Raw genomic sequence first — 277,968 nt, forward strand, 5'->3', positions numbered from 1 at the left:
AGGAAATAATAAAATAGGAAGGTCATGAGAAGAGGACCAGAAGGCCATGGCTTTTGTGGAGGAACCCAGGAGTTCCCAGTACCTACAATGCTTCCTAAAATGCCATGGTTCTGTTTGCTGGCCAATGGCTCCTTATTCCATAGAAAAGGTATGATTTGGGATAAAATGGGAGGACCAGGCTGTGGCAGGAGGTGGCAGAGGCATCTGATGGAAAATCACAGGGAGCAACTCAGAGTCTGAGGGACCCAAACAGCTACACACTTCCCTGCGTGTACTTTGCGGGATCCAGGACTCCTCTCTCCTGCTAGAGGCAGAAGTTTCATTGTTGCTTGAGGGTGAGAGGATGCAGGAACACTCATGGGATCTCTTTCCCCTCACCCTTCTTCAGGAGGCTAAAGCTGGAACTGCAATGGGCTCCTCCCCACCCTTCCCCAGTTAGGACAAGTGGAAAGAGAGGTAAAGTGAAGGTCTGCCCTGGCTACTGGGATCACCAGTCACCTCTCCTCTTTTCCCCCTGGTTGAACTCCTCAGACCAGGGCTCTTAAGGAGTGGTGACATCTTATGATGTCACTGGGTGCACTAGATGAGCCCGAGAAGAGAGCAGTACCAAGTTCTGTAAGATATTAATAGGTATTACATGAAAACCAACCAACCGAACAGAAATCTGTTGTCAAATAATTTGGGGGACCGGGTTAAACAAAATCCAGTAAATTTTACTACTGCCTGAATTTTCAGGGCTTTTACGATGCCAACACATTCTGTGAATCTGTAAGAAAGAGATATAATGTGTAATCCCTTCTAGAGCTTACTTTAATAGGAAGTACTTTTACATGGTAGCAAAGTCAGGATCAATGGGACATAGAACATGTTTTGTATCCTATTTATAAGTCCCGCAAGGGAGATGAAAATGCCTTTGGTGGTCCCTTTCTAGGCCTTTCTCTGTGTGGTCTCCCTGCCTGTGGTGCCCTGATCCTGGCCCTATCAGCTCTCCACTCCCTTCTCCACTCTTTTGCGTGTGTGTGTGTGTGTGGGGGGGTATTGGGGGTGGAAACCAGGGGTATTCTACCTTTGAGCTACACCCCTGCCCTATTTTTTATTCTTTATTTTGAAATAGGGTCTCGTGGAGTTGCAAAGGGCCTCACTAAGTAGCTGAGGCTGTCTGCGAACGGTCATCCTCCTGTCTCAGCCTCCCGAATGCCGTGATCACAAGCGTGCGCCACCGCGCCCGGCTTCCCTTCTCTCTTTTATTTCTCTCATTTCCCTTAAGCAAATTTCCAGGTCTCTGGCCCACAGCTTTAGACCTGACAGGGAAGAGGCCAACATGAAGGTGCGGCTGAGGAAAGCCAAGGGAAAACTCAGCCAGGGAGCAGCCACTGGGATGGCCCTGGAGGGAGGACACCCATGGAACCAGCCAGGGCCATCCTGCTGAGGGCGCACTGTTGAGTTTGGATTGCATTTATTTTATAAGCAGCCATCGTCCAAGGAGCAGGGAGAGAGGCAAGGGAGTAGGTGGAAAGAGAAGGAGGAGGAGGGCTATTTATAAGTGTGAGGCAAAGGCTGGGCCAGAGGGCCGGTAGCCCCCACTCACTGACGAGCCCCGGCCTGCTGACGTGGCGCCCTCAGCCCTTAGCAGCAGTTCTCCATCCATGGAGGGCTGTGGGTTCCCAAAGAGGGTCCCCACTGGCTCTACAAAACGGCTTCCCTCCAGCCTGGAGGCCCCTGGCTGCTGGCAGGTGATAAGAGTCACAGAGGGGAAGCCATAGGTCTCCAGCCCAGGGGGCCGCCCAGCCTCAGAAGCTTCCAAAATGAGATCTACATCAGAGAAGGCCACCAGAGCCTGGGTGGAGTCGCAGGAGCTCTTCTCCAGCTCCCTGGAAGCTGCGTAGGCGAGGGGCCCTGGAGCTCCGGTGCGGGGCCAGAGGCGCCGGAGGTCATCCCTGAAGTGGGGGTTGAAAAGCAGGTAGAGCAGCGGGTTGAGGCAGGCGGGCAGGGGCAACACCACCAGCAGGACGGACTTGACGGCCTCGGGGGTGACGGGGAAGAGGCCCAGCATGGAGGCGAAGCTGAGGAAGGCCACGGGACAGTAGAGGAGCCCATCCGCGAAGATGAGCCAGGCCACGTGCCTCACCATGGCGCAGTCCCACACGGCCTCAAAGTCGCCCCGCGGCAGGTCACAGTAGAGTTTGATGTAGGCTCCGGCTACCACCAGGAAGCAGAAGGAGTTCATCATCACCAGGGCCACGGCGAAGCCCAGGGCGGCCGGCTGGCCCTCGGGCGGGGCGTAGGGCAGGCAGAGCGGGGAGGCGCCGTACTCGCCCACCGAGACCAGGGGCAGCGCGGCGGCCAGTGCGGCCAGCGCCAGGCACACCAGGGCCCCCGCGCGCACGCTGCGCAGGGCCGGCGCCTTCCCGTAGGCGCGCACGCACGACACCGAGACGCTGCACTGCACCGCGGCCAAGGTGAGCAGCAGCACCGAGGCCTCCGACCCCAGCACCGCCAGGAAGCCCGTGGCCCGGCAGCCCAGCCCGGTCTCCCAGCGGGCCCCGTACTCGGCGAACTGGCCGAAGGTCAAGGCGTCCACCGAGGCCAGGAGGCCACAGGAAATGCCCGTCAAGGTGTTGGCGCCGGCAATTGTGCCCACCACGAACTTGACCGGGGGCAGGGGCACCGGCCCGCCGGCGAACACGGTGAGCAGCACCAGCCCGTTGCAGAGCACCGACAGCAGCAAGATGGCCCACACCGCCAGGCGGATGCCCCAGCTCTCAAAGAGGTGCTCGCACGGCTTGAAGGGGCCTGTAGGAGAGAGGAGCAGACATTACCCAGGACCAGAGGCTGCTGGGATGCAGTCCTGGGACAAGAGACTCCCTCATCCAGAGGAGAGGAAGTAGGCCCATAGAAGTGCTCCTCTTGAGGGAGGCTGGCCTCGCCTCTACTCTCAGAGAACTCCTGGCTGGGGCTGGGAGAGAAACAACGGGCAGCTCTTCCTCCAAGGAGCCACAAATGGGGTAACCACTAATACTCCTCGGATAGGTGGAAAAAATGTAAACACGTATAGGCACGCACACAGTGCAGATTGACACAGTGCAAAACCAGCCATCAAGGACATGTTAAGTAAAGCAGTCTTTCCAAAGGAGCAGCCTTTGGAAGGATGGCAGGGAGACTAGCCTACGGGAGACCAGATGCCATCAGAACAGGGGACATGGCTGGGATAGAGGGCGCTGGGGGGCTGCCCAGGCAGTATCCATTCCCTGACTGAGGCTCTGCTCAGGACTCCACCGCGGATGAGGCCTAACCAGGTATCACACCAGGCTGGCTCTCCCTTGCTCTGTAAGAGAGGTGTAGAGCCCATTTTCTATTCATCAGTCAATCAGTATTTGGGAGTTTTCAAAATATAGAAGACTTCTGGGGTTTTCCAGTCTGACTCCATGCACTGGATGGGTGAGATCCTGGTGTTGCCCATCTCTCTCTCCCCAGTCTGTTCTTAACGCACCTTATAACGAGCTATTTTTAAAACATTTTTTTCTGATTATGAAATAATAGATGGTAATTGTAGAAAATTTGAAAATGTAACATGGAAAAATTAACACTGCTATGACTTCACCTCTCAGAGAGAACTCATTATTTTGACATGTTTCCTTCCAGTTTTTGAAATACACATATGCATCTAGGGTTTTTTTTGGGGGGGGTTGTTTTTTTGTTTTGGTGGTACTGGGGTTCCTAGAAGTCCTTCTACCTCTGGGCTACACTCCCAGACCTATTTTTATACTTTCTTATTTAGAAACAGGGTCTCTTAAATCAGCGAGGCTGGCTTCAACCTGTGCGATCCTCCTGTCTCTGCCTCCCAAGCGCAGGGATTACAAGCGTGCGCCACCACGCCTGGCACATCTAGGTTTTTAAACTATAGCTTTTGATTCTAAGTTAGATTTTGTTATGCATATGTTCCACATCCTTATGTCCCTCCAAAACATGTTTTCAGTGACTATGTAATAAGTACCCCACTATTGGATGTACCATAAAAATTTATTTATTTAAAATAAATTTAATTTAAATTAAAATTTATTTGGCCATTTGTATGAGTTATTTTAAAAGCAAGTTTAAGTGGGACCTTGTTTTTTGAATTCCCTCTTCTACCTCATCCCTGTTGCTAACTGATTTTCAGAGGTGAATTTTCTGTGACAGTGTGAATGAAGCATGTGGGTTTCTAAGTGGAAAAATAATGCCACCTGCGACCTCTAGTTTGGATCAGTGCTGACCCTGAGCTGGTGCCAGTTGTTATTAAGTGCTAAGAGCTGGTGTTGGGCAAGACCAGGCCAGCACTTTAGACTTTAGAGGACGAAAGTGAGAAGTTCAAGGAGCCTGAGCCAACAAAGATGGAAACCTGGACAATGGAAGTGGAGTGAAAGAGAAGGAGAAAACGGTTCACTGCTTTCTGTTCACTCTCAATATTCCCGTCCTGGCCTTAGGTAGCAAGCTGCTGGCTTCTGGCAAGGTCTGTTAACATTTTATACCCAGGGCAGGACCTTGTTTATTCTTAGTATCTTAGGTTGAATTGTACCAAGGAGAAAGAGAATTTTCTTTCTTTACAGCAAAATAGACTCTAGAGGAAGTTTCCTCTATTATAAGGGTTAGACAGTACTGTAAGAGTCATCCAGGGACACAGGAGTTTTTCTACCCTGGAGAATTTGATAGAGAGAGACCACAATCTCCCTGGGATGAAGGACCGAGGGCTGGAGGGAGTGATTTTTCAAAGTCCCACTTGGCTCTAAGATTCTGTGCCATGGGTCCTAGACTAAAGAAGTGCTCAGAAGCAGTCCCATGTTCCCCTGAGTGACTTCATTCTTGATTCTCAGCTTTCTCCTGCATGCATAACCTCTAATTGGCTGATTTGGAAAGATTACTTGACTCCCTCTCACCTCTGCCACTTCTCCCCACGAGTAGCCATCTGAGGAAGGGAACTCTAGCTCCTTCCCCAGAAATTATGAGGAGAGGTAACTCTCTCAGCAGGTTGAATGTCAGGTAAAAAAAAAAAAAAAAAGTTCATGAAGCAGAGCTGTATAGATGTGCCAGCTGGCTTGGCCTGAGGTGCTGGTACCCTTTCCCACCCCCAGGCACCCATCTCACCTGGAATAGGGCTACACTGGACACTAGGATGTGGCTTTGAGTCCTCCATCTCCAGCTGGAGCTCATCCAGGTCCAGGTCATCTGAGCAGGGAGACGAAAAAGTGGCTCAGGCCTGGGTCTTCATGTCAGTCAACACCACCCCTCTCTTAACTCCCATCCATTTATTTATTTATTTATCTAGGCACTAGAGATTGACCCCCAGCCCTTTTTATTTATTTATTTATTTTTGAAACACTAAGTTGCTGGCAGGGGTCTCACTAAATTGTTGAATCTAACCTCAAACCTGCACTCCTTCCTGTCTCAGCTTCTCAAGTTCTGGGATTTACAGGTGTGAATCACCCTGCTCAGTCTCCTATCCCTTTAAACAGATATCTCCCTGACTCACTCTGCTCAGCACTCCTGCACATCCATCTCTACCGTTAAATACTTGGTCGCTGCCTATTATCCACATGTGGACGTCTCGCTTAGGTCTGCCCTTTCGGCTCTCAGCATTCTGTCGTGCCTTCTGCAGTCAGCTTCAGTCCATGAGTACTTAGAGTCCAGGTGACGGCTGCACTAACAATGAGATCTATGATCATATGATCACACTGTTCTCCCTCTGGCCAGGCTGTCGCTGTAATCCCATGTCCAGTTGTGAGCACTACACATGAAGAAGGACATTCACGAGCTGCAGTGTGTTTGGAAGTGAGCCAGGCATAGTGAAAGGGCAGAAGTCACTTGCATGAGAAATAATCAAAGTATCTTGGGGGTGTTTAACTTGGAGAAGGCAAGAGAAGTGGGGATATAATGACTGTCAAAGAGCTGAAAGCAGCGGATGTGGTGGCACATGCCTATAATCTCAGTATTTGGGGGGCTGAGGCAAGAGGATCACAGGTTTGAAGCCAGCCTCAGCAATTTAGTGAGACCCTGTTTCAAACAAAATAAAAGTCTGGGGGTGTGGTTGGGAGGCGGAATGTTTCTCTGTCTATCCCACATACACCACCACCAAAAACAAAAACAAAAGCCAGGCATCTTCCTGACAGACATAAGAGTTAGGTTTCTACATAGTGTTTAGTCCCAGAGGGCAGACCCAACATAAATGGAGAGGTAATAGAAGGAGGCTAGCTATGAACATCTTCAAATATTCTTCCTAACAAGAATAAGTTTTCACAATTAGTTGTTCAACAAAGGACACCCCACCTTCAATAGGTGCACGGTGAGCTCACATGTGTGCAACAAGATGCCAACTATATTCAAGCAATGAGCAGGTGCAATGGAATTCAGGGATGGATAAGAAATGATCCTGCTCTCAAGGAGCTTTTGGAGACAAATGGAAAAAATTGTCCTGCCAAGATGCACTGCATCAACTGGTAGATTTACTTAACAGCAAGGGTTGCCATTCTCTGAGCTTTTCCTCTCCTTGTGAGTCCTCATCTTTATAGCCTACTGAGCCTTCCCAGTAGCAGCAGAAAACAGGTGAAAAATAAAGAAACTGAGGCTCAGGCTCATTGAAGGTTTTTTGCAAAGACAATATATCAGCGAAAGACCTTCTAAATAATAAGACTGGAGTTCCTCAAGTCAGACTAGGAAAGGTATCTGAGATCTAAGTGGTGAGAAAGAAATGCTTGTCTTTTAAAGGCTCCTGTACATTATTCAGGTTTGTTTGTTTTTGTACTGTGGATTGAACCCAGGGGCACCTCCAAGATATATCCCCAGAATTTTGCTGAGGCTGGCCTCAAATTTGTGATCTTCCTTATCTCAGCCAACCAAGTACTGGGCTTACAGATGTGCACCACCACTCCCGGCTCATTCTTCAGGTTTAAGAGACAGTGGCTCGTGGGCTCTTCCTCCAGCATGAGGGAATGGATAAGAGACTCTAGTCGTTGAACTTGTCCTTGTCTTTGGCTTACAGGTCTGTTTACCTTAAAGGGCAAACACCTTCAGTTGGTAGTTTTCCCAGGAGGCTGGGCGACTGTGGAGCTGGCCTTGTCCTGGACAGCGTCAGGGTGAGTAAGAGTCTGAGGTGAAGAGTCCAGGCATTTCCTCCTCTCTCTACCTCCATTCCCCACCTGCCCCCGTTCTCCAGAATGGAGCTCAGCAATTTCTTTGAAATTAAAATGTATGAATGAAATACAAGGGGTGAAATCTGTAGACTCTGTCTGAGGCTGGGAAAGTCATGGCCAAGGTGTTAAGTAACCACTCTTCAAACAAGGAGGAAATCGAATCTGGCTGGAGCAACGGCTCCTGGCTTTCCTCCTCAAGGCTCTTTTGCTTCCCCAGGAAGTGAGGGGCCCTGCCCTACCTCCCATTACAGGCGGCAGGCAGCCCATGAGCTTGACGCCCTGTGGTTCTCAAGACCTAAGCCCGGTGGAAAGTTTCACCTTGAGGAAGGAAAGTTTCCACTCCTCCTTCCAGCCCCCTGAGGGAGGGCGTAGCAGACATCCGGGAATGTTTTCTGGGGACAGCTGTCTGCTGACCTAGCCAGCTGCTGGGTGCTTCCTCATTGGGTCCTTGTACCTTCCTGGGAGTGCTGGTACACTGGGGGAGAGGATCTCAGAGACCCTAGACTGCCTGCCCAACATTTGGCCCCCATTACCTATGACCTGGACAGCACAACTATACTGTTCCGCATGTGCCCCAGAAGTTACCAAGTCTCAGCTGCAGTAGTAATAAACACACTTTGCCTTCTATGGAATGTTTCAATCCTCCCCAACAGCCTATGAAAGATATATTATCTTTCTCACTTAAAGATTAGGAAATTGAGGCTCGGTAAGGTTAAATAACTTGTCTGAGGCAACTCAGTTGGTGAACTATGTAACTGGGTTTAGTCTCAATTTTTTTTTTTTTTTTTTTTTGTGGTACTGGGGTGGAACCCAGAGGCTTTCTACCAGGCTATACTCCCAGACCCATTTTATACTTTATTTGGGTCTCACTAAGTTGCTGAGAGCCTCACTAAGTAGCTGAGGCTGGCTTCGAACCTGTGTGATCCTCCTGTCTCAGCCTCCCAAGTGTGGGGATTACAAGCGTGCACCACCACGCCCGGCTAGTCTCAATTCTGTCTACACCATTATAAGATATTTTTCTTACATGCTTAGATTTGGCTTTTCTGTTCAGCTTCTCCATTGAAATATTGAAGAGGGAAAGATCAAGATGGAGAAAGGAACCCAAGAGGCAGGGCCCCTTCCTCTTCTAACTCTGCTTGTAACCTGGGGCAGGAGGAGAGGAAAGCATTTCTCTCTGCCCTTCAACCAAGGCAGCATCACTTAGTAGACCATCCCTCCAAGCCCTGGCTGCCCATCTCCAACTTTCCATTTGCCCCAACTCTTCCAGAAACAGATTTGACCCAAGACAGCCTGTACCACACAGTGAGGCTTTCCTGCACCTGGTGGCCACTGAAGTCTCAATAGGCAGACTGGAGGAACAAGACAGCCTCAGAACACAAGCATCCCAGTCTGAGTGTGGTGGTTCATGCCTGTAATCCCAGTACTTGTTGAGGATAAGACTGGAAGATTACAGGTTTGATGCTAGTCTCAGCAACTTAGTGAGGCTCTTGGGAACTTAGCAAGACTCTGGTTCAATCCCCATCACCATACCAGAGAGAGAGAGAGAGAGAGAGAGAGAGAGAGAGAGAGAGAGCAATTATCTCTAAGATGTTTCTTTTATTTCTAGTATATATTGCAAGGAAATTATTTTTCTTCTAGGTCTAATTAAATTTATTTAATTCAATCCTACTTGGCTCAGGTCAATGAACTAATGGGTCTGTTTTCTCTGAAAATGCTCAAGGTTGAAGGCTCCAAGGGTGAGAAGGCAGATACAGAGAAGAAACATGTGAGCTACAAGGGAAAGGGGTATTATGAGAGATGGTACATTAAGCATGGTGCTACACAGCTATAATCCTAGCAATCTGAGAGGCTTTGGCAGGAGGATTACAAGTTCAAGGCCAGCTTCTGCAACTGAGCAAGACCCTGTCTTAAAAAATAAAAAAAGCTGGGGATATAGCTCAGTGGTAGAGCACCCCTGGGCATGCATGCGCGTGCACACACACACACATACACACACACACACACACACACACACACACACACACACACCAGGGTGGAGCTGTGTGCACACTGCACAGGATGAGGCAAATGCTGAGACATTACTACAGTCATTGTCGCCATTGTTTCTCCCTCTGCCCTGCCCACCTCTGTCTGATGTAGCCCTGAAGAGACAGGTGTAAAGAATGGGAGAGTTCCTCCCAGGTCACAAGCAGCCACAGGGCTTTCCTCTGTGGCCCTCCCAAGTCCCCCAAGCCTCAGACAAGCGTGCACCACCACGCCCGGCTAGTCTCAATTCTGTCTACACCATTATAAGATATTTTTCTTACATGCTTAGATTTGACTTTTCTGTTCAGCTTCTCCATTGAAATATTGAAGAGGGAAAGATCAAGATGGAGAAAGGAACCCAAGAGGCAGGGCCCAAGGCCCTCCCAAGTCCCCCAAGCCTCCTCTCTAACTTCTCCATGGCCCCCATTCACCAGCCCAGGCCCCATCACTCACAATGGTTCTCAGCTTGTCCAACAAGGAGACCCAGTGGCCTCTTTGGAGTGTCCTCCTCCTCCAGGTGGAAGTCCTCAGCCTGCCACTGCCCAGCGGTCTTGAAGAAGCTGGCACACACCCCATAGGCACAGCACTGGTAGGCATAGGGCACCTCCAGGATCCTAGAGGTGGGGGAGAGGGGCTGCCTCAGTGCTTGGCATGTAAGATCTTAGTCTGATCTATGAGGTCCCCAGCTCAGGGACCAGACACCCAATACCTCCCTCCAACCCCCAAGTGCCCTGCATGCTGGCAGCCTCCTGGGCTTTCTGTGTAAGAACCTTACAGCCTGACTCCTGACCCTGAAGGGCTCTGGTATTACTCTAGTCTTTCCTCATTCATCTTCAGAACTGAGATGGGAAGAGAAGCCTCTGGCCTTTGTTTAAGGAATCCCTTTACCAGGCTCAGAGGAGGGAACAGTTTCCCCCAGGTCACACAGCAGTACCCATCCCATACATCAGCTCTTCTTTTATAGTTAGAGAGGCAGGGATTCTTCTAGTGACTCTTTACCCTTGCCCTCTGTGTGACCTCCAGTCTGTCCCTGCCCCCTGTGGGCACAACAGAGCTGGATTTGGTGCCCTCTGGGGGTGAGGGCAGATGCCTGGGGCATGCCATTAGTTTGTAGAAGACGAGGCTTGGGCCACACAGGTTGTGCTGCTGGTTCTGGTGGTGGTGCTGCTGCAGGAGGAGGCCTGGATGTCATTAGCACAGGGACTGGCTGTGCGGCTTGTTTTCCACTCATCAGTGCCCTGGGCTCTGCCCCTGATTCCAAGGACCAGATGCTGCCAACGTGAAGACGGACAGCCTGGCTGTGCAGAGCCAGACGAGGAATGAGAAGGCCCGTGGGCCTTCATATCAGCTTGCTTCTGTCCTCACGGGTCCCAGAGTCTCCTAGGGGTGGTACCCAGGATGGGGTGGGATGCTAAAGGGAGGTGAGGGAGAAGGGAGTCACACACCAGGCTAGCAGGAGGTCACTGCATCCATCTTGGCCAAACTCTAAGCCACTAGGCCTTCTCTCTAGGTGAGGCTGTGGCTTTCTCCCTGTCCCTCCATGGCCTCCAGCTGTTCCCAGGGGGAAATCTACCTAGGTGCAGGGAAAGCCAGGCCCTCACCTCAGTTTTGGGAAACTGTCCTTGGAGAAGGCCTGAGAGAGAGCCAGGTTTCCTTTGAGCTTCAGATGCATCAGGCCCCCGAGCCCGGCCAGGGGCAGAGTAGTCAGCTGGTTGTCTGTCAGGTCCCTAGGACAGTGGATGGCCAGAGTTATTGGCAGTCGGGGGACTGCTGAAGGGGCAGGGCTGTGCGGAGGGTGTGGCAGTGCCTGGGATGGAAGCAAGAGGAGAGGAGCAAAGGGCAGATGATAGGCACAAAGAGAAGACAGTGTCACGTGCTGGGGGAGGAGGGTGGTCCAGAGCTGCCAGAGGCACTATCCATAACTCACTAATTAATTCAGTAAACATTGAGCGCAGCTATGTACCAGGGGGATGTTCTCATTTAATGCTGATGTATCTCAATTTGTAGTTAATAGAGCCCCCTAATCCAGCTCCTGTGCCCAGGTCTGAGTCCCACCAAGGAATCTCTGTCTGTCCCCATAGGGGACCTGCCCCCATTTGCCTCTACCTCCTGCCTTTCCTCTTTTCTTTTAATTTCTTTTCTTTTAATTTCTTTTCTTTTAATTTTCTTTCCCTCTTTTTTCTCTTTCTTTCTTTCTTTCTTTCTTTCTTTCTTTCTTTCTTTCTGAATTGGAGATTAAACTCAGAGGCTATGTACTTCCAAGCTGCATCCTCAACCCCTTTTGGTTTTGAAACAGGGTCTCACTAGGTTTCTGAGTATATCACTACTTGTTGAGGACTGTCCTAGAAACTGCAATCCTCCTAGCTCAGCCTCCCAAGTACTGGGATTATAGGCACGCACCACCATGCCCCGCTTTCCCTCTGCTTTTCTGAGGATACAAGAGGCCAGAGTCAGGGATAGGGCAGAGCTGCCCATCTGGCTACCAGCAGGGATTGGGTCATCCATTCCATCGTGTAGTGCCTGCCTTGTAGCCAGAGGTGAGGACATACGTGATCTTCTACCAGAGACGTATTAGAGGAAGCTGGGGCTCCAAAGCAAACACCACGACCACAGACTGTGCGTCGTGGAAACAGCCCTAGACTGGCAAGCAGGAAACCTGGCACTGCCACCTACTTTCTGTGTAACCAAAGGGAGGCACAAGTCTGCCTGAGTTCCAATGTCCTCATCTTTCAAAGGATAAAAATATCTGCCCTACCTATCTGGCAGGAGTAGAGCAAACAGGAGAGGGAAGACGGAGGTGAGAGTTCTGCATGACTATATCCCAGAGAGCTGCAGCCTGGGGAGGGACTGTGTGCTATCTGGGATCCCTGGGCTCTGGTCCTTGGCTTTGAGCAAGCTTCGCCCGCCCCTGGGCCTTGGAGAAGTCACCTGTGAAGTGAGGGGCTGGGACTGGATGAGCTCTGGGGCCAGGGCTGAATCTAGCCCCACATAATCTTTTTGTTAATCAGCAAAGGACTCCATCTGGGCCCACATGCCTTCCAGATACACAGTGTGGCAGTCGGGCAGACAGGATATCAGCTCCCACCTTGAGCAGGAGCCTTGAGTAGCCCATAACCTGCAGCAGTATGTGTCCACCATATCTGTGGCTCCTTCCAGCCCTGACATAACCACCATGTAGCTCCACCCTGCCTGCTCCCTGTTTATATCCTGTGTAATTTAGAGATCCGGTGCTCCCCAGCTGCCCTGTGGATGGCAGCCCTTAAGAGTAATGCTCAAGCAGGGAACCCCTGACATGGGTATGACCCCTCTTATGTTGAGAAGAAGTTCCAGGCCCACACGCCCTCTTTCATGGTGTGTGTGGAGGATATAAAGGATGGGGGTGGAGGTAGAGCAAGTGGAGGGCTGAGGCTGCCAAAATGTTGCAGAACATGAGCAGATGATGTTCTGGAGCTTGCAAGAGGCTGCCTCTCTGTTTATCCAGCCCTGTAGTCTGTCAAACAGACTGTCAGAATGATTGATTAAGCTGAAGCCCATCTCCTTGGGATGTGCAGTCAAATCTTTAGGCATGGCCCTGATCAGGGGTCACCTCCCTGCCCTTGCTGGCCAGCCCTTGCTCCCTAGCATCCTGAATGAGAGTCAGCGGGCACTTACAGCTTGACCAGGGAGCGCAGGGTGGAGAAGGCCTCAGGGTGGATGGACCGGATAGCATTCCAGCTCAGGTCCCTGTGGGAGAGATTGTGTGATAAGGGAGGACAGAGACAGGTGGAGGGCTCATTGTTCCCAGCCTGGGCTCTCCCTCACAAACTTCCCATCTGACCTGGCCCCAGTAGCAATGACCTTAGCCTTGGGGAGCAGGTACCTGTTGCTGCCCAGCTCCCAACCTGGCTACGGCCCTAGTAGGACATAGTGGCTTGGATCCAGAGATTCATGGCCCTCCTTTTGGGTACTAGCTGGAGAAGGCCTTCTGGATGGGGAGGTACCTTCCCCATGTGTGTGCTGGGGGAAGGGGCAATGGAGCAGGAGGCTTAGAACATGTCCATGTATGCTTAAACCAGACACGTATGCTATGGGTGTGAACCTGGCAGAGGGATGAAGCAGCTCCTCCAGGGCCTTCCCTGGTGCTGTAGGTACTCACAGGGCTTGCAAGGAGCTCAGCTGGCTGAAGGTGTCAGCTCCAATTTCCCAGATGCGGTTGTGTTGGAGGCCGCTAGGGTAGCAAGAGAGGCTGGATGAGCCTGCTAGCTCAGACTCTGGCTCTGCTCCACGCCCCCCGAGCACTGGGAGGAAGAAAGGAGAGCCCCCCACTTCTCCTGGCACAGGAAGAAAGGGCCCAGCCCGCGGATGTCACCAGAATTAAAGGGAGCACAAGGGGATCCGGTTGCCTTGGGTAAGTGGGTCAGGAGACAAAGCCACAAAACCACCCTGTGGCCCAAAAGGGAGTCAGCTTCCAGTGTTCCCACCGGGCCTGGCTCCCAGCCCAGCTGAACTGCCCCATACACCCCCACCGCCGGGGCTTCTCCAGATCCTAGTCCAGCGGCAGAGCGTCGCCCAGCCCTCGGACAGCCCAGTGACTGGCCTGAGCTAAGAAGTAGAGCTCAGGAAACTAGTTGCCTGAATAAGAGATGGACCCTGGGCCTCGGCAATATCAAAGAACCTCCTTCCTTGTCAAGCCAGACAAACAGGACAGACTCCTACATCTTTTCCCTGCCCTAGCCCACAAAGTATTGCCCTGCCTAGGAGCAGGGCACAGATACCTGGAGGCCCATGTAGCCATGCTAGCTTGAGGAAACAGGAGCTGGGAGAACAGGGCTTAGAGAATTTTTTTTTTTGCATATATATATATATAATGGATTGAACCCAGGGACATTCTACCTCTGAGCTACACCCCTAGCCCTATTTGGAAACAGGATTCTCGCTAAGTTGCAGAGAGCCCAACTAAGTTGCTGAGGCTGGCTTAAACCTGCAGTCCTCCTGGCTCAGCCTCCCAAGTACTGGAATTACAGGCATGTGCCACCATGATGGGCTTTTGAGAATTTTTATAGTGATTTTTTTTCCTTGTGGAACTTGAGTTTCATATATGACTGTGTGTGTGAATGTATGTGAGCATACATACACCTGTGTATGTGTCTATGGGTGTGTGGAAAATGAAAGCGCATGAAACGAAGGTGCTTCCAGCTCCTCTGAAGCCTTCCTGTGTCTGGCCCACCAAGTTCCAACATGGCTTTGTCCCTCCACTGCCCTAATCACTACTGCATTCTTCTTATTCTTATTCTTATTCTTTTCAGTGCCGGGGCTGGAACCTGAGGCCTCACACATGTCAGGCAAGTGCTTGCTACACCCTTAGCCCTCACAACTGCAGTTTTGTATTTCTAATCATGCAAAAGGAAGCCCCTTGTGACTCCTTTAGGCAGCAGCTCCTGGGTCTCTCCTCTACTGTGAGTCCCAGGGGCCATATGCAGGCCCCTTTCAAGCTCCCAGCACTAAACTCCAGGTTCAGCAAACAGAGAAGGGAGAAAAGTTTCAGCATGCCCTCGCTGACTACTCCCCTCAGACCTGCCCAGTGTTGGGCATGCATATCTGTTTTCCCTCGCTCCCAAACTCACATTTCCTCCAACTTCTGACACCGGCGCAGGCTGGGCAGCTCCTCAATTTGATTGTGAGACAGCTCCCTGGGGAAGAGAGCAAGGCCAGGGTTGGGTTGGAGCAGTGCTGTGCCAGGACAGGGGCGGCAGGCACAGGGAACAACTGTGGCCGGACCTGTGCTTCCCTGTCAAGTAGCTGGGGTCACAGGCTCTGGACACATCTCCTACCAGGGTACGAGTTTCCTTAGACTTTTCTCCATGTCCCCTTGCTAAGCCCTGCTCTTCCCTGGGCCTGGTTGAGGCTGGCAAGATATTTTTTTTCCAGTGCCTTATTTACCTGAAGGAGCCTGAGAATGTCCTGGGAAGCAGAGCAGGAAGTGGGAGGGGGATGCAGGGCACCAAGAAGCCAGCAAGAAAGATGGGGCCTGCTGAGCAATCTGGCCAATGTCAAACTGAGCCAATGGCTCCTACTGCCATCATTTATGGCTCTGGTGAGGCAGATCGGAGCTGGGACCTTGAGAGTGAAGCTTGCCTGGCATCCTCACCTAGCAGACAAGGAACCTGAGGCCCAGGGCCTCCAAACAGAACCTGCCCAGAGCCAGGGAAACACTGCCAGGTACAGGCAAAGCTGGCTCTAGAGCCCACATTTCAGGACATCCACAGCTCAATGTAGCCATTTTGAGCTGAGGCTATACTCCCTGGTGAAGAGTCTCAGGTGTAAGTTGGAATAAAGGGAGAGAAAAAACTTCCCTCAACTTATTTAATGGCCCATTCAAGTATCTTCACAGTCACAGAGGAATTACATTTCTTTTCTTTTCTTCTTTTTTATACTAAGGATTGAGCCCAGGGGAATTCTACCTCCAAGTTATACCCTCAGCCCCTTTTAATATTTATATTAAAATAAAGTCTCACCAAATTGCGGAGGGCCTTACTAAGTTGCTGAGACTAACTTTGAACCTGTAATCTTCCTGTTTTAGCCCCCGCCCAAGTACTGAGATTACAGGCATGTACCACCACACTGGCTAAATTTCTTATATAAATTAGAATAATGATGTTTTTATTGAGTACTTACTGTATGCTATGTCCTTTATATATATTTTTTAACCTTCACAAATAGACTCCCATTTTATAAATGAGAAGATTGATGTTCAGAGACACTGAACAGTGAATCCAAATTAATACAGCTAGTGAGGGGCAGAGCTGGGACTCAAATACTTCAGGTCTGATTCCAAAGACCATTGTCTTTTTTTTTTTTTTTTTTTTTTTTAATCTTAAACAAGAGAGGACTGCCCAGTCCCTCTTGGGCAGGTTTTCAGCAGAAGCCTAAGTTGCTCCACTCTCCAGAAAGAGATGTGGCCAAGCAGAACAGGAGCAGGTGAGGCCTTGGCTGGGGCATGGGGCAGGGGCGCAAGGCTGAGACTGCTGATGCTGGAGAGCCACTCACAGGACTCGGAGCCGGGGCAGTTGTTGGCACATCCCTGGTGGGAGCAGCCGGATGCCTGCGCGGGTCAGGGTCCTGCGGGGAGAACACAGACAGAGCTGGCACCAGGCCCAGGGCCCTGCCATTCCCAGCCACCCGCCTCCAGCTCTGGACCCAAGACTGTCGTGGGAGGAGAGAGCTGACAAAAGAGAGAAATGGGAGCGACAGGGCAGGGGGTGGGGCTGCAGGGACAGAAAGGAGCAGGCCCTGGCCTCTGAATGCCACACTCCCCTGGGTCTGGAGGGGCTGGGGGAGGGAAATGGGGAGAGAGAGCCCCAGCCTAGGGGCTCTGCTTGGCAGGCAATCCCTGCAGGCCCAGCCCCACCCACCCACCCCGTGGCTCATAATGGTCTCCAGCAACACTGGGCCTTGGGACGGGGACTAAATCTTCTGTGCCCTAAGAGTTTAAAACACCATGGTGGGGAGTAGATTAAAAAGGAGCTCTCATGGAGTCCTGGGAATGAAGCACAGAGTCTGCTCCCTGGGCCTTGGGGGAGGAGAAGAGATGAGAAAGAAAGGAAGGACCCAGGGGCCAGGGTGGAGAGGGTTGTGGGGACAGATGGGAGAATAGGCTTGGCTTGGGCACAGGGTGTCCCAGGAAAGACCCAAGGCCAAGGTCACCCTTGGGGAACTATTACTTCCCTCATGGAAAATTTTCTACATGCCGGCGAATGTAGGGGGAAGACAATAGAGGCACAGAGGAGAGTCCTGGTCCCAGCTCTGCCATGAATGAGCCACGTGACCTGGGACAGGGAGTCAATGTCCTGACGCTTGCTCCAGCTGCTTGCTTGATTGTTTCATCCATTCACTTCAAATGTATTGAGGGCCTACTATGCATGGACACCCCTTTCCTACTCCACAGAATAGAATTACAGAGAATCTGAGAATGTTTTTGTTGGAATTGAGCCTCAGAAAGACAAAGCAGATAGGTTTTCACGACCCCTCTCCCTGTCCTGTGTCTTCATGGCCTGGGGTTAGGAACTCTGAAGTCAGCCATGAAAAATCCAAGCACAGCAAAGAGAGGAAGATCAGGCTCCTCACCCCACCCCATCCTGCTACCCCTGGTTGACTTAGGCGGCACACAGCAGGAGACGGCCATGGGGCCAAGCTGGCAGGGAGGCAGGCCAGAGTGGGGGAGCAAAGGGTCCCCACAGCCTTCCAGGGGAAGGAAGGAGGGGAGGTCCTGGGAATAAAGCTGGGGAGCGGAGCAGGTGGGGGAGAGAGGGTCCACTCACAGGACCTCCAGGCTGGTGGTGCCTTTGAGGTCCGGGAACTCCTGGATGTCAGTGGCGCCATTCAGGGATCTGGAAACAGAGATGACAAGATTTGAGGGGTGAGTCACGCATCTCAATACCTGGGTCTTCTCCCTACTCAGGGACTCTACCTTTTGGGGAAGTGTCATCTTTCCCCCAGCTTCCCTCAAATCAGCCACTCTGGCCCTGGTGCAGGTTAAGCCAGGCTCGACAGGGTCCAACCAGCCATTTTCTGCCTTGGGTTACACTCCCAGACCTATTTTTTATACTTTTTTATTTGGAAAAAGGGTCTCTTAAGCCAGCGCGGCTGCAACCAGCCATTTTCTTAAGTTTGCTCAGCCCAACCCAGCTCAGATGAAGCCGGGGCAACTTCAATATTTAGGTCTCAGTTTGCAGAACAAAACAAGAGAAAACAATAAAAAAAAAAAAGAAAACCCAAAAACCTCATAGACAATCACCTCCTTAAAAAGGTAACAGCTAGAGTACCTTCTAGAAAAGTCTTTGACCGTGGGATGTGCTTATTAGAGCCTGAGATAGGGTCTCCCCTAAGTTGCCATTGACTGTGGCTTTTTTTTTTTTTTTAACCTTCCTGGTCAGTTCTCAGATTGCTTCAGGCTGATAGTTCTCCCTCCCCATGCCCTCCTAACCTAATGAGGACACGGAGCCAGGACACAACAGGTGCACAACAACACTGTGTCACAGACCCGAGGGTGCAGCGTGATGCGCAGCCACGAGCCCAGGATCAGAAGTTAAGGGTCAGCCGGGCCTGGTGGCGCACGCTTGTAATCCCTGCATTCAGGAGGCTGAGACAGGAGGATCGTGGTTTGCGGACAGCCTGAGCTATTACTTAGTGAGGCTCTTTGCAAATCAGTGAGACCCTGTTTCAAAATAAAGAATAAAAAATAGGGCTAGGGGTGTAGCTCAGGTTCCATCCCCAGTAACACACACACACACACACACACACACACACACACACACACACACACACAAGTTAAGGGTCCTAGGTTCGTGAGCAGTTGTACCCAAGTGCTTCAAGTTCCACCTATAAAATGGACCAATAGCATTCACTTTGTTGGGTCGGGACTAAGAAGGACATGAAAATGAAGTGTGTGCTGTGAAGATGCTGGCCCTGTTATTGCTCCTGGCCACAGGAGCTCTTTTGGAAGAAGTGGAACTTGGGGCTGAAGAGTGGGAAAGAGGGAACAAGAAAGTGCCTTCGGGCTAAGTGGTGATGAGGAAGGCCAGTGAGGGCCCACGCGTGTGGGGGACCTGGGACCACTGAGAACCAGCCTCGAGATCACAGCGCATCTGGGAGCTCAGCCCTGTCACCTTTCTTTCAGCAGGAACGTGTGGAATAGCTACTGTGAGTATGATCACATAGAAGAGGCTCCAGAAAACCCCTTGGCTACAGAGAAGGGCCCTCCTCATCCTTTTGAGATCTGGTAAGAAGCCATAGGTCATGGACGTGGAGGGCAGCCATTAAGTCCAGACAGATGTGGGGATAGGGCTGTTAGGCAGAGGCTACAGCCCTGAAGACCATGTCTTAATTTTTTTTTTTTTTTTTTTTGGTGGCACTGGGGGTGGAACCCAGAGGCTTTCTACCTCCAGGCTATACTCCCAGACCTTTTTTTTTTAATATTTTATTTGGAAACAGGGTCTCACTAGGTTGCTGAGAGCCTCACTAAGTAGCTGAGGCTGGCTTCGAACCCGTGCGATCCTCCTGTCTCAGCCTCCCAAGCGCAGGGATTACAAGTGTGTGTCACCACACCCGGCTTAGACCATGTCTTGCATTAGTGTTGTGACTCGCAGGTACGATCTGCAGGCAGAGGCAGGGGGAGCAAGGAGCGAGGAAGGGGGAGGTCCAGGCTGCAGCAACCTTTAGGTACCAACTTACAGCGTGTGCAGTTTAGGCAGGTACTGGAATGCCGACCTTCCCACAAACTGGATTGGGTTATCATAAAAGTGTCTGGAAGAAAAAGACCCAAGCACCGGTTCAGTTTCTTGCCCTTTTCATCTGGGACCAAGGTCGAACTCTGATTCCTTGTCCTCTTGGTGGAGACGCAGGAAAGGAACACAGAGGAAAGCAACCTCTCCCATACCTGCCTCCCTGGTGCTTTCTAGGGCCATTCCTTCTGCCCCCACTCCAGTTCCTGTCCTCCCCCAAACATTCAGCACCAAGACCCATACGAGCAGTACTCACATTGTCTGTAGCAGAGGGTTGCCCATGAAGGCTCTTTCTGGAATAGCCTTGATGTTGTTGTTGTGGAACCCTCTGGAAGACAGCACACAGGAGGCGTGACACAGGGGACTTATGGGGCTTCCTGACAGCTGACTAGACAGGCCAGGAGACCAATAGGATGTCAGCCTGGAGACTCCAGGTTCAGATCCTGCCTGTGAGTTTTCTTCTTTGTTCAGCAACACACCCATCCTTCCCTACCAAGTGAGAGGAGAGCAGGGAGAGGACCCCCTGGGGGCCTGCACTCAGCCTTTTGCTCTGCGTCACCCTTACAGGCACCCTGAGGCCTGCTGCATGTGGAGAGAGCCCAGGTGTGTCCCCACAGAGGAAGGAAGCCAAAGGTATGTGGGACAAGCCAAGGGTATGCGGAAAACAATAGATCTCCCGGGGAGCCCAGGGTGAGGATGGTCCTTAAAGGAAGGCTGGCTTGGCCTCAAGGCCGTGAAACGAAGAAACACAGAAGTATCTACAGCAGCAGGAGGGACAAGGGGCTGAGTTAGTTGCTGAATAACTGTGGGTGGCATGACTGGGCAGTGAGGAATGAGGTACCCAGTTGGGTGCCTGGGGTCTGGAAGCCAAGAACCATGTATTTGGTTACTTAGGAAGAACATTTTATAAGAATATGCTAGCCAGGCATGGTGGCACATGCCTGTAATCTTATTATTTGGGAGGCTGACACAGGAGGATTACAGATTTATGGCCGGCCTTAGCATCTTAGTGAGGCCCTCCACAACTTAGTGAGACCCTGATTTAAAAAAAAAAAAAAAATAGCCGGGCGTGGTGGCGCACGCTTGTAATCTCCACGCTTGGGAGGCAGAGACAGGAGGATCACGCAGGTTTGAAGCCAGCCACGCGGGCTTAAGAGACCCTGTTTCCAAATTTTAAAAAAGTATAAAATAGGTCTGGGAGTATAGCCCGGAGGTAGAAAAGTTTCCAGGAACTCCAGTACCACAATAAATAAATAAATAAATAAATAAATAAATAAAATAAAATAGAGCTGGGGGTATAGTTGAGAGGCAGAATGGCCCTGGGTTCAATCTCCATTACCACAAGTAGAACAGAAAAGAAAAACATGCTAGGTTGAAAATACCCAGTCTGTGCTGAGCAGGTCCTTTTCTTTTCTTTCTTTTTTTTTCTTTTGTTCTCTTCTCGTCTCTTCTTTTTCTTCTCTTCTCTTTTCTTTTTTTCAGTATTGGAGATGGAACCCAGAAGCATTCTACCCCAGCCCTATTTTTTACTCTTTATTTTGAGACAGAGTCTCACTGAGTTGCAAAGGGCCTCACTAAGTAGCTGAGGCTGGCTTTCAACCTGTGCGATCCTCCTGTCTCAGGCTCCCAAATGCTGGGATTACAAGTGTGCGCCACCACGCCCGGCTTGAGCAGGTCATTTTCATTGTTTTTTTTTTTTTTTTTTTTTTTTTTTGTTTGTTTTACCAGAGTTTCTGGCTTCCCTCTGTGCATCCAAGCCTCTGCTCTCCTCTCTCCTCCCACCACCCTGGCTCACTAGGATTTTTTAAACACTTCCTGGTGCTAAACCAGCCTCTGAGGGATTGGGAAGTAGGGGCTCTGTCCTCAAGCAGCTTTCTTTCACTAGATGGTAGGTAGATAGAGAGAGGACAGATGGATAGATAGATAGATTGATTGATTGAAGAGAGAGGTGGCTGGCTGGCTGGATAGATATATAGACAGGATGGATATATATTCTTTATACAGAGGTGGGAGAGATGTGGACATATAGAGGATAGATGGACAGATGTATAGGTAGGTGGGTAGAGATAGATATTGATGGATGGTGGATGGATGAATGGATGGATGGGTAAATAAATGGATGGATGGATGGATGGATGGATGGATGGAGAGAGAGAGAAAAAAAAGAGATAGAAAGGTGGATATATATATAGGTGGATAGATAGATTTGGATGGATAGACACATGGACGCACACACTCATACAGGCATCTGCCTTCTCCTGCTAACTTGGGTGTCTCTCTCTTAATGTTTTGTTATTTCCTGTCCCCATGCCTTGACACATCCTGTTTCCTCCATACCCTCTTGATTGACCAAATATCATGGTTCTTTTATGTGTCAGGTTAAGAGGGAAAAAAAAAATCAAACCTTGCTGACCCATTGGCAGTGGGGGACTTCTACTAGTTTCTCCCTTAGAGGCTTTCTTCCAGCTGCTCAGCTACTGCTTCTCTGCTACCTACACTTGACACTTATACCTTCAAACTTCTAAAAGAGGAGAGGAAGGGAGTGTGTAGGTGGTGCTATAGATCTTAGGTGGCAGTTTGAACTGTGAAGATGCTGAGCTGCCTGAAAGCTTGGGACTCGTTTTACAAACCTTCAGGCCCAGTTAATTCGACTCCAGTCCAGCTGTATGCTAGGCCTCTTAGGTTCGAGAAAGCCCCCTTCCAACAAGGTGGGTCCTTCCACTGATCACTGCTCTGCCAGATCTGCCTCCCACTGGGATCTGTGCCTGGACATTCTGCTGTTTGAAGTGTTTTCTTACCCACCTCCCCACCCCTGCTATCACTGCCACCTGAATCCCACTCATCCTTCAAGATCAATCTCAGGATGGCTTAATCCACAACAGTCTTTGTTACTCTGAACTCCCATGGTCATTTTAGTGTGCTCCTTTGTATTGTTGACAAGGCTGAAGGACCCCTGAGCAGGACCCATGTCTACCTTATCCTTTGTGTTTGGCACCCAGCACACAGCTGGGCACAGTGAGTTCTCAGTTTATGCTCAAATAGAGTAACAATCACTGGCTGTGGGGAACCTGAGTCAACTTCTCAGTCCTTCTAGGGACAAGATGCTGAGGAGTCATCTCAGTCCCCAGGGCTTCTCTTCGTTCTTTCTGAACACAGCCCAACTAAGGCAGGGACAGTGCCAGGCCCAGTCTACAAGAGATGCTATGTGTCTTCCCAGGCTGGAAAAGCCCTGGGCCCATGACACACCTCCAGGAAATGCTCAAAGCCAAGCTAATGAGGCCTGTGACTACTTAGAGCTGCCTTGGGGCTGAGAGGGCTGGCAGCCACAGCGTTTACAAGGGCCACAGGGGCTGAGGAGCTGAGGGCATGAGCGACGGCCAGGCTGGCTTCAGCCCCTGCCCTCAGGAGGAGAAGACACCGCAGAAACCATCAGAGGAGCTTACAGTTCCTGCAGTCTTCCCAGGGTCCGGATGGCCACGGGGAACTCCTGTAGCTCATTATAATTCAGGTCTCTGGAATGGAAAGCAGAGCTGTCATTAGCACAGGGCCTTAACAGGCATGTCAGGGTCCCTGAGAAATGGAAACTTGGCTCTGGGATTAACCAGAGAGATGGGTTTTCCAATCTGTTGGATCCAGCTGCCAATGCCTGGAAACACATTTTTGGAATGTTTGTACTCCATCTCTATCCCACACATCCTCAGGCTCAGAGCCTTCCTGGCAGCAGAACTGTTTGGAATGGGGGACACACTTCAGGGGTGTGGATACCACTCCCCTCAGAATAGGCTCCATGACTTTGGAGACATTAGAAGAAAGGGGAGGAGAAAATGGATGATTATTTGTTTGTTTGTTTATTTATTTATTTTTGGTTGGTACTGGGGATGGAACCCAGGGCCATTCTACCTCCAAACTACACTCCCAGCCCTATTTTTCATTATTTATTTATTTATTTATTTATTTATTTATTTATTTATTTTTGCAATACTGGGATGGAACTCAGGGACATTCTACCTCTGAACAACACCCTCAGCCCTATTTTTTATTCTTTACTTTGAAACAGGGTTTCACTGAGTTGCAAAGGGCCTCACTAAGTAGCTGAGGCTGGCTTCGAACCTGCACAATCCTCCTGTGTCAGCCTCCCAAATGCTGAGATTACAAGCATGCGCCACCATGCCCAGCTTTATTCTTTATTTTGAAACAGAGTCTAAGCTGTGGAGGGCCTCACTAAGTAGCTGAGGCTGGTCTAGAAACCAGATCCTCCTGTTTTAGCCTCCCAAATGCTGGGATTACAAGGGTGCGCCACCAACGCCTGGCCTTTACTCTTTATTTTGAAACAGAGTCTCACTAAGTTGCAGAGATGGGGTGAGCTTTAGCATCTTGTTCCTTTCTTGATTACAGAAAATTCTTATTGTCTTCTACAAAAATGAGCAGTACTTTTTATCTTTGGATGATGGCATGACCACTAATCTTTATTTTCTCTTATTCTTTTCTGCAATTCTCATTTGTGTAATCAGAAAACAATAAAGACAATTTTTTTTTTTTTTTTGGTGGCACTGGGGTTTCTGGAAGCCCTTCTACCTCCGGGCTATACTCCCAGACCTGTTTTTATACTTTTTTATTTGGAAACAGGGTCTCTTAAGCCAGTGCGGCTGGCTTCGAACCTGCGTGATCCTCCTGTCTCCACCTCCCAAGCGCAGGGATTACAAGCGTGTACCACCACTCCTGGCAATAAAGGCAATTTTTAAAAGGGATAGCAACACAACTTGGCAAGGAGGTGGGGAAACAAGCCTTCTCATAAACTACCAGTGAGGATTTAAATGTGGACAACATTTTAGAAACAATTTGACAAGTTGGGCATGGTGGCACAGGCCTGTCATCCCAATATTTGGAAGGCTGACACAGGAGGAGTGACTTGAACACAAGTTCAAGGCAAGTATCAGTAACTTAGTTAGACCCTGTTTCAAAATGATTAATAAAAAGGGCTGGAGGTATAGCTCAGAGGTAGAAGGCCCCTAGGTTCAATCCCCAGGAGTCCCCCTAACACATACAAACAAACAAACAACAAAACAAAAAGAAACAATTTGACAACCTCTTTTCAAAATAAAAGATCCATACTCAGGTCCTCCAAATTAAGAATTACCCTACAGACAAATCTGTAACCATGTGCAAAGATATCTATAAAAATACTCATAATAGCAGTGTGTGTGTGTGTGTGTGTGTGTGCGCGCGCGCTGGGGACTGAACCTAGGGGTACTTTACCTCTGAGCAATTCCCCCAGACTTTTTTATTTTGAAGCAGGGTATTGCTAAGTTGCTGAGGCTGGCCATCAACTTGGGATCCTCCTGTGTCAGCCTCCCAAGTTCTGGGATGGTAGGCCTGTGCCACTGTGCCTGCCCAGCTTCAGAACAGTATTGGTTAAGCAACAGGAGCCAAATGTTGACCCTGAAGTGATCATGGTTTCACTCCTTGGAATATTAAGGGGCCTCTGTGTTTGTGCCCTTGGTGGTAATGACAGGACAGAGAAGAAGGAGAGAGGTGGGAGAGGCCCAGCACAAATTTGATTTTCACTGAGAATGACTTGGAATTTTGTATGAAGAATAGAAGATGTTCCAGAGGTGAACTGCAGAAAGAAGGGGATTTTTGAGTTTGAGGTGACAGTGAAGAGTTGGGAAGTAGAGTCACAGAGGTTTTCTAGAAAGTTTTGCTCTGTTATGGGATGGGATTCCTTCTCTGTTAGTGCTAAGATAGGCTTCAGAGAGGTAGAAATTTTCAGAATTTTAAGATTAACTTTGGTTTTACCAGTAGCCAGTGAATTAGCCCTGTGTGGAAATGTGTCTGATTTTGTGTGTGGGGGGGGAGATCTTGATGCCTATAAAACTCTGTTGCTGAGGTACACAGTCCTAGATTTTGGAATGGGGGGGTCAGTCTGGTGTCCCTCTCGAGCCTCTTACATGGACCCCAGCCCATCTTCTCAGCCTTTTAAAGTCATCTAATGGCTGTCCTATACCAGGGCAGGGGACCACGTAGAGGTCCTTTAATTAGATGACTTGGCAGGGTTTCATGGATAAATATCATGTTAACACAAAGATAATGATAGGCTCCTCTACATGACAGGATCATTACACTTAATAGACCACAGGTAGAGCCAGGAACCCAGCCCAAGGGCCAGAGGAACAGTGACAAGTGTCTGGCAGCCAGTGGGCTGGATAATTGTCTCCCTCCATATGCACACTAATTACCTGATTACCCTTAGACTGCCCTGGTGATCTTGAGTAATTACAGCATAAAACCCTTTTACACTGCTCTGCTCTGCTCCATTCCTTAGTAGGGCAAATACCTTGGCCTCCCAGATGACATATGTTGATTCTCTTTCAGAGATGCTCCCAAAGAAGGCAAGACTCTGGTCAAACTGAGGCCAGAATGTGGACAGTGCACTTTGTGTGAAATAGAAGTACTGGAGTTGGAAGCCGGGGGAATATTTTGAACTCTGGGTTTCCTGGAGTTCTACCAGGGGCTGCAGAAGATGCCTGGAACATCAGGTCAGGAGAGTTGAGGATACAGAATGCAGAGATGAAGGAGATGGACACTTCTTGCTGTTAAATTGCACAAATGAGTCACCTTCACATCTCAGTGTTTTAAAATCAGATGTCCCCCTTTTAACTCAGATCCGCAGCACTAGGAACTTCCCACTCTTGCTCAGGGAGAACTACATTTCCCATAGATAGTCTAGACATATCTTAATTCAAATGCCTTAATTCTGGATTATTTACTCAAATATAAAGAAGTGCCTTGGTGGCCTCAGGGCCTTGGCTTGTTTTCCATCTGCCTAGAATGCTTTCCCCACAGACGTTATATGGCTACTCCCTCACTTCACTTGGCTCTCTCCACAAGTTACACCTCATCAGAGAGCCTCTTCTTGCTACTTCATTTCAGATAGAACACTCTGTCACGCTCTAATCCTTTTCACTGTGTGCTGGACTAAAAGTAGCCACAAATCCTTTGCGGATATTCCTATCAACAAGTTGCATCTCGGCCAGACATGGTGGTACACATTTATAATCCCAGAACTTGGGAGGCTGAGAAGGAGGATCACAGGTTTGAGAACAGCCTCCACGATGTAGCAAGACTCTCAGCCACCTAGTGAAATGCTATTTCAAAACAAAAAATAAAAAGGGCTGGTGGTGTAGCTCAGAGGTGGAACATCACCGAGTCCAATCCCTAGTAGCATCTCCCACAAAACATCTTACCTGGGTGTGGTGGTATACTGTGTCATTACAGTACTTGGGAGGCTGAGACTGGAGGATCATGGCCTAAGGTCAGAGTTGGCAATTTAGTAAAACCATCAGCAACTTAGTGTGACCCTGTTTCAAAATTATATTAAAAAAAAAAAAAAGCTGGGGCTGCAGCTCAGAGGTTGAATGCCCCTTGGTTTAACCCCTAGTAGCAAAAAAGTAGCATCTACTTTGTGAATGGCATTAACCAACAGAATGAGGTGGAAGGACACAGTGTGGCCTGTTCCTATGTCACAAGAGCCTTTCAGTCTCTGTCTTTGCAATCTTGAAACACTCCATATACGTCCAGGCTAGATTCTTGAATGATGAGAGCCGTGTGGAGAGAAACACCGGTCAAGAGCCGGCAGCAAGGCCCCAGACAGGTGAGTGAGGCCATCCTAGGCCCCTAGCCCTAGCTCAGCCTCCAGATCACGGCAGCCTTCTCAGTAAGCTAGGTGAGAGCGAGGGGTGAGGCTGTCCCAACACAAAGACTACCAGGGGAGCCCAGTAAGCCACAGATTCAGGAGGAATAATGTGGTGTTGTTTTAAGCTGCTAAGGTTTGCAGGGATCTGTTATATAGCTATAGATAATGAGATATCCTGTTTTCTTTGCCTTCATAAAACTTATTGCCACCTGGCATATATTCATTTTCTTCCCACTCAATCAGAATGAAAGCTTCTTAAACATAGGAACTTTTTGTCTCATATTCTAAACTCCAAAATAACACCTGGCACAGAGCAGGAGCTTAACGAATACTTGCTAAATGAATAAATGAAAAGCTCTAAATAAACTGATTAATAAAAAACATTAGCCAGGCTCACTGGCACCTTCCTGGCATCTCAGTACTTGAGAGGCTGAGACAGGAGGATCACAGGTTCAAGGAAAGCCTCAGAAACTTAGTGAGACCCTCTACAATATAGAAAGACTCTATTTAAAAAAAAATGGCTGGGGGGGGGATGCAGCTCAGAGTTAGAATGCTCCTGGATTTAATCCCTAATACCAAAATTAAAAAAAAAAAACATTGATGAACTCTAAAGAGAACCTAAGATACTTAAGGGTATATCATTGATATTGTGAGGTTGATGTCAAAATAATGCAAGGTAGTCCTGAGTGACACTATTAGGAACCATGGGATGGGTCCCATGTGGCTTTGCTATCATTGGCTCCTTACACAGTTCATTGGACTCATGCCCTGGATGCCAGATTGAGTGGCTACAGCCCTCCTTAGCAGATTCTGGTCAGGAATTTTGCCAGAAGTGGACTAACAGTCAGTGGGAAAAGACATGTGGCAAAAGGCATGTGAACTAGATGGCTATTTTTGTAAAGAAATGTGGGAGAAAAAAATTATACAAATGTCGAAAAGAATTCTGCAAGCTCCATGGCAGCAAGGTGACCTGAATTTTCCCATTTGGATGTTGACACAGATTTGATGACCTGAGTAATGGCCAAAGCTCTGCTTCATTTGGTACTTGGTAGATATAATCTCTGGTTCTAATCATCCAGAGATGGAGTCTTTGTAAGTCTCTCTGCCCTTGATGAATTCAATTTAGGTAATCAGACATTTGTTTCCAAATGTCCCCAAACACACAATGAATTATGTTGGGTAAAGTGGAAGGTAGAAAGATGGCTTAAAAACCATTCCTGTCTAGACCAACACATAGGATAGGGAGGTGAGTTCCCTTGCCATGATGTGGTAGATCCTGGAGGAGACAAAGTATCAGGACCATGGGAGGCAACGGTGATCGCAAGTGTATGGGAAGATCAGGGGAGCTTCATGGAGATGTAATATTTGAACTGGGTCTTGATGGTAGGGCTGGGTTCCAATGGGAAGGAATGAGTAGATCAAGCAAGGAGAGCAGGTCATAGAGGAAGTGAATGTTTTGGAACTGTGTTTGGAGAAGAGCAAGTGGTACCATTTGGATGGAACAAAGGACAGTATTTGGAGGTAAGGCCGAGGGCTCTCTCTTGAACTGCTGTATATGTTCTTACTGGGTGTCCCTGCCTTCAGCCATCCATGCAATGGCATTGGTTGGGCAATGACTATGTGCCAACTACTAGGTGCTTTAGCTGAATGATCTCAAGCCTCACAACAGCCTTAATAGGTAAATACTTCATTTTTCAGATGAGGAAAGTGAGATACAGAGAGAGTAAATCAGCCACTCAGTCACACAACTAATATATGGTGGCAGAGACCACTATCTTCTAAAAAACAAAACACCTTTCTCTATAAGTGTGCTGTCCAGTACCATAGTTATGAGTTACTTGTGGTTAATCACAAGTAAATAAAACCAAAACTCCACTTTTCAGTTCTACTAGCCACACTAGGCATTCAATAACAACATGTGGCTAGCTTCTATGATACTAGAAGCACAGATGTAGAATATTTCTATCATTGTAGAAATGTCTATGGTTAGCACTATCCTATCATAACAGGAGAAATAGCCAGGAATGTAGCTAGAGTATATTTCCCAACCTGCCTTGCAGTAGGTGTGGCCACATGACTCAGTTTGCACCCAAGAAGGTGGGCAGAAGTGGTGAATGCTACTTCTACTCCAGGGTTTATAAAATTGCCAGCCTGTCTTCACCATAGTCTCTGTACCCCTTTCACCAGCTAGACGCCAAAAACAATGAGGCCCTGAGGATGGAAAAAAGCCAAGAAATCAGGTTCCTGAGTCACCACATGGAGGAGGGCCACCCGCCAAGAAGAAACACCCTCCTGGGACTGTTACATGATCCAGAAATAAACTTCTATTGTGTTTGAGTCTTATACATGTTTTGGTCTATTTGTGACGGTAATTTAGACTACCGTAACTAATTCAGTGTCACAGCTAGGACTTGAACCCTGGCAATTGGAGATGGAGCTCAGACTCTTTGCTATACATGTCTTCCAGAAAGAGCTCTTTTAAAAGCAAAGTGGACCCTGTCACTCTCCTACACGGAAGAATCTGAAAAGCCTTCTAGAACAAAGTTCGAATTCCTCAACGGGACCCACTGCTCTTAACCAATCTTTCAGCTTCATCTGCATTTCAGCCCTCTTGTATTTTCACACTCTTGGATATTTACTTGGACCACTTCTGCCCTCATCCTGAAATGCCCTTTCCCCACATCCTCAGCTACTGAAATCCTAGTCACCCTTTGAAGTTGGGCTCAGGCATACCTTTCTCCATGAGTCCAACCTCATCCCTGCAGTTAGAATGAATTACTCATTCATTCTCCCTGCATTTTTCTGGTGTTTTCTTCCTCAGTGTGCATAGCCTGAGACTGGTAATGACGAGGTGGTAGTAATAACAGTGATGACTACGTGAGGGCCATGACTCAAGGTGACTTATATGTAATATATTAGTTCATTTAACTCCCACCATGCCAACCTACTATCATTACCTCCATTTTGCAGATAAGAAACTGAGGCACACAGACCGTCACTTAGCCACAGTTCCACATCTTGTAATGGAAGCGCCCAGGTGGTTCAAGTCCAGAGTGGAGCTATCCACATGCTTATTGTCTCCCCCATGAGACAAGATGTTTGTCTAGGCCAGAAGGCAGATGGGTTCGCTGTTGAATCCTCCATAGTCCAGACACAGGGCCACATACGTGAATGATCATTGTCGAGGACTATCAGGTAAACCCGATAGATAAGGCCCCAAGATGGGCTCCTTTTAGCCTGGCTAGCTGCTTTGAGGCAGGGTCATGGCCCTTTGAGATCTGACTCTAACATGGAGTCTCTTGGCAACTGTAGGGAAGACCTCTGCTGGTAAAAGGTTCAGTCTGATTCTTCTACTGTCAATGGTTTATGATGCCCTAAACTTCAGCTGGAAGGCTGGTCCACGGCTTTATAATCTGTTACCTCTGAGAGGCCCCCAGGATCAGCCAGAAGCCCAGCAAGAGTTCATTGTTCAGTCTGCTGATCCCAGAAACTAGAAGAAGATGGGGAAAGGCTGAGATTAAACAGAAGCCTTTCCCAACTCCAGATAAAGTTCAGCCTGGAAGCATGTCCGTAGCTAATCCCTCCCTTCATATGCTTAGCTGTTGCCAGCCAAATCCAATCAAAACTGATGGTAAACCCTTGCAATTGGTCAAAGTGCTGAAAAGGCAGCCCACGCTCTAAGTTGCTCAGGGACCTGCATCCCTAGTTCTTTCCTTTTGAGTCAGTTGTGCAAAAATGGCTAGCTTCTGAGATCTTTGGGGAGCCTCACTGTGGGCCAGCAGACAAAGCAGGCAACATTTTATAGCCATCTTGTAATAACAATTATTCTTGTTAGTGATGAGGAAAAATGGACTTGAAGGAAAAAGGTAAATTACTGCAAGTCCCAGAGTCAGACCTTGAACCCTGCCCTCTTAGCTCCTGGTTTAAAACACGTTCTATACTCTCCAGAGTTGGATCCTGGCTAGATTAAAAACAGCGGGATTGCCGGGCGTGGTGGCGCACGCTTGTAATCCCCGCGCTTGGGAGGCAGAGACAGGAGGATCGCACAGGTTCGAAGCCAGCCGTGCTGGCGTAAGAGACCCTGTTTCAAAAATATAAAAATAGGTCTGGGAGTGTAGCCCGGAGGAAGAAGGGCTTCCAGGAACCCCAGTACCACCAAAAAAAAAAAAAAAAAAAAAAAACAGCGGGACTAAGAAAAAAGTTTTAGGGAGAATGGGAAAGAGGATACATGGAGGAGGAAGGTTCTGCAGTAGTTCCTTTAGGTGCTTATAAAAGCTTGTCAAAGTCAAATGATTATGACTTAGGCTTTTGTGTGTTATTTGTGTTAGTGCAGAAGTTGTTGGTCTTCTGTAGACCAACAAGATTGCCTTGAATAAGTCACTTGACTTGCTTGTTTCTTCACCTGCAAACAGGGACACCATTATAAGAAGTCTGCTCTGTTGAGCTGGTTCAGAGACTGGCACAGGGATGCCCAAATAATGCAGCTTCCTTTCCCCTCTTTCTTTCACTAGACATTGCCTACTGGAACATACACTTCATTCATTAGACACTCTAATAGTAGGCATGCAAGTTGGTCTATCTATGTTTCACAGCAATTAAGAAAGATGAATATCATTAATTGGGCTTCCACTTACATTTTTATTCTCAAGGCTAATATTTGTGTTTATTACCAGATCACAGATAAGGGCATTTGGGGGAATGTGGGCGAGCTTAGCTTTACAGTGTGAAACACAAAACATGGAATTTTCTGATGGAGGGTAAACTCGGAACCACTTTTATCTCCCAAAGGCTTGGAACAAAGGCAAGCAAGCACAATGAAGACATGTCTTAATTGCTCTTCCCCTACTGCAGACAGAGCCTCTGTCTTGAATCTGACTCTTCGTGCTTGGGGCAGATGTCTTGGAAAGCCAGGAACCAGCAAACACTTTATGACTAATAGCATTGTTTTACCTTCTAAACAACCTACATAAAAGGCCACCCATTAATAAATGCAGCAATTAGTAAAATTGTCATCAGCTTCTATTGAGAGGTATAGACACACCCTCCTTCCCTCCACCTACACTTTCTTCCTTGCCAGAGAGAACATTCAGAACATACCCGAAGCAACAGCGTGCTGATTTTAATGAAATTGCGGGTCTCTGATATGGAGATTATGTGTTGCCCTGCCCTAATGAAGCACCTGGAATCACAGAAGCCTAGAATTGGAAGGGAGATAAAAGGTAACAGATTAATCAGCCCCCACAGCAGGAATCAACTCAGAGATTCCAGTCGGCTGGGGATCCAGTTTCTGCGTTCACTGTTTAGTGCGACTGCTACAGACTGAATAATGCTTCCCCAGCCTGAGCTAGAGGGTCACCCGGTCAGCTGAAGTCCATAAAACACACACTTATTTTCCATAGGGAACCAGCACCTTCCACCCAAATTCCTCCCCAGTTCTTTGAATCATGTATTGTAGACACTTCACTTCTGCACCTCCCTCTCCAGCAAGGCTCTTGTCACTCATAGGACAGAATACCAAAACAAAACAAACATGTGACGCTCAGGCTGGGTGTGGTGGCACTCACCTGTATTCTCAATAGTCCGGAGACTGAGACAGGAGGATTGTAAGTTCAAGGTCAGTCTAGACTACATAACAACTTAACCAGACCCTGTCTCAAAAAAAAGAAAAAAAAAATTAAAAGGCAGGGCTAAGCCAGGCGTGGTGGCGCATGCTTGTAATCCCAGTACTTGGGATGCTGAGACAGAAGGATCAAGGTTTGTGGCTAGCCTCAGCTACTTAGTAAGGTCCTTTGCAACTCAGTGAGACCCTGTTTCAAAATAAAAGAATAAAAATAGGACTGACTGGGACTATAGCTCTGAGGTAAAATGCCCCAGGTTCCATCCATCTCCAGTGCTGCAAATAAAATAAAATAAAATAAAATAAAATAAAATAAAATAAAAGGCAGGGCTGGAGTTATGGCTCAGAGGTAGCACACTTCCCCAGGATTGCAAAACAAAAACAATGATAACTGGAACAGGACCCAGTCCTCTGGGCATGACCAAATCTCTGTGGACGGCCTGGAATGCCAGGAGCTCATTAATGCAGGGGACCTAATGGCTCTGAGGTGCTCCTGGCTACAGCAAAATGTGACCTGAGGATCTGTCCTAGGGATCTCAAATTGCTGGTCTAGCATTGGCCCCAGGCTTGCATGAAAGTGATGTTTGAGGTTGCCCCAGGCCAGGGCTAAGGGACCATAGCAGTGGTGTGGCCCATGTCCAGAGCATTTCTCTAAGTTAGAGCATGGGACATCTGTGCGAGCTTTTGGGCTGAGAGAGGACTGGCCAGTGCACACTGAAGTCTAGAGTTCAGGGGGAAAGGTCTGGACTGGAGACACCAGCAACTACATGGCACTGAAAGCCATGAGAACCCAGAGGAAAGAGTGTAGACAGAGAGCCCTAGAGCACGCCAAGATGTTGAGGGGTTAGGGTGATGAGCTAAAAAATGCTGGGAAGAGTATTTAGTGATAAGTCTAAAAGAACTTTCTGGCCTGGAACCTTTTAGTCTCTGCAATAGCAGGGGCTGCATTTTTTGTTGTCTGTAAACTTTCCCCAGTGCCTAAAACAGTGGTCTGGAACATGCTAGAAGTTCAATAATTATTTATGGAATGAGTGATCTAAAGTCATAACAGAAAAGAGAGTGGCAATAATTGATTCTCCTCCTCCTTATGATATACAAGGACCAGACCTGGACTTCCATGGTGTCTGCTATGGATACTTGGCCAAGTTCTCCACCCCTTTAACCCTCCTCCCCTCTCCATTCCAGACCAGCTGACTGGGGTGCCTGTGGGAGGAGGAGTGGGTGTGGGAGTTCAGAGTGGAGGTTCTGGCCCCATTTCCCACAGGGAGGAAGAGGCAGAAGTGACAGGAGCAGCGACCTCGGCTCCCCCCAACACCATGGCGATGGGAAAGGGAATGTTGTACTAGGAAGAACTATTAATAACTCGTCGTGGTCACGGAACACAAGGCAAACTCATTGGGCAGCTCAATTTTCTGCCTGTTAAAAGTCATTAGTGGTTCTGTGGGGAAGCTGGAAAGAAAAAGGTTTTATATGGAACAATAAATTCCTCTATAAGCCACAAAACCCCACAAATTTGCAGCTAATAAACCCACAAATGTAAGATGATTAAGAACTGGAGAGAAAAGAGCGCCTCGATTCTCAGTCTCGGGAGGCGGTCTGGTCTGAGGAGGCTGACACCAGGCCAAGGGCAGAGCATCCTGCCTTCTCATCTCACCTCTTAATTAGCCGGGTGACCTTGGATGAGTCAGCCATTAATTGCCTCAGTTTCCCCATCTGTAGCACAAGGAGATACACAATTCCTGCCTTTTCTTCCTTGAGCAGTGGTTGATGCGCAGAAGAAATGGGATAAGAGATGAGACAGAATTTGAGGACAAAAATTTCGAGTTTTCCTACCTGCTGGGAATTATTATTAGCTCAGGGATGGGTCAAGTGATCAGCACTTGCCCTGAGATAAGAGGGTAAATTGGCAAGAGTCGTCTATCCATTTGCCTGTTCCCAGAACGGTAGCTATAGTAGGTTGACCTGTCATCCCGTTCCCCAAAATATGCCCAAGTCCTAACCCCTGCTGTCCATGAATGTGACTTTTTTTGGACAGAGAACTTTTGCAGAAAGAATTTAGTGAAAAATCTCAAGACGAGATCAGCCTAGGTTAACAGAACAGGTCCTAAATCCAATGACAAGTATTCTCATAAAATGAGGAGACACAGATAAGAAGGCGTTGTAAACATGAAGGCAGAGGTAGAAGGATGGGCCTGCAAGCCAAGGATCGCCAAGGATTGCCTGCAGCCATCAGGAGCTGGGAGCGAGGCCTGCAGAAGAAGCCAACCCTGCCTGCAGCACCTCGACTTCGCCCTTCTGACCTCTAGATCTGTGGGAGAATAGATTGGTGTTTTCTTAAGCCACCAAGTTTGTGGTCGTTTGTTATGGCAGCCACAGGAAACTAATACAGTAGCCGAGGTCTGGCTGCCTGGGAATTTCCACTCACCCTATAGAGGAAATGAGTCGCAGCAAGAGCTGCCGCGAAATGACCACTCTGGGTAAAAAAGCTCCCTGCCACCTTCTGACATATCCAGCGTTACATGGGAAGACAGGAGAGAGAAAGCCAACATAAACGAAACACTATGGTGTTCAGGCACTATGTGAAATTATCTAATGTAGTCCTTGCAATAGTCTTTGGGATTATAAAATATCATCGTCATTTTCTGCTTGTGGAAACCCAGGCTCTTGAGAGGCAAGGTGATTTTCAGGTCACATGTGGGTAGCAGAACCAGGATTTGAACCCAGGTCGGCCAATTCTAGTCCAATTCTTGATCTTCCTCATGATGTTCTGAGCCCTAGGGGAACCTCAGTGGGGATCCTCCTGGTGTTCTCTTCCAGATGAAAGGCTGACCGTCAGGCCCAGGAGTGAGGACGGTTGGCCAGATTCTTTCAGGGCCAAGTCTGAGCCAGCTGAGTGTGAAACCTGTTGGTATTTGTGGTTTCAATGACAAAGAGACAGGAGAGTATTTTGGGGGGGGGGGCATAACTGCTGTTGGAATAAAAACATTCCATGGGAGTGGATCTGGGTCATTCTGTCACTGGAGGAGGTTTGACATGGAACGTACAACTTTGTATTATGAGGGGGAATTCTATGAATTCCTGCCCTGCCCTCCTCTCCTCCTAGACCCCTGTTGAATGCTGGTCCTGATTTAGAGAAGAAGCTGGGGCCAGGAAGTTTCTGTTCTCACTAAGGCCCCAGGCTCTCCTCCAAAGGGAAACGTCCAGCCAGCACGGGGCTCCAGCCGGGACTGATTTGTTTAATGAGGTTATAACAAAACCCAGAGATCACTGCCCAGGCCTGGGGACGGGAGGCACTGTTGCCCCCACCTGCGTTCTGGGCTGTCTCCTGGGTTCTAGCAGAGATGCAGTCATCAAGTTCTCAGGTATAAAGCATAAAGGTGGGCTCCTCAAAGTAAAATGGAGGTTTCTAGGCCTGTGTGTGTGTGTGTGTGTGTGTGTGTGTGTGCCTGTGGTGCTGGGGATTGAGTCCAGGGCCTTGTGCATACAGGCAAACACTCTTCCACTGCAGTACACCCCAGCCCTAGTACACCTCCATTTTTTTTCTTAGGTTTCTGAGAAATTGGGGTTCATTAGCTGTCAGGCTAGGATAGCAGCCCATGGCCTCCAAGCCTGCAGTTCTGAGCACTGACCTAGGGGCCCCGGAGCCTGATTTCAGGTCAATGAGACCTCCTGGGAGAAACTTCCCAGAAACCCTCCTTCATCGTGATTTCTCAATCTAGATCCCTAGGAAGTCCAGCGACTGTTCCAACCTTGAGGGAACAAGTGGTAAATGGAACAAGGTATTGTGAGGCCAGAGGTACGGGTTCTAGAGTTTACCCATGACTCGCAAACTACAGAAACTTGAGTAACTCACCCCAAATCCATAGATTTGGTTTAATCTTGAAAGTAGAGAAAATGCTACTTCATTGGCTGAGAGACCATCTCAGATTCTGAATTTCCCAACAGGTGATGGGTCCTCCGCACTGTGGGAGTAGGAAGGAGTTGCGGACACAGGATAGAGCACGTCCTGTCTGCCTCGGGCTGAGGTTTCTTGGCAAACTCTGGAATGGTGACAACTACACCGGGAGAAACATCCCAGGAACCTCTTTTGGCGAGGTCAAGGCCTCCTCGGAGCACAGCAAGGTTTCTTCCTCTGGGGCCCAGGTGGGCAGAACATGATTTGTTCTACCCAACAGGAGAGGGCATAACAGTGCCCAGTTGCTGGACCCTATCCAAAACACTTGGTTTTACCTAGGTCCCCTCAACTTTGAGGTAGCCTATTGTGCAGCTGAAGATAGGCTCACAGAGGTGGGGCCCTGTGCTCCAGTGGACCCGGCCCACAGAAGCAGGGCCAGGGCTGAAAACCAGGGCTGAGGGCTTAGAGAGGCTTGTGGTGGGCATCTGTGTGCCATGCTGAGTGTGGGGCGGGGGCGTCTTTGTGAAGAGAGGACGGTGGAGGGCGTGAGCCAAGGAGCGTGTGCGCTGCCTGTGCATGGCTCGGGGTGCTTGTGTGGCCGCGCATGTGCGTGCCCGCACCTGGCCCCTCCTCCCCAGGTGGCAAAGCTGGGGGCTGCTCTCGCTACAAAGAGGAGTCTGCAGATGAGCCAAACCACAGCCCGAGCCAAACCACAGCTTGGGCCGTGGGGGTTTGATCTTTCCTCTGCTGCCAGAGATGAGAGAGTCTAAGTGGCAGAGATTTACGAGGCCTGAGGGAGAAATACCCTTCCAGTGAGAAGCTCACATGAAAGCTCCCGAGTAATAACGGAGGCTGCCGAGCAAGCCAATTATGCAACAATTAAAAGGTTTGACTATCATCTCTTTCTCCTTTCATTCTCCCAGCCGCGCCTCCCCCTCCACATCTGGCTTCCCCTGCAGGCTCCCGGCAAATGCTCTGGGGAATACAGGATAAAGAACACACTTTCCCCCTTTTTAATTGGAGATCAAAAGTTGGAAGAAGGGCTTACTCTTCAATGGAGGGGGGGGGCTTGTTGGGATGGAGGCTGAAAGAGGAGGGAATGGCAAGGGAGAAAGGCGTGGAGGGCAGAGTCTAACACAGCTGCCGGACTCTAACACTTTACATATATCATCTTACTTAGTCCCCAAGTCAGCCCTGCAAGGTCGGTATATTAGTGGTGTTGTGTTGCAGATTAGAAGACTCAGAAGCAAACGACTTGACTAAGGTCACACAGCCAGGAGACCTGACATTGAACCCTGGGCTGTCTGTCGCCAGGGCCTTTGCCACCAGGCTGTTCCGCCTTCTCACTGTAAGGCGAGAGAAGGTTTCCTTTCCCATCTGGTCTTGGTCTTGGCTTTCCCATCTGTAAAGTGGGCACAGCCCTGGGCTTTGTGTGGCGGAGCCAAGCACTCGGTAGATAGATGAAAGGTGTAGTGGGTGCTTAGCGGCAGGACTGCTCTGTAATGCCGCCAGCGCCAGCTGAGCCAAATGCCCTGTGCAGCAATCCAGTGGCTAATTGAGAAAGAATTAGGCAGCATGCCCCAAAAGTGAAGAAACAGCTGCTCGCTGGCTTTTTAGAGGTGCCAGCCCATACCCAGTATATGTGTCCCCTCCTCACCTGATTCCCAGCAGGTTGGACAGCCCCCACATGCCAGGGCCTACAGCTCTGGACTCCCTCCCGCCCTGCTGGTGAATGGCACCTCCAAGCACAGCCAAGAGCGCTGGTGTCCCCAAGGGGTGGCAATGGAAGCCTAGGTTTTTCCAGGGACATGGCCACTTCTTACATTTAGCAGCCTCCGAAACACTCAGCACACAGTAGGCTCACACAATTCACCTTTGGCCAGACATTTGAGGGTGGCCGGGCACTGTCCTAGAGACTTCCCTGTATGTTAACACATCCTGGATGTGTGCCGTCTGTTGCTTTGGAGGAATTGTGCCACCTCCCTGGACATCAGCTCTCTCCTTTGATGGCTGGATGGCTGGAGGGCCAGCTGTCTGTGACAGCTAGGGAGGGGGAGCCTGAGTCGCACACAGTGGCAGGGAGAGGTTCCTGACTCTGGGTCCAGCTCTGCCATTTGTCTTGCTACAAGCTGATCCCAAGAGAGCAGCCATGCTCCTGGGAATCCCACCACGGGACGGAGGAGTGGCGCTTGGGGATCATCCTCTCTTCCTTTCTGTGCAGCAGCACACGTGCTGGCAGCTGAGGCCTCTGGGATAGATTTTGCAAAGTGTTTTCTGCAACACGTTCCTTCCCAGTTACAGGTCATCGCCCAGCATTTTCCTCTGTTGCTTTGGATTCTTGAAAAGCTCTTCATTTTCAAGGGATATGCTGGCGTGTGTGTTTGGGGTGTGTGTGGAAAGTGGGGGATTGGCTATGAGCGAAGGGGGAGGTGTAATGGGGTGGGAAGAGAACCGTGACTATCCCCCTGATGCTACGAGCCCATCCCCAGCCTCAGTGGCTCACTCTTAGGGGCCTGGAGTCCTTCCTTCCCCAGCGTCCCCTCCTAGGCCTGCACCAGGTGGCAGGGGCAGCCAGCTCCCTCCGGGGAGCTGAGGAACCCCAGCTGGCACGGCCAGCCACATTTCCAGAGCCCGGCCAATGGTTTGCTCAATTGGGGCCCACTCAGCCCACTCTGTGGGGGCTGGCGGGACTCCAGAGGAAGTGATGGGAGGGTTTGGGTGCATTCTGACCTTAACTGGATTCCAGGATGATGATGTGTGAATAATATGGCTTTTTAAGAGTCAACAGCTTGGGTGCTTTTTATAGTCAGGCTGGAGTACTGAATGGGCCATCTCCCCATTAATCATTTAGCTAGTTAGATCAGTTGGCAAACAGTCCCAACGTTATTCCATGGTATTACTCTCCCTTCTGTCAGCAGCCACCCTTAAACAGACGTCAAAACTGCCATCAAGTCAGCCCGAGCCCCACTCCCAAGCCATCTAGTCTCCAGGCTTAATATCCTAATTCTCCCTGCAGCTTTATTTTTTTTTCAGAAATGTGCTTTTTATTTTTTATTTTTTTTGGTGGTCTCTGCTGGCAGGAATCCAAGGTTCCCACTCCCTGGGTCACTCTGAATCCCTATGGGGTTCCTTTCACCCAACCCAGGGAGGAAGGAAGGAATTCTTTCTGAGTGCCATTTTGGAGAGAGTACCAGGGAGGGCCACATGGGTAAGCAAACCTGGAACCAGATCCCAGCACCCTGGTCCTGCTGGCCCTTCTCTGTGCCACATCCCCAGCCCTGGGGCTGCAGTTCTCACTGCCAGGAAGGACGGGGCTTGGGCAGGTCTCCCCCACTCACAGTGTCTCCAGATTGTGCAGCCCCTCAAAGCTGTGGGTCCCCAGATGCTGGATGCGGTTGTTATGCAGATGCCTGTGCAAGGAGGAAAGACACATCAGAATGAACATCACAGTGTTGGGACCCAGGACAGATGAGAACCCATGGACATAGATGTAGCAAAGCAGAGGCAGGAGGATGGACAGAAGGACCCCCAAAGTCTCACCCTTTGTCTCCAAGAACAAATGGCATGGGCAAGACTGACATCTGAAGCTGCCATTGCAAGGCTAGGTGGGCCACAGGCTACACCATTCTAACTTCCTACTGAAGGAGAAGAGGAGAGGAGAGCTCAGGCCAAGGCTAAAGCAAGCTTCTGCTAAGCACTGGGAGAGAGACTGATGTCAGAGGGGCTCATGTCAGCCTTCTGCAGCCCTTGCTCCCTAGGACCCAGTCAGCCTGATTCAGGACCAGACATACTCATAGGAGCCAACAGCAAACTTCTGTAGACAACATATAATTTGAGGCTAAGCTTTTTGTATGACTGGAGAGAGCTGTGGACACGCTGAGAGAACTAGGAGACTGGTGTAGCCAAAGGAACCACGAAAGGCTTGTTGAGGTGGTGACAGGAGGGGCTTGAAGGACAGGTGACCTGCAGGCACACAGGGCAAAGCAAGCCAGGCAGAGGTAAGCATGTGTGCAGAGGTGGGGAGGTGGGAGTGACTTGGCCGGTCCGAGTGAGTGTGGGTAAGGGAGAGGAAGGAGACCACTTTGGGAGAGATTTCCAAGATAAATAGCTAACTAAAAAGAAGTGGCCATATTTTCTTCTCTCAACTCCGAAAGAGAAAAAGAAAAAAAAAAAAAAAAAAAAAAAAGCAAAAGCCAGACTCCAAATATTGTAAGTAGCAGATACCTCAGGAAAGGGAACTTCTGGAACTCAACAGCAGCCCCTTTTTCCCAGAAAATGAATTGGTGAAAAAGCAGAAACTGAGAATTTTCATTACCAGCTCCCAATTCAAAGCAAAGTAACTATATGGGTGTCCTTATTTTTCCTCCCCACTTCTGGCTTCCAAAAGGAATCGGTTAAAAGAATAATGAAATAAAGGCTGAATGGAAGAAATGGCTTGAAGCCCAAGGATACCCTTGGGCAGGAGGAGCAAACTCATACATTTAATACTGTCACACAGAGAGCAAAGCCTAGTAGTCTAACGAAGGCTGGCCACCACCTCAGGGCATAGTCCGCATCCTTCACTGTCACACCAGGTACAAAAGAGGGGATGGTCTACACACTGTAGAGTGGAGAGGAGAACCAACAAAGCCTAAAAATGATACAGCCAGAACCACTGGGCAGAGCTCTCCAGGCACAGCCAGGAAAAAAGAAAGCACAGGGAACCATGAAAGCCTATGACAGGGTAACAGAGGGAGAGGAAGAGAGGATGCAAAAGCCAGGCAAAGTTCCAAGCCTAGGAGAAAATACAATTAATGACCAAAGAACTGAAGGAAATTATTCACAAGTGCCTTCTGCTACAAAACAACCCAGTCAAACAGTATTTTGATGACAACCTTTTAAAAATGAAGCCGGATGTGTTGGTGCATGCCTGTAATCCTAGTACTTGGGAGGCTGAGACAGGTGGATCACAGGTTCAAAGCCAGCCTTGGCAATTTAGCAAGGCTCTCAGCAACTTTGTGAGATCCTGTTTTCAAATTAAAAGAAAATAATATAGGGCTGGGGGTATAGCTTGAAAGTTTAGTTCCTCTGGGTTCCACTCCCCTTCACACACACAAATTTAAAGATAAAAAGAAAAATGACATTGTAGATAAAAGAACACACTGAAGAGCCAGGTACAATGGTACACACCTGTAATCCCAGTTCTTGGGAGGCTGAGATGGGAGAATTACAGATTCAAAGCCAGACTGGGATACTTAGAAAAAGCTTGTCTCAAAATAAAAAAATGAAAAGGGCTGGTGGTATAGCTCAGTAGTAGGATGTCCCTGGGTTCGATCCCCAGCACCAAAACCAAAATCACTACCACCAGCAGTAAAAACAAAAACAAAAACTTGACAGCCCAAGCTGCATTATTATAAAAAAAAAAAAAACACCTAGTCAATAAATATGAAAGAAAAAACAGTGTAGTCATTGCTGAAAGCTGATCTGGTGTCAGAGAAAACTTGAAATAAACATAGTAAATATAGTAGAATGAGGCAACAGATTAAAAAAGTTGGACACTGTTCAATGGGGAAGATGGAAAGGTGATTCAATAAGGCCAGGGTAGCTGAAGAAGAGAATCCTAAAACAAGACTGAAGAGATAGTCAAAGATATAATTAAAAAAAAAAAAAGCTCTAGAAAGAAGAAAGAATGGAGCCTGCACCTCAAAAGCATACATCATTCCAGGAAAATTGGATGCAGAATATTTTAACCTGTGACATATTCAAGTTGTATTATTTAAGTTTGAGAATTGAAAAACATCTTCAGGCAGAGAAAGGAAATCACTTCCAAGAGGTAAAAATCAGGCTGGTCTCCAAGACGTTGCTTAGATATGAAAGCAACAGGCAGCACTGTTCATCCAGCATGGATGGGGAGGGATGGGGGGCTCTCATGAATCTTGGGATTTAAAGCTCTGATCTGCCTTCCCCACCCCCACCTGCTCTACAGGTTCCAGTAGGAATGACAGACGTCTGCCCCCAGGGAGCCTCTGATCCAGTAGGGGTAATACATCCCCTGCCTTCTGGCAATAAACTCCTGGCCAGCGGGTTTTTATTTGCCTTATTTCCTTCACACCTCTCTCCTAACTGTCACCCAACTCCACTGTTCTTTCCTCCTGTCTCCTGTTGAACCCCCTTGCCCTCCCCTGAAGCTCTGGTGCAGACCATCTCAGTTCTCTAGACACCCAGCTCCAGGCCTCCAACTCCCTCTTTTGAACCACCCAATCAGCCTTGTCCTGGGTACTTCTCCGAGCCCAGCCTGCAGTGGGTGTTGGGGCTTATATTTATATTCTGATGAAGAGACAATGAAGACACACAGGACACCACTGCCATCCAATCAAGTGCTTCCCGTGGTCCTGTGGGTGCCACAGCAATGGGGGGGGGTGAGCAGCCTGGTGGGGCGCAGGCTGGGGCGTGCTTATTTACCCCAGCCCTCACCAAAACCTTGGTTTTAACCAAACTGCTTTCTTACATCCCATCCTGCTGTCTTCCTCTCTGCCTCCTGGGCCTTTTACAGCTCTCCCCATAGACCCTGGGCACCATTTTCCAGCCACCATTTTTTCTCCCCTTCCATGTCGCTCCTGCTGGAAGTTTCTCTTCTCCATCTCTTTAGCGATATATCTAGCTTCACCCACATTTTCTCATGTACCACTACCTGTGTTTCCTCTTAGTCCTGTGTCCCCCTTATTCCCATTCATGCTTCTAGGTCTATCAGGGGTCCGGCCTTCATTCTAACTCCCTATCTCTCCAACAAGCCTTCAAGTCACCCACGACTCCTTTTCTTCATGGTCTTCCACCCTCTGAAAACCTCTAAATCAGATCAACTTTCCTTCAAACCATTTCTCACGGCCATGCCTTCCTTCTGCCACCTTCCTAAATGACTTTGAACACAAAAGCCTCTGAACTGATCTTCCTGCCTCTGGTCTCCCTCCCTGGCTCTCCTTCTATTTCCATCCACCTTTTACATTAAGCCTTCTAAAATAGCCCCTTTTAACCCCTGCTTGAAAAACTTTGATCGTCCCTTCCCACTGGCAGATAAAAACCAAACTCCCTGCTCTAACACTGAGATACCTTACCAGCCTTTCCATCTTTCCTCCTCCTCCTCCTCCTCCTCCTCCTCCTCCTCCTCCTCCTCCCCCCTCCTCCTCTTCCTCTTCTCTTCCTCCCCTCCTCCGCCTCCTCCTCCCCTCCTCCTCTTCCTTCTGTCCTCCTCCCCTCCTCCTCCTTCCCTCATCCTCTTTCCCTCCTCCTCCTCTTCCCCTCCTCCTCCTCTCCATCTCCTCCTCCTCCTCCCCTCCTCCTCTTCCCCTCCTCCTCCTCTCCATCTCCTCCTCCTGCTCCCTTCCTCCTCCTCCCCTCCTCTTCCTCCCCTCCCCCTCCTCCCCTTCTCTTCTTCCTCCTCCCCTCCTCCCCCCCTCCTCCTTTCCTCCCTTCCTCTTCTCCTCTCCTCCTCCTCTTCTTCTCCTCCTTCTCCTCCTCTGAACCCAGTGGCATTCTACCTCTGAGCTACACCCCAGCCCTATTTTATTTTATTTTATTTATTTTTCGTGTGTGGTACCAAGGATTGAACCCAGGGGCATTTTACCTCCAAACTACACTCCCAGCTCTATTTTTATTCTCATTTTTAAAACATGGTCAAACTAAGTAGCTGAGGCTGTCTGCAAGCCTGCGATCCTCCTATCTCAGCCTCAGAAGTACTGGGATTACAAGTGTGCACCACCATGCCCAGCTCCCAGCCCTTTTTAAAATTTTGAAACAGGGTCTCACTAAGTTGCTGAGAGTCTTGCTAAGTTGCTGAGGCTGGCCTTGAACCTATGATCCTCCTCTGACAGCTTCCCAAGTATTGGGATTACAGGCATGCATCACCATGCCTACTTCCTCCATGTCTTTAATGCTCTTGTTCTCTTTGTCTAACCCTACCACCTTTGCAGGCCCAGGACCAGTTCCACCTCTTCCCTGAAACCTCCCCTCACCCACCTATAGTTTCCGCCTCCCCTCTACTTCCAGGCTACCATGAATCTGTACTTACCACCTGGCTAGGTTAGCATAAGTTATACAACCTCCTCAGTTATAGTTTCCCATATTTGCTCTGCTACTTCAACTGGACTGTAAACCCCTTGAGGGCAGCAGGTATTTGTCATCCCTCTGTGACCTTTCAGTGCCCACACAGGGCCTCTACAAGTGCCTGATGCTGCCCATGATGCTGGGCAGCATCATGAAGTTCTCATTTTTCCAATAGCTTTGCCTGTCTCGACCCCATTTCCTCGTGATGTCACAAGGATCATCAAAGCTAAAACTGACTACCTTGTTCTCTTGACCCTCATTAACATGTAACAGGTCCTCAGAAGGATGGAGGGGGTGGTCATCCTGATGGAAGAATGCGCCTCACAAGGATATTCATCTTGCTTCTCTAATTTCTCAGGACAGAATTAGACCAAAAAAAAAATTGGTGCCTACCTTTTCATCTCTCCAAAGGGACTAAGCATCATTCATTCCCTCGCTTGGAAAAATTACACCAGATTTCCAAGAGTGAAGGAGGCAATGTCTCCATTTAGCAAGGTCACTAACATACATGTTCCTGCAGCAATTAGTGTGTAACCCAAAGCAATTACATGTGACCTCCAAGCCCTTAGTAATTACACTGTGAACTTACCAATCATTCATAGCAATTAGCTGGGAGCTAATTTGTACTCTAAAGTTCCCACTGGGAAGGCAGAGTTAACCCCAGTCCCCAATTCCTGCCAGGGATGCTATCTCCTAGGTAATTATCCTGATGGGGCTTTAATTACAAGTGATGGCTTTTCAGTGTTTTTTTTTTTAGGGCTGGAGAATGAGGTGAATTTATCCTATCCCCGTGTCAGAACATATGGCCACATCAGTTGATTGTCAAATATGGTGGAAATTAAGAAATTCCTGACATAGATCCCAATTAGTATGGTATGGTTATTATATTTCCAGGGTGAGAAAATTACTCAATTCCTATTTTCTAATTATAGTGTCCTGGCCCTGTAGTGATTCTTAGAGCACATCTATAGATCTAATGTCCTTTGGATTCGTGATAATCTATTTGGTCAACAGAAGATGATCAACTTCATCCTTACAAAGGAGAAATTCAGACTGGTAGATTCAGCAACATGCAGAGAAGGGCAGAGCAAGCCAGGCTTCTGATCCCAGTGGAGAAGACATGCAACCGCAGCCCCCAGCAGGAGCCGGCCAGGGATGGGCGGGAGCACTCACAGCACCACAAGGCTGCTGAGGTTCTGGAAGGCGTAGTCAGGGATGTGGCTGATGCGGTTGAGGGCCAGGGTCATGGCCTGCAGGGCAGGAAGGTTGTTGAGGGCCCTGACAGGGATCTCGGTGAGTGCATTGTCGTCCAGCCACAGGTGACGGAGGGAGGACAGCCCCTCAAAACTCCTCTCCGGGACCAGGGAGATGAGGTTGGCATCTAGGCGACTGGTGGAAGAGAGGATGGAAAGGGGTCAGTCCTGGGCAAGATACAGCACAAGCTTCAGCGCTGGGCTGAGCCAGCCGATCTCCCAGCAGGGCCTCTGAAGTGTCGTGGAACTAGAGCTGTGACTTGGCCACCACTTACCATGTTTCCCACCTCTTTGTGTTCCCACATTTTGCCTCCAATCCAACCCACAATTCTTGATCCTTTATGCCACACATTTCTATTTATGACCCCAGCTCTTCCTCTCAGACCCAAGATTGAACCCATAGCCCATTTGTGGATGACCAATATTTCCCTCACACCCCCAGGCTTCCAAATCTATACCACGGCTCTCCTGATTTGAGTGTGCCATTGTTTTTCCCAACCCTGTCCACGCCAAGGCCATATAATAGAGATGTCTGTAGCATTGGCAGCAGGAAATGCCTCCTTCTGCACTCAACTGAAGAAAAACAAGTCTCTAAAGACATAAGCCATTCTTGTCACCCACCCCTAGCACCACCTGTTCTTTGTCCCCCTCAAGGACCCAGTAGTTTTACGGGGCTTCTGCCAAAGTCCTGGGACTTCTTGCTCAGTTGATGATCTACGGGAGGTCCCAGCATGCCACAGGTGAAGCACTTTGATTTGCTGCTTCTCAAAAGGTAAACAAATGGAAGATGATCCTGTCTGCACATCCAGAGATTCCAGCGTAACACAAAGACTTCTGATGTGAGTTCTAAACAATCTTAGTAGCCCACAAAAACAATGAGCCTATCCATCTTAGCTTTCTACAGGTGTGCTCATCATGATAACTTTTATCAACATGCTACTATCTATGCCTCCTGGTCTGGGGTTAGGCTGAAAGCCTATCACCCTATGTAGTTGGTCTCACAGGGCCCAGGCAAGCTGATCTGTGATCACGGATCTATTCCTGGAGTTTACTTTCTTGAAGGCATCTTATCCCTGAGCCATGGTTCTCCCACACAGGCATGTGGTACTTAAACCATGGAAACCCAGCCCTCATCTACAAAGGCCCTAAAAACTCATAATCTTGAGTACAAAGAACTGGTGTGACCAGAATGGTGAGAAGAGGTGACTTTCATGCATCACAATAGCAAAGATCCACTCGTGGTAGGTCTAGCAGTGCTTCTATCTCTTCCCTAAGTCATTTCACCAGGGCCCTCCCTGTCAAGTCTCATGTGCCCCTGGAAGCTACCCCCCAACTCACTAGCAAGGGAGATACAGGTGGATAGGCTGATATGCAGCCTTGGGTGTGAGAGCAAACTGACCAGGGCAGTCCTTGAGAGCTGCAATTGGAAAAGACCTCCCACCCACATCAAACCTGACCTAAGGGAACCGTGGGCAGCCTCTGTTGGCAGGGTCTGTTACTCCAGACAAAGTCTTCCAATGGTGGTCACCATAACCTTGATGATCTGACTGTGGCTGGACCACCTGGGGAGCTTCATAAAAATGTGGACTCCCAAGCCTTCCTTGAGAGAGTTCAGAAGCCCTGGGGTAGGGCTTGGGAATCTGTCTCCAAAGAATTCCCCAGATGTTTCTAGGCATAGACAGGTGTAGAAATGGAGCACTTCTTTAAGAGATGCTTCAAGGAAGAGGGCACTCAAATAGAAAGCCCTTATAACAATTCTGCTCTAGAGATAGATTTGAGAAATACCAGCTGCTGAGAAGATAATGTCTCTGCCCTTCCTCGTGGAGTTTACAGTCCAGTGGGAAAGCCAGGCTGTTGGTCACAGTGCACCAAGGCCCCTGGTCAGGGGCATGCAGAAGTCTCCAGGAGAAAGTGATGCTTACGTTGGAGACCTGGTAGCCAAGAAGGACCAGTCCGGGGAGGAGGTGGGGAAGAGTTCCAATGGGGGGAACAGCAGGTGGAAAATAGCGAGTGTAACACTACAGGGGGCCTGAAGGCAGGCAGGTGGGACTTCCAGAAGAAGAAATGAGGGAAAGAATGAGAGAGGTATAAAATTTGGTTTACAGGGCCTTATAAACAATCATATTATAGGAAATGAGGCACCACTGAAGGGTTTTAAGCAAAGCAAAAGACATGGCTAAATTTCTGATTTAGCAATAGCTCTCCAGAGACCACACAATTATTGGAGAAGAGTAACACTGGAGGCAGACAACCAAGAGACAGTTGCTTTCCATAACCACTGTGTCCAGAAAGGGACAGTTATACCCATACCTGTTTCTCTAGAAACTTGAGAAGTGAATTTGACCAATATAGTGTCTGGTCCCCAAAAGTGTCCCCTTCTAATGGCAATTCGTATTGCTCTTGACCTGGGATCACTCAGTGTGAGCCTCCAGGAGCCCTAGCACAGTAAAAGTCATACAGAGGTTCTGGGGATCTATTTAACATCTCATAAAATATGTTCCTTTTCTGCTTCTCACCTGCACACCAAGTGCGTCTCACTTCAGCCTCAGTCCTAGTGTTCCTGGTTCCTACAAGCCAGAAACTATGGATGGCCAGTCACTGTCGCCTTACTTCTATCTCCTGCCTACCCAGAAAACAGAGCCTGGAAAATAACAACCACCCACACAAGAAACCAACACCCTTTCTGGCCTGAGACAGCCTTTGTGCCCACTGTATCACCAGCAGCTCAGCCAGCCACAAGGTATTCTTTCAAAGAGCTCCATTCCTTTTAATGTTTGTACCATCAGGTCTTCAGAAGGCAGAACCACTCTGCCTGGGCTCTGACACTGGTAGAGCAGAGCCCTTGATGAGTGATCTTCTACCCCACAGCCCAGCCTGAATCTCAGCTCCTTAGAGAGTTAGAGCCCCTATTTACTGTGCCTGTACTTATGATTTCTAAAAGGGTCCTATGGATCAAGTCATTTGTTTTCATAACCTGCAACATTGACATTTTAAAAATGAAAAAAATGAGGTCTGCAGAGGTTAGGTAATTTGCCCAAGATCAGACATCTGGTAAGTAGCAGAGATGAGATTGAACCCCAGATAATCCAGCTCCAGAATACACATCCCTGACCATTATGCCACATCACTGGCACACTCCACAAAGTTACTACTTATGTGCCTCACTGATTGCTACACCAACCTGGAACCCTCCCAGCATACCTCACACCTGCCCCATCAGCAGTCTCTGGCACTAACATACCTGCCTGGCTGCCCCATTAAGGAGGCCTAGGCTTATGTCACCCAGCTTGGCCACGCTGGCCCTATGACACACACACCCTCACCCCAGGGAAGCAATGGATATGCCAGATCTTCCTCTAGACCTGTGCTCTACGACTGGTGGTACATAGACCATCAGCACTGGCATCACCTGGGAGCTGGTTAGAAATACAGAATCTAAACCAGGGGTGGTGGGCACGGATTTCAGACACCCTTTCTATTTCTTTCTTTACTTGGTAGGGAATTAAACCAGTGGCGTTCTACCTCTGAGCTACACCCCCAGCCCTTTTATATTTTATTTTATTTGGAAACAGGGTCTTGCCACATTGTTGAGGGTCTTGCCACATTGTTGAGGCTGGACTTCAACTTGTGATCCTCTTGCCTCAGCCTTCCAAGTACTGGGATTACAGAAATGTGCCACCACACTGATTGAGTCTAGACATCCTTACCAGGTCACATCAATAAGTCACAGCAACCTACTATAGGCAGGGGATGGAGAGGGGCCAGGCTGGTCTGAAGATCTGGGCCTTTCCCTCTACAACTGGTCACTTAATGGGTAATTTACAGAGAGCCTGGCCCCCCAAGGGGCCAATGTCTCCTTCCCTGAAGTCCTGGGCTGGTAGCAAGTGTACAGTGACCACCATGACACCAGTAATAATCACTGTTTCCATTTATTCAGTCCTTGTCAGATGGCAAGGCCAGTGCAAGGATGTAACTTGCGTCCTCTCAGCTTTGCTGATAGCTCAGATTAGCCTCATCTTACAGAGAGATTAAGCTGCTCAGGGTCACACAGCTATGATCCGCAGAGCTGAGATTTTAACCCAGGCCCTCTAATGCCAAAATTCACATGCCTCCCCATGCTGGTACTGAAAGCCTGCTCGCCTATGTAAGGAGGCCTGGGAAAGCAGGGCAGAGGCTGTGACCCAGAGGAGCAGAAAGCCCTGTAGATGTGTAGCAGACACTTCTACGAGGCAGATTGGAAGACGCTTCTTCCACAGGAGTTCATATGTATGAACGCACACGTGGGCCTGCATTGCATGATCACACATATAACCTAGGGTCCTGCTCAGTCTATCTCGTGCACTCTGTGACCTATGGGCTGGAGAGTGTGGGGAGGGCCACTTCTAGGAGGCTGGGATGAGTGCACCTGGCCCTTGCACGGGGCAGGGCTTTTCTTCTCAGGGAAGGCAAGACTGTCTGAGCCTCTGGGCTTCTTTCTGCTCTGACACAGATCCCCTCTGCTGCTACGGCAACTCAAGCCTTTCCTGGAGTGGTGAGGTGGAGCAGAGGGTTGGGTAGAGTAGGTTCCTGCTCCTTGTGGACAGGGAAATGGCCAAGGGGAAATCAAACACATTAGCGAAGGAAGGAGGGGAGATAAGCACAGGAAGAAGTCGGTGAGGCCTGGATTCATGTTTGGGCTGAGCAGGGAGGCCAAGCATTGTGCTCAGGCCAGGTGGACCCAGGAGTGAAAGGAAGATCCCAGGTAGTGTTGCCAGATACAGGCACTGAAAATACATGCTGTCCATTTAAATTTGAATTTCAGATAAATAACAACTTTTAGCATAAATATGTCGCATGCAACTTCTGGCACAATGCCCAGTGAAATCTGAATTTCAGATAAATGAGGAATAACTTTTCAGTATAAATAGGTCCCATGTAAGATTTTGTAGTTCATCTAGCAGCTCTGACCCAGGGGGCTTCTGTGAGCCATCGCACAGATCCAGCCCCACATCCCTTCTTCAGAACTGGTTTCTTGGCTGTACTTCTTTTCTTTTCCCCTTCTAATAAGGAGGCTATCTAGAAGGGCCCTGGGGACCCCCAGGGAGGAACTGAGCACCTGCAATTGCAGGTCCTGGTAGTTTGGGCTGTGAGGACAAACCACCCCATTAGGTGTAGATTTCCCAAGGAGCTTAGGGACAAAGGGGAGGAGACAGAAGGATAGGGAAAGGAGCCAAGCCAGCTTCTCTCTTCTCCCTTCTCCTCTGGCTGGGTCTCCCCTCCCCACAGGATCCTCTGACTTCCCAGTAGGATGGGGTGCTCCTTGAGCTAGGATTCTGGCTCCCTTGGGGTCTGCAGCCCCCTGCTCCCTGCCGTCTAGGGTAGTAGGGAGCTGAAGGAGCCTCTGAGCAACCAGCAGAATCCTCCGTGTGGGACTAAGAGAACTTTCTGGGCAGCCCCCCCCCCCCCCCGGCAGGTAGGAGAGCCAATCCCCACTCTGGTTTGGCAGGAGGAAGAGAGCAATTATACCAATTAAGCTTTGGAATAAAATCAACAGCCTTCTCTGTCTCCCACGTGGGCCTGGGCCCCTCCAGTGCTTTCTGATTATAATTCTTACCTGCGGTAATAGGGCAGATTAGCAGGGCCCCCACAGGCCAGTTCAGGCTTGCCTGAGCTCTGGGGAAATGGCAAGGCCAAACTGCTCCTCACGCTTCCCAGCTAAGGGCTGAGGCCGAGGCAGGAAGAAAGGAGTGGGGAGGAGGTCCTTCCCAGCACTACCATCCAGAGGGTGGGGATGTGAAAGTCATCTGCCCACAGGACATCTCAGATTTGCTGGGGACACGGAGGTCTGGTCGCACTTGACTAAAGTGAGATGAGGGCCCGACAGGCATCAAGGTACAGCAGCAGAGCTTTAGGTTAGACAGCAGGAAGGTACTTGTTGACAGTGACCCAGGAGGACAGTAGTATAAACTCACAATCACATTATATCAGAGCCTGAAGGAGCCTGCAAACCTCATCACTCATATGAAACAAAGCCCTGAGAAAGGAAGAGAAATGCCCAAAGGGAGCGGCAGGGCTGGGACTCCAACTCAGGGATTCTTTTCCACCAGCCTGGCTCCCCTAATGTGAAGGAAGGCCAGAGATACATACCACGGTTGGCTTCCCATTTGGAAACCAGGGGGTTCTTTCAGCCCACAGAGGACTAGACTGACCTAATGGACCCCTTCTAGAATTTCTTTCTCTAATCCATCCTATATCCTGCCAGATCTTAAATACAAGACAAAAAGTAATGTCTTAGGGGCTCGTCGTGGACCACCAACTCACCCACGGATGTTGTTCCTTTCATTTAAAAGGAATCATGCGTGCAACGCCCAAACTTAGGTCCTGGCACCTAGTACTTGCTTTCTGGGCATAGGCTGACTTCGGATCTGACTTTGCTAGAGTGTTCTAGGGGAGACAAGGACAGCGGGGAGGAGGGCAGGGGCTTTTCTGTTTCACTCAGGTCAGCCATGACTCCGGTCCTCTCTCCAGCTCTGAGCCACATGATGCAAAAGGACATAGCAATTGTAAGACTGAGGTCCTCAAGAGCAGAGAGAGGCTGAAGGCTAGAGTTCACGAAGCAAGGTGGCTCTGAAGGGGGCCCGAAAGGGCTGGGGCACACCCGGGGAGAAGTTCTGCTTCTCATCCAACTGGAGGCGGATGGAGGAAAAGGCCCTTCCTTTGATGGGAGAGCCTGGAGGCCCTTCCCACAAAGTGGCCTCTTCATCCTAAGAAAATATCTCCATCATCTTATGTCCTGGAGTGTCCCTTTCCGTCATTGGTCTCTCAGGTTTTTGCAGAAAGAGAAAGAAGGAACGAGGTTCCATTTCAGAAGCTGAAAGTTGGAAGAAGGATGTCTCTTGGCAGCTGCCACCCATAGGTTTCTCTGTCTGCACCTGCCCAGCTTGGCCACTGCCCTCTCTTGATGCTGTCCACCACTCAGATCCTCCTGAATAGGACTGGCCATATAATCTGCAGAGCCCTTAGCAAAACGAAAATGCAAAACCCTTGTTAAAAATTTTCAAGATGGCAATAATAGCACTAAACCAAGCACAGAGCCCTTCTGAGATCTGGGCCCTGTGGCAGCCTCGCAGGCCCCATGCCCGTGAAGTCAGCCCTGCTCATGACTCAACACTACCCCCAAAATTGTGGGCCTGATCCTGTTCCCATTTCCTAATCATGACTGTGAGGGGAAGGGAGATGTTGGGAGGAGAGAGGCCTTGAGAACAAAGACTGTTCATTTCACACACTGTTGTTGATTGTCTGCCCTGAGTCAAACTCAGGCCTGGATTTTCATCTCTAGCCCCACACAGTAGAGGAGCAGAATTGACTTTCAGTCAAATATGGGGAAGGGAGAGAGAGAAAAGATGGGGCTCAGACTTTGGAGCACATGGAGAAGATAGGGTAAAAGGGGGGAAAGATTAAAAGTAAAATTAAAAATTAAAAAACCAACCACTATGGAAATGGTTATTCTGTAGGGAAAATATTCCACATGGAAGCCGTTGATTGCCTGGAGGAACCAACAGCCCTGACCGGGAGCCTGCCAGGGGAGGCGAGGGTTCCAGCAGGGAGCAGGTTGGCACCTGCAGAGTGGCAAGGAGGGGCCCCCAGGCAGCACGGCCCCCACCTCCCATGCCAGCACCGGCCACCAGTGCCAGTTGCCAGCCTCTGCAGGAGGACCGTGGGCCCCACTGGGGCAGGGGTGCTCTCCGCTGGGGGCATGCCCTGGCCCTGCTCAGCAGGAGGGCTTATCCAAATGGGGACCAAGCAGACTGCACCCCACAGGCACAGCCGGCTTAGGCTGTGTATGCTTTTGCCTTCCCACACAATGACACTCTCAAGTTCTCCTTGCAGACACCACAGCTTGCCTTCTGCAAAGCCCTTTGTGGGTTCCTTAGGGCCTCCCATAAAACCTCTACTGCTCCCCAACCTTTTCCCCACTGCCTATCTGGTTGTCTGAAATCCCCCTCATTATTACAGATGGTATCAATCGGCAGATTAAATCTAATAAACACCCATCGAATACCTACCATTATGACAGCACGGTGCTCAGTTCTGGGGTTTGAACTTGCATAACACATGGCTCCTCTCCACAGAAGTTCTTAGACCATTTACTTAGTTATTTAATCAATTAATATAAAAGCCTTAGCTAAAACTTAAGGAGAGCTAGGTGTTTGGCAGGTGTGCTGAACATTTTACAAATATTGTCATATTTTATCCTCACTCTGATCCTATGGACTAGTCACCGTATTATTTCCACCTTGTATGCAGAAAAGGAAGCTCAGGGGGTGAAGTGATTGTCTGACCCCAAAGCCTCTGGCTTTGAACTCACCACCACTCAGAGACATATGGTTTGATTGTTTGGAAAACTCTCAAAGGTGGGACCCTTTCTTTCTTCCTGTGTGAAATCCAGGAAGGCCTCACAAAGGAAATGACATTGGCTTTGGCTCCCAAGGTATAAGTAGGAGTTTTCTGAAAGTGTTAGAGAAAGAAAGATCACATATGACAGAAAGAACAGCATGAGAAAAGTTCCAGAGCGGGAAGGGTACTTGGCAAATAGTCAAAGTCTGGAAGTACATGGGAAGGGCCTGGACATGAGATAGTCAAAGTTGGAAAGGGCAGACGATGGCACCTTGCATGTTGAGTGGGATTTCAGGAAGATCACCAAGGCCAAGGTGTTGAGGTTGGGTTGGAAGGGATGGGTGGAGGCAGGAGGCAGTGGGGAAACTGCTGCACGTACATGAGTCAGAGCTGTCTCCACGAGAAGAGATAAGACTCTTGGGGGACGGGACCCAGGAAAGTGGAGGGGGCATAGGCAGGGGAGGTGGGAGACATTAAGGAAATCGACCTCAGTTTACCCAGACTGTCAAGCCAAATATTTCTTAATATCCAAACCTCAGACCTTTAGCTGTATGGAACCAAGGGGACTTGGGCCCGAACTTCATAGATACATGAGGCTGTCTTGTTGCCCTAGACTCCCAGCTCAGAGGTCCATGGGAGGCAGGTCACAAGGAAGCCTGCCCAAGCCCTCAGCCGGAGCATCTTATCCTTATCCTGGGATAGTTTGTGGTGCTGGGAGGGTAGAGGGAAGCTGGGTGACCATTAATTTGGGGCTCTTCAAGTGGCTACCATACATTTCAGGTTTATAGGTGGGACTTCCCCTTGTGAAGACGGGAGCACCAGAGCTTGTCTTGAAAGGTCCTGCCCATCCTGTAGAGGAAACAGCTCAGTAGAGCCATCCCAGAAGAGGCCCTCAGGGAGCCGTGCTTTGGAACTGTACCCCAAATAAGGGCTAGACAGTGCCTGCCCTAGAAATAGTAACCAAGCCTGGAGTCACATGATGGGAGTCCATTCCCACTCTAGGAAGTTCCTCTCAGGCACCTTCTCTGTGCCAGGCCCCGGTGCCTACGTAGTCTGTGTAGCGAAGGACTCCCCAGACCCACCATTCCTCTGTGCCAGTGCTGCGTGCCTAGGACCTCCTCTAAGCAACACTGTCCAGTAGTATTCTCTGGGATGAGAGAAATGGTGCTTTCCAAAGCAGCAGCCACTAGGCACTTATGGGTGCTGAGCACTTCAACTGTGGCTGATATTACTGATAAACTGAATTTTTATCTTATTTATTTTAATTGACACATTCAGTGGCCATCACACTGGACATAGCTTGAAGAAACTAGCTGAGGTCCATGCAGTACATTAGGGATACAGAGGTAAGTGAGATTTGGTTCCAGCTCTTGAGGAATTCATAATAAATTCATGATGAAGAATGAACTACCAATCACGATTCTGTGTGTGTGTGTGTGTGTGTGTGTGTGTGTGTGTGTACACGTGCATGTGCATGTTTATGTTTCAAAGAGGAGGGGGAGTGTGTCTGGGTGTGATGTTCACCAAGATAAGGGAACAAACTGAACAGGGCAAATCATCAGCCAGAGAAGTTAGGACAGGCTTCCAAGAAGGGGTGGAGAGGTGCTAGGCCTATAACCCAGTACTTGGGAAGCTGACACAGGAAGATTACAGGTTCAAGGCCAGCCTTAGCTACTTATCAGACATATATATATATATATATATATATATATATATATATACATATACATATATATATATATATATATATATATATATGCATGGAGGGGGGGGAGAGGGAGAGTTAGTTATACAGAGCCTTGAAGAATGACTGGCTTTTTACCAGGTGGACAAGGGGCATGAGGGGAGTGAGCATTTCTGGCAGAGAGGAATATGTGCAGAGGTGCAGACCAACCCAACACGGGAGAGGAAGAACAACTAGTTTAAACTGGGAACAGGGTATCCTGGGTGAAGTGGAGAGTAAGGGATCAGGGAAGCTGGCAAGGTAGTTGGGAAGACAATGTGCTGGTCCTTGGGGATAGAGAAATTGGAAAATCCAAGATTAGAATGACAACTTTGGTGTGTGTGGGTGGAGCTCTGTGACTCCAGTGACTTTCCCTTCCCCTCTCTGGGGTCAGTTTCTCAACCTGTGTAGGGAGGGGTTAGCTTGAGGGTCCTATGGCTCTGTCCTTCTATGCCTTCTTCAGACCAATAATTCTCCTCCTCCTCCTCCTCCTCCTCCTCCTCCTCCACTTCCTCCTCCTCCTCCTTCTCCTTCTCCTCCTCTTCCTCCTCCTCCTCCTCTTCCTCCTCCTCCTCTTCCTCCTCCTCCTCCTTCTCCTCGTCCTCCTTCTCCTTCTCCTCTTCATCCTCCTCCTCCTTTCATACTGAGGACTGAACCCAGGGAACCCAGGGGTATTCTACCTCTGGGCTACACCTCCACCTCTATTTTATTTTGAAACAGGACCTCACTCAGTTGCTGAGCTTTATCCTGAACCTGTGATCCTCCTGTCTCAGTTCCAAAGAGACAAATTCTTCTGTGCTATGTCTTTGTGCCTACAAGAAGGGGGATTGCTGAGCTGGCCAATTTAGAAGCAAATGATGTCATGCAGAAGCCTAGGCAGCCAGCTCCACCCCATGCCCACAAGCATCTCAAGATGACTAAAATCCTACCATTGGGACCATATTCCTTCTTTTAGAGTATAGAAATTGCCTGCTATTGTTTAAAAAAATCTGGCAAATATTATTTGGTAACCTTTTAGTGGAGAATAGCTTTATGAGGGAAGCTTCTGAAAATGAGACACAGATTTGGAATGTAGGAAGCTCTGAGTCAGAAAGATGGCAAGCTGGTCAAGGTGGAGGAAGACAAAGGCTAACTCTAGACCTTTGAACAACTTTACTCAAGTGCCCACTTTGGTTGCCTTTCTCCTCCATTAGACAGGTAAACCCCTGGAAGCATGGCTGTGCCACTTCTTTTCCTGAAACTTACACACAATATCCACTTTCCACAAATAGTGGGTATTTAATCTGTGTTTTTTTTTTTTTTGTGTGTGTGTGTGGTACTGGGGTTCCTGGAAGCCCTTCTACCTCCGGGCTACACTCCCAGACCTATTTTTACATTTTTATTTGGAAACAGGGTCTCCTAAGCCAGTGCGCGCGGCTGGCTTCGAACCTGCGCGATCCTCCTGTCTCTGCCTCCCAAGCGCGGGGATTACAAGCGTGCGCCACCACGCCCGGCTCAATCTGTGTTTTTAATGATCGATTTGGCACTGGGCTGAGAGTGCAGGTCAGTGGTAGAGTGTTTGCCTAGCATGCACAAAGCCCTAGGCTCCATTCTCAGCACTGGTGGGGCGGGGGAACGGTACGTGTATTTCTAGCGCTATTTAGAGAACTGCTTACTGATAAGGAATGACAGTCATTGAAATGAGAGCTGATAGGGACTCTGCTCAGCCAGGAAGCCCAGAAGGACCAAGTGACTAAGCCAGGGCCACAGAGTAGAGATGGCAGGGCCAAGTAGGCTGTGGGCTTGGAGTCCAGTGTTTTCTGAGCCTAGAGATCACTCTTCCCTGCCCTTTTCTTCTGGGGAGGAAAAGGCGGGAGATCCCTAGAGACTCATCCAGAGCATGGGCTGAGTCTTGGGAAGAGCTTGGGCTCCAGAGCTGTTCCTTAGCAGCGTTCAACATGAGAGTCCCAACCCATGAGCTCCAAGTCAGAACTTATCACCAGACCTCACAGAGAGCATACCCAAGTCCTGAGGAGTCCAGAAGTCCAGAACCTACAACAACTCCGGGAACCCAGAGCCTGAGTGCTCATGGACCGCTTATGGAAGGGTCCCATGGTGGCAGAGAGAGCACAGGGAACAGCAAGGAGGCCAACTGGGGCCCCCAGAAGTGTGGAGTAAAAGCATGGGCTTCCCTGCAGGAGTGGGTGATGGCAGTGGAGGCAGCCTTGAATTCACCTCCACTCATGACTGCGGGGGAAGGGCAACTTAGGGCCACAGCATCTCCTTTCTCTTCCTCTCCCCCCACAGGGGAAGTTCTGAGTTTGCTGGAGGAAAGGGATCACATCCAGTCTGATTTATGCCACATAATAAGATCCTTCCCCTCTCACCATCAGCCTTCCAATAGATCAAAAGTGGGATATTAAAATGAAGGCAATTCTGACTTGTTCTCTGGGCCATGCTAATGCCCAAGCTACCCTTCCCCTCCATCTGTCAGGAGAATTGATGGGTGTGCAAGAACCCCGGGAGGCAGAGAAGCTGCTTCCTTTGTACACATCAAAGGATGATACCTGAGCATTCCTGCAAGCCATTCCTTGTGTTCTATTCAGCAGCAATATATAAAAATAATTACCCGCCCTCCAGGAGGGAGGCAGGCAGGAGACTGTGTGTAGCCTTTATGAGCTTCCCCTGAAGACACAGACCTACAGATCTGGGCAGAAGGCCAGCTTTGTGGGTGACAATCCCGGAATCCTGGGGTGGGGACTACAAAAAGCCATCTCATCTATCCCCCATCTTCTAGCCATTGGATTCCAGACATCGGGCTGGTTTCTGGGGACCTTTCTAGCCGTCTGAGATGTGTTTAGGAGCTGGGTCCTGTGGCTGCTTGGGGTCTGGATGCCTGCCCTTGGCAAAGGCAGCTGTGGTTGGTGGAGGAAGAGGCAGACGGGGATTTTCCTAACTTGCCCCCTCAGACATGGGGCAGTGACGTCAGAGGTTTAGGAATTTAAGTGACATTCTAGTGTTTTAAAGACACTTTTAACAGACTCTATAGTAATAGGAATCAGGGAAACCAAGCCACATATTAACACTTCTAAAGGACCAAGGAATAAAAGAGAGAAGAAGAAAGAGGGAAAGTCCATATTAGTTCTGGCTTCCTTACATAGGCTTCCAGTTCTATTTTTCCTCCTTTATTCTAGAAAGCTCTTAGGCTTCTTGTGGACCAGTCTGAGAACAGAAGAAGTCACATCTTCATGATATTAATCCTCTTCTCTTCCTGTTCATCCATCGATTGATCGGTCCATCCATCCATCCATCCATCCATCCATCCATCCATCCATCCACTCACACAGACTCACCCTCATGTTGTGACCTTGGTGTTTTTTTTGGCTTGGAATCATCTATGGTTTCTAGTCAACTCTGAACTCTTTAGATTGGCTTTGGAGATCCCTTCCCTGAAATGACTCTCTCACCAGCTCATTTCTCAGAAGGTACTCCCAATTCTGCATTTCATTTACAAATATGCCCCTTTCTGTACCTCCTTGCCCCAGAGTTCATGGTTATTCATCCCCATACCTTCACAGAGGCTGGTGCCCCTGTTTGAATCGTTTCTCCCACCTCTCTTCAAAGCTCTGCTTAAAAGATCTCCCTACAGCCTCCTGATCCAGCCTTATGGTGCTGCTACTGCTCCCTCCTGCACTCAGCCTCTCCTCGGTCCTTACTCACTACCCCTCGGTGCCTCTGTACCCGTGTGCACTGAGGCATCGACCCACAGGGAAACTGGCCATGGTCGTGTTCTTCAGCCTAAAGGAAATGAAGGGAACAACACATGCAAGTTGTACCTAGATATAATGGAGGAAAACTCAAAGACACACACACACACACACACACACACACACACACACACCATGAAAATACAGAATAAAAAGTATTAAAAACTTAGATCTGGACCAACTAAAACCAGCACATACTTAGAATGAAGGATCTCTGATAACCCTGAGGTGAATGGAACTAGAGAAAACAGCTAATAATGACTGATCTCTATTTTGCTTTATAATACAGAATGAACCTGCCTGCATAGATGGAAGATGGGAAATCACATTCTCCTTTCCCATCTGTCAATTTTGAATCAGAATCCAGAAAACTAGACAGGCATGTCCCTGTATCAATGATATTTTTTTTTTTTTTTGTACTGGAGATTGAATCCCTGTATCAATGATGGGTTGTTGTTGTTGTTTTTTTTTTTTTTTTTTTTGTACTGAGGATTAAATCCAGTCTATGTCTAAGCTATACCCCCCAATCTCCCCTTTTTAAATTTTGAAACAAGGTCTTACTAAGTTGCTGAGGCTGGCCTTGAACCTGCTATCTTCCTGTCTCAGCCTTTGGAGTACTGGGATTACAAGCATGTGCCACTGTACCCAGCTTCAACAATGCTTTTTGAAGTAGCCAATATACTATTTATTCCACTACCCCAACCAGATTTCTATATTCACTCAGAGCCTTGAGCTTGAGGAAAATGATGTTTTAGGAAGGAGGGGCAGGATCTGGAGTTAGCAACTTCATCCTGGGAGGGGAGTTTCCTCGAGGCAAAGGCTGTTCTATGGCAGACAGAGGACAGCCTGAGTGGTCTTTTGCCTTGAGGCAAAGCAGCAGGTCTCTACCTTGGCTCCCAGGAGCATCACCAAGGGGCTTTTCAAAATTGTGACACCTGGGACTACCCTCAGCAATTCTGAGTCAATGGTCCAGGGTGAAGCCCAAACTGACTTGGGCAATTTCCTCTGGTGATTCTGATCTTTGGCCAGAGTAGCACACCACTGGTATAGACTTTCACACGGACCTTGTTGGAGAGAAGCAGGTAACTGATTACTGGATGAGGGGTAAGATTCCACTCAGGACAGCAAAGCTAAACCAGATGAATATCTGCTCAGATGCTAAAATTCAGCCTGGGAATTGTACACATAGACCTTCTTTCCAGATGTATATCTGAAAATCTGATTGAACTAGCCCCGGAAGGAGAGAGAGCAAAACCATGGGAAATTCACATCATCCCCCTAGTGACAAATACTGCATCTAGATAAGGTTTATTTATTTTTTCTATTCAAAGATAAGGAGAAAAGACAGGGACTCAAAGAGATATTTGTACACTCTTATTCACAATAGCCAACAGGTGGAAACAACTCAGTATCTATCAGTGGAGGAATGAATAGGCAAAATGTGATCTATACATACAATGGGCTATTATTCAGCCTTAAAATGGGAGGAAAGTCTGACACATGGATGAACCTAGAGGACATTATACTGGGTGAAATCAGCCAGTTACAAAAGGGAAACACTGTATGATTCCACTGATATGAAGTACCCAGAATAATCAAAGTCATAAAGACAAAAAGTAGATGTTGTCAGGGAGACTAGAGGAGTTGTTGCTTAATGAGCACAGCATTTCAGTTTCTGCAAGAGGAAAAAAGACAGATATTTGTGGTGATAGCACAACGATGTCACTGTACTTAATGCCACTAAACTGACACTTACAGATCTCTAAGTGTAGCCAAGTATGGTGGTGCACACCTGTGATCCCAGTACTTGGGAGGCAGAGACAGAAAGACTGTAGGTTCAAGACGAGAATTAGCAATTTATGGAGATTGTCAACAACCTAGAGAGACCCTGCCCCAAAACAAAAATTAAAAAGGGCTGAGAGTGTAGCTTGCATATAGAATGTCCCTGGGTTCAGTCCTCAGTACCACACACACACACACACACACACACACACACACACACACACACACACATACACATACACATTAGTTCAGATGTTAGCTGAGAATGATGGTGCAGACTTGTAATCCCAGCACCTAGGGAGGCTGAGAAAGGAGGATCCCAAGTTCAAGGCCAGACTGTGTAATTTAGCAAGACTTTGTCTTAAAATTTAAAGAAGGTAGGGGGGTGATGAAACTCAGTGGCAGAGTGCTCCTGGGTTCAAACCAAAAAGAAAAAAAGTTAAAGTGGTAGTAAATTTTATGTTATGTGTATTTTATTACAATTGAAAACCAAAATATTTTTAAAAGCTAAGGAGAAAAAAATTTTAAATGATGTTCTTTATTCTGAATAAATACTTTTTTTGAATAAAAGGAAGAAATAATAACATCCTGAAAACCCAGGAGATGTCATTTCTGAAAATAATTTATCACTAGAATAAGTAAGGGATGAGTAATCCTGACCGCTATAAAATAGGAACAAAAATTCACTTTTAAAAAGCTGAGATAAAAGAACAACAGCATAAAATAGGAAAAATAAAGGTACATTTTAAAGATGAATGGGAACACAAGTGAAATGCGGTAGGATGTGGTAAGCTTGCAAGGAAAGAGAAGTTGAAAGAACAACATTCAAATTTGCATTGTAAGTGATAAAGAATAGAACTGGCTACACACACACACACACACACACACACACACACAGAATTAAAAAAACTGAATTGCAATGGGAGGACAAACACAAGACACTCTCCTTGAAGTGAGAATAAAAGGACAAAGAGATGAAAGTTATAAAAATGAAGATGAGATAAATAGAAAAGAGAACTGAGTTTGAACTTAAGAGCTGTAGGCATTCCACAGGATTAAGCCAGAGTGAATAGAGTAGAAGCACATGATTGTTATAAATGAAAAAATATAAAGCTGAAAAAATAGTACAGAGTTTTTTCCAGTACTAAGGATTGAACCCTGGGGCATTCTACCTCTAAGCTACATCTCCAGCCTCATTTTATTTTTTATTTTGAAACAGGGCCTCGATAAGTTGTTGAAGATCTTCTGAAGTTGCTGAGGCTGGCCTCAAACCTGTGACCTTCTGTCTCAGCCTCTCAAGTACTGGGATTACAGGCATGTGCCACCACGCCTGGCTAATAGTATAGATTTTAAATATTCATTTGCCTGTTCCAAAAAAACTGAATGGAAAAACATTCATACCTAGATAGAGTCTGGCAAATTTTTCAATTGTAAGGATAAAGAAAAGAATTTCATATGTACTCATAAAGAAGAATCATGCTATCCTTGAAGAAACCAAGTAATATGGCTGATCTCAGAATTTTCTGCCATACTACATGCCAGAGGGAAAGTGGAGCTCTAGCTTTAGGCTTCTGAGAAAAAGAAATTGTGATTCAAAAATTTCATAACTGGTTAGTCCACAAAAATATATTCTTAACCATGTAAGGATCAGAAAATATAGTAGCCGTGTATTATTTTTGGCTTGAGAAAAAATTACTCAAAGATGTACAGCAGGGAATCAAGAGAGATAATTAGAATAAAGCATTCAAGAATGAGGAGTTATTAGCCAGGCATGATGGTGCGTACCTGTAATCCTAGTACTTGAGAGGCTGAAAAGAGGAGGATCACAGGTTAAAGGCCAGTCTCAGCAACTTATAGAGGCCCTCAGCAACTTAGTGAGACCCTGTTTCAAAATTAAAAATAAAAAGGGCTGGGGTTGTAGCTTAAAAGTTAGAATGTCCCTGGATTCAATCCCTAACAAACTCCCCCCACCAAAAAAAGAGAATGAGTTCTTTACTTCCACCTCCAGCTACAATGGAGTAGTAGACATGGGGGCTACTCCTTCCTCAAATAATGAAAAAATAACAGGTTTCAGACACCGGACCACAGGCAGCAGTGGACCGTGACCTCTGTAGGTCAGCCATATTCTTGGTTTCTTCAAGGATAGCATGATTCTTCTTTATGAATACATATGAAATTCTTTTCTTTATCCTTACAATTGAAAAGCAAATGATACGAGCGTCCCCCATAGCCACCCTTGCTCGCTGCCTAGAGAGAGCATCCAGGCTGGGGTACAAAGAGAGGGAACCCCAACAGAACTTGCGTTTCCTCTGAGTAGAGGAGACAGCATTCCGAGCACAGAGATGCCAAGATGGATCAGTTTGAGGGGCAGAAATGTAAAAAAAAAAAAAAAAAAGGAGAGGGGCGGCCAGGGAAGGGGGAGGACAGTGGAAAAATCAATGAAGCCTTAAAAATGGAAGTGTAAAACAGGCTGGAAGGGAGTTGAAACTCATTGTTTATATTTTTCCAGGGTATAATAACCATTTCCTCAAAATCATTTAATGTATTAGCACAAAGTGAAAAGGTTTAGATGAAATGGATAATTTTCAGGGAAATAGAATCCCCAGCTGGCCAAGAAATAGAAAACCAGAAGAGACCAAGGGCTAAAGAATAAATTAGAAACATAACCAGAGAATTTGCTTCCCAAAGTTTCTGGGACCAGTCAATTTATCAGTCAGTTCTTCCAAACTTTCAAGTAAAAAATAATTCTCATGTTTTACAAATTGTTGCAGGGATAGAAAGAGCTCAAATGATACACAGTTCACTCAGTTTAGCCTAATAATAAAAGCCATCAAAAGAGAGAGCACAGAGGCCAGGCATGGTGCTGCACGCTTGTAATCCCGTACTCAGGAGGCTGAGACAGGAGGATCACAGGTTCAAAGTCAATTTAGGGAGGCTCTCTGCAACTTAGTGAGACCCTGTTTTCAAATAAGAAATAAAATTGGACTGAGGTTGTAGCTCAGAGGTAGAATGCCTCTGGGTTCAATCTCCAGTGCCACACACACACACACACACACACACACACACACCAAAAAAAAAAAAAAGAGCACAAAAACACACCATATCCCAGCCAGGCGTGGTGGCCCACGCTTGTAATCCCAGCATTCGGGAGGCTGAGACCCAGAGGATCGTGGTTCGCGGACAGCCTCAGCTACTTAGTGAGGCCCTCTGCAACTCAGTGAGATCCGGTTTCTAAAAAAAGGATAAAAAAATTGGGCAGGAGGTGTACCTTGGAGGTTGAATGCCCCCTGGGTTCCATCCCAGACCCACACACACACAAAAATACACCATATCCCATTATCATTTATGAATATTTTGCTAGGATACAAATATTATATTACTGGCAACATAATGCAATAAGAATGATCTACCAAGATGGAGTCATCCCAAGAATACAATGATGGCTAAAATAATGAATTCCATTACAGTATAATAGGTCCAATGTATACAGTCCTAACTTACATTAAAAAGCTGCTCAGAAACATTTAAGAGTCCTATTTTTGTGTGTGTGCATGTGTGTATGTGTATGGTACTGGGGTTGAGACCCATGGGCCTTTGTCTACTTCTAGGCTACACCCCCAGTCCTAGTTTATTTTTAAACAGGGTCTCGCTAAGTTGCTGAGAGCCTCACTCAGTTGCTGAGGCTGGCTTTAAATCTGAAATTATCCCGTCTCAGCCTACCAAACATTGGGATTACATGTGTGTGTCACCACACTTGGCCAGAATCCTAATTTTTAAAGAGATTTAAAATATTGAAATAATGGAATACTTTCTCAAAATTATAAATACTATTCAGGTTAAAGGATATTTAGCATTATACTTGATGAGAAAATACTAGAGATTTTTCCTAAAATCCAGAACAAGAAACATTCATTGTCATAATTGTGAATAATTATTCTTCTGAAAGAATGTGTAAGATAGAAAATAGAGGTATAATTATTATTTACAAAGAATATTAAATACTCATAAATCCTCTACCAATAAATTTAAGATAACTAGTGGTAAAACCTTTAAGATCAACAAGAAAATTCAATTACATAACTAAATGCAAGATGAGTGTGTATACTTGCTATGGTTTGGATATGGTGTGAGAGGTTTCCCCAGAGGAAACCTGGAAGCCTGATTCCCAGTTGGTGATGTTGAGATCTTTAAGGGGTGGGGCCTGGTGGAAGGTGATACTTCCACCAGGTGGTACTGCCCTTGGGAGGGATTTATGTAGCTTTTTTGGACCCCAGTTAGGTCCCATGAGAGTGAATTGTTATTGAAAAAAATAAAATAAAAAGCAAGCCGGGCGTGGTGGCGCATGCTTGTAATCCCCGCGCTTGGGATGCGGAGACAGGAGGATCGCACAGGTTCGAAGCCAGCCTTGCTGGCTTAAGAGACTGTTTCCAAATAAAAATATTAAAAAATCGATCTAGGAGTGTAGCCTGGAGGTAGAAGGGTTTCCAGGAACCCCAGTACCACCACCACCACCAAAAAAAAAAAAAAAAAAAAAAAAAGCTTGACCCCTGACTCTCTCTTACCTGTCTTACTATGTGGTCTCTCCTGAACTGCTTTTTGCCATGGTTCCAGCTACCAAAAGCTCCTCATCAGAGCTGAGCAGATGCTGGCACCATGCCCTGGAATCTCCAGACTTGTGGAGCTAAGTAAACTTCTTTTCTTTGCAAGTCACCTAGATTCAAATATTTCATTACAGCTACAGAGAATGAACTCATAAAACACTCCCTTCTTATTAGTGATAGCCACCAAAAAGTGCTTATAAACAACAAAATCCAATAAGCATCATGAAATAAATCTAACAAGAAATATATAGATATATATCTAATAAGAAATATATACATCCTTAAGGAAAAACACCCCTAAACTATAAAAAAAATTAAAAAGATATATCAAAGGTATGGGTTTTGTTGTTATTGGTTAGGTGCAGGGGATTGAACCCAGGGGCTCATGCACATAAGGCAAATTCACTGCCACTGGGCTGTGTACCATCAGCTCCACAAAAGATGTTTTGAATAACCAAAATAATAGCTCCTGTGGGAGAAGACTAAATTTTTTAAGTATGAAAAGCCTCTACAATTCAATTTATAGACAGTGTAATTCCAGTTAATTCCAACAGGGCACTGTTCTGGCAGGGTGTTGGGGGCACTCTCAAGAAGTAAAACTAAAGTTCATGTCATAAAATAGAAGGTGAGAAAATATAGCAGAAAAAATGGTCAGGGACTTTTTAAAAATATCTAACTAAAGCCGGGCGTGGTGGCGCACGCTTGTAATCCCCGCGCTTGGGAGGCAGAGACAGGAGGATCGCGCAGGTTCGAAGTCAGCCGTGCTGGCTTAAGAGACCCTGTTTCCAAATAAAAAGTATAAAATAGGTCTGGGAGTGTAGTTCGGAGGTAGAAGGGTTTCCAGGAACCCCAGTACCACCAAATAAATAAATAAATAAATAAATAAATAAATAAATAAATAAATAAATATATCCAACTAAAATGCACAAAGCAACTTTTGGAGCCAATAACCAAGTACAGCAAAGCCACAGGATATAAGATCAATATTCAAAAATCAATTGTATTTCTATATACCGACAATGAAAAGCCCCCCAAAAAATAAAAAAGCAAGAAAATAAATTATTCACAATGACACTAACACTAACAAGGATAAAATGCCTAGGAATAAATTTAATGAAAAGGTGAAAAATATTGAAAGAACTCAAATGTCTACCAAGTGATAAATAAGGAAAACAAAATATGGTTTATTCACTATAAAAAGAGTGAGGTGGTGGTGCATGCTAATTAAACATGGATGAACCTTGAGAGTATATGCTAAGTTGAAGAAGCTGTATACAAATACCTACATATTTATAATCCCATTAATATGCAATATCCAGAAGAGAAAATCCAGAGACAGAAAGTAGATTAGAGGTTGTTGCGGGGTGGGGAATGGGAGACGGGAAATGACTGCTAATGAGCAAAGTTTTTCTTTGGGGGATGACAAAAATGTTTGAGACTTAGTGGTGATGGTTGTATAACTTTATAAATATACTAACAACTGCTGAATTACAAAATTAAAATAGAGTGGACTTTATGCTAGATAAACTAACTATATTACAATTCAAAAAAGTATTTTTGAGTTAAAATTCTTCAACTAGTGATCTATGAGTGTCATGCTGAAGAGACAGGAAAGCAGACCCCTATATAATGCATCCTAATGGATTGTAAAGGAAGCGTGTGTGTGCTCACAAAAAAAGTACACAGAAATGTCAACAGGCATTATGCCTGGGTGGTAGCATTACGGGTGATTTTTATTTTCTTCTTTTTATTTTTTGTATTTTCTAAATTTTCTACAATGAGTCAGAACAAAAATAAACATGTTTTTTAAAAACAAAGTACGTCAGTGTATAATTAAGTCCTGGGCTGTTGGAGCACTGAGACAAGGGGGCCAGCAAGGGAGCATTCCTGGAGCCTGGAGTCTGAGCAGAAAGGGCGCTAAGGAGGAAAGGATTTGGAAGTGTACACCAGAAAGAGACTTATTTGCTTCATCTCATGTTCGCTGCATCCCACCTATTCCTGCATCTTCCACCCAACTGATCCTGGGTCCTGGCACTGAAGTGTCAAGGCACTGCTGTGGTCCAGGCTCTATCCTGCAGAGGCCTCCTAACTAGCTTCACTTATGGTCCCCAGCAGAGGCTCTGGGAGCCACTGTGAACAGCTGGGCCACTGTGCTCTCTCAGAGGCATCTGTCTCCCTAAAAGCCCCCGCAGTAGCCTCCACTGCCTGTAAGACAGTCCTTAGCTGGTCATCGGAGGACCCAGCCTTTGGCAACTCCTACACACAGATCTTCTCCCAGGCAGGCTGGCAGACAGCACTGTAAGCACGCAAAGCTAGCCCGACACCAAGCTGCCAGTTTCCAGATCAAAAGTAACCCCCCCCCCCAACACCTCCAATTTGATGGTTTTATCCTTTGCCCAGGCTCTTCCCCTCCTAGCACAACAGTGTGTGTGTGTGTGTGTGTGTGTGTGTGTGTGTGTGTGTGAGAGAGAGAGAGAGAGAGAGAGAGAGAGACAGACAGACAGACAGACAGACAGAGACAGAGAGGCAGAGACAGAGACAGACAGACAGACAAACAAAGGGATTGAACCAAGGGTGTTTTGCCACTGAGATACATCCTCAGCCTTTTTTATTTTTTATTTTTGAAACAAGGTCTCATTAAGTGTCTGAAGCTGGTCTGAAACCTGTGATCCTATGTGTCAGTCTCCCAAGGACTGGGATTACATCATTCCAGGCTCCAAACTGTCCTGTCATCTCCACCAGTTCAACCCCTTTTTCTGCCTTCAAAGCCTAGCACAGCTGGGCATAGTGCCACACACCTGCCAAATATCTGGGAGGCTGAGACAGGAAGATCACGAGTTTGAGCAATTTAGCAAGACTCTCAGCAACCTAGCAAGTCAAACCAAAACATAAAATTTCAAACCAAACCTATTTCAAACAAAACAAAACAAAAAAGGGCTAGGGGGTATAGCTCAGAGATGGATCACCTCTGGGTTCAATCCCCAGTGCCAAAGGGCTGGGGGTATAGCTCAGAGATGGATCACCTCTGGGCTCAATCCCCAGTGCCACAAACAAAACAATAACAATAACAACAAAACTCCAGCACAGCTAATGCCCAGCAAGTGCTAGCTCCTTCCCACCACACTCTGGACTCTCATATGCACCTGCTCTACTCCAGCATAGACTATTTGTGAACATGTCTTAAACACAGATCTGTACAATGAGAAGGTGATGAGAGGAATGAGCCACATATACTCGCTGCTGGGTCACTGACCATCCAGAAGGACCAGTCCTGAGCTCAGAGGACTGAGAAGCATCTGTCCATTTCTGGTAATCTAGTTTTTCAGGAAAGTCCAGTGGGTAATGAAGGACCACAGTTCTGGCCCCTAGAGTCTATTCTATTCCAGTTCCTCACAGCCAGCGTTAGTAGAATTGAGATGCCCAATCATCCTGCCTCGGTGCCTCTTTGCCAGTGGGAAATGATGTCACTATAGGAGACAGTCTTGGAGATGGGTATAATAACACTAATAATAAGACTACCACTTACTGTATGCTTGTACCCAGAATAGTGCTTAGTCTTTCTATATGTTATCTCATGAATATTAAAATGACCATCTTATTACTCCCAGATTACAGGTTAAAAAAACCGAGACTCAGAATGTTTAGACAGTTTGTCTATGATCTTTTATGTATGGCAAAGCTGGTCTTCAAAAAATAGCAGTAAGAAAGTAGAAGTACAAATCACACTGCACCCTTGCAGCTGAAAGGAGACAGATTCCCTGGGCTGCCCACACTGATCCAGGACCGGAGGGTCTCCCGGCTGGATGTGATGAAATGAGGGGGTGGGAAGAGACACCATACACCAGCCTGGCACAATGCTCCCCAGGCTTTCTGTCCTTCCTCCCTCTCACTTTCAAGACTTGGAGCGGCTTGGGCACAGTCTGATTTGGGATGCTCCTCAGGTCTTACCAGGAAAAGGGACAAGCCAAGAAGGGTGCCATTTCTCCAGGAACCCTTTCTCAGAAATGTCCAGACTTTCCAAAAGGTTACCATTTAGGGTCTGAACCCCTAGGTCTAGGCCATACCTAGACAACGGTCCATGCCCACACCAGGTCCCTCTCCCTCCTCCTGAATCCTGAGCAGGTTCTTCTCCGTGCCTCTGGCTGCAGGTACCTGCTGGCAGGCTCTGGTCCAGCGTGGCATTTGGCTCAGCTGGTGCTGGCTGAAATACAGAGCAGCCCTGTCACTGAGCACCCACTGCACCTTTCATTTATAGAAGCATTTGTCTCCAATGCAACAAGTCCAGGACCTGCGCCCGCTTTTCAGATTGAAATGCCAAGACTAAGACTAAAAAAGTGATGCAGATTGAGGCCCCCTGGGCCTGGTATTTTGTGTTGCAGACTCAGATGGAGTCGTTCTAGGCGGGCTTTCTGGAGGAGGTGAGTCCTGCAGCAGTGCAGGCAAGAGAGAAGCAAGGATTGGCAGCGAGGAAGGGGAAATATCCAAGCCTGAGAAAGGACTGAAGCCAAGGCCTGGAGGTAGAAGGGAACAGGTTTGGGGAGCTGGAGGAAGGAGGGGACAGGTGGCTTTGCGGGAGTGGAGAGCAGGGAACAGGGACACCAGGGTGAAAACAGGAAGAATCCGAAGAAGAAAGATTTGCCCAAGTTGGTCAGGGCTCTGAGGGTGCTTTTGATCAGAGGAGCGAGATTACTGAACTCAGGCCATCTGATGATTGGCGCCTTCTGATGATCGGAAGGGCCCATCTTCCGATCCCTTCGGCCACCTTCTCCTGCCCTGCATGCCCCAGTCTGCCCTCCCTCTGCAGTCTTCTTTCCCCTCCTCTGCTCTAGATCCTTCTCTCTCCCACTTTCCACCTCCTTTCCCTTCCAGGTGGGGTCCCCACCCCCACACTGCAGATGTTCTGAAGGGCTTTTTACTATAAGGTCCTTCAAGCCACAGGTTAGCAGATGTGCAGCTGAGAGGCAGGTTAATGGGGGCCCAGGGAGTGTCTGGAGCTAGGGCTGGAGGCCCAGACAGCTGCTTCGGCCCAGGAGGTCCGGTGGCTCCCCAAGGAGGCCCAGCAGCCCCATTCCTGTCAGCTGCAGCTGGCAGAGCAGGAAGGAAAGGGGAATGGGCTGGGGGGAGCATCCCTCTGGGGAATAGAGCCTCCTAGCTCCCTGGCTGCAATGGATCCCGAGGCTTCCTCTCCATCCCATCCCCACCCCCACCCCAACCTGGAACTCCGGAAATTATGAATGCCCCCAAGTCAGGCTTCACAGTTACTTCCCAGCTCAGTCTCTTCATTTTATGAGGATATCTACTCCCCATAAAGGCTGGGAGGGGGGCAGCTGGGGGGACATAGATCACCCTCAAGTAGCAGGGAATTCTAAATAATATTATTCTTGGCTTTGGAAGGTATTGCATGGCTTTTTCAAAAATAACTAGTTTAAGCCAGGTGTGGTGGTGCACATTTGTAATTCTAGTACTTGAGAGGCTGAGACAGAAGGATCACAGGTTCTCGGCCAGCCTCAGCAACTAAGTGAGGCCCTCTGCAACTTAGTGAGCCCCTGTTTAAAAATATAAAAGATAGCTGGGCGTGGTGGTGCACACTTGTAATCCCCGCGCTTGGGAGGCAGAGACAGGAGGATCGCGCAGGTTCGAAGCCAGCCGCGCTGGCTTAAGAGACCCTGTTTCCAAATAAAAATATAAAAATAGGGCTGGGAGTGTAGCCCGGAAGTAGAAGGGTTTCCAAGAACCCCAGTACACCAAATATATATATATATATATATATATATATATATATATATATATATATATATATGGCTGGGGGTGCAGCTCAGCAGTAGAATGTCCCTTGCTTCAATCCCCAGTAACACACACACACACACACACACACACACACACACACACACACAGAGTTTATTCTGTTTTTTCTAGGCTGAGACATACTCTAAGGTATAGATCCTGACAACCCAGTCAGATGGCGGAGGCCCACAGCCACCCCTCTATCCCCTGCCCACAAACCCAGAACAGAGAACCCTACACTCTCACCCCGAAGCCATCCACTGCCCACATTAGGCTGTGAGTTGTGTTCTTGGGTTCTCCTTCCTGACCCCTTGGGGCAGCTTTCCTGCTCCCATTCCCCTCCCAGCTGAGCGTGCTGTCCCATCTCCCTTCAAAGGAACAGTGGAGAACAGGAAGGGCAACCTGCTCTGTCCTCAGAACTCATGGATTCTGGGGAAAAAATATGGAGGAAAAGAGGAGGCAGTAAGTCTGATAGAAAGAGCAGGAACTCGGCTGGGGATGGTGGTGCATGCCTATAACCCCAGGACTTGGGGGCTGAGACAGGAGGAGCTCAGATTTGCAACCAGCCTTGGCAACTTAATGAAGCCCAGTTTTAAAATAAAACAAAATAGGGCTGGGGGTGTAGTTTGAAGGTAGACTGTTCCTGGGATCAATCCCCAGTGCCCTCCCCTACACACACACACACACATACACTCACACACTCACACACACATACACTCACACACTCACACAGCATAGACTCAGGAATCAAACACACCTGAGTTCAAATTCAAGCTCTGGAGTTTACAAATTGTGTTACTGGGAAAATTGCTTACCCTCTCTGACCCTGTTTCTTCATCGATTGACTTAGCTGATGATTCTGTCTCCTTGCAGAGCAGTCTCTTTTCTGAGGAAAAAGGGCAAGCCTGGCCCCTTAGCTCTCTCTACCTCACCATGCCTCCTAGAAGAAATGAAGTCTTTCTCCAGAGGCATTCTCAGGGCGCCCTGCCTGCATGGCCTGGGGAGTGGGGTGCAGGATCTTTAGCGGGGCGGTAGCATCACAGCTGCTCTGTGTGCATCTTGGGGCACCTGAAGGGATCTGGGAACCAGCCAAGCCTCTTGCAGGGTGAGTCATGGGAGAAAATGACCTAGAATGAGCAGGAGGTGAGAGGGATGAGTTAGAGGTGAGGAGGAGAAATGGGAGGGAATCCTAGGTAGAGCCAACAGCAGAGAGCCGGAGCTGAGGCTGCAGGCCCAAGAGAAATGCGAGCTGCCGTCTGCGACAGCGTGGAATAGGAGGGAGGTTGTGAGCAGTGGGAAGGAACCAGGTCATGGGATGTCTTATAACTTACAGAGTTTGGGGCTTTGTCTTCAGGATGACTGGGATTCACTGAGAAAATTTAAGCAGAAAAGCAACATGATCAGATTTGTGTTTTAAGACCCACCTGGTCCAGACATGGTAGCACAGATCTGTAATTCCAATACTTGGGAGGCTGAGACAGGAGGATTGCAGGTTAGAAGCCAGCCTCAGCAACTTCTTGAGCCTTGTTTAAAATAAAAAATAAGATAAGTAGGGCTGGGGGATGGCTCGGAGGCAGAATGCTTCTTGGTTCAACCTCCAGTACAAAAAAAAAAAAAAAAAAAGAAGGGGGAATCCGGCTGCGGCAGCATGGTAGAGAGACTGTGGTACCTTTGCAATGGAATAGGAAGCTATTCCAGGCAAGGGGTGATGGTGGCAGATGAAGGTGGGCACAGGGAAGTAAAAAGAAGATGACTTATTTCACAATAATGGGGATGTATAGTCACCAGAACTCAACTGATTGGATGTAGAAGTGTATAGGACTCCAAGATGACACACTTCTTGAGTAGGGAAGTAAACGAATGGCACTATTCCCCAAAACAAAGAATGTGAAGGACCACCATGGGGTGGAGCGGCGGAGGGGCTCATCCGGAGGCACTGCTGGGTCATCCCAGTAGAGATGTAGGCTGGCAATGTAGACATGAGAACCATCAGTGTACAGGTGGTCACAGAGTCCATGGGAAGATAAGAACCTGCCCAGGGTGGCAGCTGGAGGCGCTGCAGAGCAGAGCCTCAGTAAGAGGATCTGTGGTTCTGATGCTCTGGCACCTGTCACCCGGGAGATGCTCAAAGAAAGCTTCGCCCTCTTTCCCTTCCTCTGTCTTCTTTTCTTTCCACCAGTCTTGTCCCATAGATCAGTGACTTGGCTCTGAGGACAGGGTGGGGCTGAGGTCACCTCTGCTAAAGAGCCCCTGGGGCCTCCAACCCTAGAAAGGTGTTGTTCCCCACTCACCAGGCAACAAAGGCAGGACACCCTGAAAACACCTAAAGAGAGAGTTTATTTCTTCTAAGAGACACAGCAAGGGGGAAGAGGGCCATGCATGCCCCCCTTTTTTTTGGCAGTACGGGGGATGTAACCCGGGGCATTCTATCTCCAAGCTACACCCCCTGCCCTATTTTTTTCTTTATTTTGAACCAGGCTCTCACTCAGTTGCAGAGGGCCTCACTAAGTAGCTGAGGCTGGCTGCGAACTGCAATCCTCCTGTCTCCGCCTCCCAAATGCTGGGATTACAAGGGTGCGCCACCACGCCCGGCTAACGCATGCCCCTTTTTACTCAAGGAAAGGACAGCAGGCCAATCTCAGTTAAGATGGGCAGTGGCAATTATAGCCACCCACCCCCCTGTATCTTATGGCCCCAGGGGTTTTCTACCGAAGTCCTCAAGCCTAAGAACCCCTTTTTCTTCCCCAGCAGTCACTCACATGTAGGGGATGGAAATACAGGTGGGGACTAGAGGCAGTGAGAGGGGCCAGGAGGCTCGGTGGCAGCCAGGCAGAGGGGAGGCAGCACCTGTAGCAGCCTGTGACAGCCCTTTCCCGTGCCACATCCCTGCCCCCAGGCCCTCAGACATCCTGGAGGGACAGGACAGGTCAGGGGCTGGGAAAGAGTGGCCTTTTTTGAGAGTCTCTGAGTAATTTTCCACCTATTTATGAGCCCAGGTAGCTGCCAGTTGCCAGCTGGAAAAGGCACTGAGAGCCCCAGGCTCCTGCCCCAGCCGAGGGCAGAGGCTGAGTGGGTGGAGGCTGCCCACTGAGACCACAGGGCCCTAGAATACCAGAGATGGACGGCACCGTGGGGTCATCCAGTCCATTGGCCTTGTCTACAGGTGAGGGAACCACGTGGCAGAGGGAGGTGGCAGCATTCCGAGCACTTAGTGGCGGAGTGGCAGCCAGCTGAAACCCAGGCCAGACCTGCTTCTTCCTCAGAAATGGGATGCTCTATTTATGAGCCTTTGTGACCACTCCAACCGGGTAGCCCTCAGATCAGTTGCTCTGGAATGTGACCCCATCCGGGGGACTCTCGTCAGAGTGGCTTCCCTCCCTCAGCAGCCTGAGCACCTGTTTGAAGTCAGCTCATTCCCTGTCTGCCCTTAGAACAACTCTAGCCAATCCTTCTAACAAGACTCTGAATGCTTGGAAGGGGTCTGTGGCAAGGGAGGAGTGAAGCCCACGGTGTTTATGGGGGCGAGCTGTCGTGAGCGGCAGCTGTCAAAAGGATGCAGTGCTGGCCAGGTATGGTGGCACATGCCTGTAATACCAGTACTTGGGAGGCTGAGGCAGCAGGTTGGAGGCCAGACTCAGCAAGTTATGAGACTCAGCCACTTAGCAAGACCCTGTTTCAAACTAAGAAATTAAAAAGGGCTCAGAGGTAGGATGCTCTGGGTTTAATCCCAAGTGCCAAAAAATAAAAAAGAAAGACAGAAAGAAAAGAAATAATGCCTTGAGGGTCCCTGGCATCCCACCAAAAGGAAATCTCTGTTCCCTTGCAAAGCAGTTTTTTCTGAGGAAAAAAGGCAAGTGTGGCCCCTTAGACCTCTGCACTCTCCCCGTGTCTCTTAGAAGAAGTCAACTTTTCATCTGGAGGGGGGTTTCAGGGTGTCCTGCTTTTGCTGCCTGGTGAGTGGGGTGCACAGTTCCTTTCTATGGCTGGATGCCACAGGGGCCCTTCAGCAGAGGTGACCTCAGCCCCATCCCCTTCCTTGGAGCCACACCACTGCTGTTTGGGACAAGATTGGTAGAAGAGAGGAGACAGAAGGGAGGGGAAGAAAGAGAAGCTTTCTTAGGGCGTCTCCCATGTGACAGGTGCCACACTTCTGGATAGGCTTTCCCAGATACTCCTGGTCACAGGATCACACGGAGGGTAGAGAGGTGGGTCTTGCAAGTACAGATTCTAGCTCAGTAGGTCAAGGGTAGAGTGCAGGAATATGCGCACACTCCTGAGGTGTGCCGATGCTGGTGCCACAGGTCCATGAATCCTTGGAGAAGCAAGGATGTGAACACTGGTTCCCAAACCTGGCTCTGCATCACAATCACCAAGGAAGAATTTTTTAAAATTCAGATTCCTCAACCCCAGGCCTCAAGATTCCCATTTAGCAATCTGGGAGAGGCCTGGGAATGGGCATTTTCTAGGTTTCTCTTGTGTTGTGAGGCAGAACAGCCTTGGGAACCAAGCTGACGAGGGCCCCTCACAGCTGCCCTTCTGCAGAGTGTAGACTTCTGTTGAGACTCAAGAGTACAAGGGCTAGGAAATCAGACGCACCATCTACCAATCCTGTGACCTGCTCCCAAATTCTTCATCTGCTCATCTGTGAGGTAGAGATCCCAGCACCTCCCTTGGAGACTTGTTGCAAGGAATAAATGAGAAGATGTCTGCTAAGGGTTAGCCTAGAGCCTGGGAACACAGTAAGTACTCCACGGATATTAACTAGCATCATGATTCTTATTCCACACCAGGCCTCACCTGGTTCTCATCACTTTAGCCAGCCCCTTTATACTGTATTTTTATATATACATTCACTTGCACGGGCTTCCCTGTCTCCAGAACTTATGCCCACAGCATATGGGGTGGGAGGCAGATGGGATCGGGGTGTATCTGACATCCTCACACCAAACCACAAGCTGCTAGAAGTCAGGACCCTTGCTTTATTATCTCATTGGCTTCTGTGCCAGGTATTTCAAATGCTCTGTAAAGCTAAAAAGAATAAATGGGCAGGTGGATGGGTGGGTGGATGGATGGATGGATGGATGGATGGATGGATGGAGAAACAGCTATGGTGGAATCTCCTGTTCTTTTCAGACACTCCCAGAACACTGCCAAAACTCTGCTGTGGCATCTGCTGCTCAAGAAAGGGCATTAGCTCAACCAGAGGGGAGCTGAGAGAACTTGCTTCTGTCTTTGTCCCAGGGGAGGGGCTGTTCCATCTCTTGGCTCTGCCCGGGAACTCACTTGTCCCTAAACCAAATCTGAGTTACCAGTTCCCAACACCCTAGGTGTTTTTGCCTCCCTGGGGTCTCTCAGGCCTGGGTTCTGGAGCTCCATGGGGCCCGGTCAGAGAATGTGTGGCCCCAGAAGGCCCCCGGCATCACAGTGAGGGTCTGTAAGAGAGCTGAAGCAATCCTGCACTGTGGTCCTCTCTTGGGGCCAAGTCACCACACTGCTTCTGGGTGGCCCAGCTGAGGCCAAGTCTGTTCCAGACCAGCATTTATGGCCGAAAGACTCACCACCAGGTCCCAGGGCCCAGCCCACCACGGACACTCTCCTACCATCTCGCAGGAGCCAAATTACCCGTGTTCAGACCCTCATGGGCTGCAGGGGGCTGCCGGCCTGCCCACCCGCCCACCTCAGAGTAGCCTCTGCCCTAGACATGTAGTAATCAACTCCCGGAACCTTGGGAAGATCCAAATCCGGCAGCATATAATCATGCAGCCTGAAATAGCCGCGCTGGGGGGGCCATCTGCCACCTCGCGCATCCCCGGGGACCCCTCAGCTGGGCCCCAAGGCACAACACAGGGGTCCCAGTGACCCCCTGGCTGGGAGGCAAGCTGGGGGTGCTGCCAGTATTCATCAGATCACCTGTAGAGCTCGGGGCAGTGTGGAAGGCTTCTCATGGCAGACCAGGCAACTTCACCATAGGATTTTGGACTGGAGCTCCCCAGAACTCAGGGCCAGACTGCTCCCCTCTCCTGGCTCTGGGCCTCATTCTGCAAGGTCCCCTCGCTGCAGGCACAGCTGGCTCACGGGCTTGTTTTCCTCACCCTCCTCTTTTCTTCCTGATACCGCAACCTTAGCTTTAACCTAGGCACTCTCCCACAAGCCCCAGGCTCACTCATTCATTCCCTATTCATCTTATCCCTTGCCGTGAGTTGGTTACCCCCGCCAAAGGTATGTATGTCAACGTCCTAATTCCCAGAACCTGTGCATGGATCTTATTCGGAAAAAGGTGTTTTTTTTTTTTTTTTTAATCCAATTAAGGATCTTGAGGTGAGACTATCAGGATTCTTTGGTTGGGCACTGAGTCAAATGACAAGTGAGTTTTGTGTGAGAATGTCAGATGCACCCCGATCCCACCTGCCTCCCACCCCATATGCTCTTCCTATATGAGAAGAAGAGGCCATATGAAGACAGAAGGCGGGGCTGGAGGACCGTGGCCACCGGAAGCTGGAGGAGGCAAGGCTGGTCTGTCCTCGAGCCTCCAGCGGGAGCGCAGCCCTGCCGACACCTTGATTTCAGACTTCTGCCGCTCAGGACTGTGAGAAAATACATTTCTATTGCTGCAAGCCAGAGTGTGGGAATGTATTAAGACAATCCTAGGAAAGGAATGCATCCCTCCCTTCCAAATCAGTTCTTAATCTTCAGCATGCATCAGAATCACCTGGAGCAATTGCTAAAACACAGGTTGCTGGGACCACCCCCAGAGACGTTGATCCAATAGCTGTGGGTTGGGGCCTGAGAAACTGTATTTCTTTATTTTTCTTTTTCTTTCTTTCTTTCTTTCTTTCTTTCTTTCTTTCTTTCTTTCTTTTTTTTTTTTTTTTTTTTTGATGGTACTGGGGTTCCTGGAAACCCTTCTGCCTCCAGGCTACACTCCCAGACCTACTTTATATTTTATTTGGAAACAGGGTCCCTTACTGGCTTCGAACCTGCATGCTCCTCCTGTCTCCACTTCCCAAGAGCGGGGATTACAAGCGTGCGCCACCACGCCCAGCAAGAGAAACCATATTTCTTTCTCTCTTTTTTATTTATTTATTTTTTATTTTTGCGGGTCTGGGGATGGAACCCAGAGGCATTTGACCTCCAAGCTACAGCCCCTGCCCAATTTTTTATTCTTTATTTTGAAACAGGGTCTCACTGAGTTGCAAAGGGCCTCACTAAGTAGCTGAGGCTGTCCACAAACCGCGATCCTCCGGTCTCAGCCTCCCAAATGCTGGGATTACAAGCGTGCGCCACCACGCCCGGCTTGAAACTGTATTTCTAACAGGCTCCCAAGAGATGCTACTGCTGCTCTGGGGACCACACCTTGAGAATCATGGCTCTGTAAGCTCTATCCATGACTGCATTCCCCCATTCTCCATCCTTAGTCCCTTCCCAAAGATACCTTCCTTGGCCTCCCATGATGTCCTTCTTCTTTTCTTACATAAGTGGCTCCTTCTGAAATGGCCCAGGCCTCTCACTGGGAGTAGGCCCAGAAGGCTGTGAGTGAGGAGAGAAGTCATGGCCGAGCTCCTCTACCCTCACCAAGGCCCTCCTTGGTTCCACCTCCAGCTTCATCTCTAGCCCCCCAGAGCATGTTGGACATGGCCTGTATCCAGTTCCATATATCACAGCTTGGGTGAGATGGCAGAGCTCGTGCTGGAGCAGGGCTCCTAGAGCTGCCCTTGCTCTTCATGAGTGGGAGGCCATTAGGCATGGCCAGCCTCGAGCCCTCTCTCACAGAGTCCTTGGGGATTCTGGCCAAAGCCTAGGGTTTCCAGAGGTCAACGCTGATGCCACCATGTCAGTGGTCTCCACCCCCAGGAAACCAGGCTCCACTTAACTCTAAAACACTACAGATAAAGTCCAGGCCAATCAGGAGCCTTCAGCATCCAAGACCAGTCTAGAGATACCCTGATGCCCAGAGTCCACAGATGGCCATTCTTCATTCTTGCTTGGAGGCTGTCGAGAGGCAGCCTAGCACCCACAGGTGTGTGCCTGGACTCTGGGCCTGGCCACCTGAGTTTTTACCCTGGCTCTGCTACAAATCACTTCACCCTCTGCACCTCAGTTTGCTCATATAAAAAATAGGGATGATGAGACAAATAGTGGCCCTCCTAGAGGAGCACTGTGGGATATTAGGTGGGAGTGACCTGCCTGTGCGGAGTGCCATCCCAGTGCTGGTTCCTGTTAGGCTGGCCCTGAGCATCAGCCTAGGGTGCAACTGCCCCTTGAAGGAGGGACAGAGGTATGGGATGGGTACGCCTGCCCAGAAGCCCCTTGCATTTGGCTTTCCCTAGGGACACGTTCTATCCCGTGACTAACAGGATTTCCGGCACTGGACAGAATAATTCAGCCAGTTTCTCCCGAAGACACACAGGCCTTTCCTCCTCATCCAACTGAGCAGCATTCCCAGGAGGCTGGAAGGGTTTGAGAAAGACACTTTCCATTGCACAGAGAGAGAAACTGAGTCCCAAAGAAAGCAAGCGCAAGGTAATCATCAGCAGTTCAGGAGCAGGGCCAGGAACCCATCAGGAAATTCCTGCATCTCTGCATCTTAACATTCTCTTTGGATACCTGTCTGCCAATCGTCCCACTGGAGCCTCCCATTCTAGAGATGAGGAGCCTCAGGTTAAAGAGGGAAGTGGCTTTCCTCCTAGCAGTCACAGAACCAGGACTTAAACCCAAGTTGCTAGATCCTGAAACAGAGTCTCTTTGGAGAGGTAATGAAGGAGAGACATTCAGAACATGGTACTTTGGAGTCAGAAGCAAACCAAAATCTCAGCTCTGCTCTATCCCAGCGGTGTGAACTCAATCAAGTTTTCTAATGTCTCTGGGCTTTAGTTGCCTCATCTGTAAAAAGAGACACGATAGAAGCGACCTTATGGGGCTTTCAAGATTAAATGAGACAGAGAATGCGCTCAACATAGTAAAGTGTACTGAGTGGGGAACATCCCTCCCTGCCTGCAGCCCAGACATCTCTCTGTGGCCACGAGCACACGAGCACGTTTACATCTATTCACTCTGCCTCCCTGCTCCACCTCTTCACCGTCAGCAGCAGGCAGCCAATCTGTTTTAGATTGACTGGCTTGAGCCGAGGGGCTGTGGTGGTTCTAGTGGGTTTCAGTTAGGAGACTGGCGCTGCTCTTGATTAATTTCCCCGGTTCCATATACTGTAGGTCAGTTTCATGTGGCTGTCCTTTGTAATTATGCATTTCCCCCCCTAGGGTGGCCAGGATTGTGCTGTTTTTTTTTTTTTTCTGGTTTCTCCCCTTTTCTCATGCCACGGTGCTTTTCTGACTCTTCTCCTGAGACCAGCCAGCCGGAGCAGCGGGGTCCCAACCCAACCCAGTGCCCAGCTCCTTCTGAGCTATGGTCTGCTTTTCCATGTGCTTTCCCTGGCCCTGCTCGCCCCCACCCAGTTTCTATTTTCCCCCAAGCTCCACTGGCTTCCAGTGGTTTCTCTTGGCCCGGGCTCAAGCCTGGTGTGACACGTCTGGTGTGGCCACCCTCCCCCTCCCACATCAGCCGGGGAGGAAGCAAGTGTGTCCAGGGAGGCGGGTGTTAACGGAGCTGGGTGCTGCCAGCCCAGGTGCCAAGCTAAACAGCTCATGCGCCACGTCTGATTTGGTACCTGGATCCTGGAATGTCGGGCTGGCTGCTCCCATCCCCTTCCCCAGCCCCGCTCTGGGCTCCCCCAAACCTAGTTCCTGCTGCCCCAAGTCTTGTTCTAACAGTTAGAAGGTAGAAGAATAGGGCCGATCCTTCTCTGAGGCTCCAGGAATGCCCACAGAGTGTGTGCAGGGATCCTTCCTTCCAGAGATGAAAGGTCCCTGTTCAAGATGTGGGTACACCTGGCCTGTTCTGTGGGGGGACCCCACTCCTGGAGGAGCACAGGCAGAGGTGTACCCTCTGTATGACTGAATCCATGATCCCACAGAGAGCAGAGCAGTTCCATTTGCTGGTCCTCTTGGGGAGGCACGAGGGTCACCTGATGCTGACCACTGAAAGGTGGCCTCCCTTCCTTCCAGCTTTTGGAGCCCAAACACGACTGTGGCGTGGGCCTGCTTCCCACTCACCAGCTCTGACTTGGAAGAGCTCCTGAACTGCTTCCTCATCTGATATCAGAGAGAGCAGTTACTGAAGACGGTTGTGTAGGAAGAATCAGTGCATAGAAAAATTGACCCAGGAGGGCGAGCACACAGGGTGCTCCAAGCACTGCCCTTTGCTCCCACTTCTCTGAAATTAGCAACCTGGAAGGGACCCGAATTAGATTAGGTGCAGTAGCACCTCACTTTGAGGTGAGGGGGTCGGTCCCTTCTTGAATCCCCCAGCTTCCAAAAGCTCAGGATACAACACCTACCACACAGAATCTTCAAGTTGCATTACTGCCTTTCTTCACACACACACACATACACACACACACACACACACACACACACACACACACACACACACACTTCAGCCAAAACCCCTCCTGCAATTCTCCTGATCTCATTCTCCTATCTCTGAGCCTTTGAAGGCACTGTTTTTTCTGCCTGCGACATCCTTCCTCAACCCTTCATCTGACTGACACTTCCTAATCTTTTGAGACTGAACTCAGGTTTTGCTGCCTCAGGACGGCCCCAAAAATACCTGTAAAATGAATGAGTTGATGAGCCGGGCATGGTGGCGCACGCTTGTAATCCCCGCACTAGGGAGGCGGAGACAGGAGGATCGCACAGGTTCGAAGCCACAGGTTCGAAGCCAGCCGCGCTGGCTTAAGAGACCCTGTTTCCAAATAAAAAAGTATAAAAATAGGTCTGGGTGGCGCTTCCTTTTTGAAGACTCCCCTCACACTTATTATGTATTTCATCTTTGTGACAACCCTGTGAGGTAAACAGGGAAGATCATCAACAGCCCAGGCAAGCGACGTGAGAGTCAGGCCCAGAGTCCTTGAAGTCAAGTTCTCTGCCTTGTAGGCAGGTGCTTTTCTCATAGGATTGTAAGAGGTAAAATCTAATCATTTGGTAGGGGGACTTTGTGCCCTGCTCCAATTCATCCAGGTAACAGGGAGCAATGGGGCTGGAGGTGGATGTTAATTACCTAGTTCTTGAAGCCACAGGGGCTATCCACTTCCCAGAAAAATGTAGGGGAAAACGGCCTCTATAGCTCAGATAGCTCAGGATCTCCATGCCTAGTCTGAAAGCAAGACTTTCAGAAATCTAAGCCAAAAATGTAATCCAAAATCTAAAAATTATATAAAACAACCTCAAAATAAGTTCAAGGAAGTCCAAGTTTTCCCCCTAAAGTCCTCTTTGACGTTTTGGATGAAATGTCAACCCCACACCCCCCCCCACCTCTTACTTTCGGCTGCCCCTGCTCCTGCTGGTGCCCTAAGCAAATGTTTAGTCTGCTCTACCAGCGGGGAGCAGGCACAGGCTTTGCTGCCTTTCATCTCCTGACCCTGGCTCCTAGAGGAGGCTGGGCTGCCTGGCCCTGGCCAGAGGTGGTGCTGGATGGAGGGAGAGGTGGCCGGGGCCAAAGGCCTAGGCATATTGTAGTGGAGGGTAAACGGAGAGAATGAATGGAGGCAGGTCCTGCCACTGGGCCGATCAGGTAGCAAAGTGGCAGACACTGAGATAGAGGCCCACAGCAGGAAGGCGGAGGATGCCCAGGGCCGGGAGGGGTGGAAAGCCCCAACCATGCTGGATGTGGCACTACTAGCTAGTTAAGACCCCCATGTTGGCCCCATTTTTGTTTTTTGGGTACTAGAAGTTGAACTCAGAGGCATTCAAACTATACCCCCAGCCCTGCTTTGTTTTCATTTTGAAAAAGGATTTCACTAAGTTGCTGAAGGACCTTGCTAAATTGCCATCCTCCTGTCTCAGCCTCCTGAGTCCTGGGATTACAAGTGTGTGCCGCCACATCTGCCTTTTTAAAAAATTATTATTGGGATGGAGCCCGGTGTTAGTCATGGGGAGAAAGGCTACCTTCCCACCTCCTTCCACTTAAGGAGTCAGGACAATCTAGAGCTGTCTGGCTTCCACATCCATATGCCCTGCAGGGCCCTCAGCTGAGGATCCTGTAGGTCTATGCCCTATACCCTGCTTGTGCCTCAGTTCTATTCCCTGGCTAAATGCTACCCCCCAGTCCGTCCTGTCCAGCAACTTTGGTTTCTCCTAAAATATGCATTCACTCTCCCATGGGGTACAGGTGTCTCAGCAGGCATGTGTGAGGCACCTGCCATGTTCCAGCCTTATGCCGTACACTGCGTGAATAGCATCCAGCATCAGGTCCAGAGGATAGCAGAGGGCTGGGTCCCACCGCCAGGCACCTGCTCCCACTTCCCCCAGCAGGCAGGCCTAGTCTTGCTGTCATGATGCCCCTGCTGGTCAAGAGAGGAACTACAGGGTTCCTTGGAGAGATGATCTCTCCAGGTGGCCCATGGGGAAGTGGGTGTCTGAGTCTCTCCTCCCTGACTCCTTCAGAGGCCTTGGGCAAGGGTGGGCACGGTGGAGGAGGCAGGCCCCTCCTGACACTTCTTTGGAGCAACAGTCTCCATCTGTTGCTCCAAATGCCAGGGGACTCAGCCACTGCCCTGGTGGCCCTACCTTGGGAGGCCTTATTCCCATAGACCTCTGGAAGGGGCCTTTCCCCCCCCAAAATGCATGCATGAGTGTACACACACACACACACACACACACACACACACACACACACAATTGCCGGCAACAACCCAAATCCTGAAGAAACTGAAGCCAGGAGCAGCTGGCTGTCTGGAACGTGGAGTGGGAGTGGTGAGGCGGGAACCTGGGCTGTGACTTAGGCTCCGGGAAGTTGTGGCCCCCAGACCCTCCAGTGACTCACAGAGACTGCAGGCCGGGCAGCTCCCACAGTGCCTCGGCGGGGATCCCTCCTAGCTGGTTGTTCTGCAGCATCCTGCAAAGATGAGAAAGAAGGGAGAGAGGGGGCTTCAGGACACACAGCCACATGGAGAAGGGGCAGCAGGGCCAGGGGCCCCCCTTCTAGAACACCCTGCCCCAAGCTAGACCCCTTCTCTTGCCTCAGCTTCAGAGCCCAGCTCCCTGCTCTGTTAGTGGGGAGTCAGAGGTATTAAGGTACAGTGGTTTCATGGTGGGTTGGGGCAAAAGGATCTCAGAAGGGCTTTTAGGGCGAGGAAGGAGCAAAGAAGAGGAGGATGAGGAGGAGGATAAGGAGGAAGAAGAAGAAGAGGAGAAGGAGGAAGAGGAAGAGGAAGAGGAGAAGGAGGAGAAAGAGGAGGAGGAGGAAGAGGAAGAGGGAGAGGGAGAGGAGGAGGAGAAAGAGGAGGAGGAGGAAGAGGAGGAGGAGGAGGGGAGGAGGAGGAGGAGGAGGAGGAGGAAGGAGAGATGTAGGAAGTTATGAGAGCCAAAAGTCAGAATCTGTGGGATTCTACTGAAATTTGTCCAGGAAGCACATGGGAGAAATGTAGATTCTTCACCCCAGCCTCAGTTTCCCCACCCATCAGCTGAGAGGCTTAAGGTTTCTTTGTGGAAGGGGGGTATGTAGATGAGATTAAGGTCACACTTAGGGTGTCAGAGCTTCAGGCAAATAGTTTTGTGGAGCCCTTGTTTATAGGGACAATTTGGAGCACCCCAGAGCAGCACACCAGCCTATCCCAGGGGGCCAGCCTCACATAATTGCACTTGAAGAAATAACAAGCCAACCAGCAGAAATGAACCACTTGCCCCTCCTAGAACTGGGGCCCGGCCACAGAACCCCAGGATGGCTCTGTGGCAGTAATTCAGGACCTCCTGAAGACACCTGAAAACCCCACGTGCAGGGGCAGAAAGCACACAGAAGGGGGGCTTTCTGACTCCCTGCCCTCCTCAGTACTTTATTCTGCCAGACACCCACTTCTTTCACCTAAAAGGTAAGCACTTTTTCATTCTAGATCTCAGTAGGCAAGATGCCTTGATTTTCAGGCAGAGGACTGGGCATTCTTGGAGCAATGACACAGGGTGGTAGTTGGGAAAGCGGGGTCACGGGATGCAAAGGCATCTTTACGGAGGCCCGCCCTCCAGAGGAGACTAGATCTGGTCACTGCACAGGTATGCCCCACCTGCAAGGAGCTCCTCGATACATTTCCACCCACGTTAGCTTTTAAGATCTCCCTGCCCTTCCCTCTACCAAATCCCAGAGAGATCTAAAAAGATCATTAAGTTTTCCGAGGTACCCCCACCCCAACACCAGCACAGATTCTGCAACATCTTCACAGGGCTCTTCATTTTCCTTCCAGGGCCAGGGAATGCAATATCTCCCTGGACAACTCATGCCAAGCCTGACCATCTTGTTGGCAGAAAGTTCTTTCTCTTGTGTGTGTATCAAAACCCAGCAAGCCAGAGCCCAGCATGGCAGCGGGCTTTGGCCCTGGCCCATTCCCCTGCTCCTCCCGGACTCACTCCCCAGCCATCACTCCTTTATCAAAGCTCAGCTGGGTCATAAAGGCTGGACGGCCCTTTAGAAGGGAGTGGCCCCTTTGCTTTCCCAGATGAGGAGATGGAGGCTCCAGGAGGGGAGGTGACTTGCCTTGAGTTACAAAGGAATCAGGACCAGGATCCAAGTCCTGCCTCCCAGGCCAGTGCATTTGTGATCAATTCCCTGCTTCTTCCCTGGCCCCAGTTCTGCCTGGTGCGGCAGAGTCTATTTAACCTGGTGCTCTCAACCTTGATTACATGTAAGAACCACTTGGAAGGGTTTCAAAATTTCCAATGTCCAGATACACTGCAATCTAGTTAAGTCTCTGGATGGAATATTAGGTATCAGCAGTTCTTCACATTCCCAGGTGACTTTGGTTGTTGTTTTTTTTTGTTGGTTTTTTTTTTTGTTGTTTGTTTGTTTTGGTGGTCTTGGTGATGAAACCCAGGGCACTGTGCGCATTAGGCAAGCACCTTACCAATAAGTGACAACCACATCACTTTTTATTTTTTTATTCTGAGGTAGTTGCCTGCTGAGTTGCCTAGGCAGGACTTGAACTTGTGATCCTCCTGAGTAGCTGGTGTGTGTACCTGCGCCTGGCCTCAGGTGATTCCAATGTGAAACCAAGCACCCAGCAGAAACCTAATCCTCAGCATCCTGCCTTCTCATGCCCTGGGGAACATGTCTCTGGCCAGAGAGGTGCCGTGAGACAGTAACCATGAGGGCCACAGCCAGAAAATAGCAGAGGTGATCCCCCCACACCCAGTGGGTTCTTAGGGCCCAGTATGGCTCTGTGGAGGTGCCTTGAGGTTCTTCGAGGTAGGTAAGATAGAACCTGGAGCCTGACTCCTCCATTCAGTCTTTCCTCATCTTTATATATCAGGACTTCTGTACAGTGTTTTTAAGTTGTGTGTGTGTGTGTGTGTGTGTGTGTGTGTGTGTGTGTGTGTTGCCAGGGATAGAACCCAGGGCCTCGTGCATACTAGACAAGCACTCTACCACTGAGCTACGCCTTCCAGCCTTTAAGTTCCCATAGCTCAAACTGTCAGAAAACTTATTCCACCCCCCCCTCCAAGAGAGGAAGGCTAAACACACTCCCTGACACCCATGATGGTAAAGCCCTGGGCCCTACTTCTTGCCGCTCACTCCCTTGGAAGGACCAAGGCAGCAGGCTCGTCCTCGTGGGCAGGAATGGCTGGGAGGAGTTCCCTGGGCTCTGGACAGCCTTCTCCAGTGAGTCAGGCTGGTAAGGCTCAGATAGAGCCCGGGACTCCTGAATGACTTGACTTGTGTGCCCCGTCAGGTGAGTTCAGTTCATAAGCACCGATGGAGCCCCAGCTCTGGGCCAGGCATGGTGCCGTCTAGCCAGGTGGAAAGTAAACACAGTGGACATCGACCTATGACATCTCCCTCCAGTGTGCAGAGGGTCGATTAGAGATGAGCTCTGGAGATTTCCTTGGGGTTGGGCTAAAGAGGTGCTTTCCCTTGGGCTGTCTGTGGCCCCTAGCCAGAGCTTCAGAGGGGATGCACCCCAGCTTAGAAACAAGAAAGTGTCCTTCTGAACCCTAGTTTACACCAAGATGGCCAGCCTAGGAATCCACAGTCATAGATTCTGGGGTGTCTGGGCTCAGACTAGGTGTGGTACATCTGGGGAAATCTCCTGCCCAGTCTCCTGGAGGCAGCGTAGGGAGGCAAGCCCTTGACTGTCAGCCCCCTGCTCCCTGGTCTGGGTCTGGTGACAGGCAACAGAGGCCCATAGCAGTCTTTCCAGATGGGTCCACACCAGGCTGGCTGGTCTGCAGAGGAAGGAGAGGACCAAGGTCCCCCCGGGGCAGCTGGCTCTCTGGGAGGGCGCTGGGTGGGGAAGAAGGCTTCGAGGGAAGGCAGGGAGGGAACATTTACAGATAAAGACCCAGAGGCCTAATAGACTCACATGCCCCATGCCCTAGGGTTGGGGTCAGGACAAGGAGTGCTGGCCACTGCTGCCTGGGCTTTGCAGCAGCAGCAACTGGCCATTTCCCTCAGAGCTGTGCCAGTGGGGAGCCAGCGAGCCGGCCATTACTGACCTCTGCACTGACACACTCTATGGGGCAGATAGGAACTAGCTGGAGACTCCTTGCAGGGTGGCCCTCTTGATCCACAACTAACAGAGCTGTGGAGTTGAGGACTTGGAGAACCCACTGAAGAGGAGAGGATCCTGATTAGTACCCCCAGGGCAGGCATGGGGGGCATAGAGGGACGTGAGGGAGGGGTTCTACCGCAGTCACTTGGAAAAAGATCAGAGAGGGAATCCCCTTCATCTAATCCTTTGCCTCTGGTAGGACAAGAAGGACAGCCAGGCCTCAGAGACAGGAAGGCGTAGCTCAGAGAAAGGACCCAGACAGAAAACCTGGGAGCAGTGAATGAGCGGGGACAGCAAGAGGCGCTTATGCTGGCGGCGCATGTGCTGTTGCTCTGCTTGTCTTATGGGGAAAACCAAAGACCTGCAACTGCAGACATCAGAGAGGACTCAGTGCCCAGGTCACACATGGGACCTTCTGCTTGGGGCACCTGGGTGACAGGAGAGATTCCCCAGACTGCCCGCTCGTCCCTAAAGTAGAGCAGGTCTGCAGGCAGAGGAATGGTGTGCAGGCTTTCAGGACCAGGAAGGGGACAAATGAGGGTCATTGGCAGAGTGGGGGGCTGTCCTCACTCCCACCTGCAGCCTCTCCTGGCTGCCATACTGCTGTGCCAAGGCGCCGTTGGGGGAAGGGGAAGGCAGGCAGCCTGCGGTTTCTCCCAGGCTTTGATTTATTGCCTAATGCAGGCAGAGAAGAAAGAGGAGGCTCATCTCTAAGCCGGAGTCTTAGGAACGGGACCCGAGTCTCCCATCTTCTGAAGGCCCAGCAAGCAAAGCCCTGCTCTCTAATCCGGGCTGCAGGTCTGAGCCTGCCGCCGGGCACAGACATGCCACCAGCATGCTGCCTGCGCTGCGCCTGGTTCAGAATGCACCCCATCCCCCGGGGGCAGCGGTGTTTGTGGGGAGCAACACAGAGAGAGGAGGTAGAGGCAGGAACAGGGGGGGCAGAGAGAGAAGGAGCGAGGTCTAAGGCACAGGATGGGGGAGGTAGGCGACTGAGCTGGGGGCAGAGGCAGGAGGGCTCCACTGGCAGAAGACAGGGAGGGAGGGGCAGAGGCCAGAGAACCCCGAGAGTCAGAGACTTAGAGACAGATGGAGAAAGAGGCTGGGGCCAGGGGTGCCGGAGGCTGAAGATCTGGAAAAATGAGAAAGTGCTTAGATGTGGATTATTGAAGAGCTGGAAGCCTGAAGCTCATGGACCGTGGAGGAAGGGCCACTGCTAGCCCATAGAAGCTTCTAGATAATTAGAAAATGACTTTCTTTCTTTCTCCCTTCCTTCCTTCCTTCCTTCCTTCCTTCCTTCCTTCCTTCCTTCCTACCTTCCTTCCTGTCTTTTGTTCTTTCTGTGGTATTGGGGATGGAACCCAGGGGCTTTCTACCTCTGAGCTACATCCCCAGACCTTTTTTATTTCTTATTTGGAAACAGAGTCTCACTAAGTTGCTGAGAGCCTCACTAAGTTGGCTGAGGCTAGCTTCGAACCTACGATCCTCCCCATCTCAGCCTCCCAAGTAGTGGGATTATAACATGTGCCACCACACCCAGCTAAAGATATCCCTTTCTAAGTGGATGCAACCCCCTCTCAGCCCCTCAGCCAGATACTCTTGTGCCGTCAACAACCTACTCAACTGTACAAAGAAGACCTGCAAGTAGAGCCAAGGCTGAAGAGAGTAGCAGAGCTGGGGAACAGCTCACCACTTTAGAGAAGCTTCCAAAGCTCAGTCTATTGCTTAGGGATCAGTCTCCCCAAATCCTAATTTTCTTCCCCCAAAAAGTCCCTGTTATGGTGGGCCCTCTCCAGGAACCTGTCCTAGCTGCCTTCAGACTCTGTGTGTCTGCCTCTTCCCCCCTCACTTATGGTAAGGACTTGAGAAGACCTTGGAGAGGAAAGTCTTGGTTGGGGCAAGGTGGTCATGGGTTGGGATGAGGGGAGATGCCTCAGCCTTCCCTTCTCTAAAATGGGTCGTTTGGTCCAATGACAAGGGAAGCTAGGTGAAGTAACACAAGGTCTCCTCCAACTCTCACTCTGCTTTTTCTTCAAAGGAAAGGTGCAGGGGGCTGGAACAGGGTGGACTGAAGTCTGAAGGGGAGATACATTTATAGTGAGAATGGAAACTCAGGACTGGAGGCACTGAGGCCAAGGTCAGCCTCAAGAAGAGAAACAGGGCTGGGCTCAGTGGTGCATGCCTGTAGTCCCAGCTACTAGGGAGGCAGAGGCAGGAGAATCACCAAGTTGGAAGCCATCCTGGGTAACTTAGTGAGACCCTGTCTCAAAACAAGAAACAAAAGCCAGACACAGTGGTACATGCCTGTAATCCCGGTATTTGGGAGGCAGAGACAGGAGAATGGCAGATTTGAGAATGGCCAGCCTTAGCGACTTAGTGAGACTCTCAGGAACTTAGCAAGACCCTGTTTCAAAGTAAAAATTAAAAAGGGCTGAGGGTGGAGTTTGGAGGTAGAATACCCCTGGACTCAATTCCCGATAACAACAACGAGAGGGGGGGGGGGAAGGGAAGGAAGGAAGGAAGGAAGGAAGGAAGGAAGGAAGGAAGGAAGGAAGGAAGGAAGGGAGGGAGAGGCTGGGGATGTAGCTCAGTGGTAGAACAACTGCCTGACATATGGGTGGATCTGAATTCAATTCCCAGTAAGGCAAAGAGGAGGAGGAGAAGGAGGAGGAGGAAGAGGAAGAGGAAGAGGAAGATGAGGAGGAAGAGACTCGCATGGATTCTTCCCTCCAAAACAGGTCCCTCTCTGGGCCTGAGGGGTCTCAGGGAGGGTCTCTGGGACTGTAACTGAACTCAGCCCCACAAAGACCAGTATTCACAGTACAAAACAAAGGTGCTTCCCTTCCCACTAGGGTGGCCATACTTGTCAGACACAATGACATGTCTGTTTACAAATCATAAAGACAGGATGAAAGCAAAGAAATGAAAGTAAGTGAAAATAAAAGTGGAGAGAAAGAGATGGGAAGCATACCAGTGGTCCCAAAGCTCAGCTTACAAATCCTTGATTTGATCACAACTCTCTACGCTGCATCTTCATGTCAAAGGTGGTACATCGGTACTTACAAGATTTTCAGGCTGTAGAGACCAGAAAACGCTCGTCCTGGGATGTGTGAGAGATGATTCCCAGAGAGACGCCTGGAAATCAGAAACAGAGGCCCGTGGCGTGAGCGGGTAGCCCGAGGAGACGCGAATTCCAGGCGAGGGGAGGGCAATGGTGATAACTACCACTCACTGAGATCTGCAATCAGTTAATATTCACACACATCAACTCAAGTGTCACCATGACCCGTGATATCAAAGTACCTGTTACAGGTTGGATCTACATTATTCTGAAATACTTGGGACCAGAAGCGTTTTGATTTTTTTAGATTTTGGGAATATTTGCATATACATAATGAGCTCTCTCAGGAACAGGACTCAAGTCTAAACAAGAAATTTATTTATGTTTCATATATACCTTATGTACTAGGCTAAAGGTGATTTCATGCAATACTTTTTTGTTTGTTTATTTTTGTGCTGGGAATGAAACCCAGGTTTGTGTGTGCGCTAAGCACATTCTATACGAGCTGCAGCTCCAGTCCTACAATAATGTTCTTGGGTTTTGTCTTTTCTTTTCTTTTCTTTTTTTGTCATACTAGGGACTGAGCCCATGGTAAATTCTACCTCTGAATTTCACTCCCAGCCCTATTTTTTATTTTATTTTTTATCTTAAATCAAGGCCTCACTTATATTGCTGAAGATCTTGCTAAGTTGCTGAGGCTGGCCTCAAACCTGTCACCCTCTCGTCTCAGCCTCCCAAGTACTGGGATTTCAGGCATGTACCGCCACGCCTGGCTGCTCCTGTGTTTGAACTGTGAGCTGTCACATGAGGCCAGGTGGGGAAGGACATGACGACACTTGTGGCTCTGTCATGTCAGCATCCAAAGAGTTTCAGATTTCAGATTTTGGGGTTAGGGATACTTAAACTGTATTACCCCAAAATTTCACATGCGAAAACTGAACCTGGGAGAGGTCATGGCACTTCCCCTGGAGGTCACAGAGCAGTGCGTGGTGGAGCACGGGGGTCTCCTCGGAGCTGACTAACTTCAAGACTCACGGCTGTTCTGCGGGGCCGTGTGTCCCATGCGGGGCCAATCAGGACCACTAGCAGTCTGCACCTGACCGCTGCCCAGCACTGCACTGTGTCACCGGTGGAGGGGTGGGAGACTAGGGTTCTGTGTCTCCCCAAACACTGTGCCACACAGCTGACCCCCTCCTAATCCAGGAGCATTAGGAAATAGGGTGCTGGGATTCGTCCAACATTCCGGTCTAAGAATTTATCCATCTGTCTTGGGAGGAAGACTTCTAAAGTGAGCAAATGCAATAAAATAACCACATGTACATGCAAGGATCACACCCGACCGTCCAGGGTTTAACTGTAGGCGGCTCAGACACCCTAGAGTCCTGGGGATAGCCTCATGTGCATCCATTGCTGCTGGAGGTCTAAGGACATGCTGGCATCTCAGGAGCTATTTTTTTTATATTGTTTTGGAGCTGGGCAGGTGTTATACACCTATAATCCCAGTAGTTGGGAGGCTGAGACAGGAGGATTGGAGATTTGAAGTCAGTCTCAGCAACTTAGGCCCTCAGCAACTTAGTGAGACCCTGTTGCAAAATAAAAAATAAAATGGGCTTGCGGTATAGCCCAGAGGTAGAATGACACTGGTTTCAATCCCCAGGGCTACAAATTTGAAAAAAATTGGGGCTGAGGCTGTAGCTCGGCATTAGGGGGTAAAAAAAAAAAAAAAAAAAAAAAAAAAAAAGCCCTCTAAGACATTTGTTGTTTAAAATTTTATGAGAAGATATGATATTTGAGATTTCCAAGCGTGGCTCTATAGATCTAGCTTTGGCTAGATCCCACAAGCAAGGCCTTTAAAATGTGTCCAGTGCTGTGTCAGGGAGTGGCATATGGAAAGTCAACCTTAAACTCCCAGACTCTGCCCCTGCCACCCTCCCTGGGCACCCTGCCTGGCCTTAGGCCTTAGCTCTTATTTTTCATCCCATCAGGCTGTCACCTTCACTGGGAAGGCCCCTGCACTGCCTCTTACTGTCCACTTCCTTTGAAAACTGGCCTCCTCCTCCTCCTCTTCCTCCTCCTCCTCCTCTTCCTCCTCCTCCAAGAAGGCTTCCCTGCCCACTGGCCGGCCCCATCCTCTCTCACCGCTTCCTCCCACAGCACCCCTGAGGGCCTGCACCCACCGTGCCATGCCCTGCTGGCTGGCTGCCCGCACAGCTCAGCAGCCTCCTGCTCCCTAAGGGCAGCAGGAAAGACTAATCTTCTCCCCCTGGAGCACACTGAGCCTGCCTCCCGCACAGAGGAGTCTGACAAGACTCTCTCTGCAGACCTAGCCACGGCTGTGGGGGGCTGATGGACTCCTAACTCCAGCAGCGGCAGGCTCCCTCCTCGGCTTATACCTTCCTTTCCTGGCAACCCAAGCTTTGCCTCCTGCCCCCATGTGTCCACTCACAGCTCCTCCAAGAAGCGCAGGTGGCGGAAGTGGCCGGGCTGAAGCTCCGTGAGGTTGTTCATACTGAGGTCTCTGCATGGAGAGAAAAGGGGAAGGGGGCCATGAGCCACCATGGGCATCATCCTGTGCTTTTAGTTTACCCCCCTCCCCGGGGTGATCCCAGATTCCCATGGTCCAACCAGTATCCCAAATCCACAGCCAGTCTGGCCACAGCTCTGAGTGTGAGGAGCTGGGACCAGGGCTCCTGCCTCTCTGGGCATCCTCCTGACTCCTCTCTGCCCTTCTGCCTTCCTTGGTAGAATTTTCCTGAGACTGGTAATGATTAGGACTAGGAATAGCCAGGCGCAGTGCTGCACACCTGTAGTTCCAGTGTTTGGGAGGCTGAGACGGGGGATCACAGGTTCAAGGCCAGCCTCAGCAACTTAGCGAGACCCTGTTTCAAAATAAAAAATAAAGTAGGCTGGAGGCATAGCCCAGATGTAGGACACCCCTGGGTTCAATTCCCCAGTATGACAAAGGAGGGGGGGGGGTGGCTAGGAAGGTCGCTGCCCTCTCTGTAAAGGGAGGAGCTGGAGAAAAGTTCGTAGAATTTCAGAGCAGGGAGGGAAGGTTCCCCAATCCAAATTGTACCTCATCCACTCTTTACCATTGGGGAAACTGAGGCCCAGCACCATTGCCGTTCTGACATGCAAAGCAGGTTCCCAGGCTGCTTGTGCACTGATGTGCTCACCCCTGGGCCACCACGGGGTCATCCTTTCACGCAGTCCCAGAGCCCACGGGGTCGCGCTACCCCTGAGTTCTCTGCCAGTCCCCAGGTCACTTCACTCCCTCAGTCTCCCGCTTCCTCCACTGGCACAAGCCAGGAGATGCCAAGACTCCTGAGTGGGGAGATGTGGCGATCTAGCCACTGCACAGGCTCACGACAGGGATAGTTCTAAGCCTCCCGTGTCACCTAAGAGACCCTGTGGGCTGTGTCTGTGTTGCTGCCCTCTAAGATACCTTGCACACACAATCATCACAATAATTACATTGACATTTACCGGAGTCCTTCTCTGCACCAGGCACGGCCAATCTTTATCCAAATAATCCTATTTAATCCTCACAACCACCCCAGGCTAGCTTCCATTTTACATTTAAGAAAACAAAAAGAAAAGATCATGGGGCTTTGGAGTTCAAAGGTCCAGAGGTCAAATCTCTCTTCCATAGTTACCTATAAAACCTTGGGCTCTTGACCACTATGACCTTCTGTTTTATTTTTTTTTCTATCCATAGAAATGGAATGAATAAAACTAAGCTAGTAAGGTCCTTGTAAGGATTAAGTGAGCTAATGTTTACAGACCATCTAATAAATAGTACACACATAATAAATATTTGCCTTCTTCCCTCCACCTTCTCCTCAGTGTCTTGTGGGCAAGAGTCCCAATCCCACAGGCCTGGGGGCAGGTGGGGAGAAGTTGGTAGCTTCCTTTGTGTCTCCTTGTCCTTGTTAGCATCTTCTTCTCAGCTTGTGCCCGGGTCCAGTGAGGTCTGAGATGATATGTGTGTGCCTGACCCATTTGGGTTCATACGTTTCAAACTCCTAACAGCTGCTTCTGGCTCCTTGCTGGGGGGTACAGAGGTAGGCCCAGAGAAGACCACCACGTTGACCAAAGTTGCTGGGCAGAGCCCACAGCCTTCTCCCTGCGTGGGAATGTACCTACATCCTCAAACCTCAGTGTCTCCATTTCCCCCCAAGAAAGGCGCTGGCTCATATGTGTGCTCAGAAAGGCAGGCTGGCAATGGCAGGAGAGCATGTTCTAGGGAGCCCAGTTCCAGTCTATAAAAAGACTGTTTAGTCTCGAATGTTTTATCTTTGATAAAGCTTGGGCTCTGGACTCCCTGTCCTGCAAGGAAGGAAGACATTCCGTGCAGGGTAGAGGCTTGGAACTGTCATGCCGAGCGCGGGGCTGCTTCTTGTCTGCAGTTCTTTCCCTGCTTTCCTGGGAAAACAAGGGCCATCAGGCCTGTCCAGTCCAGAGGCAGGGAGCAGCTGAGGCCACAGCTGGTATGCTTGTGGTCATAGTTGAAGGCAGCAGAGAAACAAAACCAAGAGGGTTCCTTGATACTTTTTTTTATATGTCTGTCCGTGGTACCAGGGATTGAACCCAGGGACATTCTCCCTCTGTGCTACTCCCCCTAACCCTATTTTATATTTTACTTTGAATAGGGCCTAAGTTGCTGAGGCTGACCTTGAACCTGTAATCCTCCTTTCTCAGCCTCCCAAGTACTGGGATTGCAAGCCTGCACCTGAGCCCTGCTTGGCTGATGGATTTTAAGCCTGGGCTTGGTCCGCAGGATGTTTCCAGGTTCCATTCAGCAGCCTCAGGTTCCGTGGGTACACTGAACCCAGGTTGCAGATCCTGGGTCTGACTGGAGAGCCCCAGGCCTGGCTCATCCTCAGCGCGGAGGGAGGCGCGAGGTGCTGCAAAATGATTACCTCTAAATATTTACCCTGTGTGTCTCTGGATGTGTCTCGACAGGCACAGGAGCGGGAGTTCAAGGAGCACGCCGGGCGTGTGACTCAGGGCCTCATCACTCAGCTGTCCCTCCAGGGGCCGCGCAGAGGCTCTGATGCGACTCCACGGCCCCCACCCACCCACTCCCTCTGCCCACCTCCCGGACTAGCGGCCTCATTGTTCTGCCTGGGGAGGAGGAGGCCAGACCCCCACCGCCACCCCACATCCTGCCCGAGTCAACAGGCAGCTCAGCAGTGCTCAGGAGAGGGCCAGGTTGCACCAGGAGAGTGGCTTCAAAGGTCCGGGTGGGGGGCCCCATGCAGGCCTGGCTCACTCATAAAAGGAAAAAAGCTGAAGCCGGTGCCAGGAAAGGGGAAGGAAGAAGAACGTGCAGAGCTGGAGAGGGAGACACGGGATCTCAAAGCTCAGTTCCTCCAAGCTGATGTCACAGGCCCTAGGATGGCCAAGGGCCCTGGCAAGAGACACTGGGCCCTGCACGGTGACAGGAGAAATTCACGTGCAGAAGTGCCAACACAGAGTCAGTTCAGACCTAGGACTGTCCCCAAGGCCAACTGCAACCCAGAGGACACAGCTCAGCCTCCGGGCCACTCCCGGACCCAGGGGAGAAAGAGGGTAAACTGATCCTCTGCTGCCTCGGGCTGGTCGTGGCTACACTGGCCCAGTTGTGTGAACTTGTGTATTTACGAGGAGGGGCCCCTGTGTTGGGCTACATGAACTCTTGAATGTGCTTGTTTGTGGTATGCATGTGTCATGTATGAAGGTCCATGTGCATGAGGGAGTATGTACTGTTAAAAAGTCACAGACCTGCTGGGCATGGCAGCACATACCTCTAATCCCTGTACTTGGAAGGCTGAGAAAGGAGGATCGTAGGTAGGCTCGGCAACTCAGCGAGACCCTGATTCAAAGTAAAAACAAATCAGAGCTGGGGTATATCTCAGAGGTAGAATGTCCCTGGGTTCAACTGCTCGTGCCAACCCCCAACACACACACACAAAGCCACAAACTTGCTAGGTGTGGTGGCACACGCCTCTAATCTCAGCTACTTGGGAGGTTGAGGCAGGTGGATCACAGCCTTGAGGCCAGATGTGGTTAACTTAGTAAGGCCCTGTCCCAAAATAAAAAAATAAAAAGGGCTGAGGATGTAGCTCAAAGTGCCCATAGGTTCAATCCCTGCTTCTAAATTTAAAAAAATAAAAATAAAAATTCTTTGAAGCATCTACCTCAGAGCATCTACTAGAAAGTCAGAAGATATTTGGGAGAAACAACAGCCATACCCAAGTCTCAGCCTTTGGTATGGAAAACCTTTTTTGGAGGTATGACAAGCCTGGCTCTTTTTCTTGGCCTCTGGTCTCCCATTGGGTGTATCTCCAGCTCCTTGGGAGAGCAGATTGCCTAGCCTAGTGATGTCATTTTGAAGTCTAACTTAAGGCTGAATTGGATACCCAATATCTGAGCTCAAACTCCCCTTCATTACTACCATGTTATGGCCACCACACACACATACACCCTCCAGAGCTGGCTTTGCAGATATATAACCTGTGCAGTTGCATAAGGCCCATGCTCAGAAGGGCCTGGGCTTTATTCTCTGCTATTGCCATTGTGAATTTAATTCATTTTATTATTATTATTTATTTATTTATTTTGGTGGTACTGGGGGTGGAAACCAGAGGCTTTCTACCTCCGGGCTATACTCCCAGACCGATTTTATATTCTATTTGGAAACAGGGTCTCACTAAGTTGCTGAGAGCCTCACTGAGTAGCTGAGGCTGGCTTCGAACCTGTGCAATCCTCCTGTCTCAGCCTCCCAAGTGCGAGGATTCTAAGCGTGCGCCACCATGCCCGGCTGCCATTTTGAAATTTGTAATGAGTTTTTTCTTTTTTCTTTTTTGCAGTTCTGGGGATTGAACCCAGGGACATTCTACCTCTGAGCTATACCCTGGCCCTATTTTTTATTCTTTATTTTGAAACAGGGTCTCCCTAAATTTAGGAAAGCCTCACTCAATAGCTGAGGCTGGCTACAAACCTGCAACCTTCCTGTCTCAGCCTCCCAAGTACTGAGATTACCAGCATGCACCACCATGCCCGGCTCAATTTTTAATGATTTTTGGACAAGAGACATTACATTTTTATTTTGCATTGGGTCCCCAAACTGTTGCTCTCCAATGAAAATCAAGAGCGGCAAGTGATGATAGGCATGGTGGCACATGTCTGCAATCCTAGCTACTCAGGAGGCTGAGGCAGGAGAATCACACGTTTGAAGTCAGCCTGAGCAGCTTTGTGAGATCCTGTCCAAAAAAAAAAAAGGTGTAGCTCAGTGGTAAAGTATCTTTGAATTCAATCCCCAGTATCAAAATAATAATAATAGCCAGGCGTGTGTTTGGGAGGCTGAGACAGGAGGATCGCACAGGTTCAAAGCCAGCCGCAGCTTAGTGAGGCTCTCAGCAACTTAGTGAGACCCTGTTTTCAAATAAAATATAAAATAGATCTGGGAGTATAGCCTGGAGGTAGCAAAACCCCTGGGTTACACCCCAGTGCCACAAAAATAATAATATTGTGTTATATTATTATTATTTTGAAAAGATCAGCAAGAAGCCAGGTGAAGTGGTATGTGCCTGTAATTCCAGTAGTTGGGAGGCTAAGACAAGAGGATCGCAGGTTCAAGCCTCAGCAACTTAGTTGAGACCCTATTTCAAAATAAAAAATAAAATAGGGCTGGGTGTGTAGCTCAGAGGTAGAACGTTCCTGAGTTCAATCCTCAGTACTATGGGAGGGGAAAAAAAAAAAAAAAAAGAAAAGAAAAGGAACTGGCAAAGGAAAGGCTTGCAATCTCATTTGTGCAGACAGCCCTCAGGATACCCTGAGGGGCTCTGTGTCCTCTTGGCTGGACACTGCCATGATGGGGGAAGGGGGGGAGGTGTCAATGGGTGAGGCTGGCAGCAGGGGAAGGGAGGGGCGAGATGAGAGGGGCAGCCCTGGGCACGGGAAGTGGAAGCTTCTGGCTGCACATTAGGAAAATGTTCTCAAGGCTTCACCCTGTGAGGCAACCAGACCACCCAAGGTAACTGGGTGAGGCGGCATCACCATGGAGATGGGGAACAGGTTTGATAAGAGGGAGGATGCTGGGGCACAGAGGGGGAAGAGAGCAGCAAAGCCCACGAAGGAGGGGCTGGGAGTGGGGGAGACTCCCTGCGGCACTCTGGCTGGTAACCAGGGCCTCTGGGGACCCGGGCCTGTTTGAGCTCTTCCGGACGACAGGAGAGACAGTGAAGGCCAAGCCCTGGGTTCTGCTGGGTGGGCCTGGAGGGATAATTCACACACACACTGGAGAAGAGGCCCAATTAAGGCCTCCCATGTCTGCAGCCTAGAACAGGCATTTTATTTTATTTTTATTGCATATATTTAAGATGTACAACTTGATAAGTTGATATCCATACACATTATGAAATGATCACGCAAGTCACAGTAGTTAACACATCTAACCACTGCAGAGTTGCTAGAGAGAGAGAGAGAAAGAGAGAGAGAGAGAGAGAGAGAGGGAGAGAGAGAGAGAGAGAGAGAGAGAGAGAGAGAGAGAGAGAGAGAGAGAGAGAGAAAGGACAGTTAGGATTGACCCTCAAGGAAAGACCAGTTAGAGCCAGGCATGGTGGCACATGCTTGTAATTCAAGTATCTTGGAGGCTGAGAAAGAAAGATCACAGGTTCAAGGCCAGCCTCAGTAAAATCCTCAGCAACCTAGTAAGACCCTGTTTTAAAAAAAAAAAAATTAAAAGGGCTGGGGGTGTAGCTCAGAGGTGGCCTATCTCTGGGCTCAATCCCTAGTACCAAAAACAAACAAACAAACAAACAAACAAAAAGGCAAGTCAGGGTGTCCGGGAGATGAGCCCAGCACTGCCCTGTGGCTGCCTCCTTTGTGAATCTTTCCTGGCTCCCCAGTCAGAGCAGAGGCAGAGTCTTCTGAATCCTCAAGGTATTCTGCACACATTTGCTAGTGGCTACTGAGCACTTGCCACGTGCCTAGCATCATGCCTGCCTTTATCATGACCACAGACAACACTAATTGGCTGTGTGAGCCTGGTTGTACCAGTTCACATCTCTGAGCCTCAGTTTCCCCATCAGTGAAATGGGAGCAATAATGGTACTTACCTAAAAAGAGTTGTAGTGTGGAACATATGGGTTAACCGCTGTAAAGCATGGCCCTCTCTGATGCTTCATCAGTAATACCACACTCACCCAACTGTACCTTAATTCTCAGTATATAATGACATATATGGTTACCAGATGCTTCAAGGGAAAGAGTTAATCCTAGTCATCTGTGCACCCTCTGGTCCTACTGAGGTGCCTGTCAAACAGGTAACAATAAATATTCAACAAGTATCCAAGTAAGTACATTACAGGGCTGGGAGTACAGATCAGTGGTAGAGCACTTGCCTAGCATGTGTGAGGCCCTGGCTTTCATCCCCAGCACCAAAAAAAAAAAAAAAAAAAAAAAGCAAAATAAATAGATAGATGGCCTCAAATTCTGTTCCTGTGTAATAACTTTCACCCTAACTTGACTCCTTCTATTGATAAAAGGCATAACCTCTATAAAGAGCCTACTAAGTGCTTGATTCCCAGACAGTGAACACACTTAGGATCTACCCTCAAGAAAAGGCCAGTTAGAGCCAGTCATCATGACACATGTCTGTAATCCCAGTACCTGGGAAGCTGAGACAAGAGGCTGTCAATGGTAGCTCTTGCTAGCAATGCTCGCTGGTAATGCACGGGTAACTTGGAATCCTCTAGAGAAAGTAAGTGTGGTGTGGTCCTCTTCCTGTGTCCCTCCGGCGCCCACAGTGGGCCATCAGCAGGTACCCACACTGGCCTTCTCGCAGCCTCTGGCTGGGCCTGACAGCTGCCTTAACAGCCTTCAGTGGCACCTTTCCCCAGGCTGAGTAGGCATACACCCCGCTGTGTTAGGAGACAGCTTGGGACTGACAGAGAACAGCACGGGCCAGTGCAGAAAGGGCCCAACCGGGGGCTCCCGCCCACTGCAAAGGCCAGGAGACAGGCTGGCTGCCACAGAGACCATTTGTGCCCAGACAACACTTGCTGAATTTCTCTGTCAACAAGAGAGCCAGGTGACAGGGTAGAGGGGAAAGAACACGGAATTTGGAATGGGGGGCCTGGCTCATGGAAGGAATGCCAAGGTCGCCTCCACCCTGGAGATGAGGGCATTGTTTTGTCACTGGCTGCTGGGTGCTCAGCCTCAGGGGAGACAGTTTACAATGTTGCTGGGGAAGGACTGTTTACTCACAGAGTAACAACAGAAACCCACAGAAGTACTCTACTTTGTGGTTTTAAATGTTTCTGCAGCCCTCTCTGGATTCAATTCTAGACGGTGAGTACACAAGAGACCCAGGAGGGGGAAGGAGCTCACAGGGAAGGCTTTCTGGGGCAAAAAGGAGGGTGGGGTGTGTGCAACTCACAGAGCTGAGTTAGGAGGGGAAGGCACCCAGAGTGCATCCCATGGCAGCCTGGGCAGGACCGCTCCTCATTGGGCAGGGCCCGTCCCATGTACTGTGGGGCTTTCAGCATCTGGACCTCGCTTGTAAGTGCTGGGAGAGTCCTCCAGCTATGTGAACATCCAATATACCTCATGCCTGCAGCTCCATGGAAGGGCATTTGCTTAGCACACTCAATGGCCTGGGTTTCATTCCCAGAACTATATAGAAATAGATATTAGATTAAAAAAACACCCAAGCCAGGGGTAGTGGTGCACGCTTGTAATCCCAGCATTCGGGAGGCTGAGACAGGATGATCGCGGTTCGCGGACAGCCTCAGCTACTTAGTGAGGCCCTCTGCAACTCAGAGAGACCCGGTTTCAAAATAAAGAATAAAAAAATAGGGCAGGGGGTGTAGCTCGGAGGTTGAATGCCCCTGGGTTCCATCCCCAGACCCCCCCCCACCCCTTGCATTTATGAACACCCCCTTCAATGGCAGGGACTTTGCCTGCACTCCTTCAAATTTACTAGTGCAAAAATAGATCCAGAGAGGGACGGGAAGGGTACCTAAGATCATACAGCAAGTTAATGGCAGATTAGGGGTTCAAATTAGGGCTGTTTTGTGGGGTGGCTGTGGGAGTTTTAACCTAGGGGTACTTTACCACTGAGCTATACCCCCAACTCTTTATTTTTGATACAGGGTCTTGCTAAGTTGCTGAGGCTGGCCCCCAACTTGTGATCCTCCTGCTCCAGCCTCATAAGTGGCTGGGATTATAGGTGCGCATCATCACACCCAGCAGATTTCTTGAAATCTAGAATGAATCAGGGCAGTGGCAGGTGCCTGTAGTTTCAGCTACTTAGGAGGTTGAGGCAAGAGGATCATTTGAGCCCAGTAGTTGGAGACCAGCCTGGGTAAGAGAGTCAAACAATCTCCCCAAATAGAGGGCTATTCTTCCCAATACAGCCTTCTCTGTCCAGTTTATTGTGTGAAAGGGCGCCTCCTATCAGAGATAACTTAGACACCAGCTATCTTCTTTGAGACTCCAAACTCACAACATGACACAAAGTTCTTTCCAATATTTGTCATTTTCATAAATTTCCAAATAAGAGCGTGCACGTCCATCTAGAAAACAAGTCTCTCTCTCCATCCACACAGTGCAAACCGTTCTCTTAGGCTTTGCACAAAGTCCTACCTGAGAACAATGGTGCATTTTTAAATAAAAGGGCTATTGATTTATTTTGTCATTTCTTGGCTCCCTAGTTGGTAACAAGAATGTCTCCAGCCTGCCTGGAGTGGCAGGAGGGCTGTGATGGGGAGACTGACGGGGGACGGGGCAGCAATAGGGCGGAGAAGGAGAGGCAGTGCCTGGAGTTGAGGGTGTTTGTAGGGGAGGTGACATCACTGAGACTGAACCAGGGTGAGGCTGGAATCCCAGAGTCCAGAGTAACCATTCAAGTGGGGCTGGGAGGGATGAAGGCAGTAAAAAGAGACATTCTTGAAGGTCAGGCAAGGGGCAGGGCGATCAGGTCACATCACTAGCACCTGTGTGCCAGCCAGCTGATGGCAGAAAAAGGAGGTCAAGGGCTGAAGAGACTCCGCAGAGGTCCCTCCCACTCCAAAATGCTAGATGCAGGGAATCACTGTTTAGCACCGCAGGCACCAGCTCCAGATTAAACCCCTGCTCCTTCTTCTTACAGAAAGGGGTTTGTCTCATGGCACCAGCAGGCTTCAAGCAAGGCGCCTGGGTAGAGTAAGAAAGAGATGGGGTTTGGGCTGACCATTGGCACAGCAGGGGAATCTGTTTGGGAAGGAGCTAGGTCCAGCCACGGCTGAGGGGACATCGCTGGCTCTGTTGGGTAAAGCTCCTAGGCTGGAGTGGTCCCTGGAGCCCCTGAATCCCAGTCAGAAGTGCTTCAGCAGGTCAGGTACAAGTGGCCATTAGTCATGGGAGTCGTCCTCCCTGCTGCTGGATGTTCCCAGAGCCAGCGGCAGTTCTCAAGAGCACAGCATGGCCCAGGGATTGCATAATGCCTGTGTGTGCTTCTCCTCTGTGCCACCCACAGACAGAGAAGTTAGAGACCCAGACCAGAAGGATAACAGGGTGTAAGCATGAAGGGGTGGCGCCTCTGCAGAGCACTATGCAGCTACTCCAAAACTCTCTCCCCTCCCCGCCCCCTCTCTGGGAGACAGCGCACACCTGTGCTGCCCAAGGAGGCGGACACTAGCCACATGTGACTATTTAAACTTATTACAGGCTGGGCATGGCGGTGCACCACTGTAATCCTAGTACTTGGGAGGCTGAGACAGAAGGATCACAGGTTTGAGGACAGCCTCAGCAACTCAGTGAGAGCCTGTTTCAAAATAAAAAAATAAAATAGGGCTGGGGGTGTATCTCAGAGGTAGAATGCCCTTGGGATCAATCACCAGTACAAAAAACAAACGAATAAGTATAAAAATAAAATAAATTCATTACAAGTAAATGAAAAGATTCCTCAGGCGCACTAAACACATTTGAAGACTCAGTAGCCACATGCCGCTCATGGGATCACATTGAACAGTGCAAATCCAGGGCGTGTCCATCGTCCTGGGCATTCTGTCACGCAGCAATGGAACAGCCTCTACTTTCCGACTGACCTTTGTCGGCCACCCAGCTCTGCTAACTTACTGGCCATGGGAGCTTGTGCGATTTATTTTGCTTCTCTTTGCCTTGGTTCCTCACTGGTAAAGTGTTTACACAGTGTCCAGCACTCGGTAAATACCCAGCAACTACTGCCCCAGGCTCCCACCCACCCAGGCCACCCACTCATCAAAGCCTCGCCCTCCAGGGAGCCTCCAGCCTGGACCACTCACTCAATCATGCAGTCATTTGCCTACTCAACCAGCATTTATTGAGCACTGACTGTTTAACAGATACCGCGGTAGGCGATGAAGCCACAAAGTCCAGTGATGTACGCTCTCTGTCCTCAATCAGCCAAGTCCGGAGGACAATGACAAGAATGGGCATTTATAAGCCTGAGTGACAAGTGCTGTGACTGGGACTTGAGTGTCATAGTGCTTTCTGAGGCTAATCCCCATGGCCTTTTGACTCTGGTCTGAGGATTTAGTCACAAAGTCAAGCCACACGATGCCATCCTCGATTACAAACTGTCAACTCCTAGACTCAGATGGCTCGTTGACACGTGCAGTTTCCCCCAACAGCTTCTCCACAGCTGCGGTCATCTGTCCTTGCCATATATGCACCGGCTTCTGGATTCCCTTGCTACACAGCAGCAGAAGGATGGGCACCCGACACCCAGCCTGGCCAGAGGTATAGAAGGGCTCAGACAGATGTGGTGGAGGAGACAGTCACACAGAGAAAACAGCAGCGCTGTGCAGTTGAGGACTTCCCCACAGGACTCTGCCAGGCTCAGGTCTCCTCTCACTCGCCAGGGTCTCTTCAAGCCCTTATTCTGATCCATGGCTTCATCCTTATCCTTGTCCTTTCTTATCTTTTTTCTGCATTGAGGATTGAATCCAGATGCCCTCTACCAACCAGCTATACTCCTGCCCTTTTTATTTTTATTTTGAGACAGATCTAATTGCCCAGGCTGGCCTTGAAGTTCCCATCTTTCTGACTCAGCCTCCTTAGCTGACTGAGGCTGTACCACCATGCCCTGGGGAGAGAGCCCTATTTGAGTGTGTGGGTATGAATTCTTTCTGTCCCATCAGTCCAGAAGCCCCTTAGAGAGAAGGACTGAGACATCCCATCAAAACAGACCTCCCTGAGGGTAGGAACTCTGCTTTTGTTCCCAGCCTGGGAAAGCCCCGAGCTCCCAGCCAGGTCCTGGAAAGAGTTGGGCTGACTAGGAGCAGGCAGGCACCCAGGTGGGAAGCAGCCGGGCAGGAAAGGAGCTGGGAGGTGGAGCCCATCACAGCTCTGCGCCTGTTTGTTTAGCTGAAGCTACGGTCCTGCCACCTTTATCCGCCCGATAAACCAGCAGGGTGTGTCTGGTAGAGGTTCACTGGAGAAGGCCCTCCATTCAGTCCCCCACCCATCCCAGAGGGCCACTCCTCTCCCATCAAAACATCCTCTCCCTTCCCAACATCTCAACTCCCGACTGCCCCACACACTGAGGCATCCAGACACCACCCACCCAGTCCCCAGCCAGGGGCAATACCAAGATGCCCAGCAGGGAAGCTTTATAAATTGGCCCCAGTCCCAGGCTCCATCTGAATCTGGCGGGAAGGAGCAGAGGCAGGGGGTTCCGGGCACCAAGCGGTTCTAGCTCTGCTGGACCAGGCGCTCAGCTCAGAGCTCAGCTGATCTACTTCACAGCGAGGCTCAACAGCATTAAGGTCTCTCCGGGAGCCCGAATCCCAGAGCATCACCAAAGCCCACGGCCTGGCCTCTCCCCACCCACTCCAATTCGAAGGTCTTCTGCAGGTGATGGGGCTTAGGCGGCACTGGTTTCATTTAACTCAGTCCTTTTCACCAGCCAGGGAGCAAAGCATTGTCTATTCCCGTTTTCAAAGAAGAACTGGCGACTCGGAAATATCAGGTTACTTCCCTGAAGTCACACAGTTGACAGGTGGCGGGAGGGAACCCGCCCAGGTGGGTCTGGTAGCACCCAGCCGCTTGCACGTACTCTGAGCCGCACCAGGGAGGCCGGCCTCCAGCCCCGCGCCCGCCTCCCGCCGCGCATGCGCACGCGGCCAGCGGGGGGAGCGCGAGCGGTGGGGGGGGGGGCGCAGCCACTGAACGAGGCCCGGGGATTAGGGCCCCGGGCGCAGCCACGCCCGTCGCGTAGGCTTATGGATCCCAGGAATTGTGGAACTTTCCCGAGCTTGACGCCCCTCCCCCAAGTTCGCGCACGCTGGGCTCTTTGCGTCTGAGCTCCATCCAGTCCTAAAAGCCTCCGATGCCAGCCTCGAACCCATGCCCAACACTGCTCTGTCCTTCCCTCTAGCTGGCTCCCCTGCTCTCTTCCCCTACTCCTTTCCTTTTTGGTTCATCAGACTTGTAGGAAGACTAGATCCAAGATCTACGTCCAAGAATCCCTGCTGAGCCAGAAGTCCTTCCAGAAGTCTAGCCTCACTCCCTCATGCTGCAGTTGGATAGAACACAGTGGTCGGCCTTCTGCCGTGGTGTGGTCGACTGTGGCTCCGGCGTCAGACTGCCAGAGCTTGTATGTTGGACTTCCCACGGAACAGTGTTGGGCAAGTTGATTCCTCTCCGTGCCTTAGTTTCTGCATCTAGGAAGTGTGTGCTAGTCCCTCCCGAGGGAATTAGGTTTCCGTTGGAGGATCCACCTGTGATCCTCCATCTGCTCTGCCCACGGGTGGCATGAATGTCAGTCGCATCTGCATTCTCCCCGGGGAACCCCGTTGTGGAGACACAGCCCCGGCAAGGTTAGGAAGGAGATGGGTCGAGGCGTTGGAGGGGAGGGCGTTCTGGGTCAGCCCTGCCCTTAGGAGGCACCAGCTGCTGCTTCTCTCTGGTGCCTCCAAGTGGTGCCACCTGCCTCGCCCCTGATCTCCTCATCCTTTGATCTTCTGATCTCTGGCCAGGGTCTCCCAGCCAAAGGCATTCCTGTCTCCAGCCTCCTCCAAGGAAAGGCAGGACGCTGGGCGCCCTCCCCCTCCCCACGCGCCTCCTTCCCTCCCTCTGTTTGTGAGTAGCCAGGACTACCACCCAGGCCCGGGACAAGGTGAGGGCCCTGGTCCCCTTGGAGGTGGCACTGTCTGGAGGAGGGAGAGGCTGTGAGGAGGGTGGGACACTGGGGCTGCTACTGGGCAGGGTGCCCTGGCTGGACCGGACGCTGCTGGAAAGGTGCCTTTGGCTCAATTCCTTCTTCCCGTGCCCTTGCATGCAGAGCCACAGCCGAGCCCTGCCCGAGTGTGTGCCCCTGGGCATAAAAGAGGAGGAGGAAGAAACAGCCCCTGCCCTCAGGAAACCTCAGGCTGAGGGGATCCTCAGAACCACAGAGCCTTGAATAGTGTTGGACGACTGGAGAGAGCTTCTTGGAGGAAGCTTGGCCTGAAGCGATCAAGAGGGACATAGTAGGCCATCAGAAAATGGCCTGATTAGCTGGGCATGGTGGCGCACGCTTGTAATCCCAGCATTTAGGAGGCTGAGACAGGAGGATCGCAGTTCGCGGACAGCCTCAGCTATTTAGTGAGGCCCTTTGTAATTCAGTGAGACCCTGTTTCAAAATAAAGAATAGAAAGTAGGGCTGGGGGTGTAGCTCAGAAGTAGAATGCCCTTGGGTTCCATTCCTAGTACCAAAAAAAGAAGAAGAAGAAGAAGAAGAAGAAGAAGAAGAAGAAGAAGAAGAAGAAGAAGAAGAAGAAGAAGAAGGACAGAAAGAAAGAAAGAGAGAAAGAAAGAAAGAAAGAAAGAAAGAAAGAAAGAAGTGGTCTGCTGAAGCCAGGTGTCTATATATGCCATCTATTTGGGAGGCTGAGGCAGAAGCATCACAAGTTCAAGGCCAGCCTTGGTAACTTAGACCCTGACTCAAAATAAGGAATAGTGATATAGCAAAAGAAAAAGAAGAAGAGGAGGAGGAGGAGGAAAGAAGAAAAGGGAAAAGAAGTACTTGGGAGGATTGCAGGTTTGTGGCCAGCCTTAGCAACTTGAGGCCCTCCACAACTTAGTGAGACCCTGTTTCAAAATATAAAATAAAAAAGCCTGGTGTGGTGGTGCATGCTTATAATCCCCATGCTTGGGAGGCTGAGACAGGAGGATCGCACAGGTTCAAAGCCAGCCTCAGCTACTTAGTGAGGCTCTCAGCAACTTAGTGAGACTCTGTTTCCAAATAAAGTATAAAATAGGTCTGAGAGTATAGCCCAGAGGTAGAAAAGCCCCTGGGTTCCACACCCCAGTACCACCAAAACCAAAAAACTATATATAAAATATATATATAATAAAATAGAGCTGGGGGTGTAGCTCAGGGCAGAATGTCCTTGGGTTCAATTCCCAGTACCACAAAAAAAAAAAAAAAAAAAAAGGAAAAGAAAGACCAAGTGGTCTACTTAAGAGCTTTGCAGAGGTGCTCTGGATGGTGCCAAAGTGTAGTTTAGTGGGCTAAATGGTGGCTTCCCAAAAGATAGGTCTAGCTCCTAATCCCTGGAACCTGTGACTCTGACCTTGGGAAAGGGGCTTTTGGAGATACTGTTCAGCAAGAGATCTTGAGCTGAGATCGTTCTGGGTTAAGCAGGTGGGTTCTGAATCCAATGACAAGTCCCCTTGTAAGAGACAAAGTGAACTGAAGATACAAAGAAAGTGAGCAGGAACTGGAGTGATGTGGTCACAAGCAAAGGAAACCAGCACCACCAGAAGCCAGGAGAGCCATTGTGGGGGCGCAGCTCACTGACACCTCAACTGGGGCTTCTGGGCTCCAGAGCTATGAGGGAATAAACTGTTATCTTAAGCCACTCAGTTTATGGAACTTTGTCCTGGTGGCCCCTGGAAACCAAGGCAGGTAAACAGGGAGCAGCCAGAGGATGTCAAGGTGCCCCTGGTCCTTGGGCCCCTCTCCCCGCTGTGGGCTCCAGCTGCCCCTCCCTCTGCCCGCCAGCCACCCCGGCCTCAGCCCAAGCTGATGGTGCCTCTCACACTTCCCCACCTACAGTCATCCTTGCCTCTGGAGACTTCCTTCCACTCCCGGGTATTTAACAGACAGAAATGTCTGCATATGTTCACCATGCAGCCATACAGAATGCTCACAGCGCGGCTGCTTGTCATACCCCCAGACCTGGAGGTGCCCATGGCCAGACAGACGGCATTGTACCCACCTAGAGCAAACAAACGACGTCAAACAACAGTGTATTTGGATGCTCAGTGACAGTGAGGAAAAGCCAGATAAAAATGCTCCCTTTACGTAACGTTCAAAACACAGGCCAAGCTTGCTATCGTGTTAGTATCACCACAGTTGAGATGGCTTTGGTAGTGCACGCCGGTCATCTCAGTACTTGAGGCTGAGACGGGAGGATTGCAAGTTCCAGTCTAGCCTGGGCAACTTGCTGAGACCCTGTCTCAAAATATAAAAAGAGCTAGGGTGTAGCTCAGAGGTAGAATGCTTCTGGGTTCAATCCCCCGTACAAAAAAGGAAGGGAGGGAGGGAGAGAAGGAGAGAGGGAGGGAGGGAGGGAGAGAGGAAGATAGTGGTTACCCTCACAGGGTGGTGACAGAGGCAGAGAAACACTGGAAAACTAATGATGTCCTTCTGTTTCTTGGTCCATCTGATGGTGACACAAGTGTATATGTTTGGCTATTCACTTATGTGCCGTTTTCTGTTACTTTTGTATATTGTACGAAAAGCAAACATTTCACTCATTCTGAAATGAAAATCTTCTGTGAACATCAGGCTGGCTAAGGTTTCCCTCTGGACTCCACCACCCCTTGTGAACGCTTCTCAGCTGTTATTTCATTGAGTAGAAATGAGATGTTTATTTCTGTGTATCATTTTTATCCTTTGCTTCTGTGTATTCATTTTATCTTGCACAAGCTCTAGCATATAATAGATGCTTAATAAACACTGTGGTTTGCTGGCATGAGCAAGGGCTTTGGTATTTCCAGACTTCCCACCCAGCTCCTTGGATCTTTACAGGATTCCACAGTGAGACACAATTCTCCTCACTGGTACCCTATCCTGAGCCTGAGCATCCCCAGAATGCCTCCTCCAGCAGCCTGTGCTATCTTCTGCCCAGCACTCAAGGCCTGGGACGATAGCCTTCTGACCTGCCAGCCTGAGCTCTCTTAATGTAGGCCTCACTCATCTCGGGTCCTCAGTGCCTAGGCAAGTGTCAGGCACATCATGGGGTTCAAGAACCCACATTCTGGCGTCACCAGAACACTCTCTCCATCCCAGCCTCAGGGTAGGCAAATACTTTTGTTCATCTTGGTTTCTTTGGAACTGGATGGCAATTTTCAAAAGAAGTTTTCTTTAAAAAAAACAATAAAGGGAATGAATAGGAAAGGTAAAAAGCTTCTAAGTGAAAGGGTGTATAGAACAGATACCACACCCTAATAAAACCCAAGCCTGGCCATGAGCCAGCTAACTAGATGCTTTAAGAGGCTGCCCACTGCGTCTCTGTCCCTGCCACAACGTATGGGTCGGATGCGCTGCCTGCGGTGAGACAGGGCAGTGCCACCGGCAGGTCTAGAGAGGCCCCCTCCCCTCCAGGCCTCTCTCAGGAAAGCACCTGTGCGCCACCTCGATCGGTTTCTGCTGTGTACCTCCCAGCCTCTCTTCATTCACTTGGCCATCCATCACCCTTTCATTCAAGTACTTCACCAATATGGTGAGCACTCAGGCGCAAGGGGCTTGCACCAGCACTGAGAACCTGGGAACATCGGTGGCCAGGGCTCTGCTTTCCTGGAGTTCCCAGCCTAGTCTGAGACATGTAAATAGGGGGTAGTGCTTGGGGCAACCCAAGCCACCGAGGGAGCCCTCTCCCAGAGCTGAGGCTTGGAAAGGTTTTCTGGAGGAAGTACAGTACCTTGCATTCTAAATGAAGCTTCTGATTCCCTGACTTCCTCCAAAGTCTCCCCACCAGAGTTGTAGGCTTCTTGTCTGAACCCATTTCTTAACCACATCCTTGCAGTAAGTCAGCAGTGATGTCTATGGGGCTCTTTCTTAGAGCCCTGGATATAAACCAATGGCTTATCACCTATGTGCAAATTAGGTAAAACCAATTCTCTGGGATGTGGGATAAGGAGGGGCTGTCCAGAACCATGGCTGATGGTCTGGCTTACTCTCAGGATAGGTGCTGAGCAAATTAAAACACAGACTCTGACTCAGAGGCTACTCACCCCCAGAACACTCCCAGATGCTGCTGCTGCTGCAGCTGCTGAGCTGTGGACCATACTTTGAGTTAAAAGGCTTTATAATATTCAAGGGGATGGAAGGAATAAGTCTCCTTTAAGTAATCCCACATGAATATTTTTCAGCCATTCTTTTGCTAAGTATTGACTAGCTAACCCAGAGTGGTACCGCTCATGGCTTGGCCAAGGAGCCAGCAGAGGAAGCTCTGTCCCCTCCCCATGTGGACATCTTTCCCTTCCCCTCCCCTTTACTCCTCCTCCTACTCTTTAATTTATTTATTTATTTATTTATTTATTTATTTATTTGCGGTACTAGAGATGGAACCCAGGAGCATTCAACCTCTGAGCTACACCCAGCCCTATTTTTTATTCTTTTTTTTTTTTATGCGTGTGTGTGGTACTGGGGTGGAACCCAGAGGCTTTCTACCTCCGGGCTATACTCCCAGACCTTTTTTATATTTTATTTGGAAACAGGGTCTCACTAAGTTGCTGAGAGCCTCACTAAGTAGCTGAGGCTGGCTTCGAACCTGTGCAATTCTCCTGTCTCAGCCTCCCAAGTGCGGGGATTACAAGTGTGCGCCACCACGCCCTGCTTTATTCTTTATTTTGAAACAGGGTCTGACTGAGTTGCAAAGGGCCTCACTAAGTAGCTAAGGCTGTCCGAAAATGGTGATTCTCCTGTCTCAGCCTCCCAAATGCTGGGATTACAAGTGTGCATCACCACGCCTGACTTTTTTTTTCTAGAGGATTGAACGTGTTCAATCCCCAGGACCTATTCAACCCAATCTTTCTCCAACTATAACCCAGCACTTTTTAGTTTTTGTTTTGAAACAGGGTCTTGCTGGGTTACTGAGAGTCTCACTAAGTTGCTGAGGCTGTCCTCAAACCTCCGGTCTCAGCCTCCCAGGTACTGGGATTATAGGTGTGCGCCATCATGCCTGGCTAGGGGCATCTTTTTCTAATTCTCATGAAAGTGAAGCCTGGGCTGACGGTAGCTGAGAGTTCTCAGGAACAAGAAGGCTGCAGAGATGTGCAGGTGGAATTCCATGGAAGGGCAGGACCCCTGGGGCCATGTGCATAACATCTCCAATGTTGCTTCTACAGGTCAGGCTGCCTTCCTCCTGGAGAGAGTGAAATGAAATCTAGTCCCCCTCCAGTGCCTTTGGAGCTAACTAAGCAGGGTGAGCTGCTGACCCTCTCCCCTCTGGTCAAAACAGGAAAGAAACCAGGGGGCATCAATGCAGGAAGGAGGAGGGACACTAGGAAGAACTTCCCAGAAACCACCTTTCTAAGGGTCAGCTAAGGCAAGTGGTGGTGGGGGATAAAGACTTGATCTGCTCCCTGGAGGTTCCAAGCCAGGGTAGGGGCCAGAGCAAGACATCGGGAGGGCTCCTCAAGCCAAGCTCCTGAGCTTCCAAACCTTTCTCTCTTAGTAGACTCTCTACCTCTGCTTGCCCCCTTGCAGGCTCCAGGATTATCATCTACCGGCACTGGGTATCCCAGGGTTGCAGGGATTGGCCCAGGTAATTCCTGATCCCAAGCCCTACTCTCAGCAGGTGCTCGGAACCTCAAAGCAAGGTGCCTTGGCTCCCCCCCCCCCATGCCAATTGGGACAGTGAAGCTAATACTTTCTGGCAGGTGGAGGCAGGGCGGATGGAGGGGAGGCGGCACCCTGGGCTTCTGCATTGAGAGCAGGGGAGCAGGCGAGGGCTGGCGTGGCATCAGCTGGCGGGGGTGGGGGGGCATTCTTCTTTCCGCTGGCTGCACACAGTTAATGGGGGGCCTTGTTCTGGCTGGGCACACAGCCCTGGAGGTGCTGGTGATGGCCATGCCTTGCCCCAGCCCCTGGGATCTCACATCTCTTGGAGCTAGCACTGCACGTTTCCTGGGACCCTGGCTCCTCCCTCCCCAAGTTTACTCTTCTCACTCACACCCTTCTTGCTCACTCTCTCTCCTTTGCATCTTTATTTATACACCATCATTTGTTTCTATAATCTCCTGGGGTCAGGAGCTATCACCCCACAGGGAACAGGCCCAGAGTCATCCTAGGCCTTCTGAAGGCTCTCAGTGAGTGGGTAGCAAAGACAGAAGCCCAGCTCAGGATCTTCCATTCCAGGTCTGCGGAATGAAGCACAAACCTGAAGTAACAAATGGCTGGTGTCAGAGGGGATGCACACAGAATCAGAGGAGGGGCTATGGACCCCCCCCCTCATTCTTCCAGAGGACTCCTGCTGCCCCTCAATCTGCCCTACCAAAAAACCGCAGCAGAGGGTGGCAGAGTTGGGAAGGGCTGAGCCAGTGAGCTCTGCTGCTGGGGCGTTGGCAGGTGGGGAGGTTCCTGAGTCTGGGGCTCATACAATGTGTTACAAATTATTTCCCTCCCAACTGGACCAGGGACTGTCCACTAAGATAGTCCAGGAACGATAATACAGTGGTCCCCCTTATCCAAGAGGGGTGCACTCTAAGACACCCAGTGAATGCCTAGAACTTCAGGTAGCACAAAACCCTATATGTGCTCTGTTTTCTCCTAGGAGAAATTGTAATTTATAAGTTAGATGAAATAAGAAATTATCAATAATAACTAAGAATAAAATAAAATACAGTTATGACAATATAGTGTGTTGAAATTATGTGAGTCCTAGTTCTCTCTCTCTCTCTCTCTCTCTCTCTCTCTCTCTCTCTCTCTCTCTCTCTCTTTACATATCCAAATTGCCATCTTCGTTACTATTACACTTTGGGACCATTATTAAGTAAAGCAGAGGTTAAACATAAGCACTATAGCAATTGATCTGATAGCAGCTACTGAATGACTGATGAGTGGGTAGCACCTAGAGCAGGGATATGCTGGACAAAAGGATGCTTTAGGTCTTCATCAAGACAGACTGAGACTGCATGCAGTTTCATCATGCTATAGAGAACAGCACATGGCTTAAAACTTGTGAATTTCTGGGTGCAGTGGCACATACTTGTAATCCCAGCTACTTGGAAAGCTGAGGTAGGAAGATTGCAAATTGAGGCCAGGCTGGGAAATTTATGAAAATCCTGACTCAAAATAAAAAGGTCTGGGCTGGGGATGCAACTCAGTGGTAGAGTACTTGCCTTCAGTGAGCAAGGCCCTGAATTTGACCCCCAGCACCACAGATAGATAAATAAATAAATAAATAAGTAAGTAAATAAATAATGGGGAGGCAGTTACATAGTAAAGTACTTGCAGAGTGTATTCTCTGCCAAGATCTGGGTCCAGTCTTTGGTACCACAAAAAATAAGGTAAAATAAAACTTATGAATTGTCAGCCAGGTACAATGCCATCCACCTGTAATCCCAGCTACTTGAGAATATAAAGCAGGAAGATAGCGAGTTCAAGGCCATTCCTGTGTATCTTAGCAAGACCCAATCACAATAAGACACAAAAATATCCCATTTATTTCTGGGGTGTTCCATGCAATATTTCCAGATCCTGGTAGACCATGGTAATTGAAATCGGGCAAAGTGAAATCTCAGATACAATGGGACTACAGTATTGAAAATTAACCCAGTACCTACTCTGGCTGTGTGCTCTTGCTACTAAGTATACACTAAGTATCTGTCAGCGGAAATAAACTCAGTAGCTTACATCCAGTGAAGTATTACTGTGTATCATCACTTCCCACTTATTAACTCATTTAGCCAACAACCCCAGGAGTTGGGTTTCATTATTACCCCCCTATAGTTGAAGAAACTGAGGCATAGAAAAGGCAAGTCTTTCCCCAAGGACTGGTAAAAGGCAGAGCTGGCATCTGAACCCAGGTGGGGTGGGTGCAGAGTTTGGACACTTAGCCACTCTGCTGTACTATTTTTTAATAGTAACCTGACACCCACAGGTTACGGACATGTCCCCTGCCCTCTTGTTCAAGCAAAGCCTGCCCAGCAGAGCCTGAAACTTGTCTGAACCAGAAGCACCTAGACTCAGGTATGCCCCTGTGCCCACCTCAGCACAGTGCCCCTGCAGATGCCATGTTCAGACCGAGGAATGCCTCCAGCCCAAGGGTGTTCAGTCTCCATTCTCAAGTGCTTCTGGACAGAGGCTACCTCTGTCCTGCAACATCCCTCACAAGGACATCTCTGCCTTCCATCCCCTCCCACCCCAGCCCCCAATCATCAGACCCAAAGGGATCACCATTATGATTGTAAGAACAGAAGAAATGCATTTAGCATGTTATGGGTCACGAGGCACTTCCATCAACGTGGTCTTATTTGAATTTGTGGGAGTTAGGTCAAGAGAGATCACTCACCCTCACTTTACAAACTAAAATATACCACTAAGGAGATTAAATACAGGATGGATTGCATAATTTACAGGACCTAATGCAAAATAAAAATGCAGATCCCAAGCCAGGCATGGTGGCGCACACCTGTGATCTTTGTACTTGGGAGCCTGAGACAGGAGGCGTGCAGGTTTGAGGACAGCCTGCACAACAGACTGCGCCTCTGAGCAACCTAGTGAGACCCTGTTTCAAAATAAAAAATAAAAAGGGATAGGGGTGTAGCTCAGACGTAGAATACTCCTAGCTTCAATCCCTAGCACCACAAAAAACAAAACACAAAACAAAACCCAAAGATATGAAGGACCAAAAGAGGATCAAACAAAACCCAAAGATATGTTACAAAATTAACTCTAATGTGGCCACAGCAGAGCAGTAATCCAAGAGCTGAGCCCTTCTGAGCGTGGGGCCCCGTGCAACCACATTGGTGGTGGGTCTATTCAAGGGCCCTGGGTAAGGAGCTGGCCCAAACCACCCAGCTCACAGATGCTGAAGCCAGGTTCCTGGGTTGGGGTGTTGCTGCCCAGGGTGGCCTGAGAGGTGAGCCCAGCTCTAACTGTTTTCAGTCCTGAGTAAGGGCGAGAACCCAAACTCTGTCCCAGTTATGGTTCTCTCTTGCTTTTGTCCGAGAGAATAGTGCAGTTCCTTTCTTGTCTCCTCCCAGCTTCCTAATCTGCTCTGTCCACCACAAAGGCAGGGGATTAGTTTACTGCCCCTTCCTGCCTCAACTCTCACAATCCCTGGACACTTGATCTGGCCTCCCCGTCCTCAAACCCCCACCCCCACCCCTGGGCTGCCCCAGATCTGAAGCTGAGGGGGAGAAAGCAAAGACAAAATGCATATATCCCACTGTTTATAGCCCTGTTCAGAGCGCCCCCTGCAGGTAGAGACCCATAGTGCAGCATGTGAGCCTACACACCTGTGTGCCAATTTTGGACAGGAGCAACTGGAAGCTCTCAATCTGAAGGGGGACATAAGGCCCCGACCCAAAGAGAGTTCCCTCCTCCTGACGCACAGAAGCATGGCTCCTGTCCTTAAGAAGCTGCGAATCTGATGATACAGAGAGCCTCTATCAAATGGGGGGCAAAGAGACAGGCACATACCCCCTGTGCAGACACAGGGGACATAATACCACCTGATATTCTCACAGGAAACAAAAAAAAAATCACACCCTTGATGTGCAAAGTGCTACCCTAAGCAGGAACTTGCTTCATACAAGAACTCATCAAGGAAAGACAATTATCCCCACCTTGCAGATGAGTGTCAGTGCAGGTCTCCCAACCCCCTGTGCACCATGGTCACCTCTCCAGGGAGCTCTGCATCAGACACCAGGCAGGCAGAGCCTTCCTTCCTCTGTGTCCCTGCCTGCTGCCCCATAGATGGCCCCTCCAGGTGCACATTTCACTTCCTGCAAAGCATCCTCTGTATGACATTATTGGTGCGCTTGTTTTATCTCCCGCTCTGATCCCCCAGAGCAGAGGAAAGCATAACGGACTTCAGAGTCCTTCCAGCTCACTCCCACCTTAGTCCTATCCCTCCACTCTGTCTCCCCGCATCGGAGAGAGGGGACGCCAACTGTCCTGACCCCCATGGGAGGATTTGGGAGAAAGTACTTTGCACAGGGCCTCGCGGACAGAAACCATTCCGTCTGTGCTGTTGAACAAATGAACGAGCCATTGAATTAGAGAGCGGGTGCTCCCCATGACAGCCTGTGAGCTCACGTGCCATTCTCATTGGCTAACAAGGAGGATGAGGAGCCCTGATGAGGATGATGAGCCTGAGCTGGGGTGACAGGGACCACCAGAACCATGGTACCGAAGGCAACCAGGGCCTAACTGCACCCCACTGACCTGTGCCTTCCTCCTCGCCACGCGGGAACACGGAGAAAATTAGAGCGTTCTGGAGACCAGGAGGAAAGAATCCTCAGACTGGCTCAGCCCAGAAAGGCCTCCTTCCTAGAAGAGGTGTTAAAAGCCTTTTAGTGGCAGTTGCTTTTGGCCTGTTTCCCAGGAGCCAATGATAACTCAGGTAGGGGGCAGTTCCACTTGCAAATCACACATGGGGTTGGAATCAACCTTGGCATACTGGGTCCCATTTCCCTGGCTCCTCCATTCATTCCCCCCATGAAAGGAAGCACTTGCCCCCCTCCCATAAAAGGAAACATTCCCTTGCCCTGCAGTGACCCCAGCAATGTACTGGGCTGAGGTGCTAGGTGGTGGTGGGGACACCTTTGTGCCATTGCTCGTCCCCCTCCATTAGCCCGTTGGCCTTGGCCTTGGGCCTGGGGACCATATCCAAATCCCTGACACTGGTGCAATGGAAGACACTTAGCACCTCCCCGCCACGCTGCCTCAGTCTGGACACTCTCAAGGACACTCCCGCACCCCCCAGGGCAAAGGGAAGGGGCAGTAGCAGGGAGAGGGGGCGAGAGGGACAGTGTTCCAGAACTGACCCTCCAGCTCAACTGACCACTCTCCACAAAGTCCTAGAGAGGCGGAGTTGAGCAGGCGAGATGAGGGGCCACTTTACCCCTGCCTGAGTTTCTCATCCCAAATGTCTCTCCCAAGGGGAGACCAGAATGTGTAGTTACAATAGCACCGAGGCACTGGGCACTTTGCTAGATGCCAAACATTGTGTTACATCATCAACACCTTTCTAAGAGTTTGGGATTATGCCCACTTTAAAGCTAAGGAAACGGAGGCCCGGAGAGGTGAAGAAACATCGTGGTTGGTGCTAGAACTGAGTTCTGAACCCATGCCTGAGTGACAGCAAACCTGTGTTCTTTCCTCTGCAACAATGCTTCCAGGTATGCCCAGACAGGGTGCTCCCCAGCCTCAGGGGGGCCGGACCTTGCCTGAGGATGCTGATGCCTTTGGCCCCGGCAACCTAGTTGATTTACCCCGACTGCTAAACGCCTTGCGCTGCTTTGTTTTAAATGCGTGCTCTGGAGAGGAAATGGCGGAAAGTCCTGATTTGGAATATCCTGCTCCAGGTAGTGGAACAGAAAAGGCTGCTAAGGTGGTGCGACCACTCCCCAATGTGGTTCCACACTCCCTCCTGGGCCCACGGCTTTCCCTTGTCTCAGAGGGTCTCCTCCGGCCACTCCTAGGCTGGATCCTTCTGGTCCTCACAAGCCTCTTCTCCATCCCCCAGGTCTTGTGCACCCACGCCAGCCCCATTCTCTGAGCCTCTGCTGCCCTCGCTGGTCCTCGGTGGGTGCCCCTGCGATTATCTGGTGCAGTGAGTTCACTCCTGCACACCTGGCCCACCTCCCCTAACAGTCGGACATCATCCCTGCCACCTCACAGAGGACTGCACACAGGAAGTCCTCAACAGCATTGGTGATGATCTCCATCCTCGGGAATTCTGCCTTACCCTCCCCCGTTTCTGTGCAGAGCCCCAATGCCTTCGCCTTCGTGTAGCCCCCAGAGATGAACTAGAAATCACTGCGAGTGGGTGAGAGGGGAATGGGGTAAGTCACTGATTCTTTCCAGAAAGGCAGAAAACTGGAAATCAGCTTTGAGAGGCTGCTCAGAGCATTGGCGCTCAGAACTCCCCGGCTCTGGCTGTCTGAGAAACAATATATTATAGTGGTTAAGAGGGAGACTTACGTGGCTGAAATCCCAGCCTAGAAATTACTGGCTGTGGTCTGATACAAACTCCTTAACACCTAAAAGCCTCAGTTTCCTCATCTGTAAGATGGGCCTAACACAAGTGACTCTCTCACAGAGTTTATACAGATGATGCAGGTAGAGTGCTTACAGATGATGCAGGTAGAGTGCTTACATGCGGTGGCTCTCACCATACATCATTCATTCAGTACATGCCAGTGGCTGCGGTGATTGGCTAAGTCAAAGACACCAGGGTGATGGCAGCTCTCTCTGGACCTATGAGGGGCCATCTAGGCTAGGCCTCCAAACAGACCTTCCTTATGAGCAAGTGTCTTTCTGGAAGATGGGCACAGTCCAGGGAACAAAAACTTCAACCAGGAAGGTATCTCTGCTGCTCTCAGGAGCAGAGAGGAGAGGTAGAAAGCCGGGCACCTGTGTTTCCTGGTCTCTGCCTCGGAATCACATCTCTATTAATCAGAGGATTCCAATCCCCCACAGCTGCGCAGAAGTCGAGATACAGAGCACAGGCCTCCATTGGAGGTCTCTGGGGAAGAAAGATCATGGAAGACAAGGTTTGGAAGGGGACACAAAGGAAAACCCAGCTCCGGAGGTACCCTGTGGCTGAGCAGCTGGCCCAGCCCCCACCTGCCCGCCGCCAGCCCGCCATAGCCTCCTCTGGCATGGCTCCGGGGGGCGCTGTGCCAACCCCTGAGCTCCCCCCCCCCATGTCCTTTTGCTGCTTCCAAAATAACTCTCCACTCACTGCCCAAGTTTGGCCTCTCTGGTGTTTTTCTTCTCCTGGGACCTGTTCTCCCATGCCTGAAGGGCAGCAGGAGAGACTGGATTGTTATTAGAAATTGGGGACCACCCCTTTTTTGCCAGCAGATTAATTAGTACAAAGGTGCTCCCTTTGTACAATTCTGGGAGCTTCTAAGCCAATAAGTCCATTTGGGTTTGGCTAAAAGAAGTTATTTCCAATAGGGAAAAGGGGATGAAATTTTCTAATTCTTGTACCTTCCCAAGGTGTCCAGAGTCCCAGCAGGACTCCTTAGCCTTAGCCTTAGCCTTGCTCCAGTAGAGAGAGTTACTAGCCTAAGGTCATACTGCCCATCTGGGATGAGCAGAGGAGAATCCAAGTGGCCCTTCAAGGCATGCAGGGGGTTTGGGAGGATGGAGCACAGTCCCCACTACCCCACCACCACTGCCTTTCCTTGGATGATACCCCAGAAGACTCATTTCGAGGAACCTGGTTTCTGGGAGAAGCTGTGCTCTCCAGACAGCTCTGACCTGGAAGCCCAGACTCTTCCTCTTTGGAGAATCTCCCATCAGGCATAGGGAGGAGGTTCCCTTCCTCTATGGGCCCAGTCCAGGAGCCCAAGAGCAGGACTGGCTCCTGGAAAGGCTGTTTGCCTGCAGGTCAATGGAAGAGAGCTTTATTAGTGAGGGGAGATGGTGGGGAAAAAGAAAAGGTGATCTGATGGAGGCTCTGGCACCCCAAACCTTACCCTCAAGTGGCTCTGCCATCCCCTTTCTGGACCATACCCCTTTGTAGTCCAAGACATTGAGAAAACCAAATACTAATGGTGACTGTTTTCAAGCACAGATAGTTCAAGGGGCATGGTGCTTCCTTCTCTTTAGTGGTCTCCTTTGCTCCTCCTCCCCACCCTTCCAGGCAGATACTCTGAGTGTTGCCATTTTAAAGATTAAGAAATGGAAAGTTTGGAGAGGCAGAGTAACCTGCCCAAAGACACAGGGCTCATTGATGGTGGAGCCAACATTCAACCGCACACCAGCCTCTGGAGCCCACGACGCTGCCTATAGCCCGGCCGGGCACCCACTTGGCCGCCCTCTCCTGTGTTCTGACTCTGTCCCTGGGGGCCCTGGGTCAGTGGGGGAGCAGGTTGCAGCGTGTGTGGGGCCATCAGGGTTGAGAGCCCGTGGAAGAGGGAAGGCGGGGTTGAGCAAGCGGGCTGGGGGCCAAGTGCTCTGTGAGCCAGGCTTTCTTCTCCCCCGCCAGCCGCCCCACCCGGCCGCGCCCCATGCCCGCTGCTGCCAAAGCGAGAGGTTTCCTTTTTCTTTTGCCCGGGGCTGTTTCCTGCCTTTCCTTTGAACTGGGGTGTTGGCTCCCCCACACATCACTCTCCTCTGGCGACACTCCCCTCCCCTGTCTGTCCTCTGATGGGCTTGTCCCCCCAGGCTTCACTTTGGAGAGAGGCTGGCACAGGAGGTCCCAGAGGACCCCATTTCCTGGAATCACTCTACCCCTCCTCACCCTTCTCTCTGCTCTAGTCTGGGTGCTGATTGGGTCCTCCCCTTTCCCCTCCCTTCCCTCAGGCCCTACAGCGAGTGCTCTGGGGGAGGGGAGAGCGGTCTCTGTCCTACACAGCAGCAGAGGACTCAGCCAATGTCAACCTACCTCCCTCACCACTCTCTAGACAAACGAACATGAGGACACAGGTCCAGGGAGGCTTTAGGACCTGCATAGAGCCTCTCAGCAGCAGAGAGACTGGAGATTAGAACTCACAAACCCCAATCTTCCACCAGGAAGGGCAGGCGTGAGTCTATCAGGAAGGCATCTGAAGCTGGGTCAGGAAGGGGGCGCGGTGAGAACTGAGCTGACCCCCACACAGCCTCCCAGGCCAGCTCCCCCACGGGGAACACGGGCTCCCCACATGTGGGGAGCAGGCTGGGGTCTTTTCTCAGTTACTCCCCTCTCCTCCCACAGACCCCTTAGACTGGACCAGACAGAAGAGAACCTAGAGCCTCTCTGGGTCCCCAGCACCGCTCATCCAATCTCCTTGCTGGACACTCTCCCCTGTCACAGCCCTGACACACATGCACACCTGTCCCAGAGAAGGCGCCGTTGCTCCTCTCCTTCCAACGCTAGCTGCAGGCCGTCCTCCTCCAGGAGACTCCCGTGACTAATGCCTCCTGGCCCTGCTTCCTATCACAACACTGCCTAACACTTATTTAGCTCTCCCCGTGGGCCAAACCCTATGCCGAACCCTCTACAAACATGACCTCAGTGAAGTCACACAGCAACCCTTTGAGGCAGGTATTAGCTACAGTTACAGTTGAGGAAACTGAGTCATGGCAAGGCCAATGAACTGGCCCAGGAAACGATGCCTCCAGCCCTCCGTGGTTGTGGCCAGTGCCTGTCTCCTAACCCCTCCATCCCTCCCTTCAGCATCATCTCCATCTCTGGTTACAGACATCCCAGGCAGCAGTGAGGAGGTTACCTGAATCTACTCGCATACACTGTCTGACCTTTCACACAAGCCCAGGGGTTCTCAGAGGCAGCCTTATAGGGAGTAAATTCCCAAGAAAGCCGTAAGCAGCCTCCTGTGGGATCGCAAGGACGGAAGCCCCTCCCTTAGTCCCAGTGGTGGTGGGTGCTTAGGGGTGACTGCAAGTGTACAAGCCTCAGATCTTTTATAGCTGGCATCACAAGACACCTTTATTACACCATCTTTTTCCTGATCCTGCTCAGCTTTAGAGGCAAAAAGAGGGACCCCAGGTAACTACCCAAATTCTCCTGGGTTTTATTTGCCCAAGTATTTGCCATCTGTATATACCTATCTCCCCACTGTGCACAGATATGCTGGGGTAAAGCAAGAGGCACCATGCCTTCTCATCACCAGCTGCTGGAAAAGCCGGAGGCTCCATCTTCCCCTAGGTCTAGTCCCAAAGAGACCTTACCCAGGGAAACTGCACAAAGCCCAGCAGGTCTCACTGAGCTTTTGCCAAGACCATAGTTTGGGGAGAAACTTTAAAGAGAGATGCTTAAAGGACTGAGTTAAGTGAATTCTGTCCTCTCAGCCTTGATCAGATGGGGCTGGCATTGGGCCCCAAAGTAGTCATAGTGTTGGAAACTGAGAGTCAAAGCAAAGGATACTGCTGGTCTTCCCTGGAGCACAGAGGGAGGCAGGGGTAGCTATGTCACAAAAGGTGTAGGCTAGAAGGAGAGAATTTTACCATGCCAGGTGAGAAGTTCAGTAGTTTGTTTGGGGCAGAATTGAGAAATGCATAAGAGGACCCACAGGTATGTCTGCAGCCCAGGGGCATTTCCTAACATTGGAGCCCCAAGTCCCCCCTGTACTGGTACTTCTTAATGCCCTCATCCTCGCTCCACCTTCCAGCCTTTGTAGCTGGGCTGCTCTCCTCCTCTGAGCCACCTCCCGGACAGTGGGAACCACTTCACATACCACCCATCCACAAGGGAGCCTCCACGGCCCAAGGCAGCCCGCACAGTCCTCTCTACCACCTCTACTCCCCTACCTGGCTGCTAAATGCCCGCACCACCTTCCTCATACGCGTCTCCTCCCCTTCCCGCCCTCAGAAACATTCTCTGTGCCTTGGGAAAGGGCAGCTCTCAGAACTCCCAGGGAGATGCAGGACCAGCTCAGGAAACCCCACACCCACTGGATCCAGAGGTAGTTCAAGTATCCAAGGGAACTGTGTCGAGATAATGGGAAAAGTCTATCCACATGGGTGATAGGATCCTTGGGTTCCAAAAGTGGGGTGCACTACCTTCTTCTGGAGTTCTTACCACAGAGAGGATCACTGGCATTCTGGGGAGGCATGGATGCTGGGACTGGAAGTTGGACAGATCTACCTCTGGAAGGCCCTATGCCCCCTGTTTCTTTAATCTCAGGCAAAAGACCTTCCTTCTGCTCTCCCAAAGACAGATTCAACCAAAGTCATTTCCAGACTTTTTTTTCCCCTTGTACTGGAGACTGACAGGTATACTCTACCACTGAGCTATAACCCAGTCCTCTTTAGGCTTATTTTGAGACAGGGTCTCACTAAGCTGCCTAAGCTGGTCTTGAGCTCCTGCCTCAGCCTCCCCAGTAGTTAGGAGTAAAGGTATACAGGACTGCACCTGGCTCCAAACTTTTTTCTTAGCCACAGGACCCTGACTTCAAATGAAACAATGCCACATGCTCTCGGTATATAAAACTGCTGGAAGCGGGGATGCCCTGCTTGTAACTGGTGGCTTCTGCCATCACCCCTGGACTGCGCAGGACTCAACTTGCCCTTCTAGAATATGGACATTGTTTTCTCCTCACTTTTTCTCCTGGCCTACAGCCTGTGCCTTTCAGAGTGGAGGGGGACATTCCAACAGGGGACAGAGAAATGGGGAGGGGAGTTCGTGAGGAGTTGCCATTCAGGATCCTCCACACCCACCAGGACATGGCAGGCCACAAGCACAGTGGTCCCGTTTAGTTTAACACACTCTTGCTGGGCTCCTGGAAAGACTAGCTCCTCTGCTGCTTTCCCCAGCTCTCCTCTCCTGGAACCCCATAGCCATTCGGGGCCTCTCTCGGGGCCGAAAAGGCTCTGTGATCCTGCCCCCAGAATATGGCCCCAGTCTTTCCACTGACTCTACCTCTGCAGAGGAGACTAGCAGAGGTGTCCTTTCCCCAGCAGAGGGCTGGGTGGGTCCCCATGGTCTGGAATGTGCTCTCACCTCCTCCACTTCCCAGATGGTGAGCAGCCAGAGCCCCTGGCCCTCCAGCTCTGAGCCACCCTCAGGACAGCTGCCCCCAATAGGGTCCCCTTCACGCGCCATCTCACCCCAACTCCGACTCTAAAAATGGTTCTTTGGTTTTCAGCCTCAGCGCCTGCCCACAAATTAGTGTCTCCAACACAGCCTCCTGGGACACGACTTCAGGGAGGCCCCTGGGGTGGGGAGCAGGGGCTGTGGCAAGGGAGATGGTGGTGGCAGAGTCCCTCTCTGAGGAGGCAAGAGTGGATACGGCCCCCTCCCAGCTCCCAGGACCCTTCGCCAAGGCCACCCAGCCTTGGTGTGACAGCACTGCTCTCCTTGGTGGCCAAGGAATGGACCTCGTTTCCACCTCACAGGGGCACAGTCCCCTCACGTCCCCCACCCGTCTGGTCAGTTTTGCCCTCAGCCACCATCCTGGGCACCGCTCTGCTGGGAAAGGCAGCAAAAGGGAGAGGTTACTGACACCCAGTCCCTCTCGCTCAGGAGCCCACCTTGCCAGGGAGCCCCAACACAGAGGCCAAATGGGACGCCAGGCAAGGGAAGGCGCCCTGCTTGCCCTGCTTGCCCTGCTTGCCCTGCTTGCTGGTCCTTAGAGTTTCAGCCTCTTTTCTCCTCCCCGGTCCTGCAGCAGTGAGCTTGGAAGGGGCAAAGCCTTCTTTCGATGTCCAGTCCCAGGGCAAGAAACGCGAAGGTGCCGAGACCGGTGCCCGACACCGTTCCCTGGACAGGGCGCAAGTGGGTAGCCAGCAGAAGCCGAGCGGCCGTGGGGCCAGTACTCACAGGTAAGCCGTCAAGGGGTCCAGGTCCCCAGGCACAGCAGAGAGCCCAAGCTCCGAGCAGTCCGCCGACAGCATGATGCCGTCTTCTTGGCAGTGGCAGGGGGCCGGGCAGGCGGCGCGCCCCGGGCTGGGTTGGGGGTCGCTGCCGGCAGCGGCACACGGGAAGGCGCACAGCGCGGCGCAGAGCCACAGCGCCCGGAGCCCGGGCGGGCTGGGCATCTCGGTGGCCGGGCTGCGGGGCACCTGGCGGGCGCGCGGGCGCAGTGGCCGCCGCTGTTCGCCTCCTGGGCCCACGGCGGAGCCGGCGGGCGGCACCGTCGGTGGGGACCGCCCCGCGGGCTCTGCTTGGCGACGGCGGCGGCGGCAGCGGAGCTTGGGGAGGGGACGGTGCAGTCAGAGAGGGGCAGGCATGCCGAGCGCTCTTCGGTTATTCTGCTTCACAGGCTGGGCTTGGCAAGGGAGGGAGACACAGGCGGAGGAGGAGTCAAGGAAACTTTCTACGCTGCAGCTCGCTCCCCTTCCCTCCTTCCTTCCGAGCTGGCAGGTTTTCATCCAGAAAAGGAAAAAAAAAAAAAAAAAGGAAGAAGCTAAGAAACCCATAGCGAGGAAAGTTCAGCCTGTCAGAGACCTGCACTCGTTTGGAAAGGGTTCCCCAGAGCTAGGGCTAGAGGGACGCAAGTCCCTCTTGCCTTTGGGGACAGCCACGGGGCTACAGGGGAGACCCCCCGAGAGGGGACCTCAGAGTTCTTCTGGGCCCCCAGCCCCTCAATGCGAGAGGGAACCAAGACAAGGAGGAGCGCTTTGCTCAAGGTCACCCAGCCCACTGGGACAGCGCCAGAACTGGAGCCCAGGTCAGCCCTCTTCGCCCCGTTCCTGGACAGGAGGGAGTAAGTAAGGGGCTGTCCTGGAAGGGGTCAGGCTGGGGTGTTCCATCAAAAGTGAGGTGAACGGCAGTGGGCACCAGGAGGAGCGTCCTCACTGAGGGGCTATGCTCCCATACCAAAGAAACAGGCGTGGATCTCACCCACGGGACAGTGGAGGGAAATGCCACTCACGCAGTCTCAGCCAGGGATCCTGTGGATCCCTGCTCCCAGGACCCAGGAAGGTTGAGGTCTGCGGGCTGCCCTAGTGATTGTCAGAGCCTGCCAGAAAGTCAGCGGCTTGTCGCCACCTAGAGGCTCAGTGCTGAAACTGCAGTTTATTCACCTAGACGCTCCAATCCCAGGATCATCCCTGGCCGTTAGTTATCCCTAGGACTTCCTGGAGCCCGAGAATCGTGGTTAAAGCTGCATCAAGTCCTTAAGCTTTCCTTAAACATACTTGGATGCTGAGGCACTTCATGTAGCCTCTTGCTTTCTCTAGCCTCTGGGCCTTTCTCTGAGCCAAGCCCCAGGGCAGAGCTAGAGTAGGTTGTGAGCCCCCATCCTCCGGGTTTTGCCCTATCTTCCTCTGGTCCACCCAGAGAGTACACCAGAGATGGGCATGGTGGAACACACCTCGCTACTTGGGAGGTGGAGGCAGGAGGATTGCACGTTAGAAGCCAGCCCCAGCAGTGTAGGAAGATCTCATCTCAAAAGATAAAAAGTGCTCAGTGGTAGAACACTTGCCTAGCACATGAAAGGTCCTGGGTTTGATCCTCAGTACCATAAAAACAAAATACCCAAATGTGTTTCAGAAACATGGGAACTCAGAGGCAGCCAAGATTCCTTCCATCCTGTACTTCCATGTTCCAGGACCCTCTCATCAATCCCTCTCCACCCTCTGCTAATGTCCTGGGGAGGAGATTCGGGGGGGGGGGTTCTGTACAGCTGGACCAAGAAGCCAGCAAACCCTGACCTCAGGACTCCAGTTGGGACTGTGACCCTCAGAGTACATGAACTTAGGAAGGCCAGAGGATGGCCTGCACAACCGCGGAGGCCCACAGATAGAAGCCCCTGCCTGTGGCAGAGCACCACCTTAGACGGGCCTGCATTTCCTCACTTCCCACAGCCTCGGCTCCATCCTCCACATTACCCCCATCCTGTTACACAGGTGTGAGGGTCCCGGTTAGTAGACTCAGAGCTGTCTTCAGCTGCCTATGCAGGGTCATTATGGGACCAACCAACCCGTCAGGCTCCTGATAACACAGTGTAGAAAAAGGACATCGACATTCCATCTTCCTAGGGGAGCACAAGGGCCTCGCCCCATTCTGGCAAGGCTCCTGGTTGAGCAGAAAGCTCTACTTTTTGTTTTGGTGGTGGTGGTGGTACTAGGGATTGAACCAATGGGCATTTTACTTTCAAGTTACAATCCCAATCCCAGCACCCCCCTTTTTTTAGTACTGGGGGGTTAAATCCAGGGACATTTTACCTCCAAAACAAGTTTTCAGTAAGTTGCTGAGGCTGGCCTGGAACCTGTGATCCTCCTGTCTCAGCCTCCTAAGTACTGGGATTACAGGAGTGTACCACCATATCGGGCTAACCCGACCTTTTTTATTTTGAAACAGAGTCTTGATAAGTTACTGAGGATCTCTAAGTTGCTAGGTTGGCCTCAAACTTGCAATCCTCCTATCTCATCCTTCCAAAGACAGCCTTACTTTTGTTCCCCTTTCCCAATTAGACCTAAAAGAAACCTTCATGAACTCTGACCCCTGGCATATTAGTAGGAGCACAAATTGGCCAGTGAGAATCCTGCCACTTTCTCCGTTAATTTAAGGGAGATCTGTTCTGATTTGTTGAGGCTTTCTGTCCTCTCAGGGCCTTCCACCAGGACAATCAGTGTCCAGCATCAGGCACCTGCCACCTGAGCCTTGCAGTGTGACCCTGAGGCAGGCGCTCATGAGATCATCAGGAAATTTGTCACACGATATGCAGTCCGGTCCTAAACTGTCTGAGACAGACAGCCTCACCTCGTCTCCTACCTTCTCCTTCTATCTCCCCTCCTTGCTCTTTTGCCCATCTCCCTCCTGCATGGAGAGGAGAAAGGAGGAGGAGAAAGCAGCAGGGGAACTTGGCTACTCTGGTTTATGGACAACTCTGGTTCCTGCTTTCCAAGCCATGATGTGGCTGTGGCACCTCTGCCTTGGCAAGGAGCCAGCAGCAATGGAGGACAGTAGGGGCCCTGGCAGGTGACAGCAGGGGATGGAAGGAGAATAGGGTATGTCCTATGCATTTGGGGACAGTGGGAGGGGAGGGGAATGATGACGAACTGGGACTCTGAATCCAGGACTTAGCAACACAGAATGCTGGGTGGGGAGAGAATTAAGTTCAAGAAAACTCGGAAACTGGAAGGTAAGGGAAGAGGAAGTTTCAGAGGAAATGCTAACAGTTTACCAGCTACAGTCAGTGGCGCAGCCTGATGCCAGGCCTTGGCTCCCACCCCTGCCCCATCGCTTTGAGGATGGACAGACAGAACACCCAGGCTCAGGCTTGATCACACGTCTTTATTCCCAACTCTGCCCATTCACAGCACAGGGCCCAGTGGAAGCTGCCTGTCCCAGGAAGCCAGGCCCAGGTGGCCTTGTTGGGGCTGGCCATCCCTGGCTGGCAGGGCACATGGCACTTCTGGATTCAAGGCAGCCCATCCACTAGTGCACTGTTCAGACAGTTGTAGAGGTAGATATACTGCTCCTGGGGGTAGAAACGGATAAGGAGCCTCACCCTGTCAGCATGGATCTGACAGACAGGCCCCCTGTGTTTCCTAACTCCTAGGGCTCTTAGGGGCAAGAACCTGGTGGTCCACAGCGCCACCTGGTGGCAACCTAAGTGCCATTGCCTGGAGGCTACCTCTAGCCCCAAGTCCTGCCCCTTTCTACAGCTGAGCCCAGGGTTGCCTCTTACCAGCGTTGGGGTCATGAGGCCACAGGCCTGTGACTGTTGCAGGGCCACATTAAAGACATCCACAGTGCATTCAGCCCCTGCCTGCTGCAGCAGCTGCTCCATGGCCAGGAAGGTGCCCAGCTGGGTTACGCCTTTGCTGCAATGGACCTAGAGTTGGACAGAGTACCTGGAGGGGGTGGGGTGAGGGTACTCATGGATGTGGGGAGACAAAGCTAAGGTCCAAGAACTAGGAAAAGATCAGCAGGCTGAGGCTAAGGCAGGGGGTAGAGAAGACAGGAGCATTGGGAGACACCGTCCTTTTGACCCATCACCCAAGCGGGGCTCAGTGAGATTTGTCCAACAGCACCTGGAATGACTGAGCAGTGTGCTCGGCTTCTTGCTTTTGCCCTGGGAGCAGCACTGGCCCACAGCAGCCAGGAAAGGCAGCAGGGTGGTAGAGGGCAGCTCATGCCCAGGCTCCCAGTATGGAAACTGTAGTTGTTGCACCTGTCTCTCCTTCCTGCTCTCTCCCTGGGGCAAAGACAAGAGCAACACTGGTACCTGGAAGGGCAGAGAGAAACCACATGGGGTGCCCCCAACAGGCCACCACCCACGCCCAGCCTCAACACCTACGTGTGTAACCCTGAAGAGGGTGCAGGGCCAGCCTGCCGTATTGCTCTCAGCCACCCAGTACACCGTCACTGTGCCTGTGATGATGGGCTGCATCTCCGTTGGCCAGAAACTCTGTGGCTGGGACAGAAGTGGGGCTGCTCAGGCAACTTCCTAAAATCTCTGCCCACCCCCTGGTCACAGACAGGACCGCACATGCCCCTGCCCCAACTCCTGCAGCCACCATCCTCTGTCTCTCTGCACCCCTCACCTTCTCCTGGGTGTCCGGAGGGCACAGGGAGACCAGGACATGGGCCCCATGCTCCCACACCAGCTCCCAGAGCTCCTTTGGCCCTGCAGGGCCGGTCAGCACCACGTGGTCCCGGCCAGAAGGCCCTCCCTGCAGAGCACAGCTGATTGTCTCCCCCTTTGTACCCCTCAGCTCTAGGACCCAAACCCCCATCCCCACCCTGGGAAGCACAAATGGTTGGCAAAGGCAAGCAATATCTATCTCACGGGGAAGAGCCAGGCTTCAGGCATATCATCAGCGGGGCTCTCCTCCATCAGAGAAAACTGCACCTGAGAACAATCTGTGGGAAGATGGCAAGGGTGAGGCTGCCAGAGGTCCCCGCCCACACTGGCCCTCCTCCCCAAGGGTATCTAGTGAGACTCACGGGAGACAGTGCTGTCCCGCTTATAGCCAGGAGGGGGCGTCGAAGAGCCAGCTTCAGCTTTAATGGTCCGCAGTAGGCGCTGGGAAGGAGGTGGGCACTCAGAGTCTGGGCAGGAGAAAGCTGCCCTAGGTGGCCACCCACCTTCAGCCTGAAGCGTACCTCGTACTCTTTCAAGAAGCCAGCGTTGGCATTGGCCGCCCTCTTGGCACATGCCTGTGCGAAGTTCCTCACGGAGATGGGCCCTGACCTGAGAGGGAGGCAGAGAGGGGCGAAGGCACTCCGTGCTCCCCAGCTCTTACTTCCAGGACTCTCGGCTCTGCTCATGACAGGAGCCGGGACCTGTTGGTGGGAGGGCACAGGGAACCAACGCCCCAGTGCCGGGGCTGGGAGGGGGGTCTGGACTTACACAGAGGTGTCCGCGGGCCCTTCCACAATCCTGTTCAGAATGCAGCTGTGCAGGAAGATGTACTGGCTCTGGCAGGGGGAGAGGACACCAGCATGCTAGGTGGGCGTGGCCCAGAAGGGACGTTGTCCAGGCCCCAAGCCACACGCGAGGCACAAATGCAGCAGAATGGGCAAGCGAGCCATTGTCCTGTGCAGTCCCAGTGTAGAGCTGGCAGGGGCTAGTCCCTCCTCCCCTTTCACAGAAAAGGAAACAGCAGCCCGCCTATGATCCCTCACCCCAGGGTCCTCTGTGTGCCCCAGTGAGCTCCTTTGCCTGGCCCCCAAGGCTATCTACCTCCCACCCATGCATGCCCTTGGGGCCCCAGTGCCCCAGCCCAGCGTGGAGGCCTCACCGGGGTCTGGATCATGAGGGGCCTGTGCCGCCGGAGTGTATGCACAGCGTTGAAGACATCCACCACCTGCTCTTCCTCCAGCTGCTGCAGTAGCCTCAAAAGGGCTACGAAGGTGCCCGTCCGGCCCACACCCGCACTGCAGGGATAGCCCCCATGGAGCTGAATGGCGGAGAGCCACCTGCAGCCCCAGAGTCCCTCCCCACACTCCAGGCAGGTCGGTCAGGGGCCCTCCACAGCAGCACCCCCACCTCTCCTCACCTGCAGTGCACCAGGATGGGCCTGGTTCCCTGGGTGGCCCTCGCCCGTTCCCGAACCAGTTCTGCAAAGGCGAGCAGGGAGCTGGGCGCCTCGGGGATGCTGTGGTCTGGCCAGGTGGTGAACTGCAGCTGCCTCACCCGCCGCTGTTTCTGCTGGGCACCCTGAGAGAGGGGTGGGCAGGAGGAGACGGCCACTGTGCCTCATCTTCCTACCCACCAGCAGCCTGGGCCGGGCTGAGGCCACCCTCAGATGGTGCTCCTTAAGCAGTTACGTCTCCCCACCCTAATCTGATGCTTCCGGAGCCCTTGGGTCCTCTTCCTGCCTCCTGGTTAATCTCTGCCTCCAGAGGGTGCCCAGGCAAAGGGGTGATTCTAGTCCCTGGCTTTCCTGCCCCAGGAGATCCCAGCCTGGGAAGGCCCAGGGGGCTGGGGAGCAGGGAATTCTGTGCTGAACGCAGGGTCAAGGAGGAGGATCCATCATGTCTCACTCTGACCTGTTTTTAGTTCACGGTGTGACATAACTATCCTTGCCTCCCTACCCATTCCCTTGCCACCACCCCATGGGCAGTGGCCGAGTGCTTGTGATTCTCAGAAGGAAGGAGAGGCTGACTTCTTGGGGTCTCAGCTCTAACCCCCCCTGTCCCTCGGGACACTTGCATGCTGCAGCTGGAATTCTCTCTCTGTCCACTCATGTTCAAGCTCCTCGGCCAAGAGGTGGATGGTGACGTGACCGTGGGTGACAGGGGTGGAGTCCACTGGCCAGTAATGTTCACACAGCACCTAGGGCCAGAGGTTGGAGAGGGGTGCAGGTGGTTGGGGGCCCCATCACTGCCACCCCTGCTTCATCCAGCACTCCCTGTCCATCTTTTTGGTCCCTGTCACCCTGATGAAATTCTGTTCTTTGTATCCATCCAGCTCCCCGACCACCTGCTCCAGAAGCCTCCTCCCCTGGCCAGGTCCCTGTGCCATCACCCCTAGACCCACACGTGATGCTGAGGATTCTGAGTCAGCTTGAGACCCTCAGCAATTTCGTGACATCTGTTTCAAAATTAAAAAAAAATAAAAAGAGCTGGTAGGTCAGGAGGGTAACTCAGAGGTGGAATATCCCCTGGGTTTAATACCCAGTATATAAAAAATTGAATGGCTCCCAAATCTAGGGGCCACTTGCCCTTACCTCACTTCCCCAGTAAGAGGACAAACTCAGCAGCCTCTCTCTGTCCCAGGCCACTGCATGGAGCAGAGCACAGAGGAGGCATCGCTCAGGCTAGGGAGAGAAAGGGGCAGGGTGCCTACCTCCCATCCCTCTCCCAAGCCCTCACCTCTTCTTGGCCTGGAACTGGAAGCCAGTGGAAACTGAGTCGAGCTGGGAGCTAGTGTTCCTGGTCTCTCCCTCTGACTCCCATCCTGGACCCCTGAGGGCCTCCACCAACCCTGAAACCCCACTGGCCTTTCTCCTGTCTGCCCCACAGATCCCTTCCTGAAAGGATATGCGCCACCTGGTGGTCATTCTGGGAACCTGTGAGGTGCGCTCACCCGGCCATTCTCCATGCCCACAGTCAGCATGACTATGAGGTGGACCTGCTGCTCCCACACCAGCCGCCAGAAGTCCTCCAGCGTTTTCTTGAGCGGCCCCTGGGTGGCGATGAACTCTTGTGGGTGGGTGTATCCCTAAGGCAGAGGGGTGGAGGGCAGTCACGTTAATAGGCAGTGTCTTGGTCCTTACCAAACACAGCAGTGGATAAGACCATGTGTGACCTTCAGGAGTGAGGATGCTGTGTACATGCCTATGTGTGTGCAAACATAATAACACGTGAACACCAAGAGCTCAAACCAGAAGGGTGACTTCAGAGACACTGCCACTACCCGGTGCCCTGCCTCAAAGAGGCAAGAAAAGCCTACATGAAAATAGTGCCTGGCCAGTGGCGGGCACTTGCCTAGCAATGCGAGGCCCTGGGTTCAATCCCTAATATGGAAACAAATAAGAAAGAGAGAAAGGTCCTGACATGCCAGAACTAGTCTATCCAGGCTTCTCTCTTCACCAACCCCAGAGCGACCTAAAACCAACCTCTGCCTTTCTCCTATGCTCAGAACCCGTCCATGGCTCCCCACCTGCCCACCCAACAGAAGCCAAAGCCTAACAAGGCTCTCATTCATCCAGCCCAAATCTGCCTTTCCCATCTCCTACCATCTGCCTGGCTGTATCCTAGGTATTTTTTCCCCCAGCCCAAACATCTTTCATCTCTTACCGATATTCCATTCATCCTTCAAGAAATCCAGTGTGCCCTCCTCTTAGAGGCTTTTCTTTATTGCTTATGGTAGACCAAACGCTGCCTTCTCTCATATGCCCTGAGCACAAGGCTTTGCAGCACCTGTCACACTGTGTGGTAGATCTCTCTCTCACTTTCTCTCTCTCTCTCTCTCTCTCTCTCTCTCTCTCTCTCTCTCTCTTCTCTCTCTCTCTCTCTCTCTCTCTCTCTCTCTCTCTCTCCACACACACACACACACACACACTCCTCTGTGCTTCTCTAAAGGTATAAAAATGGATACTTCCTTTTGAACCCTACAGGCCCAGCATGGAGCCTGGCACACAGTAGGCCCTGCTGCATTCACTTGAAGCACAAACTTGTGATCTTTTGGACAGCTGCTACAGCTAGGACAGGACCAGCCCATGTCCCGATCAGATGCTCACGACAGCCCCGCAGGTGGCCCTTACCGGGATGAAGCTGGCATTAATGTAGTCGGAATGGGGCTCTCCCTCCAGCTGGGTCAGCCTGACCCTGGAGTGGTCATCTGCAAAGGGTATAGCTGTGCATCCAGTTCCTGGACACACATAGACCCCCCCAGGCCAAGTCCTGCCTCTGCCCACGCCCCCTCTCCTGCCCCCAGCGCTCACAGGGTAGCACATGTGGGTAGCGGTTCTTGGTAGTATTGGCAGGGTGTTCTGCCTCCAATCTGGGCTGCTCCCTGCCCACCTCCTTCAGCTCCTACAGAGATAAGGGGCAGGTGCTAGTTGCCAAAGCCAACTTGTCTCACAGTACAACAGGAGAGGGGCAGGAGTGGGGAGGGCCTACGCACCCATAGTCCTCCCTTCTCTGAGCCAGAGGGCAGCACGTGCCTTACCTCAAACTCCTGAAAGAAAGCCTGGTGCGCGTGAGCACCCTTGGCCTCGCAGCTCTGGCGGAAGCTGTGGATAGGGATGGGCCGGTGGGTCCGCCTGGAGGGAGAGGGAGGTTGTGGGCCCCCAGCCTTGAGTGTGCGGTCCTGCCCTCCCTGTCCTGGGCGATAGATGCAGAGCTGGCCTGCAGCCCAATCGCAGGGGTGGAGGGTGTTAGAAGTGCAGCCCCTGGGCTGCAGCCTCAGGTGCGGAGCAGCAAGCCCTCCAAGCAAGCTCTTTTAATGTCCAGGCTGCGAAGCGCCGATGTGGAAGGATGGAGAGGGGGGCAGAGAGGGAGAAGGGGCCGCGGACAGGGGCTACACATGAATGCACACAAGAGCCTTTTAGGGACTTTATGCTAAACGAGATTAGTCAGTCGCAAAAAGTAAGAAATCAGATGCCTTCCCTAATATGTGAAAGCTAAGGTGAAATGGGTCATAGGAGGAACTCCAGGTAAAAAAGGAAATCCTATAGAGGAGCGAATAAGGCAACCTAAATGAGGGGATGGGGAGGAAAGAGGGAAGCTCTTTAAAGCGCACGATGTACTTATTCATATCGTAGTCAACCACTAAGCCAAGCACGGGAGGGAGAGAGGGATGGGGAGGGAGTGGGGTGAGGACTGGGAGGGGGCTGGCTGGGTGATGTGTGCATTTATGTCTACACAAGTTTGTTTTTTTTTTTACCCCATTATGATGTATAAATACAATGCACCAATAAAAAATTTTTTTAAAAAGGGGGGGTGGGAAGAGCCTTTTAGAGCCCTCCCAGGCCCTGGAGAGGGCTTCTGCACACAGCCAAATGTCAACTCAACAGACAGTCAATACGAAGAAGAAAGATTTGGCCTGATACAACCCACGCGGTCAGTAGTCAGGGAGCAGGTGAGGGTGATGGCTAGTTTTATGTGCCAACTCAGCTGGGCCATGGTGCCCAACTCTTTGGCCAAACATCATCTTGGATGTTTCTATGAAGGTAATGTTTTGGATAAGATAAACATTTAAATTGGCCGACCAAGAAATCAGCTTACTCTCCCTAGTGTGGGTGGCCTTTTCCAATCAGCTGAAGGCCTTAATGGAGTGTAGACTGACCTCCCCTGACTGAGAAGAAATTCTGCCAGCCAAGGGGCACCTCAGACCCTTGCCTGAGCCTCTGGCCTGCTAGCCCACCCCATCCATGCTGGATGTACCAATTGGCTCCGCAATCACACGGGCCAAGCATTCATTCATTCATTCATTCACACTTCTTTAGAATCAATCTCTCCCTCTCCACACAGGCACACACCCTGTGGCTCCTACTTTTCTAGAAAGCCCTGACTTAGTGAATTAGGAGAGAGAGGCTACATGTGAGAAAGCTTGTGGGGGGTGGCAGAAACTCGAATCCTTGGGGCGCAGTTGCAAAGGAGCAGGCTGCCAGGGGAGCTCGGGCAATATCACCACACCACCACCACTGGAAGAATATGGGCGTGCTCACCGCAGGCTGTGGGGCCTCAGCTCGTGGGAAAGCCAGTCCTTCTCTGCCCTGCAAGAGACCGAGGCTGCTCTTGGAAGGTAGCCCTGGGGCAGGGGCTGGCCGCCCTCTCACAGAGCCTGTCCCACCCACTGCTCTCCCCCCACTCACCTCTGTCCCTTCACCCGCCTCCAACACAGCAGGCCCAGCACGCCGCAGACCGTAAGGAAGCAGCCTGCCACGGTGCCCACCATGACTGGCAGGGGCACTGCTGCCCGGGAGGTGCTGGTCCTGGGCTCTAGAGAGGGCAAGAGAAGGATGCGATGGGAGCCTTGTCCCATTGGCACTGCAGGGCCGGGCCAGCCCCTCCTGGCCTTGGCATTCTTGAGCGGAGTCAGTGACAAACTTCTGTGCCCTGGAAGTCCCCAGTGTCAAACTGAGGCCAGAACTGCTGCCTTAGGAAACTGGGAACACCCAGCAAGCCATCCCGGGCGCACTGCAAATAACCTATCTCCCTCCCAGACACCCTTAAAAGGAATAAGGCAAGCCGAGCGTGGTGGAGCACCCTTGTGATCCCCATGCTTGGGAGGCCAAGACAGGAGAATCGCGCAGGTTCGAAGCCAGCCTCTGCTGGCTTACAAGACCCTGTTTCCAAGTAAAAAAATACAAAATAGGTCTGGGAGTGTAGCCCAGAGGTAGAAGGCCCCTGAGCTCCATCCCCAGTACTAAATAAATAAATAAATAAATAAATAAATAAATAAATAAAATAAGGCAAAGGCCTGGCTTCAGGGACCTTTTAGAACTGTATCCCAGCATGCTACCCAGCAGCCCTGTGGCTACTGAGCCCTTGCAATGCTGCTCCAACTTAAGATCTGCTCAGTGTGAGATACACGAGAACTCAAGTGCTTAGTGAGGAAAAGGAATGCAAAATATATCAGTAATTTTTCATTGATATGTTGAAACAATATTAAAAATACCTTGGAGCCACGTGTGGTAGTGCACGCTTGTATTCCCAGTATTTGGGAGGTTGAGACAGGATTGCAGGTTTGAGGACAGCCTCAGCAAGTAGCGAGACTCTCATCAACCTGTTTCAAAATAAAAACAAAAAGAAAAAAAAAGAAAGAAAAGAAAAGAAAAGAACCAGGCGTGGTGGCACACGCTTGTAATCCCTGTGCTTGGGAGGCAGAGACAGGAGGATCACACTGGTTCAAAGCCAACCTCGCTGGCTAAGAGACCCTGTTTCTAAATAAAAATATAAAATAGGTCTGGGAGTGTATCCCGGAGGTAGAAGGGTTTCCAGGAACCCCAGTACCACCAAAAAAAAAAAAAAAAAAAAAAAACCAGGGCTGGGGATATAGCTCAGAGGTACCATGACCCTGGGTTTAATCCCCAGAACCATAAAAAATAAAATAAAAGATATCTTGACTTTTGTTGTGTGTGATGCTGGGGATTAAACCCAGGGGCATTCTGCCTCTGAGCTACAACCCCCAGCCCTATTTTATTTTTATTTGGAAACAGGGTCTCACTAAGCCGATGATGTAAGCCTCACTGAGTTGCTAAGGCTGGATTCGTACACATGATCCTCCTGTCTCAGCCTCCCAAGTACTGGGATTACAGGTGTGGACCACACCCAGCTGATATCTTGGCTTAAATAAATGTTACTGAAATTATTTTTACCTCTTTCTCTTTTTTATGGTACTGGGAATGGAACCCAGGGGCATTCTATCTCTGAGCTACATGCCCAGCCCTATTTGATTTTTAATTCTTTATTTTGAAACAGGGTCTCACTGAGTTGCAGAGGGCCTCACAAAGTAGCTGATGCTGGCCGTGAACCTGTGATCCTTGTCTCAGCCTCACAAAGTACTGGGGTTACAAGTGTGTGCCACCACACCCAGCTTTTTAGCTTTCTTACTTTTTTTTTTTTTTTGGTACTAGGGATTAAACCCAAGGGTGCTCTACCACTAAAGCTACATCCTCAGCCCTTTTATTATTTTTAATTTTGAAACAGGGTCTCACTAGGTTCCTAAGGCTGGCCTTGAACCTGTAATTCTCCTGTCTCATCCTACTGGGATTACAGGCATGGGCCACCACATCTGGCTTTTTTTGTTTTTAGCCTCTTAACACAGTTATAAGGAAAGTCTAAATTACATATGTGGTTCCATTTGTATGGCTGGCTTGTCTTATATTGGACAGTACCATTCTAGAACCTTGGTGGCCTGGGAGCAGCAGGCTGCAGAGGGGCAGAGCAGGGAAGCACTGTGGGTAGAGACAGCAGTGAACCACCAGTGAGCCAGATACCCAGCTCTGCTAGATAGCACTTGGTCTCTCTGACCCTGAGCTCCCCACTGCTGAGTAAGGAGGAGAAAGTGGGGTCCAAGTAGTCCTTCCCCAGCCTCCAGGGTCCAGCTGGAGCCCCAGCCAGGTGCCCGCCATACCTGAGAAGGCCGAGAAGGAGACGATGGTCTCTGGAGGGCTGGACCTGGTAAAGGCCGCAACACTGAACCTGCGACAGAGAATCAAGACCTTATGTAGGGAGGAGCAGGCGAATAAGGCAAAACCCCTCCCATGAAACTGGGCCAAGAGCAGGGCACACTCAGAAAATGAAAGTTTCTTCCCTCTCTCCCCTATTGAGAGGCTATGCATCCCGCTGCCTACAGACCACCTCTGGCTTCTCTTCCATCAACTGTCTGTCCTGTTCTCAGAGCAAGAAAGACAACCTGGATATCCTTGGAATTGCCCTAGTGAGCCCAAACAGACAAACAGACTCCATCTCCAATTCCCTTTTTTTTTTTTTTTTTTTTTTTTTTTTTGCGGTACTGGGGATTAAACCCAGGGTCATTCCACCTCTGAGCTACACCCCTAGCCCTATTTTTTATTCTTTTATTTTGAAGCAAGGTCTCATTAAGTTGCAGAGGGCCTCACTAAGTAGCTGAGGCTGTCCGAGAACCTATGATCCTCCTGTCTCAGTCTCCCAAGTACTGAGATTACAAGTGTGCACCACCATGCCCATCCCCAATTCCTTTGAAAAAAAGAACCACATAGCAGATGGGCATTCCCCTTTTGCCTTGCCTGCCAGGAAACTCAATCAAAATGATTCTGTTGACCCTTATTTTGGAGAACATGACTGCCAAAGGCCGGTTAACATTTCCCTTAGGAAGTTTTAAGGGTCATGAAAAGCTACAACCAGACGTTGAACTCTCTGAAAGCAGTCTGTTTCTCCAAGGTAAATTATTGTGTTTCTTACCAGCATCAACTCCCAAATATCCCAAATGTCATACATTGTCTCAAAGATCTTCTGCACAGCCTCCGTGGTTTTATTACTAACTCTTATCTCAAGGACTCTCTGCAAGTGTCCTGGAGTTTACCCAGTTACCATTACCTCAAGGTCTCCCTGCGTGCTTACCCGCTAAACATTACCTCCAGGAGTCTCTGCCATTCGCAGCATGTCTGGACTGTAACCTCCCTGCTTAGGATGACAGTAAACTCTGTGAGCCAGTGTCCAGCGGGGCCAGTAAACTCTGTGAGCCAGTGTCCAGCGGGGCCTTCACTTAAAAGTAAGGCCCACTGGCCTGCCTCTCTCAATCTGCTCAGCAGGTGTGATGACTGTTACCCACAAGTGGCTCCCAAACAGGAGCCCTTGGGACGAGGACAGGGAAGGAAGCCAAGGGAACTGAGGATAAGCTAAAGTAGTTGGGAGTCCCGCATCAGATCCCTAAGTAGAGAGGGATTCGCCTGTCCTCGACTTAGGAGGGAGGGTAACAGTGGGGGAAACCTTATCAGCAGTGCAGAGGGAGTATCTAAGAATACTCTAACACCTCCTAAAAGTTATCAGGTGCCACAGTCAGAGAAGATCAGCTGCTCAAATTATTACAAGTAGTAAAGCCGGGCATGGTGGTGCACGCTTGTAATCCCGGTATTTGGGAGGCTGAGACAGGAGGAGGTTCGCAGCCAGCCTCAGCTATTTAGTGAGATCCTTGCAACTTGGAGAGAACTTGTTTCAAAATAAAAAAATAAATAAAAAATAAAATAGGGCTGGGGGTGTAGCTCAGAGGTAGAATGCCCCTGGGCTCAATCCTTAGTGCCACACACACACACACACACACACACACACACACACATACACAATTTACAAATAGTACTAGATATAAATCCTTGGTTTCCAGAAAGAGGCACCCTAGACAGGAATCTGGGATGAAGAAGGTAAGAACCTTAAATGAACACAGCACACAGGAAAGAGGTCCCAAACTATCATCACTTGGGGCCTGGTCCATGAAGCTTCATTAGCGTTAAACTCAGAAAATGAGTTTTCTACATCTATAACCACATGCTCCAACTCGGCGGGTAGCACTAAAGGGTAGAGTGCTTCCTCCTCCTCCCGCCTCCCCTCCTTCTCTGGAGTCAGGATCCTGTTTGTCCACAGAGGAAAAGCTTCCTTTGCTGCCTCTATCGGACTGACCATCTACCCGCCTCTCCCGGATGGAAACTTGTGAAAGATCAGAGCTGGTGGTAGCTGCCTGCGTAGGGGAGGTTGCAATCACTGGAGAAATGCAGACATTCCCTGTCATTAGGGCTCCAGGGCAAAATCTGAGACATGAATCTTTGCCCTTTCAGGTATTTAAAACAAAACATAACAAAAGATGATGACCCAAAAAAATCCTTAAAGCTGTATCATCCAACTATAAAGTAACTCCTTTTAATGGGGAAGCCCTTGCCCTTTCTTTGCTCATCTTCTTGCACTAGAATGTGTGACTTTTAAAATATAATGCGGGATGCATGTCTCAGACTTTAGAAATTGGAAATAATGCTATTCCCCACCCCACCCCCAAAAACCTATCCCTTGGGTACATGTTAAAATAGTAAAAGGCAAAGACGTCAAAAAAAGAAAACTAGTTTTTGTCAACCAGTTTAGATCTAATGTAAATTAAAAAAATAAGGATTTATTCTATAAATAAAAAAACAGAGCCAGGCGTGGTGGCACATGCTTGTAATCCCCGCGCTTGGGAGGCAGAGACAGGAGGATCGCGTAGGTTCGAAGCCAGCCGCTTGCGCTGGCTTAGGAGACCCTGTTTCCAAATAAAAATATAAAAATAGGTCTGGGAGTGTAGCCCGGAGGTAGAAGGGCTTCCAGGAACCCCAGTACCACAAAAAATAAATAAATAAATAAATAAATAAATAAATAAATAAATAAACAGATATCTAAATATTTGTGTTTTACTCTCTAGAAAATAAAATAAAGCCTTATGATGACAAGTGGCCACCTAAAACTAGTTGTTACAGTGTCATTCATGATTGGTGGACCCGGCCCTAGGCATCCCCTTCTCTGTAGGTTTCATGTTTGTGTCTTTTATAATCTATTGTTCACTGGCAGAAAAAATATATCTAAAATGGGTTGGATTTTAATATCTAAAAATTTAAATCTGGCTCTATCTTTAGTATCCAGTCTTTAAAAACATAATGCCTGGCAAATTAAAGCTAAAATTTATCTATCTTTATATATGTCTGTATCTGTAGTCTATTGTCTACATGGTACCAAAGTCAGCCTATATAAATAAATGGGCACTCATAATCAAAAACAATAATAACAAAAATAAATTCAAATACCCTTGGGTTCACATGACATAAATGTTAACAGATAAGTTAATTTAAATTTGTTGGTAAGAATAAAAGTAACAGATGTTGTTAAAAATTATTAACATGATTCTTTCCCAGGAGGCTTGCCATTAAGATATGTATCTGCCTACTTCTGTTATACATTTAGAGTGTAATGACCATTTTTGTTTAGGTTTACTTTTTCTTTACAGGAAAGATGGTTTAAAGTGCTGACTATGCGTGTTTAACATCTTGGTATTCATGGGTAATCTAAAATAACAATTAAAATGGGTAAATGAGGTAAATGGTATAAGCTTTTGTAAACATCTTATCTTAAAAAATCTAAATTGTGTATAAGTAAGTTAAAATTCTAACATCAATTGCTAAATATAAAGTCCTCTTGGCTTCTTAACAAAAGCAAAAGACAATATATCTGAGTCCATCAAATGTGTTTTTCAGAATGGGGTGGGCATTGGAGCAGGCTAATGAGTGCTGTGTGCATGTAGGGCTCTACCATCTTGTACCACATTAATGTATGACCACAATGCACCAAATAAAAAAAATTTTTAAATGTGTTTTTCACATATGTAAAAAACAGTTTAGAATTGCCTTCTCTTGAACGTTAACTAAACTTAAATTACTAAGAGTTAAATTCTAATTAATATGTGATTATACATATATGAACATTTGACTAGAAATTTTAGGCTGTGTTTTAATAAACAACTATTTAAAACATAAAGTGTTTTATCTTACTTAAAAATGTATCTAAATTGAAAGGTTTTTGTAAGGATTGTTTTAAGTGTAAGTCTAAAAACTGATGACAATCTAATAAATAATAGAAAATATTTATAGGGATGAGGAGGTGTTCTAATTATAAAGTTAAAAAAATAAATGTTTTTAGATTAAAGGACCGTGCTGGTTCGAAGTCACCCTCGCTGGCTTAAGAGACCCTGTTTCCAAAAAGAATATACAAGATAGGTCTGGGAGTGTAGCCCGGAGGTAGAAGGGTTTCCAGGAACCCCAGTACCACAAAAAAAAAAAAAAAAAGGCTTTGATATGGCAAGATTTAGTTCTAAATGACTGAGTTATTCCAAAAGAAGGGGGGGGAAAGGTAAAAACAAAAATCATAAAGTTAAACAAGTGGCAGAGGATTTTTAAAAGTTGCATATGATTTTTAAAGGATGAACTTACTTTAAAAAGTTTTGTGCAGCCGGGTGTGGTGGCGCACGCTTGTAATCCCAGAATTTGGGAGGCTGAGACTGGAGGATCGTGGTTCGCGGACAGCCTCAGCTACTTAGCGAGGCCCTCTGCAACTCAGTGAGACCCGGTTTCAAATTAAAGAATAAAAAATAGGGCAGGGGATGTAGCTCGGAGGTCAAATGCCCCTGGGTTCCATCCCCAGACCCGCAAAAAAATAAAAAATAAAATAAAATAAAAAGTTTTGTGCAAGTATAACAAAGTTAAAATTATTTAAAACATTTTCTAAAAGTCATATTTAATGCATTAATTATATGATTAAAACAATTAGGTTTTCTTAAGATATTAATCTGCCCTTGGTAGAATTTTTACAAAAAATATCCTAAAAATCAATTTTTTCTCATTTTATTAAGACCATTTCTTATGTTCTTTATCTTTAAAATGATATGGTTTTCTGCTCTTAGCATTTACTAAAACCTAGCTTAAAAAAGATTGTTTTATCAAGGTAATCTCTTATTAAGTGTCTTTTAAGACCTGGTTTACTGACCAGTGCAATTCCCTTACTTCCAAAAATCATCCCTATACTCAAAAGGCAAAATTGGCTACAGCCATTCCTTGCCTTCAACAGTTCCCTAATGAATCATTAATATAGTGGCTAATTCTATAGATGTGGCATATACTCTGCTAATGATCCAAACAGCCCAAACTAAACAAGTTCCTGACTCCCAACTCTTAAAACAATTTCATTACCTTACAAACTTTACTTCAAAACAGGATATATGCTACCAAAATTTAAAAAAAACAACACAAAAATTGGAGTCAGGAGTTGTCTCCTAAAGACAGTATAAACAAAGTTCTATATACTCTTAACTTTTTACTTTGTAACACACGTGGCACAATTCCTATCTAATGTAAAACATTTTCAGAAACATTCATGGCAAGGACATTTTCCTAAGGTTCTTTACAAAGATCCATGTGGTTTAAAAGAAAGAAAAAAAAGCATTTCCTTGCTTCCTTGCTAGTTTGGGAAAGAAGATATGGATCATTTTCACTGCCTGGCAAATGAATGAAGCCTTACCATGAGCTGGAAAAACCAGCAAGCCAACCTGAGCCTCAGATGCAGTACCCAAGGGTTAGAAATCATGCTGACCCCTGGCCACCAGCAACGCCTCAGTTCAACTGACGTTTCACCACGCTAACAAGTCCGGGGGCAGCTGGGGAGACCTAAGATAGATCGCTTGGGACACTAGAGAGACTTGCGACAACACAGGAGCTCCCTACACACCAAAAAAATGTATTTGAGCTTCTGTATAAGGGGATTTCCAGGGCCCATCCTCCAAATGAATAAAACAGGACAAATAGGCCCCTAGAACTTGAAGGTTCGGAGGCCTAGACTTCATGGTTTCCTAGAACTATATCACATGGAAATTATTCTCATTCTGCCAATTATAACAAAACCCTTATACATAATATTAACGACTCTGTTGTGGTATGTGTTCCTCAGCCTTGTGTATTAGTTTAAATTCCAACTGTGTCATAAATAATACCAATGATACTTGGACTTTAAATATTACTCAAAGATATTTTTCTTCTTGCTTTACTCATTCCAATGCCACCCCCTTAAAAGGTAAAACTGCCCGTTGTGCTATTCAACATTGTTCAAAATCTTTTGCTTTCTTGGATATGCCAGCTGTTACAAAAACAGATAATTGGCCAGCATATACTAGAAAAACATTCCAACTCTTCTATAACACAAAGAATATAAAGCGTGTTACAGGACTTCCAAATAACCCACGAGGACAGGGCATTGCTGAGCGAGCTCATGGCATTCTTAAATCTATGTTATTAAAACAAAACAAAGGGGGAGTACCAGGAGGTAGACCCTATCGGTAGAATAAACACTGCCCTTATAATCTTAAATTTTTTCAACTTATCAGAGGACACACTCACAGCTATACAAAAACAATGGCAAACAAAAAGAAAGACCTATATAACCTGCTCTCCTGATCTGAAGGAAAGATGCTGTGGAGGGACCATGGGAGGGGCCCATGCCCCCCTTAGGATGGGGATGTGGTTACAGATGGGTTTCATTACAGGAACAACCTTTGGCTATTTACACAGTGCTAAATCCTTCCATGGCTGGGGACCTGATTCCAAGAATGCCACAGATGGATTTGGAGGAGCCAAGCCCCCCCACCGAGCTGCCCAAATTTACACCCCCCAAAATGATGATGTCACTGAGACCGGCTCTACCCCAGAGCTGCTCTCAATGCAGAGAGCCTAAGACATCACCTGGGGAATGATTAGGAAGCTGATTCATAGAGCGGAGAGGGTGATGGCTGTGACTGGCCCAGCTCTCAATCCCGAGACGTTATTCTTAGCAATACTGGCAAATATCACCTGCTCGGTAGGCCCTGGGGTGAATTCTGAGGTACACCGGGCATCTGTAATAGAACTCCCCTTATGGGAACCTATTACATGGCCTGAACCCTCCCATTTCCTATATTTAACAATAAAACCACCTGGGTAGGAACAGTAAAAACGCCAGACTGATAACCAATATTTATCCCAAAATTTGTCTCAGCAAAATTTATCTTTTTGGTCCACTGCACTTCCACATGTATGGGCCATAGCTCTTACTGTTTACAACCTAAAAGTCAGGTGTGGCTGCATCTTAATACTAATAAAAAAAAAAACTGACTACCTTTCTTTCAATGGGCAGTTACCTAAATGGTAACCAAAATACAGATTTCATTCTACACAAGTTTGTACCTTCTATCCTTATGCTTTTCTCAAGGGAGACCTTAACATTACTCAAGAAAACTTTCTTTTTTTTATGTGTTTATTTATTTTTATTTTATTTTATTTTTTGCGGGTCTGGGGATGAAACCCAGGGGCATTCGACCTCCGAGCTACACCCCCTGCCCTATTTTTTATCCTTTATTTTGAAACCGGGTCTCACTGAGTTGCAGAGGGCCTCGCTTAGTAGCTGAGGCTGTCCACGAACCACGGTCCTCCGGTCTCAGCCTCCCAAATTCTGGGATTACAAGCGTGCGCCACCACGCCCGGCTAAACTTCCTTTTTTATATCACTTGTAATAGCTGTGCATACATAGCTTGCTTACACACTCACACTAACTTTTCAGGCTCAGTATTATCTATGTGCTATAAGCCTTATGCTTTCAATCCTGTAAAAATAACAACTACATGGGAAGACTTGAAGGCCTTATCTCTTCTTATGGAGGTCTTTAGTATCAGGACCAAGCATTTTGTGGCCATCCCCCATACCTTTATCGTGGCTGCCATCATTATTTTAGCAACAGCAGCTGCCCCCACACAACTATTGATTAGTCCACTCACACTGCAACATATGTAAATAATGCCATGAAAAATGTTACCATGACGCTTAATACCCAACATATCATTGATCAAAAAATGTACTCCAGGTTACAACTTTTGGAAATAGCCACGACTTGGTTGGGTGACCAGGTCGAGGCTATAAAATTAAGACAGGTTCTTATCTGTGATTGGAGGTTCTCACACATTTTTGTGACTCCTCATCCAGGCAACATACTTGGGAAAATATAAAAAAGATTGTTAATGGCTAGTCATGACAATATTACCTTAAACGTAGCCCATCTTCATAGCCAAATGTTAGGAAAAAAATATCAGCAATCCAGCCGCAAGATGAAGCCACTGGTTAAAACATCTAAAAACTTACAGTGGCTTCATCCTAAGTTTTGGCTTCACTCCTCTTGGGGACTTTAACTGCCATTTCTGTGTTACTAATAATTGTTTTATGTTTGTTTCATGCAGTTAGTTGAGAAGATGTCTTGGCCAAACTTTAAGCCAGCAACATTTGCATAAGGTTTGGCTGGTAGAACAACTTCTTAAAGAAAAATAAAAGTGGGGGAGATGTGGACAATGTAACTGCCAGAGGCTGGTTAACATTTGCCTTGGAAGGGTCTGATAGTCATGGAAAGCTATGAATGGACTGTTGAACTCGCTGGAAGCTGTCTGTTCTTCCAAGGTAAACATTCCTCTGTTTCTTGCCAGCGCCAGCTCCCAAATATCCCACTTGTCAAATATTGTCTCAAGGACCTTCTGCACATCCTCAGTGGTTTTATTTTATTTTTTATTTTTGCAGTACTGGGGATGGAACCCAGGGACATTCTACCTCTAAGCCACACCCCTAATCCAGCTCTCAGCAGCTTTATTGTTAACTGTTATCTCGAGAACTTTTTTCAGGTGTCCTGCAGTTTACCCAGTGTATTACCTCAAGGTCTCCCTGCATACATTACCCGATACACATTACCTCCAGGAGTCTCTGCATGTACACAGCAGTGTCCAAACCACAACCTCCCTGTTAGGATGACAATAAGTGGTATGGACCAGTATCCAGTGGGACTTTCACTTAAGAGTGAGGCCCGCGGGCCTGTCCCTTTCAATCTGCTCAGTGTCTGCATTCTTTACCTCTTAGATGTGCTGAATATTACTAACACCTTATAACTAGTATGGGCATTCTTTTCATGAATCCAAATCTATTGTTGAAAGAACATGTAAACAACCCATAAATGAGACTTAGCTTGGCTCTTCCTCCCATCAGTCTTAGCCCTCACCTGTACTGGGAGCCTGGCTTGAGCTTTCCATTGCATATCTCCTGGGTGTGGCCACAGTCCTCGGTTCCCATGGGCACTGTCCAGGATCCTGGCACAGCCCAGGGCCCTGGGTAGAAGGGGTTGGGGAGCAGGATGGCCAGGTAAGAGTCACATCCTCTGTAGTAGTGGTCGTACCATGTGTGATTGATGGCTTCCTGGGAAGGCTGCATCACTGGGAGAGAGAAAGGGAAGCAGTGGAGGTGGTTAGCAGCAGGGTCGAGATCTCGCTCCCCACCACAAGGGGGCTCCCACCCTTCACAGTCCAACATCAGCCCTATCCTCATGAACATTCTAGACGCCCCTTCCTGCTTGAGACTGACACTGGCCTCAGATAGTTCATCTTACCAGCCTCTGTTCCTGGACCTTCCTCACCTACCCCATGCTAAGCAAAAACCAGGGCCAACCCAGCCACTCTGGAGCCCAGGACTCACATGACATGTTGGTGGTAGCGATGACACCGTACCACTGGATCTGCCCATCGTCCTTGCCAAACATGCCCCGTGTGATCAGCACCCCCATTTCTGTCTCCGGATCCAGCTGTGGGGCCTCAGCTAACTCTAGGGGGTGCCAGGCTGAGGATGGAGAGAAGGAAATCAAGCCCTAAGTTTCTAACAACCAGTCTTTACGGGCAGGGACTGTGCCTTCCTGTCCCCTTGCCTCTCACTATGTCTGCCAATGAAAAGCCATGCATACAGTGATAAGGAGAAAGTTCCTGGGCTGTGGTGCAAGGCTTGAAAGTATGGTATCAAACTAGCAAGTTGGGAGTCCCAGGAAAATAGCCCCAGGTCTTGGGAGCAGGGATATCCCAGGCAGCAAAGACCAGCTCAGCGACAACCCATGTGGGCAGTGACGGCAGGAGCAGACATGGCTCCCAAGGCAGTGGACAGTGCCTACCCTCGGCAGATGTAGTGCACACCAGGGTGACCGCCCGACTCCACAGACCGTTCCTGCCCCGCGCGGTGAGGCTGAGGCGGTAGGAGGTGGCAGGCGCCAGGCTGGGTAACAGGAGAGCATCCTCAGAGGTGTTGATCTGGAACACCAGGCGAGCATCCCCTCCCGCTGCCAGCTGCTCTGCCACCACCAGACAAGTGTCCACGTCCCCAGCAGGCATCGTCCAGTTTAGGGCCAGGCGAGTGGCCTCAGGCTGGCACTGCACGTCTTCCACGGGGCCGGGCTCTGTGGGAACCAAATGTTCTACATTGTGTGGGGTGTCAGTGTACCCCAAAAGAATGGCATCTGGATCAGGGACCCTCAAAATCAGCAGGTACAAAGCATCCAGGCATTTATGCCCATGGAAAGAGGCATCAGCCACATTGGGGAACAAGTTTTCTTTGGGGCATCGGTGCCTATCTGGAGGGGTATGGGGGCACAATCTAGGCAAAGGTGGAAGGAGGAGTGGTTCACACAGGTGGGTAGAACCACTAAGCCTGGATCGGCCAGTCTTTCAGTATACTTCACCCCCCCCCCCAACAGATGGCAACGTACCCACAGGCAGCACCACAGGGTGTGTGGAGGCCTGGAGCGGCCCCGCCCTGCACAGCACAGATAGGGAGAGGTTGCGTCCAGGGGTCAGGCCCCTGAGCACCAGGCGGGCTTGGCCCAGCACCAGGGGCTGCTCCCAGGAGAGCTGCCCAGCATCCAAGAGCTGAGCATGGCAGGCACCCTGCCCCAAGGGGCCTCTGACCCAGGCCAGGTCGACCACGGCGTTGCCTGCCTGCATAGACACCAACAACTCATTGGGCGTGAGCGGGGCTGTGGAAGGAAGGAGAGCGGGTCACTCAGGCTGGATGTCTTGGTCCCGAGAACCCCCAACCCCAATAGTGCCAGGCGTTCACTGGCCTCTGCCGGCCCCTTGAGAGTGGGGGTGGGAACTGGGACTGAAGGAGATTAATACACCATTGCGGGAGAAGCCGGGGTCTCAGAGGCAGCCCTGCCCGTCTCTCCCACCCACAGCCCATGGCCCACTCACAGGTCCAACCAGAAACGTTGGCTGCGGCGGTACGAAGGGGCCCAGCCCACGAGGCAATCTCCACCTCATACTTAGTGCCCGGAGTCAGCGCCGAAAAGCCTGTGCTGTTCACCTCAGCACCCACTGTGCCAGTGGCTGTCCGGGCACCTGCCTGGTACAGGGTCACTTGGTAGCTGTCCCGGCCCCCAGAAGCATGGACCCAGGATGCCTGGAGCTGAGTGGGGCCTTTGCTGGTCACATTTACCGGGGAAGGTGCAAGGGGGGCTATAGGGAAAACAAGGTACAGGAGTTGGATAGAAAGAGAAAAGAAAATCTAAATTAAATATCTGGCTCCTTCTGTCCCAAAAGTTCCCTCCATCTTTGGCTCAATTAAGAAATACCTGGGAGCTGGAGAAAGCTAGTGCCCAGGACTCTGCTGTGAAGCAGGGCCTGCCAGTTGCTCCAGGAAGCAGGGTACGAGCTCAAACTGGGTTGCACAGATGAATTAATCGCTTAGTCACCCTGTGCCACCACCCCTGTCATAGCCGGAGCTAGACTGGGCAGCTTGAGTTGAACCATGGGCCCTTCCCCAGATCTTGAAGCTGAGGAGCTTCTATAGACCCTAAGAGTATGGACAGGTAGATGTCGGGGCCCAGTCTGTGTCCCTCCACCCTAGCCAGCCCCTGGAGTCACATGAGCTGGTCCAGCCACTTAGCCAACATTCCTCTTTCCTGATGGGGACACTGAGGCTGAGCCCCAGTGAGAGCTCAGTTCCCCTGCCCCGAGGCTGGACTCCTTCCCAGCTCCCCCAGTCTGAAGTCTCACAATCTTTGGAAGGAATCTAAGGGACAGTGGCCCTGTTGGAAGAGGGGAGGCCAGGGCAGGGGTGGGGGTGTAAAGGCTGAGGGTCACGGAGGACGGTGTGGAGGGCACTCACCCGTCCAGCCTGTGGAGTTGGCGCTGCGACTCTCCTCCAGCCCCCGCAGAGTCACCAACCGTGCCAGGAACTTGGCGCCCGGGGACAGCAGGGCCCAGGAGAAGTTCTGGGCCTCTGGGGCTAGGGTCTCCTCGTTTTCCAGAGCTAGGGGCTTCAGGCTGTAAAGCCGCAGCAGGAAGCCATCCCTGCCACCAGGTGGGGGACTCCAGGAAGCCACCAGGGCAGGGGGCTGGGTGGCAAAACTCAGGCTCAAGTTGGCAGGAGGAGCAGGAGCTTGGAGGACAGGAAGAGAGATTTGGAATAATCCGAATCCCTCGCTTCTCCTTTCCCTAATAAGCTCCAGAGCCTCGGAGTCTCAAGCCCCAGCTTCCGCAGGGCTCAGAGCCTGCTCTCCTTTCCCTCCCAGGAGGACCTTGGGCAGAGAAGACTTCCTACAGCCCACACCCTGCCCTCCTGCGGCTCCTTGAAGCATGTCTGGGTCGCTTCCCTTCTGCCAGCACCCAGCTCCACACCTGCTCTCCCACGCCCCTGAGCCCCTTTTCCTGCTGTCTGCTGCCACTCAGTCCTATGGGCCACGGTGTCTGCTCATCCTACCCAGCCCCACAGGCCTCTTACTAAACTCACTCTTCTTCTCTGGGAACCCTGTTCTGACTCCCTCTGCGAGTCCAAAAGTCACATTGAACCACATAAAATTCCCAATATCCAGCCATTTTAACCTACAAAAATGTAGTTGTATATGATTCATGCATATTACCAGCAATGTATTTGCATTTATTATAATACAGTATATAAAATCACATACATTATAGATATATATACCATCTGTTTGCCAGTTTTCCTTTCTAGACTCTTGTTCAGAGTTTTTTGGTGGTACTGGGGACTCAGGGACATTCTACCTCTGAGCTATACCCCCAGCCCTATTTTTTATTCTTTATTTTGAAACAGGGTCTCACTGAGTTGTGAAGGGCCTCACTAAGTAGCTGAGGCTGTCCGCAAACCGTGATCCTCCTGTCTCAGCCTCCTAAATGCTGGGATTACAAGCGTGTGCCACCGTGTCTGGCTTGTTCATAATTTTTAATCTTTGTACCTAACTCCATATTAAGGAGATAGGGGACATTAATTGAGTTTTTTTGTAAGGATGGATGGATGGGTTGGATATATAAATGGTGAGTGGGTGTAAGCTAGCCAATCAGAGGGTAGAAAATAGAAAATGCTTGCAATTAGATTCATAAAAGCTCACCTAAAATTCACCTTGGACTCATGGTCCTCTGAGTTAAGAATATACACACAGAAGGGCACAGTGCAGAAGCCCCCACCCACACCCTGGGCTGATCCAGGAACTCACAGGTGCAGGTGTGAATCCTCTGGATGGTGGAGCTGAGGTTCCCCGCCCAGGCCCATACCGACACAGTGTAGCAGGAGCCAGGCACCAGACCCCTCAGAGTCACACTGGAATTGTCTGGGCCCAGGTCAACAAGACTGCTCAGTGACCTTTGGCTGCCCTCCTGGAGCCAGGCGACCTTGTAGCCTTCCCGCTGCCCTGGTGCTGAGGCCCAACCAACGATCAGGTCAGACGGGCTGCCCCTGCTGATGACCTCTAGTGACTGTGGTGCCAGGGGACCTGCAGAGAGGGCCAGTTTGGAGAGGGGGCCATACAGTGTCCGTGGCCCTGTGATACCCCCTGCCCAGCCCTCCCAAGCCTCTCCCCGCCTGACTCCCCTGCCTGACTGCCCTCTCCTGGGCAAGGCCTTGCAGCCCAGGCCCAGGGGACACTGTGGGTGGCACTCACTTGTGTGGCCCATGAGACTCTGGGTAATACTCCCAGAGCTGAAGCAATGTCTACCCGGTAGCAGGCCCCAGGCACCAGCCCACAGAAAGTGATATGGGTGACACCAGAGTGCACAGATATGTTTCCTAAGAGGTCTGGGGCATCATCGGCATAGAGCAGTGCCCGTTTCCTGGACTCCCTGGTGGGCTCCAGACCATCCAGCTGCAGCTTGACGCCTTGGCCCTGCCTGGGCTGGGCTGCAGCATCTGGAGAGGAGGCAGGATGGAGAGCTAGGACTCACTCACTCACCCGCCTGTTGATGCACATGGCCCAGCGCAGGACCCCACCCTTTTCCCCAGCCCAGACTCACCATCCAGCCGGACGCTGGCCTGGGCCCAGGCAGCATAGGGCCCAGCCAGAGCCTCTACTTCCACAGCGTAGTGTCCCGCGGGCAGGGGCCCTGGGAAGGTGACGTTGCAGGCCTCAGGGCCCAGAGTGGTGTTCCTCTCCACCGGCCCACTTAACTTCAGCATGTAGCCATCTCGGGCACCCAACCCTCCTGTCCAGTTGGCCCAGAGGCCCAGGGCCATGGGAATCAGCACCAGGTCCAGTGGGGGAGAGGGATCTGTGTAGAAAAGAGCAAATACTTACAAAAGACCTAAGCAACAGGCAAGAAAAATCCTATTCTCTCTGCACCAGCTGCTTTCTGTGCACACCAGGCCAGGTCCTGTCCAGATGTCTGCAGACCCATTCGCCAAAGTCCAGATAAATACCAGAATCTGGCAGCTACCATCTGGCCATGGCCAGCAATAACAAAGAAGAGCACATCAAGTGATCCAGTGTGTGTCGGCCAGCATGACTCTGAGGACTCTACACACTGTATCTCATACTTAACCCCACCACACTAGGAGGTGGACTCCACCTTTAAGAGATATAGAAACTTATGGGCTAGGGCCAGGTGTGGTGGCACACACTTTTAATCCCAGTACTTGGGAGGCTGAGACTGGAGGATTGCAGGTTCCCAGCCAGCCTCGGCTACATAGTGAGGCCCTCTGCAACTTAGTGAGACCTTGTTTTAAAATAAAGAATAAAAAATAAGGCTGCTTTCTGTGCACACCAGGCCAGGCTGGAGGTGTAGCTTGGAGGTAGAATGCTCCTGGGTTCCATCCCCAGTACTGCAAAAAAAAAAAAAAAAAAAAAAAAAAAGAAAGAAAGAAAGAAAAAACAAAAACAAAAAACAAAAAGCTATGGGCTAGGGATGTAGCTAAGTGGTAGAGAGCTTGCCTAGCATTCAGAAGGCCTGGGTTCAATGTGTGATTACCAGCACCGCAAACTAAATAAATTAATTGAATTAAATTGAAATAAAGATATAAGCTGGGTATGTTGGCACATGCCAGTATTCCCAGCTACTTGGGAAGGTGAAGGAGGAAAACTATAAGTTCAAGGCCAGCCTGAGCAACTCAGTGAGACCCTGTTTAAAAATAAAAAATAGTTGTAGGTCAGAGGTAGAATGCTTCTAGGTTCCATCCCAGTACTGCAATAAATAAATAAATAAATAAATAAATAAGAATTAAAGATGGGCATGGTGGTACCTGCCTGTAATCACAGTACTTATGAGGCCAAGACAGGAGGATCCCAGGTTCAAGGACAGCCTCAGTAAGTAGTGAGACTCTCATCGACCTAAGGAGACCCTATTTAAAAAAAAATTGAGCTAGGGAGTGTAGCTCAGAGGTAGAATGCCCCTGGATTCAATCCCCAGTATCACACCAAAAAATTTTTAAATAAACAAAAATAAAATTAAAAGCTGGGCACAGCAGCACATGCCTGTGTAATCCTAGTACTTGGAAGGTTGAAACGGAAGAACAGAAGGACTGCAGGCTCAAGGCCAGACTCACCAACTTAATGAGACCCTATTTCAAAATAAAAAATAAAACAGGACTGGAAGTATAGCTCAGCGATAGAATGCCTCTGGGTTCAACCTTCAGTACCCAAAAAAATTAAAAATTAAAATTAAATTAATAAGGGCTAGGAATGTAGCTCTGTCATATAGCACTTGCTTGCCTAGCAATGTTTCAGGCCGTGGATTTAATCCTTCATACCATAAACAAATAAAAATGTAGAAATTAAAGCATAGAGACCTACCGCCAGCAGGTGGCAGAGATGAAACTCAGAACCCAGGAAACCTGGTTCCTCTACTGTTCCCTCCCCCAGCCCCACTATGGTTCTAGAGTTTAAACCCAGGGGTGATCTACCATGGCTACACCCCCAGCCCTTTTTAATTTTTTATTCTGAAACAGGGTCTCACTAAGTTGCTGAGACTAGGCTTGAACCTGCAATTCTTCTGTCTTAGCCTCCCAAGTACTGAGATATAGGCATTACCACCACGCCCAGTTGTTTTCTCTATTTTTGTTGTGGTGGTGGTGCTGCTGGGGATTGAACCTAGGGGTGCTCTACTTCTGAGCTACACGTCAGTCAGCCCTATTGTATTTTGAAACAGTCTTGTTAAGTTGCTAAGGGCTTTGCTAAGTTGTTAAGGCTGGCCTTGAACCTGCAATCCTCCTGTTTCAGCCTCCTGAGTAGCACTGGGATTACAGATGTGCACCAGTGCACCTGGCTTGTTTCCTCTACTCTTAACCACTGTGCAGCAGTGCTTCTCAGAGTGAAAATGTGGCAGCCTGGTGGCAGAGGCAGCGTGGGCTCTGCAGGTGTCTAGCCCAGGTTCAAGCTGCCCTTCCACACTGTGACTTTGGGTCCTTTCTCTTGCTGCAGCTCTCTGTTGTGACATGGGATAAGCAGACACAGCTGGCAGGAGGGTTGAATGCCAGCCTACACAGAAAGCGCAGAGACAGAGCCCATTCCAAGGGCTTCAACTGGTGATAACCATTACTTCCACCGTCATCTTCTCGGGTGGGCACCTACCACCAGCAGATACACCTGGAGGGTGCATCCTCCCAGCCACTGGAAGAACCCACTCCTACCAGCTGTATCCTGGCTACTTGGCCAGAGCAGATGGACTGAGCACTCTCTGTCCCCTTCACCCCTCAGGCACTCACAAGTCCACTCTGTGGCATTGGGTCCCACAATCTGATGCGGCCCAGCGGCGGCACTGAGCGTCAGCTCGTAGGGAGTGCCGGGAGTCAGATGGAAGAAGGTGTGATTGGAGGCCCCTCGTGGGACGACTGCAGTCACATTGGAGCCACCTAGGAGGTCTGTGAGCACTAGGTGGAGCCAGGCAGCCCCCTCGGAGCTGTTCCAGGAGGCTCGCAGGGCTCCGGTGCCCAGGGCATGCAGCCCCAGGTGATCTGGAGGTACAGGGCCTGGACAAAGGACGGAAAGAGCAAAGCCAGGCTTGAGGAAGGGCCCTGGAGCAAGACGGGCACCACCTCTGGCACTAGGGGTTTTGAAGCCTGTCATATGGGGTAGAGCTACCCCCCAGGCTTGGGATTCACACCATCACTCCCACCCCCTCCCCTAGACTGCTGCCACCCAAAGCCTTACCCAGGTGCCCCCTACCTGTCCACTGGTGGATGCTGGTCTTTGCTTGGAGATCACCAGCCCAGGTGGTAACTTCCAAAACATACTCACTACCTGGCAGGAGGTTGCCAAATCTGTAGGACAGGGTGCCCGGGGACACAGAGATATTCTGTGCCAGGGTTTGGGATTCCAGGTGGTAGAGGAGAAGCTGGTAGCCATCCTGCTCTCCCGGAGCATCACCCCACAAGGCTTCTAGGCTGGCTGTGCTCCCAGAACTGAGGAGCTGCAGTCCTTGGACAAGTGACGGGGCTGCATCAGAAGTGGAGAGACAGCGAAGTCAAAGCCAGAGCGCTTGCCCTTCCCCTCGCTCGTGGTGCTTCTAAATGGATTCCTTTGCCAGAAGTCGGTTCCTTTCCTCTCTGTCCCAGGCCAGCCCTCTGGGGCAGCCACCTCCTGCCCGATCCTACTCTCTCCCCTGCAGCCTTCATACCAGTGTGGGCTGTGAGGGTGACGGTGACATTCTGTCCGCAGGGTCGCAGGGCAGTCACTTCCAGCTGGTAGCGACTCCCTGGCACCAGGTCCTGGAACTCAAAGCTGGACTCGTTGGTGTGGGCCTGGAGCTGCTGCCCCTCTGGATGGCCCAGGCGGCTCAGACGTGTCAGGCGGAGGGCGTGGCCAAGCCCACCTGGCTGGGCAGCCGGCCAGCGCAGAAAGAGGCTGGTGGGCCTGCCCCGGCTGCTGGCATTCACGCTCAGGGGCAGACCTGAGGAAAGAGGTGCAGTCAGTCTCCCAAGACCTCTCTGCCTTGAGAGAGGGAAGCCAGAGAAAAGGCCGAGCAGGGGCAGGGTCTGGCATGGAGAAATTAGCCCAGCACCTACTCACTGCCCACCCCCACCACTAAAGGCACCTACCTCCACCCTCTCCATCTGGGCTGCCCTCCAGAGAGTGGCACACAACTTCCTGCAGGAAGGAGGGGAGAGGAAAAGAGATAAGCAGAGGCCTCTGGGTTCCAGGTCTCTGGGCAAGCCCGTAGGGGACAGGGCCAGGAGCAGCGAAGAGTCCCCCACCCCCGCGTTTGACACCCCGCTGAGCACAGCCAGGCATACTTGGCCACATCCTCCGCCTCGCACATCTGAGCCAGAGGCATGCCCAAGGTGCAGGAGGGGCCATCTGTTCCCTCTGTGCTGGCCCTGGTGGGAAGGGAGCAGCCTCCCTTCTCGCCTAATGTAGACCAGCTGTGGGGGCCTGCTGAGAGGTGGGAGGCCTGGGCCTGCCCTAGAGAGCAGGGCCCACCACAGGCCTGCCCCCCAGTCCCAACTTACCTCAGCTGAAACCCCCTGGAGCCAGAGGAAGGCCAGTAACAAGACTGGGGGCCTCATACTGGTGCTGTCTGCAGAGGAAAAATTGGGAGGCAGCAGGAGGAGGAGCCACTCCCCCAACCCTTCCCTAGCCCCGCTGGCGGGGCGGGCAGGCAGGCGTGCCAGGGTGGGGAGGAGGACAGCGTCTCAAGCAGAGCACGGGCAGCAGGCAGTAAGAGCCCGTCAACCCCAGACCCCAACCCACCACAACCAGCCTTGGCAAGAGGGGAGAGGCAGAGCCTGGCTCAGGGACTGGGGGAAGGTGGACGGTGGGGACTGTGGCTCTCAGACTGCAGACAAGCCCACCTCCTACTTTGCCTCTCCCACCTTCGCCCACTTTTTCCAGCAATTGGCTCCTAGAGAGGCAAACGTCCTGTGCTATTGAGAAAGACCCAGAGGAGCAACGGCCTTGCAAATGGACACACACAGCAGAGACCGCTACTCCCCGCTCCCTGGCCCCAGGTGAGGGGCGGGATGCCCGCTGACTCCTGCACAGTGCCTGCAAATGGGCCAGTTGTGTTTCCATAGTGGAGGAGGTGTACCCTGGTCACAAGGTGTGTTCCTGTGCTCAGGTGAGCTGGCTGAGTGTGTATCCCCTTTCGTGTGACACCACGCACTAGTGGACAGAGGCATGTCCTTTGGGCCTGAGTCACAGCGATTGTGCACCTAGAGGCCATCTGGCCCTTGGGACTCATCAGGCCTACCCCTCACTGCCCAGATGAGGAAGCTAAAATCCAGAAAGGAGAGCTCAGTCTGTGTGAGGAAAGAAAATGGGCTTGAACCTGGGGCTTGTGACTGCATAGAGCAGAGATAGCAAACCCTAATCCCCTAAATGGGATCCTCAGCTTAGAATCCTGGGGGGCAATCAAGTCCCTAGGACTTTCTCTTGCCTCCCCCACTTCCTTCACCTACGTCAGCAGTGCCCACCTGGCCCCTCTCCCCCACCCAGCCCTGCAAAGACCCAGCTGTGCTTGCCTGAGACCCAGCCCAGAAGATGTGGAACCCACCCAGAGCCAGCTGCGCACCTGGCGCGGCTCACCCAGGTGCACCCACGCCAAGTGCCAAGTCAGCTTGGGTGGGAGGGCAGGGAGCAGAGGGAACGTTCCGGGCCCTGGGAAGGAAGCCCAGCGCTCAGCAACTCAGGAAGGGGGAGGGTATGCGTGCAGAAAATAGACAGGTACAGTGACTCTGAACACCAGAGCATCTTTTGAGAAGGGGGCCTCCCTGGCTGGCCCGGAGGACAGGCCCGCAGCAGACACCCGCTCAGTCTGGCTCCCTGCTCAGGCCAGTGCCAGGAGCTGTTACCCCTCCCCCGCTCCACCCAACCCCAAACCTCAGAGCCGCCCACCAGGCCCTGGATGGGGGCCTGGAAACTCAGCACTGCAGACTCATCAGATTTTCCAGGCCGTGTGTAGCATATGCCTGAGTGTGTGTGTGTGTGTGAGTGTGTGTGTACACATGCACACATGTGCTGCTCTGAAAGAGGCAGGGAGAGAGGCTAGCAACTAGTGCAATTGCTGTTGAAGGGAAGAGGCCCCCAACCCCAGCCTGGCCAAGAGGTGGGGCTGCATCCTTCCCATCCTCCTCCGTCTCCCCTCACCTGGGAACACCTCACTCTGTTCTTCCTAACAGAGTCTCCATCCACAGCCACACGGGGAGAGGTGGTAGGAGGGCATCCTAGTTCAGACTCTGAGTAGAGGGGAGATAGCAGGATATGTGTGTGGGTCAAGGAGAGGGTCCAAGAGTCCTCACAAAAAAAGGGCTCAGTTGGGGGCAGAATGGTCTCCAATGAAGTTTACCAACAGCCTTGAGGAGGCACTAGGCCACGGAAGGCCCAGCGGCCGGCCCCTTGCCCACCCAGTCAGGGCTGCTCTGGGGATGGGAGAGGGGGCTCTAAGGAGGAAGCAGAAAGGTTCTGACAGAAAAGAATCAGCACCGCCCCCAAGACCAAGCCTCTCATTCAGCAAAAAAGTACCACAAGGGCGATATCTCTTCCCCCCGCAGCCACCCCCACAGACAAACCCACATCCTCTCCCTAGAGAGCCCATAGGGTCCTCCCAAGGTCTCAAAGCACCTCACCGGTTTCTTCTGGAGAGAGCCAGCCAGGAGGCAGGGGAAGGCTGACTCGGTCCTGCCATCCCGGATCCAGAATGCGAACTGGCCTGGTCTCTCCCTGCAGCTGTCCCGGGCGGTTCTTCCGGCCCCTCCTCTGCTCTCCTACAGCCTGAAGCCAGGCCTTGGGCATCCCCCACGCTGGAGGAAGATAATCACCAGGCAGGAGAGGACAAGTCGCCCACTATCCCTCCCCGCCCTGGGGAAGGTCGCCGGGGGAGGGGGAAGGCCTAGGTCTCTCTGAACCGGCTGCAGAAAGACAGGGGGTGGGGTGTGAACTGACACGGTGTGTTGTGCACGTGTGTGCACGCAGGAGGATGACAAGGGTGTCTATATGGACGCATGAGCAAATGACCAGGCACAACACGTGGGGGAGGGAAACCGGTGGGCCCCTGGGAAGGAAGGACCACATTGTAGGACAGATGTCCATTTCTCTGGTTCCGGTCTTGGAGACAGGGAAGGACTTTCCTCTGCCCTGAAGTTCTCTGGCCGGGCTCCCAGGTCCCAGTTTCTAGCAGCAGATGGACCTTTCCTGGAGTTCCTGGCAGGCTGGTCCTGGCTTCCCTGTGCAGGGGGCCTGGATCACTGGTCCCCTCCATCAGAATGAGGGGGTATGAGAAAGTTCCCTCCACCACCAGGTATACAAAGGTAGCAGGAGGAAAACTGGGTCAGAGTGGGGGATGGCATCCTGGATGGCTGGCCCAGGGACGTGGCCCTGGACACACCCGGGGGCCTCCCTCAGCCACCCCTGTCACAGCCCCCCCAGGTCCCACTCACCAAGTCTCCTCTGCTATCTCCCTGTCTCCTCCTCTTCCTTCTTGAGGAGCTGTTGTCTCCCCCACACAGCCAAGGACAAGCCTGGGCCTGCAAAGCCAGGGCAGAACAAGCTGGCTTAGGCTGGCCCAGAATTTGAGGGGGACAGGAAAGACTGAGAAAGAGCCGCTGGGACTCCAGGGCTTCTCAAGGAGAAACTGAGGAGGCAGCTAGGGAGAGGAGCAGAACAGGCAGAGTGTGCCGGACCCGGGGTCCTGGCCCTAGCAGCGGCCCCTATTTCCAAGATCCCCCTTGGAATTTCATAGGGTGTCAGCCTTGGTCTCTGGGACTGACAGCAATCTGGAACGGAGTTTCCTGCTCCCAAGGCTCTGCCACGGAACAGAGACTTCTGGGAATTACGGATAGATCCCTGGGGGCTTCTGGCCCTGGGGGCAGGCAGTTGTGACTCACAGCCCCTAGGAATTGGGAATAACCAGAGGAGGAACACTGGAGAGTCAGGTCTTGAGTGTGTGTGTGTGTGTGTGTGTGTGTCTGACCACAAGCCTTGGATGGGACATGATACTCACTCTCTCCGCACCAGTCCCTCCACTGCCTGCCCTCTCTGGAGTGGGCCATGCCCCATCATGGCTGCTGGGAGTGACTCCCTCCAAAGCCTCCTTTGCTGCGGTAGAACCCCCACAGCTGCCCTCTCCCTGAAGGCTGGTGGAGAAAGTGATAAAAAAAAAAAAAAAGAGGGCTGCGTCTGGGGAGGCCGAGGCCCACACCTTGGCTGGAGCAGCTCCCTGGGTCAGCTTCCCTCGCTGCTGCTGCTGCTGCTGCTGCTGCTGCTGCTGCTGCTGCTGCTGCTCCCAACCCAGCTCTCAGCCCAGTAAACAGCTCCCTAGGCCTTCTGCCTCCTCTTGTCAGCATCCCCCTAGGAGGGAGGAAGCTCTTGAGGAGGTGGAGGCTGGGGTGGGGTGGGGTGGGGAAGGTCACAGGGCTACTAGGACACAGTTTACTGGGGGCCTGTAGGCCTCCTGACCTCCGACTCATACTTTCTCTGAAGTTGAGGAGACCCTAGGTCCCAACTCGGCAACTGGAATGATGGACGTGTGAGTTATTGAGCACAGTCTCACCGCAGGTGAAGAGCCTCCCGGCAGCCAGACTGAGCAAAGCTCACTCCAGAGAGGGCAGGGAAGGGCTGGCCAGGCTGGGGAGGGGCAAGCGCAGGAAGAGGACATGCGCCTGTCCCATCTGAGGCCGTGGTCAGGGCTCTGGCCACGCACCTCCATGGATGTCCAGGCATTTCTAAGCGGATGGAGGAGAGGGAGGAGGAGGCGAAAAGCGACTCTCCCCTTCACTCAAACCCACCCAAAAGGAACTGGGAAGGCCTCACGTCTTGCCTTGTGCCAGCATCTCCCCTCCCACCAACGCCCTTCCCCATGTCTGGGCTCCCCCCTTCCTTCTTTCTGCCGGGGAGCTCAGCCCCCACAGCTTGAGCCTCACTGGGCCCCAGGCTGTGAGGGGGCGGGTGTGCTCACAGCCCACAGGCTCAGGCCCTGGTACCTGGGGGCCCTGGGTTGGCCACTGAGGGGAGACTTTGCCCACTTCCTCCTCCCCCACCCCTGTGGTGTCCTAGCTTCCTGTTCTTGGTCACAATCAACAGCTGGCCCAAGGAGGTGGCCCTCTTTCCAACCCCCCCTTTCCTCTACTCCAGGGGCCACACTACCTGTTAGTAGAGGCACTGACCCAGGTGTCACTGCCCACAGCCCGCTGAAGATGCCCAGGCTCCTGCCTTGTCCATTTCATCCTGGCCCTGGAGCCAGCTGCTCCCTGGCTCTAATTTTCCCCTCTTTTAGGGAAACCCACCCACTCCCCAGAGGAGCGCAGACTACAGGGAAGAAGGAGTCAGGATCAGTTAGTTCAGAAAAGGGTCGTCCCCTCCCCACTGCCAAGGGCAGGAGCAGATGCCAGGAGGCCTCCTGAGCCCAAAGGGCCACCTTGCTCTTCACCTCGCCCCTCCCCTTCTCACCACCCCCTCTGGCCTGCCCACCCGGTGCCTATTGTACCTCTCTTCTTGTTCACTGTCACCATTTGACAGCTGAATCAAAGAGGTGGGAGGAAGAGAAAGATGCGGATTGTGCGTGTTGGGGGCCCGGAAGGGTGTTTGGAATGTTACAAGGTACAAGGAGACGTGCAGGGAGCATGAACTTCCAGATGGCCGGGCTGCAGGCCAGTGAGGGGCCTGCTGAAGCCAGGCAGGGACAGAGGGCCATGGAGTCTTGGACTTGGGGGCCACTTCGCAGGCCCCAGGCATCCAGGCGCCCCAGTGCTGAAGAGGACATGAGAGTCCACTGGTGCGAGGGCCTGTCAACTACCTGTAAGTCATCTAAGTTGATGTCAGGTTCTAGAAGGAGGCGCAGAGTGGGCAGGGGCATGAGGGGCCCCCAGACTCCCGTCAAGTCGGCTCTGCTGTCTGCTCCGCGGGTGGCTGGCCCATGCACAGGCCAAGGTTGCTGAGAGCTGAGGCCGAGCTCAAGGCCTGGAGAGGACTTTTCTGGCCTGGCCCCGGGGCCTCCCTTCCCATGTGCGGCAGGGATTCCCGCCTCCTCCTTCCCCACCCCACGACTGTGGTGCATCTGCTCTGAGAAGATGCAGCCTGTGCTGGGCCAGGAATTTCCAAGGCTTCAAGTAGCAAGGGCTTCCAGGACGAAGCGGAGAAGTGGAACTGAGTCTCTGGTCAAGGTGAGGATGAGCAGGAGCAACCTGGGAAGGCACGATGCTGGGGATCAGCTGAGCTCTGCCCAGCAAGCAGATAGGACCAGAACGTGATAAGGACCCAGGGGAGAAGTGTGGCAGGGGAAAGAGTTCCAGAGCTGGAAGAACTGGGTGGTCAAGGAAAGCCCTGGACCTCTCCCGTTCCCAGGGAACAGGGCCATGGCTGGGACATCGCCAGCCTGCCCCTGGGGGCACCGGCAGGAGGCGCCGACCCCTGGTGGTAGCTGCAGCAGGCGCGGGAGGGCAGCCTGCCGGGGTGCGTGGGTGGAAGCGAGGAGGGGCGGAGGGAGGAAGCTGGCTTCCTGCAGCCTCCTCAGCCCTCAAAGACAGACAGACAGACCGACCGACAGACAGACAGCTGGCAAGAGGCAGCCTGGGGGCACAGCCCCTTCAGTAAGTACTTGAAGCGGGGAGGAGGAGCGCTGTGGGCCTGGTAGAGTGCACCGGGGTGAGAAGGGTGCACGAAAGGTGAGTTGGGGCTACCACGCCTGACACCTGATGTCCCTGAGGCCGGAGGGTAGAGGTGAAGGGACCCTCACGCCATGGGCGTACCCCTCTCCAACACCCATGCCTGCAGGGGCCGCACGGTGCCCTGGCCTCTGTCCCTGAGGGCATAGCAGCTCGGACACCCCACCACTCAGCACCTGTGACCCTGGCTCTGGGAGATGGGGACTGTCCTCCAGAAGAGATGTCCTCGCCACCTCCATGCCCCCTCTTGTGGCCCCAGCTGTTGCCCTGCCATGGTGCTGTCGCTCAAGGGCTTGGTGAGGCCATTTCCTGTGACGGTTACAGAGGCGGGAGATGGGGGATGGGCAGGAGGCGGAAGGAAACACCCCCGGCCTACCTCCCTGGACAGAGACCCCAGAAGCTAGAAGCTTGGGAGTGGATGGAGCTGCCCGGGGTGAGGAGAAGAACGTGCTGGGGGCCGGCAGCTGGGCACGCCTGGGCCTCCCTCGCTCCAGCGATGCAGGGGCTCAGCTCTCTTACTCAGGAGAGGACCTGCCTGTCTCTGTGAGCTTTCTCCTCTCTGTATAGTACACGTAGCTCACATTTCCTCCTTCGCCTTCTCTCACTTGGACCCCAGTCTAGAGCGCTGTGTGCTTGGGTCTCCCCTCTCTTCCTCCTCGATTCTTTCCTACCTCCATCTACAACTCCACACCACAGACTGCTCCTTGCCCCGAGTCCCACCAAAGAGATCCTGTCCTTCCGAGGATAAAAATAAAGCCATCTCTTGGGGAACAGAAGACACCCCCACAAAAACCCAGCAGATGGCTGTCCTGGGCTTGGGAGCCTCCTGGCCAATCAGACAGGCCAGAGGCCAGAAGCTGCCGGGCCCTGTCTTTCAGGCAGACCTCATGGCTGAGTGAGCCTCGCCTGGGCCAGTATCCCACCCCAGCATGGTCCAGGCCCGTGGGGGGCGCTCCAGAGCACAGCCGCCGACCTTGTCTTTGGGGGCAGCCATGACCCAGCCTCCACCTGCCAAAGCACCAGCCAAGAAGCATGTGCGCCTGCAGGAGAGGTGAGATCTTCCCTGGGAAGAGGGGTCTGCCCAGCCCTGAGCGAGAGTGGTCTCCTGCCTTCTCTCTATCTGACCCTCCCTCTGACAGCTGGGCCGGAGGCCCTCAGTTGTTGACTCCAATCTGGAAAGGGCAGTAATGATCATCATTTGCATGTTGTTTGGATATTCTTTGCATGTCTGGAGCACAAAGTTTCATGTCAACCCTGAGCCTGCTCCCTAAATCCCAGGTTTGACTGGGCAGTCCCTGGGGTGAGGCCAGGGGCCTTCTTGGTGCTGAGTGTAGGTCTGATCCTGGGGGCCAGGTTGAACATGGGAAGAGCTGGGCAGCTAGAAGGAGCAGTTGAATTTGAGGCTGCCGGCTAGAAGAAACAGTTGAATGCAAGCCTGCCCCGATCTGGCTGACAAAGGGCAAGGGGTTACAGCAGTAGCTTGAGCCCTTGAATTCACTCGGCCTCGGGATCAAGGGAAGAACAAGGAGCAGGCCCCTCAGAAGCACGCTCTAATAAGTCATAATGGTAAGGAAAGCCATTTTTATGGGGTGTGTGGTTGCTGTGCCTACAGACGGGGCTCCAATGTAGCTCTGATGCTGGATGTGCGCTCCCTGGGCACTGTGGAGCCCATCTGCTCAGTGAACACACCCCGGGAGGTGACCCTACACTTTCTGCGCACAGCTGGACACCCCCTTACCCGCTGGGCCCTGCAGCACCAGCCACCAAGCCCCAAGCAGCTGGAGGAGGAATTCTTGGTAAGAACTTGGGTTTCCCTCTGCAGTAGAGGCAGCTAAATGGCCCCACTCCATCATGGGCATCTCAGACATGTTCTTTCTTTGTGCCTCTTTGCGAGGAAACCCCGGGCTTGAGAGGAGGTTTCCCCCACGCTTCCTTTTTTGCTCTCAACCCCACCCAGGCCTCTGTAGAAAGGCGGAGAGGGATGGCCAGGGCCCAACTCTACCAAAAAAGGGTGGAAGGGGAGAAAAGGAGGCTGGAGTGGGTATTGGCTCTTTACTTGTTTCTCCCCCTGCCAGAAGATCCCCTCAAACTTCGTTAGCCCTGAAGACCTGGATATCCCCGGCCATGCCTCCAAGGACCGGTACAAGACCATCTTGCCAAGTAAGGGCTGCAGCAGGAGGGAGGCGGGCACCGTCCCCTGGGCTCTGAGCTTCAGAAGGCAAGATGTACGGCCTCGGCCAAGGAAAGGCACCAGGGCTGGAGCACCTTGTTTTAGCAGAAAAATATCAATACCACAGCCTAACGGGGAAAACGGGATACTAGTCACAGCAACCACAATGAGAATAATTGAAGGTATTTTCTGGGAGTCAGATATTGCCCTACATCATTTCCATTAACTCATTAGTGAAATTAATGAGTTAACTTCCATTAATTTCCATATGTCTCCGTGAAGTTACTACAATAGTACTTTATTTATTTATTTTTAATTTTTTTGCGGTACTGGAGATGGAAACCAGGGGCATTCTACCTTCGATACTGGAGCTGGAACCCAGGGACATTCTACCTCCGAGATACCTCCCAGCCCTATTTTTTATTCTTTAATTGGAAACGGGGTTTCACTGAGTTGCAAAGGTTTCACTAAGTAGCTGAGGCTGTCCGTGAACCACGATCCTCCTGTCTTAGCCTCCCAAGCACGGGGATTACAAGTGTGCACCACCACGCCTACCGCTACAATGGTATTTTTGTGCCCATTTTACAAATGAGGAAACTGAGGCCCAGAAAAGTGGCATAATTAACTTGCCCAAGATGACACAGCTTGTTGTATCAAGCCTTCCCCATCACCCTCACGCATGGGAAACACCCAGCACAGCTTTGCAACAGAAGAGGCTGCATCAGGATGCAGCCTGAGAGACAGAGGGCTTCCAGGGATCTGTGTGGCCGCAGGGCAGAGACTGGGGAGGGAGCAATGACGGGCTGGGCTGTCCTGCAAGCTGATATGCCCAGGGCCAGCACCTCCTGCTTTTCAGAGGCAGGAGCGAGTCCTGGGACCTTCTCCTGCCTGCCTCCTTTCCCCACAGAGCAGCCCCCCCAGCCAGCTCACCTCCAGTGCCTCCCAGGCTTGAGTCCTTAGCTGGCAGTGTGGGGGAGTCCTGCCTCCTGCAGACCCCCACCCCACCCCCGCAGCACTCTGCCTGCTGGGTGGATCCAGGCACTGTGTCCAAGTGTGGGGAGGAGGAGCCGTTGGCCTTGGCCTATTTCTAAACATCCTGGCCACCAGAGAGGGGAAGGGCCCTTTGCCTGAGATCACTCTGATCTCCTGGTTTCCCTTTGCCTGCAGCCAGGCTCACAGGGTAGAAGAGAGTCACCTCTCTTCTCCAGCTTCTTTATCCCTGTTTGGATGTGATTTGGAGAAGTCCCTCCTCTTAGAGCATACCTAGTGGCTGAGTGAAATCTGAGTCCTGGTCCCATATTGCCACCATGTGGTCCTAGGCAAGTCGCTCATCCCAGCCCCATATTCACCACCGGAAAAACATTCTCTGTCCACGGCACCCTTTTCCCATTCTTTTTGGTGCAACCCTCTACTTGCACCCGTATTGATCTCAGGGATACTTCCCGTTTGGTGTCTGCCCTTCATTCTCTTTCCTCACTTGTCCATCCTACGCAGCACCACTCTGTTAATCTTCCCAAATTATTGCTTTGATCCTATCACTAAACATCCTGCATCTCCCTATTTGTTTACATATAAAATAACACAATGGGTATGGAGCCACCTGCTATACTCAAAATACTATGATTGGAGAAAGAATGTTCTTTCCTCGGAGCCTGTTAGAGTCGGCATTAGCTGGTCAGCTTTTGACCCCTGACCTCCACTGACTGACACTTCCTAGATCCCCAGAGCCGTGTCTGTCTTGGTCGGGCACAGAGCCAGGAGGACGGAGACTACATCAATGCCAACTATATCCGAGTGAGTATCCCAGCTGCTGCATGGGCAAAGGGGATGCGGTGGGCAGTGTATGAAGATGTTAGATAACATCTTCCAGTGGTGGCCAGTGGGCATGTGCCGGGGTCTCCCTCCCTGCTCTCAGTCACCGCAGCCGTAGCCCTACCAGGCTGGGGACAGACACTAAAGAGACCCCAGACACCAGCCTAGAAAACAGCAGATATTAAAAATTTCTGAGAAGAGAGAAAGAGAGAGAGAGAGAGAGAGAGAGAGAGAGAGAGAGAGAGAGAGACTATCAAATCTCCTCAATTGACCCTATTACTCCATGCATGCCACCTTCTAAACCTGGCAGGAAGCTAGGTTTGTTGAACCCAGTTACTAGTTTCTAAGGGCTAATTGCTTCTGAGATCTGCATGGGAGAGGCCAGCACAAATAGGAATCAGTCTCGTCTTCTCTCTCTCTCTCTCTCTCTCTCTCACACACACACACACACACACACACACACACACACACACACACACTAGCCCCTTCTTTAGAAAGATGGTTTGATCGGAGCGGGCTAATAGAAACTTCAAGGCAAAATGGTCTCTACCCCAATTTCTCACTTCTATTGGTCTAAGTAGATGTGAGTGCAGCGCCCTCTCGTGGCCAAAATGGGCAGGACAGCAGTCAGGGTGCAGAGAGGAGAAAAGCCAAGCCAGCCCGGACAAACAAGGTCTTCCTTCCACTTGCCAGCAGAAACTAAGCGAACAGTGGGCTGGATTCCACCATCATCTTGAGGAGCAAGAAGCTGAGGACCCCAAAAGAGAGAGACAGGCTAGGGAGAGGGTGCTATATTTTGCTGCTAAATATAACCAAATAATATATAAAACATTCATTCACAAATATTGAACAGTTTTGGTATTAGTTCTAGAAGAAAGCTGCAAGAGAGAAAAGGACCAAACGCTTATAGAACACCTACTATATGCTAAACGATTAATATGTTTTATTGAACTTAATCCACACCACAGTCCTGCACGTAGGTATCTTATGCCCTGTTGACAGAGGAGGCGTACAGAAGGTAAGTAACAGCACGGTAGCACAGCCAGGAAATTCAGAACAGGGATTTGAACTCAGTGTTTCTCACTCCGGAACCCATGTCTGTTCCACCAGGTGGCTTCTGAGTCGTGTGTGTGTGTGTGTGTGTGTGTGTGTGTGTGTGTGTGTGTGTGAGCGTTCAGTGGCTTCAGCCTGGTCCCAGCACCTACAGAGTCTGGGATTTCCCCGGAGCTCTGAGTGGCTTCCCCACGTTCTGCGCCCCCTGCAGGGCTATGATGGAAGGGAGAAGGTCTACATTGCCACCCAGGGCCCCATGCCCAACACAGTGGCGGACTTCTGGGAGATGGTGTGGCAAGAAGAAGTCAGCCTCATTGTCATGCTCACTCAGCTCCGAGAGGGCAAGGAGGTAGGAGGCAGAGACACAGTCCTTGATGAACCTGAAAGGGCTACACCCTACCCCATCTCACACATAAGATGCACCCACGCAGGACGGCTTGTGGCCAGACGCTTCCCGGGAACCCTGAATATGGACAGTCAGCCCCAGCTCACCCCTGAGATGTAGCCCAGGGAGGCTGTCCATAGCCAAAATATGGGATGGGTGAGCATTTCATCGCAGAGTCTCACTCAGGAGGGCCAAGCCCCAGCAGCTGACTTCCCCAGAGGGGATGGGATAGAGAGGGAATACCAGCCCCTGATCCAGCTGATAGAGCCTTCCTTTCCTGACTCCCAGCTCCCTCCCTTCTAGAAATGTGTCCACTATTGGCCCATAGAAGAGGAAACCTATGGACCCTTCCGGATTTGTGTCCAGGACATGAAAGAGCACCCAGAATACACTGTGCGGCAGCTCATCATCCAGGTACCCCCTTGCGGCCAGGCCCAGTCCACAACAAAGATGGCCACCCCACAGAATCTCGGGAGCCCAGCCCCACCTTTGCTAGCAGCCAAGTTTACTGATCTAGACCTTGAACCCACATCTCAGAGAGATACCTGAGCCACAGAAGAGAGAAAAACTTGGGTACTGCCCTCAGGGAGCCTCTCATCTGATAGGGCAGCACCAACAAGCCAAGTAGGAGCCAATAAGAAGCACTAGCCACCTATTACCCACCTCTGCTGGGCATTCCAGGTGGCGAGAGGAAGAACCCAGGAGTGTGCCTTAGGAAGGAGAGGAGGTCAGAAGAGAAGTCTAATGACCCACGCAAAAACGCCCTCCAAATGCTTTCTATTACTGTATTGCATTTCTCTATCAATTCATTATTTCCCAATCATCCTGGGAAGTAAACCAATAAAATACCGCTGTCCTCATTTTCTAGGTGAAAGAAGTGGGGTTAGGGGACCTTCGCAGAGCCATGTGCTAAGTTAGAAGCAGAGTCAAGACTTTGGTCTTTCCCTGTCCCAGGATCTTGGGAGGGGGGTGATGAACAGGAAGAGTCAGCCCTGCTACTCTGAGTCAATGGCTCTCTGTGGATAGTTCCAGTCCTCTCCCTCCTCTGGCACCATCGAATGTGGGCAGTGCCTTCCCCCCAGGCCTCTCATACCAGGTTTTTATGCCCTGTCTCCATCCCAGCACCAGGAGGAACGTCGGTCAATAAAGCATGTCCTCTTCTCTGCCTGGCCTGACCACCAGACTCCAGAATCGGCCAAGCCCCTGCTACGCCTGGTGGCCGAGGTGGAGGAGAGCCCGGAGACAGCCACCAACACTGGGCCCATCGTGGTCCACTGCAGGTGCGGGCCCTCCTTCCACCATGGTCAGGTCCTCTGCTCCTCCGCCCCGCTGGGTCTCTTCGGAAGGGGTCTAAGCAAAACAGCATCAGGCAGACCCAGTTCTTACTTGGGCAGGGATCCGTGGGCCATTCAGCACATGCTCTGTTCTTATGACCTCCATGCAAACCTTGGACATATGGGCTGGACACTCAGTCACAGTACAGAAAGGGGGCAAAGTATCAAGAAGCGTCTAGTCAGCTGGGGGAGGAGATAAACATGATTCTTACCGTTGGAAAACACATTTATTTATTCCTTCCACTGAGCCAGGCATGGCGTCACATACCTGTAATCCTAGTACTTGGGAGGCTGGGACTGGAGGATCACAGGTTTGAGACTAGCCTCAGCAATTTAGTGAAACCCTCAGCAACTTAGGGAGACACTGTTTCAGAATAAAACATGAAAAGAGATGAGGGTGTAGCTCAGAGGTAGAAGGTCCCTGGGGTCAATCCCCAATACAAAAATTATAATATAATTTATTTATATTATATAATTTATATTATATAATAAATTATATATATTTATATATGTACCTTAGGCTGGGCATGGTGCCACATGCCTGAAATCTAGCAGGTCAGGAACCTAAGGGCAGATTGCAAGTTTAAGGCCAGCCTGAGCAATTTAGAAAGACCCTGTCCCAAAATAAAAAATAAAATAAAAAATGGGCTGGGGATATAGCTCAGTAGTAGAGTGCTACTGGGTTAAATCCCCAGTACTGAGGGAAGGAAGGAAGGAAAGAAGGAAGGAAGGATTGATTATGTCTGACAATGTTAGAATCTAAAGACAGCCCAGTAGTGAACAAAACAGTTTTTTCCCTGACAGATTTACAGCCCAGTAGGAATGACAGTCAGTTAAACGATTAAATCTGACACAATGTGAGGACAGCTATGATGGGGATGGTAGGGGGGAAACAGAACCCAGTGGCCTCGCCCAGACTTTGGCCTTTTTCTAAGAGGAAGGATGGCTTCAGTTTGCTAGGGAGTTAGCTGAGTGGAGAAGGGAAAGGGAAGCATGACAGGCAGGTGGGGCAGCACACGCAAAGGCCCAGGGAAGGAATTTAAAGATCCCTACACTGCTGAGCCACGGTTCGAGGGTGGGCGGTGGGGGAAGAGGGAAATAAGGATGGAAAATGAGCCTGGAGGGGAGGTGAAGGCCACATGAAGGGGTGGGGGGCTTGCAGGACGGCAGTGTGCACTTGAATTGGCCATTTTATTTGTTTGCTTATTTATTTATTTATTTAGATATTGGGGATCAAGCCTTAAATTTGCCTCCTACTTTCCTCCTCCTCCTCCTCCCCCATTTTCTTTTTCCTTTTTGTACTAGGATTGAACCCAGGGCCTCCCATAAGCTGACAAGCACTGTACTATTAAGTTTATATCCCCATCCCTTTTCATTTTAAGATAGAGTCTCACAAAGTTGCCCAGGCTGGCCTTCGAGTAGCTGGGATTACAGAGATGGGTCACTGTGCCCAGCTCAGATTTGCCCTTTAAAAGAATGCTTCGGCCACAGAGTGAAAGTAGTTGGGGGAGGGGGAGGGTGCTGCAGGAGACAAGACTTAAAACATGGAGACCATTTGGGAGTGGGCATCCAAAATAAAAGAGAACAGAAGCAGAAAGTACAAACAGCGGGGCACCTGGACATCAGTGCTGGCCCTCATCAGGGTTTCTATCAGGCTCAGGCAAGAAGGCTTGCTAAAGAAAGGGAGGGAGGGTTTTGAAATAAAGGGCAAGATAGAGCAGCGCAGAGAGGACTGTGGGAGGGAGCGGAGGTGGGCAGTGGAGGCCCGGTGCCAGCAGCCTTGGAAGCTGAGTCTGAGCTGGGAGGAAGTGAGGGTTAGACAGGAGGGCTCCAAGGGGTCAGCCAGCCCACAAGCAGGGCACTGTCAGATGGAAACTGTTATAGACTCTTCAGAGATCATCAAAGTGTCCACAGGAACCGAAGGTGACCCAGACTAGGCCTAGAGTATAGCTGGTAAAAAGTACAAACTCAGGGCTAGGGTGTGGCTCAGTGGAAGAGCTCTTCCTGGGCATTGAAAGAAAGAAGAAAAAAAACTCCTCCAGTCCTAACTATAATCTACCTCCGGTGGGGACCCCAGGAGTGCTGCTCCATCTCCAGAGCCCTGCCACCGCCCCCCCACCACACACACACACAGCATCCTCAGGTCCATTTCTTTGTCCATAGTTTGGGGCTGGCTTCCATAATCCCTGTTCACCTGCCTCCTGTAGTCCCTGGTCTCCTGTGACATCCCCATCTTCTCTCTGGTTATATACAGTGCAGGAATTGGCCGGACAGGCTGCTTCATCGCCACCAGAATCGGCTGCCAACAGCTGAAGGCCCGAGGAGAGGTGGACATTCTGAGCATCGTGTGTCAACTGCGGCTGGACAGGTGGGTCCTCGGTACACAAGACCAATGACGTTGATGCACGGCCGGGGGCCTATGGGCATCAGAGCACTGCCAGGCACATAAATCTCCAATCATTTGAGAAAGGAGAGGACCCCTTCGGCTTAAAGAGCAGTTTATTTTGCAACTAATACCCAGAAAAGATTCTCTACCTGTCATTTTAGCTTGGGGGCTTGGAGTTCAATATTCCTATGGATTTACCATGACCCTTCAGTTTCTCACTTTTTTTTTTTTTCCTACTTGGAAAAGCTGGGACACAAGACATGGTTGGTTCTAGAAATGAGGCAGCCACAGGTAATAACAGATGCTCACAGGCATAGAGAAAAAGAGGCTTGTCTTGCATCTCACCGGCCTGTGGCTATTTCCCTAGCCCCCAACCATCTCTTCATTCATTTCTCCTTCCTTCCTTTTATCTTTCTTTCTTTTTTTTGGTGCTGGAGATGGAACCCAGGGCCATTCTTCTACCTCTGAGGTACAGCCTTAGCCCTTTTTAAATTTTTCATTTTGAAACAGCCTCCCTCAGTTATTGAGAGTCTCACTAAGTTGCTGAGGCTGGCCTTGAACCTGTGCTCCTCCCGTCTCAGCCCCCCCCCCTCAAGTGGTAGGATTACAGGCATGTATCACCAGGCCTAGCTTAGGCCCCATTTCTTTATTTAGCAAGAATGGTTTCCTCCCCAAATAGCTGTTAGAAGGAAGGGGTTAATTTACATGAAAGTGTTTTAGAAAATGGAAACTACTGCTCAAATATATGGAATTATTACTTTTAGCTTTAAGGTTATTGAAAAGAGAAAAATGTGAGAGTCAGGAGTATTCTTGGCCCGACCTGGGGAGTCAGAGGTTGGTTTTGAGAGTAGCTGAGTGGATAGGGGATGACCAACGGTACATGTCAGTTGGGGTGCCCCCTGCTTGGCACCCAGCCTGGAGAAAGGGGCACAGGGCTTCCCTTGTTAGGGGAGGCCTGAGGGGAGCAAGGGGGGAATAGAAAGCAGAGAAGATGAAGATGTGGGAAGGAAAAAGGACTTTTGCAATAGGACTAGGAAGATGTTTAGATTGAGCCATTGGGCAAGCACCCGGCCCTCCTTAGCTCGCCATCTGCGTTTCCCTTGCAGAGGGGGGATGATCCAGACCGCAGAGCAGTACCAGTTCCTCCACCACACTCTGGCCCTGTACGCGGCCCAGCTGCCCCAGGAGCCCAGCCCCTGACCCCTGCGCCCCCCTACAGCCCACATGCCAGCCTCCCCTCGGGCCTGGGAAGGAGCATCTGGGGAAGTGGGCTGTGGGACCCAAGGCACCCCGCCTGGGCAGAGAGAAGGAGTGCTTCATAAGAGAGCACCTGGGGTCCCAGCAATGTGCGTCAACAAGGACAAGGGGCCAGGCTTCACCACTGGCCACGCCTCTGCTTCCTCACGTGGCCCCAAATGGACAATCAAAGAGCCTCCCAGGACTGAGCTAAACACAGAAGCCGGCATTTGGGACAGAGTAGGAAGCTCTTCTCTCAGATACTCTTCGTGAGCTCAATTTCTTCGTCTATGACACGGACATAAAATGCTTCTCTGCAATATGGGAAGCAATTGGAGAAGTTCCTAGAAGCCATTCCAGCTGTATCCTGGGACCGACAAGAGAGCGATTCCAAGGTTGTCCTCCACCCAGGCCCTGCCGAAGCACAGGCCAGAGGCCAGAGCTAGGAAAAGTCTGGTCCTGACCTCAAATTCCCCACATCCTAGCACAGGCTGTCTGCTCTACCCTCTACCTCTGTGAGCACCGGATGATACCCTCAAAAGAGAACAAGGACCCAGATTCCCCTGCTTCCGTGCACATGTCCTGGGAGGAGGCTACAAAGGAGACCAGCCATGGCGGTTGAAATCTCTGGAAGAGGGAACATGTGGCGATCAGTCTGAGGCCAAGCAGGCTGCCTGGCCTCCAAAACTGCCTGCCCCTCCCCCTGGCTCTCTACGGAGGCCCAGCTCTTTCAGCTTCGCTTCCAGGACCTCAAAAGATACCCTGGGTGCCCACAAAACCCCTAAGAGAGAGGAGACAAAGGGTTCACTCCGATATTGGAAGACCCACCCCACCACACCCTCCATGCCACGCATGTGCAGACCATACCTGGAAAGACTGGCTGTTTCCAAACTCTGTGTGTGTGTGTGTGTGTGTGTGTGTGTGTGTGTGTGTAGTTCTGGGGATTGAACCTAAGGGCATTCTACATCTGACCTACACCCACAAATCTATTTTTTGTTTGTTTGGAAACAGGGTCTCACTACATTTCTGAAATTCTCACTAAGTTGCTGAGGCTGGCTTTGAATCTGCAATCCTCCTATATCAGCCTCCTAAATACTGAGATTCCAGACGTGTGCCACCACATCTGGCCCAAAACAAATCTGGATAACCATTCTGTGTACCCAGAGGGGCTCAGACTGAATGGCATGCCTTCCCATCTACTAACTCACTCCCCTTATCCCTCTCAGCAACAATGCAATTTTCAGATGAACCCAGATCTATCTCAGGGCTGAACCACACCCCTCAGAAAAGCACCCAAACCCTGAGCGCTCCTTGACTTTGAGGCCGGCTGCCTCGAGGATAAAGGAAAGGCACCCTTCTCCCTGGTCGCTGGCCGCAGAGAGCTGCCTTGGCTGACACCCCCGATGACAGCTCTCCGGAAGATCACCCAGTGCGGCAGCTGAGTTCACTTTCTTTGAGCTCCTGCTTGGCCCTGCTGAGCGAGGTGGAGGGCCTTCCAGTGTCTGATCCCACCCTGAGCTCAGACCCAGCCCAGAGGGAAACAATTGCATAGCCCCCTGGGTACCCTCTCTCTCAGTCCCCAGCCCTGCTCCAGAGCTCAGGGGGACGAGCTCTGGAGAAGTAACCAAGTGGAAAAAATAAAGGCTTCTTGGATGACTGGTTCCTTCCTTCTTCCATCTTCTTCGGAGGCCTCTGGGGCTCTTTATAGCAACAGAGAGGAAGACTCTGTAGACTAAGAACAGGCTGCAAATCTTTACCCCTGAGATAGGCACTTTCCTAGCCCTCCCAAGGACATAAGACAAAGCAAAACTAATTAGTTTAGGAAGACACAAAGTCCTGGGTTCTATTCCTAGCGCTGCAAAACAAACACACACACACAAACAAATAAACAAACAAACAGAAATCAGTTTCTCATAGTTCTGAAGCCTGGGAAACCCAAGATCAAGCTGTCTGTAAGTAGTGTCTGGTGAGGCCCACATTCTGGCTTATAAACAGAGCTGTCTCTCTCTGTTCTTACATGGCGGAAAGGACTCAGTCTTGCTCCCTCTTTCCTCACTCCTTTGTTATTCATTTATTTATGGCACTAGGAGTTGAACCTAGAGGCATTCTACCTCTGAGCTATGTCCTGAGTCCTTATTTTTGAACTTTTTGTTTTGAAACTGGGTCTTACTAGGTTGCTGAGAGTCCTGTTAAGTTGCTGAGGCTGGTCTTGAACCTGTGATCCTCCTGTCTCAGGCTCTCAAGCACAGGGATTAGATACATGCACCATCACGCCCGGCTTCTCTCTCTCCTCTTTTATAAGGACACTAATCCTACCTAATAGGGCTCTGTCCTCTTGAGCTAATCACCTTTGAAATACCCCATCTCCTAATACCATCACCTTGAGGATAGGATTTCAACATATAAGTTTTGGGGAGACACATTCAGTCATGCAGACATACTGTGTACATTAGGAGCGAAAGAGGGACATCATATAAAAGGCAGAGAGTAGAGAGATGGTGCTTAATAGACCAGAACGATGCAGGGCATGGTGGTGCACACCTATAATCCCAGCACTTGGAAATCTGAGACAGGAGGATTACAGGTTCCAGGACAGCCTCAGCAACATAGACTCTCAGCAACTTGGGGAGACCCGGTTTTCAAACAAACAAAAAGTAAATAAATAAATAAAAAGGTCTGGCGGTATACCTTGAGGGTAGAATGCCCCTGGGTTCAAGCCTCAGTGCCATGATAAATAAATGAATAAAATTAGGTTAAGTAAAATAAACCAGAACATTATGCTGGTCTAAGACTCTGTGATTCCTCCGCTTTGGCAGCGATGTGGTCATTTGGGGTCATTTAACTCTTAGGTAGGTTTGGTAGATAAGGCTGATTTTTTTGGTAGCTTCTTCGCCTTTGACTAAGACAATAAATACACTCTGCAGGAGCACATTTGAAAACCCATTCTTGAGGAGCACCCAGCAGAGGCTGGGGAGGAGAGGTACACCCGGCTGATCACCTGCTGACTTGGCTTGGCAGGCCTTCCACCACCCACTCTCCATTCTGCTCCTAAAAAAAAACTTTGCTTCTTACCAAAATGACCTACATTTTTTCCTTGCCACAGATGCCCCTCACTGGGAATCCCCTGCCAGAATTTCATGTTTCAGGATCATCATGATACTAGCCCAAACCAGCATCAAGTTCAGTCATCTATTTTACTCTAGGCCAGAGGCCCCTAAACAAGTGGCCGGGGTAAATTATGGCTAATAAACAAGATGGAGTTTTGAAAGAACCAAAGGCAGTCGGTCATGACGGCACACACCTGTGATCGCAGGACTTGGGAGGCTGAGACCTGAGCGTCCCAGGTTGGTGACCAGCCTTAGGAACACTGAGAGCCCCTGTTTCAACTTTTTTTTTTTTTTTTTTTTTTTGAGGGTCTGGGCATGGAACCCAGGGCAATTCAACCTCTGAGCTACACCCCCTGTCCTATTTTTTTTATTCTTTATTTCGAAACAGGGTCTCACTGAGTTGCAGAGGGCCTAAGTACCTGAGGCTGTCCATGAACCGCGATGCTCCTGTCTCAGCCTCTCGAATGCTGGGATTACAAGCGTGGGCCGCCACGCCCGGCTGAGCCTGTTTCAACATTTAAAAAATAATAATAAACTAATAAAAAGGGCTGGGGTGTAGCCTGGAGGTAGAACACTCCTGAATTCAATCTCCAGTACCCCCCCCCCAAAAAAAAGCAGCTGTACCCCAAAGCAGCTGTACTCTCCACTGGGTACATGTGGGAGGGGGATATCTCAGTACTCAAGGATGCTCAGAGGCCAGAGTTCAGGGAACAGAAAACCTCCACTGCCTCTGTTTCCTAGAGAGCTCATCTCCGCGCCCTGAAAGTGGGCGACCCACCCTTCTGCCACCAGGAAACGCTCTTGTTTACTCGGGACCTCACCCGCCTCGGGTGCACCAGGCTTTAAGGCGCAAGAGGGAGGCAATCAGGGCGCGGCCGCCGAGGACAAGGGAAAAATAAAGGCAGCCCGGCTCCCCAGCCCGCGCCCGCTCCGGGCCAGCAGCCCCGCCTGCAGGTGGCGGGGCCGCGGCTGCGGGCGAGGGCGGAGCGCGGGAGGGCGCGGCGGGAGGAGGGCGCCCAGGCCACACCCATCGGCGAGCGGATCGGGCCGAGCCGTCGGCCGCCGCGCTCGAGCCTCCGCCCGCACCGAGCCCCGGGACCCGCCGCACCGGGAGGGGCCGCTGGGCCGCAGCGCGAGGCAGCGAGGGGCGCCGGGCGCCGGGCACCGGGCACCGGGACCGGGCGGGGCCCGCGGCAGCGACCATGATCGCTTTGTTCAACAAGCTGCTGGACTGGTTCAAGGCCCTGTTCTGGAAGGAGGAGATGGAGCTCACGCTGGTCGGGCTGCAGTACTCGGGCAAGACCACCTTCGTCAACGTGATCGCGGTACGGGGGCGCGGGGCCGGGGTCTCCGCCCGCGCCGCGCCCCGGGGGCCGGGTGCGCCTGGCATGGCCGGGCACCGCCGGCCGCGGGCGCTCGGGGCCTAGCACGGCCCGTGGGGGCCCGGGAGGCGCGCCCTGGGCCGGGATGGCACGGCCGGGGGTCAGGGAGGGTGGACGCGGCGCCTGGGCCGGCGCCGGGGGCCGGCGGCACGGAGAGGGTCTCCAGGCACCGGGGACCAGGCCCCGCGTCCCCCGCGCACGGGGGCATGACGGGGCGAAAGTGGCGCGCCTTCCCGCCCGCGAGTGGGACGTCACGGGACTGGAGGCCCGGGCGGCTGGGGAGGGGGCCTGGGCGAGCCCAGACCCACCCAGGGGCTCCATCCTTCCGTGCGGGGCGAGGAAGCCTCGAGCCCCATCCAGGGAGGGGAGGTGTCCCCAGGGGGCAGAGGAGTCAGCTGAGGCCCTTGGCTCACACCCAGACGCCTCCTTTCGGAACCTCTCCCCGACCCGCTGTGCCGCGGGGCGTCCAGGGAAGATGGCACCATAAAGGGAGTTTGGAGTCTCCCGCCTGACTCAGAAGTTGCAGGAGGAGGTGCTCCCAAACAGATAATGAGACGCAAGGGCACTGCCCACCTAGGGACAAGGGAGAGAGTAGCTTCAAGGCCTTTGGGAAGTCAAGGCAGAGCCAGAGCCCGGGTGATTGTGATAGTCTTTCCGTGACAGGGGAGTGGTGGAGAAGGAGTTAAAATCTCTCTCTAAAAAAAAAAAAAAAAAGGAAGACGAGCTCCCTGGGTGTGTGAGCTGAGGCTGCAGTAATGGCTGCGGCCTGCATCTCCCAGCCAGGCGGGACTGGGCTTGTTGGGCCCAGAGAGGCTTGGGATAGGGAATAAGGTTGTCCAGGGACCTGGCTCTAGTCCCAACGATGGGGTTTCCAAGAACTGGCCAGATACTGACCAGAAATGCTGATGAGATAGGATGGCAACGGAGTGTGGCCACCTCGCCTAGGTACCGCCACCTGCCTGTGCCCAGCCTTGCAGGAGCTAGGCCTCCCTGACAGGTCTCAGCATCCCAGCAGGGAGGTCCCTGGGAGGAGCTGTTACTATACTGGGCCTGAGACAGCAGGGCAGATGGAAGCTGGAGGGGCTGGTACTTGGCGATCACATGACGGGGCACTGGCTTCCTTTCCTACACATGCACTGCGGGTGACCTCTGCTCTTTCCTCCACCAGCATCTCGTGGCTCCTTACCTAACAGGCCCTCTAGGCTGATGCTGAGGTTTGGAGCATGATGTTTTTCTGGACTAATGTGTCCCTGTGCCTCTATCTGCCTGGGCTCTGGCACTAGAGTCACAGATGCCCTGGTTAGACTTGGCATTCACTTGGCTCTTGGGCTGTCCAGAGCAGGAGCTCATTCCTCAGACGCATACCTGGCTCTGCAGGCCTTGATGGCTTGGCTACTAGGCATTTAGGTCTGGAGATATCCCCAGAGTAAGAGAATGAGGAGACACAAGTTGCTACGGCTCGGCCTAGGTGTCACCTCCTGTCCCCAGGGAAGCTCTCCTCATGGAGCATTATTGAAGCCATGCTCCTGGGCAGAGCTCCACAGGTACCCAGATGGGTTCGGTTTCTCGGTCTGGAGTCTCCTTCTATACTAGCATCACAGCCAGAGAGGAGGAGGCTATAACCCAGGCCTAGAACAGAACCCAAGAAACTCAACATTCTACCCTCAGGGTCATGCGTTTTTATGACGTTCAGGAAGCGGTCCCCTTTCCCAGCCTAAGAGTTCCCCTTTTTGATATTATATGTCTGGCTTCAGCTGGTCTATCCTAAGAGCAAGCCAAATTCCTCTTCTCTAAAGAGGCCTCCCAAGAAAAACCACCCCTTGTAGGCTACAGTAGGAATTCCAACACCCGGGTAACTCCAGGGTTCTCAGATCCGTCAGGGCCACCACGTCGACATTCTTGCCCAGCCTGCTGTGTATTGTCACAATAGAGTGTCGTCTCTCGGACGGTTGGAGAGAGTCAGGAGCCCGGGGCTCTCTTCCTGCGTCCACCTTGACTTCCAGCATCACCTGGTCTCCGTGACTTGTTCACCTGGCCTGTTTGTCTCCGTCTTCCCCCACTGGGTTTCCTACTCTCTCTATGAGGTATAGCTTTAAATAGGAATTGAGTTTAGTATGTCTAGCTGCTCAGCAGGTTAATGTGAATTGGAAAGAAATTATGCAGAGATTTGACAGTGCTTCTAAACTAAAACCAATCTTTTGAGTTCTGAAAGAGTTATGATGGTCACAAAGTGGGAGATATTTTTGCCCAACAGAAACAAGAGGGTCAATTTCAAATATTTAAAAGGGTAAGAGACTTCAAGTAAAAGGACTAGTCTTGGGGTACCCAAAGGGACTTAGAACAAAGGGTGGAAGTTATAGGAAGATAGTTTCTTGACTCCTTTTTTTTTTTTTTTTTTTTTGGTACTGGAAATTGAACTTAGGGATGCTCTACCACTGAGCTACATCCCCAGCCCTTTTTATTTTTATTTTAAGATAGGTTCTCACTAAGCTGCCCAGGCTGACCTCTAACTTGCCATCCTCCTGCCTCCGCTCTCCAAGTTGGTGGGATTACAGATGTGTGCCTCAGTGCCCGGCTTATTCTTGACTCATTATAAAGAATTGTCCAACAGTTGAAGCTGAACCACGAGGGAAAGGGCCATAGAGGGTTCAAGTTGGAGACAGAGGCTGAGCTAGATGACTTATGGTTACTTCTACCCTTATATGAGGAGCTTGGTGAGGCAGAGAGGCATTAGCAGGGAAATTAAGTCATAACCTGATTCCAGTTTAGCTCTGATTCATAGCTGAACAGGAACTCCTGGTGCTGGGGCCCTGGCTTCCTGAAGATTCTCCCAGCCTCCTCCTCTGCCAAGGCCACATTTCTGCCAGGCTGGATTCTCATCTATCTGGGGGCCTGTGGATTTTCTAGTTGCCAAAGAGCAATGATGGTTCCTGCACCATATCAAAACCATGTCCATCCTGGTGCTGTGACACGCCTGTAATCCTGAGGCAGAAGGACCACAAGGTCAAAGCCAACCTGGGCAACTAAGCAACTGTCTCAGAATAAAAAATAATGCAGTATAGCTTAGTAGTAGATTGATTGCATGCAGGAGGCCCAGGGTTAGATCCCCAGCTCTGAAAAGAAGAAAAAAATTGCAATCATTTTCTGAGCCTCATTTCTAATTCCTAGGAGACAAGAAACTTTCTTCCCCATTTTATAGTAGAAAACCCTGGGACCCAGAGTCACTGTGTTTTGTTTTGTTATTTTGTTTGTTTGTTTATTTATTTATTTATTGGTACTGGGGGTGGAACCCAGAGGCTTTCTACCTCCGGGCTATAGTCCCAGACCTATTTTATATTTTATTTGGAAACAGGGTCTCACTAAGTTGCTGAGAGCCTCACTAAGTAGCTGAGGCTGGCTTCGAACCTGTGCGATCCTCCTGTCTCTGCCTCCCAAGTGCAGGGATTACAGGCGTGCGCCACCATGCCCGGCCCTGTTATTTTGTTTTTTGTTTGTTGATTTGTTTTTTTGTACTGGGTACTTTATCACTGACTGAGCTGCATCCCAGCCCTATTTATTTACCTGTTTGCTTGACTTGGAGACAGGGTCTCACTTGCCTTGAACTTGCGATCCTTCTGCCTCAGTCACCCATGTAGCTAAGGATTACAGGCCCCTGCCCACCATGCCCAACTCTATGTTCTTAACCAGTGGGATGGGGATGGCGTGAGCTTCAGTCCCCTGCCACCCTGCTGGGGTTCCAGTAATTATATCACAAGTGGTTCACTCACTCCCCTGAGCCAGAGGGAAGCAGTCCTCCTTCAGGTACTCCCTCCTTTTTTATTTTTATATTTATTTATTTATCTCGTGTGTGTGTGTGTGTGTGTGTGTGTGTGTGTGTGTGTTACTGGGGATTGAATTTAGAGGCATTCTTCCTCCAAGCTGTACCCTCAGTCCTTTTATTTTTTGGTTTGAAACAGGGCTCACTAGGTTGCTGAGGCTGGTCTTGAACCTGTGATCTTCCTGTCTCAGCCTCCCAAGTCCTGGGATTACAGGCATGCCCCTCCAACTCCTGGCCCAGGCCCTCGCTCCTTCTTAATGATTCTTGACTTCTAAGGGCTCTTGGACCCTTTGCATATCTAAAAAAAATGTTAAGGACCTTTTTCCCAGAAATGCTTACAGCCAGTGCTTCCTATCAGCAAGCTCTGTATCTGTGTAGTCAACTGACTGAGGATCAAAAGTGTTTGGAAAAAGCCAGGTGCAATGGCTTGGCCCATAGTCAGCCACTCAGGAGGCCGAGGCAGGAAAATCACCTGAGCCCAGAAGTTCAACACCAGCCGAAAGAAGTTTTCAGGAAAAAAAATTATCTGTACGGAATATGTACATAATATTTTTCTTACCCTTATTTCTTAACAATATAGCAAAACTATTTATAAAGCACATTATTCTAAATACTTTAAGTAATTAAGAGAGATTATTTAAAGTATAGGGGAGGCTGTATGTAGGATATAGGCAAATACTATGGCATTTTACAGTTTTTTTGTTTCATTTTACTTTGTTGGGTTTGTGTGTGTGTGTGTGTGTGTGTGTGTGTGTGTGTGTGTGTGTGTGTGTGCTATTGGGATTGAACCTAGAGTCATTCTACTTCTGAGCTACACCCCCAGTCCTTCTTTCTTTGTCTTTTTTTTTTTTTCTTTTCTTTTCTTTTTTTTTTTTTTTCAGGTCTGGGGATGGAACCCAGGGGCATTTGACCTCCGAGCTACACCCCCTACCCTATTTTTTATTCTTTATTTTGAAAGAGGGTCTCACTAAGTTGCAGAGGGCCTCACTAAGTAGTAGCTGAGGTTGTCTACGAACCGTGATCCTCCGGTCTCAGCCTCCCAAATGCTGGGATTACAAGCGTGCACCACCATGCCTTCTTTATTTTCTTATATTGAAACAGAGTCGGTCTTAATAAGTTACTGATGGTTTTGCTAAGTTGTTAAGACTGGCCTCTAACCTGCAATCCTCTTGTCTCAGCCTCCCAAGTACTGGAATTACAGGCATGTGCCAATACATCTGGTACTATGCCATTTTATTTTTATTTAAAAAATTTTTTTGGTGGTACTGGGGTTCCTAGAAACCCTTCTACCTCTGGGATACACTCCCAGACCTATTTTATATTTTTATTTGGAAACAGGGTCTTTTAAGCCATTGAGGCTGGTTTCGAACCAGTGCGATCCTCCTGTCTTCTCCTCCCAAGTACGGGAATTACAAGCATGAGTCACCACACCCAGCATACTATGCCATTTTATAAAAGGGACTTAAGCATAGATTCCCAAATTTATTGTCTCGCCATCCTCTTTTAGGAAAAAAAATATATTCTGCACCCCTCCTGGGCATTTCCACCATCTTTTTATTTTTATTCAATACCTTCCCCCTTATCAACCAACTCCCTTGGACCAGCCCAGTACCCCCTGAGGGCGCTGTCTCCAACTTTGGGAATCTACAGACTTGATCATCCACAAAATTTGGTACTTGAGGGAGGTCCTGGCACCTACCCTGTGGATGCCAAGGGACAAGAAAACTGCACACACAGTTTGTGTGCAATTTCAGGGGATTCAGGGATCTCTGCAGCCCAGTTGAGGGTCCCAGGCTAGGAAACCCACTCTCCCTGGTCACTGGGCTTTGGTGGTGGGCACTTGGTTCTCATGTTATCCCAGAGTCTTGGCAAATGGATGCTTCCTGCAGGTTGAAAGGAATGAGGTTCAGACAGAACCTCAGGGGTCCTCACGCAGTCGAGAACAGATCATCTCCTACATCTTGGCTAGTGGTCAGGGCCCTGACTCTTTAGAGAAACTGAGGCAAGTTATTCTACCATCTGGCAGGACAAAAGGATGTGGTAAAGGAATAGGGCTGTCACCCTCGGGTTCAAGGCTAAGTGAGCCCCTTCCTTCAGAGCAGAAGTGTCCTGTGGGTACATATGGAGGTAACCCAGGAGGGCGTTGAGTCTGGCCTTATTTTAAGCCTATGGCTAGCTTAGAATAAACCAGAGATCTGCTGGACATGGAGGCTCACACCTGTAATCCCAATACTTGAAGAGGCTGAGCTAGGAGGATCACAGGTTCAAAGCCAGCCTCCCCAACTTAGGCTTTCAGCAACTTAGCGAGACGCTGTTTCCAAATAAAAAACAGCACAGGGCTGGGGATGTAGCTCGGAAGTAGAAGGGCGGGCCCTGGGTTCAATCCCTAGGCACTCCCCACACACATATATACACGAAAGAACAAGCCAGAGATCTTAGACACAAATTAGAAGGGAGAAGTGCAAATTATTAGAATGTGAAAATGGGTTATGGGAAATGGAATTACTGTCAGCTCCCAAGTAGCCAGCAAACGTTTGCAGATTCTGTTACTATAGACCTATCTCCTCTCCCTAAGAAGCTTTTGGTGTAGTGGGGAGATTCGTGCATACACAAATAACAGAGAGTGAGCAGAGGTAGCAATCCTAAGGAATGGAGCAGAGCACAAACAAACCCAAACCATGGATGATTCTGAAATTGCTTGGCATGCATTACATTTTTGGGGGATGGCCAATTTACTTCCCCTCAAAGAGGTTTTTTTTTTTGGTATTTGAATATTTATTACTAGTCTGAGAATATGTCCACTTCCTTGACATGTTCCTCAAGGGTTAGACCATGATCTGTTCCAGTTCTTCTCCTGGGAAGTAATTTATTCTTCTCCTCCACTAGAAACTAAATATAGTAAAGGGGCTTCTGTGAATAGAGAACTCTAAGTTAGATCTGAGGAAGAACTTTCTCCCAGCCTAGGTTGGGAGACTTTGAGATTGCTTATGGAAGATGGGCTTCTCCACAGGAGATCCCAGGTGTGACTGGACAGCTCGGTTAGTTAGGGCCCAGCCTGCCCGAAAGCAGGGGACATTCCAGAGATGGCCCTTGAGGTCCAAGAGGCCCCTTGGTCTGTGGCCCTCTGGAAGGGCACGTCTGAGGCCTGTTGACTTCTGCACCTTTCCCAATTCTGCCTCTTCTTTCCAGTCAGGACAGTTCAATGAGGACATGATCCCCACTGTGGGTTTCAACATGCGCAAAATCACCAAAGGGAACGTGACCATCAAGGTGAGGCTGGAACTCCAGACTCCAGGGGGAGGGCCATATAGGAGCAGATGCACTGGGGAAGGCATGCAGGCGGGGGGCGGGGAGGGGTCAGGCCGCGAGGGAGTGGGGCTGGGGCCCTGCTGCTGGTGAGTTGGGAAAGACACTGGAAGGTGTCCGAGGTATTCAGGGTGGGGGTAGGAAGAGGGGAGCAGAACTGGAGAAAAGGAGAAGGCAAGGGGGAGGTAGGAGGAACTGCTTGAGGACCAAGATGGTCTTCGTTGCCTGCCTGCTACTGAGACCATCTCTCCCTCTTCTCTCAGCTCTGGGACATTGGGGGACAGCCCCGTTTCCGCAGCATGTGGGAGCGCTACTGCCGAGGAGTGAGTGCCATTGTGTAAGTGGGGGCCCAGGCTCCAGCAGGACCCTTCAACCTCAGCCGGTGTCCCCGCCTACCACCTGCAAGGCCCGCAGAGGCACGGAATCACCTAGACACAGCCTCAGTTCTTGATCTGCTGTCTGGCATGGCCTGCCTTCTTTTGCATGCTGCTGGTTTATCATTGGACGAATGCCCTGGAGCCCACCGCCCAGTCTAAAACCCAGGGCCCCAGCAAACGAGGTGGGCTGTGCAGTGTGTCTCGTTGGCTTCCTGCCCCCTCCAGCCCAACTCACCACCGGTTGGAATTTGGGATAGTTTAAACAATTAGCTCCCTGGCTTTGTAGTATTTTTATTTGACATGCATATACCCACACAATACACTGTTTCATTTTCCTGATAGAATAAACAGTAGATGGTGTTATAACCTGATTTTTTTTTAAACCATCTTGCTACAAGAAAACCTCCTGGGGTTTCCTCTGCCTTTGCTACACTTGCCTTCCCCCGGGCTTTTCATGGAAGTGTAAGTGGGTCACTTTGGGCTGGACTTACAGCTAATCCTGCACCACCCAAGCCTTTGCCACAGAGTAGCAGCTTCCCCAGAGGAAAAGCTGAAGGTGGCCCTGGGAGTCCCCGCAGCTTTTTGCGTCAGTGGATTCAAAAGCATTCATGGAGCAAAAGCCTTGAGCCGGGCCAGGGTCGCCCATAGTCCAGAGGTGACCACACTGGAACCAGAGGTTTGCTGCTCTGAAGGCAGCTCCCTTCCTCCCTGCCCCGAGGCCCTGGTGTCCACATGCTTTCCCCACCTTGCCTTTCCCCAGGTACATGGTGGACGCCGCAGACCAGGAGAAAATTGAGGCCTCCAAGAATGAGCTTCACAACCTGCTGGACAAACCCCAGCTGCAGGGCATCCCGGTGAGCAAGGGAGTGACGTGGGAGGGGCTGGGGGGAGCTGGGCTGGGAAGAGAAAGTGGGCATCGCAGGAGTGCAGAGAAAACCAAAGGTAGAAGCCAGGCACGGCTCAGACCACCTGGGCACCGCTGATCCTCATCCTCCCCCGCTGCAGGTCTTAGTCCTGGGTAACAAGCGAGACCTCCCAGGAGCACTGGATGAGAAGGAGCTGATTGAGAAAATGTGAGTTTCCTGCTTCTTTGTGTGTGTGCTTCCACTTCCCCCAAATTCCCCAGCCACCAGAAATGGAGGCTGGGCTTGTGCTGTTCTCCCTATTTGCCACACGGTGGCAGCAGAACACCCCTTTCCAGGGGCCTCACCCTCCTCTCTGTAATTCCTCAAGCAAGAAAATGGCCCCGCCTTCCCGGGTGTAGTCCCGGCCTCAGCCGACTCTACTGTGGTCTCCCCACAGGAATCTGTCTGCTATCCAGGATCGAGAGATCTGCTGCTATTCCATCTCCTGCAAAGAAAAGGACAACATTGGTGCGTGGGTTCCGGGAGTTGCTGGCCCTCTGGGAGTGGCTGTGGGGCGGGGGAAGAGAGTCAGTTCTGGGCGCCTCAAAGGTTCCTATTCCATAGCTGGCCTTTAGCCCAAAGCTCCGTGGTCCTGGGGTGCACAGGTTGGCCGAGGCTACCTCTTGAGCACACCCCAGCTCTGCCTTAGGGTTGTGTAATCCCGGGGCCCTCACCCGCTCTTCCTCACCGCTGAGATTGTTACAGGGCTGGACCCGGTGAATCCAGGCCACTTCCAGCTCAACATGCTGGGGGGCTCTGTCTCTTTCGTGGTACCCAGAGTCGCCGCCAGCAGTTCGGAGCCTGGGCTTTTGGTGTCCTTTGACTTGCTCCGTGGCTGTGGTTTGGGGAACACTGGGCTCATGTTATGCCCCCAGCTGACTTCTCTCCAGCAGGTGTAGCACCACAAGGCCTTATAACCTCTCTTGTCCCCCACCCAGACATCACCCTACAGTGGCTTATTCAACACTCAAAGTCACGAAGAAGCTGAGACTGCGGCTCTTCTCCCTCAGACCAGGGACCACGGTGGTCTGAACCTGAAGCCGAGCTCCCCGCCCACCCCGTCGTCCCCCCAAGCCCATTCCTCCTCACTCAGCGTGGGGAGGGCTCTCTGGGGCTCCCAGAGTCCCATTCTGCTGAGGTTTGAACTCCTATTTTTATTGTAAAATAAATTGCCCCCCATCTGGACCCCTACCCTCCGCCCCCCACACCCAGCCCCCTCCATGGCCCTGGCCTCGCAGCCCCCGCTCCCCTCCCACCCCTTTACCTCCCTTTTCAACTCTCTCTGTTATTGTCCTGTGTGTACAGTATATATATGTATATATATTTTAATTTTTTAATTTAAGCAAAGACTAAAATCAACCATTTGATGCTGCAGGGGCCTCGCAGGATCTGGGAGGGGGCAGACTAGAGAGGAGAGATGCAGGGTCAGCCTGGGGCACTTTCAGACCAGAAGGGTAGAGGCTGGCAGCTGGGGGAGGACCAGCCCAGGCACTGGTGGCCACCCCATGTCCTCTGTGTTTCTGCCTCCCAGTCTAGCTTGTCCCCACAGGGCTGGAATGCCACAGGCTGGTGGCGCCTCCTCCCTGTCCATAATCTCAGTAGGGCCCACCAGGTGCAACCAGGTGCCAGAGACCACCAAGCCCGAGGGGCAGGAGACCAGTGTCTGCGCTGCCCCAGCACCCCGTCCGCCTGCTCCTGGCCCCCGCTCCTGCCCCTACCCAGGGCCCCCACCTCCACGGCCCGCCTCATTTTCTGTTCTCATTATGCAGAGTTGCACAAGGAGAGAACTCAGCATGGGGGGTTGGTTCTTTGGGTTTTGATTGTTGTTTATTTGTTTAATTTAATGATTTGTAAAGTAATGTTCCTCTTCCTTTTTTACACTTTTCAGCTCATATTTAACCTCTGTTTGGAATATGATTCTTGTAACTGTACATTTTTTTTTGCCTCCTAATAATAACAATGACAATAATAAATTACCAATTTTGTGTTGGGGGGTGTGTGAGGTGCCACATTTTTTCCGCAGATGGCATGGCCAGGCCGGCAGACCCACGGGGGTACCAGCACACCCCCACGCTGAGCAGAGTCAGCCATGGGAGCCACGCCCATGGGCAGGCGTGCCCCACGCTGGAAACAACGGCCCCTCACAGGACAGCCTCCCACACGTGTGCCTGTGCTCCCGCCTTGCTCCTTCTCGGTCTCTTTTCAGGCTTTCACGTGGTTCCAGCCTTGCTCTGCTGCTTGCCAAGTGAAGCCGAGGAGCTCTGCTGCAGAACCTGCCCGGGGTGTGGGTCATGGTGGCAGGAGGAGAGGGCTGGATGCTGGTCTGTGCTTGGACTGAGCTGCTGTTTCTGTTCGGCCAGCTCAGCCCTTGGCCCCTCTCTTTTCAAGGCCCATGACCTCACCTATGGCCAGGGTTGAGCCAGAACTCCGTCCCTCTGTCACCCCAGTCCCCACCAGAACCAGTTCATTGTCTTCGGGGAGTTGTCCTGGGTCTGCAGAGCCTGGTGGCTTTCCTCCTTTTTGGCCGCAGTGTTGCTATTGGTGCTGCTGGCTTCCTGCTGATTAGAGTACCCCCCCATGTCAGCCAAACTCCCCCACGATGCCCACGGCAGCTGCCCAGAGCCTCCTGCTCAAATCCGAGGCCATCTTGACCTAGTTTTCAGTAAGCCCCACCTCCCCGCTCCTCACTCTGCCTCCCCTTCACCCTGGAAAATGGAGCAGGCCCCTGCAGAGCCCCTCAGCCCTTCTCACCCCACCACTGCAGGGAGAAGGAGCCACGGTGCCCTTCGTTCTGCCAGTGGGCTCCTGGGGCTCTGGGCCCCTGGCTTCCCCAGCCCTGAGTCACCTGGCCCCTGTACTTTATCAGTGACCCGGCTTCCTCCAGGAAGCACTGTCTACTGTGAGAAAAATGCCCAGCCTGGAGGGTCAGTTCGTCATTGCCAGAAGAGTTTGAGGAGAGATTATAGATGAATCTGGCAACTGCAGCTGGATGGTACTCAGGTGGCTTCCAGCTCCTAAGGAGCATGGGACGTGCCCACCTCCTTAAGGAGGCTGAAGCCGGGCCCGGGCTCTGCCCCGTCCTCTCTTGGCTGCAGAGGTAGTTGGGTTTGCTCCTGGCCCAGAGCCTGGGGAAGGACCAACACTTTCATTCATCTGGGATCTCAGGACTGAGCCTTCCCAGGTCCTGCCATCCTCTGATTAGAGATGAAATTTAAGACAAGAGAAAATGAGTTAGTTACCAGTGAGCAAGGAAATATTGCCGTAGCATAGTGCTTGCATGCAGCAGGGGCCTAATAACTTTAACAACTTGTTCCAGTTGAACAGGAAACAGACCATGCATGTGTATGGTATATATGAACCGTCATGTTTTGGGGCCTGTTTTTCCTGCCACATAGTATTAGTGATTTCAATCCTCAGAAGGAAAGAAGGCAAGAGAAGGTGCCAGGCACTGTGCCAGGTGGTATCTTGTCTCATTAATGACCACAGTCCTCTGAAGGAGCAGGGAGTGTTTCTGCTTCCCAAATGAGGGAGCTGAGACCGAGGTTAGGTAGCTGCATTCAGGTCCCCAAATCAAGGATGGAGCTGAGATCCAATGAGTCGTTTCCCCAGGCAGAGGGGAGGCCTGAAGGATGCTACCCAACACCAGGCATTGAGGCCAAGGGCTGGCCTCCTGCAGCCTGCCCTCAGGGGGTGAGTCAGCTCCTCCCGCTCACCACTACCCCTGCCACCCCCAACAAGCCCAGGACCCCTAAGCAACAAACCCCACATTGTTCTGGAGCTGGCCCAGGCTGGAGGGCCAGTGGCTCTTTCCCAAGGCTGGCTGGCCTGCTGACTAATTCTGGAAGCCATTCACGTTGACGGGCCTGGGAGGCCGCAGCAGTGATGGGGAGTTAGAGCCACCACCTCTCCCCTTGAGCTGTGGGCCAGCCAATCAGCAGGAGGGAGGGAAGAAGGTGCCCTTTGTGAGAGCGCTCCCTAAACAGGATGTCGAGGTGTCCCCCTAGACCCGGGTCTTCCCTCCTGAACCCATGCCCTATTTGGGACTTCACCTCGGTTTGCCTGGCCCCTTCCTGCCTCCCTCTGGAAGCTATTCATGCATGTAGGGCTTGAGGGGAGCAGAAAAAAGCTGTGGAGAGAATGGGAGGAAGCCTCCCAGCAGCTTCAGAGCAGCAGGTCGGCCTCTACCCTGCTCCAGCCTCTCTCCCCCCAACATCCCGTCTAAAGTTTCTTCAAACAAAGCTGGGGGCTTCAGTAACTGTGGCAACAGGTCTGCTGGAAAATGGGTGGGTGTCATTCCCTGCACAAAGGGTATGCGCATGGCAGCACCATCACCTAGCAACAGCCTCCCTCTCTCTTGGCGTCACTGGCCCTGGGGGTGGGTGCCAGGGAGAGGGAACAAGGCTGTTAAGATCTCCTGTGGGGGGAGGTCCGGGCACTGGGCAGGCAGAGGCCAAGGGGTGTGGGTGGCTGGACAGAGGAGTCTGGAGCCCCAACCACTCAGAGTCTTCTGCCCCTTACCATGCTGGGCCCCTGGGACCCCTACTGAGACCCTGTGCAGATGGGTGTTCTAGGTGGCCCTGAGCCTACTGGGGCTGAGAGCATGGTCTCCCTTCTGGTTGACACTGTGCCAGCCCCTTGGGGAGCGATGGGGCGAGGAGCCCTTTGGGAGGGCCAGAGATGGGGCTGGGGGAAGCTGACTTGGAGAAAGGGAACCAGCAGGAGGAGCTGCAGGGTCTGTTGGGGACAGAGGATGGAGCCCTGCGGGGAAGGGGTGGGGGTGGGGTGGGGGCAGGCAGGGGACAGGCAGCTGGGCAGTCTACAGGCAAAACAGTCCCTTCTAAGAAACGGAACAAGAGCCACTCTCAGAGCGAGAGGGAGGCTGGAAAGTCTGCAGCGCATGCAGGGAAGGCCGCTGGATTCCCTCGAATGGGGGCTTTGTGGAGAGAGGGCACACGGGAGGTGGGGGCTCCAGAGGAGATAAGCTGGCAGCCTTTGGACTTCCCAGGGACTGCTGGGTTTAGGCCAGGATGAGCACTTAGCCCCCAGCTCCCATGCGCTCCATCCTCTGTCCCTCAAAAGCCATAGGCCCTCAGGTCCCCCGGAGCACAGACTAGGGCCGAAGGTAATGAGGAGGAATGCCCGAGGGAGGGCACTGCCCAGTCTAGGTGCATCCAGGCACTGCCAGGGGATGGCACAAGAAATTGAAGTGGGCACGGGGATAGTTCTACCTACTTTATTGTTTTTCAAGAAGGACCTTCTATAGGAAAACACCTAGGAAAAGGGTCCGGACAGGGCATCCTAGGTACCTCAGAGGAAGAAGGGAGGAGAGAGAAATACTCCAGAAGAATGGAGGAGGTGTACAGGGCTGGGACAGACCCAATCCAGGAAAGAGGGTACTGAGCCTGGTTGGCCCCCAAAGAACATCCCATTCCATGATTGGGTCCTGGGGGGGAGTAGGGAACTGATGCTTAGGTAGGGTTTAACTAACATAGAGTCGGGTTCCAAAAAAGAAACAGGAAAGGGGAATGGAGCCACAGCCAGGTTCCAGCTCCCAGGAGGAAACTGAGATTTGGGGCAGCTCTAAGGATCTAGAAGCATTACCACCCACCCATGGAAAGGTCAGCTAGAGGGCCCTCAGAGTAGCAGGAAGGGCCCAGCTGGAAGAGAGGTCTTTAACAACCCCAACCCTCAACATGAGGACCCAGGTCCATCTCTAGACAGCAAGACAGACAGCAAAGAAAGGGCTATGGGGGAAAGAGATGGCAGGGCCATCTGGGGCCAGGGTGGCAGCCCCTCCCTGCTTGCTCTGTCCTGCCCCGTGCCCCCCCATCCTGGCTAGGGCCAGGTCTCAGCAAGGCGTGCCCAGGGGCAGGAGTGGGGGAGACTCCCTAGGCTTGTGGAAATAGATGGAGGAGGCCACCTCGGTCTTGAGCTTGCTGTCCGGGCCACCAGCCGCCGAGGCCTCGGAGCCCCCGCCACACTCCTCGCAGCAGCAGCAGCAGCAGCAGTCCAGGAAGGCCTGGCCCAGCGGCCTGCAGATGCACAGGAGGAGCACCGGGGTGATGGCGCCCTTGAAGAAGGTGGAGAACTGGTTGATGAGGCCCAGGAGGTCCAGGGTCTGGCGCGTCAGCTCGGTGGAGAGGTAGGCCACCACGATGTTGCAGACGTTCTCGGGGAGGGTGCAGAGGGCGTAGACCACGGTCAGCCCCACCACGGTGTGGTTGAGCTGGCTCTCGCACTGCTCGTGCTTGCCCGCCCGGCACTCTGGCTTCCTGCCCGGCGGGCCCCGCACCCGCCAGGTCACCAGCTGACAGGTGACCGTGAAGAGGATGGGCAGGCAGAAGTAGCAGCCGAAGTACCACCACATGCGGGCATTCTGGTAGGTGATCACCAGCGAGTACAGGGACTCGGGCAGGCTGGCCGAGGGTTTCATGACACACGAGTCCACGGTGCCTGTGGAAGTGGTTGTCTCCTGTGCCAGCTGCCACAGCAGGAGCTCAGGCACCGCCAGAGTCATGGAGCCTACCCAGATGACAGCCAGCTTGGCCAGGATCGACTGGCACCGCTCAATGGGCCTCACCTTGGGCAGGGTGCTGGTGGCCACGTGGAAGCGGTCAATGCCCAGGGCACAGAGGCTAAAGGTGGTGACACCCAGAGAGGAGACCTGTGGGCAGGGAGTGGAGTCAGATCATGAACTGCTTCATATATGACACAGGAAAAACGGTTAGGCGAAAAGTTACCATTCGATGAGCATTTTCTACTGGTCAGGCACTTCCCATACAGCAGCAAACCCTCAAACAGCCATTTTACAGAAGGAGAAGCCAAAGCCCAGGCCAGAAAAGTGACTAGCCCAGGATCATACGACTGATACGTGCCAGTGTTGCAGGTCACACCTACACCTGCCTCTTTAGCCTCTAGTGTTAGGAGTTGCTAAAGCTAGCCTTAAATCTGTGATCCTCCTGTCTCAGGCTTCCACGTACTGGGATTACAAGCATATGTGCCACTGTGCCCAGTTTTTTTTTTCCTTCCTTTCTTTCTTCCTTCCTTCCTTCCTCCCTCCCTCCCTCCCTCCCTCTCTCCCTCTTTCTTTCTTTCTTTCTTTCTTTCTTTCTTTCTTTTTCTTTCTTTCTTTCTTTCTTCTTTCTTTTGTACTGGGGATGCTTGGCCTGATTCTCACAGATCCCAATGCTCTGTAAGAGACTTGAGAACCATCTCTAAGGGAGACTCAGAAAAAAGAAGCCCAAGTTCTGGGTCTTTGCAGCGCTTTCATTTCCTGAGTCCCCCCTATAACCACCCAGCAGATGATGGTCTTAGGAAATATGATCTATACATTCACACATATACACATTCATATAATCTCTCTCTCTCTCTCTCTCTCTCTCTCTCTCTCTCTCTCTCTCTCTCTCACACACACACACACACACACACACACACACACACACACACACATCCCTTCTTGCCCTGTTCTACCCCTTGGAGTAGCCTGGGCCCAGCATCCCCGCATGCTATTCATCAAATACTCAGACACACAGGAAAATCCCCTGTGAGCCAAGAGGAAGAAGCCAGAGCAGCAGGAGAGGAAGTGTCAAAGAGCATAAAAGGAGGAGAGAACCCTCGGAGCTATCAAGCCATGTTTGACCACACTCGGGGACTGTGCTCTGCTCCCCCTCCTGTCCAAATTCTTCCCTCTTCTGGAGGGGAACACAATTCCTGGCTTATTCACAGTGCCACCAAGTGTCCTTGGAGAGAGCCCCAACCCCCTCTCTTGGCAGGGGAGCTCAGGCCTGTGGAGGAGCAGCCTTCAGCTGTGGGCAAAAACACCATTCTCTTTCCTTCCTTCCCTACATCTTGAAAAATATCCCAAGTTTTATTCTAAGCTGCCTTCCCCTCTCCCTCCCAGGGGGCTATCCTGATGTCCTCTTGGCAGGAGAGTCCTGGGGCAGTGTGCTCTGACCCCCCACTCCCACCTCATCTCCCAGCCTAGGGGAAGAGCCCTCTGTCAGTTCACAGATCATCTCTGTCCTCCAGGAAAAATGAAGGGGGGAGACTGGGAGGACTGGGCCAGAGCTTACGTATTAGACATTTTTTGACCCACAGGTAGGGCCAGACATTCATTGATTTACCAGCCACGTGCAAGAGTTAAGGCTGTCTATTCTACTCCCTTCTTCCCCTGAAACCATCTCCCCCCCCCAAAAAAAGTCACCGGGTATGGAATTATTTTAATTCTAAGCACTTGATAAACATTACTCACTTACTTTTATTGTTGCTGTTTTGTGGTGCCGGGGATTAGAATTATCAAGTACTGGAGTTGTCAAGTTACCACCATGCCCAACTACTCATTTATACTTTTAAGAATTCGGGCATGGGGCATGGTCACCCATGCTTGTAACTCTGGTATTTGGGAGGCTGAGACAGGACTGGATTGCAGGTTCATGGCCAGCCTCAGCTACTTAGTGAGGCCCTCTGCACTTAGTGAGACTCTGTTTCAAAAATAAAGAATAAAAAAGTAGTCTGGGGGTGTAACTCAGAGGTAGAATGTCCCTGGGTTTAATCCCCAGTACCTCAAAAAAATTGGGGCTTGCCAGGCATGGTGACACACATGTCTGTAATTCTAGTACTTGGGAGGCTGAGACAGGAGGATTCCAGGTTCAAGGACAGCCTCAGCAAGATGTGAGATTCTCATCAATCTAGTGAAACCCTGCTTCAAAATAAAATGAAATAGGTCTGGGGTGTATTTAAGAGGTGGAATGTTCCTGGGTACAATCCCCAGCAGCAGAAGGGAGGGAGAAAGTTGCTGTTGTTGTTGTTGTTGTTGTTGTTGTTGTTGTTGTTGTTGTTAGCTCAGTTTGCAGATGACAAAACTGAGTTTTAATAATAAGTAACTTATTAAGATGACTTGGCTAGCAATTGGCAAAGCCCAGTTTCTTCTTTTTTCTCTCTCTCTCTCTCTCTCTCTCTCTCTCTCTTTCTTTCTTTTCAGTACTGGGGATTAAACTCAAGGGCATTCTACCTTTGAGCTACATCTCCAGCTTAATTTTTTATTCTTTATTTTGAGACAGGGCCTCACTAAGTTGTGGAGGGCCTCACTAGGTAGCTGAGACTGGCTGTGAACCTGCAATCCTCCTATTTTAGCCTCCCATGTACTAGGATTCCAAGTGTGTACTAGCACGCCCAACTGCAAAGTCCAGTTTCTAACTGAGACTGTCCAGTTCCAAAGTTCTGTGTCTAACCACTCACAGCTCACCTAGGCTGTAAGCACAAGACAAAGACGAAGTCTATCCTGTGTTTGGGTCTCCTTTCAGGTTGAAGTACCTTTGGCCACCCTTTGGTGGTCTCCCTGGTGACCTTTGGTGGTCTCCCTGGGTTGGGAAAGACAGAAAAGGACAGTTCTAACTGATGAGCCTCTTCAATCAAGAAATCATAACTAACACACAGCCAATTGGGAAGGACCTGCATCAAATGCCTGATCTAGCCAGGCCTAGTGGCACACACCTCAAATCCCAGCTACTCCCAGCTGAGGCAGGAGGAGCACAAATTCGAGACCAGCCTGGACAACTTTCTTAAAATTTAAAAGGATGAGCTGGGCATGGTGGCACACACTTGTAATCCCAGGGCTTGGGAGGCTGAGACAGGGGGATCGCACAGGTTCAAAGCCAGCCTCAGCTACTTAGTGAGGCTCTCAGCAACTTAGTGAGACCGTTTCCAAATAAAGTATAAAATAGGACTGGGAGTATAGCCTAGAGGTAGAAAAGTCTCTGGGTTCCACCCTCAGTACCACACACACACACAAAAAAATTAAAAGGCTGAGGGTGTGGCTCAGTGGTAGCACATTTCATTAACACACACAATCTCCAACATGAAAAAAAGCAAGATCTTGATTCCTTTTCAAACCAGGCAGGCAGGTTACCTGGGTCACAGAGCACCTTCCACAGAGGAACAGCAGCCTTCACATGGAAGTCACTGTCGCTACAGGCTTCATTATTACCCCCAGTGTAGCCAAGATTTAAACGGGAGGCTGAGACAGGAGGATTACAGGTTCAAGGATAGCCTCAGCAACTTAGTGAGGCTCTCAGCAAACTAGTGAGACCTTGTTTCAAAACAAAAAATAAGAAAGTCTGGGATGGGGTGTGTAGCTCTGAGGTAGAATGCCCTTGGGTTCAATCTTCAGTACCAATAAATAAATAAAAGGCCACTTACAGGATTGGATGTAGGTCAGTGGCAGAGTACCTAGCATGCACCAGGTCACAGATCCAATCCCCAGGACAAGAAAGATAGATAGATAGATAGATGGATAGATAGATAGATAGATAGATAGATAGATAGATAGATAGATAGGAAGGAAGGTTAGTTGGGCCACTTGCTTATTTTGCACTCGCATATGGAAACAATGACCCTCATATGTCCTGCAAAATGCACATATGTGGGTATATTGTTTCAGTGATTTGATTAGATTGTTCCCTATGTGATTCTTTATGTGATATACATAGCTTTCAATACCCATATGTTTATCTTAACATGGAAGTTTCCATGTTAAAAAACATAGTGATATACTTTAGAATTGTAGAACAGGCAGGCTAAAAGGGGCATCTGGTCTACCTGCCTTCTCTCCCACCCCCTTGTGAGATAAGGAAACAGGAGAGATGTGACCTGCCCAGTGTTACCCAGTATGTCAGTGATAGAGCTGAGACCAAGCCTCCACTAGCTCTAGTGCCCAGAAGTGGGTCCTCCTTTTATTGTAGTGTGTGTGTGTGTGTGTGTGTGTGTGTGTGTGTGTGTGTGTGATGTTGGAGATTGAACCTGGGGAGCTGCACTCCCAGATCTTTTTATAAATTTTTTTAAACAGGATCTTGCTAGGTTGATGAGACTCTCATTACCTGCTGAGGCTGTCCTTGAACTTGCGACCCTCTTATCTCAGCCTCCCAAATACTGGGATTATAGATGTATACCACCACACCCAGCTGGGTCTTCCCTTTAAGAAAGGATTTAGGAGATGACTAATGGAGTTGACAGTGATGACAGTAATCACAGTCAGGACAGGAAGAACGGTCTGTCCTCCTGGTGTTTGCACCCACGAGAGTGGATGCCGAGTTGGTCAGGGGGTGTCTGTAGGACATCAGGATCTCCCTTCAGATGCTGTTGAGGAGGCAGGACACTGAGGAGTTAAGACAGGAGCCGTGGGTGCAGGCAGCAGCGGCCGGAGACACAGTGAAGCATGGAGCGGTTGTTGGGTGGAAAGCAGGGGAAAGGAGGGCAGAGGAAGGGCAGCTCAGGATCCAGAGGCAGGGACAGCCCTGCCTTGAGGCCACTGCTGCATCAGGAGGCCAGGCTGGGCTGGCTGTACACACCGTACACCCCTGGCCTGGCCTGCTTTCCTGAGAGCTACCAGAAACCGAGACCCAGCTTGTCTCCTTTTCCGACGCAGGGGAAAAGAGAGCCAGGTCAGAGGTCCAGGGCTCTGGGATTTTGTGCACCCACAAACCCACTTTCCAGGGCCCGCTGGAGAACTTGAGCCTTGTCAATGACCTCAGCCCCACAACTGGGCTCTGGAAGGGCACACACTCACCTCCATGAAGGGCACGGCCCGGCAAGAAATGTCCCCCAGCAGCCTCTGCTTGGTGATCTCGTTGAAGATGACAACGGGGAGGCAAAAGAAGAGGACCAGGAAATCCCAGAGGGCCAGGCTGGCGAGGATGGAGTTCCAGGCACTCTTCAGGTAGTAGCTGTGCCACACGATGCACATGACTGACAGGTTGCCCACAATACCCACCGCAAACACCACCAGGGCCAGGAGCATGATGGCATAGGCACTGTAGGAACTCTCGGTCACCGGGTACAGGGGGTTCTGGATCTGCAGCCTCTGGCCCGGTGTCCCCGTCAGATTGCCCTTCTGCTCCTTCCCGCTACCTGGAGTGCCCCCATCCTTGCCTGGGTCAGGGCTGGTGGCCACCAAGGGTTTGGTGGGCTGCAGGCCAGCCGGGTGGATGGGCCGGGGGTACTCAGCCCACTCTTCAGATACGTAGCGCTGCACCTCTCTGCCCTCCTCATCCTCGGTGCCTCTTCTGGGTCGGCTTTGCTGTTCCTGGGCCCCAGCTTTGTGACTTCCTGGGGGCGAGTTGGCACCTCCAGAGACCCTACTCAGCCCTGCAGCCAACACCACCGAAAGAGAGATGGCCAGGGAACACAACCACCGCATGGCCGGACAAGCAAGACGCAGCTGCCCCGGGAGAGCAGGTAAGGGCAGGGGACCCAAGTGCAGGGCAGAATCAAGAGAAGCAGCTGGCCGCTGGGTCCGCCTCCAGTCAGCAACTGGCGTGGCCGGCCCTCCCTCCCACCCTGATGGCTACTGGCTGGCCAGGGCCCTCTGCTGGACACAGAGCGGTCTTTGCTGCCCTCAACATCTCATCCTCCAGGACACTCACTCTCAAGGCCCGCAGGACCACAGCAGGTCAGACTATGTTGCCCTCAGAGGACACCTGCCCCAGGCCACCGAGACTGGGGAGGAAATGTGGCTTGCCACATAAGGCAGGAAAAGAAGGAGCCTATTCTCTTTCTTTCTTTCTTTCTTTCTTTCTTTCTTTCTTTTTTGTTTTGTGGTACTGGGGTTCTTGGAAGCCCTTCTACCTCTGGGCTACACTCCCAATATAAAATATAAAAAATATTTTATATTTTTATTTGGAAACAGGGTCTCTTAAACCAGCGAGGCTGGCTTCGAACCTGCGCGATCCTCCTGTCTCTGCTTCCCAAGTGCAGGGATTACAAGTGTGCGCCACCACGCCCGGCAAAAGGAGCCTATTCTAAGGCAGTTCCAACATTCAAGCCTGAGCCACAGGGCTGGGGATGGAGCTCAGTGGTAGAGCACTTGCCTAGCATGCATGAGGCCCTGGATCCAATGAGATCCCAGCACTGCAAAGAGAAAGAAAAAGAAAAATGAAGCTGGATGTGGCAGTACATGCCTGTAGTACCAGTACTTGGGAGATTGAGACAGGAGGATTGCAGGTTCGAGGCCAGTCTTAGAAATGTATTGAGATCCCATTTCAAATATAAAAAAGGCTGGAGGTATAACTCAGAGATAAAATACCCCTCAGTTCAATTTCAAGTACCAAAAAGGACAAGAAAAAGAACAAAAGAATTATTGTATTGTTGAACACTTAATAGGTCCTAGAACACAGTTGGATTGTATTGTTTTATTTTTGAGGGACTGGGTATTGAAGTCAGGGCCTCATACATGCTAGGCAAGTGCTCTTCCACTGAGCTACAGCATCATCTCTTTTTAATTTTATTTTGAGACAGGGTCTTGTTAAATTACCCAAGCTAGCCTCAAAGTTGTGATCCTCCTGCCTCCACCTCCTGAGTAGCTAGAATTACAGGTATGTACCACTGTGCCTGGCTCAGCTGGTTTTCCAATAGACCCTCGCTATGCTTTATGGGGCAAGAGCTATTGTGATCCATTTTTTCTGATGCAAAATATAGTTTGTAAAGGAGCCGGGCCTAGTGGTGCACGCTTGTAATCCCAGCATTCTGGAGGCTGAGACTGGATCGCAGTTCGTGGACACAGCCTCAGCTACTTAGTGAGGCCCTCTGCAACTTAGTGAGACCCTGTTTCAAATTAAAGAATAAAAAATAGGGCAGGGGGTGTAGCACGGAGGTCAAATCCCCCTGGGCTCCATCCCTGGACCCGTTCAAAAAAAACAAAGTTTGTAAAGGGTAGTCACTTTCCACACAGCTGATACGAGGCCAAGCCATCCCTAGAGCCTGGGTCTATCTCCGGAGCCTTTAACTTGATGCTAGCCTCAATAGGCAAAGGGCCCATCTACTTGCTTCATAAACACACACACTCCCCAAGGAAGGCAGCAACAAGCAAAATTCTAAAACAAATTTCTAAATAAAATTTTTTCTAAAACAAAATTCTAAATAAAATTTTTAGCTGGCCATGTAGCTCAGTGGTAGAGCACTTTTGTCTAGTATGCATGAGATCCTGGGTTCCATCCCCCAGCACTGCAGAAATTAAATAAAGCAAAACCAAAAACCACATTCTGAGCCTGACACAAAGCAGATGGGTATTTGCAACAGCACATCTTTTCTGAATACCTGCTATGCTCTAGAAACTCGGTGTACGAAATGCAAAAGACTTCTGCCACCAAGGAGCTTTCAGTCCAGAGGGGGAAATAAATATGCAAATAAGTAATTATAATTCAGTGGGATGGATGCAGTGAAAGGCAAGGGTCACCAAGCAGAGGGAGCCCACAGGAGGAGCCTGGGGGAGTCTGGAGGATCTCCAAAGCGAGGTGATATTTGAATGGATCCTGAAAGATGCCAGTGAGTTTGCCTGATGGATTCCAGGAAAGGGAGGATGTTCCCGGCAGAAGACGCAGCTCATGCAAAGGCTCAGTGATGTGAAAGTGGGTGGTGTTCCTGCAACACAGGGAGAGTGTCAAGGAGGCAGGGATGCAAGGGAGTATGGGGAGAGAGTATCGGCTTTGGGGCCAAGAAATAGCAGAGGAGGGACAGGCTCCGTACACCAGGCCAAGGAGCTGAGATGTCATCGAAGACAATGAAGAGTATTACATGTTGTTATGTGGAAGAACAATGACTTGACCACGTTATTCTAGAGGGTCCTGGATGGGCAGCTGGCTTCAGGCAGCCAGAGCAGGAGGATGCAAAGGCAGGAGAAGCACAGATTCCAGAGAAACCAGCAGCAGTGGGGGGCTCTGGCTGTGCGTGGGGAGGAGGGAGGACAGAAGTGGCCAGTGAGTGCACCCCTCCCCGTGTGCAGAACAGATGAGCGGCCCCTGGTGCGTGAAGGAGGGGATCTCAGCAGATCAGCAGAGAACTCAACTGTCCCTTTGTGGTTACCACTACCCAAGCATCCTGCATCCTCAGGAAGGTTAGGGAAAGGACTGTAGGACATGTGTGAGGGTACCAAGGCCTCATTCTGAGCCTTACATGTTTGGTCCATTCTGAGAACCGCATTTCCCTAATCTGGCTGGAGAATGGATCCCAGGGCCTCCCCTAGGATGACTAAGATCCTCCTGCCCCAGCACGTGGCATTATGCTGCTGTCACAGAGACCCACCACCTTCGACCTTGTGGTGTGGGTTTTTTGATGCATAGAATCACCATTATCTGCATCATTAGCATTATTCATTGATTATTCAGGTGCCAGCTCTGTCTTAAACACTGATGTAATCACACCTAACCTTTAACAATTACTCAGGTTCAGAGAAGCAAAGTTACTTGCTCAAGGACTCACAGCTAATGAATGACAGCTGGGGTCCAAATGTAGGCTTATCTAACTCCAAAGCTAAAACTCTCAGCCACTCTTTTGTGTAGTTTATAGAATTTTTTTTTTGATCGCACACACAAAAAGAAATGGTTTATTTCAAAATTTTCTATTAACTACAATAGAATCATCAGAGCCACATTATGACATTTAAATGAATGGGATAGTAATTTTGAGAGGATTGCTAGGATTATAATATGCATACAAAAAGCACTAATGCTCGCTCATACAGTCAAACACCTAGCTCATCGTTAGGCTTTTTTTTTTCGGGGGGGTGGGACTGGGGATGGAACCCAGAGGCATTAAACCTCCAAGCTACACCCCCCTGCCCAATTTTTTATTCTTTATTTTGAAACAGAGTCTCACTGAGTTGTGGAGGGCCTCACTAAGTAGCTGAGGCTGTCCGAGAACCACGATCCTCCAGTCTCAGCCTCCGAAATTCTTGGATTACAAGCGTGCACCACCATGCCCGGCTATGCATTTTTTAATTGTATAAACACCATACAGTGTATTTTATTTTTTAAATTTATTTTTATTGGTGCATTGTAATCATATATCACATTGGAATACAAGACTTGAGAGGATATACAAGCACACATCATCCAATTAGCCCTCATCCAGCCCCCATCCCATTCCCTCCCCTCCCTCTATCCCATGCTTGTTTAGTGATTAACTTTGATACATTTGTTTATGTACCTCCTGCGTTTTAAAAAGGCTCCATCCTCCCCTATTCCATACCCTTTGATTGGTCACCTTAATTGCTTCACTATAGGGCCCTCTCTATAGCTCGACCTCTTCCTGTTGCCCCTTTCCTCCTAGTTATTGCTGATTAGGGGAAGCATCTGGTTTTTATTTTCTGCAATATTTCTCTGTGCATGCCACGTTGCAAGTACCCATCCCACTCTTGACGGCCCCAGTAGTGGCCTGGCTACCGGGTGGACTGATCAGACCTCGCTGGCTCAAGCAGCGGCCTTGCCTCATGGAAGGCCCTGATTCTGGTCTCACTGGCCCCGACACCGGCCTAACTCCTCAGCTGGCTCTGATCCCAGCCTCGGTGGCCCCAGCACCGGCCTAGCCTCAAGGCAGGCTCTGATCCCGGTCTCGGAGGCCTCAGTAGCGGCCTTGCCTCATGGCAGGCTCCGATGTCTGCTGCTGGCCTTGGCCCAGCCTAACCCCTCGGCAGGCTCCGATCCCGGCCTCGGAGGCCCCAGCACTGACCTTGCCTCACGGCAGGCTCCGATGCTGGCCACTGGCCCCGGTATTGGCCTAACCTCTTGGCAGTCTCCAATCCCGGCCTTGGAGGCCCCAGTAGCGGCCTTGCCTCACGGCAGGCTCCAATGTCAGCCATTGGCTCCAGCACCAGCCTAACCCCTCGGCAGGCTCCGATCCCGGCCTCGGAGGCCCCAGCACCGGCTTTGCCTCACGGCAGGCTCCGATCCTGGTCTCGCTGGCCCCGGCACTGGCCTAACCCCTCAGCAGGCTCTGATCCCGGCCTCGGAGGCCTCAGTAGTGGCCTTGCCTCACGGAAGGCTCCAATGCCGGCCGCTGGCCCCGGCACCGGCCTAACCCCTCGGCAGGCTCTAATCCGAGCACCCTCTTCGCCCAGCCATTTGTCCCATGTTCTCGAGGGTGCGTGGTGGTAGCATTCTGCCTCTGGGGTTATTATTTCAAAGGTTCCAGGTGTAATGCATCAGATCTCTGCCTCCCCTGAGTACTGGCCACTGCCATTGCCACTGCCTCCACCATTTCAAATCTTTCCCAAGCTCTTTTTCCACTCTGAATGTTGTCCAGTGTTCCTAAGCATGCACGACAGTAGCATTTGACATTTGGTGTAATTTCTCCAAAAAAAAATAAGGTTGGTAGGATCCAATTTCTGATTCTCCTGAATATAAGTTTCCATCACCATCTCGGAGACCACTTTCAACACCGCCTTTCTCCTTGGTTTCCACTAACCTCTTTCCTTACAGGTGATGCCTAAGATTCTTAACAATGTAGAGAAGAAGCAGTCCTCCTTCATGGGGAATTTTTCCAAAAGTTCCAGTTCATTTGGATAAGTTTTGTCTGTATCTCCAGTATCCTGGCATCCACCTCGGCCTTCTTGACCCATCTCTGATATTTTTCTTTTTTCTTTTTCTTTTCCTTTTTTTTTTTAAAATAAAAGAAGACAGTATGTGTGGTTTGAGGAGGTAGTGGGATTAGGCACTCAGTAGCACTGTGACCCGGCCCAATTTCCCCATGGGTCCAGCGTGCTCCGCAATACTCCGCCTGGGGCCCAGAGTCCTGTGACCCGGGCCTCGGCTCTTCTGGGGTCTGGCATGCCCTGCCCGACCCTTGCCCAGGACCCAGGGTCTGACGACCAGGCCTGGTTTCTCCAGGGGTCTGGCGTGCTCTACGTGGGCTGGCCTGGGGCCCAGAGTCCTGCGACCCGGGCCCAGGACGTTCTGGGGTCCGGCGTACCCCGCCCGACCCCTGCCAGGGACCCAGGGTCTGACGACTGGGCCCGGTTTCTCCAGGGGTCTTGCGTGCTCCGCGCAGTCTGGCCCAGGCCCAGAGTCCTGCGACCCAGGCCCTGGCTCTTCCGGGGTCCAGCGTGCTCTGCCCAACCCCTGCCCGGGACCCAGGGTCTGATGACCGGGCCCGATTTCTCCAGGGGTCTAGTTTATAGAATTTTAACACCAGAAGAGATTTCAGAGACATGGTGATCTACATCAATCCTCTTAATTTTCAAAAGTGGAAACTGAAGATCAAAGAAGTGAGGTGCCAAGACCAAGCACTCAGCTTCTAGTCTCTGCTCTGAGATCCTCCATGCTTCAGAGGCGGTGCCAGGATGATGGTGTCCTGCACAAGGGCGGACCAGACAAATGCTAATTCTTGCCTTTTCTTCCTTTTCATTCATTCGTTTGTTCATTCATTGGAATCGGGGATTGAATCCAGGTGCATTCTACCTCTGAGCTATACCTCCCACCCTCCTTTTTTCTTAACTTTTTTCTTTTTGGTGGCACTAAGGATTGAACCCAGGGGCATTCTACCTCCAAGATGTACCCCCAGCTCTATTTTTTATTCTTTATTTTGAAACAGGATCTCACTAAGTTGTGGAGCGCTTTGCTAAGTAGCCGTGGCCCTCCTGTCTCACCCTCCCAAATGCTGGGATACCAAGTATCGGGATTGCACGAGTGCACCACCATGCTTGGCTCTGCTCTTTCTTTGCACTTACACCACCCTCATCTCACTTTATCTTGTGCCTTACACAAGGTAGGTGTTCAATAAACCTGCATGCATGAAAAAGTATTTCTCTGCAGGTCTCTGTTAGGGCAGTAGGAATGCTAGAGACCACTAGGTGGAGCCAAATGCTCAGCAATGGGAGTCAAGGCGGCCACAGGCCTTCAGCCCCTCCCTTCCTAGCCTAACCGGAAGGCGCCTGAGCCCAGCCCACACACTTTCTGAGCTGAATGAGAAGGAGATGGGAAGAAAGAAGACAGGGTGGATTCTAGAGACCAAAAGAGCTGATGGGAGGTGCCCACCTTCTGCGTGCGCTTCGGCCTGGGTCCCCCCAGAGGTGTTCTTCACCTGTTCCTCCTACTTCAGGAAGATTCTACTCTCGGAACCAAGTTAAAAGCACCACTCATTCTGAAGCATGCTAGGAAAAACCCCAAGACTCCTGGAAAGCCCAAGGGAATGGATCTTCGTGATCCTAGGAATTTCCCATTCTTCTCCCTGGGAATTTCCCTAATGGTGGCCACAGAACAGGTGCTTAGCTGGGATGGGGTGGGTGAGAGGCTGGAGCTGCTCCCTGGCATTGGATGGAGCGAGAGCCTCTGGAAGTACCGCCCATGCGAATATAAGAGGGAATGTTTTATTGTGTAGACACCATGTGCCAGGCATTCTACAGTTGATGAGAGCGCTCCCTGTACCCAGATGGCCTGAATTTCCTTCTTGGCCCTACTAGCTGCATATGTGACTTTGGTCAAGTACTTAACTGCTGTGCCTCCACCCCCTCATCTGTGACCCGGGAATCACAACAGGCTTGCTAAAAAGATCAAATGAATTCATTTATGGAAATCCCTAGAACAATATCTGGCACACAGTAAACACTATTTGAATGTGGCATTGGCTACAATTAATTCATTGATTTCTCATAGCAGCCTCACGAGGTTGGATACTAATTGTCATCTTTGTTTTACAGCTTTGGAAGCACAAGAGAGATGGGAAGCAACCAGAGAGGCAGGACGGGGAAACTCAGAGACAAGCTCTTCCCTCTGCCAGGATGGGGACATCTCTCTGGCCTGCAGCTGGCACAGATAGGGCTAAGAGAGATATGGATGGTTTGGGTACACTGGATCCTGGATCCTGTGGTGTCCAGTCTCCTCCATGCCTTGGGCTCCTGAGACCAAGGGATACTTGGGTCCTTCTCTGGAGGAAGGCAAAGGGTCACTAGCAGGACAGTGTGCTTCTAAAAGTCAGGGATCGAGGACCTCGTCCCAACTCTACTGCTAACTAGCTCCATGACCTCAGTGATCATCAGTCACTCATTTCACCAGTACTTATTTTGCATCTACTGTATGCTAGGCATTGTTTTAGATAATAGAGCCAAGGGCATAGCATTGACTTCTGAAATTTCTAAATAATATACGTTGTGACAAAGGATGTGGAGGAAAAGAATAGGGTGTCATGAGGCCATGGACCTTCTGTCCATCAATTTATTCCTCAGTAAAAGGTAACAAGTATTTTAGTGGGTCTGAGGTCTTGCAAAGATGCTACCGAGATTAAATGTAGTCATTACTAGGGTACTTTTAAAAGATAAGACTTAAGCCGGACATGGTGGCACAAGCTTGTAATCCCAGAACTTGGGAGGCCAAGATAAGAGGATCGCAGGTTTTTGGCCAGCCTCAGCTACTTAATGAGGCCCTCTGCAACTTAGTGAGACCTTGTTTCAAAACAAAGAATTTAAAAATTAGGGCTGGGGTTGTAGCTCAGAGGTAGAATGCCCCTGGATTCCATCCCTAGTAACACACACACACACACACACACACACACACACACACACACACGGTAAGACTTCTACTATAACAGAAGTGGTGCATGGTCCCTGAGTCGGCAGGGACAGCACACTTGGAACTCCATTTGCAATGCCTATTCACCCTGGATCTGCTCAATCAGAAACTCTGAAGGTCGGCCCAGCAGCCTGTGTTTTAGCATGTCCTCCAGGAGATTCCTGGTGCAGGCTAGTTTGAAAACTACTCTATAGAAGATATCTTCGTTGCATTCTAATTCTGCTCTGTAAAGCCTTGGGAATGTGCTTGTTGGAGGATGCAGAGGGAAGGACATGCCCTGGGGCCTTATAAACCACAGAGTCATTTGGCCGCTGATGAACAGGACTCTTCCTACCTGCATTCTCAGTACCTGATATTCAGTAGATGCTTAAAACATGTTTGAGGGGGGAAATTCTCAGGCCTGTGGTGCACGAATGTAATCCCAGCAACTCTGGAGTCTGAGGTAGGAGCATCCAAAGTCTGAGGGCAACCTGGGCAAGTTACTCAGACCCTGTCTCAAAATAAAAAATAAACTGGTTGTGGTGGTGCACACCTGTAATCTCAGTTCTTGGGAGGATGAGACAGGAGGATTGCAAGTTTGTGGATCACCTCAGCAAGTAGTGAGACCCTGTTTCAACATAAAATTAAAATAGGGCTGGGGGTGTAGCTCAAAAGTAGAATACCCCTGGATTAAACCCCTAGTACTATAAATAAATAAATAAAGCAAGCAAGCAAGGGCGCATACATGCATGCTTATATCACATTAAACCTCACTATAATGTATAATTGCAATACACTAATAAAAGTTTTTTTCTCAATACTAGGGATGGAACCCAGAGGCATTCCTCTGAGCTACACCCCTAGCCTGATTTTTATTTTTTATTCTTTATTTTGAAACAGGGTCTCACTGAGTTGCAAAGGGCCTCGCTAAGTAGCTGAGGCTGTCCACAAACTGTAATCCTCCTGTCTCAGCCTCCCAAATGCTGGGATTATAAGCTTGTGCCACCACGCCGGGAATAAAAGTATTTCTTAAAAGGGCTGGGGGTGTAGATCAGTCATACAGCATCCCTGGGTTGGTCGACAATGTATACAGCACACACACACACACACACACACACACACACACACACACACAATCCTGATGTGCTACACAGTCAGCAGACACAGAATAGAACACAGGAGCTCCCCCATGGGTGACAGGGGGAGCTGTGCCAGTGTGTGGAGAGGATCAGGAGCACTCGAGGCCAGCAGACAGGTTGAGGTGATCAAGGAAGACTTCCTAGAGAGAAGGCTGGACCAGGATTTCTTCTGGGGCAGAATGTGGGTGGAAGCAAGGGAGCCAGTGTGGCGGAAAGGAGGTAAGGCCAAAGTTCCAGGCAGGAAGCCGGGGAAGGAAGCCTAACTCCATGACAGCCTGTCGTGGGGGAGCCCCTGGCTCCCCACCTTTCCATCCCAAAGCCCGGCAGTGGAGCTTGGGCTGGGGTGGGGCCAGACTCCACCCAGACCATCCCAGGCATGATTGCCTGTACAGGATTCTCATCCTCAGGCAGCTGGAGGCCCTTCTGGAGTCTGGCTCCTGGTTCTGAAGCCCTGGAGTGGGTGGAGAGTGTTGGGATAAAAATCTTAGGGTAGCCTGAAGGGGTGGTGTAAGCCTGTAATCCCAGCAACTGGAAGGCTGAGTCAGGAGGCTCGCAGGTTCTAGGCTAACTTGGGCAACTTAGTGAGATCCTGTCTGATAGTAAAAAATAAAAAGGGCTGAGGTTGTAGCTAGAGTACCTGTTGTTTTTGCTTGTTATTTGTGTGTGTGTGTGTGTGTGTGTGTGTGCGTGCGCGCGTGCGTGCGTGGTGTGGTAGTACTAGGGATTTACCTCTGAGCTATACCCCAGCCCTATTTGTTTTTTGTTTTGAAACAGGGTTGCTAGGAGTGTTACTGCACACCTGTAATCGCAGTACATAGGAGGCTGAGACAGGAAGATCGTAGATTTGAGGTCAGTCTCAGCAACTTAGTGAGGCTCTCAGCAACTTAGTGAGACCCTATTTCCAAATAAATAAATAAAATAGGTTTGGGGGTGTATAGTCTGGAGGTAGACAGCCCATGGGTTCCATCCTCAGTAACACACACACACACACACACACACACACACACACACACACACACAGAGAGAGAGAGAAAAGGGTCTCGCTAAATTGCCCAGGCTGACCTGTAACCTTCAATTCTCTTTTTTCAGCCTCCCAAGTCACTAGGATTACAGACATGTATCACAGTGTCCTGCATCCTAGGGTTTAATCTACAGTGTCCCCCCAAAAAATTCTCAGGGAGAGGCAAGTCCCAGACTGTGGCTGTGATGACAGAGGAGGCCGAGCTAGCTGTCCCGCACCTAAGCCTCAGGGGCCAGCGCTGCTGTCATCTTCCCTCTCTCCCGCCATAGGCCTCCGGGCAGGGACAAGCCGATCGTTGCCAGGTGCCCTGGCCATGTCCTTTCTGCTTTCTTGCCCTGATGTCCTGGCTTGAGCTGCCAGCCACAGCACTCAGCACCAAAGAATGCAGCTCCGAGCCAAAGAGGAGGGGCTGAGGCCTCGCTGGGCGGCCTCTGCCAGGGCAGCTTTTGGGAGTGGGTGGCAGCGGAGGCAAAGACGGTTGAACTTCTACTCCCGGGTCCTGCTGGGCACAAAAACACCTTCCTTTTTTTTTTTTTTTTTTTTTTTTGGTATTGGGAAGTGAACCCAAGTGCATTCTACCTCTGAATTATGCTTTATTGATTTTGATTGTTTTGGTGTGGTACTAGGGCTTGAACCCAGAGATTCTAACTCTGAGCTACACCCCCAGCACTTTTTTATTTCTTGTATTGAAACAGGTCTCATTAGGTTGCTTAGGGTCTTGGGTCTTGCTACATCCCTATCCCTGAGTCTGTCCTTGAACCTGCCATCTTTCTGTCGCAGGCTACCAAGCACCATACATGGGATTACAGGCGTGAGCCAACATGCCCGACTCCCCCAGCCCTATTTTATTTTGAAACGGTCTCGCTAAACTGCCAAGGCTGGCCTCAAACCTACCATCCTCCTGTCTCAGCATCCCAAGTACTGGGATTATAGGCATGCGCAGCCAGGCTGGCTGTTCCTTCACTTCTTCAGGGTTGGTAGGTTGTCTGGACACGATGTGAAACTGCATCCCAGCAAGACCACAGTCCCTCACTTCTTAGCCACATAGACTTAGGCCAGTCACCTGGCCTGTCTGAACCGCTTGTGTTGTGTTTTGTTTAACTGTAAATGAGGACAATAATATACATCTCTAACACTGCCCTGAACATTACACAACTTAAACAGCACATTCCTGACACAAAGGTGGTTCTTAATAAATGTCAATTCCCTCCCTCCTTCCAGTCCCTCACATCACACCTTCCTCAATCCCCCACCATACACACACCCCATTCCACTAAGAGCACTGCCCTGTTCTTAGCACCCTACCTTGTGATCCTAGGGTGTGGGCCCCTAAAGTCTCCAGGCGGCAAGGATCTGAGCTCTGTCTGGCCAGCCTGGCGTTTCGCTCTGACTTGGATTGCTGGGGGACCTCCGGTCATGCTACTAACATGCCGGCCATCAGAGGGGCCCAGGAATGGGTTTGAGGGTTTCCTCTCCCCCTCCTAGAATGAGGAGTTGATTCCATGCCCACCTTAGCTATAGCTCAGATTGGGGGTAGGAAAGAGGCAGAGAGAGTGAGCCAAGGAGCGGGAGGGGACAAAGTTCCCCAGCCACACCTCCTGTGGGAAAGAGGGAGGAAATTCCCTGTATGCAAAGGAGGCTAAAGATAGACACAGAGACCCCACCCCAGCCTGGAATCACAGCCCACACACTATTCCCTCAAACAGTCAGGGCCAACCTGGCTGCCCAAGACCTTGGGAGAGACTTGACCTATGGAGGAACAGAATGATCTCCAGTCACAAGCAGAACTGCTCCCACTGTGATTACCCAGAGCTGCGCCCGTCGAGTCCTGCCCGCCTCCCCCCTCCCGCCTCCCCCGCCCCTGGGTGCTGGGGGTAGAAGCCAGCCCCTCTGTGCAAGCGCTCTACCACTGAGCTGTGCTCCACCCCGGTCCCCCTTCTGTCTCTTCCTGGGATCTATCTTTTTCTCTTTTAGATAAACCAGCACAAAAGCCCTATGTGTCCAGGCCTTCCCTGCACACGTCTTGTTTAGCCTGGATTTGGGTCTTGGACCTTAGGGACTGACAGAGGGTCCTTTGCTAGAGCAACCACACATGCCCTCAAGAGAACAAAGGGCAGAACACAGGAGGCGGTGCCCTGTTTATCCCTGTCTCCCTAGAGCCCAGCAGGGGCTGACTCAAAGCACATGCTTCATGCACACTGTTTCTGTTCTTAACAGGGTTTTGCTTGAAGATGTGGCAGGTTTCTGTCAAGGCCATGACTAGGGGTCACTATGGGGTAGCATGAATTTCCCCTAACCCCTCCAAGGTTACTCAGAAACAGACTTACAGGGTCCCCATGTCCTTCTACAAGGTCCCTCCAGCACATGACACTCCAGTGGCCCTGAATAACATTCCCCCTCAGCTCTGCTAGCACTAGGCAGGTCCTGGGCAGGGAGTTTGGGAGAGCAATACAGGCTCGTTGCCCCTTTCCTAAGTCCTATGAGTAGGATTGGACCACCTATGCCGGCTGGGGGCACCCACCCAGGAAGTCCTCCAGCGTGAATCAATGGGCCAGCATCTTGGGCAAAAAGCCCCTACCAACAAAGCGAGCAGTGAACCTTCCTCTGAATAGGTTCACTGGGCTGTGGGCCTCATCTATAAAAGGGGGTTTGCTAGGGGAGCCCTCAGTCCCCATCACACCCAGCATTCCCGGAGGAACCTCTGTGGATGATGCCCAGTTGATGTTGTCTGCTTTTGTTTTCATTTCGCCATTTGCAGAGGATGCGGGGAAATTAGAGGAAACCACTGCCGGCCTGACCGAGCATAGAAGGACATCGGAGCAACACATTCAGGTCTATTGCAATGTCTTGGACTTTTTTCTTCTGCCAGTCTGTGACTCAGGCGATGAAGGAGAATGGAGATAGTGGTGACCATGGCAAGAAGCAGGGCGATGGGTGGGTAGGTTTTCACCTGTTCCAGGTGCATCTTTGTGCACCTGTATCGATCTCTGTGCTCAACACGAATCTGTGTGCATCTCCCTCCACATTAGAGTTACAGAGCTCCTTACACACAGCTGTATAAAGAGATTATTTCTTTTTACAGTCATGGGGGCAAGGGTGTGGTCCAACAGATGGCTAGCAGGTCACAGGTGTGTCTGGCTGGAAGGGGCACCTGGCCCACGGACTCCTGATTGGCTGCCAGTGAGTCACGGCGGTTGGGTTCCTGGAGCGGAGTTAATTGGCTGTCATGGAGTTGGGTTCATGCCCTGCCTTATCTTTAGGGCCTTCTCCTGTGGGCCCAGATGGACCATGTTCCCTATATTAGCAATGACGTTTGCAGACTGCTGACTCCGGGTCAGTGGGACGTGCCCTTTGGGTAGCTTTCGCAGCAGTGTGTAGGTTTACCTTGACCTTACCACCCTTGACTCCTCCCCCCCAACCACCCAAAAGATGGCACACTCCTGGAGAATGATTTGAGGGGCCAGCTGGCTGGGACCTGGCAAAGCCAGAAAGAGGTCTTCTTGGTTCTGGGAGACCCATCTGAACTGACTGGCAACATCAAAGAAACTGTTTGCGGCTAAACATTCTAGAAATAACTCTAGATCTTGGTAAAGGCCTCCAGAGAAATGGGCAAGGGATGTTACCATGTTAACTCAGATCATCTTAGACTCTGGGCAGAAGGCAGGGTAAAGACAGGTGGAAGGGGGTCCCTCCCATGGGAAATATTCTGCTCCCAGCCTCAAGGCACAGGAGCACTTAGAGCTTTTCACTTTTCCTAGGTCTGCGTGGGTGTGGCCACGTGCCCTTCCAGGAGGGCGGGTCCAGACGGCTCTCCCTGTGTTTGCACTTGGCAAAGCCAGCCCTGAAAGGGAGGACTCACTGGCCCAGGTCACCAGGCAGAGACTGGTGGGCAGCAGGAGCCCTGGGGGCATTTGTCCCTACAGCACTTGGCAAAGCTCTCTTTCTGCCTGTGCCTGCAACAGCTGAGGCCCCCAGTGTCCATCCGTGTCCCAGGAATCACTCAGCCAAGGCACTGGGAACAGCCGGCGAGAGGATCTTGGCTCAGGGCTTCGTCTTCTGAGAAGCTCCCAGACTTCAATAAACAAACAACCACACACTCGCACGCACCCCTCCTCCCCTGCCTGTCCACCTGAACAGAACAGAATTTCTGCATCTGGGTGGTAGGGCAGTTGGAGGCCTTGGGAGGTGCCTGGCCAGCTCTCTGTGGCTGCTGGGCTGTCTGTCCTGCTGGTACCCTGGACTCCCAACTCTCACCTGCCCAGCCTGGCACAATTGCCGTCCAGGGTGCCTGGGCAGAAGGCCAGAGGGAATTTTCCACCTGCCTGGCTTTGTCATCTGCTCTGCAGTCTGGAGCCTGGCCTGGGAGGGGCAGGCCCCATTGGCTACCTGGAGGAAAGTGCCTCGGTTGTTTCGGCCACTGGATACAGGAATTGCCAAACCTTCCCTTTTTCTGTGACCCACTGGGTCTCATTTTACTGCCTTGGGGAGATACAAGAACCCCAGGTTGGATTAGGTGTAGGGGCAAAAGGTGTGACACCTCTCCTCTGCATGGATCACATGGGTCAGAGCTGAGACTCTGTGAAAAAAGAAAGGTTAATGAGAGCAAAACAGAACAAATGTTATTTAATCAAAGTTTTACATGGCACAGGGAAAGAAAGACCCAGAGATCTAGAGAAAGCTGTGGCTCTCTGCTTTGGGTCCATGGAGAATGGATAGCTGCCTAGAAATGTGTTTGGACAAAGGCTTTGATCGTCCAGGGGGCCCAGCAAGGCCTGTACGTCCATTTTCCCCCTGGCCTCTCTGTAGCCTTCTTTCCCCCTGGGTAGGGCAGGAGCCCTTGGAATGAGGGACTTCAGGGAGAAGGGGGAAGAGAGTGACCTTTCTGGCTTGCTTTGAGTGACAGAGGTTCTAGCTTCTCTGACCTCCACTTTAGGGAAGAGAAGTTCTGGTTCTGTGTCTCATTTTGGGGAAGGAAGGGGAGTGGGAGACAGGCGGGCAGGAGGGAGAAGGCCAGAGATTTTACTTGAGAGGCCCTTGAATCTCCTTCAGCTCAGAGAACTCAGCATGCCCACACGCTGTGCTTTGGGGTGCCACATCTGAGCCTCAATGCAGGGCTACTGGTCTCCCAGTCCAGTCTTCTCTTACACACCCTCGTCTCTTCTCAGCACAAGGCTTGAGGGGGCGGGGCCTGCGCGCCACACCTCTGTACAGTAAGCAGACTCTCTGGTGGCCCCTGCCACCGTCAGTGGCCCTGGCCCTTAGGAGCTGGCTGAGCCCTGCAGTGTCGACTGCTCCACAAGACAATGAAGACTGAACCCACTGATGACAGGGAGGTGGGAAGCTGGAAGGAGAAATTCGCGGCAGATAACTTGCTGTGTGTCTCTGGACAAGTGACTTGTCCTCTCTGAGCCACCTCTTGGCATGGCCTCTTAGCTTTAATTAAAAACCTAGAGGACTGATTCCTAAACGTCTCTCTCAGGAGCCCCAGAGGAGGGTTGCGTGAGCCTCAGTCTGTCCTGGGTGGCCCTGCGATGTCAAGCCTCCCCCACCTACGCCCCGCACTTTGCTAGGGGCACCAAACCTCAGCTGGCCCGAAGCTACCAGTTGGGGTGGGGCCAGCAGTGCCCCAGGCCCCCCCCTCTCTTCCCCCATGGTGATGAAGTGGCCCGCAGCACCTGCTCCCTCCGGGCAGTAAACAGCAATTGGAAGGGGCGGAGCTGGGCTGAAACCCGGAGCTGCAGCGTGATGAGTCATGTCCTTGCTGTGCCACCAGCAGGGACCAGAAGGGAGGGTGGAAAAGTGGGGGAGGACATCTCAGGGCCACCACAGGACAGACTGAGACCCCACGCCATCCTCCTCCTGGACTCCTGAAAGAGACAGGAATCGATCCTCTAGGTTTTTATTTATTTGTTTGTTTATTTATTTATTTTGGTGGTGCTGGGGGAGGAACCCAGGGGCTTTCTTCCTCCAGTAGAAAAAAATGGGTCTATACTCCCAGACCTATTTTATACTTTATTTGGAAACAGGGTCTTACTAAGTTGCGAGAGCCTCCCTAAGTAGCTGAGGCTGGCTTAGAACCTGTGCGATCCTCCTGTCTCCGCCTCCCAAGCGCTGGGATCACAAGCGCGCCACCACGCCCAGCTCTCTAAGTTTTTAATTAAAGATAGAAGGCTGTGCCAAGGGGTGGCCCAGAAAGGACAAGTGACTTGTCCAGAGACACACAGCAAGGTAGTAGTGATCTCGGGTCTCCTGAACCAGCTATGGGTTCTAATCCCAGAGCCAGGAGCAGAACTCCCAGCAAGCTTTCCCTGCCCCATAAGATTCCTACTGGAAGAGGTTTCCAGAGAGATCTATAATACAGTCATTGCTAAGATGCAGTCATGCCCCAGTGCTTTGTTGGAGCCAGGAAAGCCTCTCACAGCCCCTTTGCCTTCTGAGGTCGGCTGGATGTCACCAGGCCCCGGAAGCCCTGCCCAGTGTTGTGACATCACCGGGCTGGACCTGCTCGGCTGCAAAGGGCCCCTCCCTGGGGAGGGGAGGAGGCACCCTCGTCTGGCTTGTGTCGCTAAACGAGCCAGCCTGCAGGCTGACCGCAGGGGTGACCGAAACTCCAGTCTCTCTGCTGCTCACCTCCCACTCAGAAACCCAGAATCCCTGGGGCTCCTGCCCTGGGTGGCTGAGTCAGCTGTCCTCCGGGGCCAAGTTATGAATAATGTAAAGGCTCGACACGTAGTATTGTGTGTGGTTAAGAAGTTGGAATGTAGAGAATTCGTAGTATCGGGTCATCCTACCAACCCCGGCTTGTCCCCAGTCAGCCCTGAGACCCGACCAGGTTCCTGACCTCACTGAGCCGCGTCTGTCAATCAGGAATGAGAATAATTACCTGTGGGTATATGCTGTGAAATGACCTAGACCCCTCTGGGGCACAATGCCTAGCAAGTGCCAATATGGCTGTGTGTGTGTGTGTGTGTGTGTGTGTGTGTGTGTGTGCCTGAGGATCAAACCCAGAACTCTCACAGAACTCTTAGCCCCTAAGGCTCAATTTTTCTAGATAAAATACAAATACTGGGGCTGAGATATATAACTTAGTAGTAGAGAGTGCTTGCCTAGCATGTGCAAAATCCTGAATTTGATTACTGGCACTGCAAAAAAAAAAAAAAAATTGCTGCCGGGCGTGGTGGTGCACACTTGTAATTCCCGCGCTTGGGAGGCGGAGACAGGAGGATCGCATGGGTTCGAAGCCAGCCACGCTGGCTTAAGAGACCCTGTTTCCAAAAATAAAAAAGTATAAAATAGGTCTGGGAATATAGCCCAGAGGTAGAAGGGCTTCCAGGAATACCAATACCACCAAAAAAAAAAAAAAAAAAAAAAAAAAAAAAAAATTACTGAATAAAAGCGCTCAGCCAGGGATAGTGGTGCATGCCTGTGACCCCCGTACTTGGGAAGTGGAGACAGGAGGATCGCATATTCAAGGCCAGCCTCAGCAACTAGTGAGACCCTCAGCAACTAGTGAGACCCTGTTTCAAAACAAAAAAGGGGGGGGGCTGGGGTTGTAGCTTGACGGTAGACTGCTCCCTTGGGTCCAATTCTCAGTACCCTCCCCCAAAAAAGCTAGTGTTAATATGATAATAAATTAAAGTTCTAAACCTTGCACCTGCATCATGGAAGAGTAGTGGATTTTTTTTTTTTTTTTTTTGCTGTTGTTGTTTTCATTTATTCAACCAACTTTTCTTCCCCCCCCCCCCGCAGTACTGGGGATTGAGCCCAGGGGCGCTCTACCATTGAACTACAAGCCCAGCCCTTTAGAAAAATCTTTTAAAAAACATTTTTATTTTTCAAGACAGGGTTACTCAGAGACTGACCTCAAACTTGCTTCAGCCTCTCGAGAAACTTGGATTACAGGTGAACAAGCTTTTTTGAAAGCCACTGAGGAAGTAAATGCCCCTTTGCCCAAGATGGTTAATGAAAATAATAAAAACAATAAGCAGAGGACTTGTGATAAATTGAAAGGAGAAGGCCTGGCAAAGGCAGGTGCTTTCTGGTTACTTCAAACACTGGTGCATCCTCTACTCTAGCTCTCCCAACCCATCAGAACCCTTTGCTATACAACGCAAATCTCTCTCTCTCTCTCTCTCTCTCTCTCTCTCTCTCTCTCTCTCATGCTGGGGATTGAACCCAGAGCACTCTACCTCCAAGCTGGTTGGTCTCTTGACTCTTTCTTTCTGTTATCCTTTCCTTCCTTCTCTCCGCTACACCATGGATGTCAGTGGAATCCGCCGTTATAAGCCTGGGCTGTATGGGATGGGGTGGGGCAGAGAATGAGCAACAATAAGAGACAGGGTCAGGAAGACCAAAGGCAGGGAGAGAGGCCTGGCGGTACAGCCTGGCGAGGAAAGGGCCCTGCTAGGAGACTTAGGGGCTTCTGGGTCTATTTAGCTAAGGAAGCCAAGGTGAGGAGGGACTAAAGGCAGACAGGAGAATTCAGTAGGCCCAGCATGTATGCAAAGAGGAAATTACTATACAATGAAGCTCTTTGTGTTTCTGAACCTGCGAGGCCCCAGCCACAGCCAAGGCTGACCTGCATGGCCCCAAAGTGCCCAACCCCAAAGTGACACAGTCAAGGTGTGGGACCGAGCGTGCTCTGCCCGGCGCACACAAACGAGACCCTGTAGCCACCTAGGCCCCCAGGGCCCTGAGCGCCCCCTCAGGAGCAGCCCCCAGCTGTGTTTCCATGGGGTGGTGGGAATGGGGGGGGCAGAGTAATGTAGAGTGAGGGAACCATGGCAACCAAGCCATGGAGACTCATCAGGAGTCTGGAAGAGACTTCTTGGAGGCATCTAGCCAGCACCTCATTCAACTTATTCAGAAAACATTCATTAAGCTTTACAGGGTGCCAGGCACTGGGCTTGGCCCTGGGGATACAGAAAGGAAAAAACAGTCCCACCCCGCGCCAGCCCACAGGCTTCCGGAGGGGCCAAGTCAACTGACGCGGGCAGTGCCTGGCTGGGATGCTGGGATGGAAGGAAGCCAGAATCGCTGAGGGAGTGGAGGAAGGGCCCAGACCGGAGGGGGGCTCCGAGACCTGACCTCTGACCTCAGGCTGGGAGTGGAGGCAGGCAGGTGGAAGGGGGCAGCACTTCGGCACAGAGAGAAAGAAGCTTATGTTGGGGGTGACGGGAAGAGCACAGCATCTGTATATTTTGGTAAGCCTTAAGAAAAATAACCTAGAGGCTTGGGACATGGCTCAGTGGTAGAGGGCTTGCCTAGCATGCAAAAAGCCCTGGGTTCAAAATCCAGCACTGGAGGGGAAAATATCCAAAAACAGGTCGTGTAGACTGTGTCAGAGTCACCCTCCAGCACTCACGAGCTGCCCTAAGGATTCCTGGATACTTAGAAAAGCTAGTTCTGTGTGAATTATCATTAATTACCAAGTAGAGCTCTAAAAATATAGATGTTCACCTGTAGGAAACTGGTAAGTTACAAATAATGATCGGTGCCAAAGGTTTCAATATTATTGCATATATTTTGTGTCCAACTTTGCCGTCAAATTCTAGCCTTGTTCTTTCCACTAACTATATGTATATATGTTCTCTTGTACACTCTGTTGAACCGGCTTTATACTATTAAATGAAATGAAGCTTTGGCTGTAATAAAGCTTAGGTGCAGTCAGTGCTTGCCTAGAATGTGCAAGACCCTGGGTTCGATCCCCAGCACTGCAACAACAAAATAAATATACAAATAAAGCTTTGATGTGTGCTTACTACTTATATGTTACTATTTAACTTTGTGAAATTATACTTTGGTGGAATGTATAGGAAGTCATAATGGAAAAGGAGAGCTTTGTACTTCATGTTAAAATAGAGGGGAGTGTGTACTTTTAACTCCATTAGACACTAACAAACTGTTTTATAGTTTCTTATAAACACGCCCTTACCATGCAGCTTAGCAATGTCATTCCTAGTATCTACCCAAGAGAAATGAAATCAGATGTGCACACAAAGACTTGTATAAGAATGTTCCTGGCAGGTGGGCATGGTGGCACATGCCTGTAACCCCGGATACTCAAGAGGCCGAGGCCGTGAGGCAGGAGTATTTTAAGTTCGAGGCCAGCCTGGGCAACTTAGGAGGTTGTTCTCGCAAAAGAAAGCAAAGAAGGCTGGGGATGTCGCTCAGTGATAGAGCACCCTTGAGTTCAATCCCCAGTGCCAAAAATAAATAAATAAATAAATAAATATAAAATCAACCCAAATGTCTACTAATAGTTGAATGCATAAGTACACCATCACATGATGGATCGGTGCTCAGCAATAACAAGGAATAAATGACTATTTATAAAACACAGTATAGAGCCAGGTATAGTGGTACACACCCATAATCCCAGTACTTGAAAGGCTGAGATAAGAGGATCACAGGTTCCATGCCAGCCTCAGCAATTTAGCGAGATCTTGTTTCAGAATAAGAAATAAGAAGGGCTGCGGTATAGCTCCGAGGTAGAATGCCCCAAATTCAATCCACAGTGGCAACACATACATACCTACCTACATACATACATGTATAACTGGGGACAAGGGTATAGCTCTGTGTAGAGCTCTAGTCTGGCACGGACAAGGTCCTGGGTTTCATCCCCAGCCCCACAAGCATAATGAGTTGATTTCAGAAACATTACTGGGTGAAAGCAACCCATTACAAAAGCAACCAATTCCATTTATAGCCTTTGAAAAAAAGCTCTAAGCTGTGTGTAGTGGCACATGCTTGTAATCCCAGGGGCACATGCTTGTAATCCCAGTACTTGGGAAGTTGAAAGAGGAGGATTGCAGGTTCACAGCCAGCCTCAGAAACCTCATGAAGTCCTCTGCAATTCAGCATTTTATTTTATTTTTTGCGGGTCTGGGGATGGAACCCAGGGGCATTTGACCTCTGAGCTCCATATACCCCCTGCCATACTTTTTTTTTTTTTGAAGATTTAAAGAAGTTTATTAAAAGAAATACAGAGGATAGGTACAGCTTCATACCAGACTGGCATGGAGGGGTGACTCAAATGAATACACCCCTCTGCCATACTTTTTATTCTTTATTTTGAAACAGGGTCTCACTAAATTGCGGAGGGCCTCACTAAGTAGCTGAGGCTGTCTGTGAACCGTGATCCTCCAGTCTCAGCCTCCCGAATGCTGGGATTACAAATGCGTGCCAACATACCCAGCTTGCAATTCAGCATTTTAAAATAAAAATTAAATAGGGCTGGGGGTATAGGTTGGAGGTAGAATACCTCTGAGTTTAATCCTCAGTATCACACACACACACAAAAAAAAAAAAACCAATAAGAAAAAACTCTTAAAATAGTGATAGAAGGCCTGTGGTTGTGGACTGAAATCAAAAGGGCTGAGGGCGTGCTTCGGATTTTTTTTTTTTTTTTTTTTTTTTTTTTGGTGGTGGTACTGGGGTTCCTGGAAGCCCTTCTACCTCCTGGCTACACTCCCAGACCTATTTTATATCTTTTATTTGGAAACAGGGTCTCTTAAGCTAGCAGGGCTGGCTTTGAACCTGCAGGATCCTCCTGTCTCCGCCTCCCAAGCGCGGGGATTACAAGCATGCGCCACCACGCCCAGCTGTGCTTCAGATTTGATTGTGGTGATGAATGCAGGATAGCAGGCATGTGCCAGAACTCATTGAAATGGACATTTAAAACTTTTATTACATGGAAATGATAAGTCCATGAATCTGTTAAAAAAAAAAAAGAAAAGGCGGGTTGGGAAGGGATGGATGGTCCCGTGGCTGAGCCCACAGGCGGGAGGGATGCGAAGCAGGAATGGGCATGTGCTCTCTTCTGCCTTCTGCTGAGGGTGGGCAGAATCTGTGTGTATCTGCAGATCTGCAGGCCAAGGGCTTTGCCTGGGCAGGTCCATCTGGGCTCCAGCGGGGGGAGATGGAGGGCATTCTGCCCTGAGTTTGAGCCTAACAGATGACCCCAGAGGACTGGTTTCTTATCTTCCCTGTGCTGCTTACCACTTATAGGGAACTCTCATTAGCTCCCCATCTCTCAGGTTCCTCATGCAGAAGTAGCGCCATTAACTCCTTCTCTCCCTACTCTCACAAAATGACTGTGAGGGTGAAATCAGAAAATGCATCTGAACGCACTTGACTGCAGAGGCCATGACTGGGTAAGGTGAGGGCGACCCCGAGGGCTCTGTCCTGTGTGGCTTGCTCTGTGACGAGCGCCTTGAGGGCTGGCACGTGTGTCTACCTTTACATTCCAAAGTGTCACTGGGGCAGTTCTCAGCCCTGGGAACTTGGGATAGTGGGATAACTTGCAGTTGTCTTGTTGCTCAGTGTCCTTAAGGGAATTAAAACTGAAGAATTTTGCCGGGCGTGGTGACACACACTTATAATCCCAGTATTTGGAAGGCTGAGACAGGAGGATCTCAGTTCACGAACTTAGTGAGGCCATTTGCAACTCATTGAGACCCTGTTTTTTGTTTTTGTTTTTTTTTTTTAAAAAAAAAGACTAAAAAATAGGGCTGGGGGTGTAGCTCAGAGGTAGAATGCCCAGGGTTCCAACCCAGTACTGCAAAAATAAATAAATAAAAATATCTACTTAAACCGGGCATGGTGGCAGAAGCTTGTAATCCCCGCACTTAGGAGGCTGAGACAAGAGGATTGCACAGGTTCAAAACCAGCCTCAGCTACTTAGTGAGGCTCTCAGCAATTTAGTGAGACCCTGTTTCCAAATAAAATATAAAAAAAATAGGTCTGGGAGTGTAGCCTGGAGGTAGAAAGCCTCTGAGTTCCACCCCCACAGTACCACACACACACAAAAAAATTATATGCATATACACACACACACACACACACACACACACACACACACACAAGAGTAGCTTGGTTTGGTGGTGCACACCTGTAAACTTAGTACTAGCAAGGCAGAAACAGGAGGATCACAGGTTTAAGGCTATCCTCAGCATCTTAGCAAGACCTTCAGCAACTTAATGAGACCCTGTTTCAAATAAAAAAAAAAAAAAAGCAGAGCATGGTAGAGCATACTTGTAATCCTATTACTTGGGAGGCTGAGGCAGGAGGATCGCAGGTTTGTGGCCAGCCTCAGCAACTTCGTGAGGACCTCTGCAACTTAGTGAGACCTGTATCAAAATTAAGAATTTAAAATAAACAATAGGAGCCAGGTATGGTGGGGCATGCTCGTAACCCCAGTACTTGGTCTGGCTGAGAGAGAGGAATCACAGGTTCATGGCTGGCCTCAACTATTTAGTGAGGCCATCTGTAACTTAGTGAAACCTTATTTCCAAATAAAAGAATAAAATAGGTCTGGGGGTATAGCTTGGAGGTAGAATGTCCCTGAATTTTATACTCAGTAACACACACACACACACACACACACACACACACACACACACACACACAAATAAATAAAAAATAAAAATAAATAAGTACATTAATAAATAAAAATAATTAGTTAATTAATTTTAAAAGGGTTAGGGTTGTAGCTTGGCAGTAGAGTGCCCCTGAGTTCAATCCCTAGTGCTGAAGAGAAAAAGAAAAGAAAAGAAACAGCTCTAAGAGCCAGTCCTGAGAAGTATAATGGCATGAAGGAAAATGTATAGATTTTAGAAACTGCTTACCTGGCTTTGCCTGGCACGTGCTCGTTATGTGAGCTACGTGGGCACTATACATTAATTCACTAATTTCACGTGCATTGACTTGGGTCAAATTCTGAAACAGACATTTTCCTTATGGGGGTTCTCGTCGACAAAGAGTGAAGAGTGTCTCGAACAACAGAAAGGTGAGCAGGAGGCTTATTGTAAAGAGCTACTGGAGGGGAAAAGAAGCAGAACACCCTTGTGGGCGGTGGGGACCCCGGAGTCCAGCAGCCGCCTCCTGGACACCGTTTGGGAGAAGCCCAGGCCATGCACCATCATTTGCAAGCTGCTTCCTTCCTAAGCCCATGCACTCTACTCAAGAGACGTGCAGGCCACCCCTACGGACCTTGGTGGCCTCGATGTCCAGTGGGTGTGTTCTGTTCACTATTCAGGAGTTTCCCGGGCCAAGTGCCATCAGTTACACACCGCCTTCCATGAAAGACAACATTGAGCTGAGAGAGAGGTGGCGGGGGATGGGCAGCCCTTTACAGCGGCTGGTCTAGTCTAGGGGTTTACATACTTTTTTGAGTCTCCTTTGAGTTGAGGTCTCAGAGGCACTTTCTGGGATTTGCATGGTGCATTTGCAGTGTCCTTCTTTGAGCCGCATTCTCCCAGTTGGGGTTCCACACTCTGTTTCCTGGACTCTCCAGGGAATCTCTTGTTGATCAGCAGGAACTGGAGTTTTGTGAAGCTCTGGTCACTCTCAAGACCAGATCTCATTATCACTTGACATTTGGGAGGTCTGGTCTTTTCAGGAGCTTTAGAAGTTAGCCACTCTTGCCTCTCAGAAAATGAAGTTTTCCCACCATGGCTCTCCGCCCTATCCCTATCTCCCTACTTCTTTCTACCTCAACGCTACTTGGTACTGACCTAAAACAAAGAGCAAGCCACAATCTTCACACTCAAGAAATGTGCAGTCTGGTTGGGGAGACGGACACTGACAGGGGAGAGGGGCATGGAGCTCTGAGGGATAGCTAATGGGGGCGGTGACCAGGGAATACATTCTGGAAGAAGGTCCATCTAAGCGAATATTTCCTTAAGCACTGGATAGAGGTCCATCAGAAAAAGACAGGGAGGACAAGTTTTTCCAGCAGAGGGAATCTGATGGCAAAGGCTCAGAAACAGAGCAGCCCAGCAAAGGCCACAGTAGAGTACAAATGTCAGGTGGGGTAGGGGAAGAGGATGTGTAGAGACACCTGTAGCCAGACCAGGAAGGGCCCTGTCTAGGTACCATCCTGAGGGCGGTGGAGAGCCACGGGAGAATTTTGAGTAGAAGTGAGAAGATCAGGTAAACTTCAGAAAGTTTTCTCTGCTGCTGTATAGTGAATAAATTAGAGAGGAAATGGGGAAAAGGCTTCAGACTGAAAAGCCAGTTATGGGCTACTATAATACTCTAGGCAAGAAGTATTGATGTTCTGAATGAAAGCAGTAGTACTGGATTTCAAAAGAGGTAAGGAGCAGGTAAAGATGCTTAATACTGTTTGTTTTTGTTTTTGTTTTGTTTTTGTGATACTGGAGATTGAACCCAGGGGCATTCTACCTCCGAACTATACCCTCAGCCTTATTTTTAATTTTTTTAAATTTTGAAACAGGGTCTTGCTAGGTTGATGAGTCTCACTACTTGCTGAGGCTGTCCTTGAACCTCCAACCTTCCTGTCTCAGCCTCCCAAGTACTGGGATTACAGGTGTGTGCCACCTGGCCCAAGGTAGACTATCAGTAAACAATAGTTGCCATTACTCTCCTTGGTATTATAATTAAGTCCCTTTGGGAAGGACCAGTTGATAAGAGGGTCAGGGCTTGGGCTTGAGTGACCTCCAGATCCAGCCAGATCTCACCTCCTCCTCACTCCCACTCCCCCTCAACTGGCCTCCTCAAGAATCTTGGCTCTTGGCTTCTGGTAGGATCCAGGCATTTTATTTCTCTCAATCTAGGGCACTGAAAATAGAAGCCACTGGACACCAAACAAAAAGTACTCTTCTGAGTAGACCACCCTTCAAACCTTATTACCCAGAGCTCAGGGCACCCCTCAGGCCCAGCCCCACTTTGCTTCCTCCTATCAGTACCCTTGTCCCATTAAACTCCCTGTCTGTGACTCTCAGCCTGCAGCAAGACAAAAAATCTTGGCTGGAGGACTGCCATGGGCAGCAGAAGCTGGACATAAAGTCCCCAGCCAGCCATCTCCATGGCGACAGGCCAGGGGAGCTGGCCCAGAGGAGAAGACAGAGCTGTCTCCGCCTGCCCGCCCCTGCAACCCTCTCCTTCTGCCCCTTTGGCCTGTCTTCCTGGGTGCTGCTTCCTCCACCTTCGTCCCCATTCAAACACATCTAGAACTCACCTGTCCTTACTCTCCTATGTCGCCATTGGACATAGGAGAGGTGTCCTATGTCACCTGTCCTTACTGGCTCCAGGTCGCCATTCCACCTGTTCCAATCTCTTTCTGAAAAGGGACAGTAGATAGAAACACGACGTTTAAAATGTGGAACTCTGAGGGATGAGGATGTAACTCAGGGGTGGAACGCTTGCCGGGCATGTACCAGGCCCCAGGTCGGATCTCTAGCGCCGCAAAGAGGAATGTTGAGGTTAGATTTACGTGTGTGTGCACACGTAATTGGGCACACACAATCTCCGTGCCCCTCCTATCATAATTGGGCACACACAATCTCCGTGCCCCTCCTATCATTGCCTCCATATCTCTGTCCCTGCCTTTCTCTCTGAACTGACAGCCCTTTCCCTCCCCCCCCCCCTCTCTCTCTCTCTCTCTCTCTCTCTGTCTGTCTCTGTCTTTCTCTTCTTCCCAAGGATGGCTATTACCTTCTCCAAAGTGAGCTGCCAAAGTGAGTGTCTAGCAGAGCTGGCCTTCGAAGCCCAGAGGCTTGACTCAAATTCCTTCTCACCTGTCTGTCCAGTCGAGGAAGATCTCTATGCCTGCTTCTTTTCTTTTTTTTCTCTCTCTCCCTTCCATTCACCCTCCCTTCCTTCCTTTCTCCCTCCCTCCCTCCCTTCCTTTCTTCCTTCCTTCCGTCCGTCTGCCCTTCCTTCCGTCCTTTCGTCCTTCCTTCCTTCCTTCCTTCTTTCCTTATCTTTTTTCTTTTTTCAGTCCTGAAGATTGAACCCAGGGATGCTCTACCACTAAGCTATATCCCCAGCTCTTTTTATTTTATTTTGAGACAGAACCTCACTAAGTTGACCAGGCTGAAGCCAGGCATGGTAGTGCACACCTGCAATCCCAGTACTTGGGAGGCTGAGACAGGAGGATTGCTGGTTTGAGGATACCCTCACCAAGTAGTGAGACTCTTATCAACCTAGTGAGATCCTGTTTAAAAAAAAAAATTGGGCTGGGGATATAGCTTGGGGATATGCCCCTGGGTCTAATCCTCAGTACCACAAAAATAAAAACAAACAAACAAGCTAACTATCTAACTGCCCAGGCTGGCCTAGAAATTACAAGTCCCCTGTCTCAACCTCTCAAGTGCTGGGGTTACAGGTGTCTCTGCCGGTTTCTTTATCTTTGTAATGATTTATTGTGACGATCAATGTTTATCTAGATCTCAGTTCATGGCCGGTGCATTACAGGACAAGTCCATAGGATGACAGTCGATCTCCCAAAGCTCATCTCTTTTCTCCTGCTGCCTTCTCTCTCTGGGTCTTCAGTCTGAGACCAAGAGGCCACTCTTTCGGTCCTGATGTCCCTCAGCCCTGGCCTCTACCAGCTAAGCCCAGGCACCAGCCCTCCCTGGAGCAACCGCCCTCCCCCAAACACGCCCAGTGGCTTCCTCTGCCAGAGCAGCGGCCTGCCGAAGCCAGCCTGAGCAGGACTGGTCTGGGAACATCTCCAGCCCCCAGCAGGGCCCAGTGTCAGTTTCAAGCCCTGCTGGGGTAGGTGGAGGCACGGTGGGGCTGCCAAAGTCAACACAGCCTGTTTCCAAGGGCAGGGACCTGTTTGGCACCTGCAGGCCTGGTTTTCAGCCCATATGGCTGGGTCCTTGCCTCTGCTGGGGTCAGCTAGAGTTCTTTTCCCTCTCTTTCTCCAAGTTCAGAGCTTCTAGGTCTCTATCCTACACTGTGATCACTCCCCTACAGGACAAAAGACTTTGGAGACAGAGTCTTGCTAAGTTACTCAGGCTGAACTCAAACTTGCAATCCCCCTGCGTAGGCCTCTTGAGTAACTGGGTGTCACCGTACCCAGCAGAAAGGCCCATTTTGAGCCGAACTTGAGATTCTCAACGCTATGGAGCCAATAGTCTCCCTCACAAAGGTGAACAATAAACTGGGCTTTGTTCTATCCGAGTCCTGGCAGTGTCTAGGGAGCCAGCATTCAACACTTTCTACTTATGTCTCCCAGAATAAACCACTCTGGTCTCCGCAGGTGCAGCTCCAATAAGATCCCAAGCCTGGCTCTCAGGGTCAAGCCCAGCTCCTTGCTACAGCTGCCTCTGACTGGGAGGCCAATTCAGGGCTGACCCCAGGCCTCTCACACGCGCATACAGACAGTAGGCACAGCAGGGAGGGAAGGGGTTAGATTTAACTAACAAATGGGTGAGGGGTGGAGCTGGGGTTGGGCCAAAGCTCCACCAATCCAGGCTTCTCTCCCTTGCTCCAGAAAGAAAGTGAAGCTCTCACTCGCTGCAACAGCCTGATTTGCTTTGCAAAATCCGAGGGTGTTCTGTGGCCAGGCCCCAGGGAAGCTGAGAGCAGCTGCCAAACTGGACAGATGCTGCCCGCTGCATTCCCAACCACGACCTCCCCCATCTGCCCCTTCATTCCTTCTCCCAAATGTTCTCCACGTTCTAACTCCCACTCTAGGCCCCAAATCCTCTCCCTGATTGCTCAGGAAACCTGGCAGTGAGGAGCCACCCTTTCCCCCCAACAAAGGGGGCAGCAGGACTCCCCAACATCTGCCCTAGTAGAGATAAAGGCTACATGCATTCTGAGCTCCTGGCAGGTGCAGAAAGAGCCCCCTTCCACCTCCTCCAGAGCTGGGCGTGCCCCTTGGGCTGTCACGAATGCCCTTTGCCCATGGCCACTGGCTCAGTGGGAGCCCTGCAGCTGCCTCACCCAGCGCTGCCCTGCCCCAGCACCCTCCCTGCCCGGGCGGGGCTGTCCTTCTTCTCCCCCTGAGAGACTCCCAGGGAGCAGGTCCCAGGGCCCTACAAAGAATCCTTTGTCTGGGCTGGAAACAATTGTTCTCCCCTTTATGGAAACATGGGCTGTGTCTCATAATCAAGTGTTCAGAGGCTGGATCAAAGGGCACTGCAGCCCAGGCTGCTGGGATTATGGCTGTCCCCCGAGCCACCGACAACCTGTCATCGGCCCCTAATCCTTACGTGTCCTGAGCCCACTGAGAACAACACCCTTTCTTCCCTGGCCAGGCCCGTGTAAGGTAGATGGGGAAAGCGGAGAGGACAGGATGGTCTCCCCTTCCTGGCACCCAGGGCTCGGGTTACAGCCCCTGCCAGCACAGCACTGGGTGTGAACGTGCAGAGAGGCACTACCAGGTGAGAAAGGGTGGTGTCTGCTTTGGCCCAGGGCCACCCCATCTCCCAGATCCTCAGTCAAGCGGGGACAACCTCACAATTACAGGGGCCTTTTCTCCCTGTTTGCCCTGGTGCAGGGAGAGTCTTCGCCAAGACGCTTGGGCCTAGTTCCCTGATCTGCCCACAGCTCTCTGCCCCTCTGCCTGTGGCCACCCCTAACCCCTTCCCACCTCCCTGGTTCTACCCCCCTATGGCCCTCCCCACCCTCCCCTGCATCTCCCACAAGAAAACAGCTAGGTGGCTCTGTATCGGTGTGGGCCTCCCCTTCATTATATCCACATTTCCAGGCCTAGAGGCATCAAAACCACAAACCCCTTCTTTGCTTCCAAGAATGTTTTCTACGAGGTTGTTTTTTTTTTTTTTTTTCTTTTCTTTTAGTACTAAGGATGGAACCCAGGGGAATGCCCCTCCAAGCTACACCCCCAGCCCTATTTTTTTATTCTTTATTTTGAAACAGGGTTTCACTGAGTTGCAAAGGGCCTTACCAAGTAACTGAGGCTTTCAGCAAACCTCAATCCTCCTGTCTCAACCTCCCAAATGCTGGGATTACAAGCGCCACCATGCCCAGCTCTACGTTGCTTTTTTAAAAAAACCTAACCAAGAGCAGGCCGTGGTGGCACACACTTGTAATCACAATACTTGGGAAGCTGAGAAGGAGGATCACAGGTTCGAAGCCAGCCTCAGCAGCTTAGTGAGGCTCTCAGCAAGTTAGTGAGACCCTGTTTCCAAATAAAATATAAAAATAGGTCTGGGAGTATAGCCCAGAGGTAGAAGGCTCCTGGGTTTAAAATAAATAAATAAAAACCCAATCAAGTTGGGTGTGGTGGTACATGTCTGTCATCCTAGTACTTGGGAGGCTGAGACCGGAGAATCACAGGTTTGAAGACAGCCTCCACAATTTAGGGAGGTGCTGTTTCAAAACAAAAAAATAAAAAGGGCTAGGGGGGTAGCTTGGAGGTAGAATGCCCCTGAGTTCAATCTGCAGTCACACACACACACACACACACACGCACGCACACACACACACACACACGCACACACACTCAGAGTTTAAAAAATGATCAAACAAAAACAAGCCCTAAAGCACTCACACGGCAATTAAAACCTCAGTCTTTCCCTTGAGGTTGGATCCTCCCTGGGCCAGTGCTGCAATCAGAGCACAGAAAAATCATATTATCAGACCTGGAAGTGGCCTTAGCACCAGGCATGTAATCCTTAGTTGCTGCTTGTAATCCTAGTGACTCCAGAGGCCAAGGCAGAGGACCGCAAGATCATGACCAGTCTGTACAACTTAGTGAAACCCTGTCTCAAAATAAGAAATAAAAGGGGAGCTGGGCGTGGTGGCGCACGCTTGTAATCCCAGCATTTGGGAAGCTGAGACAGGAGGATCGCGGTTCTCGGACAGCCTCAGCTACTTAGGCCCTTTGCAACTCAGTGAGACCTTGTTTCAAAATAAAGAATAAAAAAATCGGGTGCGTGTGTGGCTGGGAGATAGAATGCCAGTGGGTTCCATCCCTAGTACTGCAAAAAAAAAAAAAAAAAAAAGAGGTTGGGGCTAGAGGTTGGGGCTAGGGGTATAGCTCAGTGCTGTGCCCTTGAGTAGTTCCACCCCAGTCTCAGTTTCTCCTCTCTCTCTCTCTCTCTCTCTCTCTCTCTCTCTCTCTCTCTCACACACACACACACACACACACACACACACACACACACACACACACTGCAAGAGACCCTCACAGACAAATTTAGGGATTTGTGACCAGCATCTCCCAATCATATGCAAAATTTGACGCACCTGTTTATTGTTCTGGATAGATACATGGGTTTTATTGGTATGTCGGAATAACTTGCAAATCACCGATCTAGCCCAAACCCTTTATTATTTATTTATTTTATGGTTCTGGGGACTGAATACATGTTAGATAAGCACTCTACCAATTAACTACATCCCATGCCCTTTTATTTTGAGACAGGATCTCACTAAATTGTCCTGGGTGGCTTTGAACTTGCAATCTTTCTGCCTCAGCCTTTTGAGTAGCTGGGATTACAGTGTTGTGCCATCACGCCCAGCTCCCATCCACATTATTTTATAGATGACGAAACTGAGGCTCGCAGTGGGGAAATCATTCGGTACACGTAATGGGACCGCAGAGGCTAGAAGTCATCTGGGGCTGTGCATGTGGGTACCTGCTCTTACCAGTGTGGCTAATCTCACTGCCAGTGACCACCCACAGGGACTTAGAGATTGAATCCAGGGGCAGTCTACCTCTGAGCTATACCCTTTTTATTTTTTGTTTTGAAGCAAGGTCTGGCTATGTTGCTGAGCCTTGCTATGTTGCTGTAGCTGTCCCTGAACTTACGATCCTCCTGTCTCACCTCCCACGTACTGGGATTACAGGTGTGCACTACCATGCCCGGGTTACTTATGACCTTTTGAAAGGATCAGAATCAACTCAGATGTTTGAGAGATCCATGTCCCTTCATGAGGACGTTCATAACACAGGAGAGATGGGCTAGGTAGTGTTAGGTTTTTAGGCGCAAATAAAAAAGGCAAGAGAGACCGGTGCGCCAAGAAGAAAAAGAATTTTAATGCGGTCTCTCCCGGGAATCAGAGATGGACCGCTCCTGATGACCTCCGAGCTCCTCCGACGCTGGAAGGGAAATGCCCTTCCTTTTAAAGTTTACGTCTTGTGGGCGGAGTTACGCGTGGAAACTCCGCCCCTCTCGCGATATCGCCCGTCTCACGATATCGTCTAGCAGTCTCCTTTTCTATGGTCCCGCCCCGCGGGACCCAACCTGTCAGGTAGATCTGTCAGGCAGGGAAATAAATAAATGCAAGTGTTCAACGCAACACACTGAGATAACATAAAAATGTCGCTCTCACAAATACACGTGAAAGCTCTCATGGAGGAAGGCAGGCCATGGGGGCCTCTGTGCTGTCCTTGTGGACAGACTGGGAGTAACCAAGCCCGGACTGGGCTCTGCTGCAGCCTGCAGTTCTGCCCTCGTGAAATTTGATGTACTGCTCAAGAGAAGAACCCACGGGCCTCCCATTCTCCCCACACGGCAGCCAGAGTCCAAGCCCTCCATAGTTCCCCATACACAAAGTTAAGGCCACAGTCCTCCAGAGGCCGGAACGATGCAGACCCCTCATCCCTTCACTCCTCGGCTCTTGCCTTGTGCAGGTCCCCTCCTCCTTCCTCACAAGAACCTCAGGCTCCAGCCGCTGGTCCCCACAAGCTGTCCACAGCCTGCGCACCTCTTCTCCAAGATTGTGCCCAGCTCCTGTCCTCAGGTCTCTGCTCAAACATTCCCCTAAACAGACATGATGGCACCTGCTTGTAATCCTCGTACTTGGGAGGCTGAGACAGGAGGATGGCAGATTTGAGGCCAGCTTGGGCAACATAGCAAGATCCCATTTCAAAATAAAAAATAAGCCAGGTATGGTGGCGCACGCTTGTAATCCCAGTACTTGGGAGGTTGAGACAGAAGGATCACAGGTTTGCCACCAGCCTTAGCTACTTAGTGAGGTCCTCTGTAACTTAGTGAGACCCTGCTTCAAAATAAAAAATAAAATAGGGCTGCCAGTGTCGCCCAGAGGTAGAATGCCCCTGTTTCAATCCCTAGCATCAAAAATAAAAAATAAAAAATAGAGCTAGGGGTATAGCTCGGAGGTTAAGTGCCACTGAATTCAATCCCTAAGACCACACACACACACACACACACACACACACACACACACACCCCTCTCACTCTAGAGCCCTTCTGTGATGAGTCCACCTCAAAGCTAACCACACCCCATCTTCTCCATCTCCTCCAGCTTCACATCAGCACTTGACATAATTATCTGTGTACTTATTTTTAATTGTCTTTGGATTGTCAGTCTCCCCAAGAAGAGTATTAGCCCCGGGAGGATGGGATTTGTGTCTGTTTTGTTCGCTGCTGTGTCTCCAATGCATAAGACAGCTCAAGCAGGAGCTCAGGACATATCTTAAAAACCATTTTGAAAGAATGCAGGAGCAAGATGTTCAATGATCCGCAGGGCCAGGCAGGCTGTGCCGGGGTGGCCTGGTGGGCGCTGAGGTACAGCTGAGAGAGATGTTTGCCACAGGCAGGATGTGGAGCCAGGGGCGCTGGGAGAACCCTGCCCAGGAAGACTTCAGAGCTTCCCAGAATGAGGGGCATGAGACCCCACCTCACTGAGGTAGAAACGGCGGCGCCTCAATAAATCATAACATCCATCCTCCTTCCTTCTTTCCTTCCTTCCTTTTTTATTCCTTCCTTCCCTCTTACTGGGTATTAAACCCAGAGGTACTCGAACTCTGAGCTACATCCCAGCCCTTTTTTTTTTTCAGTACTGAGGATTGAACCCAGGGGCATTCTACCTCTGAGCTACACCCCCAGCCCTATTTTTTTTATTCTTTATTTTGAAACAGGGTTTCCCTAAGTTTCAGAGAGCCTCACTAAATAGCTGAGGCTGGCCTTAAACCTGTGATCCTCCTGTCTCAGCCTTCTAAGTACTAAGATTTCAAGTGTGTAAGTGTGCGCTACCATACCCCCTCTATACTCCCTGCTCTTTTGTGTGTGTGTGTGTGTGTGTGTGTGTGTGTGAGAGAGAGAGAGAGAGAGAGAGAGAGAAAGAGAGAGAAAGAGAGAGAGAGAGAGGGAGGGAGGGAGGGAGGGAGGGAGGGAGAGAGAGAGAGAGAGAGAGAGAGAGAGAGAGAGAGAGAGAGAGAGACAGGCTAGAGATTGAACCAGGGGCATTCTACCTCTGAGCTACACCCCCAGCTCTATTTTTATTTTTATTATTTTATTTTATTTTTGCGGGTCTGGGGATGGAACCCAGGGGCATTTGACCTCTGAGCGAGCTACACCCCCTGCCTTATTTTTTATTCTTTATTTTGAAACCAGGTCTCACTGAGTTGCAGAGGGCCTCCCTAAGTAGCTGAGACTGTCCACGAACCGCGATCCTCTGGTCCCAGCCTCCCGAATGCTGGGATTACAAGGCGCCACCATGCCCGGATCTATTTTTATTTTTATGTTGAAACAGGGTCTCATTAGGTTGATGAGAATCTCAATACTTGCTTAGGGTGTCCTTGAACCTGTGACTCTCCTGTCCAAGCCTCCCAAGTACTGAGATTACAGGTGTGCACCACCATACCGGGCTTTATTTTTATTTTGAAACAAAGTCTCACTAAGTAGCAGAGGGCCTGTGAGGTTGCTGAGGCTGGCTGCAACCCTGAAATCCTTCTGGCTCAGCCTCCTGAGTACTGGGATTACAGATGTGCACCTCTGCACCCAGCTTTCAAACCCTGTTTTAAAAATATTTATTTATTTGTTTGTTTATTTATTTATGGGAGTTGAACCCAGGGGCATTCTACCTTGAAGCTATATCCCCAGCCCTATTTTTTATTTTGCAATAGGGTCTTACTAACTTGTGGAGGGCTTCACAAAGTAGCTGAGGCTAGCCGCAAACTTGAGATCCTCTGTCACAGCCTTCTGAGTACTAGGATTGCAGGTGCATACCACTACACCCAGCTTGCAAGACTCTATTTTAAAACAAAAAATTCAGCCAGGCATGGTGGCACAGGCTTATAATCTCAGTACCTAGGAGGCTGAGACAGGAGGATCACAAGTTCATGGCCAGCCTCAGCTACTTAGTGAAGCCCTCTGCAACTTAGTGAGAACTTGTTTCAAAATAAAGAATAAAAAATAGGGCTGGAAATGTAGCTCAGAGGTAGAATGCCCCTGGGTTCAATCCTCAGTACAGTAATAAATAAATAAATAAATAAAACAAAAAGTGTGAAAATGGCTAAGAGTTCAGAGGTAGAATGCCCCTGGGTCCATTCTCCAGTACCACAAAACTAAACTAAACTAAAATAAAATAAAATAAAAGGCAAAAAGCTGGGCACAGTGATGCGCTCCTGTAGTCCCAGCTAATTTGGAGACTGATGTGGGAAGATAAAGTTTGAGTCCAGTCTGAGCAGTTTACAGAGACCCTGTCTCAAAAATAAATGAATGAAGCCGAGTGTGGTGGCGCACGCTTGTAATCCCAGCATTCGGGAGGCTGAGACTGGAGGATCACGGTTCGCGGACAGCCTCAGCTACTTACTTAATGAGGCCCTTTGCAACTCAGTGAGACCCTGTTTCAAAATAAAGAATAAAATATTGGGCAGGGGTTGTAGCTCGGAGGTCAAATGCCTCTGGGTTCCAGCCCCAGGCCTGCAAAATAAATAAATAAATAAATAAATAAATAAATAAATAAATAAGCTGGGTGTGCTGTGCCCATCTGCAACCCCATACTGGGAGGCTGAGACATGAGGATCACAGGTGTAAGGCCAGTCTCAACAACTTAACAAGGTCCTCAGGATCTGATACCCCGTTTCAAAATAAAAAGGGCTGGGGCTATAGCTTGGAGATAGAATGTCCCTGGGTTCAGTCTCCAGTATATATAAAATAAATGAATGATGGATGAAACTGGCAAAAGGTAAGCAGGCAAAACTGGTGAGCTTGGCCCAGGACATCTCCCTCCTCTTACCACTTTCTCTGAAACTGTTATCTCTCTGGACTTCAAACAGCTGCCTCTTATCTTTGGCTCGGCCCAGGCAGTTATCAGGTTCTAGAATAACAGCCTCCCAGGCTGCTCGGAGCCCAGTGCCAGGTCTCCTGCCTGGCATGGAGTGGCCCCTTGCCTGTCTTCCCGCCCTGCACCGCCCCAGCCCTGGGACGGCCCGAGACAGGTAGAAGAGCCATGAAGCCACCTGGGTAGGGTAAGAGGTAAAAAATTTAACTCAGGGATCCAGCTGGTCTCATCAACCTATTAAGGGACAGGAATGAGGCCTCTTCTTACCGCCTGAGCTGTGAATTCAAGTCCTAAATGGACCCCCAGGACCCCTGACCTGCCCCCCATGTCAGACCTCCTCTGAGAGCATCCCGGTCTGCAGCGCTCTCTGTGCTGAAGCTTGCCACGGTGACGTGGGCCAAGGCTGGCTCACCTGCCCTGACACATCGCCTCTCACCTACCGGGACCAAATCACCTTCAGGACTTTGAAGCCAGGTGGGCACGAGGGAGACTGGGTCACTCTGCAGGATAGACCAGGCCCTCGGGGCTCTGCCTCCTCACCCTCCCCAGGAGGACGCAGACTCATAGGGCTCAAAGTCCAGGAGCCGCAGGCTGACCCATCTCCCTTCCCTCTCACTGGGTGGAGCCTTGGCCCAGGGCCCATTGATTTAAGCGAGCCGGGCCGCCTGACACCTTGGGGTGGGGACAGGAGAGAGGGCAGGGGAGCGTCTACCCTCCATTAGCTGCAGGAACATGTTTAAGTTTGGGGGCATGGAATCTAAATCTATCTAGAAATTTATCTGTATATTATATATGTTATATATATAAAATATATTTTATGGTGCTGGGCATCAAACTCAGTAGCCCTCTACCACTGAGCTAGAGCCTCAGCTCTCTTCATTTTTTACTTTGTCCCTGGGTCTCACTAAGTTTCCCAGCCTGGCCTCAAATTGTGATCCTCCTGCCTTAGCCTCTAGAATCATTGGAATTATAAGTATGTGCCACTGCATCTAGATCTAGTCCTCTCTCTCTCTCTCTCTCTCCTCTCTCTCTCTCTCTCTCTCTCTCTCTCTCTCTCTCTCTCTCTCTCTCTCTCTCTCTCGTGTGTGTGTGTGTGTGTGTGTATGTGTGTGTGTGTGTGTGTGTGTGTGTGTGTGTGTTACTGAGGATTGAACCCAAGGGCATTCTACCTCCCAGCTACACCCCTAGCCTTATTTTTTATTTTTATTTTGAAACAGGGTCTTTCTAGGTTGATGAAAGTCTCACTACTTGCTGAGACTGTCCTCAAACATGTGATCCTCCTATCTCAGCCTCCCAAAAACTGGGATTACAAGCATGTACCACCATGCGCAGCAGGCTTTATGTATTTTTTGAGGCAGAGTTTTGCTATGTGTCCCAGGCTGGTCTTGAACTCCTGGGCAAAGTGGCTCTCCTGCCTGAGCCTCCTGAGTAGCTAGAACTACAGGTCCTGGAAGTGGAACCCTGGCTGGAAGCATAGTTCAGTGTAGATGTGTGTGAGGACCTGGGTTTGTTCCTAGCACTGCTTAAAAAATAAATACATAGGCCGGGCGTGGTGGCGCACACTTGTAATCCCCGCGCTTGGGAGGCAAAGCTAGCCTCGCTGGCGTAGGAGACCCTATTTCCAAATAAAAATAAAAAATAGGTCTGGGAGTATAGCCCGGAGATAGAAGGGTTTCCAGGAACCCCAGTACCACCAAACATAAACAAACAAACAAACAAACAAACAAACCGGGTGTGGTGGCACACCCTGTAATCCTAGTTCTTGGGAGGCTGAGGCAAGAGGATCAAAGATTCAAAGACACCCTCAGCAAGTAGTAAGACTGTCATCAACCTGGCAAGACCCTGTTTCAAAATAAAAATAAAACAGGGCTGAGGGTGTAGCTCAGAGGTAGAATGCCTCTGGGTTCAATTCCCAGTATAAAATAATATAAATAAATAAATAAATAAATAAATAAATAAATAAATAAATAAATAAATGGAGTTGGGACTGTAACTCAGAGGTAAAATGCCCTTGGGTTCAACCCCAGTATTATTATTATTAAAAAAAAAAAAAGGTTGTCTAGAACCCTCATCTTCTTGCTCCATTCTGCCTAGACACAGTGGGATGCTAGGAGGAAGAGCCCCGGAGCAACTCTCCTGCTCCCTCCTACAGAGCATTGATCTGTGGTGAGGGCCAGTAAAATAGAGCAGAGAGGGGGGCGGCAGATGGAGCTGAAGGGATGGGGGGCTTTCACACTGCAGGTGGCCTGCTATGCTGAATTAAGGGACAGAGGGAAGCTGCTAAAGGGCTTTCAGGAGCTGATGGACAGCATCAGAATGGCAGGTTTGCAGACCCTCTGGCTGCAGTGGGTGGGAGAGGCCCCGAGGAAGAGACACCAGGGAGATGGCCCGCCTGAGCGTGTCCACCGCGGTCATGTGGTGTGCCAGTGAAAAGACGCAGAAAGCCAAACTCCTCGCAAGTGGAGCCTCTTCAGAAGTTTTTAAACTGAGCTGGGTATGGTGGCCCACATCTGAAGCCTCAGAAGTTGGGAAGATGAGACAGGAGGATCGCAGGTTCAAGGCCAGCCACAGCAGCTTAATGAAACCCTGTTTCAACTTCAAAAATAAAAAAGTCTGGGAGTGTAATTCGTAGATAGAATGCTTCTGGGTTCGATCCCCAGTATATATATATATATTTTTAAAAAGGACTACAAAGGATGAAAAGAAAAAGAGGGATCTTCGTGCTCCAGAAAAGCCTCCATCCATAGGAAACATTCAAACCTTACTCAGGCTCGCACAGCCTTCCAGGCCATGCCAACCTCCAGCTCCAACCCTGTCTCCCTGCACCCCAGGGTGAGCCCGATGCCTGGCCCTTGCCTCCAGGGGCCACAGTGCCTCCGGGGCTCCACACCACTGCACAGCCTGTCCCTATATGTGGAATGCCCCTCTCCTCCTGTGTTGTTTAATGTTAACTCAGGGTAGTGCTTGGCACATGGTAAAGCTCTCAACCAATGTGTGTTTGTTTTACACACAGCAAAATTAATCCTCCCTCTTCTACCTCCCACTGGCTAGAGCACACACCTTTAATACAGCACTTAGCTCCCAATGCCCTGTTTACCTGCCATCTCCACCCAGACTGTGAGGTCCGTGAGGGCCAGACCTTTGTCATCTCTGTGTCCTCACTTCCTGGTACACAGCAAGTGCAATTGGCCCTTCACATCTGCAGGATCTGAATCCTCAGATTAACTGTGGGTCCGAAATATTCTTTAAGCTGGGCACGGTGACACATGTCTGGAATCCCAGTACTTGGGAAAGTGAGACAGAAAGATTGCAGGTTCAAGGCCAGCCTCAGCAACTTAGATCCTTTTTCAAAATAAAATATAAAAAGGGGAGCACCCAGGCATGGCGGTTCAGGCTTATAATCCCATTATTTGTGAGGCTGAGACAGAAAAATTACAGGTTCATGACCAGCCTCAGCAACTTATTGAGGCCCTCTATAAATTAATGAGATTGTTTCAAAATAAAAAATAGGGCTGGAGTGTAATTCAGAAGTGTAATACTAGGCTCAATCCCTAGTACCTATATATGTATAGGTATATACGTAACTATATAGTAACTGAAATCTATACATTATGTTAATATATTAACATATATCATTACTATATTAATATATACTAATATATTAGTTATAGTATATGTAACATTTCTAATGTTATATCGTAGCTTATGTATACTGTAGGCTTGTGATGGTTACTTCTATATTGAACATTTATAGATTTCTTGGTTTGGGCTGTACTGGGGATGGGACATGAATACTTGTAGAATGAGTGACTGCATGTCACCTCTCTGAAACCTCACCTAGACACTTTTTTGAGGTGTTGGGGGTTTGCAACCCAGAGCCTCAAGCATGTTAAGCATGCACTCTGCCCCTGAGCTACACCTCCTCCCAGCAACCATGGTACATTTATACTCTCTCTCCCAAAGCCCTCCCCATATCTCTATATCCCCGTGGTTAATGCAGGACCCTCAGATGAGTCCCGGTCCAAATCCAGGCCGCACTATCTCATGATGGCCTGGGGGACCCCATCAGCATTAATTCCTACCTGGCAAAGCAGGGGCAAGAGCAGCAGCATTCCTGTAGGGAGAGTGGAAAAACACAGAGAAGTGGTGGCAAGAGTCTGACAATGTCAAGTGAATGGCAGCTTGGTGATTCCAGCCTTACTCCTGGTTCCTCACTCCTAGAGCCCTAAAGCCAGCCGCTCAGTGCTTCGAGGCCTTGCCCCCAGCAGGGTGAGATGCTCAAGTGTGGCCAGCGAACTAGGAAGTACAGAGTGAAGACAACATTTTTTCAAAATTTGTAGAATGGAAGAGTGTGGGGGCGGGGAGAGGCTGGCCAGAGCAGTGGCAGAATCGGGAGGGACCTTGAGGCTGCCTGGGAGTGCCCGTGTGTATTGGTGTGGCAGGGCCAACTGTCAAGGTCTGGACACCAGCCCGCCCAGCAGCTGGGCTCTGGTGGGGCTTTGTGAGCTGTTGGTTTTCTCAAAGAGCCTGCTGCAAGTTTCCTAGAGTTGCTTTCCAGCCAGGAATGGGAGTCCTTAGGAGCTAAAGATAAAACTGCCATTAGGGGTTAAGGTAGTGCTCCATGGGAGAGCACTTGCCTGGCTTGCATGGGGCCCTGGGTTCTATCTGCAGCACCACAGAAAAATAAAAATAAAAAACAAAACTTTAGCCGGGCATGGTGGCACACACTCGTGATCCCAGGACTTGGGAAGCTGAGATAGGAGGATTGAAGGTTCAAAGTCAACCTCAGTAACTTAGCAAGGCTCTCAGCAACTTGTTGAGACCCTCTTTCAAAATAAAAATATAAAAAGACCTGAGGGTGTAGCTCAGAGCTAGAATGCCCCTGGATCCAATCCCGAGCAACACACACACACACACACACACACACACACACACACCACCTAGTAAATTATAAATTATGGCATCTCTGGGCCTCATAAACTATAAATTGTACAAAAATTATTTCCAAATATTTTAAAGTTGGGATAGCATTATCTGGTTCATACAATTACTATTATCTTTATTTTTGCTATGCTGAAGATGAACCCAGAGCCACACCCACATAAGGTAAGCAGCACTTTACCACTGAGGTACATCCTCAGCCCTTTTAAAAGTTTTTATTTTGAGATAGGGTCTCCTAAGTTGCACAGACTGGCCTCAAACTTGGCAATCCTCCTGCCTCCGCCTCTAGAGTAACTGGTATTATAGGTATGCAGCACGTCCCATGGCACTCAGGAAATCTTAATGGTTCAATTAATCACATTAGGGTGGCCATGTAATTTATTATCCAAAATGGAATACATATGAGGGTGAGAAAAGGCCATTGATAATTTTTCATTGGGACAATAGGCTAAAACCAGACCATTTGATGCAAACTGGAAGGCAAGGCCTTCTAGATTGTGTCTGTGAGTACCTCGCACCAGTAAGAGTGATATCTGGCATTTATTGCTATGAATGGTACAAGGTTCTACGTGATTAACCTCATTTGATCCTCACAACAGATGGAAGCACCTATTTTACAGGTGAATATCCACAATTTTATAGGTGAATAAATCAAAGCGGTTAAAAAATGACAATAAGCCAGGTGTGGTGGCGCATGCTTATAATCCCAGTACTTGGCAGGCTGAGACAGGAGGATTGTAGGTAGGTTTATGGCCAGCCTCAGCTACTTAGTGAAACTGTTTCAAAATAAAGAATAAAAACTGGGCTGGGGTTGTAGGCTCAAAGGTAGAATGCCCCTGGGTTCCATCCCTAGTAACACACACACACACACACGCACACACACACACACACACACACACACACACACACACTGTTAATGATTGAAGTAGAAAGTGAATCTGAGCCAGGCTTGGTGGGGCAGACCTATAATCCCAAGTACTTGGGAGGCTGAGACAGGAGAATCACAGGTTTGAGGACAGTCTCAACTAACAGTGAGACTCTAATCAACCTTGTGAGATTCTATTTCAAAATAAAAGTAAAATAGGGCTGGGGGTATAGGTCAGAAGTAGAATTCCCCCCAATTCAATCCCCAGTACCACAAAAGAAAAAGAAAAAACAGAAAGGGAGGGAGGGAGGGAGAGAGGGGAAGAGAGAGAGAGAGAGAGAGAGAGAGAGAGAGAGAGAGAGAGAGAGAGAGAGAGAGAGAGAGAATATGAGAATATGGAAAAGTAAGAATCTGAGCTAGGTGTGGTGGCACATGCTTGTAATCCCAGTACTTGGGAGTCTGAGACAGAAAGATCAAGAAAGATCACAGGTTCAGGCCAACTTCTGCAACTTAGAGAGACTCTGTTTCAGAATAAAAAAAATAAATAGGCTTGATGATGTAGTTCAGAGGTAGAATGCTCCTGAGTTCAGTCCCTAGTAACACACACACACCCCAAAATGTGAATCTGGAATCTATGTGGTATATTATTAGACCATGTTGGTTTTAGATAAAGCGATTACTCTTCCTTATTTATCTTTTTTTTTTTTTTTACTTTTAAGATATGGGACCTCACTATGTTTCCCAGGCTGGCACAAAATTTTTGGGCTCAAGTGATCCTACTGCCTCAGCTTCCAAATAGCTGGGACTACAAGTGTCCATCTGCATTTATTCCACTAATTTTCTTTCCTCTCTCTCTCTCTCTCTCTCTCTCTCTCTTTCTTCCTCCTTCTCCCCCTCCTCCTTTTCCTCCTTCTCCTCCTTCTTTTGTGTCAAGATCAAACCCAGGGCCTCATACATGCTAGGCAAGTGCTCTATTGCTGGGTTTCCTCCTCAGCCCTCTGCCTTCATTTTTAGTCTCCCACAGTGATTCCTGAGTCCTTAACTTCAGCTGGAGAGGATGCCCCCTCCTCAGTGTCCTCTGGGGCACGAGCCGAGCCTGCTGCTCACTGCCCCAGCCCATCCCCAGGGTAGTGCCAGCTCTTCAAACAGACTGAGCTACAGTTTGGCCAGCCAACGAGGCGACCTGTTGCAGGGTGCAGGGTGTTCCAGGTCAGGTTGTCTAGACTAGAAGAAGAGATGAACCAATATGTTTTTTTAAGCATCCTATAAATTTCAATTTCTAAATAATATCAATCTCCCTAATCCATTGAAGCAAAAAACTTCTGAAGTCTTTATTCTTATTAAAGAGTAAAAGGTCCTGGAGGTCCAAAGGAAGACAACCACGAGGACTACATAGCCATGACCCAGCCATTTCTTACTGTGACCTCATAAGGAGCCACTGTGGCAGTCTCAAGCACCAGGTATATAAACCCTGGCCAGGGTGTGTGTGTATGTGTGTGTGTGTGTGTGTGTGTGTGTGTGTGTGTGTTACTGGAGATTGATTGCATTCTACCTCTGAGCTATACCCCCAGTTCTATTTTATTTTTATTTTGCAAAGGGGTCTTGCCAGGTTGTTGAGAGTCTAGTTGCTGAGGCCCTCCTCAAACACAATCCTCCTGTTTCAGCCTCCCAAGTATCGGGATTACAGGGGTGTGCCACCACAACCGGCTTGGATTTTTTGTCATCAGGTACAAGGAGCTCTTGATTGGTGATCTGTCAGATCAAAGATAATTATCTTAGCCAGGCATGGTGGTGCATGCTTATAATCCCAGCATTTGGGAGGCTGAGACCAGAGGATCATGGTTCAAAGAATAAAAAATAGGGCAGGGAGTGTAGCTTGAAGTTCGAATGCCCCTAGGTTCCATACCCAGACCTGCCCCCCCAAAAAAAAGATAATTATCTCATTAGGTGAGTGATTTTAAATTTGAATTGTTGGTTTGGGCTTCTGACTGTGTGTGTGTGTGTGTGTGTGTGTGTGTGTGTGTGTGTGTGTGTGTTACTATTTTGGGGGGTTTGTTTTGTTGTATGTTTATTGCTTTGTTTTGTTTTGTTTCCACTGCTAGCATCTTTAGTTGCTATTGTGGCCTTTAATGGACAGTGGTAGGAGAGAGCCTAGTGAGGGCAGACCAGGCCTCTCATCCAGCTCTTAGTAAGTATGCCCTCAAGGGTCATTATACGATCCTGTGGGGCATTAGGCAGGGCACTTTGCCTAGGTCAATCTGGCCTGCTATATCCTCACCAGGACCCAGGTGGCCATGAAGGCAGGCCTCAGGACAGGTATCCACTCCCTCTCATTCTATCTGAAATTAATATATTGAGGTCAGTGGAGCCACCAAATGTGGTCCAGCTGTTTCAGATTGCAGACACCTTCGACTACATCTATCTGGTAATGGAACACATGTGTGGAGGGCACTGGTTCCCTGATGTAAAGGGGAAGGAGGATCAGTAGCTGTTCAAATAAATCCTTCCCACTGTCTGAATGTGGTCCAGCTGTTTCAGACTGTAGACATGGCCTACTACGTCTATCTGGTGATGAAGTATGTGTGTGGAAGGCACTGGGTCTCTGACATAGGGAGGAGGAGGACCAGCAGCTGTTCCAGCAGCTTCTGCCTGCCATCTGAATGTGGTCCAGCTGTTTCATATTGTAGACATGGCCAGCTATGTCTATCTGGTGATGGAGCGCATGCCCAGAGGGCACTAGCTCACTGCTGTATAGGAAGAGGAAGCCCTGTTCAAGCAGGTTTTGTGTGCAGTCCGAATGTATTCCAGCTGTTGCATAGACACCATCAGCTAAGTCTATCTGGTGATGGAGCATGTATGCAGAAGGTACTGGGAGGAGGAGACCCGCAGCTGTTCAAGCAGATCTTGTGTGTGGTGCCCAACTGCCATGAGAAAGGCATCGCGCACAGGGAAGCCAGAGAACATCCTTCGGCTCAGCTGCAGGAAGGACGTGTAGACTGCCTGGGGTTTCTCCACAGGGACTCCATGGGGACTCCAAGACCATCTGGAGCCTTCTGGACATGAGGGGGCCCCTGAGCCCCCGCCTGGGAGCAACCTCGAGAATTTTTCCTGGGAAACTTCCCTCTGCCCTGAGATGGGTATTAATTTCTGCTTCTCACAAATCTTATCATGAAACTAATGACCCTATTGTCACAAGTAAGAGCCTTAACATGTTTTCTGCATAGTAAATCTTCACACATTTGAATATGCTATTGAAAGAATGCTAGGAGCCTTTCATCCTTTACTCTCATTAATTAATTCAAATGAAAACCAAAGTCCCAACATTAGTTAATACCCACTTAAGCGTTCATTGGTGGGTGGGTACTAAGGATTGAACCCAGGGCCATTCTACCTATGAGCTATACCCCCAGCCCTAATATATATATATATATATATATATATATATATATATATATATATATATATATATATATATATATATATATATGGTACTGGGGTTCCTGGAAACCCTTCTACCTCCGGGCTACACTCCCAGACCTATTTTTTTATACTTTTTTATTTGGAAACAGGGTCTCTTAAACCAGCACGGCTGGCTTCAAACCTGCACGATCCTCCTGTTTCTGCCTCCCAAGCACGGGCATTACAAGCATGCACCACCACGCCCGACTTTATTCTTTATTTTGAAACAGGCTCTCACTAAGTTAAGGAGGGCCTCACTAAGTTGCTCAGGCTGGCCCTGAACCTGTGATCCTTCTTTCTCAGCCTCCTAAGTCCTGAAATTACAAGCATGTGTACCATGCCTGGCTCCATTTTAGTTTTAATTCTAATAAACAGGAGCAAAATTTAAGGAAAAACAATTCAACAAAACAAAATTTACAGCAATGGTAAATAAACTATTTCTTATAAATAAGCAAGTTGGAAGGAAAACTGTTAGTTTATATAGAATAAGTATGGAGTATATTTAAATTGACCAAATATTGGTAATTTCATTTAATATGTGAAGAGATAGACATTTAGATAAACCAAGAAAAACAATTATGCTTAATACCTGATGAGGAAAGGTTGTATGAGATCATCCTAAAATATATATTTTGCCTTAGGAAAAAAAAGGCAACTAAAGAAAAACAAAAGGGGTAATTATACAGACCCAAGATCTAGGTGATAAATCTGAAACTCTAGACATTATCTTTTTGTGTGTGTGTGTGTGGCACTGGGGGTGGAACCCAGGGGCTTTTCTACCTCAGGCTATACTCCCAGGCCTATTTTATATTTTATTTGGAAACAGGATCTCACTAAGTTGCTGAGAGCCTCACTAAGTAGCTGAGGCTGACTTTGAACCTGTGCGATCCTCCTGTCTCAGCCTCGCAAGCGCTGGGATTACAAGCGTGCGCCACCACGCCCGGCTAGACGTTTTCAAATCTTTGTATTAACATAGTGCCACTGTGCCTAAATTCAATGTAATTATTATACGATTCAATGATTTTCATTTATATTTATCAAAATAATTTAGTGTTATAAACTTGAATGCTTTAAAATTACTGACTTTTCCAGAAGTGTTTCAAAGGTTTTTAAGTATGTTACAGGTAGCAGATGTTAAAATGATTAGGTTGTGTTGTTCCACTTCATGAAGAAAATATTAAGCATCTGGATGAATGAGGAGACTAAGCATCTAAACAGCAGGAAAATCATGTGAATTTGGGGTGCAAGATGTTTCCCTATGACTGGAAGGAGAGGAAGTAGAATTGGTCAGAGGGAGAGGCTGATCTACAATGTAGACTCAAAAAAGCCTCAATCAACCGAGCGTGGTGGCGCACGCTTGTAATCCCAGCATTCAGGAGGCTAGACCGGAGGATCGTGGTTCACGGACAGCCTCAGCTACTTAGTGAGGCTCTCAGCAACTTAGTAAGACCCTGTTTCAAAATAAAGAATAAAAAATAGGGCAGGGGATATAGCTCAGAGGTAGAATGCCCCTGGGTTCCACCCCCAGTACTGCAAAATTAATTAATTAATTAATTAATTAAAAAGCTTCAACCCAGCAGAGTGGGGAACCGAGGTAACCAGGCCTTATAACTCCAGTCACTCCATGCAAATGTGGGCTGCCTGGACAGTGTGTGCACGCAGCTGGGCGGCCCCTGCAGGAGCTCATGGCGGGGAGCTATCTGCTGTCTGCACTCCCCATAGCCCTGTGGCAAGTCCTGTCCCCCACTGCCCACCCCATCCATTGGTCCTGCGCTGGTCAGGTCTACTGCTCCCATGTGTTCAGGCCTTTTTTTCTTCTGGGATTCATAGAAGGGGGAGGCCAGGGGAACACACTGTAAACCCCACAGCTGCTGCTGAGCTTGGGTGCGTGCAATGCCTACATTCTCACTCCTCCCAAATCCATTCTAGACTCCTCCCCGTCCCCACTGATGCCCGCTGGCTGAGGAGGCTCGCCTGCTGGAGTGAGACCAGCCCTGAGGGGCTGGTCCTTTAGTCACTGTGCCCTTCTCACACTTACTCATATAGAGTCACACTTGGGCAAAGGAACATCAGCACCTCCTTGGTCACCAGGGTCTTGTAACAGCAGTCCAACTTCCTCCTGCTGACCAGGCTCAATCACTCCCGCAACATGGTGACTCCTCTTCCTGCTTGCTGCCCCTGGACACGACGAGGCCACAACACCCAGGCAGCCGCCATGGTTTATGAGTCAATGGGGTTCTTGCTGGGTGTCGTCTAACTCCGGAGAGCCCCCAACCAGCTCAGCTCCAGGAATTGAGTAATGGACTATAACTATTGTGGCCGCCGCCCTCAGCCTTCTAGTCATCCTGGGTTTCTCCTAGAGACCCAAGCTTGTCAGCTGTGCCCCTATAAATGCCACATTATACTCACCACCCATGTCACCCTCTGCAGGCGGGGCTCTGGGGCTGCCACCCCAGCCTCGCTAGCGTTGAGATGTCTACAGTCTTCTTGTCATTAGTGCAGCCCTGGTGCCCATTGTTCCTAGGGCCTAGCACCTCCAACTACATCAACAAGTCTCTCTTACTGGGATCTCAACCTGGGGGAAGCCACCACTGAGCCGAGTGACGCTGTGGCCCCTCTTAGCCCTGCATTCCTCTGGCATTGGTGTAAACGGTGCGTTCTGGGGGCCTTCCCATGGAACCTAAACACCTGATGGGTCTTCTGACAGCATCCTTTTCAACACTGTCCCTTCCCTGCACCCCTGCATCCTTCCTTCATCATCTGCTACAGCACCTCTGGGTTTCTGGGGAGGGGTCCTGGGGATTAAACACAGGGGCATTCTACTTCTGAGCTATACCCCCAGCCTTTTTAATTTTTGTCTGTGTGTGTGTGTGTGTGTGTGTGTGTGTGTGTGTGTGTGTGTGTGTGTGTGTGTGGTACTGGGGATGGAACCCAGGGACATTCTCCCTCCAGCCCTATTTTTTAATTCTTTATTTTGAAACCGGGTCTCACTGAGTTGCAAAGGGCCTCATTAAGTAGCTGAGGCTTCCATGAACCCAGATCCTCCTGTCTTGTTTTGTTTTGAAACAGAGTCTCATTAGATTGTGGAGGCTGTCTTCCAACCTGCAATCCTCCCATCTCAGCCTCCCAAGTACTGGGATTACATGCGTGCACAGCCATGCCAGGCTCAGCACCTCTGGTTTGGCAGCGTCATTCAGTGTGGGCAATCTCTTCTTCCAGCTTCTGGAAGCCGTTGTCACGGCAAGTTCACACTGTCTCCTGGAGTCCTCGCTTAGGGTTCCGAGTTGTGTCTCAGGAGTGCTCAAGAAAGTCAGTAAATTCTTCCTATTCAATTTTATGTTTCAGTTCTTTCAAGCAGCTGCAGAATCTAGTTAAACCCAAGCTCCCCTGGCCCCGCTGGTACTTCCTAACTGGCTCTTGTACCTCATTTGGAGTTTAGTTCCTTTTCTCTGTCCAGAAAGACAAAGAAATTGGGTCTTGCACACCCCCCCCCCCCGGGTTATTTTAAGAATAGGGAGAGAGGCGGGTCCTGATAAGACACAAGTTGTCTTGCTGGGAAGAGACTCCCGCACTGCTTTGTCTCCATATTCAGAGGTTCCTGGAGTGTCAACATCTTTAGAGTCCTTTCCCCAGGAATCTCCATCTCCATCCACTGATGTCTTCTTCCCTTAATTTCAAATCTGACTTTTCCTTCCTTCTTTCCAGTGTGTGTGTGTGTGTGTGTGTGTGTGTGTGTGTGTGTGTGTGTGTGCTACTGGGGATTGAACCCCAGGGATATTCTACCCCTGAGCAATAACCCCACATTCATTTTATTTTCTTATATTGAAACAGGGTCTCACTAAGTTGCTGAGGGCCTTGCTAAATTGCTGGAGCTGGCCTTAAACCTGAGATCCTTCTGTCTCAGCCTCCCAAATCCTGGGGTTACAGATGTGTGCCACCACACCTGGCAACCCCAGACTATCCCATCAGGGCTCTGACTTTGGTATAATAGACCTGCCTTTCAGTGTCCCTCTGGTAGATGCTGTCCCCATGCCCATCAGACCCCCACATGTTGCACCTGCCTGGCCTGCGCTCGCACCAGCACATCCTGATGACTTAACCACCAGTGGCGGTTTTCCCCGGGCCCTCTGTGTGGGGAATGTTCTGTGCTCCACTTACACTGATGAGGAGGTCCTCACTGCAGCTGGTGATGACTGCGCCAGCTCCCAGACTGTCTCCTATCATCTGTTCTTTTGGACCATTTGTACCTTAGCCTCTCTGGAAGCAGATGCTAAGACAGAAACTTAGGGATTGGCACTTTTTTTTTTTTTTGTATTGAGGATGGAACCCTGGGATGTTCTACCTCCAAGCTATACCCCCATCCTTTTTATTTATTTATTTATTTTTGCAGTACTGAGGATGGAACCCAGGGGCTTCCTACCTCCTACCTGGTTACACTCCCAGACCTATTTTATATTTTATTTGGAAACAGGGTCTCTTAAGCCAGCGTGGCTGGCTTTGAACCTGCGTGATCCTCCTGTCTCCGCCTCCAAAGCGCGGGGATTACAAGCGTGTGCCACCATGCCCGGCTTTTTTTTTTTTTTTTAAGAGTCTCCCTAAGTTGCTGAAGTAGGCCTTGAACCTGTGATCCTCCTGTCTCTGCCTCCCAAATCCTGGGATTACAGGCATATGCCACCATGCTCTGCAGGGATTAGCACTCCAGAAGTAAGGGAGAGAACACAGGACAGGATAGAGGGAAAGTCGAACTAAAACCCAGGCCCGTGACACCTGCCCCAAGTGGCAGAGAGCTCTAGAACTGTGTTGCCTGGCAGAGTTGTCCTGCCTTAAGCCAAAATAGGCCAAAAGTTGTAACCCTAGCTTGCTCAGTTACCAGGTCCAGGTGCTCTCGGGAGGGCATGACCTTGTGTTCTCTGAGGCTGAGGCAGACCCTGACAGAGCTGAGGACTGGGAGCCGTCTGGTGACCTCTCTCCCACATCAGGCCACAAGTCCTCCCCTGAAGGAGGATCTAGACACTGTATCACCAAACCTACAAAAAACCAGTTTAATATTCATTCATTCAACAAATACTGCTGCCTGTTTTCTGCTAAGCACTAATCTAGGTGAGAGCCAAGTTTCTCTTGGGGCCGTAGGATTTAACACACTGTTCACTGTTCAACTCGGGATTGGAGGCACATCACCTTAAAACTTGAGGAGCCAAGTAAGGACAGTGTCAGATTAAAGACCCTGTACCCAGAGGTGATGGGAAGCAACATTCTCCTAAAGTTAATTCCTATGGGTTTGCTTTAATGTAAAAAAGGATAAGAAGTGGCGTGTGGTGGCACGTGCCTGTAACCCTAGCCACTCCCAGATTGAGGTAGAAGGATCATAGGTTCCAGGCCAGCCTAGACAGCTTAGGGGCCCCTGTCTCAAAACAAAAAGGACTGGGTATGTAGCTCAGTGGCAGAGCACTTGCCTAGCATGTGTGAAGCCCTGGGGTCAATCCCCAGCACCACTACCACCACCACTAATAATAATAATAATAACAATAAGGAATTAAGGCCTTAAAGTTATACCCATGTAGCATAGCCTTGGACCTGATCATTTATTTCCAATTTTTGTTTTTGGTTTATTTTACACAGGATCTAGTTAAGTACCCCAGGGTGACTATAAACTTGTAATCCTCCTGCCTCAGCCTCCCGAGTAACCATGTGTGAATCACTACAACCAGTTATTACAATTCTTTTAAACAACTCTACTGACCATCATCACCATCATCATCATCATCATCATCATCATCATTAATACTAAGGCAGGGGTTTGCTAAGTTGTCCAGGCTGCCTTTGAACTTATAATTCTTCTGTCTAAATCTCTCAAGTATTTGGACTACAGGTGTGTACCATCTCACCCAGGTCAGACATGTGTGTGTGTGTGTGTGTGTGTGTGTGTGTGTAGTACTAGGGATTGAAGAGTCAGGGGCTTTCTACCTCCAAGCTACACCCCCATCTGATTTTATGCTTTGGTTTGAAACACAGTCTCCATAGGCTGCTGAGGTGTCCACTAACCTGAGATCTTCCTGTCTCCGCCTCCCAAGGACTGGGATCACAGGCATGTGCCACCACACTCTGCTTAGGCGTGTGTGTGTGTGTGTGTGTGTGTGTGTGTGATACTGGGGATGGAACCCAGGGGCATTCTAACTCCAAGCTACACCCCAGCCCTATTTTTTATTCTTCGTTTTGAAACAGGGTCTCACTGAGTTGGAAAGAGCCTCACTAAATAGCTAAGGCTATTCGTGAACCAGGATCCTCCGGTCTCAGCCCCCCAAATGCTGAGATTACAAGCGTGTGCTATCATGCCCAGCCTGCTTAGACGTTTTTATTTATTTATTTATTTATTTTTATTTTTATTTTTATTTTTGGTGGTACTGGGATTCCTAGAAACCCTTCTACCTCCGGGCTACACTCCCAGACCTATTTTTTTACATTTTTATTTGGTAACAGGGTCTCCTAAGCCAGCGCGTGCGGCTGGCTTCGAACCTGCGCGATTCTCCTGTCTCTGCCTCCCAAGCACGGGGATTACAAGCGTGCGCCACCACGCCCGGCTGCTTAGACATTTTTAAAATGTGACTTTCCCGCCGGGCGTGGTGACGCACGCTTGTAATCCCCACACTTGGGAGGCAGAGACAGAAGGATCGCACAGGTTCGAAGCCAGCCTCAGCTACTGAGTGAGGCTCTCAGCAACTTAGTGGCCCTGTTTCCAAATAAAATATAAAATAGGTCTGGGAGCATAGCCCAGAGGTAGAAAGCTTCTGGGTTCCACCCCCAGTACCACCAAAAATAAAAAATAAAAAAAATAAATAAAAATGTATAAAATAGGTCTGGGAGTGTAGCCCAGAGGTAGAAGGGCTTCCAGGAACCCCAGTACCACCCCCCCACCAAAAAAATGTGACTTCCCCTAAGCAAGGTGCTCTTTGCCTCCTCAGAAGCCTTCGAGAGTCCTTCAGATGACCCACCATCAGGAAGCCTTCTCAGATACCAGCTCTTTCTTCTACGCTCTTATGCCTCTTTCTCCAGAAGAATCTGATTATTCCCTTCTTTGCACTCCCCATGGCTTCATGAAGTCACTCATTGCTTGTTTGCGCGCGCTCTCTCTCCCTTTCATTTGATGCTTATTGAGCAAGGACTATGCTCCAGGCTCTGAGATTTTATAGTAATAAAGACACAAGATCTCTAATGGCACTTAGACTGTATTGCATTATCAATCACACATTCATTTATTCATTCAACAAATTTTCCTTCAGCACTTACTAAGTACCAGACATGGTCCACTGTGCGAACACAATGGTTCCCATGAATCCCGAGCACATCAACCAACAGCGCTGAAGCAGTGTGATGGGGGCCACATCACCTGCTCCCTTTCTGGCTGTGATCAGATGCATCAGGGTGTGCCCTTCACGCCTGGCGTGGCGCTGCCCCAGCTGAGGCAACCCAGAAGCTCTGGACTCCACTCTCCCCTTCCACTCCTGCAGCCTCAGAAAGACGGGGCTCCACGAAGTGCTGCACCTTCACGGGACATCACCACGCATGCCCTGGGAATTCCTTCACTGCAAAGAAGCGGCTCCTACCAGCACAACCGTGATGAGCAAAAAGTAACCTGGGCTTTTCCTAGCATTTGAGAAAAACTGGCTAGCAAAAACCTAGAAAGCACCGCTTAAAAGTGGAACACTGGAGAAGGCTGCCCAGCGCAGAGAGGGCCAGGGGCTCCTCTCTGTGTTAGAGTCTGGGGTCTCGGCCTCCCTGCAAGGAGGGCACTGATTCTGTCGCCCTGAGGCATGGTTCCCCCAGGCTCTGCTGCTGCAGCTTGGAACCTGACCTAATCCTGCAAGTGAAATAGCCTTCTTTCGCCAGGCGTGGTGGCGCACGCTTGTAATCCCAGTACTTGGGCGGCTGAGACATGAGGATCACAGGTTCACAGCCAGCCTCAGCTACTTAGTAAAGTCCTCCACAACTTAATGAGACCTTGTTTCAAAATAAAGAATAAAATGCCAGGTGTAGTGGCGCACGCTTGTAATCCCCGCGCTTGGGAGGCGGAGACAGGAGGATCGCGCAGGTTCGAAGCCAGCCGCGCACTCTGGTTTAGGAGACCCTGTTTCTAAATAAAAATATAAAAGTGTAGCCCGGAGGTAAAAGGGCTTCTAGGAACCCCAGTACCACCAAAATAAATAAATAAATAAATAAATAAATAAATAAATAAATAAATAAATAAATAAATAAAAACTAGGGCTGGGCGTGTAGCTTTGAGGTAGAATACCCCTGGGTTCCATCCCCAGTACCACAAAAAGAAAAAAAAAAGAAAAAATGTAACCTCTGGCAGTGTAGTAGAGATTGTAGCTCCAGAGGACTCCAGAAAGGAGACCAGAAAAGACAGTCTCAGCTCTTCTGAAATTTGCTTCAGGTAAGGCTGGCAGAGTCCCCCAACCAGGTGCCCCCACTAATCTTGTGAATCCGTCCTCACGGTGAGCCTGTCTCCTGGGATGACCCTGACCAGACCAGAGCAGGGCACCGTGGTCAGCAGCCCCACCCTCCGCGGTTACGGTTGCCCTCGGCACCGGCCACAATGACAACCCAGCTGAACGGTTTGTTGGGTTCGTGACTCGAGTCTGTTTGCAGAGTGCTGGTACCTAGCACAGCAGCTGACGCAGCTGACATTCTGCTCTGTTCTCTCTGGCCCTGGGCGGGGACCACGCCCGCCTGCGCACAAGTGAGTGAGGCCGGCTCAGGTTACACCCCGTGCCCATGGTGACCGGGCCTGGGATGGGCAGACCCCCACCCGCCCGGCTCTGGTGCCCGATGAACACTGCAGGGTATCTGAGGCCTGCAAGGTGTTCGTTGTCCCAGACACCAGAACCTGGGGCCGCCCCACTTCCCTTTCCCAGGTTTGGTTTGGTTTTGTGGTGCTAGGAATTGAACTCAAGGGTGTTCTGCCTCTGAGCTATACCCCCCAGCCCTTTTTATTTTTGATTTATTTTTTATTTTTATTTATTTATTTTGCGGGTCTGGGGATGGAAGCCAGGGGCATTCAACCTCCGAGCTACAGCCCCTGCCCTGTTTTTGATTCTTTATTTTGAAACAGGGTCTCACTAAGTTGTGGAGGGCCTCACTAAGTAGCGGAGTCTGTCCGTGAACCTTGATCCTCCGGTCTCAGCCTCCCGAATGCTGGGATTACAAGCGTGCGCCACCACACCCGGCTTTATTTTTTATTTTGAGACAGTGTGCCGCTGAGTTGCCCAGGCTGGCTTCAAACGTACATTCCTCCTGTCTCAGCCTCCTGAGTAGCTGGGATTGCAGGTGCGTGCATTGCGCTCCACTTTCCAGGGTTCTCTGTGTGGGGCTCTGCCAAGTCACTCTGGGCTTGCCAATACTTGCCCTGTCATCTAAGTCTTAGGGCCAGCCTTAGCCCTTCTGTAGGGCCCACTAGGCCTGGGGAAAGCGCTTCAGATCGTAGTAGTAGTAGTAGTAGTAGTAGTAGCAGCAGCAGCAGCAGCGGCAGCAGGGACTATATCTGCCATCTACAAGCAAGACGTCTCGATTCCCTGTGGCCATATCCCCACCCTCAGGTTGTTACCATGGTTCATTTCTGGTGTCTGCCAGCTGATTCACCAGGAGATCTGCCAGCTCTACCCCTAAGACATAAGTCTAATCAGCAACCCTTACTGTTCTATCCTCGTCCAGTGCATCATGACTTAAAACTGATTTACTACCTGATTTAAAACTATGACTCAGCCACACGTGGTGCTACATACCTGTAATTCCAGTACTTGAGCGACCGAGACAAGAGGATTGCAGGTTTGAGGCTAGCCTCAGCAATTTACCTAGACCATGTTTCAAAAATAAGAGATAAAATAGGGCTGGGGATGTAGGTCAAAGATAGAGTGCTCTTAGGTTCTAATTCCCAGTACCAAACAAACAAACAAAAAACTATGTCTTCCTATCACCCTTAAAATGGCACTTCCACTCACTGTTCCGGCTGACACGACCCTGTGTACTCTGGTCGCAGTGAGTCGGCCTGCCCAGCTCTGTCTGGTACCCAGTTTTCACAGGCTTTGGGGCACTGCTTTTCTGCTTTCCCACAACAACACCCAGCTTGTTCCTGTTTGCAGGCCCACCTGTTTCCTCGTCCTATGGCTCACTGCTTCCGATGAGACAGGCCTTGGCTCAGATCTCATCTCTGCAGAGAGGCCTCTGCCCAGCAACTTGCTAAAACAGATCTACCTGCTCCGCTAGCAAAACATCCTGTGATCTTGTCCTCTCCTCCTCCTCCTCCTCCTCCTCCTCCTCCTCCTCCTCCTCCTCCTCCTCCTCCTCCTCCTTTTGTGGCACTAGAGATTGAACCCAGAGACATTCTACCTCTGAGCTAGACCCCAGCCCTACTTTAGTGTTTATTTTTCAAACAGAGTCTCACTAAGTGGCCGAGGGCCTCACGTTGCTGAGGCTGTCCAAGAACCTGCAAAGCTCCCGTCTCAGCCTCTCAGGTCCTGGGATCACGAGGGCGCGCCACCACGCCCAGCTCCTGTCACCTCGCCTTCTGAGCACATATCCTCCTGAGCTTATTCTGTCTCTTCTGATTTATGACCTGTTCCTTGCCAGCTTTAGTACAAAATACCTGAGGGCAGAGGTATTTTCTGTTGCGTTCTTTTGAATGTCCTCAGCACTGCTAGCAAGAAATGCTTCATATAGACTTTTTTTTTATGGTAGTAGAGATTGAACCCAGGGGTGTTCTACCACTGTTTTTTCATTTGTTTTTTATGAGACAGTGTCTCACTAGTTGCCTGGGTTGGCCTCAAACTTATGGTCCTCCTGCCTCAGTATCTTGAGTTTCCGGGATTAGAGATGTGGGTCATTGCTTACAGAAACAGTTTTGAGGAATGGGTCAATGATGCTAACTATTTATTTATTTGTTTGTTTGTTTATTTATTTACTTATTTTGGTGGTACTGTGATGGAACCCAGAGGCTTTCTACCTCCGGGGTATACTACCAGACCTATTTTTATATTTTATTTGGAAACAGGGTCTCACTAAGTTGCTGAGAGCCTCACTAAGTAGCTAAGGCTGGCTTCGAACCTGTGAGATCCTCCTGCCTCAACCTCTCAAGTGCTGGGATTATAAGCGTGCGCCACCACGCCCGGCTCCTACTTACTTTTAAGCCATACTCAAAGCTCATCTTGTTTTTCATTAAATATTTGTAATGGTAATATAGTAGTACCTGATTAAAATATAATTTGGTTTAGCTGGGTATGGTGGTACACACCTGCGATCCCAGTACTTGGGAAGCTAAGACAGGAGGATCACAAGTTTGCATCAGCTTCAGGAACTTAGTGAGAGACCCTTTTTCAAAATAAAAATAAAATAGGGTTAGGGGTGTAGCTCAGAGGTAGAACACCCCTACATTCAACCCCCAGTATCATACACACCAATAAAATATATTTTTATTGGCAAATAGAATTTAGAACAAAAAGAATGAGAAAAGAAAAAGGAATGGAGTTCATTCGACTACATGGATAAACTTTGAAAATGTTACAAGTGAAAGAAGCCAATCTGAAAAGACCATGTGATTCCATTGCTATGAAATGTCCAGAACAGGCACTCTCTAGAGACTGAAAATAGATTAGTGGGCACCAGGGCCAGGGGGAGGTAGGAATGCAGGGTGACACCAGTAAGCAAAGATTGCCTTTTGAATAGATAAAAATGTTCTAAAATTAGGTAGTGATTGCAGTCTCACAATTCTATGAACAGAGTAAAAACACTGAATTGAGCCGGGTATAGTGGTACACACTTGCAATCCCAGTATTTGAGAGGCTAAGACAGGAGGATCACAGGTTTGCAACCAGCCTCAGCAACTTAGTGAGGCCCTCCACAACTTAGACTCTGTTTTCAAATAAAAGAATAAAATAGGTCTGGGGGTATAGCTCGGAGGTAGACCACCCCTGGGTTCCATCCCTAGTATCACACACAAAAAAAACCCCACTGAATTGTAAACTTTAAAAGGATGAATTTTATGGTATGTGAATTATATCTCAATATAGCTGCTGTATGATTTAAACAGTGTCACAAAAAGGTAAAAAGTAATAATAAAAAGCATATTAAATCCCACCCCTAGAGATAGCAACTAATAACCTTTAGTAAAGGTTCTTCAAGCTGGACATGGTAGCACACACCTGTAACCCCAGTACTTAAGAAGATGAGACAGGAGAATCACAGGTTTGAGGCCATCCTCAGCAACTTAGTGAGGCTCTCAGCCACTTGGCAAGATCCTATTCAAAGTAAAAAATGAAATAGGATTGGTGGGAGGTGTAGCTCAGAGGTATAATTCTCCTGGTTTCAATCCCCAGTACCAAAAACTAAAAATCAAAAAAAAGTTAAGAGCTAAGTGTGGTGGCCCACACTTGTAATCCCAATACTTGGGAAACTGAGGCAGGAGGATTGCAGGTTTATAGCGGGCTTCAGCTACTTAGTGAGGCTCTCCATAACTTGTGAAACCCTATTTCAAAAATAAAGAATAAGCCGGGTGTGGTGGCACACACTTGTAATCCCAAGCATTCAGGAGTCTGAGACAGGAGGATCGTGGTTCAAGGACAATCTCAGCTACTTAGTGAGACCCTTTGCAACTCAGTGAGACCCTGTTTCAAAATAAAGAATAAAAAATAGGGCTGGGAGTGTAGCTCGGAGGTAGAATGCCCCTGGGCTCCATCTCTAGTACCACAAATAAAATAAAAATAGAAAATAAAATAAAATAGACTAAGCCTGGTATGGTGGCACATGCTTGTAATCTCAGTTTTGGGGAGGCTGAGACAAGAGGATCGTGGGTTTACAGCCAGCCTCAGCTACTTAGTGAGTCCTTCTGCAACTTAGCGAGACCTGTGTCAAAATAAAGAATAAAAAATAGAACTGGGGTGTAGCTCAGAGATAAACGCCCCTGGGTTCAATCCCCAGTACTGTAAGGCCCTAACAAGAGCCAAGTCAAAATTGTTTAGTAGTTTGAACCTTTTATTGATGCTCCTCCAGAATTTTACAGGGAGTTAAAGTAACATCAGTAGAGGGTATTAAATGTAGCAGGCATAAACCAACATCCTGCTTACATCCTGGAACACTGAACCCCACTCCAAAAATATTTGAGTTTTGTCAAAGTTGCAATTTCATCATACTGTTATTGGCTGTTCCTCCTCCTAATCTCAGCCACCTGTGCTTGGCTTTCTCCTTTAAAAAACCCCTTGTAAATTGAGCTCAGGGTTGCAGCTCTTGACTAGGTGCCAGACTGCATCCCTAGCCTGGCTAGTCTGTTTTTTTCTGTGGTTAAATAATCGGATCTCAAGTTCGGTTGGTGCACTCTTTCTCTGTTTCTGCAACATCCGCTTGGACACACAGTACCACCAAAAAAAAAAAAAAAAAAGTTAAGGTGGAGCTCCCATACATGAACAGCAAAGTGCATATAATATAAATCCTGATGGTCTAGGTTCCATCCATCATGCTTCAGAAATGGAAGTTTCTATTTGTGTGTGTGCGCGCATGCATGCGCGCGCACGTGTGTGTGTGTGTGTGTGTGTGTGTGTGTGTATGTTGAGAGAGAGAGAGAGAGAGCGAGAGAGAGAGAGATGAGAGATACTGGGGTTGAAACAGGCATTCTACCTTTGAGCTACACTCTCAACCTTATTTTACTTGTTTATTTTGAAAAAGGGGTCTCACTAGTAGCTGAAGCTGATGCAGAACCTGTGGTCCTCTGTCTCAGCCTCCCCCAGCTGAAGACCCTAATTTAAAATACCAGTATTGAGGACTTCCGGGAACATTGCGACCTAGAAAAGCAGCATTTATGAGTCCTGCTAACACTTGATCTCTGTTACCACAAAATCAGCACTTTTCATAGCCAGAAAACACTATCAGCAGAGAAATAAAAAATGTAAGCACAAGGGACAGAGAAAAAGAAGACTAGAAGAACAACCAGAGACCAGAAAAGAAACCAGCCGGCATTGCGGAGCCGCACCAGCGCCATCATGCCTCACAGCACCAGGCTCCAGAGAGGAAAGGTAAACAAGGAGCTGAAGTGAGCAGCTGCGGATCATTCGGGTGTTATTCAGAAGTTCTTTCAGCGCAGAGAATGCCTAAAACTCCCAGTGGCCAAGCTCATCACGCCTTCCAGGGACTCAGAAAGGAGCTCAAAACCAGAAAAGAAATATGCCAGCCTCATGGGCGAGGGCGTGGCAGTGGCGCCATATTGCCAGCAGTGGCAGCGAGTTCACCACGCTCATGACAGCTCCAGATCAGTGCACACAACAACCATAAATGAAATTGCGGCGGAGAAATCCCCAGGGACTTGCGCAGCTTTGATAATCTCCCTGGGTCTGAGATTTTGCAGTCCAACCCAGTGAAGGAGTAGTGGTGGCAAAGTTATCACACCCTAGTCGCAGCTCCCTGTGGGAAAACACCCAGCTCTGCACCCCCACAGTCTTGTGAAGCCTCAGGGTTTGAGACTTTATGATACAACCCAGTAAAGGAGTAGTGGCGGCTGAGATTACCACAAACTCGAGATCCAGAGCACCCTAAGTGACATCGTGGTGACCCAAGAAAGAACCCAGAGAAGGCACAAACTTCTGAAATCATGGGAAAAAGGAACAACAATAGAGCAATGAATGCCCACAAACCCATAATATCAGAACCTAATAACACAGAAATTCAGAGACCTACAGAAGATCAAATTAGGAATATAACTGTAGAAATAATATAGGACTTTCTTTTTTTTTTTTTTTTGGTGGTACTGGGGTTCCTGGAAGCCCTTCTACCTTCGGGCTACACTCCCAGACCTATTTTTACATTTTTTTTTATTTTATTTTGGAAACAGGGTCTCCTAAGCCAGGACACTCAGCTGGCTTCGAACCGGTGCGATCCTCCTGTCTCTGCCTCCCAAGCGCAGGGATTACAAGCATGCGCCACCACTCCCGGCAATAATATAGGACTTTCTAAAAGAATTTAGAGAGAGTCTAAAAGAAATAAAGGATGCAATCATTGAAGTAAAGGTATCAATTCAAACTATAAACAATCGATTAGACCACATGGAGAATAGAATCTTGTTCCTAGAAGACGATCACTCCAAAAATGAACGTTCAATTTATAACTTAGAAAAAAAAATTGACAACAGGAATCTGACAATGAAGAAATATGGGCCCCCTTTAAGAGAGCTAAAATAAGAATAATCAGAATAGAGGAGAGAAAAGAAAGTGAAACCAAAGGGATCAATAATCTCTTAAAAGAAATAATAGCAGAAATTTTTCCAAATTTTCTGAGAGCAAGAGTTCGATACACAGGTCCAGGAAACTTATAGAACTCCCTTTAGACAGGATCAGAGAAAAGGTTCCCCACTCCACATAACTGTCACAATGACCAATGTAGAAGCCAAGCAGAGAATATTAAAGGCAACAAAAACAAAAGGCCAAGTGACATTCAGAGACAAATGAATTAGAATCACTCCAGACTTCCCAAACCAAGTCATTAAAACCAGAAGAGCTTGGAGTAACATATTCCAAACTCTGAAAGAAAACAACTTCCAGCCAAAATTTTCCTATCCAGCAAAACTATCTATCAAATTAGATTGGGAAATAAGAAGCTTCCATGACAAACAGAAACCGAAGGAATTTATGTCTTCAAAACTAGTGCTATAGAAAATACTCAAAGAGATTAACTACAAAGAAGAAATAGGTAATACACACCAGAACCAGAGAAACAAGATTTTCTATCCAGCAGACAACTAAGCAAAGAAGAATAAACAGTATTTCAAGCAGAAATAAAATCTTAACATGTTAAGAATTAAAAGTTATCTCTCAATAATCACACTGAATGTAAATGGCCTCAATTCCCCAATAAAAAGACATAAAGTGGCAAAATTGATTAAAAACCAGAATCCATCCATCTGCTGCTTACAAGAAACACACTTTACAAGTAAAGATAGGAACAAACTCAAGGTAAAGGGCTGGAGCAAGGTAATTCATGTTAAGTAGCTATCCTAACAAATGTGAAGTAGCATTTCACTATAGTTTTTATTTGTATTTCCTTAATGATTAGTTATATTATGATAATGATGAGTGATATTCATGTGTTTATTGGTCATATAAAAATCTTTGGAGATTCATTATCTATTTTAGTCTTTTACCTATTTCTGAATTGTATTGTTCATTTTTATTGTTGCTAATTTCTAGGATTTCTATTTGGAATATTAATATACCTTCAGATATAGCATTTGGAAATATTTTATCCCATTCTATCAGTAACTTTTAATTGTTTACATTGTCTTTGGATGTACAATATTTTTCTATTTTTTATGAGGTTTGTTTGTTTATTCTTTTGTTGCCTGTGCCTTTGAAATCATATCCAAGAAATCACTGCCAGTTTCAATGTTGTGAAGTTTTATGACCCAGGCTTTCTTCTAAAAGTTTATAGTCTTAAGATTTACATTTAGGTCTTTTATCTATTTTGAGTTAATATTTGTATATGGTGTTAGGTAAGGGCCCAATTTTATTCTTTTTCATGTAGTTATTATTTTTCAGCAATATTTAGTGGAAAGATTATTATTTCCTTCACCAAATGCTCTTGGAAACCTTGTCAGAAATTACTTGACCATATATGGAAGAAAAAAAAACATATCAAAGTTAATCAGGAAACCAAGCATGGGAAGGAGGGAGGGGGAGGGAAGGGCTAGGGATTGGGTAGGGGCTGATTGGGTGATGTATGCGTGTATATCTCCATAAGTTTTTTATCCCATTAAGATGTATGACTACAATACACCAATAAAAATTTATTTAACAAAATAAATAAATAAATAAAATAAAATACCAGTATTATGTATGGTTCATCGGTCCCCCAGTCCCTTCTCTCCTCTGGGTCCCCACACCCTGGCATTACACAGAGCTGGGCTGAGACGGGGGCCTTGCCTCTCTTCATCTTTTTAGTGTGTGGTAGATAGAGTGAACCCAGGGGCATTTTACCTCCGAGCTACAGCCCCCCTCCTTTGTTAGGGTCTTGCTAAGTTGCTGAGTCTGCCTCAAAACTTCGATCCTCTTGTCTCAGCCTCCCAAGCACTGAGGTTCTGGGCTTGCTCCCCCACACCCGGCTCCTTTGCTTCTTACTACATCATTCCTGAGGGATGGCTAATTTGAGTAATCACACAGCGTATGATGTAGTCTCTAGACCAGTCCATGTTTAGAAATTTCTATAACAATGGCAGAAAATCTTACTCTGCTGAACCAATTGCAACAAGGATGTGCTTGTAATTTGTACATCATTTTCTTTCTTTCTTTCTTTTTTTTTTTTTTTTTTTTTTGCAAAACTGGGGATGGAACCCAGAGGCATTCTACTCCCAGCCCTATTATTTTATTCTTTGTTTTGAAACAAGGTCTCACTAAGTTGCAGAGGGCCTCACTAAGTAGCTGAGGTTGGCCGTGAACCTGCGATCCTCTTGCCTTAGCCTCCCAAGTACTGAGCTTACAAGGGTGTGCCACCACACCCAACCAATTTTTTTTTTAAACAGTTTCTCTAGGTTGATGAGTCTCGCTACTTGCTGAGGCTGTCCTGCAATCCTCTTGTCTCAGCCCCTCAAGTACTGGGATTACAGGTGTGTGCCAACATGTGCCCAGCTTCTTTTTCCCTCCTTCCTTCCTTCCTTCCTTCCTTCCTTCCTTCCTTCCTTCCTTCTCCTTTCCTCTTTCTTTGGCAGTACTGGGGATTGAACCCAGGAGCATCTACCTCTGAGCTACACCTATTTTTTATTCTTTATTTCTTTATTTTGAAACAGGGTTTCAGTAAATTGCAAAGGCCCTCACTAAGTAGCTGAGGCTGGCCTTGAACTTGCAATCCTCCTCCCTCAGCCTCCCAAGTACTGGGATTACAAGCATGTGCCACCATGCCCAGCCTTTTTTTTTTTTTTTTTTTAAACAGGGTCTCACTAAGTTGCTGACAACCTCACTCTCTTGCTGAGGCTGGCTTTGAGCCTTTGATTCTCCTGTCTCAACCTTCCAAGTACTGGGATTACAGGCACGTGCGACTATGCCTCGCTACTTTTTGTTTTTCTGGTTATTTATATTTATTATGTTTTGAAAGAGTTAGTTTGGAAATTAAAAACAAAGCAGAGCCAGGCATGGTGGCACACACTTGTAATATCAGTACTTGGAAGGCTGAGACAGGAGGCTCAGAGGTTCATGGCCAGCCTCAGCTACCTAATGCGGCCCTCCACAATTTAGTGAGACCTTGTTTCAAAATAAAGAATAAAAAAATAGGGTTGGGTATGTAGTTCAGAGGTAGAATGCCACTGAATTCAATCCCCACCCTTAAAAAAAAAAAAAAAAAAAAAGCTGAGCAAAGCAAAATAAAATTAGTCCTTCATGGCAAACTAAAGGGCTTTGGTCTAGAAGAGCTGGGCTGGTCCGGGCTCCACCTCTGCGTGCTAGCAATCTGGCCTTTGGGGAGTGATCTAACCTGTGTGGCTCTTAGGTTTCCTCATAAATAAAGAAGGATAATAATAGTATCTACCTCAAAGGACTACAGCAAGAATTAGATAACATGCGGAACACGTACGTAAGAAGTAAGAATCAAGAATGGTAAGAATCGGTGTCTTTCCCCACCCCTTCTTTTCCCTCCCGTCCGTCCTGGTCCTGCTGACTCTGGGATGACGTATTCTGAGAGCCCAGGAGAAACCCCGGGGGGAGGCAGAGAGATGAAACAATGATAGCGGGACAGAGGTGGAGTCATGGCTCTGAAGCATCAGGGACAAGCGGGGCGTGGTGGCACACACCTATAGTCCAGTACTTGGGAGACAGAGATAAGAGCATCTGCCAGCCTGGGTTACTTAGTGAGACTCTATTTCAAAATAAAAAAAAATTTTAATAAAAGGGCTGGAGCTAGGTGTGGTGGCGCGCGCTTGTAATCCCCATGCTTGGGAGGTGGAGACAGGAGGATTGCGCAGGTTCGAAGCCAGCTGAGCTGGCTTAAGAGACCCTGTTTCCAAAGAAAAATATAAAAATGGGTCTGGGAGTATAGCCCGGAGGTAGAAGGCTTCCAGGAACCCCAGTACCACCAAAAAAAAAAAAAAAAAAAATTGGCTGGAGGTGTAGCACTGTGGTAGAATGCTCTTAGATTCAATCCCCAGTTACTTAAACACACACACACACACACACACACACACACACACACACACATCAGGGAGAGCTAGAAAATCCCTTCTAGAGAAAGCAATAACTGTATAGAGGACCTCACTGTTCTAAGGCATCTGTTTTTGGAACATGATTAACCTGTGAAGGGGACCAGAATATGCCACCCCAAAATATGCCCCTGTGGCATATGGATTATCTTTTTTTTTTTTTGGTGGTAGTGGTGATGTTGAGCATTCCACCTCCATATACACCCCTGGCTCTATATTTATTTGTTTGTTTATTATTTATTTATTTATTTATTTAGGGGTACTGGGGGTGGAACCCAGGGGCCTTCTATCTTCGGGCTATACTCCAAGACCTATTTTATATATTATTTGGAAACAGGGTCTCACTAAGTTGCTGAGGCTGGCTTCGAACCTGTAAGATCCTCCTGTCTCAGCCTCCCAAGCACTGGGATTAAGAGCGTGAGCCACCATGCCCGGCTCCCTATTTTTTTTTTTTTTTAAACAGAGTCTCACTAAATTGCTGAAATTGGCCATGAACCTGGGATCCTTCTGTCTCAGCCTCCCAAGTACTGGGGTTATAGGTGTCCACCACCACACCTGGCTTTGAATCGTCTTGAACTGAAGGCAATTGAGAAATGGCAGCTCTAGGTAGGAGGAGCACTCTGGCTTCCTCTTATCTGCCTAAATGCAGGGCATAAATTTTACTTTGTAAAAGTGACATAAATTTCCCTGGCAAGATGTCGCCCTACCCTAGAGGAAAGCAGCCCATATCATCAGAGATGTAGATGGCACCAAGATGAGTCTACATAAGCAAACTCTCAGATAACCATTCTCAGTCTGGAGGTGACTCAGTGGTGGAGTACTTGCCTCGTATGTGCAAGGCCCTGGGTTTGCTCCCCAGCACAGCATAAAATACAAAAATAAATAACTTATCTACCATTTATTCCCCCAGATAGTTACCTACAGTTTACCAGCATTATGTCTAAGCTACACCCCTAGCCCTATTTTGTATTCTTTATTTTGAAACAGGGCCTCACTAAGTAGCTGAGGCTGGCCATGATCCTGTTACAGCCTCCCAATTACTGGGATTACAAGTGTGCGCCACCACACTCAGCCCAAAACCCATTTCTTTGGAAAGCCGAACGTGGTGGTGCACGCCTGTAATCCCAGTACTTGGGAGGCTGAGACAGAGGATCACAGGTTCAAGGTCAGTCTCAGCAAGTAGTGAGACTCATTAACCTAGCAAGACCCTGTTTCCAAATAAAAAATAAAATAGGGCTAGGGGTGTAGATCGAAGGTAGAATGCTCTTGGGTTCAGTCCCCAGTACCACACACACACACACACACACACACACACACACACACACACGTACACACACAAAAAATGTACAAGGGAGCCAGGCATGGTGGTGCACCCTGTAACCCTATTACTTAGGAAGCTGAGACAGGAGGATCACAGTTTCTAGGCCAGCCTCAGCAACTTAGTGAGATGGTTTCAAAATAAAAAAATAAAATAGAGCTGAGATTTATCTCAGAAGTAGAATGCCTCTGGGTTCAACCTCCAGTACCAATAATGACAACAAATGTACAAGGGACCTAGGATTTTCACTTTTCTATGTAGCCCCCAGACACAGAAAGTCAAAAACATCAATTAGAACCGGGTGTGGCGGCGCACACTTATAATCCCAGCATTCGGAGGTTAGGACCAGAGGACTGCGGTTTGCCGACAGCCTCAGCTACTTAGGCCCTCCACAACTTGTGAAACCCTGTTTCAAAAAAATAAAGAATACAAAATAGGGCAGCTATTAGTGAGGCTCTCAGGAACTTAGTGAGACCCTGTTTCCAAATAAAATCTAAAATAGGTCTGTTTTGAAACAGGGTCTCACTAAGTAGCTGAGGCTGGCTTTGACCTGCACGACCCTCCTGTCTCAGCCTTCCAAGTACTGGGATTACAAAGCGTGGGCCACCATGCCCGGCTGACTTGGAAGACTGAAGAATGCCACCAACAGCCTAGAGAAAGACTGGGATTTGAGAACAAAAATAGGAGAGTAGGAGCCTGTATGGACAGGAGACAGTCTGACCTGGGAATGAGACTGATGATGTTCCCTGAGAAGATGGAACCCCTTACTTGGATTGGTTAGGAACCTTGACTCAGGAGCACCTAGTCTCACTATAGAGGAACAAGAGAAGCCATTCCCAAAGATCGGCAGAGGAAACCCACCACACCGGATCTATGGAGGTCGTGTGTGTGTGTGTGTGTGTGTGTGTGTGTGTGTGTGTGTGTGTGTTGGGGATGCATCCAGAAGTGTTCTACTTCTGAGCTACACCACCACTATTTTATTTTTTAGTTTGAAACAGGGTCTTGCCAAGTTGCTGAGGCTGCTCTCAAACCTGTGATCCTCTTGTTTCAGCTTCCCAAGTACGGGATTCCAGGGATTGATGGAGGTCTTTGGCAATGAAAACGCAAAGGTAGAATTTGAGTGGTATGTCCCAGTCCATCCACCACTGCCTGATACCACCCACCTTTGATGAAGGTGTTCCAGGCACAGGGAGGCAGGCGAGCCCGCAGTTCTCAGCTGGGGAACCCTGGGCCCCACACTTGCTCACTAGGACTCCCAAAGAGCGTCCTTCAGGTGGTGAGAGTAGAGCCCCTGTGTGCTGACCTCTGTCCTGAGGAGCCAGGTCAGGATGGGTCCCCAAGGTGGTATGGTAGTGACTCAGCAAGGCGGGAGCTGGAAGGATGTGCTGATTGAGACCCGACATCCTGGTAGAGTGGACAGCAAGGTCACTGGTGAGAGCCAGGGAGGAGGTGGAGGACGGGAGGCACGATGCGGGAGGGGCAACTGGCCGGGACAGCGCCCCACTGAGACGGACGCAGGGGACTCCTGGTTACCAACGAGCAGGGCAGGACGGGAGCACCCAGCGAAGGGCTGGCACAGAACGGGCAGTCGGTACGTACTTGGTGACTGAGTGACCAGTCATCATTGTTGACAGAGATAGAAGCGACCAGGTGGAAAACAATCGTAGGTATGCTTGTCAGTTAATCCTCCGGTGGAGGAAACTTCTTCCCCCACTGAGTCACTCCTGCCCAAGGCCTCCTGTCCCTACCAGACTCCCCATTGTCACCCGCCTGAAATAACCCTGGGCTAGAAGTCTCAGGGGCCTGGGCACCAGCGTTTCCCTTCCTCTGGGCCGGAGGCTCTGCCCTGACACTTGGACTTGCCTGCCTCAACCTTCTGCTCCTCCCGCCGCCCTTCTCCCTCCAGAGACCTGACTCGAGGTTCCCTCTTGTTTCCTCAACTGGCCAGCTGGGGAGCAAAGCCCAGCAAGGACCAGAGCCCCCCAGGGCACCCAGGGTGACAGGCAGGATGGAGCTCGTATCTGGTGCACAGCCCCGTAGGTACCCCCGCAGGGGTGAGCGGCTCAAGCCCAGATCTTCTCCCAGTGCCAGGGTCTCCCTCTAGGCCTCAGTTTCCTCGCTGAGGACAAAGAGTGTCGGTCCTTTCACCTCTGCAACCTCACACACAACTTCCTGGCACTCCTTGGGTGAGGGAGACCCCCCAGGCACCCCATTCTCTTGGAGTCAGCCAAGAATTCCTGGCCCAAGGCACGGGAGCCTGGCAGCCGTGCTGCCATGGAAGGAGTGGAGATGGCTCCCTAAGGGCCTGAATCACCTGCCAGGGCGGCCAGCAGCGCCCCACCCCCAGAGCTCTGCCCAACCTGTCCTACAGGTGTGTCGGGCTCGGGGCCAGCGGGCTGGTGCCCAGCTCACTTACGGGAAGGGAGGATGTAAACAAAGGACAGGGGCGGGCAGAGGACAAAGGCAGCCCTGGGTCTTTTGTTTGTACCTCTCTGAGCTCAGCTCTGGGTGGCCGCTCACCTCACACCACAGGGGGCTGGGACCCTGGGGCTGGGGACCTGGGACCTGCCCATCCAGGTCAGCATGAAATGCCACGAGCTGTCCCCATTTGTCTTTCAAGACTCTCCCACCCTTGCTGCCTTTGGGGAGGCTAAGCCCACCTGTTTGCCCTCACATCCAAGGTGCCAGCCTCCAGCCAACCAGCTGGCTCAGCCGATGGCCAGGACTCCAGCAGAAAGCCACAAGGGACGAGTCACTGGCTACAGCCCATCACGTGGCGCAGAGGGGAGGAGGCCCTGGAGGTTTCGGTTTCCCACTTGGAGGTGTTGAGGAGAGGTGGAGGACAGCAGGCCCAGGACGTCTGGAAGTCACACAGTGACGACATTACCACCTACTCCTCTGGGTGAACCGATCTGGGAGGCTTCCTCGTACTCGGTCCATTAGAAGTTCAAAACCGCTCATGGAAACTGGGCCTGGTGGCGCTCACTGGTAATCCCAGTAATTGGAAAGCTGAGACAGAAAGATTGCAAGTTTGAGACCAGCCTCAGCAAAACCCTGCTTCAAAATAAAAAATAAAATAGGGCTGGGGATGTAGCTCAGAGGCAGAACACCCCTGAGTTCAATCCCCAGTACCACAAAAGATTAATTAATTGATTAATTAAAAACTCTTCATTAGCCAGGCATGGTGGCACACGCTTGTAATCCCAGCATTTGGGAGGCTGAGACAGGAGGATCGTAATTCTTGGACAGCCTCAGCTGCTTAGTGAGGCCCTTTGCAACTCAGTGAGACCCTGTTTCAAAATAAAGAATAAAATATAGGGCTGTGGATTGTAGCTCAGAGGTACAATGCCCCTGGGTTCCATCCTTGTTACTGCAAAAAAAAAAAATTTTTATTCATGCATTCAACAAATACTCCTTGGCCACCCACCAGCTTCCAGGCATCCTCCTCTAGGGGTTTGGATATATAACAGAACAAAGCAAAGATGCCTGCCTGCCTACCTTAGCCTCCATTCTAGGGGCACAGACATTAACCAAGATAAATACACACATGTGTTGTATGTTAGAGAGTGAGAAGTGGGGGGGGGCAGGCAGACCTCCCAGGGTGGCCTCCCACAGAGAGGTTATCTCAAGAAAGACCACAGTGAGGCCGATCCTGGGGAAGTCAGGGCAAGGCTCTTTGGGGCGGAGCAGAGACAACCAAGGACAGTGAGGTGGAAGCCTGTGACATTTCAGAAGAGAGAAAAGGCCGGGCTATTGATATGCTAGAAAAATGACAAGTCACAGGTCAAACCCTTGGGGAGCCCTGAAGATACAAAAGCTTCTTTTTGAATTTATATTTCAGTAAAAAGGGGATTCTTGCATTAAACTATGAAAACTTTTTAAACATTTTTAAAATTTTTGGTACTGGGGATGGACCGATGGGGCTTTCTAACTCTGAGCTACATCCCAGCCCTGTTTTATTTTTATTTTGAAACAGCATTTTGCTAGGTTGCTGAAAGTTTCACTACTTGTTGAGGCTGTTCTTGAACCTGCAATCCTCCTGTCTCAGCCTCCCAAGTACTGAGATTAGAGGCATGCATTACCAAGCCTGGCTTTCTTCAATTTTTTTTTTTTTAAATGGTACTGGATTGAACCCAGAGGCATTCCACCCTCGAGCTACACACTCAGCCAATTTTATTTCTTATTTGGAAACAGGGTATCCCTGGGTTGGTGAGAGACTCAATACTTGCTAAGGCTGTCCTTGAATCTGCAATCTTCCTGTTTTAGCCTCCCAAGTACTGGAATTACAGGTGTACACCGCCACACACGGCTTATTTTCAATTTTTGAGATGAGTTCTTGCTATGTTGCCCAGGTTGGCCTCAAATTCCTAGGCTCAAATGATCCTCTTTCCTCAACCTCACAAATAGCTGGGACTGCATAAGGAGATCACCACGCCCAGCCAGGAATCTAGACCTAAGGGTACTCTACCACTGAGCTATATCCACAAGTTTTTCTTTCTTTTTTTCTTTCTTTTTCTTTTTTGTGGTACTGGGGATTGAACCCAGGGGTGTTCTACCTCTACCTACACTCCCAACTCTCTATTTTACTTTTTTGTTTTGAAACAGGGCTTCATTAAATTGCTGAGGCTGTGATCTTTCCGTCTCAGCCTCCCAAATACTGGGATTATAGACATGCACCAAAACACCAGCTCATCCACAGGTTTTTCAATTTTATTATGACACAGGATCTCACTAAGTTGCTGAGGCGGGCTTCAAATCTGCGATCCTCCTGCCTCAGCCTCCTAAATAGCTTAGGAGTAGCTTGCATTTATAGGCATGTGCCACTGTGCCTAGCTGGTGTGTGTGTGTGTGTGTGTGTGTGTGTGTGTGTGTGTGTGTATTTATAAAAAATTGTAAAGATTTTTGCTGGGCATGGCGGTACCTACCTGTAATCCCAGTACTTGGGAGGCTGAGACAAGAAGATCATGGGTTTGAGTGCACAGCTCCACACACTTGGTACACACTGTTGTGTAACCATCACCACCACCCAGCAGCAGAACTTCCTCCTCGTCCCACACTGAAACACCCATTAAACAACAACTCCCCACAGCCGCACACCCCGGTGACCGCCACTCTACTCTGTCTCTGCGAACTTGCCCATTCTAGGTATTCCAGAGTAGGTGGAATCATACATATAAGGCTGGTCCTTTGGTGTCTGGCTCACTTCACATGCTATGTAAAAGCCGATTTCAAGAGAAAACATTAGAATGAACGACAATCAGGATCTGCAGATGCGGCCGTAGTCCAAGGGGTGACGGAGCCGCAGGAACAGAGCCTCCTGTGTCTGAGGACGAGCCCCCACCCCACGCGGGGTGGGAAGGAGGAGGCAGGGAAGGAGAGGGAAGGGTCGAGCATAAGCTCCCATCTAAGGACTGAGCCAGGCGTTACTCGGCCCTTCTGGACCCTCTCACCCCTGCGGCTCTGGGTGTGGGGCTGGCTGTTCACTAGTAAACACAAGATGGCTACCTGCGGAACATGCTCCAGAACAGACCCTGGCTCCACACCGAGGCTTCTGGAGCCATTTTCTCGCACCTGCTTGACGGGGCAGTGCCCGTGCAAAGGTATCCAAGGGACTTTGAACTGCTGCTGGCCCAGATACCTCCGAGAAACCAAGTGGCCACCAAGGACTCGCTGTGCCCTATCTCCAGCTTCTGAGTCAACGGTGAGCTACTAGGTGGGGCAGGTCTTGAGCAGAGAGAGAGAGAAGACTGAGCCTGGGAAATACCCAGACACCAGGGCTTCTGGGGCTGAACCCGAGGGAGGCAGACAGGCCCTGAGCACTGGGGGCCTGGGGCCTGGCAGAGGATCTGGCCGCAGCACCGACTCCCGCGGCCTCCAAGACCAACGAACCAGAAACGTAAGAACATAAGGTCTCTCTGTCCACAAGCACATTTATTGCCTACCACTGAGCCACACCCACAGTCCTTTTTTTTTTTTTTTCTTTTAAGATATGGTCTTACAAAGTTGCCCAGGCTGGCCTCGAACTTTCAATCCTCCTGCCTCAGCCTCTTGAGAAGCTGGGATTCCCGGTGTGTATTACTGCACCCTGGCTACTGCCTGTTTTTGTTTGTTTGTTTGTTTGTTTTGGTACTTAAGGTAGAACCCAGGGTCTTTCTACCTCCAGGCTATACTCCTAGACCTATTTTATACTTTATTTGGAAACAGGGTCTCACTAAGTTGCTGAGAGCCTCACTATGTAGCTGAGGCTGGCTTCAAACCTGTGCAATCCTCCTGTCTCAGCCTCCCAAGAGTTGGGATTACAAGCGTGCGCCACCACGCCCAGCACTGCCTGATATTTTGAATTAGGTAGAATGTTTCTGCTCTGGGTGTTTTGAGCTGAGTAGTCAATGTACCACCTACAGTAGGTAAGAGTGTGCCTTCCATGGTTTGTATTCCTCTGTGTAGCCCTGCTCTGCAAAACAATTGATTATAGTTTCTTTCTTTTTTCTATTATTATTATTATTATTATTATTATTATTAATTATTTTGGTGGTACTGAGGGTGGAACCCAGAGGCTTTCTACCTCCAGGCTATACTCCCAGACCTATTTTATATTTTATTTGGAAACAGGGTCTCACTAAGTTGCTGAGAGCTTCACTAAGTAGCTGAGGCTGGCTTTGACCTGTGCCATCCTCCTGTGTCAGCCTCCCAAGCACGGGATTACAAGCGTGTGCCACCACACCCGGCTCTTTTTCTTTTCTTTTTTTTTTTTTTTTTTGATATTGGGGATTGAACCTAGGGGCATTCTACTCTGCAAAACAATTCTTTCTTTCTTTCTTTCTTTCTTTCTTTCTTTCTTTCTTTCTTTCTTTCTTTCTCTTTTTTTGTACTGGGGATTGAACCCAGGGGCATTCTACTTCTGAGCTACAACCCCAGCCCTATTTTTTAAATTTTTATTTTGAAACAGGGTCTCTCAGGTTGATGACTCTCACTACTTGCTGAGGCTGTCCTCGAACCTGTGACCATCCTATCTCAGCCTCCCAAGTCCTGGGATTATAGGCATGCACCACCAAGCCCAGCTTGATTATTATTTCTGATTTAGATTAGCCCTAACTGGTAGCCAGGCCTCACCCTGCTGAACAATTTATTGAATGTTAACCGTTAATCTCACAGACTGTAAATCCTTGAGAAAATGATCAACTCTCTTCTGTTTGCCCGTTGTACCTTTAGTATCGAGCACGTGCTCAGTAGATAATAATAGCTCATTAAATGCTTGTGAACAAATCAGTGTGTACCCGAACAGCAATTCCAATGTCTTTCACTGAATTTTTATCTTTCTTCCATGGTGTTCTTCCTCCCTTTTTTCCTTCCTTCCTTCCCTCCTTCCTTCCTTCCTTTCTTCTTTCCTTCCTTCCATTTTGAGGTATTAGAGATTTGACTCAGGCCCTCTCACATGCTAGATAAGCACTCTACCATTGAGCTATAACCTCAGCCCCTTTTTAAAATTTTTTACTTTGAGACAGGGTCTCACTAAGTTTCCCAAGATGGCCTTGGACTTGGGCTCCTCCAGCCTCACCCTCTCAAGTAGTGGGGGTTACTGTCGGACACCACTGTACTCACTCACAGCGTCCTTTCCAAGTTTATATGTACATAGGTATGAGATACACATGCATATATATGTATGTATAATTTGTTATCTTTGCATATACAGTTTAATGCAGAATTTTATATTTGTTGAGACAAAATTTTTTCCTGATATATAATTGTCATTTGCATGTGAGAGAACTGTTTACCAGTTCTGAAGGTCAGTCCATCTACTGAAAATAGAATGGTTATACAGAACCGTGTCTTAGAAAAAAGTTCTTTTTAAAAAATTTACAACAAAGCCAGGCGTGGTGGCGCACGCTTGTAATCCCAGCATTCGGGAGGCTGAGACCCAGAGGATCGCGGTTTGAGGACAGCCTCAGCTACTTAGTGAGGCCCTCTGCAACTCAGTGAGACCCGATTTCAAAATAAAGAATAAAAAATAGGGCAGGGAGTGTAGCTCAGAGGTCGAATGCCCCTGGGTTCCATCCCCAGACCCGAAAAAAAAAATTTACAACGAGCCAGGTGTATGGCAGTCACCTATAATCCTAGTATTTGGGAGGCTGAGACAGGAGGACTACAGGTTTCTGGACAGCCTCAGCAACTTAGCGAGATTCTCAGCAACCTAGTGAGACCCTGTTTCAAAAAATATAAAGTCTAAAAAATAGGATTGAGGCTGTAGCTTGGAGGTAGAATGCCCCTCGGTTCCATCCCTACTACCTCAATAAGTAAGTAAGTAAGTAAGTAAGTAAGTAAGTAAGTAAGTAAATAGGGCTAGGGGTGTAGCTTAGAGATAGAATACCCCTGAGTTAAATTCCCAGTACCAATAAAATAAAATTCATAATAATCATGAGAAATGTTCTTTTTCAAAATAACACAGGCCAGGCATGGTGGCCCATTCCTGTAATCCTAGTACTTGAGGGGCCAAGACAGTAGAATCACAAGTTCAATACCAGCCTCAGCAATTTACCGAGGCTTCAGCAACTTAGTGAGACCCTGTTTTTAAGTAAAAAAATAAAATAGGGCCGGGGATATAGTTCAGAGGTAGAATGCCCCTGGATTCAATATCTATCGAGAAAGAGAGAGAGAAAGAAAGAAAAAGGACACAATCCAAGTGTGGATGAGGTCATCAAGAAAAAAAGAGTTCCTGCCAAATTCTTTTCTATGCAACATTCCCTAGGGAGGCAGTATCTCTTAATGAGAAGAATTTATTTTTTTCCCCCACTCAAAATTATGATGCTGTAAGGCACAGTGGTACATGCCTATATTTCCAGAAGCTGAGGCAGGAGGATCACAAGTTCAAGGCCAACATGGGCAACTTAGCAAAATGCTGTCTCAAAATAAAAAAATAAAAGTGGGGATGGTGGCGCACACTTGCAATCCCAGCAGTTGGGAGGCTGAGCCAAGAGGATCGCGGTTCTCAGACAGCCTCAGCTACTTAGTGAGGCCCTTTGCAACTCAGTGAGACCCTGCTTCAAAGTAAAGAATAAAAAATAGGGCTGGGGGTGTAGCCCGGAGGTAGAATGCCCGTAGGTTCTATCCTCAGTACCGAAAATAATAATAATAATAATAATAATAATAATAATAAAGTTTGAAATATAGCTCACTGGTTGAACACCACTGAGTTCAATCCTCAGTAACAACCTCCCCCCAAAATTGTATTAATTTCTGGGTTTACTTCTGGAATGGGAAGTACTCTTGGTGTCTTGGGACTGATGAATGGAACTACTATTTCATTCATCAGTCTTTTTTTTTTTTTTTTGGCAGTACTGGGAATGGAACCCAGAGGTATTCTGAGCTATACACCCCTATTTTTTTATTATTTATTTTGAAACAGGGTCTCACTGAATTGCAAAGGGCCTCACTAAGTAGCTGAAGCTGTCCATGAACTGTGATTCCCCTTCTCAGCCTCCCTAATCTTATTCATCAGTCTTAAGTGGTAATAAAAAGAAATAGTCTTTAAATATACATCTTAGGCCGGGCGTGGTGGCGCACGCTTGTAATTCCCGCTCTTGGGAGGCGGAGACAGGAGGATCACCCTGGTTCGAAGCCAGCTGCGCTGGCTTAAGAGACCCTGTTTCCAAATAAAATATAAAATAGGTCTAGGAGTGTAGCCTGGAGGTAGAAGGGCTTCCAAGAACCCAGAACCACCAATAACAAACAAACATACATACATACATATATACATTTTAGGAATCCTGGTATGGTGGTGTATGCTATAATCTTAGTACTTGGGAGGCTGAGACAGGAGGGCCACAAGTTCGAGGATAGCCTCAGAAAGTAGTGAGACTCATCAACCTAGTGAGACCCTATTTTGAAGAGAAAAAAAAAAGAAAAAGAAAAAAGGTAGGGTTAGCGGTTGTAGCTCAGAGATAGAAAGCCCCTGCTTCAATCCCCAGTAACACACACACACACACCACACATACACATACACACACACGCACAAACACACACGTATAGACATACATTTTAGATGAGATGTAAATATATACTTGTGTGTGTATGTGGCACTGGAGATTGAGCCAGAGGCATTCTACCTCTGAGCTATACCTCCAGCCAGATTTTATTTATTTGGAAACAGAATCTCACTAAGTTCCTAAATTGCCGAGGCTGGCTGCAAACCTGCAATCCTCCTTGTCTCAGCCTCCCAAGTACTGGGATTACAAGCGTGGGACCACATCTGGCTCTATACTCTGTGTGTGTGTGTGTGTGTGTGTGTGTGTGTGTGTGTGTGTGTTACTGGGGATTTAGCCCTGGGGCATTCTACCTCTGAGCTACACTCCCAACCCTATTTAAAAAAAAAAAAAAAAAATATATATATATATATATATATATATATATATATATATATATATAAAATGTGTGTGTGTGGTGTGTGTGTGTGTGTGTGTGTGTGTGTGTGTGTGTGTGTGTGGTACTGGGGATTGAACCCAGGAGCATTCTTCCTCTGAGCTCCAGCCCCAGTCCAATTTTTTATTCTTTATTTTGAAACAGGGTCTCACTAAGTTGTGAAGGCCTTACTAAGTAGCTGAGGCTGGCCCCAAACCTGCAGTCCTGCTATCTCAGCTTCCCAAGTACTGGGATTACAAGCGTGCACCCACATCTGGTTTTGTTTTTATTTTTAGAAACAGAATCTTGATAGGCTGTCGAGAGTCTCACTACTTGCTGAGGCTGTCTTCAAACCTGTGATAATCCTGTCTCAGCCTTCCAAGCACTAGGATTCTAAGCATGTACCACCACACCTGGCAAATAAATACTTTTGAACAATGCTAGATGAATAAAAAGTCACACAAGTGAGCCAGGCATGGCAGTGCACACTTGTAATACCAGTTCTTGGGAGGCTGAGACAGGATGATTGCAGGTTCAAGAACAGCTTCTACAACTAGTGAGACTCATCAATCTAGGGGGACCCTTTTTCCAAATAAGAGTAAAATAGGGCTGGGAGCGTACCTTAGAGGTAGAATACCGGGGCTTAATCCCCAGTGCCAATAATAAGAAAGAAAAAGAAAAGTCACACAAGCGGACATGGTGGTGCACACCTATAATCCCAGCATTTGGGAGGCTGAGACAGAAGGATTATAGGTCCCAGGCCAACCTCAGAAACTTAGAGGGAAAAACATGGGAAAGCCATGTTTTTTGGTGGGGGAACCTTTTTGGGGGGGAGCTGGGGAGTGAATGCAGGAGCACTCTGCCTCAGCTGGCAGTGCAGCTCAGAGGTAGAATGCACCTGTGTTCAAGTCTCAGTACAAAAAAAAAAAAAAAGCCACCCAAGATTACGCAAACCCTAAACCATTGTTTGCATTTGGAACCTTCCATGTCATATGTATATTTATTTATACTATGGACAGATGTTTTATGAAGCTTGTGAGCAGTAATGCAGGTGATGAGGCAGTGACCAAGGCCGGGGCTGCACACACCCACCCCCGGCCAGGGTCCACTCTGCTCCCTGCTTGCGAGGATGTGCCCGAGCCAGGGCTCTGAGGCCCTCTGAGATGAGGCTGGTTAACCATTCGCCTTAGTGCCAGGGTGAGGTAATCCTGTCTCCCCAGGGAGAGGCAGGAAGGCTCAGGTAAACCAGCCCAGCCTGCACACAGGGCTGACGTCACCCTGACCCCCGCGGAGGCTGAGAGCAGGTGGGGAGCCCGGGTCAGGGGCTCTCCAACTAAGGGCACATTCCAGACAAAACTCATGCCCCTGGCTGCTAGGGTGGAAACTACCAGGCAGTTCCGGGGGGACTGGGGCAGGGAAGATACCAGGCCGCAGGAGAGAGACGGTGGTGAGGACAGGCTGAGTGGCAGGGAAGTGACTCTGCTCCTGGTGAGAGCCTGAGAAATGCTGGGGGATGCTGAGACCCTCAGTCCCACACCCACGCCCGGCACGCGACCTCCACCTGCCCTCTAATAAGAACAGAACCTAGGTTTCTCGGACTCCCTTCTCTGCCCACCTCCATGCTGGAGACTGAACCCAGGGTCTCACATGCTGGGGGGTGCTGACCACTGAACACACAACCTCCGCCCCTCATCTCCCATCTGCCTTCTTAATTCTTTTGTTTTGTGGTACTGGGTATTGAACCCAGGGACATTCTATCTCTGAGCTATATTCACAGCCCTATTTTCTTTTCTTTTCTTTTTTATTTGGAAACAGGGTCTTGCTAAGTTTCTCAGAGTCTCACCAAGTTGCTAAGGCCGGTATCGAACCTGTGATCTTTCTGTCTCAGCTTCTCAAGTACTGAGATTATAGATGTACACCACCCTTCCTTCCTTCCTTCCTTCCTTCCTTCCTTCCTTCCTTCCTTCCTTCCTTCCTTTATACTGGTGTTGAACCTGGGGCATTCTACCTCTGAGCTACGCCCCTAGCCTTATTTTTTATTGTTTTAATTTGAAACAGGGTCTCACCAAGTTGTAGAGGACCTCATTAAGTAGCTGAGGCTGGCTGTAAACCTGCGATCCTCCTGTCTCAGCTTCCCAAGTACTGGGATTACAAGCGTGCACCACCACGCCCAGCTCACACCTGACTTTAGATGATCTTTTTCTCCCCCTTCCCCTTCCTTCCTTCCTTCCTTCCTTCCTTCCTTCCTTCCTTCCTTCCTTCCTCCCTCCCTCCCTCCCTCCCTCCCCACAGTACTACAGATTGAACCCAGGGCTTTGTGCATGTTAGACAAGCACTCCACCACTGAGCAGAAACCCAGCCCTTTTGATTTTTTAATTTTAGACTAATTTACTCAAGCTGACTTCAAACGTTTGGCTCTCT

At 49.9% G+C, this 277,968-nt stretch overlaps 5 protein-coding genes across 7 annotated transcripts; 2 read left to right on the plus strand and 3 right to left on the minus strand.

Annotated features, from left to right (window-relative positions):
• Positions 1-1,537: 1,537 nt before the first annotated feature.
• Positions 1,538-126,311, minus strand: LGR6 (leucine rich repeat containing G protein-coupled receptor 6; the record flags this gene model as incomplete). 2 transcript variants are annotated; one of them, XM_080699270.1, is made up of 18 exons in its annotated part: positions 1,538-2,793; positions 5,122-5,202; positions 9,642-9,802; positions 10,790-10,915; positions 12,840-12,911; positions 13,324-13,395; positions 14,792-14,857; positions 16,215-16,286; positions 17,486-17,554; positions 19,398-19,469; positions 19,704-19,775; positions 22,891-22,959; positions 39,991-40,062; positions 45,905-46,120; positions 84,873-84,944; positions 91,648-91,719; positions 94,092-94,163; positions 126,094-126,311. In XM_080699270.1, 18 exons carry the CDS (start codon positions 126,309-126,311, stop codon positions 1,538-1,540), a joined length of 2,910 nt encoding a protein of 969 aa, XP_080555396.1. The 2 variants fall into 2 exon arrangements, with proteins under 2 accessions (XP_080555396.1, XP_080555397.1); XM_080699271.1 differs by lacking the exons at positions 39,991-40,062; positions 45,905-46,120; positions 126,094-126,311 and having other exon boundaries at positions 94,092-94,159.
• Positions 126,312-129,640: 3,329 nt separating this feature from the next.
• LOC308265143 (receptor-type tyrosine-protein phosphatase V-like) lies at positions 129,641-163,963 on the minus strand (the record flags this gene model as incomplete). Its single annotated transcript, XM_080698736.1, is given in 42 exon segments — positions 129,641-129,700; positions 129,911-130,046; positions 130,257-130,420; positions 130,523-130,639; positions 130,770-130,898; positions 131,015-131,088; positions 131,173-131,251; positions 131,314-131,419; positions 131,579-131,646; positions 131,970-132,105; positions 132,228-132,388; positions 132,884-133,006; positions 133,760-133,894; positions 134,940-135,016; positions 135,120-135,210; positions 135,347-135,440; positions 136,848-136,895; positions 136,995-137,121; positions 139,259-139,326; positions 148,228-148,438; positions 148,698-148,838; positions 149,161-149,442; positions 149,752-150,018; positions 150,236-150,499; positions 151,152-151,424; positions 152,497-152,772; positions 152,941-152,979; positions 152,982-153,185; positions 153,290-153,544; positions 155,973-156,236; positions 156,433-156,702; positions 156,884-157,156; positions 157,305-157,353; positions 158,933-159,027; positions 159,831-160,004; positions 161,903-161,924; positions 162,486-162,507; positions 162,686-162,717; positions 162,803-163,023; positions 163,528-163,642; positions 163,735-163,824; positions 163,934-163,963. Coding segments are annotated over 42 exon segments (5,862 nt in total).
• On the plus strand, positions 162,901-174,202 carry PTPN7 (protein tyrosine phosphatase non-receptor type 7; the record flags this gene model as incomplete). Of its 2 annotated transcripts, XM_080699538.1 has the most annotated exons (10): positions 162,901-162,996; positions 164,745-164,913; positions 165,475-165,658; positions 165,938-166,022; positions 167,750-167,826; positions 169,109-169,246; positions 169,586-169,696; positions 170,405-170,562; positions 172,871-172,984; positions 174,109-174,202. In XM_080699538.1, 9 exons carry the CDS (start codon positions 164,792-164,794, stop codon positions 174,200-174,202), a joined length of 1,083 nt encoding a protein of 360 aa, XP_080555664.1. The 2 variants fall into 2 exon arrangements, with proteins under 2 accessions (XP_080555664.1, XP_080555663.1); XM_080699537.1 differs by lacking the exon at positions 162,901-162,996 and having other exon boundaries at positions 164,792-164,913; positions 165,941-166,022.
• A 4,345-nt stretch (positions 174,203-178,547) lies between these two features.
• Positions 178,548-188,120, plus strand: ARL8A (ARF like GTPase 8A; the record flags this gene model as incomplete). The annotated part of the gene is made up of 7 exons (XM_080698341.1): positions 178,548-178,670; positions 185,734-185,814; positions 186,114-186,187; positions 186,988-187,081; positions 187,233-187,300; positions 187,530-187,600; positions 188,071-188,120. The coding sequence occupies 7 exons, from the start codon at positions 178,548-178,550 to the stop codon at positions 188,118-188,120; spliced, it is 561 nt and encodes a 186-aa protein (XP_080554467.1).
• Positions 188,121-192,980: 4,860 nt separating this feature from the next.
• On the minus strand, positions 192,981-199,427 carry GPR37L1 (G protein-coupled receptor 37 like 1; the record flags this gene model as incomplete). Its single annotated transcript, XM_080698521.1, has 2 exons — positions 198,696-199,427; positions 192,981-193,796 (listed from the first exon to the last, which is right to left on the minus strand). Exons 1-2 carry the CDS (start codon positions 199,323-199,325, stop codon positions 192,981-192,983), a joined length of 1,446 nt encoding a protein of 481 aa, XP_080554647.1. The 5' UTR covers positions 199,326-199,427.
• Between the last annotated feature and the right edge of the window lie 78,541 nt (positions 199,428-277,968).

Source organism: Muscardinus avellanarius (genome assembly GCF_963383645.1).
Source record: "Muscardinus avellanarius genome assembly, chromosome: 7".
Taxonomy (NCBI): domain Eukaryota; kingdom Metazoa; phylum Chordata; class Mammalia; order Rodentia; family Gliridae; genus Muscardinus; species Muscardinus avellanarius.